Raw genomic sequence first — 252,637 nt, 5'->3', positions numbered from 1 at the left:
TGAAATCCCAAAACATTTTATTCTGAAGGCATTACAACAGGACTTTACACTGTGGTAGTGTAAATTGTTTGCTGACTGATGTGGAAACTATCTTGCGGGCCTCACCGCAATGGAAATACTCTATCAGAAAACCTCAAACACTCTCCAAACCCTCTTAATTCCCACCATTTCAAGTCTAAGTTTGGATCTCAGTTCTTCTTCATTTACACTGGACTTACTAGAGATGTCAAGAGGGTTACTCCTGATTTTGTACTGAGATCACAATCTCTCTAGAGGGATTTAGGAAGCCCATAAAATGAAGAATGACAGGAAATTAATCAGCAAGCGATTAAGCCCTGAATAAGCATGTCTCCTGAGGAAGGGTCAAGGCAAGGATAACTTTTAGCAATATTTGCAGAAATAATGACAAGCAGATTTCAAGATGAGGAAGCAGGGGGATGAAAAAGCCCGAGATTTCTCAACCTCCCTCACAAAATAAATGTCTGCATTAAAAAGACTGATAGAGCAGTTCAGAAGTATTGGACAGAGAAGAACTTACTCAGAAGAAGCTTATCGGATTTTGAAGCATTCAGTAGCAAAAAGGGTTGAAGCTGGTAGCATCTGACAGAGTCAAACAGGCAGATACAGAAACTTCAGCATGGGCATTGATGGAAATGTGGGTCTGATTTATTGATATGGTTCTGAGTGAAATATTCCTGGTTTGTTAGTTACAGTGACACCAGTCATAGATCCTTAAACTGGACTTCATACATTTAAACATCTATGGCTTCCTAAAATATGCTACATTCAGTCTGAGGGAAATCAGTTGATTTTTCAGAGGACTTAGAGGTTTATAAGATTTTTTTGAAGGGTTCCAGTATTTGGGATGTTGCATGAGACTTTTTTCTTTCATCCCAGTTTTTTATTTTCAGACATGGCACATCTTCTCTCTGTGTTTTAACATACAGAAATGCCACCAAGCATTTAAACACCCTTAACCAAATACCATGGATTTGGGGTGTTTGTTCTGGGGCCGTTTACGACACCCTGGCAATGGGTATGTTTGCTCCTGTCCTGACTTACTGATAAGTCCTCTCAACCCTCACCTAATTTCTGTCTTTGGGAACAAATAGGCAGCTTAATATTTCTGAGAGGAGGTTGTATATCTAGTGGCAGCAGCCGTGATGGCTCCTGAGAGTGTGGGAGTTAACGGGGAGGCAGCCAGCAGCACCAGGGAGGTCACCTTGGGCAGTAAAAGTATCTGGGAATCAAAATGCAACCTAGACCCACCATGAGCTGGTTTCTGGTTCCCTCTGTTTGCTTTTGAGGTTACCAGACCACGATGGCTAGTCTAAGCTTGTGGTGCTATGAGCAGGACCACGATGAGACTGGGGGACACAGTCTGGAGTCCTCCTTTGCAGCTGATGCCCATGCTCAGGGTTTTGTTTCTAGAGCTCATTCCAACAGAGATAGAGAAACTGGGGAGACACAAGCCATAAGTGCATTTCTGTCCACTAGAAAGGATTTCCAGTTGCAGGGAGAAGGGAAACTTTCTCTCATTCCTCCCTTTGCTCTGTTAATTTGTTATCTAGTCCTTCAAAATTGCATGGAAAAGGTAAATTCATGAGCTGTTTTCTCACCACACTCCCTATTCTGCATTAATTTATCTCATTGTTGTTGTTGCAGGTTTTTGCTTTTTTTTTTTTTTTTTTGGGTTGTTTTATTTCTTTTTTGTAGCTGGGACAAGTCAGAAACAAACCCATCTACTCTGACATCCTGATCCCTGGAGAAGCTGAAGCAACAACGTAGACCAACACCATTCATCAAAGAAGGCAGCTCTCAGAGCATCACAAGAGGCAGCAGCCTGGGCAGGAGGGTGGCTGCAGCATTACCCTGGAAAAGACAAGACTGCCAAGACACTGTGCCCAGCCCATGTCTTTCCTGCATGCAGCTCCTAACTTGGTGCCAGACAATGGGGGAAATGATGAGGAAGGACACTTTTTTTTTGCTTAAATTAATGACTATGGTGAAGCTGAGGCAACAAGTCTTATGTCCTTCAACAGCCATGAACAACATCCCAACTTCTTCCTGTGATCAGTTGTGAAAACTGGGCATCTCTGTCCTCAGGGATAAATTCCCAGTACCTCTGAGAGTGGGCAAAGGTTGAAGCTAAGACTGTCTGGATCTTTAAGCCATCCCGACCTTAACTCCTGTGGTTTTCATGTAGGTTAAACCTTGATGGCTTGTGATGGATCGTAGGGAAATAACTGTGATTATTCTTCTAAAGTTGGCGGGTTCCTTTTTGCCCATGCATTACTGATTTGTACTGTCAACCATAATCATAGCCTGCCATGGAACAAGAGCTTTTAAAGGCCACACTTCAGCACAGAGATGACTTGCAAGCTGATGCAGGTCAGATAAACTGGATCCTCAATGCAGAACCAGCCCTATTCCTTACCCTACAAAGCTGTACCTGTCGCAATTTCACAGCCCTGGTGCTTCTGTTTGGTATCTGCGTGCATTTCATATGTATGGGTGGCCAAAAGCTTGCAAGGACGGACGTCTTGGGGGGTACAAGCTTGATCTGCAGTAGAAGTGCGTCCTCCAACAGGACTTCACACTGCAACAGTACAAGTCATCCGTGGCAGAGAATTTAGGTGCAGGGCTGGTAGCAGCTGAGCTCAGGATGTCAGTCTAGGTCAAACATTGCTAATATTAAAGGCTAAGATCTACAACAGAAAAATGACATAAGTTTCCAAAGGAGCCAGATAACCTAAGAAAGTACTTCATCTTTTATTACATTTATTTATTTTATTACAGGATAACAAAGCACCATACTGACCTCCCACACTACCATGGGGCAGTAATTTATAGCACAGTCTTTTGCAAACTACTGGATATATATTACTGGGCCTTTTTTTTCTATCAATATGGCCTAAAACCCACCATCTGTTGGTGGATTGTTTTCCACTGGTACTTGTATCAGGAATGTGGAGCTGAAAAGTTGTGCAAGATACACAAGGCCTGCAGCTACCAGGGCAGTCCCACTCGTGCACGCTCAGGATAGCAGCTCTGCTGGAAGTATGCGTAAAAACATTCCAGTTAACGTTTCCCACCGACAGACCAAGGCTGTGTTGCATTTTATTTTGCCTGACCTAATTCATCAATATCCATACATACATTCAATATGGCACATCTTCCTGAAAGTTTGTGAAAATAACGTTATAAGTACCCTTCAAGTTGTTATACGGCACTCCTAGTTAGGGGATGCTGCTAGCACTACTGTGCACAACTTACAGACTGCAGTGTTGTCTGGCCACAAAAGCAGCTTTGCCAAGCCTCAAATACAACATTAAGAAACTAGTTTATATTAAAAGCAATGGTAAAAAGCCACCACAAAACACTGGAAGCTCAGTAGCTGTCTGAATGAATGTCACTGTGTTTGATGGAGGATGCACAAGCAGATAGAGAGGAGCTGCTCTAGCAGTGACCAAACCCTACCTGACTGTCATTTGGTTTGCCCCGTTAATTAATTTTCCACAGCAATTTTCTTTCAGTTGGATTCAAGATGCACTAAGGCTTTTCTAACCACCCCTTGTCCTATCAGGAAAAAAATCCACTGCCTCTTGTAAACAAATCAAATCCTCTACAAGACTTAAATCTGAAGACTATTTTGTTTGACAAATGGCTTTTCCATGGATTGGGATGTACCTGACTGTCAGGTTTAGCTGTAGAAACAAAGTTATGTTTTCTTACAATCATATACCTCCACATTTTACCTGCAGTGATCATGGGAATGGCAACAAATCAATTCATAGTAATAAAGCACAGTAATAAATCTCACAGGAGTGTTTGAGCACATTTATTACAGCACACTTTGGATGCTGCAGGGAGCAAGGACATTTGTGCCAAGTTGAAATGCAAGTTTTTCCTGCTCCTTGGTTGCAAGTGAAGGACATGATGGCACACCCACTGTGCACTGTTGCACTTATTAACTTTTTTATATGAATAGCTGTGCTATTGAGATGAGAGAAGTTTATTCAGTTTGTGGGCGTGATGAGAACCATCAGCTACAGATTCAGACGTTGCTATAAATACATTTGAAACATTTCTGATCCTGAAATGGTCCTCAGGGCCTATGATGTAGACAAAACTTCAGATCGACCTACAGGGAGAGACCTCTATTTTCAATCTCTGCTCTATACTGAAAGGAAGCTCACATAAAGCAGGTGCAATGATCTAAGTAACCTGGCAGTTTATTCAGGTCTGAGTAACCTGGGGAAAGCAGGTTAACATAAGCCCAAACAATTGGTAGTCTATAGAAAATAGAATTTGTCAGCTAGGCATTTTGTTTATTTTTATTTTGGGTTTTTTTTAAGGAAATTAGGTTTATGTAGTTGCCTTATCTTGTACTGTCTTTCTTCCCATTTTCTTACCCTCAGCACTTTTTAAGTCATGAGCTCTGTTCAACCAAAATTACATCAGCCATAGCATGGGGCTCTTGAAAAAGAAAAGCCGTCCTTTAATGTTTTGATAACTTGATTAACAGACCCTTGGGTATTGGGCCAAATGCAGAGGAATGAACGTTACTGGTCTGCCGTGGAGGTCACACGATAAGACCAAGAAGGCAGAAAGTTTGAGAAAGTTTATTTTGTGTTTCTGCCTTTTGCTATAGCTGGAGGGGACTGATCACCTTGCAGACACCTGTACACTATAGGGTGTCCATGCTGCTGGGACCCTGTCGAGAAAGAAGTCCCAGAGATTCAGCTTTAGACATTTACCTTACAGGCCTTTACATCTAAGATCCTGTAGTTGTTTCCTTAGGTAGCACCAAGTGGGCCAAGCCCTGAGCAGCACAGTTTTGGTAGGAGGTTGGACTGGAGACGCCCCCCGAGAGCCTCTCCAGCCTGAGCTGCACTGTGAGCCTGTGGCCACATCCCAGGCCAGGAAACAGGACCAGAAAACAGAGAATTAGAAGGAGGCTCACACAGTTAAAGCCAAACAGTTGTAGCCACATGGGACACAGACCTTGCCAGAATAATTTGATTTTTAGACCGGGTTTCTTTTTAGCAGGTGTAGTATATGCAGCCACGCTATCATATGCCTCTCTCCTCTCTTTCATAGCTCCTTTTTCGTCCCAGCAAGTTCTGAATGCAAGCTAACTTCCCTCTAAAGCCAGCAGAGAGAGAAGAGCACGTCCAGCATGGTGTTCATCTAACCTATTTCAGATTGGCTCAGAGAAATACTGCCGCTGAAGTTTTCCAGCTGGTTTCCACCCCCTGGAAGCCCTTCCTAAGGGCATCACTTTACTGAAGACTCATGTTACAGGTGCCCTCACTTTTTCAGTGGAATAACCATGTTCTCCAACCTCACTTTTCTTCCGGCTGCTTGTCCATTTCCTTTACATTGCTGATCATCTCAGCAAGGAAATTCAGACACCTTTCAAAATATCTGCTTTCCTAAATCAACCGAGGGGTGCAAAAAGTTCTGACTCATACATGTAAACTTGCTTCTTTCCAAATATGCTTTCTCCCCCTGCATCCTGAGATGTGCAAGGACTATGCCTACAGCTTGGATACAAGGCTGTTTCTCAGCTCTGGGGTTGAGGAGCACAACAGACCCACACCAAGGAGAGATCTAGCCATGCACATGATCCTCTGTGCTTCTTATTTCTGTGCAAGGAGCTTGAGCAGGTCCTTTAAGTTAGACAGCCAGAAGAGAAAAGCCTGTACTTCAGGACAGAGGCAGCCAAAGACATTGAAAGTTTTTTTGCCCGTGATAGGAGGTAGGAAATAATTAAAATATCCAACCATGGCTTACAGTGGCACTGGAAGGCAGGTAGGGAAATGAGTCAACTAGATGATATCACCATGTTAGAGTGGAATAAAGACAAGAGCAGGCAGCTGGAGGGCAAGCAGACAGCTAAAAACGAAACATGATTCTGCTGACTCTACATCTCCATTTTACCCACCAAGTGGACTACTGGGAAGGGGAAGGAAGCACAGCTGTCATGTTCCTACTACTGCAGGTTGAAAGCAGATTGTGAGATCATTAGTTAAAGCTATGACATTACTGTAGGGCTGGGCAAAGAGGAAAACAATGGTTCTAAAAAGATGATTTTTTTTTTCTGATAACGTATCTGAAAGCATCAAAATATGTGAAGCTTGCTCACTCTTCATTCAGCAGTCCTGAGCTTCCTCATTTTTAGAACAAAAGTAAGCATAAAATGACCCAAATGTTTACAGGCTCGTGGCTGTTAGCAGGAAGTTGAGAAATGCAAGTCCCTTTGTGCTTACAGTCTCAGCTCCCTTTGCTCTCACCGAGTTTAGGAGAGACATTTAGGAAATGTAGGATACAGCCAGACAAGCACATTTATGCAGCAATCTGTGTTCCCTTTCATTCCCTGGCTTGCCGAAGTGTGACTGCCTAGGGAACCACGTCCAGTGATATACTTGTGTCAAAATGCGTATGTACTACAGGAAAATGGTGAACTTGCAGCCTACCTTGCAGCGATAGGACAAGGGGTAATGGGATCAAGCTGGAACACAAGAGGTTCCACTTAAATTTGAGAAAAAACTTCTTCTCAGTAAGGGTGACAGAGCACTGGAACAGGCTGCCCAGGAAGGTTGTGGAGTCTCCTTCTCTGGAGACATTCAAAACCCGTCTGGACATGTTCCTGTGTGACCTCACCTAGGCGTTAATGCTCCAGCAGGGGGATTGGACTAGATGATCTTTTGAGGTCCCTTCCAATCCCAAACATACTGTGATACTGTGATACCTTTGCTCAAGTGTTAGTTGTGGTCACTGTACAGCACCTAGATTTGCCCTGATGCAAGATTGGTGGTCAGGATGTGTGATTCTTCCCCCAGTTCCTCCCATGGGGGCTTTCTACCCATGCTTTCAAAGAAGAGGCAACCAACAGTGGTGCAGATAGACAGAGCTGCTGCCTTAATGGCACATGTTAGTGGAACCACCCCAACAGCAGAAGTCCCCAGCTTATGCAAGGCCCTGGCATGATACAGTGCATCACTGTAACTCATGGCTGAGCAGAAGAATTTGCAAAATTTCCAGTTATTATTTAATCCATCATCTATGGAAAAATGTCAGACTATTGTCTTGCAAAAGTGCAGAGTGATGTCAAGAGCTGTAAAATTTCTCACATGAGCTTTCTCAATTCAGGTTCAGAAAAACACAAACAAAAATGTGACTCACATATTCTGAATGACAAGGCAGCTGAGTCTCAGCTTCCAGTTCCAGCAGCACATGCCTGAGCAGGCATGTCCCTGTGTATTACTGCCCCTCTTGTCTTGATTAGGTAGGTTTCCTTCCAAATCAAAAGCTAACCGTTTTGCTTGCTACATGAGAAATGAGGACAGGAGAAACTTTTTCTTACTTTGTTCCTCTTTAGAACTCATCTCCAACGGCAAACCCACAGGCAACAGGCACAGCTTCTCTTTGAAATGTGCAGACAGACAGAAGTCTAAAAAAAATATGGATTTGTATATTTTCCCACATGACCTAGAAGTCTCTGAGGAGTTTCTTGAATACACACAATACCACCGCAGATTGTGCATGTAGGTGCGTCTGGAGGAATGGAGAGGAATACAGATATCTCCTAAACAGAAAATTCCCAAGTATTTAGTCCTTGTATGGACAGATAGCAAAGGAAAGCTCCTTGTCCTAGGGCAGCCAAAGTTCACATAGCCATCTCCCACTGTTGTCCCTCCCTACACACACAGAGTCTTCGTTTTCCTGAGGGTATTATGCTCCTTAACAGCATTTTGATTGCCTTACCCATCAGATCTCGACATCACCTGGAGTTTCGTCTGAGGCAAACCTGGCATGCATCTGAAGTCATTCCCATCGGAGGATCAGAGCCACATGACAGAGGCTTTTGTGGGAGAGCAACCTTTAGACAGTCATTCATCTCATCCCAAACTGACAACAGGCAAACTGCAGCCTAGAAATTCACATTTCTCTCTACCAAGCTCCTTTAATGCTTACGGAACTGGCTCCCCTGACAAGCTGTCTCCCGGAGAGATTAAGCTCTAATTTGGCCTGATTGCTCTAAGCTGCTTTAGGTTGTTGCAGAGAAGACATTTGTTGACAGCAGGCCAACATTGCATGAGCAGGCATGACTGATAGTACATGTTAGATCACCATCCCACGAGATGATATGGCAGTAGAAAACAGGCTGGAGTCAGGCATGGGTATGCAATTCAGCCTGAACCAGAGCATCTGACAGAGATGTTGTACATGTTTTTCTCTTTATAGCCTGGCTTTATGCCAACCACAGAAGGACAGACAGCCAATACCTGGTCCATCACAGAGCCTTCTGGTGCAAGACAAACCACCCAGCTTTTTTTGCACATTTAAAAGATCTGACTGAAGGTTTTTTTAAGAAACCAACACTGTGTGTCGTCGTGCTTGACCACTGTGAACTGATTGAAGACTCCCAGTGTTAGACTTATTGTGACATTGGAATATGGCTTCATCATGAACCAGTTCTGCCTCAGGTCTTGTCTCAGATGTATCATCTGTTTTCCAGAGTATCAAATTCAGCATTTAAAAGGAGTTTCAGTAAGAAAAGATGACGCCAACAGAGGTCAGTGCATCACTGTAACTCAGTCCCTCTTAATCTTACCTGGTAAAAATAAGTCACCTTGTAGATCATGTTTTTTTCAAACGGGGGATGTGATTTAAAAGATACTAGTGAGGAACATCTTTTAAGAGTAATCATTCTAGTGACTAGGTCATCCTAAGCATATCAGAAGATAAATGAATAATAAAATTCCCTATTTTTAAAGGAAAAGAACTTTAGTGAACCTAGCATTTTTTGACAATTCTTCCTCCTCCACTCCTCAACCACACACAAATTTTTAAAGCAGATGCTGAAAATAAATAAGAAGATTGTAAAATTACCCTATGTGGTTTTAATTATTAGAAAGGTCACTAACCTGACAGGAAACACACCTTATGAACTATGGCTTCCCTTAGGACATGAACAAGGAACGGTACATGGAAATGTGCCATTGAAATGGGTAAAGCAAGTAAACAGGAGGTTTGCTTTTCACCCTATTGAGAAACTCGTAGTGACAGATTGTAGAAAACAGCAACCCTTTCTCAGTGACCTGCCTCTTAAGGAAAATCAAGAGCGCATTCCTAGGACAGCCACCTCAAAACCGCCCCTGCAGCTTTGATGCCTGCATGCTGAAGGGAGATCACCTACACTGAAGAAGTGGTAAGGAGACACTCAGAGCTGACTCGAGTTGCTCCCACTCACTCTTGTGAAAGTGGGAGTAAACAGACCTCATTGGCATGAGCAGCGAGTGGGAGGAGGATGGAGCAACGGCGGCAGCAGCCAGAGGAGGACAGACAGAATCTGCAGGGCTTGCTACCAGCTTTCCTGGACATTAATTTTTTGCATTCCCTTCTCTCAGCATTTCCTCCCACTAGTGGCCATTACCAGCCTCTACTGCAGTCCCCACATCACCAAAACTTCACAGGTGTTAGTGGAGTAGGAGAAGGCAGATGAGGTTCTGCTGGGGCTCTCTGAATCTGCTAAAGATTTCTTAAGCAACCTTCTTTGTGCCTCAGTTACCCAAGAGCAGAGATTATAATGCTGATCTCACCCCAGCTCTTCCAGGCAGATGGTCTTTATGTATCTGTACCAAGTTTTCCCTAGCAGGCTATCAGATGTCCTTGACATCCTTTACACCCTGCTCTTATACAAGCAGTATAATGAACATCGTATGCTGCAAAGAAGGTTATTAATCACAAAAAAATGAAGCGCCTGTCAAATGAGGGGAAACAAATTGAGCAATACCAGGCTCCAGCATCCCTTTACTGAGAGGAATCCTGTGCAAATCTATGTAAACCTCCCTTTAGGAACAGAGCTTACAGGAGACCTCTAAGCACTGAGAAGGTAGAAGCACTGGTGAGGCCCCACCTCGAATATCATGTTCAGTTTTGGGCCCCTCACTACAAGAAAGACATTGAGTTGCTGGAGCGTGTCTAAAGAAGAGCAATGAAACTGGTGAAGAGTTGAGAGGGGAGACCTTATCACTGTCTACAACTATCTGAAAGGAGGTAGTAGCATGCAAGGTGTTGGTCTTTTCTCCCAAATAACAAGGAATAGGACAAGAGGAAATGGCTTCAAGTTGTGCCAGGAGAGGTTCAGATTGAATATTAAGAAAAATTTCTTCACAGAAAGGGTTGTCAGGCATTGGAACAGGCTGCCCAGGGGAGTGGTCAAGTCACCATCCCTAGAGGTACTGAAAAGATGTGTAGACATGGCTCTTGGGATATGGTTTAGTGGTGGGCTTTGTAGTGTTAGGTTAACAGTTGGACTTGATGGTCTTAAAGATCTTTTACAACATAAATGATTCTGTGATTCTATGAACACTGTCAACACTCAGCCTCACTGCTCAAAGGCACAAGCTTACACCATCACTCAGTGATCTCCCAGCTAACTTTAATTTTTTGACCAATGCCACCTACATTTGTGAGAGGAGTCCAGGTCACCAGAACATTAAGATGAGATTCAGCTCATGCAACTCCACAGATGCCTGCAGCGTAGGTGTCTACTGATGTCTGCACTACTCAGCTAAGACTTCTTTTGCAATCAAAAGGAGTAAATAATTAGAAGATGCAATTCACTAGCCTCGAGTAGACATCTAAAATCAGTCCGTTGAGTTACACCCTAGAGCTGCCTGTTTCTCTCCTCCACACAGTGAAGAATTTATTGGTTTCAAAGCAATAACCTTTCCTGATAGAGCACAAAGACATGCCTGGAGAAGGAGAGAGCGCCCTGGTCCAGGTGGTCATCTGGCAGAAGTGGCAAGAGCACACAGCTGTGGCCCGTCATCCCAGGAGCATCACCTGCAGGAGGAGGATCCAGGTGCAGGCACGAAGTCTGACATAAGGCAGAACTGGACAAAGTGCATCTGTCCTTTCCCTGCCATGCAGCATCTGCTAAGGCATACAGGAGCTAGCTCAAAACCCACCCATAGGGGAAGAGCAGGAGGACAAAAGCCACTGATCAGGCCTTCTAGCAGGAACTGGCAGTATTTGCAACATGGAAAGCTTTTGGGTCCATACACACCCCCATTTTCCCAGAGCAATGTTAAATACTCTCAGACCAGAGGATGCTTCCCAAGATGCCCAGTATCCCAAAACACAAACCAGTCCAGCACCTCATAATACTGGCAAGGTGGCCCCTTATCTGCTCCAGACCAACCTCACACTGCTTGGCTTTCTTCTAGCCTGGCTGTAACTGCACCAAACTCTTATTGTGACCATGATGTCATCCAATGGCATTGACATGGGAATAACTCCATCATCCTCCATAGTCCTATACCCTGCCCTAGCACTCCTCACCACATTACATACAAATGGGTCCCTTGTGGACCAGCCTAGATGTTTGGGTCTGAGAGGATTTAAAAAAGAGGGAAGGTGTTTGCAAAAAGTATGGGAGAGGTAAGTTCAGCTTTTCCCCTACCACTGTCTCCGTTTGGATACAAGAAACTATCAGCAGGCAAGGAAGGCCCTGCAGAGGATGGAGCAAGCATCTTCAGTCTCCTCCAAGTCCTAAGTGTCCCTCCAGGTACAATTTTTCCAAGTCAAGCTTTACTTCCAAATAATGGAGCCTACCCTCCTGTCACTTGCCTTTTCCCACACCTGCCAGCAATGTGTCCTTCCCCTCCCTGTGCTTTCACATGTCTCGTCATCATCGCCTCAGCTTCCATGTTAAGTCTCACCTCTGGTAGCTCTTTCTCTTTCCCTTCATCTTAAAATCTTTACAGTGTATCAGTGCTGTGATATCAGTTCTTTCTAGAAGATATCACACTCTTGACAGGGTATTCACCCTTATCTTCCCTGACATGACTTGGGTACTGCTGAATGAAGAGTTGAACACTTTCTTCTTTAAGATGACAGCAGCTGAGGATTAGGGTCTTATACCTCCTCAGATGTTACCACTGTCTGCATTTACAGCTCGTGTGAGTCTTATTTTGGTGTCGGAGGAGAACCTGACATCAACACCAAGTGTTCATTTGACTTTTGGTTTGTCAATACTGCAACACACAGCATAAACAAACTCGATAAACCAGTACTTTAAGTAGCTCAAGCAATCTACAATCTTAGACAAAATAAATGAATCCACAGCTACTTCCATCCTTCAGCTGTTCTTTTGCAGACACCCATATGGCTCCCAAGGAGATGCCTCCCACCACTGCAGCAGTTTTCCAAGCTAGGCCCATCTGCTGACCAAACTGACTCCACAGGTCATCCAGTAGTCCTGTTAAAAGTTCATAGGGCAAGTGGCTTCTCATTTTCCAAGAGTATTTTCATCTGAATAGGGGTTCAAAGTTCAATGTTTTTCGTTTGTAGGCTGTGCATTATTACCCTCTGAAATCTCTGTACACATTGACACAGAGAGATAACGACAAGAAGGCAGCAAAGATCTGGATTCAGAGTTATGTTTGTAAGTTTGACATTGTTGTGAGTACGGAGCATAATAGGGTCAAGGTAAAATCAACAAACTATGCAAAGCCAGGTCATTTCAGCAGGGCGGCTACCTCTTTGTTCTGCCTATTTACCCACAGTAGGCAGCACTTAGAGAAGTTTTTATTTAAAGCCTTTGTGTCTGTCCCCTCTCTCATTAACAAAAAGACCATCTTTAGGGTTTCTCTTTAAGACAAGAAAGATAATCTGAACAATAAATAAATAAAGATTGCTAGAAAAATTATTATGTCTCCTTATCCAGAAATGTTTTTACATTTTCTTTCCTGCCCAGAGTCCTAGGCACAACAGTAAAAGCCAGTGGAGCAAATCCTAAACCCTACATTTGCCAGTTCCAGACCTGTGGCAGCACATGGGTGCAGCAGCAATGCCATGGTGTTCAACCAACTTCATTCACATCCTAGCTGCAGTTAGGAATACTTGGAAACCCTCCATTTAGATTTATTAGGTTGTCTCAAAGACATGCCTTTTCAGGAAGGCAAGAAGAGGCAGTCAGGTTGTCCCACAAGGGCTGGGAAACACAAGGACCAAAATCTCTTCCCAGCTGGCAGCCCATTCCTAGCACACACAAAAGCATGCAAGGGAAGTAAGAATTATCCAGCCTAGTAGAGGTGAAATATAGTAGCGTACGTTAAACATAGTAAATACTTAGAAAAGCTTGTAAGAGTCAGGATGTACAGAGCAACCCCTCACAAGAGAAGCCAGCTCCCATCAGTCACTGCAGTCTTGTTGACAAACTTGTTTATGTTCTGCCTGTGATCCATGTTGGACATCAGCAGGTTCAGACAGCAGCTTCCTTAGCTCTGCTTCTCACCATGTGGGGCTGACCCACAGCAACCAATGTACTCAGTCACCTAGTGACCATCTCCGAGTGTGTCCTCACCAAGAACTACAGATACCATATCATTTCCTACATGGACAAAGGGAATTAACCCAGTCCCATACCCACTTCCTTCACACCTTTGTCCTGCTCAAGGCAAAGGGCCTTTGCCTTACTTTGGTTCACATGGCTGGAAAACAGTCCTACTGAAGTTTTCAGACAAAACTTTTTTTAGGAAGTAGAAGGAAAGAGTGGCTGGAGAATTACAAATCGATGAGCCTCGCTCATCGATGCTTGGGGAAGCTCTAGAAAAAAAAAATGTATGAGGGTATTAAGGATTTCTCAAGAGCAAATTGTTTCAAAACTATATACTTTCCTTTTCTGATAGAGCAAATAACCTAGTGGATAGGCCATTAAAAAAAAAAAAAAGGCTATTTTTTATTAAATAAAGTATCTGCACACACTTCCTAGTTCTTTTTTTTAATTAAAGGTTGGGACACTTGACTTGCCTCCAGACATCCTGCCTTCACATTCCTCTCCAGAATGGGTAAACAGGACATCTTGCATAATTGTCAGTGTTCCTTATACCAGTTTGCCATTCACATGGTGCCAGAGGGCATTTAACACCTTCGCTATTAAAACCCTCAGCAGCTTAATTACTAGTGGAATTATGACTAGGGAAAAAAAAACAACAGCATGGTTGTTGAGCAAACATTAGAATGAGCTGAACATTTTATTTCACAATCAAGGTGTCTTTGCGCAGCTCTATGTACTCACCTCCCTTCCAGGGCAAGGAGGAGTGAAACAGAGTGATGGGCCAACAGCCTTTATCCTGTTTTACCAATTATCTCATCAAGCAGCACAGAAGCAAAGTACTCGCTTATGACCTAAATTAATGATCTAGTATAAGTGTCTGAAAAGTACCTAAAGTGTGTTTTACAGTAGACATCAGGTAAACGCATTGAAATACTGCACTTGGGAAAATGTTGTTTAATGGCCAAATATATTCAGTAGTGCTTAGTGAATGAAGCTCCCTTCTTGGCCCTCTGGATCTCAAATTTCTTTCTGGACTGTGGCTTAATTCAACTGGAGGTGCCAAATATGCCACCTACCTCCCGCATGACACATCACCCTTCAAAATGGGTAGGGCATTGCCATGGGACATGTGGATTGTCCTGCCCTCTGCCTGATCAGAGTGCAGAACCAGATCTCCTGCTTGCTGGCAGGCCAGAAGTCTACCACATGAGAGAATTGGGCATTATGGATATTTTTAAAGGAAAAAAAAATCAACCCAGCTTGGTTGTTTCAGAAGTGCTAGGAGGGACCCCTCGCCAGGAGAGGGATGCTGGCTCTGAAAAAAAAAAAAAACCAGCCCCATGGAAACTGTATTTAACGTTTCTGAATGACTAGCCACAGTTTCTCTGCTCCTCTCTGCATAGATTATTGTGGGAGATTATCCTCATGAGGCATCAAGTACTTACTCCCTTCTCATAGTGTCTGAGGGCTAACTCAAGGCTTACTCAAGGCTTTGAATAGCAGCTGTGGAAAGGCCAAATACCTTAGAGAAAGACTCTGGAGCATCTGGTCTGGTAAATGATGAGTATTAGCCTCCTTGTAAGATCAAAAAGTGTCACCGTTAAGGATCTAAAGATGTATTATGTGTTGTGTATCTTTCCAGGCAGTAAAAAGACAGCAAATTCGATAAAAATGCTAGATTTCACTGGATATCTGTAGGTCTTAAGCATTCTCAAATAATTAAAGTAAACCTTCCCAGAGAAAATAGAGAAAATAGAGAAATACAAACAAAAGACAGATTTAAAGGAGTTGATTTGAAGAAGATTTGTTGCATATGCAGTAGGCTTTCCCTAAAAACACATCACTGCAGGTGTGCTGAGGCCTTTGGGGAGACCCAAATTCAAGAATCAGCTTTGGTGCAGTCATTGGTGTGGGAGAGAACCCTGAAAAATTTGGGCAAAGGGAGAGCTGTTGATAGGCCAGATTTGCCCTCCCAGAGAAGAAAGAGGAGGTGAGGGTAATACAGCAAGAAACCCAAGCAGATATATACAGCACTGAAGACAGGGACAAGGACTTCGAACTCAATACTGAGCAATATGGACCACAAAGAGAGAAGAGAAAGCCGACAGCAAGTGAGATTCAGAGAGTAAACTCAGGGGAAAGAGGAGGAGGGGAAGGGAGAGGAAAGGAAATCTGAAGGAAAAGGGAAAAAGGAGAAAAAGACTTGAAACATGAAAGGAAGAGAAGTCATGTATGCAATTAGAAGGTGAAGCCATGCATGCAATAAGAAGATATGGAAAGCAGAGGGAAGTCCATATACCTGTGTGCAAATATGACCCCTGAAAGGACGACTCTATGGAGCATTGATTTTCAGTATTCTAGTAGTTTGCAGCCTGTTTGTGCCCTGACCATGTGTGGTCACTGAGCATTTTCAAAATATCTGAATGCAGGAAAAAAAAAATCCATAAGCATATTTTAAATATGGTTGCATAGTTTATTTTCAACAGCATAAATTGTGTCCTAAAGTCAATACAGAAGAATTCATGATAAGGCAAATGGAAACAAGCTAGTAAGGATGTAAAAATGGAGTCTGGATACTATGAATAAGTCTGATCACCAAGAAAATATCTCGAGAGGAGTCCCACAGCAGAGGAGCAGTCCGGTTCGAATCATGACTCTTAATATGTCTATTCAAACCTGTCATACCATTGCTGGTACATCACTGTAACATGAAAAGACAAACCAGGAGTCAGATCCTGCTTCGAGAAACACAGATTTGAAAATCCAGAGCTGGTCATCAGAAGTTCATCAAAACTAAGCTCAAGCTTGAAGAGGTTTATGGAAAGTCATGAAAGATATCAAGGCATAACATGGATTAACGTTACCTCTCTAACCTACTGCATCATGCCACGGGCCCACAAAAGAAGGAATATCTTCATTTCCAAAAAAGCACGCTCTTAAAGGTGGATTTAGAAATCCTCACATAGATGAATTCTGCAATTCATTGGATTTCTCCTTGTCAGAATTACTGCAACATGTAAGCATTTATTCTTTGTCATTTAGCATCAATGTTCAAGCAGCAAAGAAATTCTGTGGGATCCCTTTCACACCCAGGCCTGTTATCTGTTTTAAAAAAAAAACAAACATAAAGGAAAAAGGATAAATCTTCAACTCAGTACAACATTCAAATGTTGTACAACAAATATCACAGCAACGTAGCCCTGCTTCAAGAGGAGCCCAAAAGGAGTAATTCCATGGAATTCTTTAGAACTCTTTAAGTCTTAAATGTTATCAAGCACCACTCAACAATTTTGGTAATTTACACATTATCTGTGGACTTTACATCTGGTCCTTTTCTCTATATTAACCAAAGAGTTCATAACTTTTAATGTGCTTGCTCATGCAAGACAAATGTGAGCTTGGAAAATACCAATTTGCTTCTAGAACTGGAGAACTGAGGAAAAGACATAAGGCAAGGCTCCAAATTATCTTCTGGTATTTAACTCTTGTGTAGGCTCCTGAACTCTGCTGTTTGAGAAATCTAACAGTTCTTGGCCGTGGGAAATCTGTTCCAAGCACTGCTTTCAACTAGAAGGTTCCAGATCCCAGATTAGATCCCCATCACTCCTGGAACATGTCTTCAACCTATTACCAAACTGATAATGCAGTTTGGTTTGTTCAATTTCCATCATTTACAACCCTTCCCTTTCATGCTGTGGTCAGCTTTCAGAGAATGATGGAGATTGCTGTTTCAAAACTGCATTTTATTTTCCTAATGTCGTTTTTATTGATGGACTGAAAAATTAAGAGAGAGAAAAGTTTTGGATTCAAGAGCCCTGAACAAAAATGTGGATTATTAGTTACTCAACACATAGCACCCACTTTTAACAGACTAAAAAAAAACACAAAAGTTTTGGGACTGGGATGCAAAGCTTTGCCCTGGTAAATTTAAGCCTTTAATTTTTAAAGGAGCAATCTGTGTTGTAAATATGTAGATTCCCTAGTACAATTAAAAAACTAGGATTAAGACAGTGAAATTTCCAAAACTGATGGAAGTATAGTAAGGTATAGAAGCAAGACCAAATTCCTTATAATGCATTACAGAATATGCTATACAGGGCAGACCCAGATGCACCAGCTGCCTTTGGATCCCAGCTCGATACCGACTTTGGGTAACCAACATATCAACACTATTACTAGAAATTTCTCCACATCTTCCTCCCAAATGCATGAGCAGCTGTGCAAAACCGGCTGTGCCTGGCCAGGGAATGAGCAACATTTCTGGACCAGCACATCAGGCGAGCAAGATGAACGAGGGCAGCTGGGGGGAAACCCTACTCTCCAAGCAGGAAGCTTGGCAAGTGTGATGTACAGAAAGAAATAAAATCTGCTCACCTTGAAAATCTCTCCCGCATGAGGTTCCTTGGCTAAGGTGGCCTCATCCAGTCCATCGTATGCAGAAGTCACATACATTTCTGAGTAGTCTTTTCCACCAAAGCAGCAAGAGGTGATCCTTGGAGTAGGCAGCTTCACAGTTTGGATCCTTTTTCCTGGGAAAAAAAAATATGTGATTGTTTCCTAATGTCCATTTTCTAGGAAGCGTGTAAATCTGAATGTACTATTAGTGCAAGTGGTGCAGCTATAACATTTACTCAGAAGGCATCTCCCCTTCAGACAGGCCATATCCTAAAGGACAATTTGTGGGGAAATGGAACTCTTTCATCTGCCTCATCTCTATTTTTCAGCCTCTCCCCTACACCTGTGAGACTTTGTTTCCTTTTCTCAAGATGAAACAATAAAGTATTTGAAGCCAAGACGGGCAGAGACACCTGCACCTGTGATTGCTGTCATTCCCTAACAGCACTTCCCAATTAAACCTTTCAACGCTGAGAACTTTTTCTTTTTTAATTGAAGGTTTATAATGTTTCTTGCAATAGATATGCAGGGTGTGCTACATCAGCAGACCACGGGACCAGGGGTAGTTGATGTTGGGAGGCAGCACAGGGAGCAGCACTCTCCACATGATTGGGGCACGGACCAGTGATGCTCATGGCAAGCTGTGTGGCAGAGATGGGCAACAAATAATAGTTTCTTATTTCGCCTTCAAACCATTCCTCCTGGCTGCCTTTCCTCTTGTGTTTGTGGCACATAGGTAACACTCAATATACACATGCTGGGGAAGGCCTTACCTGTCTCTGGGTCTATACGAATGACTCTCCCGCCATCAATACACGCCACCCAGAGCTTTCCTTCCACATCAATGCACATCCCATCTGGCATTTGCTCCTCCTTTTCTAGATGGTACAAAAGTCTGGGACAGGCTGCAGGGAGAGTTATGAAGCTGGTGTTATATGGGCTGGTACCAGTTCTATATCAGATCCCAGTCTAACATTTTGCATGCTCTTGCAAACAGATAAGTTCATTTTCAGTGACAAAGATGTGCTGCAAGATTTATATCACATATGCATTTAGCAGATGTCTTAAAAGCCTCAGCCTGGCAAAAACAGGCCACCAGTGGAGCCACCGCAATTTGGAATTGTACTGAATTTGGCCTCATATTATTTTACCAAGAAATCACAGAATCATAGAACCATTTCAGTTGGAAAAGACTTGTAAGATCATCAAGTCCAACCATTAACCTAACACTGGCACAAAACCATGTCCCTAAGAACCTCATCTACGTATCTTTTAAACCCCTCCAAGGATGGTGACTCCACCACTTCCCTGGGCAGCCTGTTCCATTGCCTGACAGACCTTTCTGTGAAGAAATTTTTCCTAATATCCAATCTAAACCTCCTCTGGTGCAACTCAAGGCCATTTCCTCTCATCCTGTCACTTGTTACTTGGGAGAAGAGACCAACCCCTTCCATGCTACAACCTCCTTTCAGGTAGTTGCAGACAGTGATAAGGTCTCCCCTCAGCCTCCTTTTCTCCAGGCTGAACAGCCCCAGTTCCCTCAGCTGCTCCTCATCAGACTTGTGCTCCAGACCCCTCACCAGCTTTGTTGCCCTTCTCTGCACTCGCTCCAGGAAGAAAACAAGATAACTCTGTCCTTCTTGTTACCCCACTAGCAGGCTGTGATGCCATGACTGCTGTGAGCGCAGTAACTTTTCCCAGATTTTCATTGCTCATGACAGCCTGGGTGTCTTTTTATGAGCAACACATCACATAAGTAATGACTTGAATTCAAATGTTGGTAATTAACAATTTTTCATGGGTAAAGATCAGGAACTTTACTTATTTGAAGGGCAAATCAAGCTACCAGTTTTGATGCAGGCTGGACACCAACTGCTAGAGGTCTGGGCTGCAGTGAGGATGGGTCGGTGAGCACATGCACAGACTATGGAGCAGTGCCCGTGGGCAGCAGGCTGCCTGCTCTGACCCAGCACATTATGGCCATTACACCACCCAAAAATAGAGAGTCACCCATGCAAAGCTAAGGCCAGGAAACTCAAACTCATTATGTTTTTGTATCTGGGGGAGAAAAAGTAGCATTAAATCTTCTTTAGAAGTCTTATCTCCAAAAATCTGTAGAAAAATATTTTCTCAGCAAAATGAAACCTGAGTAACTGTAATTATTTCTACAATTTTCACCCATGATTACACAAAGTCCACATTGATTAGAGTACAAAGGCAATTCAGCCATTTAAATTCCCATGGAGTATGACAGGTTGATACAATACAAAAATATTTCACTTTCAAAATGAGGTTACATCCTTTTTTTTTGCACCTACGTTTCCTTTCTGCAGACATTGCAATAAAAAATATTTGTCTAGAAAATTAATTTAATTGAAATTTCCCCAATATCTGAATGTAATTTTAATTTCAGAATTTGAAAACTTCAGTCACAATGATAACTTGATTCTTTAAATACATTTCTGTGATATACATGCATCCACATTCTGTATTTGTATTTATGGAGCCAGTACTATCGAAGCATTCCAGTAGATGGCACTCAAAAATAAACAGCATCCTATAAAGTAATTCTCACTTTGCAGTATAAACGGCTTCTTCCCTGCAACTAACTCTTTGAACAAGTCTAAATATAAGCCATTTCTTCAGATGAAAGTTAGTTGAAGAACTGTCACAAATTTGTTCACCAAATACACCTGGTTCATAACTGAACTTGAGAAAAATGACAGCCTGCTGACAATCTGTAAGCAGAAGGTATGAGATCTGTCAAATAAATCACTGCATATTACACACCCAGGTCTTGCTGCAGAAAGATTAATAGCGCTACTTGCCACCGAAGTTAGAAAAGCAGGTGTACCGATCTTTCCTGTGTGTACATCATAGCTGAAGGCATGCACAGCGTATGCCAGGCTGTCGATGTGAAAGAAGGTCCTGTGGTCCAGGGACCAATCCAGACCATTGGAGATGTCCACCTGGTCTAACTGTTTTATTACCGAACAGTCGGGGAAAAGGGTATAGAGAGCGCCTTGCCGCCTTGCTCGGACCCCCGGTGCCGTCTCTTCAGCCATTGTACCTGAAATGGAAATGGAAACACTGGTGAGAAAGCAGAAGCTTGTTCCTCATGCTTGATCAAAAACCTTCTCTATGCTTTACTAAGAGGTCCTAGAGAGAAAGGGACCAACCCAGTCCCATCAGATTGATGAGAAGGAAGAAAAGGAGCAAGTCAGGAGCAACTGCCTCCCACAGAGGGGATCCTGGCCAAGGGACCTCTGCATTGCCAAAGACCCAAAGGAGCACCACAAAAGCCATGGGCTGAAGGTTTGCTCACAGCAAAAGCTGAGATGCAGGCAGACATCATGTGCTCTTTTTGTCATTGCTCTTTGTAGGATACTTTCATAATTTAAATGGGCTGTGACCTTAAAATACAGATGCTGTAAATCACAGTTATCTCAGAAGCAAGTGGAGAATACCACAGAAATGAGATTTTTTTCTTAATGAATTTATGCCTCAGTGTTATGCTTGTTATTTAGTTTCTGACTCGCTCTTGTCCGGAAAGAAGAGAGCTCTGCAGTGACAGGATGCGAAGCACCTGAGGGGGCATTTCCACTTTCTTTTAACTGTGATAGTCTATCTCTGTCAGCCTTCCCCTTTAGAAGACCTCATAAGCTTGTTTTACAATGCTTGACCAAAACTCCTGTTTAAAAGCATTGATCCACCATGCACAGCTAGAACAGGTGTGCAAGCAGGTTTTTCTCTCCTAGTCTTGCCCTTAACACTAGCGATAACGTCAGCGCTCAAGCATAACCATGAGTCAAACAAATTTCCTGATTTTCGGCAAATTTGAAATAAAATGAAAATGCTGGCTGGCAAAACATATACAGAGCCATTTTCACTCCCATCAGTCACTCCACTTCCAGCATGTATTGTTGTGCTTGGCTCACCATTTATATGGGAGGAGAAAAAGCACAGGGGGATCCTGGCTGCATTGCAACTGGTGGCAAAGTCCCTCTTGCCTTCAGGAGGCCAAGGATCTCTCCCCACATCCCTGTTTCCCACAGGCTGAATGGGCGAGGCTGTGCATGAAGGGTGCAAGCTGCAGCTCATCTGCTCTAGAAGCTGCATTCTTGTCTACACCTCTAGAAACCTTCCCACCTGCGTGAACCCTTCACAGGCTTTTCACCTCACAAGCAAGCAGGTGTTTGAAAAACAGCATCCACCACAGAGAAGAGGAGCCTTCCTGATGGACAGCCCTTGTCAACAACTTCTGTCCTCATTTAGGTCAGAGGATGTGGTGTCCCTTCTCCTCCTCCATCAGGCAGTAACTTAGCAGAGCGTTCACAAGACAGCTCATGCTTGAGACGGTTGTTTTTGTGTGGAACTCAACAGAGGAATCGATAACACAGAATAAAATGCACCATGTGAAATACACTGTAATCATTTTCTCTTTGTTCCAGGGGAAATTTCTGTCAGGAACTTACCAGCAAAAAACCTTCCCTTTGGATCCACTTTCCCATCATTGAACCTGTTGTTGGGTTTATCCTGCTCAAGCTCATGGATGGTGGTGACCTTCTGAGTGTCCCAGTCCAGAAAGGCAAACCTGTTCCCCAGGGCGATGACGTAGTCCCCAAACTGCCGCAATGCCACTGAGCCAACACGAGCATCTGCAGGAGAGAGGGAGTCGGGGATGGCAGGTAGATCCTGGGCCATCAGTCAGCCCTACCCCTCCCCACCTCACCTTGGGCATCTAGGCTTGATTGGGACATTCTTGACCTGGAAAAGGCTGAGCTGATTCAAAGATCCTTCTCCCCATGGGATCATTAGCACATCTCACCAGCTTTGTGTTTTCCAGATCTTTCTACCTTCTGGGCAGACACAGCCATTAGGACTGTACCTTTTCCTCTGCAGGCCCCAAATGAAACATGCCTTCCCGGGTGCTTAGCAAGGGCAACATGTGCGCGACCCTCCACATCTGAGCATGGTCCCCTCTGCTCAGCTGGCTCAGGCCACACCATGCTCAGCAACACATCATGGAGGGACAGGGTGAGTGGCTCCATGGAAAGTATGAGAGACCACCATGCTGGGTGAGTCCTACCAGAAGGGATGGACAGAGAAATCTCCTACAACGAAGCAGTGAACATGGACTCTTACCCACAGACACACTCTGCACCTCATTGGTGAGCGGGCTCCAGCGGCAAACTTTCTGTGCGTTAATGTCCACATAGACAAGTGCATTCTCCCTTTCTTCCCAGACAGGGCATTCTCCCATCCTGTTCTTCTCCTTCACAACAGATTCAATTTTGATGGAGGAGGACATGGTCTGAGGGGAAGAAGGTCAGTAATGGACTTAATGAAAAGCTCTTGTTGTGTGAATTTTTCACTCCTATAAAGCTTAAAAGCAAAGTTTGTAAATGGCAAAGCCCTCCAAATCCCACATGACAGAGTAATTTAGGAGGTTCCTATGACATTTCCATGATGTGGAAAATACAGAGCTGCTCTCACCCCATGGGAAGATGGGGTTTGGCAGCATCCCGGCATCCACATGGCTCCCATAGAGGCAGAAAGTCACCAGATCTCTGGCAGCCAGTGTGTATTTGTCTCCTTGGCTGTTTGATCGACCAAACTGAGATAAACCCAAGGATAAACCCAAGCTTACAAAAGCCTTCTCTTCCCACCAGCTCTCCTTTCATTTACTGTCCCTTCTCCAGCTTCTACAGCAACAAAACAGGGGCCTGGCACATAAGCCACAGTGAAACACTGATTCACAGACCCATCCCACGTGAGGAGGATGCAATCACACCATTGCCAGCTGTTTCACAAGGCACAGGCAGGGGAGAAACCAACCTGCCCACACCGGCTGCCTGCTTACCCCTCTCGTGTCGCCCCTCGAAGCTGCAGAGACCTGCCTTGTCCCACAGAGCCTCAGCACATGTCCACCTTCCCGGCTGCATGTCCAGCCTCTGCATCTCTCCCCTCCACCAGAGGAATACCTTCCATGTGCCCCTCCAGCTGTCAGTTTTGTTTTGTTTTGTTTTCAAACAGCTGAATATTTTGGTTCAAATTCCCCCCTTGTTTTTAAAAAGAGGATAACTAGAAAGAAAGATTTGTGCCTTGCTGGCTGAGGCTTCACTAATTTTTACAAGCAGCTGAAAATTGAGGCATTTAACAGGCATCCAACCTTAAGAGGCAGTGCTGCCCTCCAAAAGAACCCCCATAAGGTGGCAGGGATGCGGCCCCTGGTCCCCCTCCCACATCCAATGGTCTACATCCCACCACATCCGCTCTGCCAGCACCTCATGGAGCTACACAGCAGCAGCGTTTCACAGAATACATCATCTCAGAAGGAAAAATGAGGAATTTCCCAAAAAAAGCCTTGTTCAAAACATCCCGGCTTCATCACTCCCCAGGCATCCTGCTGCCTGGCACCTTTTTCTGCAGCACATCACAGCCTGCTTGCCACAGCACCGACCCATCCGAGACGAAAGTACAGGGAAAGAAAAGAGCAATTCCAAGCACAAAGCACCAAATCCTGCTATATTCTCCCCAAATAAAATTCCTGTGGATAAAAACATCACTTTTACTCTGTATCCTCTCTGCAACATTTTATTGGTGGTTTAGCCTCCTGGACTCATGCCTAAACCTCTCGTGGAGAGTAAGGCACTGATGGTTGTCACTGAAACTTTTTCAAGTTAAACTGTTTAAAGTTATGAGAATTTGGAGACCATAAGAAAAATTTCCTGGCAAGAATGAAAAACTAATGTAAAAACATCCAGTCTGCTCTAAAAGCTATAACCTCTTTCTGGTAGCTATTTGAAAACAGCCTTTCTTATCCTCAGTCCCCATCTCTTTTCAAGTGATCTTGACAAAAAAAAATGGTCATTTCATTGGCTGTAAGATACAGGTAAAATACAAACAAATGTCTGGCCTTAAAAGATTTATTCGCAGTTTCTCTCCCTCTCTCCCCTGTGCAAGCACACATCATTTAATTTTTAATTTCAAGCTGAAGCTTTGAATAAGCAGGCAGACAGTTAAAGCTTTTAATGCGCATATAACAAAATAACTGTCTGTGTAAACCAAAGAATTTTAAGAACCCTTCTTCCTCAGTCAAACAGCTGAATGTTTATACCAAGCTGGAGGACACCTGTGCTAAACTGTGGTTCATCACAACAACGCACCTGCAGAAGGAAAATATTGCAAGACCTGGGCTGGTGTCTCTTTTCCAGCGCTGGTCCGATGAAACTAGCTGCTGTTTTGGGTGACAATTAAATACATGCAATAGCAGATGTTATCTGCACCGAGCCGGTAACCTTTTGCAGTTTGTATTCCGTCAGCAGTCACATGAATGACGAGGCACAGACCAAAGCCCTTCTGAATGCTCTGGTTCATGGTGCCAGCAGCAAAACATGTGATAGGGAAAAATCCTTGCTCAGTATTTTTCTCATGTCACGAAAGGGAGAGAGGAAAACTGAGATGTTGCACCATTTGGTTGCCTTGAGGGCTAGCTCAGTCTTCCCAAATTTAGGGTCAAATGAACATCTCAGGTGATAAAAGGGGAGGTTAAAAAGGGATGCAGAGGAGGGTTTTGTAGTACAAGTCACTTTGAATGATAATGAAAAAATATTCTTGTGGTTAAGGCATATTGGCATCGTTAAGACTTGACTCCTATTCCCAGCTGTGCCACAACTTTCCTGTGTGCAAAGTCACCTGCTCTCCTTGCCCAGCTCCTCACCGTAAATATGCAAAGCCCCGTTCCCTCCTCAGCAGAGAGTTCTGAGCTGATGCCCACAGCATGCAAAGGGAAGGGTTTTGGTCAGGGAGCCTTGGTGATTGCCATGGATGCTGCAGGATGGCGATATTTTGCTTGGCTTTCAAGACACTTTGGCATCAAGACACTTCTTTGGCATCTGCCATTTTTTTGTCTGTGGAAGGCAAAGGCAAAAGATGGCGAGTCAGTTCTCCCACCCAGCGCCACTCAGCAGAGGTAGGTGATACCACCAGCATTTTGGTGACAGGGCACCTCTCCGGGTCCTGCCTGATGCAGCAAGGGAGGTGGCAGGAAGCAGGTTGGTGCTAGAGGTCAGTGACCCCACCACACTCAGCAGAGGCAGATGCCACCTGGAAGGAATCAGCCCCAAAACAGCATGCAAGATCAATGCATTTTTTAACCCATGCAAGACTTAATGAACATTTTAATTTGCTGATCAAATGGTGCACATGATGAACATTTTTTCCCAGATAAGCAAATAGCCAAGAGAGATCTAATACTATTCTACTGCAGTCACCATCAATCCAAATTCGGAGATTAAAACATTACAGCCCTAAGCCAGAGACAAATGAAAACATTTCTAGCAAAAAAGCCAGCAATTTTTCCAAGTCAAACTCCTGCCAAGGTCACTGCATTACAAGCAAAGTGGTAGTGGGCACCTTGAGGAACCTTCTCAGCCTTCCTTGCCCACCCAGCCTGAGCCATCGGCTCCATCTCATTTCAGCAAAAATCCTGTCTCTGCTTGCTCTCACAACATTTTTCACATTACTCTCCGCTTTCCTTCTTGTAACCTAAATGATAACTTTGAAGAGAGGTTTGTGTAGAACAACGTGCATTTTTTTTCTAAGCATTTTCAGCTGCAAAGGAAAATTCTGATTTACAATTATTTTAACTGCTTTCATTTAAAAAGAAAAGCAACTGGTTCTCAGCTGAAAAAAAAAAAAAAAAAAGTTTTTTTTTTCCTGCAAAATATTTCCCAAAGCGTTTTTTCTAAAGGGTTTTTGAGGGAGAAAACCACACTTCCCATTCAACTCTTTTCTTGTGGTGACTTGACTGACTTCCCCACCACAGGCTGTAGCAAAATAAAATCAAGTCATGCAGAAGGACGAAGCATTCGCCTTGCCACAACTTAAAAAAAAGGCATCTGCTGCTTTCCTGGCAAGCAGCTCAGATGCTGGAACATCAACAACACTAGGCAGGATGGCAACCATGAAAACACTGCCAGGGCATCAATCTCATTTACTCAGGTGGCTGCAAATGCTCCGGGACACCGCCACCATGTTTTGCACCATCTCTTATTCCTGCCCCACTGACTTCTAGAGTACCAGCACAGGTATCATATTTCCCACTCTCGGCACACCATTTCTACATCCCCCACGTCCAGTTTTCCAGAGGTCGATCACTTTAGCGGGAAACATACCTCAAAGGCTTTGTGGATGCTGTCGAAGAGTGGTGGAACCCTGCAGTAGCAAGTGCACTAATCTGTTCCTGGACAGCCAGATATTCTTTCAACTATTTCCACAATGTAAAGAGTTTGTTTCTAAAATTACTGTGTTGCAAAACACAAGTTTACAGTAAAGTTGGCCAAAGGCAGCCACATGCCTCTGTACCCCAACCCACCCCACCCCAGCATCTCCTTCTGGGGTGGCTACTTCTCTCCTGCTTCCCTGCTTTGGTCTCCTCTGATGCAAGTCCTACTGCTTCTTTTTATAGTCCCTCACTTTTATTGACATAGTGTAGTTGGGAGAGCGTTATCAAGGCATTAGCGCACCACATATATTAATGTGGTATTTAAATAATTGTATTTGTCTTATGTTACCTACAGGCATGTGCTCAGACAATAGCTCTGAGTTTGTTACTGTAGCTTTGCAAATATTTAATAAATCCATCGCTCCTCTCCTTTTTTTCACAACTCTCCAAATTACATTTGTGTCACTCATTCCCCTGCAGGGTCCACCCCAGCTTTCATTGCTCTAGAAACTCAACTTTGCATATAATTTGATTGTTCCTATCTCTCATTCTTCACCTACACAGACTCATCTTCTGCGCCTGTCTCCCTCTTGGGGACAACAACAGACATGGTTGGAGTTAATGAAGACACAGTTATTAAAAACCCCAGACAGGCACAGGTGTAGGTACTCACCCCAGCGATATCCCACTTAACAGTGTTGTCCAAAAGTGAAACCAAGGCTTATCTTCTCTCTGCTTCACCCTTTTGTAGGAAGGGTCTGATCCCCCTCGGTGCTTGAGATGAGAAGAACGGGAGCTCCCCAAGCAGTTGGTGCCAACTGCTTTTATTTCAGCAGAGTTATTTTCCCAGCAAAGGATTACTTGAGTTTACTCCAGCTTGGCTGGGAATAAATACGCTTCACCTACGACTATAGATTTGGTCACGAGGGTGAAGGAACCCTCCAGGGCACAGCAGCTGCTCCTCCTGATACAGCCTTTCCTGTCACTGGGTTCTTGCTCAACGCTCATTGAAATCAGGGCAAGTCTTGGATCAAAGAGGTGAGCACCATTAATAAGCCAGGGATTAAACAAAAGTGAGGAAGCCTTCCTAACCAAGGGAACTGGTAACCGCTCAGCTCCAGTTTGCCAGATGCAGCACTCCATCGTGAGACTCAAGTCAAAACACACCAGCAGTGCCTGTTTGTGCTCCTCGGGGCTGGGATGCGGGAAGCAGCTACAGCCTCTGCGCTGGAGGCTGCGGCGAGGTGTACTCCCAGGGCATTTGGGCAACCTTAAATACACAACTCTCCTGGCAGAGTTGGCTCTTCCTGCTCCATGGGATGCTCGTGAAACCAGCATGACCAAGGCTGGTGAGCGATGTTACACAAGGGGGAGGTGGCATTTCTTTGTGAAGTCTCTGCAGAAGTTTATTTTACCTGCTCCTGCTCCCACGCACACAGACATGCATGGCCCAGATGTCTGCCCATGGCCACCCACATATGGCATGGAGGATGAGAGGATCCTCCCTGCGTCTCCCAGGTGCCTTTTGGCCAGCAATGACAAATTAATCTCTGATCAGATCTTTCGTGCCCATATGAGCCATTGCTGTTACCTTTCTAGCACAGCAACAACAACACAAAGGACCGGCAGGTGCCATTATCGTGCTGGCAGTCATCCTATTGCCATCGCAGTGGGGTGAGGGTGACCACAGGTACAACACCTCACAATGCAGAAACCTCTGCAGCTTGATAGCAATGGTAGAGGGAGCCTATTTGTGTTTATGCCTGTTCATTTTCTGCTGCATCTCTGAATATCCATTAACCACCAACCACAGCAGCCCTACCACAAGGTTCATGACTTCACTAAGACCAGAGACCTAATTTTGCCACATTAACCATCTCCCTCAACACATAAACTTTCCCTCTAGCATGCACTGAGATTATTAAGCAGCACAAAAAGCAAATGAAGGATGGTGGATGTTCAAAAGAGTAAAGCCCCAGCTTTCTTCATCACCTCACACATCTTCTGCCCTGAAGCGGGGCTGCTTAAACCTCCCATTTTGCGAGCGGCCGATACATCTCCACATACCTCTGTCCTGGTTTTGTTAACAGACAAGTTTCTCTTTTAGTGAATTTGCCTGTCAGCTAAAGCCTTCATATTAGCTGCATTTTCCTGGAGAACCAGATACATGTTTCGGTAAACATAGCAATAGAATGCAAAGTTATTGATAAGCACAGATGGACATCTTGTGAGGGGGCAATGAGAAACAGGTGACCAAGAAACTGACCAACTGAGTATAACATCCCATTCACATGAATACTTCATATAAAAGTGGGAGATCACGAGGATCTCGTCCCTTTCCCTTTCTGTCCCTTTTGCTTATGGCCAACATTAGGAGAGGACCTTGCTAGTCGTCCCTGCGAACTGAGGCCTAGTGAGAGACTGAATCCAGCTCCGGTTGGCTGCAGAGTCCAGTCCAGGACTTCGGGTGCCAGCTCTGCAGTTGCTGAGACTTTCAAGATTGGTTTTGTATATTTTGTATTATTTTCTCTATTCTTATTAGTAGCATTAGTAAAACATTTTTAATTTTTCCATCTCTCTTCTCTCTGTCCTTCTTTTCCTCCTGATCGCCTGTCCTGAGTGGGAAGTGGGGAGAATGGGAGGCCAACGGGGGAAATGGGGGCGCAGAGGAGGTTAACAATACATCTGCCACGGTTTTATTGTCACCCCGCAATCAAAACCCGCGACAACCTCAAAGAAGCAAAACAGTGACTTGCACACCCCTCGGTTCAAAGCAGCACCAAGGCCTCGGTGTGAGCCAGACAGCTACTGACTCACCCACTGCCCACTTGGAGGGCAGAGCAGCCACAAGCAGATCCACCAGAGAGAAACTTACTCCAACCACTATGTACCGATTCTGGGAACTGCCTGCAGAGAAAATGCACAGCCTGGGGCTCTCTTCGCCATCAGTGGGTCACCCTCACAGTAGGATGGGGACAGGTAGCTGTCCCACCCAGCATGGGAGGTGCACAAGCGTGGGAATGTGTAACATGCCGAGAACAAAATCTGCAGTTTAAAAAAACAGCTGAGTTACATCACAGCTGTTTCAGCACATACATGCCTGAAGTTACCAGCAAAAAAGCAATCCAGTGAATAACTTGCCAGTGACAACAGGTACCGTGAAGAAATTACAATAAAACTTCCCTTTCCTGCACTTTAATAGCAGCAGAGGCCATTTGGGACCCTCTTGCCTCTCTGGGGGAGTTTGGTTCAGCAGGAGGTACGTGCGGATGGTGTTTTCTTTTAAACACCAATGGCCAAGAATGCCTGATGTATTCCTGTCATCATGGATCTCCCCAGAACAGGCTGAGATCTTCAGAGGATGGACAAAGGTGTGGTTCTTGCCCCCAAAATTTGGGGTTATATTTAACAAAATTAGCAACATAATGACATGTGGTGGGTAGAGATGAAGGTCAGCTCCAGGTGATCAGAGTTAATTTAAGCACAACCACAGCTGAGGCCTTAAAAATGTCAAGTAAAAATGAAACTGCAGATACACAGTGGTAGGTATTAATGTTTCGGTTGTTGAGAACATCGTGGGACAAATGAAGTTCCAGTTAAAGCAGCAGTAAGACCATAAATGGATATTATATGAGGAACTTTGAAAATACCTGAAAGAGACACTACAAGTAGTTTAATCAATAAATCAATACAGCAAATGAGATGGCAGGATAAACAATAAAAAGAAAATATATTAAAACATTATTAAATCATAAAGGAAAGTCACAATATTCAGTAGTTTATTAGGGTGAGAATCTTTTTTAGTACAACAGAAAAAGCACCATCAGATATTTAAAGTACTAGAGTTTAAAGGGAAGAAAAGATCAGCTTTAAAATATTCCATGTATTTTGGCAGTTTTTCCTCAGCAGTTTTTCATCCTTTCCTGATGAGATATTATAATTGTGTCATGGTTTCAAAGCAAAAGATGCTGAACACCAGAGGAAGACCTTCTGACTTGTCTTGCTTGTATCAGTCCTCTCTAAATCCATTCTGAAGAGTGTACATTTAACCTGCAAATGGATACGGCGGTATTCCTTTCACCCCTAGCCCTGTTATCTATTGAAACAGAGAGGAAAAAAAAAAAAAAGAAAGATTAGTGCAATAATTCACCACTATCAGACACTTGCTTTTCTTTCACAACTAGACATGCTTTAATTTAGTAAAGGACGTGACATCCTGCTCTGTTCTGCACACAGCAGCTCATCACAGCCAGGAGCTTCAACCTGTGCTCTTTCTCCAGAGCCTGGTCATCACCGGCCAGAGTCCATTCCCCAGAAGCCTCTTCTCAGATACTACTAAGCCTTAATTCTGCAGTTCACCTTCGGTATGCACACACAGGGAAGAGCAGGGCTTTAAAAAAATCCCAAGGTGATGAATTTTTAAAGAGATAATTTAGTTATAACTAACCAGCAAGTAAATAAAAGTAGATGTTTTTATCTGCCATTAAGACACAGAAGTATTTACACCTTCTTTCCATAATAAACAGAAAACTTGAACTGAGTTGGGAGGGGGAGCAGTAGAAAGAGCTGATGGCATAGAAAACTTGCAGTATCAGCATTGTTACAAATTTTAAGCCTAAAAGTATCTTCAAATCTTTAAATACATTTAACTTTCTCATCCTGCAACAGGTACCAGAAATACAAACAATAGCTTGATTCTTGCTTCCTACCATTCCAGCTGTTTTGCTGTCTAAATGAAGGAGGGAAAAAATGCCCCTCTAAAATGAAAGAAAGAAGAATCATTCACCTTGAATATCCCACCAGCCTGCGGCTGCCGTGCAAGCCACTCTTTATCCATCCCATCCCTGGCAGAAGTCACATACATTTCTGAATAATCCTGTCCTCCGAAACAGCAGGAGGTTGTTTTGTCAACGGGAAGTTTCACAGTCTGGAGTCTTTTTCCTGGAGAAAAAACATGCATACCATTTCCTGTTCGTCTGCTTACAACAAGAAATTTAAACAAATTATTGCAAATAACTGGTGTGGAGCCAGGTGTTCCACAAAAGCAGGTGTCAGGGCAGTGGCAGGTCCCATGCTGAGTTTCAGTAAACTGATGAGCACTGCAACAGGGAGAAAGCAGATGCCTGTAAACCGCATTGTTGACGATGTTTCATTTGATGAGTCTCAATCTCAATTATCACGAACAAATCCCACCCACTCCTAATCTGTGCCGGTCTTCTAATTAACTGCCAACATCCACAGCACTGACATGCGCGCCCCGGCTCATCACCAAGGCTGCCCATGCACTCAGTGGAAATGGGATGCAACTCCTCCCTAAAAGAGGTCACATGAACCACATCCTAGACCTGATGACTCTTTTATTTTTAACTACAAAGGATGCCAGGAGCGAGCAGACGTCGTGCAGCTCTACCGAGACGCACCTCGTGCTGCACCTCTATTGCCTGCAGTTAAGGAAGATTCTTTCCTAGAAGTTTTTCCTGAAACATCAACAGCCTTTCAAATCAAGCTGGCATAAAATAGGGATCATGGGACACGTCTGAAGTTTTTACAATAAACTAGCGCTACCATAAACAATATTTTGCATTTATTATAACAACAAATAGATATTGTCCTAATGACAGTAGTAAACAGGTTGCCTCCAGCCTTAACCAGGAGGCTGTCAAGAAACGTTACAGCAGATTTTTCTAAAATTCCTCCTAATTCTGGGCAATAACTGCTTACATCCACCATGCCTATTTTATTCACCTACAACTTAATTTCTCTTTCTAGAAATACGCTAACGTCAATTAACCTCCTTACAAAATATGTAATTTTCCTGGCTCTTCATTTGCGTGTGTAAAGGGCTTGGTCCCCTTACTGTAACTAACTGTTTAGCGATGTGTTGAAATAGCAGGAGAGTAACTTGGATGCTGGGAACCCTACAAGGAAAAAGAAAAAGTGGAAAGTTTGGCCCAGTTCACATATATGAGAAGTTTTTGGTCAATTTCCGAGTGGGACACCATTTCCCAGAGGATGCGTATCAAAGCAAGCACCTGCCTTCTTTTTTATGTGCTCTAAAAACTTTTCCTTCACCCACCAAGCTGTGCCTTGGTCACTTGCAGCACTGCAATGAACTGACATGAAGAAGAAATTTTTTACAGTGAGGGTGGTGAAACACTGTCCCAGGTTGCCCATAGAGGTGGTAGATGCCCCATCCCTGGAGACATTCCAGGCCAGGCTGGACGGGGCTCTGAGCAACCTGATCTAGTTGAAGATGTCCCTGCTCAGTGCAGGGGGCTGGACTGGATGACCTTTGAAGGTCCCTTGCAACCCAAACTATTCTCTGATTCTATGACAAAGGCACAGACCAAATGGCTCCACCTGTACCACAACACTAAGCAGGTCAGAAGCACAGGCAAAAGCAGAGCCACGTAGTAAAGCCATTGGTGCAGTTCTAGTACTATTTTTGCCCACCCACTTGGGTATGCTGCTCCCCAGAGACAGTTTGGGCTCTGTTTTGATGTGGGAAGACAGTCTGGCTGTGCAAAATAAACTATGATATGCTATAGGGTGCAGGGCTAAATTACAGTTGCTGATTCATTTTACTTGCTATTATGGATGTAACCAGTACATCCAGAATACAGGACTGAGAGGGAATTGCCTTTGTTTCACCAAAAACCCTGACACGAAGGCTGGATACTTTTAAACTGTCTTTTAATCCCAAAATAAATAAAATAAAACATTAAGTGAGCAGTGGTGAAAGAGCCTCTTGTGTGCAGTAGCTAGGGAAGTTTCAGCACTCCAGATTCCTGATGCTGTACAATAAGCTTATTTGGCACAGACTTCGATACACAGTGGCCAAAGTAAACACCAAAATCTAAGTAAAAAAAAAATCAGTGCAACGGCATGTAGATTGTCAGAGATTATATTATACATTAAAGAGAGGTTTTCATGGAGCTTCCCTCAAACCTATCTGGGTTATCTCCCTAAATAGTTACAATTCACCTAGAATTCAGCAATTCTCAGATTTTAGATATCACTTTAAAATGACAGCGCAAGGAGGTCAAATAAGCATGAGATATTCACAAAGAAGGTAGCTCTTTTTGACATGGACATTTAACCTGTGAAACTTCCTGCTGCTGCTCGCTGTGGGTGCTGTGAGTTTTACCCAAGCAAGGGGAGACAGAACAAATTCACAGAAAATGTGAAAATCCCATGGCAGTTACCGATCCATCAAACTCACATCCAGCTCTGAAAGACCCCGAGCTGAGCGTGGTTGAAAGCTGGGAATTCACCGCCCACATATACGTGCTCTGCCTTCCCTGTTCTTACAGTCTCCCTGTGCATCTAGGGATCCCTATGCATCTATTCCCATTAGCTTTCCCTTAAGAAAATACCTCCAAAAGGGAGGAGAAAAGGGAAAACAAGTGAAAAAAAGGAAGAAGGTGAAGGACACGGGGGGAAAAGGTAGAAACTGAACCAGAGAGGAAAAATGTTAGAGTCCATTGGTCCAGGATGGTATTCAGAGGGCTGGCAGAGACCACCAAGGAGTGTTCTGCCCACCAAAGTGGGGAGGATGTGGGACCAGAAACAGGTTCCAGAGCTGCCGGGATCTCTCCCAGCTGGATCTTCCTCCTCCTGGGGTTGGGGTGCAGACTCTGAAGGACAGGAGGAAGTCCCACAGGTTTGCAAGACCTTGGATGGGTAGAAATCAAAAGGTGAGGGGGAAACCACAGCCTGAGCCTCAAGTCAGAGGTTCCAGCAGAGTCAGAAGAAAGGCTGCAGCCTGACCTGCCTGGTGCACATGTGTACCAGGGTCTCCTGTGCACTGCAGAGGAGGCACACCTCAAGAGATGCTGCCATCCCCCAATCTGCAGCCCCACAAAACCCCAGGACTTCTGCTAAGGCTGGATCTGGGTTCAAGAGAGCCCAGATGCAGCTTGGTGCAGTTGCTCATAAACAGTATTATGCAAACCTGCGACGTCTGAGACCTGTCAAAATCATGCTCCCATTCTCACCCATTAGCCCCTTGCAGACAGTCTCCCTGAGGTGCTTTACATGTGTTTTTTACCCAGGCTATATCACGCCTGGCAGACCACCAAAGTCCAAATTAGAGTAGCAATGAACCGGCCCAGACAATGGGCACACCCAAGACATTGCTGTGGGAATGATACAATGCTGTGGAATTAATGACATATTTTTAATTAATTCAATTGCAAAAACTGATCATGTAAATGATTTTCAACAATTAAAAAAATGTTGCAGTGTCATGTGGGGTTTATATTAACCTCAGTAGGCTGCCCAACATAATACACTATGCTGAAGAAAGACAAAAAATGTCTTAAGTCATCTTTGCTATTTCATGGCTTATTTTCTTCCACATCATTTATCAATGAGGTGAACACGGATCTTAAGTTTGGAGGATGCAAGAGGATGCTAACTCAAACAATTCACAAGTATAAAGGTAATCTCCTCAGCAACTTTACCTTTTCTAACACAACAGAGGCTGGGAACAAAGGACACTTATTTACAAACCTAACTTCTGAGAGCAGGGACATATAATTGTTTAAAAAAAACCCAAACAAACAACTATGTTTTAAAAAGAGCAGATGAACCATCTCTGTGAAGGGAAAAAAAACCCAAAACACAACACCTCTCATTTTCGCTTTTGTTTCTTTAAAAACAAAACAAGAAGAAGTCCTTTGCAAGAACTTACCTGTCTCAGGGTCAAGACGAATCACTCTCCCACCATCATAACACGCTACCCAGAGTTTGCCTTCTGTATCAATGCACATTCCATCAGGAATGCTTTCCTCTTTTTCCAGTTTGTATATACTCCTACGGTTGCCTGCAGGGTAGAAAAACCACAACAAAACCAAGTGAGACAGTTGTTAAAATTTTTATCGGTCACAGCCCAGCAGAGTTATTTGTACTATTGTTTTCAAAAGCTGTACTGAAGTCCTGATTTTTTTCTTGTGAAAGAAACAGATTGTGTCTGCTACCCTGTTTCTTGAGACAGTTGTTTCTCAGTGGGAAAGCCTGCGGGCCTGCTTCTATCCATTGAAAGTATAATCCTTTTTCCTAGTGTCCTTTTCTAGTGCACCACTCATGCTCCCTACTTACGGTAATAAATGAATAACTGCATAAATTAATGTTATACATATATACAGAAAAATAATTACTTGTTCTAAAAGCAGTTTGGATCATTTGAAGTACGGGTTGCTTCCAGTCAGAGAACTGGAGACTTTTCAAACGGATGGTTGGAACGTGCCAATAATCACTGTATCAACAGAAAACTGACCTTCAAATATATAAACTGAGAGTTTATCTAAACACAGAGTTGGGAAAAGCACCAACCTCAAAGGCATACTGTCAACCTAAAAACAAACAACTCTAGCTGAACTTTTATCTGCTGTTATTAAAGAAAACTAAAGCCAACTGTCTAATATTGTTTAATTTATACTCTGACAACTTCAATGTTTCTCATATGTAGCAATATTTTTAATGAGTTTCCTTTGTGTTAGCGGGGATTGTCAGATTGCCCACAGAAAGAAAAGGAGCGAGCGTGGGTGAGAGAGGAGAACCACCCTGTTTCCTAAAGAAAAAATCAATTGTAAGCCACAGCAGAGAGACATCAGAACAAGATGCTTAACCTAAAATGACTTTAAATTCACAATTTTAAAACTAAATATTAAATTGACTGCGCTCTTTTAAAGCAAAATACTGCAGTCCATGTACTCAAAAGCAAATTATTAGTCCAAGTCACTTGAATTTTTCTTTTGCCCAAGCTTGTAGAAGCCCTTAAGGGGTTGTTTTGTTTTAAATAAATGAAGGAAGAAGTTTTGTGTTACTGCTTTCCAGTTGTTGCTTAGCTCTGTCTGCAGAATCTTCATCTAAGATCTTATATTTTAAAAAACAAAACAGGGTGGAAAAAAAAAATCTGGAGGAGCTAGCAGAGGTTTTGCACAAGACTGCAAGCTTTTCTGTTACTTTGCCTCTGCTGCCAGGAATAAGAAACACACAGCCACAGAAATATAGCCATGCAAGAAGTACTTGCCCTTTTTACACAGAAAGATCAGATATGCGTTGTGTTCAGAAACAGTAGTCTAGATTACTACTCAAACTCCACCATGTAATTTAAATATTTTATAATAGTACCAAAAGCCTCTGACTAGTTGTGAGCCAGGAGCCTATGCAGGTACAGATGAACGTTAATGGGTCTTCTGTTGTTCTGTTCTACAGAGGTTTCTGAGGAAGCGCTCCCAAAGCTCTGGTTACCTCCGCATGATAAACCAGAATGGAAACAGACATCACAGTCTTTAGGCAAAAACCATTGTTTTAGGATGCAACAAATCCATACCAATTTTTCCAGTTTGGAGGTCATAATCAAAGGCATCCACTGAGTAGGACAAGCTGTCAATGTAAAAGAAGGTTTTGTGATCCAGCGACCAGTCCAGCCCATTGGAAATGTCCACCTGATCAAAGTGCTTCACCACTGAATGGTCAGCGAAAAGCGTGTACAGAGAGCCCTGGTGTCTCTCCAGCACGGCAGGTCGGATCTCCTCAGCCATTGTACCTGTGCAGAGACAAAGAGGAGAAAGCAGGTTCATGACTAAACAGGCTCTACCCTGGGTTTGGTGGCAGCCCCATGCTGTGCTGATCACAGAATCAGAGAATGTCAGGGATTGGAAGGCATCTCAAAAGATCATCTAGTCCAATCCCCCTGCCAGAACAGGAACACCTAGAGAGGTTACACAGGAAGGTGTCCAGGCGGGTTTTGAATGTCTCCAGAGAAGGAGACTCCACAACCCCCCTGGGCAGCCGTTCCAGTGCTCTGTCACCCTCACTGTGAGAAGTTTCTTCTCTGATGACCGCACTGCCAACGTAGAAGGGAGCAGAAATTTGGGGAAGAAAACGAGTTAGAAGCAAAAGGGAAAGGTAGGTTTCAAAAGTGCTTGCTTTCAGCAGAAGACGATAAAACACAGCCTTTGTTTTTTTGTTGAAGTGTGGCAGAAATGGTGTGCAGCACCATTTCTGCAAAGTGTTTCATTCAGCCATTCAAATATTAAGAAAGGTGTGGTTAGCATTTAGCTTCCCACTAATCTTAACTTCTTGTATAACAGACTGGAAAAAAATTTCCTCCTCCCTCAGAATGAGTCTTACTGAAGCCTCTTCAAAAACAGATCTCATCATTGTGGCTCAAAGTTGGCAGCTGAGGCTGGCTCCTGGCAGGCTGAGTAAAAGCAAGTTAAGGTAAGCTTAGGGACCCAACTAACAGGGCAGATTCACAGAAATGTGCTTTAAAAACCAGGAGGAGAGTATCCCAGGATGGCTGAGGCTGAAGGACACCTCTGGAGACCATCCAGGCACACCTCCTGCTCACAGCAGGCCTAGCCACCACAGGTTGCTGTGCTGTGTCTGGAGTATCTCCACAGATGAAGACACCACAGCCTCTCTGGACAACTTGTTCCGCTGTTTGGTCACGCTCAGTAAAAGAGTTTTATTACATTTAAAAAGAATTGCCTCTGGTCCTGTCACTGGGCACCGCTGAGCAGAGCCTGGTTCCCTCTTCTTTGCTTTCTCCCCCCCACATCAGGTACTTAGACACACGGGTAACATCTCCCTGAGCCTTCCCTTCTCCATGTTGAACAGTCACATAGTTTTTAGAAACAGCATCTACAAATTCTGATTTATGAGGAACAAATCTTCTGATATCATAAATTTCTCACTGGCAAAAAGTATTTTCTATTGGCACTCTACCAGTATTCAAAACAACAGGGAGGAAGTAAGGCCAGTGTCTTAAGCTAGGCAGGCTCTGAATAGTTGGCCTCTTTCAACAAAAATTGTCCTGATTAGATGGTGTTCAGGTGACAGAAATTGATTTGTAAATGGGATTAAACTGCTTGAAGACAACAACATAAAAAACCCCCACCATTTAACTATGAACAAACACTCACTGCATCTACAACTGCATGCTGCCACCAAAACCTAAGGGAGTAGCAGAAGGAAGGAACCACTTGCAGCACATACCTGCAAAGTATCTCCCTGCAGGATCCACTTTCCCATCATTGAATCGGTTGTTTGGTTTATCCTTGTCGATCTGAGTAATCGTGGTTACCTGCTGCTCTTTCCATTTCAAAGCAGCAAACCTGGTTCCCAGGGTGATGACGTAATCTCCAGATTTCCGGAGAGCCACAGAGCTCACAGGAGCATCTAGAAACAGGATGAAATGGAAAAGATGTGTGTGCTGTGGAGAGACGTTTACTTTCTGCCCACTTTATACGTGCAAGCAGTCACACCAAACTCAGTGAGACCACAGGCAAGAGAAACAACCTACTTTTCTACCAACAAAACTGGTATTTAAATACACAGAAACAGATCCTTTCACATGAAGAATGCGTACTTAATGCATACAGAAAGCGGCTACACAGAGAATCACCACTTTGGAATATATAAACTCAGGGAACTTGAGTATTACCACCACTCCCAGGACTGATAATCATTCCCAGCACCTGGTTCTGCTAGGGGCTTTAAAAAGCATGAAAAGGGGGACAGATCCAGGCACGTATACTTTTTACAACAGGTTACCACATTGGTTCTCCCAGTGGAAAAACTGCCACAAGAGCTTTGGAGCAATCTTGTTTGTTCAGCCCAGCTCTTGGCTAAATCAGCCCTGCATGGCGCATCAGCCATAACTCACGGAGCCGGGGAGTGACTCTGTGCTGGGAGAGGTGACACTGGGCAGGAGAGACACCCGTCTGCAACACCCACTGCCATGCTGGTCACACATGTCTCCAGCAGTATCAAAAACACACCAAGGAGTGGTAGAGCTTTCCAAGGGTTAAAGCAAAACTGAAAATTTGCAAATGCTCCATGGTTACTTTAGCACTCATTTGTGCTATTATACTGTAAAACCTTCAATTGTAGGTTATTTTAAAAGAATTAGCAGAAAAAAAAATTTAAAAAGACCATGAAAATAATGCTTCTGTAAAAGCCAGGCAAAATATAAGGAAAAGGAGCTTTGAACAAGGCAATAGGATCTGGGATAGTATTTAGAATCTGGGATATAGAATCTGGGATTTAGAATCTGGGATAGTATTTAGCAGACAAGAGCTTTGGAAAAGGAAAAGGAAAAGGAGCTTTGAACAAGGCAATAGGATCTGGGATAGTATTTAGAATCTGGGATTTAGAATCTGGGATTTAGAATCTGGGATAGTATTTAGCAGACAAGACTTAGGAATACATGTCAGACAAATTGCCAACTTCCTAATTTAAAAATTAAAAAATTCTTGTATTTATAGCTTTGCAGAGGTATAATTAGGTAATAATGTCACAAACACTTATAATCGCCACCAGCCACTACTGCTGCCAAAAGGAGCTGCTCCTTCCTAGCTGCTTGCATCTGGCTCCTACTCCCGCTTCCATTGCAGCCCCAGCAGTGGTACCACCACGCTAGAAATCCAAACGCAATTTGCCCCCAACTCCGGAGTTGCACACCTGATTTCCAGCTCAACCCCAGCAACTCCTTCACCTAGAGACGTCTGACCGCGCTGCTGAGGCTGCTGGTGGCCTGGGCTCATCTACGCTGGGCAAACAGGTGCCACATCTCCTGCCAGCACAGAGGGGTCGGCAAAGTCCCCTCAGGCATATGTGGCACCCACCAAAATAAGCCATTTTGCCGCTGATTGCCAGTAACCACGTCAATAAAAGTGCTTTCCTGCCTGCACCAGCAGCAGTGGCTTTGCTGGCAGAATGTGGGAACCCAACTCTCCATTTGCTCTCCCAGCAAAACACCTGGGGCCATGGCCCACGGGAGCCCTCCCACCCTGGGGGGAGCAGCCCCCAAGCACAGCAGCCTGCGTACCCCTGCCTCCTTGTCTCAGGAACTATCATCCCCCCAAGTGTCCCTACAGCCACAAGAACAGCCCCACACCCTCCTGACAAAGCACCCCACGGGAAGGGGTGTATCAGGCTGGGGGGACAGACGCAGCCACCCCACTGTTCACTGTACAAATACAGCGCAAGTGAGAGCACCGGCCCCTGCACATGGCTCAGTCCGCAGCTGCCCTGGAGGGCTTTGTTAAGCAGCATCCACAGGAATTGATTTATTTTGCAACACCATTTTACGCTGAGCAGAAAACTGACCATAAGGTCTCCCCCTGGGCACAGCTGTGTGTGTAGTGCTGTTTTCCCTGTGGAGCTGAAAAGGGCAACTGAAGCTGTTGCAAAGTGTGGGGTTGCTGTAATTCTCTATAAGCTTCAGCAATGAGTAATTTCTCTCGGTTTCCACTTTGGACATCAACCCGCTATTTTAACCACATGGCAGTCTTTGGGTGTTCGGGGTTATTTTTTTTGGTCTCTTAATCATGGTATTCCCAAAGGCACAGCTGTTAATTACATTACTAAACAGAGGAAACAATAAGAAGAGGAGGGGAAGAATAGCTGCTTCAGCTACTATTCCTTCTGCATCTCCAGAGAGGCCACATGTAAAAGATTACACCTTTGAGACCAGGTCTGAGTTGGTGTGGCGGAGTGGCAGGGAGACGCACACTCCCTCAGCTAAGATATGAGGAGGTAAGTTTGGGAAGCAATGTTTCCAAAATTTGTATCAGGCCTTCTCTCATCTTAAAAGTGGTAACTACAGTAATTTGAAAGGCAGACAAGCCCAGAACAATTTATTGTGAATAACATTAAAAGCTTATGGGTGGGCAAAAGCAAGCAATTTTCACCGTTACTGAACATGAGAAAGTAATAAATCTAATTAACTAAACCATTTGAGGAGCTGTCTTCAGACAGACAAATATTTATGTTATCACATCCAGAAGTAAATCTGCAACTCTTTCTTTATGAGAGTACTGGAATTCTGGAATATTTAAACTATTGAGGCTCTAGCTGGTGACACTGTTACCTCGAATATGATGGGCACTGCTCATTCAAATCAGGAACAAAATCCCCACAGATATCAATGGCAGAACTCTACTTCTGGGACAAAAAGGGGGCAAAAGAGAGTAGGTTGTAAACAACTTACAGGAAACAGAAGTAGCTCAAACTTAAGCCAATAGCAAAAATCTTAAGGCAAGTCCTCAGGGCTAAGTCTGGCTAGTATCTAGTGTCTGTGCACAAGTCCTAGTGTCCTCCTTGGCCTAGAGAAGTCAGATTTTAGGGAAGGGTCTCCAGAAGATGAGCACGGTGCAGCTGTTGAGGGATGCAGCTGCATCACCTACAGGAGTCCTGCTTGTGTTTGGCAGTGAGACAGCACCAAGTCGGAACACATAACTCTTGCCTTGAGTAGAGCGTTTCTCAAGCCATTCCTTACCCACGGAGATGGCCTGCACTTGCTGGGTGAGCGAGCTCCAGCGGCACACCTTTTTCCCTGTGATGTCCACGCACAGGAGCGCGTGCTCCTTCTCATCCCAGACCGGCGACTCCCCAATCCTGTAGCCCTCACTGGCAACACACTCGATCTTAATGGATGACATGCCTGTGGGGAAAATCATTCTGTTTTACAAATGTTTGTCAAGAGCAAGTGCCTATAAAATCAGCCCCCCAGGTGTGAGTGCTGAAAAATCAGTGTTTGTATCTGCAGCCAATTCAAAGCCAATTTTCAATTATAGAACAGTTTGTGTTGGAAGGGACCTTCAAAGATCATCTAGTCCAACCCCCTGCAATGAGCAGGGACATCTTCAACTAGATCAGGTTGCTCAGAGCCCCATCCAGCCTGGCCTGGAATGTCTCCAGGGATGCGGCAATTCCCACTTCTCTGGGAAACCTGGGCCAGTGTTCCACCACCCTCAGTGTAAAAAATTTCCTTCTCATGTCTGGCCTGAATCTCCTCTCTTTTTGTTTAAAACCATCACCCCTTGTCCTATCGCAACAGGCCCTGCTAAAACGTCTGTCCCCCTCTTTCTTACAAGCCCCTTTTTAGTACTGAAACACCACAATAAGGTCTCTCTGGAGCCTTCTTTTCTCCAGGCTGAACAACCCCAACCCCAACTCTCTCAGCCTCAGTCTAGAAGGGTTTTACCTGTACAGAGCACTGAGCAGCAGGGCTTATTTCAGCTGCTTGCAGCGATCGCCCGCTTCGTGCTACTTAAGGACTCTCTCCCGTCCAACAACCGGGGTGTGCCCTTTCCCCGCCGAAGCCTGCGGGGAGCGCGGACTGGCCCCGCGGGTGGGTGCGCAGCCCGGCGTGCCGTCAGGCCGCACGGCAAATTCGAAAAAAGGAAAAAAAATAAAAGGAAAACAAAAAAAGGTGGGGGAAAGTGGGTGATGACTGGGAAGTAATAAAAGAAAATAAAATAATAAAACGGCGGGCGCCGGGCCGGGGCCCGCTTGGGAAAGGCCGGTCCGCCGGCGGGCCCGCCCCCGCACGCCCGGCTGCTCCGCCGCACCTCCCGCGGCGGCGTCGCTGCCGTGCGGCGGGCGGCATAACTTAAACACATATATATCTATATATCTATATATCTATAGATATATGAGAAAGGAGCAATAATGACAAAAGACACGCAAACACCACGCCGGCCCTACCTGTTCCCAGCAGCCCAGCCGGAGGTGCCGGCCTCCCGCCGCCGCCGCTCTTATAGCGGGGAGGTGACAGAGGAGGCGGCCGCGCTCAGGCCCGCGGCGACCGGGCCTCCGGTGCCCCTGCCAGGGGCGGGTCCGCCGCCCGGGCCCCTCCTGCCCCGCGGGGGGGTGACAAGCGGTCATCTCGCCCGCCGGCCAAGGCCGGGCCGCCGGCGACCCGCTCCACAGGCTGGCTGGAAGGGCAGCGCAGGTAAAGGGACAGCGGCGGTCACTTGAGCTGGAGCGGCTCGCCTCCCCCCACCAAGAGCTGCAGGAACGAAGATGAGGGAGAAGAGACTTCTGTCGCCGGCGGACAAGTTTCTCCACTCCCCGGAAAGGCTGGTTTCCAAAACGCTCCTCCACGGCTCCTGCAACACTTCCCTAGGTATCCAGAAACATAGGGCCTTCCATATGCTGTACCACCCTTTACTCCCTTTCTTTCAAAAACCTCCAAAGGGACAACGCAAATAGCTTAATATAAAAATTTCCATGTGCAGTTTGTTAAGTTGTAAAGCAAAAGGCACTTCGAAAATGCCAGCACTGCTCTCCAGCATCCTATGACAAAGAGCCTTTGACTTGGATTCAGTCATCCCTGTAGGGATCAGGGGTATAAAAGTCTCAGTGCCTCACACGTCTTCTCCTGCCAACTCAGGGTGGGCCATGTAGGTAGAGGTGGGCTTGCTGCTATGTCCTCCCAAACCAGGATTATCTTGGCTGCTCCAAAACCTGCCTTATCCCCAGCCAGACTCTTGTTTCCAGCTGGAGCTTTTCGCAGCCCCTTTATCCCAAAGGCACAGCCCAGCACTGCACGCCAGTCATCTCACAGTACCCACTGGGCAGCCCCCTCACAGCTCCTGTTACAGATTTTATCCGTTCCTTATCATACACCTTCCTGTTGGCAATTATCTTCTACCAAGCATTTTTACTAGGTTACCTTTATTTATACAGCAAGTGACTTCATTTGGTCACATTTTTTTATTTTAGCGGTATGTTTGGTAAGTTCATGAGCTACAAATCCTTACCAACATGTTTCATAGACTACTAATGTGATATTTATTACCATATCGTCACCTGAGCAGCGAGGCTTTTATTTTACAGGCTTGAATTGCATTACGTAAGTGCCTAGCATTGATTTTTTTCCTTTTCTGTCCCCACTGCCATGTCACACAACAAACAGCAGGATTTCACCTCAGACCCGAGACAAGCAAATTATCAGTGACTGCCAACACAGAAAACAAACACCCAGGAAAAAAACTGCCACAGTAACTCTGTTTCTTTCATACATTTTACAACAAGAAGATCCAGAGGTTTAAAATTTGAAAGTATGCAAAGAGTTCATTGAGAATTTGTAAGTACGGTGAAACATAATTGTCACATTTTACCAAGCTCAGCCACATTTACTGCTCTCCCACTGTCCTCACACACTACGAGGCTGCGTGGGATATGTGGCCAACACAACCACTTATTGAATGCAGCAGCAGGAGCCACTCACACACTCAACCCACCTGGCCAGTCTCTCTGCTCCTTGCTGGCGTAAGCATTTGCCACTACGGTTTGAGGGCATCAAAACAAGCTGTGTGTTGGCACACGCTTTGGGAGAAAATTAACAGCTTTTGCGAGTGCCAACTTACAACACAAACTCTGGTCTTCTTCTGAAGTGCCAACTATTTTGAACTTCGATCTCTAGTTACATGGGACAGTGCTTCTGTTTTATCTTTTCTGTAATGGCTAATCTAGGCTTGCCGAAAGTAGAGCAGGAAGGAATTTGAGGGGGATGCCTTCGCAGAGAACATCAGCTGAGGTCTTCTGCAAGTACAAGTTCACCATGGGAGAGAAGAGCACAGAAGAGATGGCTGCCAAAGGTGGTCCTGCCATGTGGCTTCCCCACCCATCCTGTTGCTTCACAGCCACAATATCTACTGTGCAGCCTCCAGACCCCCCCCCAGCAATAGGGAACACTTGCAGCACCGCTGTGGCTTCCAAAGGAGATGGCTGGTAGCCCAGCATTTGTTTCACATGTTAGGTCACATTGCACACTCACTCCTCCAGCTTTGCAGGGAGCAGGGGAAGCAATCTTATTATCACAGCCATGAAAAGCATAAGGAGTACATCTGCAACACGGGAGGTCTTGTGAGGTGAAGTCTCAGCCCTCACCCAGCCTGCAGGTTCCCTAAACCCGCCACAGGCTCTGACCCTTCTTGCCAGTCGGGAAGTGTTCAGCAGAGCTGGAGAATGGCCTGGTGTGCTGCAGAGCTGGAAAAAAACCCCTAGCCCATCAGGACTGGAGGAAAGAAGGGGTGCTGGACAATTTCAGGGGTTATAAAAAGAAACTGGTTTTTGCTTATGCTGGTTCCTGGAAGATCACAGTTGTTCTTCTGTGTTTTCATGAGCCTCATCCTGTAATTTCTCCTTCTTTAGAGCCAGCTTCATCGTTTTTTCTTTCACCTTTAGTCCTGCTTTGAAGGTGGGAGGGCTCTAGGCCTCATCCATGACTGGTACAAAGGGTGAAGGCCATAGATCAGCTGTCCATATCTTACAGCTGCCTCCAAGCACCACGTGAAGGAAAAAATAACAAACTAACAAACCCAAAACAGAACCCAAACCAAACAAACAAAACAACAGCACCAAGCAAGAGCAGAGGTAGAAATGTAAGGTTAGTCACTGCAATCAGCTGTCTGGAAAGCAAGAGTTGGCACTGCCATGCACTGTTTTCAGCCACATAGAGTTATTGGAATTGGCTTGTGTGTCCAGATCAAGCTTTTACTTGTTAGTAAACAACAAGTAGGTCCAGGTGAGATCAAACTACTGAGAAGTCTCAACTGTTTACTAATCCGGATGATCACAGTCATGTATTTAAATACTCGTACAGTTTGAACATTTGCCAAAGTACATAATTTTCCTGCTTTGCAAACGTCTCCTTGAAGGTAGCACAAAGGTGTTAGGCAGACTTGTGCCCATTGGTTAATTTATATGTTACATCAAGTCTAACACCTATTGCTGTCACATAAATTAATGCAGAATGGATTAAGAATCTCAAACGGGGAAACTTTTCTAAAAAGGATTGCACCAAATTACTGTGAAGTCATATTGAAGCATTTAGCCTTAAAGGTCCAGTTTCTCTCACAGAACCAGCAATGGTACTCTCTACTTCTTACAGCTGATTAGGCAAACTTCTTTCAGCATCATTCCTTATGTACTGGCCACAGTCTCATGAAAAGGCATCTCAAACCTAAGAACGTAGAGCTATAAGCAGACATTACGTGACCCTTCCCAGTGCAGCCAGCTTCTCAGGTGTTTCACAAACACCCCTCACAGGTGCACCTCCAACTTCTTTGTCACAGGAGCACCTGCAAGCGCTAGTTCCTGCGGCCTTCAGCTGCCTCACAAAGTCCAGCCTGTGCCTTTCTGCGCTCTGCACTGCACTCTGAGCAGCTGGGGAACAGGGCGCTTCAGAAAGGGTAAATGTTCTTCAGTGGAGCACAGCCAAGACATTTTTTGTTAATGCCATACTCTTCTGCTCTTTGGACTCCACGTGATCCGGATTTGCATTTTGCTTGTCTCAGGATTAAAAAAAAAAAAAAAAAAAGGAGAGCATTGATATGTGCTATGGCAGCTGCAAAATTACAGCTACAATGGAGGCTGTGCAAGGGGAGCCAGGACAAGGCAGCATCTTTCATTCAAGGAGCTGGTTTAGCAACAGTGCTCTCAGTGTTTGCAGCTTTCAGGCACACAGGCCCTTCTTCAGGCCCAAATCAGAAGCAAACTTCAAATTAACTGCAGGTCTTGGGGCAACTGCTCTCAGTGTAATTTAGCATGTTCAACCAGACAATTTGAGAGAAGTCAATTTTCTACATTAGCGGTGTGTAATGAGTGTAAACTACTGCAAAAGGATTTGCAAGTGTATTGAAAAGGGGAGAATTGAAGCTGCCAAATTAATGTATCCTGTGATTAAGTTATAAAAGACGTAGCCATCATTAGCTAATTGACATGAGAGAAGTGCTTTCTGACCACCTGCAAAACAAGGGGATATTTTCAAGTCTCAGATCCTTCTGTGTGACAAGAGGGAGACAGAAGATTAATACAATGTTTAGAAGCAGCATGCTTAGCTTATATTTAACTAATAATTAATAGATTTATTGTAAGTAAGAAACTAAACAATTACAACTAACATAATAAATTATTTCTTAGTATAGGTGTATTGTATGTCAAAATTTTCAAAAAATGTAATGCATATGTAATATTTATGTGAATATAAGCAATGCAAGAGCATCCAGTCTTTGGAGCACTTATGGAGGATGATTCCCAGAGCTCCCCAGCACTGTCAATAAAGAATGTCGCTTAACAGTATAATTGATTCTGCTGTTAAGCTTATTTCTCCATTTCACTACAACTTGCTGATGGATATTCTGCACCTGGCTCATCCAGCTTTTGTCCTCTGTGCTTCCTTAAGCCAGAGGACTAAGGTGGCTTGTAGAAGGAATAATCAGCAGGGAGAGGGTAAGGCAATGCCCCCCACTCCATTTCAGAGGAGCCACCAGAACAATGGCCATCAGTTTTGAAGGAGGGAAACTACTTTAGTCTGGCTCCATTCAAAGAGATGCAAGTGGAGCCTAAAAAGTCAGTGACGCCATGGCAGGGGTTCCCTAACTACTCAGCACTACCCTTCTGAGATAAGAGAGATCAACTGCAGAGGAATGCAACCAGACACCATGGCTTCAGGTGAAGTGGGTGGGCTAGTTTGATGATTTTTTTTTTTTTTTCCCCTCAGATATCTCATTCCCTCACTAGGGCCTGCACTTTAAAAGGTATAACCATAGCTATTTTCCCAAACGGCATGTAACACATTTTCTTTTTATAGGTACTACCCCAGCTAAGTCCACAGAAAATAAAAAGAGTGGCATATCATGACGTCAGTTACAGCTCTAGGGCTTTCATATGACCAGGAGGTTTCCTGAAGGCATCTTCCTTTATATATTGCTGTTGTGCTAGGTTTGAAATTCTTTCTCAGGACACCAGCCCACTGATTTGGCCAGGAGAACACCTCTGGAACTCTTATGGCACTCTGTCAAAATACACCTTGTGTCCCTGTCTTACCCAGTACTCTTCCTCCAGTGAGGGCGGGTGGGGCAGCACCTGCAGAAAAAAACCAAGAGAGACCATAAAAATGTCTTGAGGAGGGTTAGGTAAAAGAAAGCATAAAGGTGTCATCACTGAGCCTACTTGGAGATTTAAAACAATGTCTCAGATAAGGCAGCCTAGGTGAGGCTGATACCCAGCTTCAGGGCTGCTGAGAAAGCCATGGGAAAGCAGGGAGGGTCTGCCCAGCCTTAAACAAAAGAGTCCCAGAGAAAGGGCAGGGCAAGGTGGATCCCAGGAGGTTGTCCCAGCCAACAGAAGGCTACTGGAGAAAGATTTATCTGGAAGCTGTACTCACAGAGGCAGGGAAACTAATGGGAAAACATCCAAGGCTGCTTCTCCTTACACAACGATGCAGTCATGCAAACTTACCTAAGCTATCTGCAGAGGGGTTAACTTGAGGTACAGAAATAGGCACGAATATCTGCTATTTTCAAACCACTTACCCAGTTGCTATGTAATGTTTGGTTCCAGAAAATTGTGCTTGCAGTCACTTTAATCCGCTTCTGTCACATCGCTCCAGATCAGTCCAACAGGTCGTCAGATGCGCTGAGTGGAGAGCCTGGGAGCAGTTACCCCAGGATGGTCTCTGCAGGAGGGGTATGTTGTAGAATTGCACCCCAGGAGAGGCAAAAGCCTGTTCAGCCATGAAGCTGGTATAAAGGAAGATTCAGAAGCAGCAGTAGCAGGGCATCTCTCATTACACTAGAACCCAGAAGTCTGCAAGTCTTCCCTTGTTCCCAAAGAAGCCACAATGAGCCACTCCGTTGTTTTCCATCTCTGCCCTTCCCCAGTATTTTTCCCTTGCATGCCGAAGTCCCAGGTTGCACAAGCCACTTCCTTTTGTTCATTAATTCACATCCAAAGCCTGTTTTCCCAATAGATGTGTCAATTCCCTGCAGTGCTAAACCTTCACTAGTACTGGGATTGTCACAACTCACAATGATCAAAACGACTGGTTTCGGGGGATTATCTTTGCAGCTTTGAATACTTGGTAACGCTCAGTCCCTCCCAGATACCAGCTACACACCATGTGCCTGCAGCACAGCCTGTGTGCCCAGGCGTAGTCACCAGTGCAGTACCACATCAAAATCCAGCGAACGCTTCAGGCTTATATTTCATAGAATCGTTTCAGTTGGAAGAGACCCTCAGGATCATCGAGCCCAACCATAACCTAACTAGCACTAAACCATGTTCTTAAGAACGTCGTCTAGACACCTTTTAAACACCTCCAGGGATGGTGACTCCACTTTTATGATTTCATAGTTAAACATTTGTAATTTCTCCTTCTATGGTTTGGGATTCACGGCGTGGAGAAAACATTCTGCAAATGACATATGCAAGTTATAGCCAAGAAACATTTCTCTTTGGACAGTGACATAAATGCAGAAACAATGGTGTTGGGAATCACTGTGCAGCCCTTATTGGTGCTTGTGCAAGCTTGGCCCAAGTTAATGTCAACAAGTAACCACACTTATTTATTTGTAAAGACTACAAACCAATAGCAGCTGTTTCCAAAATAACGGGGATACCAATTTCCTTCCTTGGCCCTGTCTTTCCCACATCCCAGCCACAAGCAGACTGTACTTGCAAAGGGAATGGGAGGCTGCCAGCCAGAAAGTCAGAAAGCCACGAAAAGGAAGTCTGTTACTGGAATCTGCTGGAAGACCACCTTTAGGGAAGGAGAAATCCTGGTCCTGAAAACCAGCTGACAATCCAACACTCACTGCTTCTTTCTAGAGTGGGTTTTTCCTCTTCTGCATGCACCTTTACTGCCTTTTTTTCATTTTTTTCCCCTCCTGTTTTCTTTTCAGTCAGAGGACTTGTTGCTCCATTCCACCCAACCCACCTCCAGCTCACTCCCAGCCTGAGCCTGCCTGTGGCCACCTCCTGAGCCGCTCCTGCCCCAACCCCAGCCTGCAAACGTGTGGGCTGCTCAGCTCACGGCTCTGCCCGACCCGCTGCAGGCAGGAGGGTCACTGCTGCCACTGACACGCGGATTTGCAAATCCTCCAACCCCCTTCAACGCTGCCAGCTACCGAGCCGGTCAGAGCAGGAGGGATGCCATCAGATCAGAGCAGGAAGGATGCTATTGGGTAGGTTTTGCAGCAACAACTGCTCTTTTCTCTCCATTTTCCTCTTCTTTTGCCTTCTTCCCTGCTCTGGCACAGGGAGCAGCTCCTCTCTGCCAGCAGGGTGTCTCACAGCACCAGCCTGTGGGAACAGGGGGAACTACAGCAAAAGGTCACGCAAAACCGACACACATCATCAACCGGGGACTTGCTCGCACCGATTTGTCCTTTGCACGCACACAGCAATAGCTGCCTGTTATGTATTTATTTGTGCGTGTGTGAAGGTGTACAAGGGACAAGACACAAGGTGTGGCTACGGCCCTTCCTCTATAACATGGTTTGTCCAACCAGGGCAAAGCAGTCATCCTAAGGCAGAAGCAAATATATTTAAAAAGTGAGGCCAGGGCAGCAAATGATCTGTAACATTTGCTCAGCTAGGCAGAAACAAAAGCCAGGCTTGGACTATTTGCTATACACAGCAAATTAGTGTTCAGCAACTCCTTTTTTGGAGGCTGAAGGGGGAAAGGTTTTCCTTGATACTTGACTTGTTAAAATATTGCCAACTCTGCAGAAAGAACTTACTCCCGATGGACACGGTACTGCTGTTAGACTGATGAGTTTAACAGCCTGCCAGACACAGAGGGTAAAGGCCCTGAATAAATCACAACAAATGGAAATACTGTTAGCAGTTTCATAATTTAATGAAAAAGTACTTGTAAAAAGGGGACATCTGAAAAAGACCGAGTCCTTCTTGGAAAATTGAATATATATATATTTATATATATAAAACAAAATGCAAAAACACACACAAAAAAACCTGACAAATAAGGTTAAGAGGTAATACTTCAAACAGTTAGCCACCGAACACACAATAAAAACTAGCAAATGCACTTTGGGGACAATACTTGAGAACTACATAACCAAGGGCTCCTTCATATATCTATTAAAATCATGTAAAAATTAGCAAAACCATTGCTCAGACTGGAAACAACTGAATTAATAAGCCCAGAAGAGCAGAAATGCTGAGTTTTGCTGAAGCACCAATTTCCCTCCCTTCTGCCATAGGCTTCCGGCCACAAAATAACACGAACACTTTCCTGATCTCCCAGATAAGTGTTCCAAATAAAGTTTTGTAAAATTTCATGACCAGCTAGAGAGGATTACTAATAAATATTGAAGGAGAACTAAGAGAATCAGAACCGGAATACAAATTAACAGACATTTTGTTTGCTTATTCTGAATGACCCATGGCTTAGAACACAAAGCATTTCCCATTAAAATAAAATATGTGGAAACCTAAAATGCTACTGCATATTTACACCAAAAGAAATAATTTTTAAGATACAGCTCTAGAAAGATCAATTACACAAATATACATAAAATCAAGAAGTGAAAAAAAAAATTAAGATGCATGAAGAAAATAGAGCAGAATTGCCAAGTATACTCTTTTTAAAATTTCACTACTGAAAAGTCCTCCAGCCCCTGACTTGCTAGTTCTATTGCAACGAGGGAGATTTCAAAATTTAAACCTAAAAATGATGTTGCCATTTCCCAAGCTAAAAGCAATAAATAATGATAATGAAGAAAAACAGGTCGTCATTTGGATTCTGCATAGTCATCTTCACGCTGGGTGGGGAACACCTTTTGTTTCTACACAAAATGAACGCCCCAACAGAAGGAAGCGGTATGATGTACCCTATATAACATACGGCCCATTTCAGCCAGCAACGGAGGGACAGGGGAATGTTGCCTATTTATGCAATGTACAGCATTTCAGAGAAAAACAGTGCAGTTACTTTTTTGATCAACACAACACCATCTGGAAAAGGAGAAGTTTGTTTGCATTCAAACGAAAATCCCCTGTCATTGAAATGAGCAGAAAAAGGATTCCCCTCCCCTCTCACTTCCTCAGTGCTGGCTGAAATTTAATCACAACTGCTAATTTTAAAGGACATACAAAAAAGAGTTAGTTTGGGAAACAGCAACTGATCCAGAGGTTGAAAAGCAGCTTAAGAAAATAATAAATTTCCAGCAATTAAAAAAAAAATACTCCAAATGATGACTGGCTAAAATTTTACAGACCTAGATGCCAGAAATAAGGCTCCAGTGCCTGTATTTGGGCAACTAGGGTTGAAAATTCATGCCTGCATAAAAAGTTCAGACAAAATTATTTCTAATTCAGTTTATTTTTAAAAATACCAGGTACACACACCTCTGGACATGAAATCTCAGTTTCAAGAGGAACCTGGCATCACCGGTGATTGCCTATATTTAAGTGTCAAATAGCATTTTTCTTTGAAGTAGTACATCTACTTTTGTAAACACTATCCACAAAATTAGCCATCTGTACTTGTTAGCTGGGTAAAATATTTACAAGTGCATCCCACAACAAGCAACTATGTACAGAGATTAAAAAAAACTGAAGTACTAGAAGTTGTATATTTACAAAATAAGCAAGTTATTGTGAAGAGAAACACAACCTTCAGCAAGAGCAGGAACGGGCAGGGGGGTGGGGGGAGAGGGGACATGTCTAGAGGTCAGCAAGTTTGGCAGCGCCAGTGACGGCTGCTTCCACCCTCCGCAAGGAGCCCGCAAACGCAGCCGCAGTTCAAAGCCTCCTGCAGGAGAGGGTCGTCACTTAGTAGTCACTTTGGGCCTGATCCAGCAGAGCACACCGGCATGTGCTCGGAGATCTGAGCACAAACGTTCCCACGGTGTGTGTGAGGGGAAAACCAGCAGGACTTTTTTCACGTGCTTCACTTCCTAACACATCCACGAGTGCCTTGCTGGATCACAGCCATACTGCAGGTGCTGCAGGACTGCAGTTTCAGTGTCTCCGTTTGCAGTCTCTTTTCAACGCATCAGAGCGATGCGAGGGCTTCTAGAATGCCTGTCTACCACCACAAGACTGACATACCGTAAACACGCTGCTTCCCACGTAAGGTGGCAAGGGGGAAGCAGTTTCCTGAATTTACACAAAGATTAACTGCTTTGTGCTCTCCCAGATATTACCCTCTAATCAAACATATCAATTTCCACAAGACTTTGCAATAACTCAGTTAACCTCGTGAAGACTGCAAGCCAATTCACAGTTGAACAAAACTACTCTGATTTCTCTCCCCTCCCCCCATCCCCTACTGCAACTCTTCCTAATGTAGGTCCTGGACTATTTTCTGGAACCGTTTGATGCTGAGCTTTGCACTGGTACACTGGAATACATAAAGGCTGAGTTACCCCGTGGGGGCTTCTAATCACCTTTGTACAGTACCGTGAGAAATCATATTCTTTTTGTTCCTATTGTGACAATCTCTTCCAAAGTCCTTATTTGGGCTTTCTCTCTCCGAGCTACTTCGTCTTAACCTCACTTGCTCTTTGTTTTCATCGCTTTCTGCTTCAGAGTCACTCAGCTCTAAGTCAGGACAGTACCCATCGTTGTCCTGGTACGGAGCACCTTCAAGCGTCTGCTTGCTCCACAAGCGATCTTTTGTTGCGAGTCTTCTCGTTGGCTTTTCACAGCACCGGAGATCTTCCGTGGTCCTCACCAGACTGTTGGTAGCCTCTTTAAAGGACCGGCTAAAATGTTCTATGGTAGATTTTCTGAAACCGCTTTGGCTGGCCAAGTGAGCTGTGAGCACGGACTCTTGTTCGTAGGGCGTCTGGCTGGAACTGTCTCTCTGGTTCACATCTCCAGCCCTGCCCATCAAACCATTGGACTTGGCCACCAGCCTCAAGTTCTCCTGCTGCACCCGCCCGTTCCCAATGGAAGACTGTCCATGCAAAGCAGCCTGGAGCGCCAAGGGCTTCCCGGACGGCTGACCCCGGTGAAACTCCGGCATCTGCGTGGGGCCAGGATCCTTGGCCTCGCTCCGAGGCTTGCCGATCCCTGCCAGCAACCCGTTACTTCTGCTGTCGTGCTGATACCTGGAGTAAGACTTCGCTTTAATTTCAAACGCTTCCTTTGACATGGGCACGCTCCGTTTGCTGTAAACACTGCTGTTGTTGTCAGGAGAGAGCGGTCTGTTGCCAGGCTTCAGCGAGTTATTTTTGCAATCTCCTAGTGCTGATTTGGGCATTTTTAACTTCAGGGTGATCCTGGGAGGTGGGTAGAACAGTGTGTTCTCTAGTGCACTTGTCAGGGTATGGCCTACAGGAGAAAGAGATGAGGGGGCAGAAGAAAAAAAGGCTTTTTTAAAAGAAGGCAATTGTTTTGTTATCTGTAGCAAGTTTTATAGTCCATTAGAAGATCACTCAACAGTAAGATGCATTTGCAAACAATTAGCGTGAAATTATTTTAAGACATTAAAGAAGTTGGAATAATGAAAACTGCTCCAAATTATCCACCATTTCAGAATTTAGGTAAGCATTTTAGCATTTCCATTAAAAACAACAATGTGCCCTTTTTACAGGGCTTTAAGCCAGTGAATTGAACCAGCTTTGAGATATGACTGAAGTAGTTCCAAAGCAGCTATAAAAAAGATTCATATTCAGTTTTGGATGGAGAAAAAACAATGCTTCAAACTGAGTTTCAGTTTGGACTTAGTTCAACCCTCTCTGCTTTGTACTATAAAATTCTCTATGCTTTAGAAGTCTTTTCACCCCAAGATATTACTCTTTATAATACCATATGCATATAGTATCATTGTGAAGTAGCTATGAAGCTATTCTAATAAGCATTAAAAAAGCACTTTGTGTTTGTAAAGAGGTAAAACAAATTCAACAGACATTTCTAATAAAATGCATTTACACAAACCGAAGCGGTTTAGAGTACTGCTGTATCCACAAAGTACTAGTCTGATTTAAAACAGTTTAGAAAAACCATCTTGTTGGTACTAATGAAACCTATCCATGTTTCAGGGGTAGATAAAAAAAAGCACAAAGACTTCACTCTGAATTGGTCATGAAAGACATAATATATATCTTGAAAGAACAAAGAGATCTTAATTTCACATTGAAGAAATTGCTGCCTTCCCTCAGAAAAAAAAAAAAAGTAATTGCACTGTAATATACACTCTTCCTCTTTCTAATGTTGTCTTCCTTATTTTAAGACAGTCGCCATAAAAATGAAGGGCAGAAGTGGGTTTTGATACATCAGCATTCCTAACCAGTTACTGCTCACTATTAAAAACCAGAGTACTTAAACTCTGATTGAAGGAAGGAGAGTAACCACAGATGGCAGGCTAAGAAACGCCTCTTCGTGCTGCTCATCAATCATGCAAGGCAACAACAGAGGATCCCTATCAGTCTCTCTTCTCTTTTGCCTGAAGGAATGACTACTGACAGCAAACAAAAACCCTTCTCAGCTGGAGAGACAAGCAGCAGCACAGAGCTTGCTGTGGGGAAATGGTACCAGCAGCCATGGAAGTGAAAAACTAGAGATGACCAGTGACTCGTTTCTGCTATCTGGATGCAATAGGGATTGATAAGTAAGAGACATTTACCAGAAACAGCCATAAAACAAAGAAATACCCAAGTAAATATTTTAAGAGATTAAAGCATTTTGTGTGTTGCCACTTCCGCTGCGTACTTGAAAAGTTTAACGCAGATCTACAATGTTAAAAACGCTAAGGAGGAACATAAAGAGAACACACTTTTTACTTTAAATATAGATAGAATTTGTAAATATTTTACATTTATATGATTACCTGCAGCAATTTCCTGATTAATGAGCTGGACTTGCAAATTGAAGACCTGTTCATGTACTTTACTGTGAGACAACTTCAGTTTCTCTCTCCTGCTTACCATGTAGCAGAGATTTCTTACCTAAGGAGGAATAACAGGAGACTTAAAAGGCAATAAGAAAATAAACCCTGACATAGTTAAAGAAGGTGCATTAACAACAGAATTAAATCAACATTATGTGCAAAATCCCTTGGTAATGTTTTGTGAATATTACTGAACATACATAACTATGAATTAAAAAAAACTGGAATTTTTTTAATTGTCAATTTAATGAATGCCTTGAGTATATTCTGCAAGACAGCAGAATATATTTTCATCTGTAGGAACAGAGAACGAACACAAAATTCCAAGCAAAAGAAAAGTAAGTAATTTCTAAGACTTGCTTGTCTGTGAGCCTGCTTCCAATACGTATGATGCAGGGGATGTTACTGCAGGCAGTACTGAATTCTCCCAGAATTTCCCAGCAAAGTGTTTCATTGAATGTTTTAGCAGCTAAACTATGGTTGTTTCCCCTAAAATTATGGCAACATTATAAAGTAATACTTCTTACAAAGGTAACCAAGAGAGCTAGCAGGTTTGGACCAAGACCAACGTGCAGAGCACCTCTAAAAGAGCACTCTGGCTTCTTGCACAAAGTATGCATGTTGGCTGACTCATTTAGCAGTTTACTTTCTGACTACATTGCATTGACCCAGGAGGTTCAACAAGGCCAAGTGCCAGGTCCTGCACCTGGGTCAGGGCAGCCCCCGGTATCAATACAGGCTGGGGGATGAAGGGATTGAGAGCAGCTCTGCCGAGAAGGACTTGAGGGTAGAAGGGGATGAAAGACTGGACACAAGCCGGCAATGGGGCTGGTATACATGACCTTTAAAGGTCTCTTCCAACCCAAACTGTTCTGTGAGTCTATGGTTCTATGATTCAGTTCCACAAAATTCTGCTTTCACTATTTGTTTGAAATCACAACAATATTTCCACCTTATGTAATGAGAACAGAAGACGCACTGAAAGTTCTTGATAAACACTTAAAAGAACTTTCAGAACACAGACACAGCATAGGGGCTGGTTGAAAGACATTTGCCAAGCATAATTCCGACAGCACTCAAGTCCATCTGTTCAGAACTGGAACCTCTCTCCCCAGAAAGGAAATTCCAAGATTTCCAAAAATCTTGTGGCACAGGAAATTCAGATATTTTGAGACAGCTGTTTCAAAGTATACAGTAAAGAATCACAGAATCATTTAGCTTGGAAAAGACCTATAAGATCATCGAGTCCTACTATAAACCTAAGATTGCCAAGTCCATCACTAAACCATGTCCCTAAGAACGTCATCTACACATCTCTTAAACACCTCCAGGGATGGTGACTCCACCACTTCCCAGGACAGCCTGTTCCAATGCCTGACAACCCTTACCATGAAGAAGTTCTTCCTAATATCCAAGCTAAACCTCTCCTGGTACAATCTGAGGCCATTTTCTCTCATCCTATCACTTGTTACCTGGGAGAAGAGACCAACCCCCTCCATGCTACAACCTCCTTTCAGGTGCTTGCAGAGAGTGATAAGGTCTCCCCTCGGCCTCCTTTTCTCCAGGCTAAACAGCCCCAGTTCCCTCAACTGCTTCTCATCAGACATGTGCTCTAGAATCCTCACCAGCTACATCGCCCTTCTTTGAACTCTCTCCAGCAAATCAATGTCTTTCTTGCAGTGAGGGGCCCAAAACTGAACACAGGATTCAAGGTGCAGCCTCACCAGTGCTGATTACAGTGGCACAATCACTTCTCTGGTCCTGCTGACCACACTAATCCTGATACAAGCCAGGATCCTGTTCGCCTCTTTGGCCGCCTGGGCACACTGCTGGCTCATGTTCAGCTGGCTGTCAATCGACACCCCCAGGTCCTTTTCTGCCAGGCAGCCTTATAGCCACTCTTCCCTGAGTCTGTAGTGCTGCATGGGGTTGTTATGTACCTCCACTCCAAATAAATACATGAATTTTAATAAAATTTGATACAAATCAAGCACTCATCAATCAAAACCGAAAAGCTTGAAATGGCTTATTGAAAGAAAAATTCAACCCAAATACCAGACCTCGATTTGAGCCATGTTATGGTCTTTTTTTTTTTTTTTTAATAATGGTCCCTATCCAAACGTCCTGGAAAAGGAGATCTGGGCTTGATTATGACTATATTCAAGGCAACAGTTAGACTGATAAGTGCAAATCTCAGCTCTAACACTCATCTCCCTTATTTTCATTCTGTTCTCTCCCCAATATTGTTTTCCCTTTTCTTACATTATTTTCTCTCCCATTTTTCCTTCCCCTCTTCTCCAGTGTCTCATTTCCATATCACATTTAGCACACCTACTTTTTTTTTGTTTGTTACATTTTTTTACATAGCTGCTGGAAAAAGGCACGATGTGTGCCTTCCTAAGAAATTCCTGCTCTGTATTTTGCTGAAGGACTCCATCTTTTTGCACTATCAGCTAGTTGGCAATCTGATAAGAACCCCTGACAGGAAGATAATTTCCTTTTTCTCCTCAGTAAAGCCACAAGCAGTGGCAGACCCAGTGGGTTATTTTCAGACCACTAATAACCCGTAGCACCTAGAGCAGCTGCGTGCAGTGAAAGCATCTGGGTCAACAGGGCAACGAGCGATTCAGTCTGCCTGCTACCTGGCACACCAACGTGCTGGTGAGAAAGAGAGGTGAGTAAGACTCCTGAATCAGATATGGCATGAGCACAGGCCAGCATTCTTCTTCTGCATGCGTGGAGCCAAAAAGTCACCATGGAAGTTAACCAGCTAGGGCTTCACGTACTTGCCTTCAAACAATGAGGGTGAGAAGCTCTGCTTCAATATCTTTTTAGGATTCTCTAAAAGCTTAACGCACACTCACCAAAGAATACTTACTGCTTTACCTACGTAACTTGATTTTTCCCAACCCAGAACTAGCTAGTATTTAACATTCTATCATAACTGTTACAAAACACTTTTTAAAGTACAAATCAGGAGTCCCTGTATCCCAAGAAAGGAGGTAGAAGATTAAGAATTTGTTAAGCCTGCCCCATTCCTTCACTGCTTACACTTACACTCGTTTAACAAAAGTAACAATTTTTGTTGTTGAATCCGTATCACTAGCAACTACTATGGTTGGGTCAAACAAATTTACTCAACTTTTTTAAACATGTACTCAGTTGAAGTTAAAATCGGACAGTCAATTAGTAAATGCATCAAGTGTGCATAGAAACATCCATCTTAAAACACATAAAGGAATAACCTCTAAGCAAGTCAGGAAGCACTCCTTTCACATTGAATCCCCCACTGGACTCAGAAGGGACAGTTCCTCAAAGTCTCTGTAGTGGGCAATGCAGCATACCAAAAGGCTAGAGTTGAAGGCCTTACTTTTAAAAATTATTATTTTTTAAAAAATCACCTGCCTGTGCTTCCCCCATTCCCACTTTCATCATGATCAAAGACCTTTCTCACCTGCAAATAGTTTTGAAAACTTCACCAATTAAACTCTTACCCTTTCTAGGTCCTGCCTCAAATGCATGAACATCCTCATGCGAGTATGAATACTATCTTCTTTTGGCTGCACCAAGCCATTTTCTTCATCCTCCTTGGGAGGAAACAATGGTTTGTTAAAGTTACTTTTTCGCTTTAATTTCCAGTAATTGTAGATGAAGTCTACGGCAAGTTTAGGAAGGCCCAGTTCTGCTGCAACATCCTCCACTTTAACTAGTGAGTAGAACTCTTCTTCCAGCTCTCGGAGTTTCTGGGCTCGCAAACTGGTTTTCTCACTCTCCGTTTGCTTCTGGTCTGGCACGCTCTTGGGGTGCTCATCAACATCAGGCAGTGAATTCTGTTTGTTCTTGCTGTGCTTTAGACAATATGACTTGAACTTGACCTCATCCCCATCATCCAGGATAGTCTTCATCTCTAAGCTATGCTCAAAGGCACAGGTGACATGAAAGGCAGTGATACAGCTTTTCACAGAGCACTACAGACAAAACAGAACAAAATACCTCAGTGACAAACCGCAGCAACAACCCCCCCAAAAAGGACAGAATTATCCTAGTTACATGAAAGTCCGTCCCTACAAAAACGTATTTCCTAAGCACCCTTAAAAATATCTGCTGATCTCTTTGAAGCTGATATCACTCGATTTAGTGTTTTCTCATTTGTGAACAGTGTTCAACAGAAGAATCTTTCTATCTATCTCTGACCCACGTAGCAGCAGTCCTTACACATCTCAGCCTTACTCAAAAGAAGGCAACTGACCCCTAAATTCCTGTGGAAGTGAACTAATTTGATAGCAACCAGCTATGAAGAAGTAGGCATCTATCCAATGGTCATCTGCATTGTAAAGCATCTCTGAACACAGGAAGAACAAAAAGCAAAACCAAAATTGCCCAGCTCACACAGACTCAAGATTTACCACAGGACAAGCACATACCTGAATGCAAGCACCAGTTTTCAGTTTGCATAAACTACACACTAGGGCCCATCGACTTGGGGGAATGTGAGACACCTTTGTGATTGGCTCCATCCTTTCCGGGCAAGCAATGCTAACCTATAAAAAAAAAAACAGCACGGAAAGCAGTTATCAAGGCAATGAAAACAAGCTCTCCATTAGTACCAGAAGAAATGCGACCACACATTTATCTCAGCGAGATCTCCATGTGCTCTTACTTCTTAGCAAGGGACTTTAAAAGAACCCACATGAAAACAATATTGTGGGATACTACTAGTCTAACCTAGTGGCTAGAAGTTGCAGTTCTTCAGAACACTTGAGGCATCTACAGCATGCCTTGTCATGACCCGGCTGTAGTAAATGATGCTTAAGTTTATTTTCTTTCCATTCTGGTGTTTATTTTTTGTGTGTATGTTGCTTTGGTTTTGTGTCTGTGTGTTTTTTGGGTTGGTTGGGGTTTTCTGGTTGGTTGGTTTGGTTTTGTTTTTCTGTGCTGCTTTAACAGGTCTAACTTAAAAACTACCATAATACAAGTCCCTCAGAACAAAATAAGAACACTTACTCATACTTACCTGAAAAGTTCCTTCTTTAAGATCCACAGATCTCCTACAATAGCTACGTCTGCCAGCTCACAATTTGGGCGGAACCAGATCTGTAAGTCAGCAGCCAGGGAAACCGTCGCTTCCCAGCTCTGCCTCTCCACTGAGCATTCCCAATGCAAGAGGTGATTCTAATACACTTTCCTAACTACAGATTGTAACAAGTGTAATTTGAGAAAGAATACAACAAACTTCTCCTACTGCAAAGCACAGTATATTCTCTTGTGCCAGTTTTCACATACTTAAGTCTGGATGATACATTTGCTGCTGGTAGACCAGATTATGGATATTAATACTAAAAGAAAAAAATTCAGATAAGCACAGGATACCTTTTCCTATTATTTGTTATGCTAAAGTCCACACGTCCATTGTGCCAGAGATTTCTCAGCTGCCTGCTGTCCATACCAAGAAAAAAGGACTATCCTCCATAATGTGGACACCAGGACAAATGATCTCTGTAGACACCCCTGAGCCACTCTTGACAGACAGGATTTATTCAAGGGCAGCAATAAAAAGTTGGTCAGCTCTGAAAGACCAATATGCAGAACTGGGCTACTATGAGAACTGCACACAGCAGATGATTTCAGTGAGATAACCGTTCTGTCTCAAGAACACCAGTCTCCAAAAGCTTGGATTTTGATGCTTACACAGCACTTCCTGAATTTAGCAGCTCTGGAGAGCTACCTGCCTGAAACCAAAATACGATGCTGATTCTAGCCAGGAAGATCTCCATGCTTTCTATGAACAATTCACCTGAACAGAGCAGAGCTGTATTTCCAGAGGTGGGATACATGCCTCTTCTCAAAGGGGTCAGATGTAAGAGTTCAAAGAAAGAAGGTTCGCCTTGGTCATGCTCTGTGAGGCCAGAAGAAAAGCTGATTCCGTAAGAAATCAGTTAAGGCTGATATTTGAACAAGCTTTTTTTTTTTTTTCCCTAGAAGAGTTTAAGAGCATTATGCTACAGTAGTTTCCATAGATTGCCTTCATAATAAGACTCTCCTAGGGAAATCCAGTTTTAAAGAATTAGTTTAACACGTGATAATTAAACCGTTGACTTTACAAGAGCCAGCAGCCTAAGCTGAATTTCCTAGTTTCCTTTTTTGGGGTACATCAACAATCACTTGATGCACATCTTCATTTTTAAACCTGCTTAGTCCCTGAGTAGGAAAGGCTTTGCTTCAGCAGACCTCCTCTGCGAGGTAGACTTATCCAAAGATGATAGTGCTATCAAGACTGAGGGTCGTAATTGCTACACTCAAGCTGAGTATTTTTGCTACTCTCTTCTTATCACTGCATAGCTCTAGGGATCATTTAAGTAAGTGGAAAATACAGCTTTGCAAGACATTACTTGGTTCATCATTTCCACATTTTAAAAAGTTCGTCAGCAGTTCATGAATTAATGACATAAATGGACTCTACTAAGATTTATATTTGTCATAGTATTTCACCCTCTGGTCCCTTAACTGCAAGCCACATCTTCTGGAATATACTGAAGTCAACGTGCTGCATGGCATTTCAAGAAGTCTTCATCAAGAAGATGCTTCAGAGATGGTCCACGTTTTACCAGACAAGAAGGAGAACAGGCAGGTAATAAGTGATGTCCTCATCATCCTCATCAGGTAGGGATAAGGTAGAATTTAATCTGATGTGGCCTGCCTATAAATTGGTGGGAAGGTGACAAAGGTGTCCTTGAAACATTTGAATGTTTCCACAAAATAACGTCCAGTGTTCTTAAATATAATCAAATGTCGCTTTCTTGCTTCCAAAACGAAACAGCCTTTCATCAGCCTAACGTGACCTTGCTCAAAACAGAGCCGGTTACAAGTTGCACAGGTATTTCTGAAACAATACCATACAAAGATTGACCGCAATTCTCATCCCAGTTACTGCTACGCTGAAAGCCAAGACTTCTTTTGGGAATTAATGGATTATATCAACCTGTCACATTGTCTATATTCCTTTCAAAAATAAACCAGAATCTTCAGTGATTACCTTATGGACACTGTGCAGTACCAGCTTTCTAACACACTTCCCAGCAGGAGCTGGGAATTGACACAGACCTTCTCTCCCTGTCCCTCTCTGCCCCTTTCAATGCTCTCCCTGCTCCTTCCCAGAGGGGACTCACAAGGTCAGGAAACATTTATGTTGGAAATACTGTCCATTCAGCTTGTAACACTGTCTGTTTATACTACCCCACTTTGTAAAAGCACAAAGCAGCACTCACAGAGTCAGGTGCTGTTTATTTATACTGGCCTCATGCTGCCTGTATGTTTCTCATATTCAAAGAATCAAGGCAAAGTCTGTTTGAACTTTGCTGCTCACAAGGGATCCAGAGAGCAAAGAGGGCAACCTTTTAATTCCCCAAAACCTCCCGTCCCAAGGCAGAAATGATCCATCTGCTGTCACATGTAGCTATTTAGTCTGTTAGTTCTTCACCCTGTATCAGGTTACATTTTGACTGCTGTGCACTGAAGAAATTTAAGGGTGGGAGAGGGTGAAAACAAGAGCCTGTTGAAGCCTCTTCTCTGTGACTCTTGTGCACATGAGCTGCCATTTTGATTGTCACCCTGCTGCTCCCTCTGTTAACTTGCCACCAGCAGCTGCACAAGGATGGGAAGGGAAGCCACAGAGAATCAATTTGATACCATTCCAGTTGTAGCATGGAGAAATAACCTTCTGCTTCAGCTAATACCACACTGATTGAGGGAGGACACAACAGTAATGGGTTAGCTAAGGCAGAGAAAGACCATGAATTTCAGAACAGTTGATATAAGTTTTCTGGCCTCAGTGTCTCCTTTTCTTAAAAAAAAAAAAAAGTCTTTTAAGAAAATGTGAAAGAGACTACACTTTAACACTAAAAGACGATAAAGGCAGAAGAATAAAAGGATATATACCAATGAAGAATATGTTTCGTAAAGTAAAAATCTTCAAATGACCCAATCACAAGAAAGCCTTTTGACAGCATTAGCTCACAAGGAAGGAAGAACAAACATTTTAAGACAGTGGTGAGAGAGTTAATGAAGGAAAACACCTGATGCAATTGCCTGCAACAACGCTAGCCTATACTTGGTGATTCACGAAGTCCCTCTTTGAAACTTTTACCACAAAGCACAGACATGTTTATGGCCCATGCCTCTCTGTATTCTGCCTTGCTCCATTTTGTTAGGGCCACAAGAGGAAATGGCAGTGAGTTTACTATTCATCTGTTTCTTTTGGGGGAGTTTCAGTGTGCTACTAGCTCAGGGAGAAGAAAATTAGGTATGTGAGAATACACATTCTCCTCTAAAGTATCCATCCCCAGGTCTTCAAACTCTGGGCCTTTCTTGTCACCTGCAGCATGCAAGGCCATGGTGACTCTCCAGACAGGAACTGACACACCATTTTAGCAGAGATTCCCAAAGGTTTCTCTGGTGACTGAATTGTTTCACAAGTGACAACGCAGGAGACCAAGAGAGAATGGATTCAAGAGGCACTTCCTGCCCCTACTGGAGGTGTCACCTCCTCTCTGTGCCTGACACACTTGGCATTGGTGTGGAGGGGAGGAGGTGCCCAAGGCCTGGAGCCACAGAAGGGCTGGGGGAGCAGCCAGATTCCAGGTCTCCCACCTAGGTGCTCCCCCAGTGGCTTCTCTCCCCCCACCGGAGGGATGTGGGCAGGTGGAAAGGCAGCACGTGCTCCCTGTCCTGCCATCACCTGCTTCCTCTTCTGCTGGCAAGAACATCAAGGCAACTACATGAAGAAAGGACCTCTTAGGAAAGCCAGAGCTCAGAGCCAGGAGAGCTTCCAGCCAAAACACCTCACAAGTGCAGGTGGTTATTTTTTTCCCCTCAACTTCTCTCTCCTTAAAGATTAACGAGATGCCAAGAACTATAGAATCTTAGAATCATTTCAGTTGGAAGATCAAGATCATCAAGTCCAACCACAACCTAACTCTAGCACTAAATCATTTCCCTAAGAACCTTGTCTAAACGCCTTTTAAACCCCTCCAGGGATGGTGACTCCACCACTTCCCTGGGCAGCCTGTTCCAATGCCTGACAGTCCTTTTTGTGAAAAAACTTTTCCTAATATCCAGTCTAAAGCCCACCCAGCACAACAGGCATGGAAAGGAAACCACAAAGATAACCTCATTGAAGAGCAGATATATGCCTGAGACAGAGCTAGGAATTACACACTGCATCTGGTTGCTATGTCAAAAAAAAAAAAACAACAAAAAAACCACCAAAAAAACCCGGAGAATCTTAACATATTCCTCAAAGTTTTGCAAATGTGAGGTGTGGCTGCACTTGGGAGCAGAAGGTTCAGAGAACAAGGCACCCATCCGCCTTATGTCATGGAGCCAAAACAGATCTGGCTACTACCTCACGTTAAACCATCCACCATAACGGATTTGTGGATCTTACCAGAAAGGAAACAGAAATATTCCAAGGACAAAATTGAACACAAACCCCACCTACACAAGACTGAACATTCAGATTTACTCAGTTCTACTGTGATGCTAAACTTGATTCAAAATGGAGGAAGAAGTGTGAAGCTTCTTCATGAAACTCTCCATATATGTATGCTCAGATATATCAAAAAAGCCTTTAATTAAAAATATAATGTAGAAGATAAAAAGCCTCCATCTCCTCACCATTCAGAAAAAATTTAGTTAAAAAAAAATCCACTTTAACTACAAATCTTAGAATCCATCATACACAAATAATGCAAGGAGGGGGAACTTTTGGGGAAAAAAAAAAAAAAAAAAAAAAAGTGTGAATTCATGCATATTATACACCTAAAAGAGCACACAAATTGACCAGAAAATAAGAGAGACTATAAAGCTGCTGCCGTACAGTGACCATTTGCTTTCACCAGTAACCCTTTCTAGCAGGTCACTCAGACACCATAATGACACCAAGAAGTGATTGCTAAGTAAATGGAGAGGACGACGTGATTAATTAACGGAACATAAGCTAGACACTCTCCCACTCTCCTCACAGACTGTGCAGACTCATCAGAATAAAGCCCAGTATTAAGCCAGACAGGTACCTTAAATCATGAGAACACAGAAAGGCAGACGATGGACAAAGGAGGATAGAGAGGAGTCTACGATACAAAAGAAAGAGGCAGAAATCAGGTTTTTACCTCTGGAATCCAGAGGGCACAGCTCACGTGTGCCCACTTGGTCCCTGTCCTGGTAGCCTTCATGGCACCTCCTCTTTTGGGACACAGGAGGCACTGAGGATGTATCCCCAGGACACAGGTGCGACACAGCCAGCTCCCCTCAGGTACTTTTAAGATTCCATAGCATGCCTTGAAGGAAAACAGGTATTGAGATCATTGCACCAATACGGTTTCACACACAAGCATTAATATTCATACAGAGCAAAACTTTCTAATAGTAAAGGCACAGTTTGAATTTCACTTAATCTTTCTCTCATTTCTTTACCTTATATCGAGTGAAGTGATCAAAGAGATAGAAAAACCTCTAGAGTCGAGTCTTTTTGTGATGGTTTATTTTTAAAATATGGGTTGGTATTACTTGTTTACAGTGTAAAACATATTCATCACGACTGCACAACACCATTGGTGTTAAGAACCTTCATTTTTGCTTTTAGTGACTTCAAAATTTCTGAAGCAAAAAACGTATACGTTTCTTTAAATCAGCTTCTACATCTAATTCTTTTTAAAACCACAATTTCCTACCACTAATAACTTTATACTCTAACATAATTCTATTTACATGTGAAGGGATATGAGCTGTTTGACTGAAGACCGTTTCCTACAACATTAAATTACCTTGTGGTTACAGTTCTGTGAATTGTTTGTTACTTTAAATATTTATATAATATTGCAACAAAAATTAGGGCATTTACTGAAATTATGAGGTGCTGGGTTTTATGCCTGTTTCCCAAGTACTGCACCTGACCCCTTGAAAATGAACAATTTCTTAAGTTTTGCTACATTTCATAATTTAAAAAAAAAAAAAGGAAAAAAAAAATAGTCTGCTTTCTGATTCAAAATTCTCAGCAGTTCTTAATGGCTAACTGCATGTGCATCTAGATATTATCCTGCTGTACATACATACACACATATTAAAGCTGAGTGTATCTGAAACCATTGGCTGCCATCAAGGTCTAATTCCACTCAACTGCTCCAAAGAGAAGTTCTATCAAAAGGGTGGCTTTCAGGGGCAATCCCACCATTCCTAACACTGTCTCTGCAATCAATAACATCGAAAGCCTCAATAGGCCAGGATCATTAGCTGTAACAAGTCTTTCAGATTCAATTCTAGTCTAAAATTCCCACACTTGCCTTCCTAGCCTCCTGATTATAAGATCTCACTATTTAATATGAAGTGATATCATAAACCACCACACATTTACGTCGGGCCTGTAGAGAGAGGGACTTTACTGGATTAAATCCTGCATTATGGAAATGCCAAGACTGACTAACCTAAATGCTATTTTCATGTCAGAACTGTTGTAAGAACTCAACAGGGGGAGCTGTAATCTAAATTTTACAAGTGATTATTTTTCTCTTATGTGGCACATTCCCACAAGCCTTCTTTCTATTACTAAATCAGAAGTGACATTACACCTAAAATCACATTTAGGGGGTTGGAAATGGGCTGAAACTGTTTTCTAATTTAATCTAACTAGCGAGTGGAAGAGGCCTAGACTACTAAACCAGTAATTTCACAATGTGTTTGAGCCAGCTCAGGAAGGCAACTCAAAGGAGGAAATTTCTCATACTCCTCCTCCCACCCACCTCCAAACCGTGTGATGACAAACAGACCTGAGGCTACTTGGTGAACCAGGGCCAATCCAGATTAAAAACCAAATTTTTTTAATTGTTGTTGTTAGGATTAGTTCTAGCCCAGACAAGCTCCACAGTTTGTTTTGGGCAGATCTGGTGGTAGAAGCAAGGCGGCAGCAGGCCATCAGCTGAAGCTTGGCCGTCAGCAGGCGACCATGACCCTCTGACTGCAAATTCATCATGACTTTTGATGAGGCACAAGCCAGGGCTGAAGCGGGCAGCCCAGATGCCAGCCATATTCCTGTCACTGGCCGCCTTACCGGCACTCGAGCTCACGCAGTCGCTTCACGCGGTGAATCAGATCAGGCAAGCAGCCGGGCTGGAAGCCAGCCCACTGCGAGCAGGGAGATGACAGGTCCTTTTTCAGCCAGATAGGTTTTCCAAGCACCACTTGCAGTCAGTACAAAAATATGTTTTTCAAAAAAACGTTCTTAAGTCTCTTCTCAATTTACAGCAAAAGCCCCTTCCAGAACAGCACATGCAGATAGCACAGGATTCACATCCCTTTTTTGATTATAAGGATGCCTCTGCTTGACTATGCTGAGCTCAGCCAGTGTAAAGCCTTGGCTATATCTGAAACACTATGAACGTGAGCAACATTCAGACTGAGAGCACAGTTATTGCAGGTGCTTGTGCCTTCCAAAAGAGATCAGTCTGTTACAAGTGCCTACATGTGCTTTCAGATGGCTAAATTTGGACAGCCCATGTCTGGCCAATTGACTAGTTAGTCAAGGAGGAAAAACCCCATCTCTGAAAGAAATCTTTAGATTCTTTATATATACACAAGCTGGCATTTCCTGCCCTGTCTATCTTCAAAAGCAGGTTTAATAATAGGGGGAACAATTGTTTATGGTCACAGAGGAAGCACTTGCAAGTCCCAGGAACACACTTTGTGTTCCTATTAGGCTGTAGATGTCCTCGTATTTACCATACTAGGCCACTGAATCTACTGTAGTTGTGAGGGTACAAAAATTCAATTACTACCAGACCACTCTTCATACCTAGAAAAAACACAAAGCCCTCCAATTAACATTTAATACTAGTTCAAATTTCACACTTGCCAAGGTAAATTAAGACTACAGGACACTGCCAACGTTTCTGCAGGCACTAACCTGATGGACACAGATATTACACTTGTCACAGAATACCATGTCATTCCCATCTTCACTGTCAGGGGACCGGCACACATCACAGATGACATCTTCGTCATATTCAATCCCCAGCCCTTCTTCAGTCTCAATAGCATGATTCATGTTCTCATGACAGTGCCGTTCCAGCACTTCAATTGTTTTTTCCATTGTGTTTTCATCCAAGGGCCCACATCCTGCAACACAGAATAGGGAATGGGAATTAGAGGGCAGTCAGGTGCCTCTGACTGAGTCCCAGATGCAGGAAGAGAGACGGACAACTACTAGCAACTAAAGCAGTAGACACCGTGTCTTCTCTCCCATCATGCACACTAAAAATAAAATAAAAATAGAAGACCTTTTTCACTCACTGACTAATTGTCGCGCTATTTTATAAATACAACTACTACAGGAGTAAAAGCTTAAGTTGTACATAAAACACAAGACTACACCTTGAAGAAAACACTAAGGCATACAAGACACACAGCAGGTGCTGTAACTGCCAGTTGCTCCCATACAACCCTTCCTCCAGCTCCATCACTTTATGAAACACTAATGAAATCCAAAATAACACAATATTCTTCCGAAGACTAACACCCTAGGAAATAAAACTTACCAAGAACACTTTAGATCTTATAAAGATACAGAAGTTGCCACTACCATCCAGTACCGCCCAACACTACTTGAGTGATCAGCATGATGGTTTTGAAAAGTGCCTTGTTGTTTTTGTTTTGTTTTAAATAAAATAATAGAAAAATATACTGTTGGCAATCGATACTATCTGTTCACTTGAACACTACAAATGCTATATACACTTACCACTAATCAAACTTAGCATAAGCAGAACCACTTATAAAGGATTTGCTATGAGACTGGTCCTCAGCTTGCAGCTTCAGGACGCAGACTGTGTAAGAAATGCTATGATGTTCACACCTACAAGAAATCTCCAAACTGCATCCTCTCAAAATCCTCAGTTGGAAATGATGCTGCTGCCCATAGTTCACTGTTTACTCGGACTTCCAAAGCCTGGGATATTCAAGTAATGTTAATACCAGAGGCTAACATTTTAACTGCTGGACTATAAATAAGAATATGGCTACTAATTTTGATTCCTCACTGCAACCCATAAACAGGGAGACGGAAAAGATAAATGACTGTTGATACAAAGTGCCTTCTGCTATTAAACTGCTCTCTCCGATGCCCTGAACTAAAAGAATTATAGAATCATTCAGGTGGGAGGGGACCGTCAGAGAGCCCCAGCCCAGTCCCTGGCTCCAAGCAGAGTCAACAGGGAATCCAGACAATCCCTTGTTGCTTAGGAGATATGACTAGTCAGATCTTGAAATTCTCCATGGATGGAGATCTGCCCCTCAGAAAAGCCGCCATCGGTTTTCACATCCAGCAGATGCCAAATATCTCCTTCTTTTGCCCACCTGTCCTTCCTAAAGGACCTGAAATGATCCATGGAAGAATTCCAGCCACACAGGCTATTCCATCGCAACTCAGTTATTCCAGTGATAATTCCAAGATAATTTTCCGTAGCTCACTCCCTCTCATAGCCCTCTATACCCACAACTTGCATGGAAAAAAGAAAGTTTACTTAGCTGATTTTCAATGGGCTAACATGTGTGGAATTTAATTACTCTGTTAAGAACCCAGCATGCAAGCTCCTCAGAACTCTGAATTTGTAGCAATAATATGTTCAAGTTTAAGAAATGGAAACATCTGCTTTTCTTACCAAAAAATTTAACTTTTGAAGTCCTAAAATTAATTCCACCTGGTGTGGGCTTTTTCCCTCCTGCCTCAGTCTGCAGAAGTTGAACATGGTTTTCGATGTGAGGAAGTTTTTAGGCACAACAGGTAAAACATAAAACATTAACAGACTGAGCAATTAATTATTTAAAGTGTTTTTACCTCCTGTTTTTCTTAGCATTTCTATTCAATTCTTGTTCAGCGATCTTTAAGAGATCTCACACAGCAGCCTACCACTCAGACAGCAGAAATTAACTGCTGCATTTGAAAGTAGAACATGTTGTGAAATTACCCATTTCTGTAAGCTCTTCATTTAGCTCCTGAAGCCAAAAGATGTCCATGTCATCCAAGTCATAGCGACACATAGATTCTGCCAATTCCAAGATGTTGATGTAACCTGGTTCTGTGGGCTCCTGGCTGGAACAGTGGATGTATTTCCTGGGTCGTGTATACAGTACTTCTTTCACCTTTTCTGCTACAACCCTAGAGTGAAAGTAAAAAAAAAAATAAAAGGAGAATTACAGCTTTTTAAGACCCATCCTTAAAAGACGTTAAGTATTTACTACCAACTGCAAAGAAATCTAGTGTTGCATAGATTTTAAACTAGCCAGTAAGTATAGCCAGGATGGGGAGACAGGATTCTGTAAATGACATTTCTTCACACAAAATGTGCTAAAGTTTGAAATGTATACAGAATTCTTTTTAAAATGTAAGCTTGTGCATACGATTTTAAAGTTAACAAATGCTACTAGTAAGATGATGTGTTTTTGAAACCCACATAAAGCATCATGCACAAAATCCCCTACAATATTTGTTCTATATTGTTCTTAAACGATAGAAGGAAATCTTGCCAACTGATTTCTCAAAAACACCATCTTCAGAAAAGCTTGATTTATTCTACAACAGGGGTAGGAGGAAGAGAAATGCTTTCTTCATTTGAGATAAACAGTCTACCCTTATTTCGTAAATGACACTTCATCCACGTTACCAGTGTATTATTTTTGTTATGTAAGAACAATTCTGATGCCAAGCAAAAGGGGAAAAACAGCACTAAATATCATCTGGGAAACAACAGAGAAAAATATTGGTGTTTTAAATCTTTCAATTATTTTAAGAGATAAAACTCAGTGTTTGATTAGTAAACTATCCTATGGGCATGGAAAGACTGACCTTAGTTAGATAAAGTCAATATTTCTCTGAATTCAATGCAAGAGGCCCTGCATGTGAAAGGAAGACCGGGAGATACTGAGTGGAACAGTGCCATGTGTGAGCAGCTTTGCATGCTTTCTGGAGCTAAACCTCCACAGCACAAGGAGCAAAGAAAAGCTGTGAGAAATAACGGAAGAGGAATAAAGAAGGAGCAGGCAGCAGTCAAGTGACATCCCACATAATTCTTACTGGACAACGTGAGTTGTCAATGCTAGATCAAATAACGTTCTTCTGCCATTCTTCCCCTTCGCCTTGCTCATTTTTCCCCTCTCATTTTCTTATGAGCTTTTCTTTTATCTGGTCCAGCCAAATCTATAGCAATTTTTTCCTCTACTGTAATACTGCTGCTATGAGATGCAATATATTTATTTTTAATAACTTGGTACTGACAATAGCCCCAGTGGAAATTAAATTATGCTGGCATCAGCGCCTTTCACTGGACAATTCATTTATCTTGTCTCAAAGACCACATTGGCAATAACATTTCTATGTTGAAACACTCTGTTTCCACCAGGAAGAGTTGCAGGCCTACACTGTAATGTTTTCCTATCCTAAGCACAGTGTGAGAGAACAAAAGGTTATTTATCTATCTCCTGAAACTGAGAACACTGAACTTTTATAACATTAAGCAGGTATTTATGGCAAGATAAGGCAGAAAGGGTTAAAGCTCTGGCAACAATAAACAAAATCAACTTATGTGAACAAGTGAGTAACTTTATCAGGTACGAGTAAGTACTACGTGCCTACTGCTCTATATCATCATACTTTGTAGGGAAGCCTTTCAAGTAACATATAAGATTTGTGTTTATTTTTAATTTATTAAACTCATCATACTCAAATGAGAAAACAGTTTTTAATCCATAGCATGACTCAGGAAAAAATATCTCCTTTTAAAACTCACAATGTAGATACTATAACAGTGCACAGACAGAACCAGATCTGGACTGAAGTGTCAGAGAAATATTTTCCATATTGGTACTTGTTCAGCTTAAGAACATGCCTGAAGGCTGCTGTATTGGAGATTTAATAACACAGAAAAGCTGACTACATTTAGACAACCTATTTTTGAGAGAGCATCTTCTCTAAGTTGATGTTTTGTGCATGTGACCTTCATCTGATCGCCATTACCTGAGAGAAGGCTGCGGAATAGTTTCTGGACTGGCTGGAACTTGAACCCCTTTCTCCCATTCTTGTTTCCATGTGTCGGCAAAGATATAATATTCATCAGGGTTGACATGGTGAGAGTCTGGTAGTTTCATGGCACTAATGAGATCCTTGCGGAACACCTGCAAGAAACACCACGTAAAAGACTGGAGAGACTAGAGAAAGAGCACTGTGCTGAAGGAAGCAATAGGTATTTTTCTTAATCTACACTGAAACTATGCATACACGTTGATATTTTTTGTTTAAACACACAAGTCAATTTGGAATTACCTAGATTATTAACTCTCAGTGTATCAGTATGGCAAGAAGCATACACTAACTCAATACCAAGCTGCTGCCTGAAGGTTAACCAGAAGGAAGAAGGCTGTTACAGGCGACCGGGGAGGGGCAAAAGGAAGCCTGCACCTGATTTAAGACTCCTCACCATATCACTTCCAAACAGCTCATTTTACTTTACTTGCCAGTCTGTAGGCTTTATCTCAACTTAGATACAAGGTAGCTTGTCCTTTTCTTTCCTTCAGTTTAGCTACTTTAAACTGCCATATTCATCATGGGCTACGAACAGTTGCCATGGCGAAACCGATGTATAGGCACTTGTTCATTTATTAAAACCACTTGAAGTTTTACTGGTCATGATCTCCAGGATCAAAGATAAACAGCTGCCTTTGCTGAAACATGAGAGCAACATTGCTCTGTGTCTGAAGCCCAGTGACGCAGGCACAGCGGCGCAATTCAGCCTCAGCATCCTTTAGCAAGCCTGGACCATGAAACGCCACCGTGGAACAAAGCAAACCCATCACTGATAAACCCCCAGCCATAATATTCAACTCTCGGCTCAAGAGGATTAAGTTTTTACAAGCATGTAACCATGATTATCAGTCATCTTAAAGCTTACTTAATGTCAGTCTGTCAAACACAGGTGCATATAATTTAAATAAAGGTCATACGCAGCCTTTGCCTTCTCCACTGCTATACTGCACCAGTTTAACATTCGTAAAAGCAAAACAGTGACTGTGGCTTGGTGTTAGGGAGACATCACAACTAATTAACTGTATTATCATAACAACAAATCAGATCCTCAAAGGGCAATAAAATGAAGTGGAAAATATCCCCGCAATAAGCTGTGGCAGGTTGAACTCTCTTCTTACTAATGCAGTTTTATAGCCAGAAGAGTAATAAAATATTTCAGAATATCTCAGAGCCAAATATCTTCGTGTACCCTTTTCAGTTTGACAGCACCAGACCGGTCATGCTTATTGCAAAAATTCTCAGCTGTTCTTGGAAGTCATCAAGTAAATGATAGTAAAAGAGGCTCCATGTTAAAAAATGGGTATTGAAATAGGCTGCTGGTGACCTGGACCATCAGTATTACTTCATTATGATCTACAACTGCATCTCACATTGGGATGCCTAGAGAGCAAGCTGACCAAGGGAACTCAGCATCACAGATCCAAAGCTTTCTGATTTGCTACTCGTGCATTATCTGCTTTGGTACAGACCAAACTGTTGTTTTCTGTGTAAAACTCCTCAGGTACCTAACAAGCCTGTATTAAAATCTGAATGACAAAAGTGAAAGTATTAAGACTGCAAGCATCCATTTTTTCCAAGCAGCATGTATATATACAAAAAATAAAATTTAAAATTATTTATGCCACTTAAAAGGCATTTTCATCTTCTGTGTTATGGGTAGAGAACCAGGATTATGAGAAACACTAACACAGCACAATTCCAAAGAACTCCGGAAGGAAAAAATAATCCAATAAATGAGAAGTGCAATGACTGGTTTAATTATCGGAAAAGATATTTCTCACAACTTATGTGAGGTAAGTGCTTTACAAACTACCTTTTAAAGCCACTAACAGAATATAGAAGTAAGGTGTTCCATATCAAGCCCACTATATTTTAAACACTAGATGGAAAATGCTGTTAAAGGCATCAGTATCCTAACTACATTGCTTAGCAGCAAATTCATCTTCTGATCATCCATTATGCATGTGAACTGTATCATCTCTATTTCTAAAGCACAAATCTCCTGGAGCATGGACATTTTTGTTGTGGTTTTTTTTTTTTTTTTATGTTGTGCAGTACTGGCCACACCATCACCATGCCACAATATTAAGTTCTCTGCTTTGGATCTCTAAAATTTACAATAGAGATACTATTGAAGGTTAAATATTTAACCAACATAAACATAACTGTTGAAACCTTAAGGAACTCCAAAACTCAACTAAGACTTTGTAAGAACTGTCTATTCCTACTTGTGATAACAGTGCAACCGTCTGCAGTATTTCCTGCAGACGCTTGGAATCATTACAATCTCAAGCTCTCATCATTCTTCATGTCGTCATGTGTGGCCAAGCAGGGTCTTCCAACAGTGAAATACTCTCAGAGGAAAATGTGTGAGAATGCACGCCTTCATCATTCATTCTATATTTACTCTGTTGTGGAAGTAAACCAAAACACCTAGGGGACCCAACCAGAGTTTTCTGACAAATCAAGTCAATTTTACTTCCAGCAGTCATCCTCAAGGCTACAAACTAAACCAACTCAACAAAGAGCAAACGCATGCTTTCAGGATTTAGTTAGTCAGCTTTTTCTCATGGTTGCTTCTTTTTCGGAGTCTTATTTGAAAAATAATGCAGCTCCTTTACTAACTGTATCTGTAAAGCAACAGCTAGTCCATCCTAAAGCACATACTCTCCTCTTGGCGAGGAACAGCTTCACTTCCACAGTTAGTCCATGAAGTGCAGTGGTCATCTTTCAGTCACCCAGAAGCAGTTCTATTTCTTATGATACATGAACCACAATCCTTCAACTTTAATATCACCTGTAATAAATAATGAGAAGACCTGAAAAATAAGCATGCCATGTCTAGGCTAATGAGGCCCTCCCACTTGGACACACTGCTCGAATAGCCTCAGCCAGCACTGCGTGTCTTTACCATGACACAAAAGGGCCTTGCAGAGCTGAGCTACAACCAGCCACAGCAGCAGAGCCAGGGCCAGACACACCGAAATGGGAACCTCCCCACCCCTGTGACCACTCACAGAAGCTACTGTGTGATTGTGGGATTTTTAAAAACACATTTTTAGCAATTGAGAGCATGACAGAAGAGATAGGTTTTAGCCCTGCTCACCATGAAAGACTGCTTGGTCTGAACTTGCCATTTCATTTTGCTGCCAGGAATTCCTAGTTTCAGCTGAAAACTGTGAGGCACTTCGAGTGAGTGACATCAATGAAAAATGCGTTTGCTATGTTGTCGTCATCACCATCATCTTAAGCATTTTGTTGAGAAACTAATAATTATTTCATGCTTTAGAGCTGGGGCTTAAACGTGGAAGAGGAGACATTGTACTTTCATCAAGATTAGCTTTTTGATCTGCAGTAAAAGTTTGTCCAAATTTCCTGAGGCAATGAAAACTTCGCAGTCACCTCTGCAGAAACACAGTGCCATCTCTGAAGCCTTTAAAAGCTAAATTCGACAAAATTTCTCCAGAAATCAGGATGCTTTGCTCCCCTACAGCACCAACATACCAAGTAATAACAATATCATGGAGCTGTGGAAGGAAAGATACAGTTCGTATGTTTTGTTTGTTTTTCAGACTTCTGAGTCCTATTTGGAAATTATGTTAGAAGACTATGTCCAAGGAAAATTAACTTCTCAGAATCTGTTTATAAATGCTTCACTAAAAGCTGCCTAGGACATTACCCAGTCTCCTGGAAGCACTCTATGAAAACTCAAGACATAATGTTCCTCACAGGACCCTCCCATGCTTACTCTGTGAATAAACTGAGCCTGTGAAACAAAGAACACTATTTTGTGTTAAGTATCGTTATTCACTGAAGACATGAGGGAGGATACAACTAATGCTATAGAGAATTACAGTAAAATATTAGTATCAAAAACAGAGTGAGTCTTGAGAATACAAGCTTTCTACAAACTCCATATTCACTGAACAATTTGAACATCAGACCTGTGCAGACTGTCAGGCACCTTTTTTGTTCAAGACCATTGCAAATATAAAATCACATAAAAAAAAATAATAATAAAAAGAGAAAATAAAAGAAGAATGAAATACCTTTTCCAATACCCCTCTGCAAGCTACCACTGAAGCTGACTGATGCTGTTGGTCGTTCACCTTGTCTTGCCCAAATGCATGCGTGAGGGAAAACAAATGGATTGTCATCTCTTAAAAATGGAAAGAAAACCTCTGTTCTTGTGACACTCTCTGAGCTTTCAGGTGCTCTGACCACTTGCTTATAAATCCCCAACTATGTTAAACCGCTTGCCGCAGGTGCCTAGACCATGACTGGGAACCCACACCTCCAAGGTTTAGGTAAATTATGGGTTAACTGCTCTGTTGTTAAAATCAAAGCGGGATTTCTGCTGGATTGCATCTAATTGCTTAGCCCTAAGGCCTCCTCCACACCCCAAGCAAGTCAGCAACACCCCTTTGTGTTCCTCCTGCCCGACACTTATGGAGTCAGCAGACCCACTGCCCCAGAAACAGAGACACGATGTTTAAAATGCAAGAGGGAACCATTGCATCCCATCCTGTCCTCCCCTCCAAGAGCATACTCTCAGAAATGAGGGCAAATATCTTCTCTCACCAGAGAAAGCTGAAACAGCTACTGTTTTCCTGAATATTTGGTCTCCTTCACAACTCATCTTGAAGGTCAACTTCCAAATTCCAGGTGCCAAATACTCACTCTACAGTGGGAACTTTCTGTAAAGCGTAAATTACTCAAAAGTTTTTCATCATGTTCAGGGTGAAATAATATTTTTTTTTATTCACCTTTGAAAGGATTTGGTAACTTTCTTATTTCCACAAGCACCCATAATCTTACTCTACTATTGTAGCTCCCAAATGGAACAGCCTCAGCAAAATTTAAATACACTTAGAGAGCAGCAGTTTGCACCTAAAATTACATTGTTAATAATAAAACAAAAGTCAAATTGTAATATGACCTCCTCCAAGTGTAATATAGCCACGTAGTATCTGAGCATAGATACTTTAATCTTTGTATAGATGTCTCACAGTGTGTGCAGAAGACTGCCCATTAACAGAGGATGAAGCTCTAAGGACAAAATTTGGTGGGGTCATCCTGGGAGAGGTTGACTTTTTCTTGTGAATACGTTGCAATCATGGTATTAAGTTTCTGAATTAAGGCATCTTATCATAAAGGAGTCTACAGACTCAAGATAAGGTCATTTTTTTTTTGTCTGGTTGTGGATTCTTTGGTAGCAAAGTAAATAAAATGCAAATTAATCTTTAAATGGAAATGAAGCTACAGTTTCAGACTTGTATCCTGACTGGACTGAAAAACTTACAACATTAAAAAAAGCTGTGACAGACAACAGTAAGTGTAGCGTTAAATTTATAGTTCTCAGACATCCAAACAATTTAGAAATACATTGCAGTAAATCCTAATGTTCAAGCCCCAACTCCCTAAAACTATTTTTATGGATTATTCAGGACTTCTCTTTCAAGTAGCCATGTATCTTCCTAGCCTCCTTTACAAGCATGTATAGGAAATCAGATACTAAATCAACCCCACCTCATATCACATCTCTGACAGTATCTCACGAGCCAGAAGAATGTGCAAGAACACGTCAAGCTCTGGTTGCTAATCAGACAGAAGCTTTGGATTTTGTGATTAATCCTAACAAACGATTTTTAATATGGTATTAATTTATACAGATATTTAGAAAAATCTGTGCTTGTTATTATCTGTCCAATTCCATTTTTAACCTTGTTTAATTCTCAGTCTCAACAACTTCCTGTAGCAGATGAGCTTCACAGTCTAATTACACGATGCATGGAAAAGGATATCCTTTTAATTGCTACAGATTTCCTAACTTGTGGCCTCATTCATCTGCCCCCACCCCCCACCCTGTCTTTCCTCCCCAATTCCTCCATCACTAGGACAGGCAGGATTGAAGCTCTACCTCTGCTGTTTCCAGACCATTCATACTTTACTGTTATACCCGCTCATTCACTTCCAAAGGTAGAATAGCTCAGCCTTTCCACAAGCAAGCTTTTTCATGCGGTTATGCGTTCAGGTCACCTCTTGCTGAAGAGTTCAAATAGCCTGAGAGGGTATCTCAAATCAAAGAAAGATCATAAAATTAACCAATGAGGTTGCACTTCTGATTAACATAAAAGTATTGTTTTTTTTAAATCAACTAAGCCAATCAGGCTAAAAAGCAGCTCATTGAAAAGTACAAGGCACATTTGCCAGAGGTCTTGCGAAGCCTGTACAGATGTTCAAGCTGGTACCAGTCACCTATTCCATTATACATAGACCATGTAAAGCAATATGATTTACCCACATTGCCCATTCATTCACAGAACAAAACTGACCACTTTCAGAAAAACTGCAAAAAGAATCCATTTTCTGCTGGGGTGCTCTTCAGAATTGAGACCTACGATTTATGTGGCAGTTAAATGCCACTAAAAAAAAAAGTTTAACCCACCCAAGTAATAAAAGCCGATCATTTACTTGTGGAAGACAAGCTACATTCCACATGATAACATAGCTGTTGCTATCAGCAGTGAGGGATTAAGAATTACTATTGCTGTGATTCAAAACCCCATTTGCAAAGAGAGGTAAAATACTGTCATTTTACATGGGAAGAGTTAAAAAAAAAAAAGCCAAACAAACCAAAATCCTAACTTAACTCCTTTCCAGTTTCAATAGGGAGACAGGACTGAAAAAAAATTATATATTTATTTAAGATCTCTTAGGCTCTTTTGTGACCCCACTAGCCTAAGGGAAAGAAACAGCCAGTGATTCAGGATGGCCCAGCTAATAGGTTTTCCCTGCAAAAATGATTTTTCTACTACTCCACCACCATTTTCTGCTGCAGCTTCCACGGAGACAGGAAACTGCAAAGTCCAGGCTTCATGCTGAGCCAGACATCCAAATGCCTCCCACCCTGCTACTCCCACCACAGTCCATTGCTTAGGCCTGAGAGACCCTCCTGTGTAGATTTAAGTCCGTGAAGGGCAACACCACAAATGGCATGTGGCCAACAGCATCAGAAAGGTCTGAAAAACTGTTCTGACTTACACTACTGATGTGCCAGTAAACTTAACACAATTCATTTATTAAAAGTAAATGCCAAAGCTAATCAGATAGCAGAATTTTTAAGTCACCATTTTGTGACAGACTGTAATCCAGAAGGGGAGCAGCAAGAAAGAGCCACAGTCTTGCTTTTGAAATTATGTAAAGAAATGCAATAGTCTGAAGAAGCATCGTCACAGGCTTGCCTCATTCTCACCTTCTTCTCCAGGGAGGAGAACAGGGTAAGCAGACCCCAGGTCTGATCCAGTAACACCCCTTCTGCAGTGAGGTAAACCCCTGGGGTAAGCCAGGCTCTGGGAACAGGATTTGGCATTTGCACTCCAACGCTGCACCCTCTTTCCCCATAGTAACACCAGATGACCTCACTCCACAGAGGCCACCCCTGCACTCACCTCAATTGGTAGGGACCTGGGAAGCAATTCAAGGCAGAGCAGCCCTCAGCTGCAGGCACCCGTCATTTTTTATAGGTGACCACAGAGGACCATGGCACATACAGAAAAGTACTGTGAAGAGTCTGACAGATACAGTAACTTGCTTGTTGGCCACAGTACCAATAAAGAGTCCTTATTTGGAGAGAGAACCCAGGTAATTGGGTTGGGCTGGAGATGGCTGAGAAGTGGAAAAAAGCCTATGTATCCACATGAAATTTAACTGAGAAAGCCAGGCTTACTGGCATGAAAGAAAAATTAATGTATGAAGACCATGAGCAAAAATATTCCCAAACAGCTATTTATAGCTTTGACCTTTTAGATTTTCTGCATCACTAACTCAAGAAACAGCCTGCTGCCTGGCATGCTGAGGTGAATGGAAGGAGAGCAATGCCAACTTGTTAAAGAGAGCCCTTGCTTAAGAGATGCTGTCAGCCTGGAATTTTAAATTTCTGTCTAATAGATATTAAACAACTATTGCTACAAAAAAACTTGTGGAATTATAACATGGTTTTTGAAAGGGTGTGTGGTGGGGTCTCTTTTCAGTCTTTGCTTTACAGCTTAGTCACCTCTTGGTGCATAAATAATCAATTTCAATGCTCTGCTGACAAGAGCATTTCATGTAATACACTCTCCAGCATAAGCTTTTCAAGGGGCTGAAAGAAGTGCTTGCTTCTAGCAGAAGGAAAGGAAAAACTGGAAGGTATAGTCAAGAGTCTCACATACAAACGGTAGACATTATTACTGTCAGCTTCCACTCCCTTTCCCGGAATTTGTTTTCTTCCCCCCTCAAGGTTCTTTTAAATATTGCACTTGGGACACTCATCCAGAATAGGACATATTGTAAGGTCTGAGTGGTTTAGTTTTTTGCTTTTTTTTCTTTTCCAGGAGGGGGATCTTAAATGAAAGGTGACAAAAAGGTGCCAGTATTACTGGAAGGATAATGTTATGAAATACATTTTTTTAATTCCAAGTGTATATTCCAGATTTTGTTCTTCAAAGTTGCATATTCTCAAGCATTAAGGGGCTCAAGGTTTTGTCTTGGAAAGGTAGAAAGCAACAAAGAAGATCTTAAGAGCAGAAACTGAAAACAACACTCATTTTAATTCCTAGAAGTAAACAGACTACCTGTATGCTACATACACAGATCACATCTTCATAATTATTGCTTATACTGTACACATGCACAAAAAGACAGTATGGCACAGAGGCAAAGAAAACAGTAATAGGACAATCCCTAAGAGGAAGAGATCCAAGAGGAAAGTTGGATGGCTGCGCAGAAAGAAGGGTTGGGAAGAGACTGGCACTGATGTGTATCTGAAACAGCAACAAGTCTGGCAGCGTATGTGTGTCAGTTCCCATTTACCCAGCTTGGCTAGTAAAAAAGCAACTGCCTAGACAGCCATGAGCAACAATTGCAAGACCTCAGTAGCCACAAGCTGGTTTACGATTAAAATTCTTACAGAACCATAATCCCCAGACCAACATTTTAAAGGCAAAAAGCACAGCAGGCTTAACCATCTAGGTGGCTGTAAATAAAACACTATGTAGCTAGTTCCAGCCAATTTTGCTTTTATTGAAACATTCATGCAAGATTCTCTCTTAAAAACAAATCAGTGAGTTTTCTTCAATTAACTTGTGATAAAAATAAAGCTTTGAAAGAAAGGACATGTTCTGTAACATTTGCCTTGTTCTTACCAAATCAAACAGCATTTAGAAAAGAAACATCCAGTACGTTTGCTGAATAGCTTTTGCTGCATGATAACAACCTCTTTATTTTATGCAACCTCTCACAGTAGTATCTAAGCAGGCAAAAAGCTGCTGGTATAGTACACAAAATCACTTCTGGGACACAACTCTCAACTTTAAATTCTAGAGAAGTGAGCTTTGTCAGTTTTTTTTTCAGTAACCTCAGGCATCAACAGTCATCCTAGCATGTTGAAGGACTCATCCAGAGGCAACGTGATAGCAAGTAAGTGGACTTAGCTAAAAAAAAGAGTTTTCCCATTTGAAGTTATTATCTGACTTCAGCCCTTAAGAAAGCAAGCATCAAATCTGAAGGCAAACGAATCCTCCCCAAAAAGGGCTACCAGTGGAATGGCTGCCAAGATGGATTTGAGCACTGGATTGTGCATAAATGGCAATTTGTTAAATTGGTGAATACAGATCAAGTGACAGTGCTGATGGGTGTAGACAACCTAACAGGTAGGGATAGCAGAGTAAAAAAAGCTTTATTTAAGGTAAAAGGCCAACAGTAAGAAAGTGGCAGAAGAGGAGCAAGCACGTATCCTGCCCACTGAAGTGTCCCACTGTATTATATCAAAGCAGAAAAAGTCTCCTTCCCATACACACACACACGAACCACTTCTGTCTGTGGCATGCTCTCAAATCATAAGACCATCCCAGCTTTTTCTATTTCAAAAGGACACTAAATTTCAGGGGAAGAAGGAACTACATGTTACTGTCTGTAAATGCCATAAGTCAGTTTGGGACATAAAACACCAGAGCTCCTATAATACTCACAAAGTGGGGAAAATGCAGTTGCACGACAATTTGACAGGTAACAAAAGGAGTCACTGACACTGGTTCAAAGCTCACGATTTCAAGGCTTAGAAACATGAAAACTGCATGACAAGAATCTACCAGCGACCAATCTTTAACCCTGGTTCTTACCTCAGCAGGTTTCTTTTGTTCATTTGCTGGTGTTTTTGACTTGCTCCTGTATTTAGAACAAGAAGAAAAGGAAGTAGAAGGACCTGTTAAAAAAAAATAGAATTATTATAGTTTGTTTCAATTCATTTATTTTTTCAGTAAAACACAAGGCACTCCAGTCTCTTGAATTATCATAATCTTTTGACAAGACGTGGGAAAAAAAAAACCTCTTAGGCAGTCCGTAGGCTTGATTACAGTTCCTCCTGTTCCACTCATTCTTAGTAAAAAACACAGCACATTGAGCTTCTGGGTACATCCTGCTCTGCCCAACACAAGCATGAGCAAACAGAAAAAAGCAGGCAGTCCACTTTCTATCATTTCCTTTCTAACAAAGTGGAAGGAAGAGTAAAACTGAGGAAAGAGGTTGCAAGTGCTAGAAAAAACAAAAAAGCAAGATGCTAAACATGATGATGAGAGATGCAAAAAAATCATAGCGTGATGTCTAGACATTTCTGGGCAAAATGTTTAGTACAGGATACATTAATGATTCGCAACAAATGTGACAATGAATCATCATTATGGTTAGAGTTGTTAGATAAGCACAGGTTTATAAGACAAAAACAAGACCCCGCCATACAGTTGGTTTTTTTTTTTCTGCAGATAAAATGGGAAGATGCGATCTCAGGCAGATGTGTGCCAAGGAATATTTAGAACATAACTTTAATGAAATGTATAACAGACCAAAGTGGAAAAGATCAAGAACCAGAATAAGACAACATAACAATCAATATACTGGTTGTAACTCAGTCTTACATCTGACTCTAACATATCCGTGCTCTAATAGCTTGCGACCCCCAGTAATTTTGAAGTTGAGGCTATACATAAGTGCTAAGAGAACTCATTTTAACAAAGGAGTTACAAAATAGGACCCTGGACAGTAAGTTTTCTCTTGAATTACAGATTTCTTTTTCCCAACTCTGAGAGGGAAAGACATACAAGTTTCTCTTCAAATTCAAAGTAGACTTAAAACTTCCCCCAGATTACAGGATCTTTCACCTCATTTTTCTCCCGTAACAGGATTCAGAACACCAAAGACCGCAGAATGCAAAAATAAATCAGGCAAGAAACATTTTTTTAATTATAAGAGGTGAAACGGTTTGCCCTAAAACCACAGAAGGAAACCACAAGGGGGTGACAGACCAAAGAAAAACTAGTAGGTATTACTTACTCTCATTGTCTGAACTGTCACTGGTGCTTAGATGCCTGTGGCGTTTCATCCTGACGCATCCTAGACAGAAAAAAAAAGTTGATGGCAACCATTCTACCAGAAAATCACCGGCTGCTGGCTGACGCCAAGCTCTTCGCACCAAAGGCAAAGCTCCTCTCTGAAGAGCTTTCAGGCACATAAATAATCCCAGCTCAGCCACTACGTTTTATTTCTGCAAGCAACTATTAGACCACGATGTTACTTGTGAAACAGAGCACCCTCAAGACCAGCATGCCTCTGCTGGGCAGAGCTGGCTTGAAATTTTGCAGAACGGAGCGCAACCCGCCAGCTGAATCCTGGCAGGGCGTGAGCACGGCTCTGCTCTCAGAGGAGACTTGGTGTCCCATCTGTTCAGCCAGAGGAAGAGTTGCCATGGTGGCGGTCGCTAGCTGAGAGGCGGGTGGAGGCCAGGAAATAAGGTGGATGCGCGGCAAGGCACGAATTTAGATGTATAACCTTAAAAAAGGAATACAAAAAACCCCAAAGGCATCCATGCAAAACAATAGGCAGATTTAGAAATAGGGACAATCATAGAAAACGGTGCCTTGTGACATTTAATTTAAATAATCTGATCACCTCTTAGTTCACAATAAATGTAGGGTTTAGAAGTTTGAGAAGTGATCGAGGGTATTGGTAAAAAATAATTCTGTGGTCCTGCACCAGTTCCATTAAAAAAAAAAAAAAAAGGTACTGAGCTTTTTGAAATTGATTTTTGAACATGTAACACGTGAAGAGAATGGTGAAGACGAAAATTCTGCACCACTACTTAATAAAAGAAAGATCAAAACAGTAATCAGCTATATACTCTGAACAAGTGCCAAAAGAAATCCATACACATTCTTACAGGCCCTGCCATCCTATAATATCCAATGTCACATTTGTTAAGAACCAATAACAGTTTATAATTAGTATCAGTGAATTAAAATCATACGTATATTTTTAACGGATTGAATAAGCAAATCATTAGAGAAATTAAGTACAAAACAATTCTGCAAGAATAGACAACTTCTTTTATTTTAAGCAGAAGACAGGCACAGCAGGTTACAGACTGAAGTACCCTATCCTAGACAGATGAACCTGAAATGCCTGCAGTATTAGAAGTGCCAGCCTGGCTGCACCTCAAACTTACACAGCTTCATTTCTTAAACGAAACAAACCCACTTGCTGTCAAAAAAGCAACACAGCTAAATATCACATTTGATAAACCCTCCACATTAGCTACCGTACAACGGGTCTTATGATTATCCAAGGACCATGAGATAAACAAGATTTCCACCTAAGAGAAACCTGTCCAAAGGCTTTGAAGAGATTGCAATGGAATTGTTTGCAGCACAATTGTCTAATTTAGTGGAAATTTTCAGCAGCCTTTATATCTAAGAGAGTGAGTTTACTGAATCTAAATGCAATGATCACTCAAAATTTAAAACAATCCTTTTGACCTATTATGCAAAGACATTGCCCACACTCCTAGAAGCTGACAAAGGAAGCGACGCGTGCAGTTTTCAAGCAGGTAGATACAGAACTTGAGTCAGGTATTTCACCTGGAGAAGAAGGACAGACGGACACAGTGGTCAACACGGTGGGACATCAGAAGCTATCATTTGTATCACTTTCAGCAACCTATAAACTCCCGTTACATAACAATTAATTTCACATTGATTGACCTTCTCCCAGCTCAAGCAGCCTGGGGGAGGCAAGGCAGCCACGCTGTGTACAAAGACGAGCATCCAACAGAAGAGCGACATCAAAAACAAACTAAACTAAATAACCAAAACACTACAGGACTTCACTTCCAGATAGCAATGTAACACGGGTTGTGCAGACACTGGTCAGATGGAGAAACTTCCACAAATCTCTTAGGCAAAAGCTGTTTGACAGGTATAGAAAGGCACTTGGGGCAGAAGAGCTTGTTTTTGTGTGTGCTTTGGGGGCACCAGACTTGAAGTTAGCTGCCAAGGAGTGAGGGGAGGACTGGTAGATTACTTTCATTTTGCCAGCTGGACTTTTGATTAAAAGCAAATAAAATGTCATTGCAAAGCCATGCTGTACTCCAGCAGCCAAATCCAGCCCTCTGGAGCACACAATCCTCCTTTGAAAGGAGAAGGTTCTGCCCAGGGCAACCAGCAGCCTTCAGCTCAGAACAGCCCTGGCTTATAGACCACCAGGCATGTTACAAGACCTTGGGAGATGCTGAAAAGATGCATCTAGGTATGCTGACCAGTATTGCTCATTTCTGTTTCTCAGAAAGAAATGCAAGTGCTTGCTCCTTGCTTTGTTTTTATTTTCAAAAGAATTTCTGAGCAGTTGTTAAAAGGTGCTGAAAGCAATTCTCATCTCTTATAGTCTATATAAACATGCAGCAGTAAAATCTTTTCACTCCATACTAAAGATGGCTATCTGCAGAGCACAACATGAGTGTTCAATTAAAGCAGGGTCAAACATGGGGCTGAGAGAGACAACTGCAGGAGGGAACACCCAGGAAGCCTGGACTTCTGCCTGGGCAATGGGGAAAGCAGAGAGGAGGTGGCTACTCCAAAGACAGCTTCCACAGAAATGGCATGTGTAATGAGAACTTCAGAAGAGAAAGCACACCTCTGCCAACAACTCCATAGGAGGAAAAACAAACTAACCAAAACTAAAAAAGTAAATAAATAAAAATAAAAAATAAATAAATAAAAGGGGAAAAGTTGTATTTGAGAAGTGAATTTATAGCAGCTCAGGCAAGAGATTTACACCTCCATCAGAGCAAATAGAAACAGAAAAAGCACTCAACCAGGGTAAAAGCCCCAAATAGTAATAACACTGGATTCCTGCCTGATTTTTTTGCAGCAATATTAGCTACAACAACAGCAAATAAGAGCCCACAGAGCTACAACAAATCACAGGTGTGCTGTGTTCAGTACGACAGGTTATTAAAGTCACCAACATGCTACAGTCTGGCTGTGTGGCCACACGTGATGCAGGAGTAGCAGCCTCAGCATCACCCCCCAGGACCACCTCTGCAGGAGGCTTTGCTTTGGTTTTTAATCAGAGATTCCTTTGCTCTACCCTTGTATACACTGGACTGCCACACAACTTCCAGCTCACAGCCACCCCAAAGTGTGAGGGCTCATCAGAAAGGCTCACGAACGAAGTCTCCGCTCTCCAGCCATTGCAGATGGATCACAAAGTAACATTCATTTGGTGGTAAAGCTCCTGTCTTGCTCCTTCACCTGCCTTTGCAGAATACAGAAGAATCAGCAGCTGCTCAGTCCACAAAGGCAGGAGACGCAAAGCCAGACCACACAACATGGAAACTGATGTCAACCTTTCCCAATTTCAGTCCAATTTCCCCCAAAGCAGCCCAGCAACCTCAAGTTTGTCCCTCAGCTTCAGACAACGATACTATTAACTGAGTGATATGGTCCAGAGCGACATTGCAAACAACTCTGTGCCTTAATTCCTGCTCCTTGCACCACGTTTATGTTTTATCACTTGCAAAGCCCTGTGAAGTTAAAGTAAAATTAAATTTAAAAAAATTGTACACCCACCCACGTATATCTCTAAAAGGACTAAATGTATCAAGAAAGGATGATCCATGCATATCAGAAATCCAAACTAAACAAGCAGAACCAAAAATCTCACAGAAATGGGCACACATATATCCTACCTTTGCCCCTTTTCTAAGTTCATCTCTAAAAACTATGGTGACACTAAAGCCTAAAATAAAGTAGCACAATGGTGTTTTTTTTTTTTCAACATGTGCATCAAGACTTAATGAACAGGTGAAAAATAAATTCATGGGACTGTCAGTGCCCTTCTCCTACCTCAGAGTATCAGTTATAATGAATGGCAAGTGGCAACACTGAAAGAGAATCAAGTAAATAGTTTTGTTTTGGTTTTTTATACACAACATGAAAAATATAGCAATTTTATAAAAGATAAGAAATACTTTTTTCCCACAGAAGAGTTCAAAAGAAATTTAGAAAACAGCCTCAAACAGATGCTATTTATAAAGAAAAAGAGATATGAAAAGATGAGCTGTCATTAGGAGCATGATGGAAACGCTGTACAGCGAGCAGCTAAAACCTCCTTCCCCTTCCTTTATCTTCATCCATGCATTTTGCAAACATGCACATTGAAATTGTTTGAATTTTGAGAACCTAGTTTTTGCAGTTTACAAAGTTTAAGCTTTTTAGAAGTTCCAATGTACAAGCTAGGAAAAACAAGGAGGGTAGAGCAACTGAATGCTGAAATGTTTTTGCAGAGCAAAAGAGGTAAGTGGCTCCAACCCCCACAAAAAAGTCCCAAGAAAACCCCAGTTTCCCAGTCACCGAGTTAATGATTCTCACTACCTTAAAAGGAAAGCAGGACTGCTTTGGATGTGGATTTGAAATGTGCTCAAGCACAGATTACCTTAAAAATGGCAATTAAAAATAAGAACATAACATGCCTTGATCTAAAGCTTTTTTGCCCTTTTAGAAAAAAAAAAAAAAAAAGAAAAAAGAAAAATCCACAGAAGGACTAACAGCTGATTGATCACTGGTATGACAACACATATCAATTCCAAAGATGCTCACCTTCAGGGATCTTTTAAATGAAAATTAAAATGCGCAAGTGACATTAAGAAATGACCATGTCGCAAGCAAAAAGATACTCAACTCTCCAGGAAATTATTGCAACAGAACATTTTCTGGCATCATTTTTAATATCAATTATCAGAGCGGTTCCTAAACTTGAAGGATATTCTACACCTGTTGCATTTCTGACTTGCCAAGCCATGGCTGTGTGCATATCCCTGCTCTGCTCACAACAGCTTAAGACAAGAAACACAACTTAAAAATGAGAAAATCAGCCTCATTCCCAGCTGTCATCTAAACACCCAAACTCAGGTCAAGATGCCCTGAAACCATTCAGGTGTTCAACCAAAAATAATCCCATGAAATGCGCTCTCCTCAGCCACAGGCTGCAACATCAGGCTGCCAGCATTTCCCCAGCTTCCCAAATACTGGGAATTTTGCCCTGGAGTCAAAAATGATGCTGGATCCAGCATATCACTGCACTTCCAAGGAAGGCCAGGAAAAAGCCACCTTGCACTCATGGGGTTGAAATTAAACAGAGATCCCAAGCTGAAAGTAATCAACATATCAGCCAGCACATGCAAGAATCTGACTGAAAGTATACCACCACTATTTCCAGAAATCTAGGGGAGATGTTTTGTAATTAACAATTTCTAAATTCTGTTTGTTCCTTTTTGCTGATTCACAAATATCTGCACTGCTGAAGTGAATGAGAAACAGCCGCTTGCCTCTACCACCATGCTCTTCTCTCCCCAAGGAAAATCAATGTTGCCCTGACTTGAGGCACTTCCCATTTTTGAATAGCTACTCATCTACCATGCGCTACTCAAAGAAGGCAAAAAAGCATGTGTAAACAGAAGACAGTTAACAACATTTCAGAGTCTTATTTCAAATCAAAACCCATTTCAAATACCTGCAGAAACAACAAGAAACATTTTTCCCTTTTCAGTTTGCAGAGTAAACAGCTAAATTTACCAAATGAACTATTAAGTTCATCCTCTTGCTCTGACACATCGCTCAGCAAAGTTCATCGGTAACAGAGTTAGCAGAAAGAAGGATGAGGAATCTCAGAGTCTGAATTTGCACAGCATATTAGACAAGACATCAGTGACAAGCGTACAAAATGAATCCTTAAATCCAGCCAAGATTTCTGAACAAAACAGTATCTCCAAGGAGTAGCAGCCCTTCCTTCCTGGCTTCAGTTTGTTGCAGAGAAATGTTAAATATATCCATACGCTACACAGTACCTGTTAAGACCTACACAGAATGAAAAGACAACCAAGAAATTCAAGGAACTGTAACACAACTATATCCTAGACCCGTAAGATATAATTTCTTCACATTTTAAAATAGACTGACAAAAATGGAATTGGCCACAGCACTAAGGAAACTTTAAAGTGGGACAAAAAAATAACCTACTTTCTTTATCTTATTAAAAAGAAAAACAGCATCTATGTATGAAAACTGACTGACAAGCTACATGCAAATTGAAGATTAAAATTCTGTACTTACATTTTTACAACATGGCTTGTCTACACCAAAAAAAAAAAAAAAAAGGCAGATGCAGTAGGTAGAAATTTCCAAGTCTCTAAAATGTGGTTTATGTAACTGTTAAATTTAGATTAGGAAGCAAATTATCTTGAAAGGTCTCCAGGAAATGTAGTACAGTAAAACCATTTAAACAGGTCAAATTTCATAGTCAACTGTCAGGGAAATTACAAAATATGAGCAGAGTTAATACAACCTTTCAAATAACTAGAGGAAGAGAGATCACTCGTGTTTGGGTTTTTTATTATTATTTTTTAATATCCTATCCAACCCCACAAAAAGGCTACATAAACTGGAAAAACACCCACTCAGAACTTGAGTTAGCAATATTTGCTGCATTGAAAAGGTTTAAAAGGTTAAACCATTCATAGAAAAGTTAGTTCAGCAAAAAAGGTAACATTGTTTCTTTATTTCACTCTAACCAGAAATTTTTTTAAAAGTTAGTAATATACCCTTACTCTACTTAAAAGCCTCATAACACAGTGAACAACCATCACATCCTCCCATCCATCTCATAATAAAATATTCTTGAATTATTCTCTGAAGTCTGTACTGGGCCTACAACAAAATAAAATTTTTCCTCACTATTATTTCAAACTAAGTCTTGGTTAACACAAGAATCTGTAAATTAACAAAGGAATACACTATTTTTTTGAAGCAGTGCTACCAATGACAGACGACTCCTTTGTCATTAGGTAAATAATGATGTTAGTTTGCAAAGCACTGCATGTTACCAAAATCTGGCTAACAGCATGAGTTTGTATGAAGTACAGGAGCAACTAGACACAGTCTCACGCTGTTTTCCTTATACATTACCTTTTTGTGTAAGACAATTTAGCAGCTGCAACAAGGAGACCGTGGGGTTAAAAAGCAGAAAAAAGGCACACATTCAAACTATGGCCTTCCAGCGTGACTTATCCCTTGAAATAGTTAAATTCTGGACTGAAGTCAGCTGGTAGATCATAAAACTAGGATGAAGAAACCCTAAATATAATCCCCCATACATTCATTTGCAGATTATGGGCCAAAAGGGAACCCTGGCACCATTTCACATGCCCTTCTGCGACAATGATTCATCATTCGGTTTAGTGCAAAGCACTTAATGCCCATCATTTTGCTTTGTGGGTATAAAAAGATGGTAAGTGATGCTACTTCATATTTATAACATGGCTTGACAATACAATAAAACACAGCACACCTCAAGTACAACTGTCTTCCCTACCTAGAAAACAGAAGGGCAGCTTTCCATTTCTGGCGCTGCATCTATGCATCAACCCACTGCAAGGGTGGGAGAATGGATGGATTTCCACCAGAGGCCTTCAGCTAAATCAGAAATCCTTCTCAGAAGAGCAAGTCACCAGCAACATGTGCAGTGCCACCGTTACCTCAACAGAAACTCTCCAAGAGACCAGAAAGAAATTAAATCATGTTCTCCACCCTGTGCTTCCTTCACAGCCAGCAGGGACTGAGCAGCCTTATTTTCATCTTCGAAGAAAGAGGCACGTGTTGGCCTGTACACAGAGCAGCCAGGTGGGCCAGGCTGATGAGGAAGCATGTCTGCCCATTAAATGCTGCAACTTTACCATTGGCATAGAACCCACAAGCATCATCGAGTCCAACTCCTGTCCCTGCACAGGACAACCCCACAGTTCACACCATGTGTCTGAGGGTGTTGTCCAGTCTCTTCTGGAACACTGTCAGGCTTAGGGCCGTGACACCTCCCAGGGGAGCCTGTTCCAGTGCTCCACCACCCTCTGCAGGAAGAACCTTTTCCTCATGTCCAACCTGAACCTCCCCTGGCACATCTTCCTGCTATTCCCTCGGGTTCTGTCACTGGTCACCAGAGAGAAGAGCTCAGTGCCTGCCCCTCCTCCTCCCCTTGTGAGGAAGCTGTAGCCCCATGAGCTCTCCCCAAGTCTCCTCCTCTCCAGGCCGAACAAACCCAGTGATTTTAGCCACTCCACACACTGCTTCCTCTCCAAACCCTTCACCAACTTCATAGCCCTCTTCTGGACACTCCACAGCAGCTTAATGTCTTTTTTATACTGTGGTGCCCAGAACTGCATCCTGAAGACTATACTGATCTGGACAGAATCAATTTCAAAAAACAAATACTAAGTACATGAATGCGTACGTGGCTGTGCTCCTCTGTGCTTCAGTCTTCATAATAACTTTCCGCTCCTGAATACAACACTGTTTTTACATCAACTGTTCATTAAGAGAACTATTGTTTTCCTAAAACAGCAGTAGAGATTTGGACAGAAACAAAATAAATAATTTCCTCCAAAGTACCATATTGAGTTTGAGCAAAAGCCTGCTTTTAAAATGAAATTTTTCAAAAAAGGAAGAAAGAGAAGCACTTCACCCCCTGAAACAGCAGCCAGCCCAGTACTGCCACACTCGCACAGCTGAGGTGTGTCTGCCCAGCAAAAGCTCCTCACCCACCGCCCAGCTCCTTGCCTACCTCCCCAGTGTTGCTCCTGGTCAGGGGAAACACTAAAACGAGGGCATGTCCCTCAGAGAAGGGAACCGTCGCCCTCAGCAGGGTGCTGTGCTCAGTATTGCTGCCTGCACATGGCTGACAGGGGCAACACCCTGCCCATGCTCCTGTTCTGCCCGCACCACCCAGGCCCCCCTCAAGGCCAGGGGAACGACAAAGCCCCCAGCGCACTGAAAGGAGGAAAAAGTTCCCAGCAGGACAGTCACAGTGGTGTTAAACACACTGGCACCACCACCTCAGCTGCCATGCAGCAAGTCAGTGCCAGAGGCCGAGGTGGCTGGCAGGGCAGGCGGGCCCATGGGGCAGGGAGGTGCGCCACGTGGCGGAGAGAAGCCACCACAGCTCTAACTTCCTCAGGCCGGCTCACACAAACAAACCACCTCTTGTCAGGCTGCTGGAAACCACACAGTGACTAACCCACCCCTGAAGGAAAAGCCCCAGGGGGAAGGTGCTGGCTTGTGTACAGCCCTCTAACTATGCACAGGCACCAAACGTCACAGAAACGCACCTAACTCGGCTACGCAGGCTCAGGGAGTTCATCTGCTCTGAAGAGCGCTCAGCCAGGGAGATGCGGTTGCTGATTGTGTGCTGCCTGTTTTACAGGGCTCCCTCAGAAGAAAATTCATACCTGACATTAACACTAAGCCATCTAATAACCAAGGGGCAAAAGAAAAAAAGAAATGCCCACAAGCCCAGATTTACTTAACAAAGACGAAGCTAAGGACAATGTCAGCTTTGATGAAAGACTGGTCTGGATGCACTGCTACTAAAAATGGACCAGCACCAAGGCATCGCACCCAGTGCTAAGCTGGCTTAAACAAGGAGTTGGTTTCCCAGGAGCTCCCCCAGGGGTTCGGCACCCAAAAATGGCCACATGTGCTCTCTCCGCAAGGAGACTGCAGTCATGAGCACACCGAGCACCAGCGAGAAACAGGAGCAGCACACACACGCTTCAGCAATATGACTGAGCAGAAAAACCTCAGAAAGCATTCAGCAAGTCTTTCTATTTTTAAGAGCTGGCATGATTCACGTTACCTTGGCTCCAAGTGCTTTGCAGCCTTTACCTTTTCCACCCTCACGATAAGCTCGTGTGAAGCAGGCGCCGAGAGCCCTGACATTTCAGAGCTGCGGCGCGGAGCAGCCGTACATCACGCCAGGAGCCTCCGGCAAAGCACGCAGCTGCAGCCAGGTCTCCCGAGCGCATCCCACGGCCCCGCCACGCGCTGCCCTTCCTGCTGATGTGCATGTGGGGTCAAACAGAAGGAAAATCCCCGTGAAGCGCTAAGTCACCAAGTGTTGCCCCGCTGTCGTACAGTGATGAAATCACACCACAGCAGGAGGGGGAGAAACAGACAAACAAAAAACCCAAACAAACAAAACTACACAGAAGTATCACTACGTAGCTGAAAAGTAGGCAATAAACAGTGTGACAATAGTTCCCAGTGAGGCTGCCACTTTGCCCTATCTGCTTCATCCTGCTGGCAGTTGCCCACCTGTGTCTGTTTTCTCTGCTCTCCAGCTGCACTAAGGCATGCTTTCACAACAAAGCACAGGTAAAGAGCTAGTGTCACAGCTAGAAACACAAGCAGGAAATATTATCAAAGAAGGAAAAAATCTATTAATACATGTACTATTTAGGATTAAGCAAAACAGGTTTTCTATTAATAGCATAGGCAAAAGTTCTCATATCCTGCAAGATACTCACTTAAAATAATCAGGTAATATTTTGGTACTTGTTAATAAATAAAAGTAGGTTTCACTGTTCTTGTTTTGCTTTTCCTAAATCTCAAATAATAAAAGACTCAAGAACAGCAGCCTGCATTAAATATTTTATATGTTTTGATTCATTTATTTCTTGCTCATAATGCTTTGAAAAGGCTAACTGCTCTACTGCAAAGTTTTGTTTGTATCACTAACAAAACCTGAAGGATTGCAAAAGGCAGGAAACATCAAGTTGTGTCTTTATATTCTACTCAAAGGATAAGAGAAAGCAAGAACACAAATATTTTCCTATAGGAAACATTAAGTTGATAATTTCTTTCCTTATATGACAAGAAATGGTTTTCATTTACAAGTTGAAAATAAACAATCTGGATGCTAAAGTCTTCCTCAAGTAAAAAAAAGGGCACCAAGGGGATCATTAGACAGGAAAAATTAAGAGGAATGTAATGTCACAGCCAGAACTCAATATTTGGAATATTCCAAATCACTGGTTGAATACTGACATTCTACTATATTTTCAGGCATTTCACACATGAGAAATTTATATGCAGTTGCACTATTATTTTAGTTCTCCATGTCAAAACATCAAAATGTGAGCAAACACTTACTAGAAAATTTGTTAAAGCACTTTGGTTTAAAAAAAACTTTCTAAGGAGACAACAAAATTTGTCTTAATAGCTAATGAATTTAAATTAATTTTAATGGCTAGTCAATTAATTCAATGTGCTACAATCTGTAATTTACTATACAACAAAGATGTCTTTTGGTCAGACAGACTGAAAATAGATTTATAAAAACATAAGAAAGATTCCAGATTTCTCTAAATCACCAAACTGAGGTGGGAAAAGACATCTTGAAAGAGATACCATGACCAGCTCATGTTTGTCCATTTTTAAGTACAGGGCAGAGGCAAAAAGAAACAATACTCTTTTTTTTTTTTGGTCATAACACAAGGCACAGCAAACACAAAATAAATAGCCAACTTGCCCACTGGGGCTGTGTCACCCTGGAAAGGGGAACCAAAAGATGCTTGTACTTCCCCAGGGTCTCTAAAATGGCACATCTTGTCTGAGAAAGCAGTCAAGAGATGAATCCTAAAGACCACACAAGGTTCAATTTCTTAAACAGTCAAGTTGAAGCCAATGTACTTTTGTATTTTTTGAAAGAGGGGGCACACTGATCAGGACTGGCCATTAACACCTCCTCTAAATTCCTCCTTCCTCTTCATCTCAGTTGACTGAATAAACAGGGTTAAAATGAGTAAGATCAGACCACCACCCTTCTACTGCTCCTCAGGGTAAGCATGTCCTGCTCGAGCTGTGCTAAAGTCGAGTGAGTAAATGGAGGTGGCTTTTTTTGGCACGGGAATAAAGCTGCCACCCCACAGGGTAGATCACAAACAGCACTGGTACTTGAATAGGTGGAGTCAGAACGTACAGGGAAGTACTATCCTTCCCATCTCATGAGGAAAAGGAACTATGACAGCTGGCCATCCAAAGCTGTGGGGGTGTGAGATAATGAATCTGACTCCAAAGCCACTCCCTTTGTCCGCTATCCACCCCTGTACTAGAATAAGTGGAAACATCTACAAGCCATGGAAGCAGGGAGGTGCTTCACCACATTTTTACTTATAAATAGGAGTCTACAACATGCTGCAGTTGCTGCAACTGAATCCCGTGCTGTCAAGAGCAGTCGCAGGATCTCTGCTGAGAAAGAGGGAGAGAAAAGGAGAGGTTACAACTAAAAATGTAACCGTACAATTGAACTAACTAAACAAATTGGTGTGGGGAGGAAACAATAATAACCTGGAATTCCTGAACACATTTACAGCAGAGTCATTCTTAAGATTCCATGAAGGGCTACGAAGTTGGTGAAGGGTTTGGAGAGGAAGCTGGATGAGGGGCAGCTAAAGTCACTGGGTTTGTTCAGCCTGGAGAAGAAGAGACTGAGGGGAGACCTCATGGGGCTACAGCTTCCTCACAAGGGGAGGAGGAGGAGCAGGTGCTGATCTCTTCTCTCTGGTGACCAGTGACAGAACCCGAGGGAATAGCAGGAAGATGTGCCAGGGGAGGTTCAGGTTGGACATGAGGAAAAGGTTCTTCCCCCAGAGGGTGGTGGAGCACTGGAACAGGCTCCCCAGGGAGGTGTCATGGCCCTAAGCCTGAGAGTGTTCAAGAAGAGACTGGACAATGTCCTCAGACACACGGTGTGAACTGTGGGGTTGTCATCTGCAGGGACAGGAGTTGGACTCAATGATCCCCGTGGGTCTCTTCCAACTCAGGCCATTCTATGATTCCACAGCACAATGCAAGTCTTGCATAGTCGATGTTTTTGTATATGCATCTCCAGTTGGTCGAGGAGGTTTCTATAAACCTGTACAGAAGCCTCCTTCTCTGCAGGCTCTTACCCTGCCCAGCTACAGGGCACAGTGCAGGCTGCAGCTCTATCGGTTCTCAGGGGCTCTGCAATTGAGAGAAGGTATAAATGAACCTGTGCTCAGGCCGTGGCAGAATAAAGCCACCTGAGACTCCTCATCCACAACCCACCTTCCCCGTTCTGCAACAGCAAAAGCAATCAGTTGTTCATACAGAAGCTGCGGCCCAGGAGTAGCTTGGGCACAGTCCCTCAGCAACCTCAGGCATCCTTGCCAGGAAGGCTGAGCACTGCTGCCCACCCCAACACCAACAACGTTAACAGAATCACAGAACCATTTTGGTTGGAAGAGATCCTTCAAGATCATCGAGTCCAAGTGTTAACCTAACACTGTCATTAAACCATGCCCCCATGAATCTAATCTACACATCTTTTAAACACCTCCAGGGATGGTGACTCCACCACTTCCCTGGGCAGCCTGTTCCATTGCCTGACAGACCTTTCTGTGAAGAAATTTTTCCTAATATCCAATCTAAACTTCCCCTTGTGCAACTTGAGGCCATTTCCTCTCATCCTACCACTTGTTACTTGGGAGAAGAGACCAACACGCTCCATGCTACAACCTCCTTTCAGGTAGTTGCAGAGAGCGATAAGGTCTCCCCTCAGCCTCCTTTCTCCAGGCTCAACAGCCCCAGTTCCCTCAGCTGCTCCTCATCAGACTTGTGCTCCAGACCCCTCACCAGCTTCATTGCCCTTCTCTGCACTCACTCCAGCACCTCAGTGTCTTTCTTGTAGTGAGGGATACAAGATACAGACACAGCCACACCACAGCACCTGCAGAATGCTTCTCACAGACCTTAAGTAGATGAAAAAACACGTTAATTCAATGCCTTTAAAAATGAGGTCATTTGGCCTTCCCAAATTAGCTATAGCAGAAAGTATTTTAGGAGAACACGTGAGATCTGCATGTTGATACAAGAGAGGCATCCTTCTGGCAAGGTCTAAGGGCAGTGGCCACAAGCACTGATATGAGCCCATCTGGTTTTGCTTGCTCCAGCCTCCGAGCCACATGCACAAAGCTTTATGGATGAGCAACACTAGTAGATCACTCATTTGAGCTAAGACCAAGAGAGTATCCTCTCCCTCTGGCACCACTAGAGAAAAGGTATTTTTACAGAACGTGAATCTCCAACTACAGCTGTAATGGGAACGTGCCGCAGCTTCAGGGTAAGAGATTCAACAGTTGAGACTGCCTAGCTGAGAAAGGAGGATGCAGAATAGGAGAGATCTGCCACAAAACATAAAGGGAAGTGAACCGGATGAAGAGACTACTCACTGCTTCTCATGGCCCAGAAGACAAGGAACACACAGAGTTATTGAACAAACTTCAGAGCAGAATCATTGAGGGAAATATTTAAAAAGTAATTTTGTACAAAATAAGAGAAACTCAATGCTATAGGATGTTGCAGGGATTGAAAAGCAAACAGACTGAAGAGAATTAGGCAAATGGAGGACAAGGGCCATTTAACACAATACATCATGTCAATCTGCCAGAAATCCCAAAATCAAAATTCTAAAAAAACAGAGTCTATACGAGCTCTATAATGTTTTCTTTGCCTTGGTGTCCACTGTCAACCATTATCAGAGACAGTAATAGGCCTAATTCAGTAAGAGACCTCATCTGAAACCAGACTTCCTCTGTGCGATGAATTCTATTTTTTTTTTTTATAATAGATCAGTTCTCAATCTGATTTCTGTGAACTAAAGATCAGATAGGAGGTCCATGGTAAATACTGAAATGAGTGTGTTGATCAGGTAGATTGATGATGATTAACACAATCACCAGAGATTCTGACAGTTGACATACTGTTGCCTTTAAGAGTTTGTTAATCACTGTTCACTGCAGAGAGCTATTTTGGCCAAAATGATTAAGTGAAAGATTAGATCATTCTCCAATATGTTAGAGTTGTTGCCTTTTATTTATTTTTTTAGACAAAATAAACAAACATGCTGTGCAAATATAGCCTACAGCACCTTAGGGAATGATCCATTAAGGATTTTCTTTTGGAGACCCGAAAAGAATGAAAGGACAAAAGAAAAAAAAAGCAACCTGGAACAATCTGAAATGTGGGCATACATGTTCACAAACAGTACATGCTCCACCTCACAAATCTGTGCAAAGCACAGTCTCTGCATTACCCTACTGCCTCTGGAGGTACAGGTATGCCTTCTACATGTTAAACACTTCAGTCCTAAAATCACCACCAAGCATTGTTAAATTCACTGCTGAAACCTGCTTGAATTTCACATAACTCTTAAGGAACTGTTTTACAAAAACAACTGCTCTAAAATCTGTCACTTTTTTTCTTGTCATTTTCAGTATCTGCTGCAAAGTAGGAGAGACACACTTATTCATATCTATCCACAACTCCTATAAATCATGTCTAAATCTAACAAGAATATCTACTGACATACACAGTTGCAAAAAAATGCTTTATTCCATTTTCTAGATATTGCAGTCAAGCTTGCACAAAGCTAAGAGGACACTAAAGAGAATGTGCTGCAAGGACTTAAAAGTGGCTAGATCAAGTTTGAGCTAAGGAAATAAAACAATACACACACACAAAAAAAAAAAAATCAGACCCAAAGCGCCCCCCCCAAACCCCATCACAAAATCAAACAAGCTGTGAGAATTTCTCAAGACCCCAAACCTTTTAAAGTATCCAAAATCAGAACATATAATAGCTTGATGGTTATCCCTTTTACAGAGCGGGAATAACTTGAATTATAGCTTTCCTGAAGCTGACCAGTAAGACATTCTTGTAAGTGATACATTAGTAAGCAGGTAGGTATTTAATACAGAAAAACACACAGAATTTTATGCCTATTTAATTATTCCTCTTCTTTTCCTTCAAGGCTTCTACTCTGCAGAGATTCAATCCCCTAGACTTTCAATTTCACATTTCAAGTTTAAGAACACACTACACTTCTTATTTCCTCCAATTTTTTCAAGTCTGAATAACTAGCATCGTGTTCTCATGTGAATTCTTACAGGTCTATTATCTCAAACCTTTCCAAAATACACATCCGAAGTTACTCTCTCTCTCCTCACAGGGAAACAACCCAAAACATGCAGTCAGCACTGCGTTGCTGCATGCTTAAATTCTGTAAGCCAAACTCTTAATAACCTACTTAGGAAAAAAAGTAACCATGCTTAACTTTTGTCTGTAAAGCTCAAACATGACAGTGATCCATCTCATCTGAGAAATTAATTTTATTAGCTAAATCTGAGGTCGTTACCTTCCGACTGCAACAGCAAAACACATTGCGTTGTAAGCCCTGCTAACAGCACAAAATCAGGTGGGAGGAGAGATCAATGCTGGTTTTGTGTAGAAAAGAATTGCTAAGCCCTGACCCCTCGAAGACAAAGGGACGGTGCAAGCGTAGTCAAGGCCAAAGCTCTACTTGCAGAAAATCAATGGGTTATGCACAACAGCAACTGCACTCAGATGTTCAGAGCGCAGACGGAGTCTGTAGATCCGGTCTTTAAATTCAGAGTATCTGACGCTGAACTAGAAAAAACACTCCCTCTCCCCCACTTTTTTCATTTTTACTTAAACAGTTGAAGCAGAAGCAAGCTTTGAACTAGAAGTCTTGAAATGGAGAAGACTGCATCCCTTCTTTTTGCCACTCCTTATGATCTTCGGTAGCCAGCCAAACAGCTCAGCTTAGCTTCACTTTCCACATCAGTCCAAAACTTGAATAAGTAATAAAACCTGCATCAGGAGAGGGCTTTATAATCACATTAGAGACAGGCAACAGAGACCAGCTACCTCAGTTCACTGGACAGCTTCAACAAGGTTTCATAATGAGGTACAGGCATTGGCATTAATTAGGAATACCCAGCTCACTGCTGACAGCAGCCCCTCAAAGCCATGACTGCACTTCAGTTCTTTAAACCACATAAAAGAAAAGCAGAGAGTGGGTAGACAAAAAATAAATAAATCCATAAATTATTTGAAAACACCTCTGCAGAGGATTGAAATATTTTTGCTTACTTAAGGGGAAAAAAAATAGAAGTGTCACAAAACTGCAGGAAATTTACTGTGAAGTATCCGAGTATGTGAAAAAAGCTAAACCTTGTACACAACCAGAGTTTTTTAATTTTAGGAAGAGTATCACTGTGTAGCAGTATGTATTCATCACAGCTATCAAAACTCATATGCAGAAAAGCAGCACAGGATAAAAAGGAGTAGAAGCAGCACATGTAAATATTGTGGTAAGATAAAATTATTTTGTCTATGCCTACCAGCCTTCCAAGTATTATGGGGTGCATCAAAATAGATTTTAACTGAAACTATTACAAGGAGTTCTGCAGGCTGGAACCTCATTGTTAACAGCTTCTTTTATTACTTCCTCTCCTTTAAAAAACTTTATATTCCTTTAAAATCCACAAAGCTTTCATTTAAAAGGTGGTATCTGAAAGCTGAAGGTATATAGGTTCAATTTACACATTGTAAACACCAACACACTTTTTTTTTGTTAAATATCAGTTCCTCCTTCACTTACATGCCAGGTCATGAGGTAGATGTTTTCGCTTCAGCTGATGACATCACAAGCTCCTAAAAAAATGAAAGGAGTGCTATTTAGGTAGCAGGAGTGGCATTGAGCATTTCAGGTTTGAGCTACAATTTAGTTTATGGCAAGTAAGTGAAGGGTATATGATATTTTTATGGCAATTTTCCCAAGCAAACAATACAGCCACAAAATAAAGCCTTAAACCCCTCATTCTCACTTAACAAGCGGAAAAACAAAATGCGTCAGTTGTATGTACACATACTACAATATAAATACACAAAGCACTACGATTAAAAGTAAAAAGAATAATGTCGAAGTCAACTTTGCCATCTCTTACCACAAATGGGAACCGACTTTATCAATACCGACAAAACCAAGCTTTAATTCAGTTCAATCTCTATCCTGTTGTAGGAATACAACAAAAAATGTTCAGGTAGCTGCACACTTATTCAGATGACACAAGAGGCTGATTTCTCAAAATACACTGATGTTTCCTTCCTTCTGGAGGGTCTTCTATGAAGCCAGCATGCTTATGAATTCAGAGGGCAGCAAATAAAAAATAAGTATAGAGGGAACTGGGGCTGTTTAGCCTGGAGAAAAAGAGGCTGAGGAGAGACCTTATCACTCTCTGCAACTACCTGAAAGGAGGTTGTAGCATGGAGGGGGTTGGTCTCTTTCCCCAAGTAGCAAGTGATAGGATGAGAGGAAATGGCCTCAAGTTGCACAAGGGGAAGTTTAGATTGGATATTAGGAAAAGTTTCTTCATAGAAAGGTCTGTCTGGCATCAGAACAGGCTGCCCAGGGATGTGGTGGAGTCACCATCCCTGGAGATGTTTAAAATGTGTTTAGACAAGGTTCTTAGGGACATGGTTTAGTGCCAGAGTTAGGTTATGGTTGGACTCAATGATCCTGAGGGTCTCTTCCAACTGAAGTGATTCTATGAAAGCGCTGTGTGGCTCCTGCCTTAATTCCTCAAGACATTCCTTTTAACCTCTCCTTGACAATCCTGGATAGCTCAGCTTCCCTGGCAGGGATTCTGCTTACTCGCCTTTTTTTAATCCAGTCCCAAGCCTTGAGCAATTATTAAGTCCGGGAACAGAAAGAATTTCTCCCTCCACGAACTGCCCGCATTCCCCTCCTGCAACAATCATGCACATATGTATATTTTGTGTCCTATTGTAATGGACACAGCAAAAGCATTAAAGCTGTGGCACCCAACAGATGAGTTGCAGCGCTCCTTGGAGATGTCAGCACTTAGACCAGTGTCTGTCCTGGCACGCAGTCCACCCCATGCCTCAGAGTAAAAAGCTAACAAAACCAGGACCGCTACGAGCTGGGGAACAAAGTATTAGAGAGCAGAAATTCAAGTAAAAACCAAGGAAGCAATAACAGCACACCCTGCCAGAAGAAAAAGAATTTTAAAAGGGGAAGGGGGGGATGGCAATGTGTTTCTTCACTGAAATAAGGCTGTTTCTGGCCAAAGTGTCAGCACCACGCTGTAACGTTTCTGCTTCTCCACCCATCTGCAGCACAAGAAAAGGATCCCACCACCCAGCCACTGAGGAGTGGCACAGATCCTGTTACTTAAGAATTATTGTTGCTCAACTGTGTAGCAAAAGAAAAACGTTCCCTTACAATCAGGGGGGCGGAGAACAGGGCAGGACACAATATATTATAGCTTCTGTATGTTGACCTCACAAAATTTTGAAGTTTTGGCTTTGATCTACGGTTTTGTGTTTGTTTTTGTTGTTGAGGTTTTCTTGCAGATTTGTTGGTTTTGATTGGGGTTTGGTTTTATGTTTTTGTGTGTGTGCATGTGCATTTTGTTTGTTTTCATGGTTTTTGTTTGTTTGTTTTGTTTTCAACATCATTCCAGTTTCCTTTTCTCATCCCCTTGACAGTCTGCAATTAATTAACCACATTAAGCAATTAATTTTGAGCAACACGAGAAGATCTGTAGATCAAAGCAGCACCAGAGCCAAAGTTGCCGAAACACGAATCACTCTACGTGGGCTGGGTTTTTAACTCGAGATAAGCAGATAAACTCTGCCGCTGACACTGCCACACACGTGGCTTGAAACAACCCACAGAGGGACCTGGCTCACGTGCAAGAGAAGCACCGTGTCCACGGCTGACACACAGCGAGTGGGGTGACCAGAGGGACCCACTTTAAAAGCCCACTGCTGCTCTGCCACCAAACCCAGGTATTAAACCCCAGTATTAACGCTGCCTCTACCCTCCGGCTAAGAAATGCTGAGAGCCTCACCCGCAAAACACACTGGGAGAGGGAGGGCAAGGGAAGAGACAAAGTAAAAAAATTAATAAATGCCTCAATCAATTTTTCAAATGTGACTTTGAACAAGTTTCTTCTTATGAGACATCCCTTTATGGGGTAATTCTTAAGCATTCTGATTGAACCCCTTTAACGTCAACTTTCCATAGAAACACTAGCAAAGTGAGCTGCCCTGGTAGTGGCAGCTTGAACAGCATGATTAAAATGCAATGCAGCCTACAACTTTTAAGTGTGAACAAAACCACAGCTTTTGCCTCCCAGCTGAACCACGAAACTAATGTATTTTTGAACTCTTCATTAAAAACACATTTGTTTGCTCAGTTAAATGCCAGGATGAACTCTGAAATACCAAAAGGTTCAACTAAAAATCTCTTCTTTCTCTAACCCTTAACACTACACAGTCATAATCTTCAGTCCCAACTTTACTTATTTCACAACCATACAGAAATATACAAAATAGCATGAAAGATAAAGCTGACCCCACAAAATACCACTGCCCCTCCCCCCGTTTTTTTTTTTTGGAAAGCCAGTCTGAAACCTACCGATTCAGAAATATTAAACTAATTCACCTCAAATTAATGAGCAAATTACCTACCAGCTCCTTGCTGGTAGGTAAAAAACCAAGAGTGCCTCTCAGCCTGGAATGGTGGCAAACCCCCACAACCTGCCCATCAGCAGCAAGCTCAGGAGGGTAAGAAACACACAGGAGATGCTTGCCCTCCTTTACAGGCACCTGTGCCAGCAGACTCTGCATTTCTGCTCTCTGGGTACATTTGAAAAAGCACCTGGGCAGCAACAGAAACTGTGGTGTAGAGAAAAAGAAAAAAAAAATTGTATGAACTAAAGCAAAATATAACTTAGAAATGCACAGTAACATTTCATAAATACTGCCTGTGAAACTAAGCGTCACCAGGGGGAAAAGCATCAGGAAAATTTCTTAAAATACAACTTTTAACAACAGAAAGCCATTTGGAACAAAGACCTATTTTTGTAGTTATCACTACTGTTACACTGTCATTCCCTCTGTAATCTACCATGGTACTTACCAACCAGCCAAGCCTCCAAAACAAGAATTGCTCTGGTTGAAAGCAGTGCTTCATGCTTCTCTTCTTGAGCGTCCCACATGCTGCGCTGCCATTTTCAAACAAACATACACAACAAAAAAACCAAACCAAACAACAACAAAAGAAAAAAAAAAACAACAAAAAAAAAGAGAGTCGCAGGAAAAAAAACCTGCCAGGGTCCTGGAAAAGGGCACCAAGATAGGACCAAGCTCTGACTGTGCCTAACAGAGGCTCTGCAGCCTCTCCAGGTGAGCCCCTTCCAGCCAGATAGCTTGTCCCACTGCTCAGAGCACAAGTCTCCTGCGGAGCAGCTCCAGCCCTTTACCAGGTCTCCCATCGCTTTCTTCTTCATTCAGTTAACTTCATCTATGAACACAATGCTTAACTCTTTTGTTGGTACATCCTAGTCTTTCCTCCAGACTAAATAAAACACAGTTCTTTCAGCCTCTCCTCACAGGCCATGTTTTCTACATTTCTGATCCTTCCAGTCGCTGCTCTCCACCATCCTTTGAAAGGCTGGCACACAAAACCACTAGGTGATGCCCAAATCTGGGTTAAGTCTTCCAACTGAACCCTTCTCCACAGGAAAAATACTCTTTCCTTATTACAGAAAAACCTTCTTTACTGTCATGTGAGTCACAGATAATAACATGCACAAACTCCATTTGCTTTTGCAACAGCACAGAGCTGTGCCTCAGCCCCATCCAACCCCTCCTTCTAGACTCCTCCTCCTATCTGTCAAGATAACTAGAAGTTCAAAACATCTTCTCAAACAGACACACAGCTCCACCCAGTTTCATCCAGGTATTTCAGGACCAGAGTCCTCATTCCTTCACCCACATCATTAAAGGCAAACATGAATTAATACTGGACCTAGGAGAGACCACTTAAATCCCACCAAATTTACTTGTCTTGTTTGAAACTAATTAGTAACTCCTCTCTTTTTTCTAAGCAGCTGTGAGCATTTCACCTGATTCACATCTCCTCTAATACACATTTCCTTAGCTTGCTCCTGATAACATGCACAATCTGATAACTTCATCATCTACTGTGCAATTCCCACCTAACAAATGACTTTCAAGACCGAATTAGAAAGCTGGTCTTGTGACGCTTCACATCTCTTTCACAATAAATAATCCCACAGATATAACAACTCCTTTTGTGGGAAAGGTATTAGCAAATCATTTTATTATTTCCAATTTGTTACAGACTGTTTCAGATATCCAACACATGTAGCCAGCTCCCTGTGGGCTGCCAGTAACATTACACAGACCTCTTAACAAAAGGCAGATCAAGATTTTAATAATACCAGGACAGCATAGGAAATAAAGCCAGTAATTTTCAAGATTATAAATAAATTATAGTATGAAGCAGGAACGTAGTGGTACTCTTCCCCTTACAGTTACAGAAAAATCGTAGTAAGAACAAGTATCAAAATACCAAAACACTAATCATAGTATTTAACTGAAGAGATACTTCCAGGCAATACTTATCCTACAGGGACTTGACACAGAAAAGAAGAAGTCACAAAGCTTTAAGAAAAGTCTTTGAAAATCCGTACTAAGTATTCATAACAGGGTTGGATTTTTGCTTGCAATAAACTGTGATCTGATGCTTCTTCATGAGCTTCTGACAGTGCTAACTACAAAGAGTATTCAGCAGCTTCTCAATTTTTACCTCATTTCCACACTGGCTTGGCCAAAGAAGTAATTCAGTAGAAATTCACAATCTCATTGTAAAAATCTAAAGATAGTTCATCTCACCTTATGGTAGGTCAGAGACATGGAAACCATCTAGGAAAGCCTGCAACTCTCTAGCACCTTCACTTCCTTCCACCGTCACAAAAATATTTCATTACACCTTTACACAGCGACAAGCTTACTAATAAATAACCAGTGACTTAGTAATTCCCAGCAACCAATTAAAATTTGCTGGGAAAACCATTTCCCACAGCGGCTTACCCCATTTTCAGACAAACAATAGAGCAGGATGTCTAGAAGGATAGGTTTCATAAGGCGACTAACAAGTAACATCAAGCCCTTTTATGAAACGCTCTGAAGTCCTGGGCCCCGAGGCACTCAGATGGTGACCCAACGCAGCAGTTATTTAGCACGTGTGCAGCGCCAGCCATTCTGCAAACACTCAAAACTTCTTATTCGGTGCTTGAAATTACTTGTTACACAATATAATTAATATACTCATGCAAAAAAAAAAAAAAAAAAAAGGAAAAAGCAGGTTGGCATCTGAAACAACTGCCCTTACAGGGAAAAGCTACTGAGACCAACCTATACACAGGATTTAACTTAAATACTCAACCTAAGGCACACACGAAGTTTTCTGTATTCTTCATATACCAGCACAAGTCTGTAAAAGATCAGGTGTAATGGGATAAATTCAAGAAAAAAAAAAAAAGTTTAGGCTTAGCATTAAGGAAACATCCTGACAGTCAGAACTGCTGGTCCATGTCCCCAGGGGAAGGATCGGAGGCTGCAGCACTTAACGTTTAAACAAAGACTGGACAGGAGTCCTGGTAGTTGCGCTGCCAAGATGACATGCTCCAGCTCAGCGGTTCTCAAACTGGCCCGAGGGCAGGGCAACAACAAATGGGACCCAAGTATAAAGAGAAGGACTACACAAAGCAGTTTGGTCAGCCTGTCTGCACTGAGGACTGCACAAAGCCACACAGACACATTGCTTTCGAACCACAAGTCCTGTGCATCAGCTACCCCACAGCACACGTGCGTATCACTACGTGCTGGTGAGAGCAACGTAATTCCAAGCAGCTTTTCCCACCTTACCCCTCCTCCCTCCATCACAGAGATACATACTTTGCGTATACCAAGGGAGGCTACAGCATGCAGCTACATACAAGGACAGTTGTCGTACATCAGGACAAAATGTTATGGAGATGCATTACTTCAGCCTGGTGCTGAAGAGGATGCTCCTCTCTCAGAAGAGTAGGTATTCCCCGCGGCAGGTCGCATTGCAGCAGAAAGAGACCACAAGTGCATGTGGCAGGAGCCTGCAGCAGAAGAGCTAAACTGAGACAAAAGCATCAGATGCTTCTTGAATCAGGAGGGTGCTTCCTGAATCCACAAAACCTGGAATAGGGTACAAGCAGAAGTAACAAATGTGTTTTGGTGCTACCTACTACCAGGAGCTGGAGACTGTGAGTCACAGACCAGCACAAACAGGATATTTATGGGAACTGGAGCCAAAAAAAAAAAGTAAATCCCGTTCTTGAGGAAGGGGAACACTACATGTCTTGCTGGTAGCCACAGCCACATGCTGGTCAGCCTGATTTTAAACGTCAACCCACCTCATTCGACTTGTACGTCCTGTCCTAAGCAGATGTACTTGTGTGAATTTCCTAAAGCCGAGTGATGGCAGTACTGTTTTATGTTATGTTCTTAAGGGAGGCTCAAGTGAATGTTTGAGAAGCAATAATCTAGATGACCTAGAAGCATCTTTTCCCACAGTTAATTTCCATTATTTTATGCAGCTATATTTGTGCACAGTTACAGATATCTTTAGTGGAGATCTTAAAATAAAAAATAAAGCGGTTCACCAAGTGTGAGAACTTCTAAAAGTATGGTAACAGACGTTACGTTTGACATGGCTGTGCCATCAGATTCTCATACACTCTGCAGCAAGTCCCATGACCCCATCACATAAGAGAGAGAGTCACAAATACCAAAAGCAGCATCACTGCTTCTTGCCAAATCCTTCACACACCGACAACATAGAAGATGATGAAGGGCCAGATTCAGACTTCAGACTGAAATAACATCAAACTGTGCCCTCAGGTTAGGTATCTGGCTCTGGAACAAGAAGAAAAAAAGCCCGTAAGGCTTTAACTCCCTGTGCAGCAAGTGAAAATGTCTTTGCAATGGGACTCAGAGCTCAGCGTGTTCAGGACAACCAGCTCACACACCAAAGAGGGAACAATGCCAGAAATCTCTCCTCACAGATTCAACTGCTGATTTGCAGCCCTGTAAACAGATACCTCCAGGAATCGGATCTACGCCTGGACCCTTCTTCCTCTCCTCACCTCACATGCACTCTTCAGGCATCCAGTTCAGCATCACATAAAACCTCAGCAGTTGCCACACCTGCAAAGGTTTCTGTCCCTCATTCTGTACCTCACCTTCTCAGTACTCCTCCCTGTCCACTGAGACTCAGCCCCAAATGCCTCCTCCCTCCCAACCCCAGCTACTGAACCCCAGCCCTTTTCCCTCAAGCCTTTTCCCTCGCAGGACACAAGCACCCGTGGCCACCCTCGCTACTCTGTTGGACAACCAGTCTGTGCAAGCTTTTCCTAATCTAGGCTGTGCCGCGTAGCTTCAACCGCTTCCTCGTGGGACAGCCACCAATTGCTGGGAAGCGTCAGGAGGAGCTCGTGCCTCAAACCACCGCTGACTTTTACAAAGCAAACGAGCCTGCTGAGCCTCTGTTCCGATGGTGGTCAATACAAGCAGAAAAAAAAAATCACAATGGAATGACATCAGTTAATTTTAAAACAATGGTAAGAATAATTTACGTCTGGATTACAGGAGCAAAGCTATCTCACAGCTGGATGCCAGTAGCCAAGAAAAAATCATGTTTCCTTTTCTGGATACATCAAGTGGTAGTGCACACCAATGTACAACACAGGTTCATACAAGGTACAGAACAGGTGCTTTTGAATTTCTGCAACTGCTCTGGGTATGAGAAGTCTTAGTATTTAAAGTAATGTGGATACACTGAATACGCACATTACCTTTTGTCTTATTTAACCCACAACAATTAAGTTTATGCCAAGAGAAAAGCACAGGAAAGCTGTCAGAATCTGACAGTTACCAATTGCTGCATGTTATTTTTATAGTTACTCCACTGACTTACTCATCCTGAACAAGAAGTAATCTAATATATTAGATTCCTCAATAAAAATATTCTTTCTCTTGGCCTTGAAGGTGGTCTCAGTGGTCACAGAAAAACATAGTCTGTTGAACACCTCACCTCGTATCAAAATGCTTAGTCAGTTATTTAAATGAATGGTAGTCAGTTGCCAGGGAAAAAACAAGAGGAAGAGAAAAGTAACAGAGTGTTAACTTCACTTTCTCACCACAGTGATTTACAGTACTTTTGACATCCTTCATCAAACTCAGGATACTATTATTGAGATTTCATAAGGAAAGGCCTTCTGTTCTTGCTCAGACATCTGATCATCATACCAGCACTCAAACCGTCACCTCCCCCTGCAAGGAAACCCCATAAATAAATAAAGCACCCAAGCTTCGAACTTAGATTGCAAAACACAAGGCCTGGAGCACAATCAAATGACAATTAATGAAGCAGCAGATACAAAAACACAGTAAATGAGACTTCATCAACTTCATCCTTTGTGGCTGCAAATTCCATAGCAGTAACCAAAAATGAATTCTTCCTTGAAGATTATCTCAAATGGCTGGAAAAGGGTTGTTTGTGGGTTTGTTGTTGGTTGGTTGGTTGGTTGGTTGGTTTGGGGTTTTTTTTGTTAATGTTGTTTTGTTTTACCGTTATGAAAGAGAAACCTGTGTCTACTAACTAATCCTTTTCCAAAGCCATTCCCACTCCCTCAGACAAAACACATGATAAGCTCCAAGAAACAAGCAGGGAAATTTTGGCCTCAGTGGAGTCAATAGGAATTAAAGTAAGTGTGAAAATGAGGCCAGAAAGTAGCAAGGCATTTATCTGATGAATTTGTGAGCAGAACTCTGACATAAATGAGTTTATTTCTTCTCAAAAGTTCCTGATGCAGATATGTTGGGGAAGTAGGGGGGTGGCAAGATGAACTTGTAATACAAGGGAACTATTCCTTCAAAGCACCCACTGCCAGAGGAGCTTACTGTCAAAAGGAAAAATGTGACCTTTAATAAAATTGTCTATAAATATACAGACCTTTATGATTTCTTGTGTTTATTGAAGTAAGACTTCTGATATATATAGCTGTCACCTTTAAGGAGGCAAAGCTTTTGACATTGTTTAGCAAGGGGTTAAACTAGAGAGTACAGGGACTACAACTCACATGGTATGGGTGAGCATGCACCAGTTCTGAGGAGGACAGCAGGTTATGCTGCCCCTTGAGACACACTGGTATTTCTGCACTTTGGGCACACAAATGGCACCAAGGTCCCCTATGCTACACCTGCCAAACCCCATCAATGACTCAAAGGGAAAGAAAAAAAAAAAAAGATAACTGGCTTTTAATAGGTTTGCTCCCTGAGAGTTTGACATCACTTCTGCTTACCTGAAGCACAAAAACTTCCATAATCCTGTCAGTCCTTGGAAGCCCAATAGAGAAAGTAAACACAGGAGCCGAGCTGCTTCTCCTTGGAGAATCAACATCACACAGTTACAACTCTCAGTTCTGCCTGACTAAAATTCTACCTGCCTGTGAGAAACCAGCAACAGGCAGAGGTGCTACAGAGTATCCCAGTGTGGCACTAAAACCTCTAAAAGATGGATCTAAAGATGCTTTATTATGGCCAAAGAAGTCTGGTAGGGAAGCAAAGCAGGCTCAACTTCCATAATCCTTGTGCAAGGGCTAACAGAAATGCCATTTCCCCTCAAGTAAATGTATATGACCAGTCTGTTCCAGTGTTCTCTTACCGTCACTGTGAAGAAGTTTCTTCTCAAATTTAAGTGGAACCTCCTGTGTTCCAGTTTGAACCCATTACCCCTTGTCGTACCATTGGTTGCCACCGAGAAGAGCCTGGCTCCATCCTCGTGACACTCACCCTTTATATATTTGTAAACATTAATAAGGTCACCCCTCAGTCTAAGAAGAGGGAAAAAAAGTCTAAGAAGAGGGGGGAAAAAACAAAAACACCCAACATTTTGGCCAAAAAAAATATTCTAGAAAACTGTAAGAAAGAGATTTGAGAACAAGAGCAACCTGGTTAGCTTTAAGTGTTTTGAAAGGTACTCCACTAAACCAACGTTTTGCCAGTGTCTTTTTTTTTTCCCCGTGGTTCCTCTCAATCCATAACAGCAAGTTTACTTTCGAAACACACTTATTATCTGTACAAAACACACATCAGCAATTGTATTTGCTTTAAGTGACACACACAGACTCAACTTGCTTAACCAAGCACAACTTACATATGTATAGGCATAAGAGCACAGAAGTTTGCATTAAAAACACAAGTAAAATACACATCACACCCATATAAGCATTCACTGAAAAAAAAGTATCATGAATGTTTTATTTTTCTATAAATATTTAACAATACAACTTGATTTTTCAGTGCATGATGCTTTTTTATATATATCCATATGTAAACCCACACAAATGTACTAGCCACAAAAAACCCAACACCTCACATAAAAACAAATGTACTAGTCACAAAAAACCAACACCTCACGTAAAAACACTGATGAGGGAAAAGCCCTTTTCTATCATAACTAGGCAATCTACGCAAATCTTATTAAAAAAAAAAAAAAAATCTCCAAAGCTGTGCCAAAATGTTTTCAGGTCGACTGCAAATAATTTGCAAGTCCATACTGTCTGGAGTTTGGTAGACAAATTTAATTCGACCTAGCTGATTTATAAGGTCCCAAGGAGACTGTGAGACAGTCACTAGAAATGTCATTTTCTCCCATAACAAGGAAAAAGTTGGGAAGTCAAGGCAAAAAGAAGCGGGGACAGCCAATGCAAGACTGCAAAGGCATCAAAGATACGGCTGGGAGAGATAACTAGGAACTATAAATCATATTGTTGTGTGTAGTTGAGGCTTTTTTATTTTCTTTTTAAATTTACTTTAGACAGTTTTTCCAACTCTTAACCCATTCATGCCTCAAAAGTGGGCTGTTTGAAACATGGAAGTCAAGCACGCAGAAAACAAATTTATTTCAGCAACCTTGGAATGAAATGGCGTCTGGAAAACCTATTAGACTTCCAGCAACCTAAATTCATGCATATCCCCACTTGCTGTTACATATAGAGGCTTCTGAAAATCTAGAACAAGTACACAGAAGATGCCAAACACAGGATCTAAAACAGCATTTAAGCCAGATTAATCCACATAACGGGAGTCACGAGGCTCTGATACTGAGCTGATTGTCAGGAGTGCAAACATTCCAATAACTTATGTCCCACCTTCTGAAGTTTTATGACATTTATACAGGAAGGAAAATGAAACTACATCAGATCTAGCAAAGAACCATATATGTCCAGTTTTAAGCATCAAAAGACGGAATACACCAAGTACTGGTATATAAAGTAATTTTTAACCTCCTCCTCCTTCATTGATCTCAGGCCAGAGCTTTTATATTTGACAACAGTTGTTCCACAGTTATTCCACAATGGTACAGGCATATAGATCTGAATAAAGCAAGTCAGATCTCCATCAAAATCACAGAAGTGTAGATGAATGTAACCTGCTAGTCACTGGCAAAAATCTCATTCAGTTGTCACTGTGAGTAAACTCTTAGTGTGCTAGCAGTATTAAAAAAAAAAAAAAAAAAAGGCATTTTGATCAAAAAAAGTCATGCTTACCACCTGCTTCAATGCACCTAAACACCTGAAAAACGCCTGAATAAAGAAAAACTTTAAAAAAATGTCAGAAAATGTCTTTGGGAAACTATACGATGAGATCCTAAAAAAAGAAGAAAACCCCCACACCTAAATTGATGGATACCAGTTGCAAAGAGCATACAAAACTATCTTGCATTATTTTCATTTATATAAAAAATGTGGAATTGTTTAATCACATCAGTTTTTTAACTTTTTTTTTTCCCAAAAAAAAAATTTAAGAAGCAGTAACCAAAGAAAGCACAGAAAATTAGTTTCTGTAATGTGGACAAAATATTTTGCAAAAATTACTTCCATAGAAGGATCAATACCATTAAATACAAGTTAATACTACTTCCTATGTACACCAATAGCTATTACAATATTGTTGCTCATGAACAAGTACCTTGTATTAAGATCAACCTTTAAGATCCTCCCTCACTCTCAGCACATTCTGTTGCAGAGCTGCAAGTCCAAATTTGTCAGGCAAAATGCTTCACTTACTCCTTAAGATTGCTCATTTCATGCTACGCTGGAAACAATTATGTTGTTAATGTAAGGAAGACTGCAACTTCATTATCAGGTTTAAGTAGCTGCCTTTCAGTTGCTTAAATGACAGTCAATTTGATTTTTGTGAAGGAACACAACTGCTCTCAAATTAGGCTGAAGTCAAGGAGTTGCTGGAACTCCATCAAACAAGGTTAAGTCAATCAAAGCGCAGCAATGCCGACGGCAGGTAACCTTTCCCTGGTCAGACAGGCCGTCGGGGGTCTGCATTATTGAAAACAAACACAGAAAACTATTTTCTGTGCCTGAAATGAGCACTCCCTCTCCTTCCTATCAAACAACACTTAACAAGGTTTACTTTGCACTGCCAAGTAATCACCTGTTATCACTATTTCAGTCAGTTACCTGCTGGGAAAAGAGCCTATTTGTGTGAAAGCAGGAAAAGGAGCTCTTTCTTTTTTCTTACTCCTCTTCCCTTTCAAGAACTAATATGAGTGAGAGAGGTATTACTCCTAACTCACCTTCTGCTAAGGCTCCTCCTCACCAGGTAATTGCTCAACCTACGATTTTCTTGTGCGTCTCTGTAACTCTCTCACATGTTGTGTATTTTACCTTCACGAGGATTTTGTGGGTTTGGTTGGGTGCTTTGTTTCATTTGTTTGTTTTTTTGTTTATGTGTTTTGTGTGTGTGTGTTTGTTTCGTTTCTGGTGGGTTTTTTGGTTGGGTTTTTTTTTTGGTTGGTTGTTTTGTTTCTTTTCATTAAAGCAAAAACCTGAGCGGAACGTGGCACTATTTCAAACGATGAGTCCTCTACAGCCACTTTGATATCAAAAGCCTGCAAATCAACATTGGAAGAATATTAAAGAAATACAACCACTTAAAAGCAGAACAATGAAGAGAATTAAAAACCTCAAGTAATCCCACTCGGGACATTTTTCTCCTCCCTTGTCAGGATACACATTTCTCCTACACATTTGTATCCAGCAGTTCAAGATGTAATACCCTCTATGCGGCAGAACAAAGAAAATACTGTAATTTTATTCTGCTATACTTGATACATAGGGAGCATTTTAATATTTGTGCATTAAAAATAATAATTTTCTCAGTATCTTCATGGTCTTTAAAGCAAGCGATATTTAAAAATTGTCTGGTTTGTTAAACCAATATTCACATTTTTGAATTGGTACGAATGAAAGCTCAGATTCTCAAGTGCTCACGAACACGCATGTCACCGTATGAACCCAGCAGTGTACCGACCTAACCACCAAACTGCATCCATCCAAGACGCAAAATATATTCGGCAAAAGGTTTTGGTCTCACATCTGTAGCAGATACATCACTGGGAGGATCCCAGGGTCTACTCATCCACGGTGCGGCACTAACCCTTGGAAGGTGCTGGACTTGCTGAGAGTGCAACCACTAGCACAAGTGCGGAACTGCTTTCCAGGGCACAAGCAAGAGCCTGAGCCTTCCACCAGAAAAGGGCTCCTGCACAGTCAGGAGCTTTTAGCAGATGTGACAGACCCTCAGAAAAAAAATTCCAGCAAGATTTTTATTTTTTTGTACAGTGGAGAGGGAAAAAGAAAGGAAAGGAGAGGGAAAAAAAAAACGGCACTGGACAGTAGAATAGCCAAATAATACACAATTCCCTCAAGACTGTCCAACAAGCATTATTCATTTTAGCAACCGGTCAGGCATGTGTATAAACCTGTTTTTTAACATCTCCCTACAGCTCTAATTAAAACACAAGGAGGCATTAACGACACGATATGCTATGTTCAGCATTCAATTCAATAAGCAAGAAACACAGCTCTGTAATCTAATGCTGCAACAGGTGTACTTTAAAGAACGAAAGCACTCCAAAGTTTTCAAAGTTTAACAAGCTAAGGCAAGCATCCCAGTTATAACAAATAGCATCAGCAGTCATGAGCTTATCCTCCCACCTTCTCCTGCTCCTCTGAACTTAACAGGTGCCAGCGGAGCCTCCACAGCCGTGCTCGCAGCTCAGGGCCTCTTCCACTCCTTTAAACCCAAGTAAAGCTCGTGTTATAGCTCTACAAACACAGGAGCTTTCGTTAGGCCCGAGATCACACATCCCAATCTGCTCTAATCCCCAAATTCCCAGTCTCCTACATGCTGAAATAGTATCTTAAATGCAGGAATAGTTCAGATACCATCTAGAGAAGGGTGACTTGGAAGTAAATAAATACAAAAGAGCAAACAGCCCAGGGAAGCAGGGAGGTGGTTGGTAATTACACAGACGTGGAAAGGCAGAGCCGGCAATGGGTCTGACGTCTCTCCACAGAAGTCAACGCCCGGGCTGTCACATTAGTTATACTTTTAAAACTTCTTTGCCAGATACCATCCTATAGCTGAACTATCAATAAAACCAGCATCTATAAACACGCTTTTTAGGGGTTGTGAACACCAGAAATACAGTTGTAGCTACAAGATAGTATGAAGAAAAGTGATTTTAAGGTGACAGTGTAACTGATCATTTAACGTGGATAAATATAAATCACCTCTCCCCCTCTTCTTATTTTAAATAGCAGCATTAAGTTAAAAGCAGCTGTGTACTAAAAAGCAAAATTTCATACAGTTATCTCACTTCTCAGAGATGCCATCTAGCCCTACAGATCTCCAGCATCTCCTACTCCCACCTGACCCAGCCTACATGAGCACAAAATCTGCCAGGGCCCTGACATAACATTTTATACACCAGCTTTTCAAGATGCAAATAGCATCTGCTGGCTTCCATTACATAAATATCCCTGATAAGAACTATTATTAACTTGTTAGTTTCCATTTTAAGTAAAGTATGTCAAAATTGCATTTACGTCTCCAATTACATGAAGCCTCAAGTGTTATAAGCACTTCAAATCTTCAGAAAAGAGAAGTACCACATGATTTCAGAGGAAGGGTTCCCCCTCACAAAATCTGAAAGCCCCTGAGTTTCCTTAGCTGTAGGTCCTGGGAAAAAAAAAATAGGAAGTGGGAAGTGACTAAGTTGGTACCACCAAACAACAAGTTTTGGCGAAGTCCATTTCTGTCTATAATGCAGGAAATCACCAACGAAAAAGCAACACCATCACTGATCCAGACAAAACAGTGAGTTTTTGGTTAAAATATGCATTGAGAGAAGGATACCTGTGCTTAAAAAAATAGTAACTTTTAAATTTTAGTTGAATACAACATTCTTTGTTATTAAAGTGCTTAGTTTTTTCTGAAGAGTGGGCATAATGCTACTTAGGAAAGAACCCCCAAAACCACATACCAGCTTCTAAAGGAGACTCCTAGGGACTGAAGCAGAAACACACACCACAGAAACAGACCTTTTATGTAACATTTTCATCCATGGATCAGAGAAGACATGCTACAAAAATGGGTACATGTTTGTACTCCGGATACAGCCCAGGTCTCGCCAAGCTAACCAAAAATGTACAGACACCATGCTCCTCACCCTCTGGAGCTTGACAGTCAGAAATTAATTTCAAAGACTGAACGAAGCTACCTAAACAGACCACGGGGAACACCGCAAGGGTACCAATTTTGAGCTCCAACTCAAGGCAGCTTGTACAGCGTTTAACTTCACCTCTCACCAGCAGGTCTTACAAATCCAGCCGTTTCCACCAGGGCCGTGGACACCTGTCGTCACACCAGCCAAGAGTTCAGGTCACCAGTCAAGACATGCCAGGGGCCGGCCACAGCAAGCTTTTGGGATAAACACCCTGCAGCACTCCACACGTGGCAGCTACTTCAGCGACTATACGCTTCCTATATGTACGTATACAAAGCTGTACAGACAGCTGTACAGTAGCCAAGCAGCTTTTGTAAATTCTCCTCCATAAGTGAACCACTCAGCTCTACGAAAATTACGTTTATTAAAAAAAAAAAAAAAAGCACATAACAATCTCAGGTATCGCAATAAATCCCAGATGCAAACTTCCTGATTTTTCTGCCACACAGAGGAAGTCCACAGAACCACAGAGAAGGAAAAAAGCTGGGTTTATTTATTCTAACGCTACTCTGAGATCCTCTAGCCTCAGACTTTTACGTTCACGGCGGATTTTCAGGATTTTAACGAGATCCCAAGCGAACATGCATCCGTGCCAATAAATGCCACCGCATATGTTCCTGCATCAGCTCTCTAGCAAATCTTTGCAGATACCCGCTACACGTACATAACACAGTTAGAACAACCAAACAAAAACCCCACAGTTGCACTGAGTGACCCAACCCGGGGGAATTTTTGCTGCTGGGGGAGGGAGGGAGGCCTGTTCTGTAAAAGGAACCTAGAAAGAGGAAACATCAAATGAAAGACAGGTAATAGAAACAGCTCTCATTATTTTGATTACTTTTACTGCATTCAAAGCCGCACTTTTGCAGAAGAAAACCTTCTTCTGCTCCTCTTCGGCATTAAAAACAGGGCATGTCAAGTCTAGCCTGGAAAGAGGTCAGAAGTTCAGTTAAAAAAAAAAAACACACCAAACTTTGGATCCTAAAAGCGCTAACTTGTTTTTAATTTGAAAAGGCACTTTCTTAACTCAAGCAACTTTAAATTGCATTTTCTCCCCTCAGCAAGTGCAAGCAAAGGCTTTTCTGACATCCTGCTAAGGAACTCCGTGCTGGGCTTGATAGTTAGACTAACTTAATCCAGGTCACCCTTTCCCCTCTAAACCCATCAGGCTCTCGCATTTTCAGGTTAGGTCTAACCATCTGTAAGATATGGTCTCGCTTTGTAGAGATTAGCAGGTGGTGCGCTCGAGATGCTCTACAGAACAGCCCACAACAAGCACCAACATGACGTAAAAAGTTGGCTGCAGATAAAACATTCTGCATGCACCAAGACAAAATACGATTCTCTTTATCTTTCAGTTTTACTGCAAAGGCTCTTTTACGTTAACAGAGGCACAATAGCTTTCAAGTTTCTACTGTATTTTAATCATGCGATTTCTAATCACAACTGGATTCCGTCTCCAGCATCCCCTTCTCCTGAACACGAAAAAAAAAAAATACGGCTTTAAAGTACAGCACTAATTTAGTGATATTTTAATTACATAGCCACTCATTAAAACAATTTGTGAACAATAGCTACAGTCTTCAAATAACTATAAATGCTCTTCATAAAAGAACTGCAGTTAAGAACCAGAAAAAAGCAGTATTGATTCTTCCCATTAAGACGTATTTTAAGACACTCCGATCCCAATTCTCCCATTAATCATCACAGAATTATTTGCAAGCGCTACTTTTGCTACATCCCCAGCCGCTAACCCTCCCTACCGGTCGCTGCCGGTCCGTAGCACGAAGCCATGCCTTTGCGGGAAGATGAGCAACATCAGAGCAATCGCCGTGCGAGGGAGGCAGGTTTGATGCGGAGAAGCGGAGCCGGGACCTCCCGGTCGCCATCCCCACAAGCCCCGGGGGGCTCTGGGGCACAACCCGCGCCCGCTGCCCAGGACCAAACTTACCTCGGCGGTGCGGCGGGCGGGCTGGGGAGGCGGGAGGTTCTGCGCTAGCGCTTCATTGTCAAACTCAGTTCTAGCAAGTTCCTCCACATGCCGGCGGAGCGGTGCTCGGCAGCGGACAAGCGCCGGGCTGCCTGTCTGTGTGTCTGTCTGCCCGGCTGTCTGTCAGCCCGGCCGCCCCGCCGCCACGCCCAGCCGCGCTCCGCAGGGCCCCGCCGGCTCGGGCACCGGCGGGTCGCCGCCTCTCCGGGCTGCGGCGAACAAAAGGGCGCTTCGCCGGGGGCCGCCACCGCCGCCCCCCGCGGGCACGGCCCGGCGAGCGCGGGGGCGGAGCGGCGGCGCGACTCCGGCAGGGCGAGGGAACCGCCGCAACTTTTCCCTCCGGACGCGGCCGGGGCCGCGTTGCCCACGCCCGACGGGCGGCCCGCCTCAGCGCCCGAGGACGCTGCTCGCACGGCGCGGCCGCCCGCCCGGTCCCGGCGCTCCACGTACCCGCAGGACCCGCCGCCTCCCCCTGCTCGCCGCTGCTTCCTCCTCCTTCTCCTCTTGCCCGGCCTTGGCGCCAAACGCCGCCACCGCCTCCCGCAGGCCCGGCGCCTCCCCCGTGCACAGGCCCGGCGCGGCGGCCCCGGCGGCCCGGCGCCCGCCCCCCGCCCCGCCTCCATGCGGGCAGCCCGGGCCACGCTCACCTCCCGCCGCCGGCGCGGCACGGCCCGGCGCGCCACCGCCTCCTCCCCCGCTCGCCGGGGTGGGCGGCCGCGGCCGTCAGGGCTGGCGCTGCTGCTCCCGCCGCGGCGGCGGCTGCTCCTCCTGCTGCGGCTGCTGGTGCCGTCCCGCGCCGGCGCGCATCGCCTCCGCCCGCCCGCCCGGGCCCGTGGCCGGCAGCGGCTCCCGCCCTGCGTGCCGGCTGCTCGGCGCGCCCGCAGCCAGGCCCCAGCCCGCCCGCCCCGCTCCTCCTCCGGCAGCGGCCGCACAAGAACCCTATTGTATTATTGACACTGCTGGGCTCCAGGCCCCGCCTCTTCCCCTTCCCTCGCCGCGCCGGCCGGGGCCTTCCTGCCAGCTGCGCCGGCACCGCCGGCCCGCCCCGGGCAGCGGGCGGGAAGAGGCTGCCGGGGAAGGGGCCCGAGGGGAAGGAGGACGTCGGCCGTGGGCCCTCAGGCGGGCGGCAGCGCCGAGGGGCGCGCACCGTGCCCGGCCCCGGGTGAGAGGCAGGAGGTGGCTGCTGCCTCCGAGGTGCCCCGAGCAGATGCAAAGCAAGTGCACGAAGCCACCGGCTGCCGCGACCCAACGTGGGGCTGGGCGGCTGGGGCAGGGGCGGCCAGGTGCCTCACCACATCCCACCTGCCTTCCAGCAGCTTCTGAGGACGCCGGGTGCCCATCCCTGCCTCGTCTAGTGCTAAATTGAGAACATTTTATGCAAGGCACCACTTGTAAAATGACGCGCGTAAAGCTTACTTTAGGGCAGCTTTTCGCCAGCTACTGCTGTTAATCAGCCCATGACGGAGTTCCCCAGCGGAACAACATTTGATAGAAAGCACAGCAGGCAGCATCAGTTAGAATAAAGGAAGCGATGGCAAAAATTTGGCAAACCTTCTTTGTTACTAGGCCCCACACCCACACACATTTCTCGTACTGCGATGACCAACTATCACTTGCATCAAATGCACTGCAAACCCCTTTTGCCTTCTGTACCAGAGGGAGTGCTGCAGAGATTGATCTGGAGAACACCCCGTGGCTGCTGCAACCCCATTTCCCAAGCACACAGTAACTGAGGCATGGAAAGGCTACATTAGCTCAGGAGAGAAGGAAATCAAACCTGTGGTCTCAAATCTTGGGTACAGCCCATCACTCTAGGCCAGGCACAGAGAAGAAACAGCAAGAATAACGAGGAGTTCAAAGGAAAAGGAATGAAGACACAAACAGCAAGCATGGCAGGGAAGGGCATGCCTGAGCTGCCCTTCTGCAGTGTTTCCAGACAGCAGCCAAAAGATGAGGTGAAACAACACGTAAGAAAGGCACTCTTTCAAGCCAAGTGTCCCATCTAGCTCAACAACTTCCCACATAATCACAGAATGTTAGGGACTGGAAGGGACCTCGAAAGATCATCTAGTCCAATCCCCCCTCTGGAGCAGGAACACCTAGATGAGGTTACACAGGAATCTTCCCACCTGCTCTTCCAAGTCACTGTCCCCCTGCATTGACTTCCTTCTGGCCCAGGTGGAATCTGCAGTCAGATACTTCCCCTAAATTACTCTGCAAGGCTCTGACTATAATACTTCTTACTCAGATTTCCCAAGCAGGATGTGGCACATCTGTTCAGTAACTCAATAGATCACCAAGAACTTGTCCAAGTCAGCTTTCACTGAATCCATGTAGGCTTCTGACTTACAGTAAACCACTGCTGGCAAGGGCTTCCGTGGATCTACTATGCGCTGCAAAAAAAAAACACAACCTTTTTTCTTTTAATAGCTGATTAATATTCGTGTGTGTGATATGAAGTGTAGCTTTCTAAAAACGCAGTTAAACCACAACCAAACAGTGATGCTGACATTTACAACTTTCTGCATGCACCAGCAATCACCTCATTTGCGTTCCGTTCATTAATATATACTTGCCAGGAAAACCACAACATCAAGTAAAATACCAAGAATGCTTCCCCCCCAACATCATGACTTGTGGAATCCTCTATATCAAACCAGGTGGTCCAGGAAACAGGGCAAGCAATACTGATTTTTAGACTAGAGAGTTGAAGTCCAAAATGAAGATTATTCAGAGGGATAAAACCAAGTCTATGCACTATAGAAAAAGACAAGTTTTCTAGTCATAAAAGGAATTTAAAGTCTGATTGAGTTATACTAAACAGAAACCACTTTCAAGTAGCAGTATCTTCATTTGGATTTTAAAACAATTTATATTTTTTGTGTGCTCAGGAAAACTTGGTAGAATGTGTGTATATATGTATATATACATATATACAATGTTTAAAGTATCCCTTATTCAGAAGTACAACAAAGAACATATATTCCCATCAGTGAAGGAAACATTCCTATGAGAAGTTTCCTGCCAGATTACTTCATATATGAATGACTTCATCAGGAGCAGATGCAGCCCAACCCAGGAGAGGTGTTGCACAGCTATCTTCATTTCCCATACCTGCGATCACACCCCCCACTTGAACTGGGTATCACATGTCAGAAGATGACATCCAAACCCTAGTTCTACAGTAAATCCACAGCTGTACATGATGGGCTTGGGGCCAACAGATACGTGACACGGAAAAACCCATGGCAGACAGTCCATGGGGCTACTCATGTCAAGAAATGCTTTTACATGCAAATACATTTTTATTATCTCATCCTGTGTAACTTCTAGCAGACTATTTACCCTTTGATAAAAATTCACACAGAATCACATTTACATTTGCTATGCATTTCTATAGGAACACCAAGCAAGATGAATATATAGGAAGCAGATTGTATACTGTTGTTCTTTTTAAAGGCATATACAACAGCTTCCACATTTTCTCGAGAAAGGATGAACTACAGATGCTCTTATGCACCTAGAGAATATGAGGAATTTACAGAGCCAGATGTTAACATGTTAATAAAATATAACACAAACATGAAGTCCTCTCAAGGGAGGAATGCTCTGGAAATTAGAAGTGTATGGTCAGGATGACCATGTGCACCATACACAGGTTGGACCGAGTCATTATTCAGCTGTACAAAGGCTGCCCATAGTATATTAGGGTATTAGGGAAGTTACGCTGAAATAATGTTTAACATCTGAGAAGCAGGGTCACTCAGAGTTTAACATGGACTGGAGCCACAAAAGAAACATCTCTAATTGAAATACCTAGACATATTTCAGTGAATTTCAACAGAAACGTATTTTTTCTACAAAATCAGCTATCTCTGATCAGATGCCAGCGAAGAAGAAGACAACAAACACGCCATAGGATAATGGAGGAGTAGTGGATGGAAATAGGAAGTGGAAAGGTCTGGGAGGTTATTTCATACCCCTTACCTCCAAGTCTTTGCAGCATTCACAGCTTGCATGTAGAAGCCTCCATGGGCAGCAATTCCAGTTGCCTCTGATAAGAAAAGAAATACACAGAAATACCAAAGCCTGGTATACCACCTTTCTTTGAAACCCGTAGATGCTGCATAAAACTCGCTTCATTGGTAGATCAGATACCATTGATGAAACAACATCCTGGAAAGCAGAGCAAGCACTGGCAGCTACTGGAGAGAGACAGAAAAGCTTAATTCCCTTATTTTCACAATGAGAAAAATTATTGAAGTGTTACCATAAAGATCAAACACCCACCTGCAAACGAGTGAGCTAATTATTGCTGGGGAGTAACTTTCATTCTTCTGCAGAAAAAAAATGCAAAGCAGAATCTCATCTAAGGACAGCTAGCTGTCTTTAAACCCTCTCGTGACTAAAAATGTTTCAGACACTCGCTGTTAGAAATAGAAGCAAAAAGCACTCGGAGCTTCAAAAGACTGTCTTTACCTCTAGCACTGAATCCCATCTTTTAGCACCTGTTGGGACAGCTATCAAAAGATGCCCTCAGGTCATAGCACAGCCTTTCCATTTAATCTCCAGAACTTAAAAAAACAAACAAACAAAAATACCCCACCACCCTGAAGTGGATTTTATGGACTTCAGAAATGGAGGGAAGGTCTCCCCTCATAAAAAGATCAGCACATTCAGACCAAAAAAAAAAAAAAAACTTCCACAATCATGAGGCATTTACTCACTTTAGAGCAAAATGGGCCAGCTTCACTTCCCAGGCTCCAGAAAGTTCAAAGTTTTGTGCTTAGGGATGTCTTCGATTTATCTCTCTCCTTCTAAGACAGTAACACAGAATGAAGAGGACTGCCAGCAGCTTTCAAAACCTATTGCTATTATGGCTCTGTACCTTAAATGCATGCAAGTAAGTATCTAATGAAAAAGAAAAAAAAAAATCAAAGAATGCATCTTATGCTTGTATTAGTGAGGCAACAAATGGTGTATTGTGCCTAAGTGAACTGGAAAGTTAGCTGGCCATACATGCATTTTGGGGGAGTCCTCCCTACAGCACTCAGCATCCCTGGCAGTAGAGGGAAGTCAGGCTGCTAGTCCCTTCAGCACTCAGAAATCACAAGTCAACAGTCACTCCACCTTTCCCCACCCCCTGCAAAGTTTGATTCCTTTTTTTTTTTTTTGAGACACACAAGTTTAAATGGCTCAAACAGCAAAAAAAAAAAAAAAAAAATTCCAAGTTTTCTTCACTGCGATAAGGATAAAAGTACCTAAAAATGAAAGCAGAGATTCTCACATGACTCTCTGCACTGGGACTTCACCTACTTGTGATAAAATGAAGTTGGGCAGGCAGAGAGATATTAATACATACCACTGTCATCCAAGCACCAAGTCCTTTGAGCTCCTAGTACTGCAGAGGTGCCTAGCCTTAAATTTAGCCGTGTCATTTGGGTGGAATTTGTAATACCACATTGCTTTTAGCCTTTTCAGTTTGGAATGTCAAACACTCATTTAAACACTTTGCAAGAGCTCTTCACCTCACCGTAATTTCCTATCTATCAACTTTACCTGATGCTTTAAAGGACAAACTTTCTATAGCAGTTCTAACAGAAGGATGTGAGGGAAATCCACATATGAAGGACCTCATTAGACCCTTGACAACACTGGCAATTTTAAAGCCTTGTGCAATTGGAAAGAGGCTGACTCGTACTTGACAGATGCTGGTCACATTGCTTAATACATGCTGGGAAGGTCCTCAGATACTCTAGCCATGAAACTGTACATAGCTGGGGATTGTCACTAGATGCATTAAACGAAAAAAAAAAAAAGGAATGAACAGTTGCACATTTTACTGTATGTAGTCAGAAAACTTCAGACCTTTTTTAAAAGTTTCTCTCACTTCCCCCTCTTTTTCTTCTCTCTTACTCAGCACCCATGATGACTACATATGAATCAGGAAGATTGCATGACCACAAACATTACCAGCAAGAGTCTTACAGCAACCAGGCATTCTGAAGAGATGATAGCAGTAAAAAGCATTCTTCTATTAAACTGGACACCAAGATATTAATGTCTAGCCCACTAACACACTGTGACTCCCAACCATTCAGTGAAGCCTCCTGTATATCCTGTTTTTACCAGGTTTGATGCTTGTAAAGTTTTCCCATACGTAGAGATGGTTGAGAGACAGAGCTGAGATTAGACAGCCTAAAGAAAAACTTCCAGGCTGATAATATAGCAAGTTATTATTTTTCAGACATTTTTATCCTCAGCAAATTGTTATAGCTCTCATTGCAAGCTCTGCAATGCCCAGGGAATGGGGTGGACCACCACAGAGCTGCCTTCCAACATACGCTGCAGCAAGAATGCAGAACTACAGCACACAGCTTAATGAAGTGCTACAGCCCGCTTGCACTATCCCACCCAAATCCATGCCTGTTAGAGACAATGCTTACAATCAGCACTTATTCATAGCTTTTAATACTGTTGGACCAGAATTTAGATGTTTTAGATCAGGTTTAAACATGCCTTGGATGAGCTGTTCCTGCAGACCTCCAATGACCTGTGCCACCCTTGTGGCTTCAGAAGGCTTACTCATTAATTCAAAATAAAAGAAATGGCACAAAGGTCCAAAGGACTGAACAAGGAACTTGACAGTAGTTCCTAAACTCTAGGATTTTTGCTAAGGCAAGCAGCTGGGCTGCTATTAGGTCTTAAAAGATTAATTTCACAGCAGCTTTTGTTAAATCTTTAGAAAAAAAGCCTGGGGAACCAACACCTTGTAGAAGATATTATCAGCAACACTAATGTAAATACACACAGAAAGGTGAATGCTGTATGAATAAAGCCTAAACACATAAACCCCAGCATTTAAGAGAAGAAGATTTTCAGCTGTGGAGTATTTGCTCATGCTTAAGTCAGTAAAACTCATTTTTGCCCCTATTAGTCAGAATGACTGAAGTACATATTTTGTAATAAGGAGTTTGCTGCTGCTTTTTGGAACTGAAAAAAAAAAAATCTGTTCCAGTTATGTAAGTGCAGCCTGGTATGTGGATTACTTTTAAATCCATGCATTTTATGCATGACTATTAGGTACAACAAAAGAAAGTGAGCGTCTTCCTAGCAATTGTGGCACAGATACAAAGCTTCCACATGTTAGTATCTGAGGTTGTGACTGGAAAAATATTGTGAAAATACTTAAGGACAGCTTTGCTATGACTTAGATACTATGTAAAAAAGATTACTAGGTAACTCAGGTCCAATTGGGGTACAAGGGAGGGTTTTTTTAAACTGTAAAATTGTGCAATAATAGCTAAGTGTAAACCAAAAGCTTTGATTCTTTAAAGCTTCACAATTTAACTCAATATATAAAAAAATATTGATACACTACTTCCAGTTCTTAGCAAACATTTACACTTCATGAAAGTTACCCTAGACCATCTTAGTTGTAAGATTCTCATTTCTGACCAGTTTAAAGCTGATTTTGGAAATTTATTAAATGTTTACCTCTTTTCAGGAGGTTTTACCCCATTTTCAGATGTTAAATGGGATATTCAAAGGAATTGCTTTCTGAATGAACAATTCAACTAGTATAATCACCACAATGTTTTTGCTGTGAGTACATCGCTAGCATGCATCTAGTACCCAAAGAGGTAAGCACAGTTAAAAACCACAAAACTTTTATAAGTTAAAAACAAAAAGCAGTAACCACATGCACACACAGATAAGGGAGAAGTTCTTTAACAGTCTCCATCCAGGAGTCTCTGTACTTGTATCTCTACAGCTTGATATAAGAATACCTTCTTCCACATTATACAAGGAAAACTGCAGTGTAAAGTTAATAACATCCTCTGTGACTCTGGGGAAAGATTCCTGCTGTCAGAAACTCACCTCTTTTGGAGGACAGATAAATGCATAGTTAATGCTTATTTTCAATTAGTTGTGAGTTTCTATTTGAAGTCCTTGTTTAAACATGGAATTCAGGTTTTATACTTAAGATAATGTAATTATGTTTTGTAATACTTTATCATTTTAAAAAGTCTTCCAGAGTTTGGATTTTCAATGTTTATTACGAATTACATTCACAGTGCAATACAAATTACATAAAAAGCTATACAACAAACATACAAAGACTACATGAAGCACGTACCATTCTGTAACACACACACAATACCAGATGCTTAGGCTAGAAGTGTTCTTAACACCTGTTAGCAAGAAATTGAAGTCAAGAGATAAATAATTGGATTGAAAAACTCCTTCATTATTTAGATTTTTTAATTAAATCTCTTTATGTTGGTAAGCAGTCTATCAATGTAAACAAACAAACAAACAAAACAAAAAAACCACCGCTCTTTCCTAGTGAGTAGAAAAGTTTTTCCATTGTTTCAAGCCTAGATTAAATTTCAACTACTTATCTTGTCCTCCAGAAAAAGTAATCACAAAAATCAATTTAGCACTTTGTTTCCAAAGCAGGTTGATGATATAAAAATAAACTATAAACACATGTATAATCATGTGTCAGCATGTAAGTTTGGAAATATTATATGTAAAAGTTTAGAAACCAAGATGCTCAACATATGCACTGCTCAGATAGATTACACAATGACAATCCTGAAGTATATTACACAATTTTAATGTACTGTCCATACCAGAAAAAAATACATTTGCTGTACGTGTCTAGAATAATTCCTGCGAATGTTCATTGCTGACTTGCACTAGTACTTTGGAGGCCAATCTAAGATTTTTAGCTGTTTTTACAGCCTCTTCTCTCACACACGCGCACATACACACACACACACACACATATATATATATATAAAATCCTGGCTGACTAAGTGCAGATAAGTTGTAATTTCCACTACCAGTCAGATTCTGGTGGAAGTTTGATTTTTATTTCATTTTGTCAAATAAAACATTTCCAAGAAGTGATGTTTTTCTTAGCTTCAGTACGCTAATGGTTTAGTGACTTCAGGAGATATTCTTCCCTATTTAATCTGTGTGTAACTTTAAGGAGAGGTCCTAAGAACATATTCTTGTTACATAGTTTAAACTAAGGGCAAGCATTTGCCTAGTAGCAACAAAATGACAGCTCAGAACATCTCTCTGGCATGACAATTATGAATTTCAGGAGAACAGGTTCTTTCATGTGCTAATTCTAAAAAATTAGATGATTTTTTTAGTCACCACTTATAGAGTTCCAGAGCTGTGAAATTGATGAGTCAAGACTCATTTTCACTTAAGATGCACAAGATCTTCCCTTTTGACAGATGACCATAATGAGGAAATGACTGCTTTAGCACCTCAACGCAGCCCCAGTCCATTCAATGGATTGCAAAGGCTGCATAAACTGGTAAGCCACAATTTTAATTCAGAAATTTGGTTTTGTGCATCTGCACACACAGTCTGTTCAAGTACTACAGAGGGCTTGTAAACCTGGAAATAAGCTTTAAGGTCACATAGAAGAATAAGTAAGGATGTAACATGCAGAAATAAATCAATAATGTATTTAATATCCATACATATCTGCATTCTAATATGCACTATATAACAAGTAAGCATCCTTACTGATCACTATTCAAATGCACCTCCCAAAATGCTAGTAGCACTTCTTTGATCCATTTTTAGAATTAATCCAAAATAAACCCTACAACAGTGCCAAATTTTCAGTATTACTACTAAGTGTAAAACCCTTCTCCTGGGGAAGAGCTTTTTTAATGCCACCAGAGCCCTTCTCTGCATGCCGGATGTCCCTTCTAGCAAACAACGCTGCTTGAGACTTATTGCTCCAAGTCCAAGGGAAGCTCACATATATCCCATACATGACTTGGGAATAAAGGAGTCAGCTGTATTGCCAGTGACTCTGAGTGGACCTTAGAGCATCTTTAGCAGAGCATTGATGCTCAGAATTCACCTCAAAGCAGAAGAGCCTGGCAAGTGCTCACTTACCAGAATGCTGTTGTGACAACTCTCAGCTTAAATGCTGCTGCAAACAACTTTATTCAAAAAAGATGCTGAAGCAGAATAAGCCAGATGTGCATTTTACAAGCCACGCACGGCTTCTGAAAGCACGCTCTAAGGAGAATTCATTTCAGACAAGGTTTTCAGAAAAAGCCAACAACTACAGTTAAGTCCCTGACCCCCAGTGAAGACAGATTTGCACGTGGGAAAGTTTTGAACTGCAAATTTCACATAAATGCACCTTCTAAACAATGTGTCTGAGTTTAAGACAACAATTACTACTGCATCAAATTTGGATCAGCATTGCACTTTTCAAATATGCATTACAATTAGATGTTGACAAGAACTATTCAAGTGTCAACAGAAGTTAAGAAATCACTGTAAAAAGTTAGTAGAAAACCTCCATCGTTTCTGGAGTTGAATTACAAGTTTCAAACACAACGCACATGGAGAACTATGCCATTTACTCCAGTTCAGGTAATATGGTATTAAAATCACCAACAGCTTTATAAAAAGGGATATATGATAAATACAAAACCAAATGACAAAACCTCTCACACTACTGCAAAATTCACACCAACTGACATCCAAGTGCCGAGACAAACCGCATGCAAACACCTTCTTCTTAAACTTCACATTCCCATCTGCATGTCAGCAAAGTTGTAGAAATTTTCTACATCTTGAGACGCTGATGCCTTGCTCTCCGATACAAAAACCTGTTTTATTAAACAAGAAAATAGTTATGCATCATTAATAAAGAAGTCCAAGTAGTCTTTGTTCATTTGGAACCAGTAATGGTTATTTTTATTTTCGCATTTCATGAGAGACACAACACTGTTGGTTTCCACTGTCTGACAGAACAGTCCTAGAATCCTGAGCCCCGATGCACCCTTTGTTACCGTCACCTGTTCCTGGCAGATATGCTCGCTGCAGTAACCCTGGCCTTCCACTGATGAGAATAAAAAGTTTTTGACTTGATTATTCAGGGGTCACAGGCTCAACTAGCATCCATTTAGATGTATTTTGCTTAGTAACATCAAACTCTGTCCAGAAGAGGCAGGGGAAACAAACACAAAAACCCCTTATACTACCATTAAGCTTTCCTTTAACAGAAAAGCAGAACTTGGAAGAAAGCCTCCCTTGTACTACATTTCCCTCAAAAAACTTAATGATCTGATGAAGAAGAAACTACCTTTTTAAAATAACTTTGATTAAATTTGCATTTTGCAAAACTGATCAACAGATGTGAAAGTCCAAGCTCTAGGACAGTCATCTTCTAAAGCTTCCAGCAAATCAACTACAAATGCCTTAGGCAATGCCCAAATAGTTCAGTGTAACAGACAGTGTTGTGGCTATTCATCAACCTCAACAGCCAAGTGATGGCCTCAATCAAAAACTTGAGCTCTATCTTATATTTTCTATACCTCAAGAAGAAACCATTACTGTCTCAGCACATCAGTGTCAGCACAGCCAACTAAGCTGTCCTGAAGTGCACTGGGGTTGTAGGAATGGGTTATTCCAGATAACTCTGCTCCTACAGTCACCACTGCTATGCTTCAGCTCAGAACACCACATGAATGTAAACCATGACAGTTCCTTGAATTGGTTTACTTAAACTACATTTTAAGATTAATATCCTGATAAAGATATATCATCACGAAGCAAGTAGTTTCCTACACTGTTGCTTGGACACAGGGTAGACTTCTGCTTGAAGGGACTTGAGAACATCTACTAATTATTTGACAGTTTGGTGTGACAGGGATCGGTACCACAGTCACAATAGTTGGATACCTTCTTTCAGCATCCTTCCCTACCAGGATATTACAATTTACATTTTGCAGAATATTTTATGAGACAGAGTATTTCTGAGACAGAGTAGCAATACTAGAAAGCACGCCAAAAAAAGCATAGAAGGTCACACCAGAAAGAACATCAGAGGTAAAGAGCACAGACATACCTAGTCCACACAAATAGGAAGTCTGCTTAAGTGCACAGCACAGAGCTCTCCTTGTAACACATTGTTTCTTCTAAAGATCTGAAAAAACTCTGGTAGTGCTATTGCTGAAGAACTTTTCTATCCTTACTAGAATATCTAGAGTTGTTTATCTCATTTATTTCAGAAAAAATAAAAAAAAAAAAAGGTGAAATTAAGGCTGTTAACAGATGAATATAACAATTTTTAACTGTAGTTTTCAAGTGCAAATGTAGCCACCTGCTTAAAAGCAGATTAATCTCCTGCAAAGTCTGGCAGAATACGTGTCCTTCTAAGAGCTTTTGTCATTGTTTCTTGACTAAGGATACCTATAATTCTTTCTGAGCACTATAACAAATCTCAAACACAGTAAGAGCAGCCACCAATGAGGTAAAACCATTTTACAGAACATTCCTGAACCTTCTGGTAGTAATAAGTCTGATGTTTGTTACTGCCTAAATTATGTCCAAAGAAATACATTTTCTAAAAAAAAAAAAATTTACTCATGATATTCAGTTATCCATGCACAAACCCAATATTTATCAGAAATTTTGGAGTTATATTTTATCTAAATAAAGACATATACTTCTCAGGAAGCCCAAAGTTCTACTTCTTAATTGAGTGCAGGAACTATTTAATAAGTGAGATAGATTTTACTATGGAACCAGGCTGTAAACAGAAGTTTTAAACGCAGATGCAGTAAGTAATTTAACATTTGGAACCAAAACCAAACACTACAGATCACCTTCAAGATCAACCCTTACATGAAGTGCAGCAGGAAGTGCAGCCTAAGTTTTCTGGATGCATCTCAGGTGAGTGCATTCATAGTGTTACAATAATAGACACTAGATATTTTAGTGAGGAAAAATAGAAATTTTGTTCAAATAATTTATATCACTTCAGTCTTTGAATAGAGAAAAAGGTCTAGAAGAACCAGTGAATTACCTAGCCAGTATGAGCTTTGTTCTGTACAAAAAAAAAATATGCTAACCACACTAAAAAAAAAAAACACTCTAAGCTCTTCCTTAGAGAGGCCACTTTATGGTAAAATTTGCAGTGATGACTTTTGGCTCACCAGAAAGTGTCAGTAATATCAGAACACTGCCCAGACTGTAGTTCTAGTATTCTCCAGACTCAGAGCATCAGATTTCTGCTGGTGCAATAGCAAACACAAAGAAACCAAACTTCAGCTGCATTTGAGATGACTTATTACAAGACGACTGTTTTCCAGAAACTGGGCAGCCTTGTTCTGAGTACCTCTGTCAAACAGAATCGAAAGACAGCAAGGAGCTGCACGGACACTATGTCCCAAAGACATTCCAGTCTTCTTTGAATAGCTGCTTGAAAGCAAAGGGTTTATCACTTGCCCCTTATCGGGAACACTCTCATTGTTTCTGGACACTTTCTCAAAACCACTCAGAGAAATGGGGACAGCAAGCAAAGAGAAGGTGTGGTGAAAAGAAGCTACAGCAAAACAAGCTGACAGAAGAAATAGAAAAATGCCTATGAAGGCAGGCATTCTGCAATATCGTACACAGCAAAAAAAGTTGAAATATTCCCTTTGTCAGGGTTTAATAGACTAGGACATCACAAAGCAGACTTCAGCATAAGACCTGGAGCAGAGCTTTCCCTACTACATTTATAGAACCTGTTTTTACTACTATGGGGAATAACAGTTTCAAGGGCAGATCTTCTATTCTTCAATAGACATGGGAATTTCGTATTCTCTTTCCTAGGACAATTTTTTCCTCTCCAACAAACAACTTGAGTTTCAAGTATAACAAAACAAAACAAAACAGGATATTCGGATTTTACTATTCAGAAACCTAAAAAAATCATTCAGTACATCAACAATACAGCTTGACCATGAAGTATCCTAGATATTCTGTAACATTTGCTGCCAGTAAAGCAACACACCAGCTTACCTTGGTCCCACTGAAAACATCATTTATAGTGCTTTGACATCCTTCCACAGCACCATCTCCATTGAACTCCAAAGCAACCACTGGACCTAGAAGACAGGTTCATGTAGAATCGTCATTACTATTAAGTTTGCATTGAAACGGTAGATTTCTCAACCCATAGGGAATTGTGAAGCTTGCAAGAAGCATTTTATGGTTTTTGCTTGAGCAGCCATAATGCAGGATAAAGAACTAAAAACACTTAAGCACAGCTTCGAAGTACAGTGTTATCTGAGAAGAAAATATCTGCAATTCCATGCTCATTTTTTTCAGAGACTGGCACAATTCCAGTTTTACTTCTTGAAAGGCAGCAATTGCACAAAAATGCTGGGGAGCGGAGGGCACCGTGGAAGTGAGTCAGACTATACTGCTCAAATAGTGAGCCATTGCACAGACATCTGGAGTAGGACTGAGTCATTCAGGCTTTTTTGCTTCAGTCTCAAGATAGCAAACTGCCTGATTTTTAGACTTGTTCTCACCCACTATTTGCAGATCCCCTTTCTCTGGTTTCATTCTGAACACGTTATTTCTTCCCACACGGGTGCAAAATAGCCCTTAAACTAGACTGTCATCTGATAAGTACAATGACTTTTGTCCTTTTCTTGCAATGAGCATCACAGACCTCTTGTGTTACTATGAAAAAAGCTGCCTGTTGCTACTAAGTTTGGGAGCGTGTATTGAGCTTTAGCGTGTAACAGATGGCAAGATGTCAGTACTTCTGCAGGAACAGACAAAACCCAATTACAGTCAGATCAATAAAAAGGCTTTTGAAATACCAGTTATAAACAGGAATTTAACACTTGCCTGCTTTATACACATCTATACTGATTTGCTTCCATATGTATACAGAAACATTGAACATCCAGGTGGTTGAACAACAATGGTGACAAGTTAGTCTAAAAGCATGAGCTTGTTTTGACCACCCCAAAGAGATCTGCTTGTGCCACTGCTCCTGAGCTATGCAGTTGGACCACTAGAGGGGAGGCAGAACCACAAAATACATGTGGAACAGCTCATCTCTGATGCCTTCGGGAGTCTGGGCTGGTTTAAGGCCTGATGAGGCTTCCAAAACTCATCTCAACTGGCTTTACACTACACCATTGAAATACAAGTTTGTCCTTCGTTCCTCTTTCTTCTCCAGAAATCTCTAGTGACAGCTAGATTTCTGTATCAAAAAGAGAAAGAAAACACAAACAGACCTTCTTCAAGCAGTGGAATGAATTCCAGTGCATGCTGCTGGAAAACTCTGTGAGCCTCCTCTGCCTTCATTGAGACTTCTTTAGTCTGTACCAGCTGAAAGCCTTTACCAGTCATCTGTTAACAGAGAAAGAATTCATGTTAAAAATACTTTTAAGGCAGAAAGTTCAGCTCAAATATCCAGATTACCCTGGAGTAGACCCATTTTCCCCATACACATTAAGCCACAGAGGAAAGGGACCCTTTTTGCTCTTTTCAAAGACCATTTGCTTTTTCTACATTTCTGTTTATTTTCATTCCATTCATCCAGATTTTCTCCTCTGCCCTAGTACACCTAGAGGAGTAAATGTGAACATTTTTGTTTTATGTTATGACTCAGGGTTGTGGTTTTTTCCCCACTACCCCTCACAAGCTGAAACTAATGGGAGTTAAAAGCATTTCAGCATCTGGAGTCAAGCAGTTAGTTCTCATTAGCCTGCAAGGGTTCAGTCAAGCGTTAGCTCAAACTCTCATCTATCCACTGCTGAAGTTTTCCATTTTGGAAGAAAAAATTCCAAACTTTCAAACACACACAGCTTTCTACTTCAGTTCTAATATAAAACTAAAAGCATGTAGAGAAGGAGCAACTGTACTTGTACTTTCAAAGCACCCATTAATCTACAGAGCAGTAAGATTTCCACAGAATCTCACTAACTAGTCTTTTGGCATCTTCTTAAGTCTAATTTCCAAACAACTACTAACACAAGAGAACACACCTATTATCCTCTTTACTGTAGCTATTCCTTCAGCAGGAAAAAAAAAATCCTTAGGTATCTTTATCTCCCTTCACTCAAGCAGATGTTAGTAACTCAATTCCATATAAATTCCACTGGGCGAGGGGGGGGACGACACGGGCAGGGCATGGGAACACTCTACAGCTTTCTTTCCTTGCAGTTAAAAACCCAAGGGAAGGAGCTCCATGGGTTGTTTTGTTCGTCATACAACACTGGGCTCAGCAACTTTTGCAGATACCTCCCAGAAGCCGTAGCTCATGGCTACTGGCACTTCTCTGTCATCCCTGGCACTCCAGGGTGCTAAAAGCAGCCAGCCACTCCCAGATTGTAGCCCCAGTTTGGAGTTTCTCCAAACTCTGCCAAGCTTGGGAGCTGCTGCCTCACAGGGATGAAAGAAAAGCAAAAGAAAAAAAAAAAGCATCAGCTACTTCAGCTATTTAAGTAATCGAAGACAGCTGACCAGCCCTGACAAACACTCACTGCCCCTTCCAGAAAAAAAAAATTCCAACACTGGGTGGCAGGGGGATACAATTTAACATGTTATTTTTTTAAAGTCTCTGTTAGTACTGGAAAAACTTTCAGGAGAGGCTGTTTTGTTAGCTGTAACTTTCAGGGCAATATGCAAATGAGTTAATCGGCTATATCCCTTTCGCAAGCATTGTCAATCACTTACTCTACATTTGGCCAAGTTCATCAAATCAACTACGCATTGTCTTCAGAACACAGCTTTTGTGTGTCATGATGGAAAAATATGCTGGAACTATCAGAAGGTAGATCTGCCAGTCAAACTGTGTCAGCTGTAAAACAACTGTCTGATCAGATGAGCTCCAGCCTCTTTCTTACCTTGCTTTAAGGTTTCAAACAGTGCAGTTGATAGGTATGGCTCACAGACATATAAAGCCTCTGCCTTCTCCCTTCAAGGAGCACTGAGGCTGCCCAGAGGAAAAGTTCAATTAGAAATTCAAAAAGCTGAATGCAGACAGAGGTCACTTACCTCATCAATTAACTTCCTGGCATTTGCAGTTGTGTAGTCACCAGCAAAAAACACAACCAAACACGATTCATCACTGCTTTTCTGTCTCCGCCCTCGAGTTATTGGTATTATGCTCCTCGTAGCATCGGTAGAAATTCTGACAGCTTTCAGCTCCTCAGAGCTGGGCAGAGGAACATAGTCTTGTACTACAGCATCCTCAGGCAAAAGGCCCCAATTATTTTCTCCTGACACAGGGGTAAAGTCATGGATGTCGCTCCATGTGTTATTGAAGATACTTAGTCCAGCATCTTTAAATTGTAAAGCAAGCTCAGGATAATAGTACTGGAAACATCCAAATTTCATACCTGTGGAGGATTCAATAATGGGCTGGGTGGCACAGCACAAGAATACCTCCAGCTTTCTACAGTCCCGGGTGCGAAACTGTTGGCAGGCCACTATACATTTACAGTCTTTGCAGTCACGGAAAAACACACTGCCTTTTATCGGTCCTAAAAAGATCTGACAGTTTACGCAGTCATCAATAGTGATTGTAGCAGAATGGTCGAATATGTAGATACTACAATTCTCACAGTCCTGAATGATGAATTGTTGCCCTGCTACTTTTCCAGGCAGTCGACCCACAGTTTCGTCTTTAAGTCCGGAAAAAGTGTAATCTTTGGGGTCAACCTGAAGGAAGACAAAGAAGAAAAAAAGAACATGAAAGTCTTCACGTACAGAGAACATTATAATGCTAAATGTCAATTGACTAATATTAATTGAGGTAGCAATGAATTGTACAGGATAACCTGCCAAAAAACTCTTCAAAGAGTGATGAAAGATCAGAAGAAGGTCTTTTAGCTAAAGTACTGGAAAGCACAGTATTAAGGTACAACAATAAATTGAAACTACACTTCTGAGATGCTCCAGGAAAAAAAACCTGACTCAGTTTGCCCTCTAATAAAGAAAAAGGGCAGAGGCAAGTAGTTTTCTGTGTGGACTCTAAACTGTTTCAACAAGGATAATGGTCCCGAGTACTATTGTAATAACTGTAATAGATCAATTGGCCAACATACTTAAAGATTCATAAAACCAGAGATACAAAGTATTTCCTTTTCAACTAGCTGCCTTGGTCTTATTTTACCACACCTCAATACATTGCAAGGAAGCCTTGCTGCTTTCAAGCACTATCTCCTTTATATTGTTTGCAAACCACAAAGTAGTCGCTTATCTGTGCCACAGCATTATCTCCTGCCAACAACTACCATATTTTTCTCAGCTATGTGACTGCTTTAGCTACGACCAACAAGCAAACATGGGCAGTGCTGGTGCACGGAGCACATTTACAGGTCTCTCCACCATCCCCCCACTGGGGCGGGATGCTGGAGAGCGGCTGTGGCTTTCCCTGGGACTCTCCATTGGGAAGAAGCAACTGAAGAGCCAAACAGCACCCAGAATGGTACGTGATACAAGTGGACAGCACGAATAATACAGCCCGTGCTGTCATAACTGAAGGAATCTGAGCTGGCTCATTTCTAGATATATACAAGTCTCAAGACAATGACAATTCCCAGAGTAAATTCTACTCTGCCCTCTTGTGAAAGCTTATTAAAATAGCACCTAGTAGTATAGTATAGTATATAGTATAGTACCTGAATTAGTCTAACACATGACCACTTCACAGACTTGCTATTTAATTATCAGACCAAGGGCCCCAAAGTTTGCTGCACCATAATCAGTGTTAATGCATTACAACAGTTCCTGTATAGCTCAATTTGTAAGAAACTCCCTCTCCTCTTCCTCAGCATTTCAAACATTTGCAGGCGATTGGGAGACCAGAAAAGGCATAAACTAGGATGGGCGAGTGCCAGACACTCACTAAACCAGCTCCCTAGAGAGCTTTTTGTCCAGAACAGCTAATGGAAGCTGAGTCACTATCAAGTGATAAAATGTACTCCTTTATACACACCATGTTTGACCTCTGGACAGGGAAGGAGGTTTGCAGCTGATGAATCTTCCAAATAAAATGCAAGTTGAGACAATGAAGATAGTTTCCTAGAAATCTCCCATCAATCATACTTAATACCACTAATGCACATCCAGGAATGTTAGATGGAAGAGTTATGAATAAAATTGGGAGGCTCAATTGATAAGGGACATGGCACAGAGACTCATCCACACCGTATGATTAGGATTCAAACCCTCTAAGGTCTTAAGTCTCTTGTAATTTTACATATGCAACCCATATACAAGATATTTATACTTATATTCTCTCATACTTGAGAATATAGCTGTCAAGATTGCTTTTGGACACCTTCTTCCCAGGCATCTACTACAACATTTATGTATGTGTGTGTGTGTGTATATATATATATCTATATGGGAGACAGCCTTGCTTCCTTCAAAACTGGGTATACAGGAAAAAGTTACTTCTGTTAAGAAGGAGAAGTTCCTAAGTTTCCTAAGTTCCTAAGTTCAAAGTTTCTGGAACTTACAGCTTTTTGAAAATTGGCACTGTGTCCTTCTAAATTCCTCTGCTCTAAAAAGCCTTTGATGCAGCACTAGTTCTTCCAACGAGGCACCCTTTACAGAGATGTGTGAAACCTCACCTTATTTAGGTCTGTGTGAAAAACATTGGTCAGTCAGCTAGCCCACAGTTTACAGACTGTTTCAAATGAGAGTGCTTGAGGAAGAGTAGCAGCTGAATTTCATGATAAAAAGTCAGCTTATTACCAGTTTCAGGCCCTCAATTTTATTTTCCTGTTCTGAATTGAGAGTTCTGCCCTGACACAACTCTTACTTCTCAGTTTGTTCACCTCACTAGGGAGTTTGCCAATTTCCTTCAATTTTGCTTTGCCTTTTTCCTTTTAAAGGCTGAGAATATTTGTTGACTAACATCACTATACAGACTGGAGGAACTGAATGAAATAGTTTTAACACTCTTCCCCCCTACAGATTTATTGCCCCTGGAAGGAGGGGGTAACCCAAGACACTGTAGCAGATATGAATGTCTCACTTCCCCTGGGTAAAAGAAACATGCCAAAGGAGCGTGAAGGCAGAACTATGATTTGAGGATGCATCCAACAGCTGTTAATATGCTCATCACGGAGCTACATGCTCACCATCTCTGAAGTCTGCAGCTATCATCAACGGGTTAATATATAAAGCAGCCACCTTCCTGCCCCTGACAGTCAGCACTAACTGCTGCTTAAGCATTGTCTTGGGAATGTAACAAAAAAGCAGGCTAGGAGAACCAAAAACACACATCTGCAGCATCACACAACCATAACCTATCTATGGTTATGGAAATCTATGTAGAGTTCTCTGCCCATTCATCTAGTGCAACTTTTGCTGTGAAGTCTTAAGTATCTGGCAAGTCAGTAAAAAAATCAACTGTTTGGTAACTCATCTATTTATCCTTCACATTTTGATAAAGCTTCAGAGGACTTTGTCCAGATCCACCCGTCGCACCCAGACAGATGCTCTACTCTCCATCCCTTAATACACTTTTAAATGTATCCAGGCTGGTATAAACCCAAATGATGATAGTATTTATAATGGCAACTTGTAATGCTTTAATCTGAATTTAAAGAGTTTTTGGAGCAGATAAGAGTTTGATATGGGCACAGCTCAAAAGTTGAAACCTTCTAACAGAAGTGCTATGTGCAAATTCAGGAATTACTCCATAGAGTGACCTAAACCAGATATGATGATGAAAAAGTAATCCCTGCTTACACAATATTCTCCCCCTCAGAGGTACAGAAGTTTCATCTTTGGTTATCAGCAATGACATTGGCGATAGGTCTGTTACAAAGGACTAGAGAACAAATTGCAAGGAGCAGGACAAAGGAGAGAAGTGAAGGCAAACAAAAGTTTGCCACAGTTGCTTTGAACTCCAGGAAGTTCTGCTGCAACAAGTGCAAAATGTATTAAGCAGCTTTCCTTCCCACAAACACTTATCTTGCAAGAAGGTCAGATACCAGACATGAAGGCTGCAGATGACGTACGTCTCTTCAGCCACAATTATCCAGTTTACTGGCACCAAAACTAAGGACCTCCCATTTGGAAGAAGACTTAGAAGTACTAACAATTACAGTTTTTAGCAGTAACTGTGACTAGAATCACCTAGAATCCCAACAGCTTGTTGAACTCTTTCTGGTATAAGTTCATGTCTTAACAAGACTTTTTCACTGATTCCATCAGGAATGGAATTTTACTCAGCAATGATACACCACCACAAATATGAGAAGGTATTGCTGTTCTTAATGGATTACAGTTCTCCCCTAGTTACCTCGGTGTAGTCTGCTGAGCAAATAATAATTTGTAAAGTCTTTCTAAAACACACTAACATCTCCTTTAAATATTCTCAAAAAATCATTCCCCACCTCTTCAAATCACAACAGATTGTGGTTCAGCTATGGACTTAGAGTTGATGACACACGAGCTGGCTGCTGACCCAGTGACATTAAAAGCTGCAGCTATAGGGTAGGCACACAAACTTAAGAGGCTTTACATGCTATTTTTGTCAGTAGGGGAATTAACAGAAGGAAATATGCAAGAAAAGTGCATTCCCAAGCCTACACACTTCTGCATATTCATACTTGCACGGGTTTGGTGCCCTTAATTACTGAGTTGCAACGTCCTCTAGAGACTGTTGAAGTTACCTCTGGCAGATTCCTAGATTCTTAGGCAAGAAGAAAAGGTGCAAAGAGGGCCAGTACATGCAAGTTTCAGTCACTAGCATGCAGTTTTTCATCCTGGAGCATTTCCTGCTCACCTTGTATTTAAATATGGTAAATAGAACAGTCTGAAAGCATATTTCATTCTATTCTCTGTAATCTTCCTCCTCTTCCAGAGTAGCCATAATAGCATAAAATGGTCAGTCTCATACTTTTCTGACCAACAAACCATTGCCAAATACTGCAGATAGGAAAAAAAAGAAGAAGAAAGGAAGCTACTACATGCATACATCTGACTTAACCGGAAATATTGTTTAATATTAACCTCCTGACTGTTTCTCAATTGATAGACTAGTTTTCAGAAATACAGCGATAGTTCTTCTTGTGCACTGGGAAGCATAAGGGAGGTGCACTGAATCTAAATACAAAATATTTCATTGTTTAGTTAGAGAGAAAAAAGTGATTTTATTTATATTCCAAAATAAAATACGAAGTTGCTGTCTAAATGAGACCTAAATAGTTCAGAATGCCCACATCAGCTCAGACCATTCTAGCAGAATCCTCAAATGTAACGTAACTAACAAAAGACTATCTATGATGTAGTTTTTTTAAACTGTTTGAATATGGCTATCACAGCCCAATATAGCAACAATAGATCTGTGTTTCCTACCAAACGAAGCAGTTAAGTTGCAAGGCAACTGACATAAAACAAAACCTTACTTGTTCCTTCTAAAGGAAAAATCATCTGGGAAGGAAAGTCCCTCTAAGCTTTAAATGTCACTGTGATAGTAACTAATCTAATTCTACTTCTTTGAAGATGAGACAACAGCAAGACAGACAATGCAGCTTTTTGTGTTTCTTCTGCAGAGAAGGGGACAGCATGTGGGTATATTTGCCATCACAAGACACCAAAGCCCAGCTCCTGTCTATACCTGCCCATCTTCAGTTACTGCTGTGGCTATCACTCTGGTCACGCATGTAAGCCATGTTAGTCACAAAGAAAATAGTAAGGTAGGAAAGGAAAAGGGAGATCAGGAGCAGAAATAACATCTTACAATCCAGGTGGAAGCCTCACTGAATGTGGCTGAGGAGGGCTGAGCACCACCAAGTTCCTCTCCCACTCTTGGTCGGAAGGGGACTATCGTGACAGCCCAACAGCATCAACACATAACAAGTCTCCAGGATGCAGTGCAATAAGAACAGACTGTGTAAAAAAATGTGCTCTACTTATTCACAGAATCAGAGAATGTTAGGGATTGGAAGGGACCTCAGAAGATCATCTAGTCCAATCCTCCCGCTGGAACAGGAACACCTAGATGAGGTTACACAGGAAGGTGTCCAGGCAGGTTTGAATGTCTCCAGAGAAGGAGACTCCACAACCCCCCTACGCAGCCTGTTCCAGTGCTCTGGCACCCTCACTGTGAAGAAGCTTCTTCTCGTATTTAAGTGGAAACTCCTGTGTTCCAGTTTGTACCCATTACCCCTTGTCTTATCATTGGTTGTCACTGAGAAGAGCCTGGCTCCATCCTCATGACACTCACCCTTTACATATTTATAAACATTAATGAGGTCACCCCTCAGTCTCCTCCAAACTAAAGAGACCCAGCTCCCTCAGCCTTTCCTCATAAGGGAGATGCTCCACTGCCTTCATCTTCGTGGCTCTGTGCTGGACTCTCTCAAGCTGGGCTAAGAGCCCCAGAGCAGCAAGAAAATGAATACTCTGCCTTTTTCCTTCTGTTTTCAAGATAAGCTGATCTTTTGATTCTCCTGCTGCAGCACAAGTCATGTTCATACAGTTCTCTGAACCCAGGGGTCAGAAAGCATTCCAGAGATCCCAGACAACTTACAATGCAATCTGAATTTGATTAATTTTTTGTGTACTTTAAAACCACAGACTTCTGTCCTCACTTAAATTAGGTTACATAGAAATCTAAGAAGGCCCATCAAATTAATATACTTTCCTTAATATCAATTCAACTATCCGCATCTTAGAATATTTTATATTTAGAGTTTTGTACCACATGGGCCATTTTGGAACTACTAGAATATCATCATGTTACCCTTCGGCTAGGTCTCCACTAGCAGACAGTACCAAGTACTCATCTTTTGCCACAGAAACATAACTAAAATAGACTACACTAGCAATGCTGTCCTTCAGAAGCAGAAGAAATAGTTTCGCTGGAGGAACTCCTCGGGTTCAGAGCTTCTTCCAGCACAGCTGTCAGCTAGCAGTCACCTCTCCTCACATCCCCAGTCAGACAAGCATGCACACGAGTGTGCCTGCATTTCTCTGCCTACAGTGAGAGTGTCAGCATGGCACTAGTTTACAGGAAGAGAGCTGGAGTGTCTGAGCAGCAAGGCTTACCCACCTGTAAGAACATACAGAGAACAGCTTACAAGAACTGCAGATGGTTGCCAAACCTGCTTGCAGGACTCCATGATATAACCAGAACTGCATCACTGAGTAGGAGAGCCTACAATGAGAAACACACACACTCCAACCCAAATGGTGCGTTGACACATTATTAAAAGTAACAGGAAGTAAGTATCAATAGACCACTAGCACATCTGTTTATAGAGTTGAAGTATTCTGAGTTCAGAATACAATTCAATGCACTTGATGAACACAAAGGAGCCTTGACGCTGCAAGGCTTCTGACAGACTTCAATCTAACTTTGTGTACAAACACAAACTGTGAAATGAACAAGTATATGTGATGCATCAGAAATGACAAAGCAACAGACAACAGAATAAAGTATCACAGACCATACTTAAAGCATACTACATTAACACTGACTTAGTATCATTTAATACAAACTGGTATCAACAAGTTTAGTGCTCTAAGTGCTCAGTGTTCCTTTACCTAAGACCAGGTGTCTCAGTACTGCTTTCCTGGTTTAATGTACTAAGCACATGCCCAAAAGCCCAATGAAAAAGCAAGAGAAATGGGATCAAACATCAAAAAGCCATTCTTGAACTGCACAGTACAGAATCAAGCAGCTAATTTGATGGCTTCTGCAGTTCAGCAGCACAGCCCAAATCCAAAGATTCTTCTGGTTTCTAAGAGTCTTTTATAGAAAAGGAGGAAGTTGCTGTACATGCAATACATTACATGCTGCTTTTTTCTCTCCAGAGAGATGGATTATTGGTGCTGTGATAGCCTCACCCATTAGCTTGAACCTACTTCCAGCATGTTAACAGTCATCTCCGTAGCAACAGGGCTGGCTGTTCTCTGAATCAGATGTTTCCATGTCCTGACTTTCCTCCTTTTAGTTTTAGAAGTTAGTGTTGTATCAGCAGATTAGGTAAAAAGTCTCATACCAGCTGAGCTTTAGCTGATGAATTTGCTGTAAAATTAAATATGATTTCAAATGCTCATTTAGTAATTTACTTTTGCACAGAGGTAAAATTTGTTCTGCTGCTCTAAAATATGTTTTGCTACAGCCTCCTCCCTGCGAGAATAGTCTCCATACAAGTAACAGGCTGCCCTTCTCTCTCCAAGCCTACACCACAAATATCCACTAGCAAGTCAAGGAACAAGCCCAACACAGATCAACCATCTTTATCCTCAAGGAACTGATTCCTCCAGGCCATGCGCATACTCTCCAGTTCATCTCCATCTGAGCTTCTGTTAATCTACTCAGAAGAATTAAGGGACACCCTAGAGCAGCGGTGTCACACTCATTTTCACCAGGAGCTGCATCAGCCTCACAGTTGCCTTCAAAAGGCCAAATGTAATTTTAGGACTACTTACACAGGGCAACTGTCAGGCTGGTGTGGCCCCCGGTGAAAATGAGTTTGACACCTTGGAGCACCTAGCCAAGTTTAAAAAACAAGCAAGCTAAATATTCAAATAAGTTCACGCATTTTCTTTTCTATACTTGTAAAATATGGCCTAAGGGTTTAGGGATTTTGTCTGTTAAAACCACATCAATTAAGTTCACAGCCTGTCCCATTTTCTCCTTCCCCCACCCAAAGGCAGCTGGAGAGGAGACCTAGCAGGGCTATGACGTCATGATGTATTTAGGAAGTGAAACTCGAAACGAGGGTGGGAATATATTTAATCCAACACTTAAGTGCCTTCCTGCTTGGGACTTCGCGATTGCCTTCAACGTGTGAGGAAACAGCACTGGGAAGGATTTGTCTTCATCTGTCATTCGGGGACTGATCAGATGGGTTCTAGTTCCTCTAGTTTGTTTGTTTTAAATAAACACACACCCAAAAAAAACAGAACCTAAACAAACAAAAAAATACAACAACCCAAACAGCCAAAAGCAGGAAGAACAACCGACAGTTAATACGAATTACAGACAGCCGGGACACAAAGCACGAGTTTTGTGCCGCCCCTGAGCACCCAGGCGCGGGTACTCGGGCTCCCCCAGCACACGCAGCTCCCCGGCCGCCCGCTAGCTGCCGTGACAGGGGTTCTCTCCGCTGAAACACGCACCCACGGGACTCCGAGTTACTCCCCAAATCTCGAGGGGGAGGCAGACACGAACCCGCCACCCGCGGGGGCTGTCCCGGCCCCGCCACCCCACCGACACCACCTGGGCCGCCCTCTCCCCATGCACAATTCGAGACTGCCTGGTAAAATCCTGAGGCTTAACGCTTTTTTTTTTTTTTGCTTTGCTTTTTTTTTTTTTTTCCCTCAAAATGAACGCACTGAAGAGCTCGGACCGAGCCCTAACAGCGCTACTGGCGGAAGCGCGCTCCCGGCCGGGGCTTCCTCCGCCCGGCCCCGGTGCCCCAGCCAACGCCCGGCACAGAGGCCCCGCCGCGGCCACAGCCCCGCAAAGCCCCGGCGGCAGGAGAGGGCGAGGGGCTGCCCCCTAAGTCACCCGGTACCCCCACACACACCCCCCAGCCAGTCCCGGCGGCGGCTGCCCGCGGCCGGCGCGGAAAAGCGGCCGGGGCGTTACCTTGGCTCGCTGGTCCCAGCTGTACTGCGGTGCCTTCTCCTCAACGGCCGCCGCGGCTTGGCCGGCTCCCGCCTGCTGCTGCTGGCCGCCCTGGGCCGGCTTCCTGCGGCGGGAGAAGAAGCAGCCCATAGCTCCGCAGCCGCCCGGCCGGCCCGCGGGGAGAGGCTGGGAGCCCGGGAGCGGGAGCCAGCGCAGCGCCTCACCGCCCCGCCCGCTTCCGCTTTCCCCCCGTCTCCCCTAGCGACCAGCGACACTTCCCCGTCCCGCTCCCAGCGTCCCCGGGGCGGGGCCCGGCCTGACAGAGGCCCAGCAGGAGGCGGGGCGGAGCCCCAGGGCTGAGGGGAGCGGGAATACGCGGTTTTTCGGCGACTGCCAGCTCCCCCACAGCCCCGCAGGAGCGGGCCCCGGGCTGCCCCGCTGGGGCCATGGTGACAGCTCGTGAACCAGCAGCCCTCACTGGGGGGAAGGGCTGCGGGGAGCCCTCTCCCACCCGCGGCCGCAGGCGGGTTCAGCTGCCGAGCTCGGGGGCAAAATGTCAGGTGCGGAGTGTCAATGTGCAGCGGCTGGTCCTGCAGCGGGTAGGAGGAGAGGGAACGGCCTCGAGTTGCGCCAGGGGAGGTTCAGATTGGATATCAGGAAAAATACCTTTCACGGAAAGGGTTGTAAATCACTGGAACAGGCTGTCCAGGGAAGTGGTGGAGTCACCATCCCTGGAGGGTTTTAAAAGATGCACTGATGAAGTTCTTAGGAACACGGTTTAGTGCTAGAGTTAGGTTATGGTTGGACTCCATGATCTCGAGGCTCCCTTCCAAGCGAAATGATTCTGTAATTCTATGATTCTTCTATAGGTGCCACCTGTCTTGTAGGCAAGGACGTCACCCTCTGGATGTGTGACACGGCAGGTACTGCTGCCCTGCGCACTCTTCTGAGAGGACTGCGCCAGAAGACCCAGCTGGCTTCCTTGCCTTCTTGCAAGTGTTTCAGAGCACCAGCAGCAAGTGGCAGCGTGAGAACCTGCAGTGCCCTGCTGCTCCGTGCCTTCCTCGCCAACTAGTCGGGCTTTTTGTGTGGACTGGGGTTTGTTGATTGTGGTTTTCTTTTTCGCCAGAGGAAAAAAAAAATCACAATTTTTATCGGACTATACAGCCATTCAAAGACATTGTCCCCAAGATTTTACAGATTTTATTCCTGGGGGCAGAGGGGGAAAACTTCAGAATTGTCTCTGACGCTTCGTTATCCAGTGGTGCTCTCTCACTGCCCCTGGACAGGGGGTGAAAAGTAGGAAAAGCTTGTGAGTTGAGGTAAAGACAAGAACATCACTTACCGTTTACTGTCACAGGCAAAACAGTTGCAATGTGGGGAAAATTAATTTAATTTTTTTTTGCCAATTAAAAATAGAGTTGGATGGTGAGAAAAAGAGACAAAATGAAAATAATGTGTTCCTCCCACCCCACCCCACCACTTTCCCTGGACAACTTCACCCCTCCATTCCCAACTCTTCTACCTCCCCACCACCCCCCAAGCAGTGCAGAGGAGTTGCAGTTAGTGCATGGGGGTTGCAGTCAGTCCGCAACAGTTCCTCCTCACCGCTGCTTTCTCCTCTTACCTTTCTCCAGTCTGACTCCTTCCATGAGCAGCAGTCCTTCAAGAACTGCTCCCCCATGGGCTCTCCATGGCCCACAGTCCTTTCAGGGCATGCCCACCTTCTCCAGCGTGGGCTGCAGTAAGCATATCTGCTCCACCATGGCCCGCTCCATGTGCTGCAGGGCAGTCCTTGCTCCAGCACCTGTAGCACCTCCATCCCCTCCTTCTCTGACCTTGGTGTTCACACCGCTGTCTCTCACTTTTTCCCTCACTCCTCTCACACTGCTCCGCAGTGGGTTTGCCCTTTGTTAAATATGTTTTCCCAGAGGTGCCATCAGCATCACTAAGGGGCTCAGCCGTGCCATGCAGTGGGTCCCTTGGAGCCATCTGGAAGTGGCTGTGTCCAGCACAGGGCAGCTCCTATCCTCTCCTCGCAGAGGCCACACCTGCAGCCCCTCACTACCAAAACCTGGCCATCTACACCCAATACAGACCCACTTACAAAACCTTAGGGCCATTTTATGTAAACTAAAGGATGGCATTCCTGAAGTTGGAGCAGAAGAGGAAGAGGAGAAGAGAAGCCCTGCAAAAGTACCAAGAACTGCTCTGCCAGCTGAACAGGCTGAAGGGCTTGCCTGGCTCAGGGCCCCAGGGGCAGCAGAAAGGAGGAAGCAAGACCAGTTGGCCAGAAATGGTTGCTAAGGAAGGGGGGTGACTGACACCATTTTTAGCATCAGCTGCACCATGCCTGGGCAGGTGTGGAGCCTGCTCTGGGCTTTTGATGCTACAGCCCAAGTCAGCAGCTCAGCCAGCGCTAGCAATGACAACACAAAGTACAGTTTTACATCTCGGCTACAACACTCTATGAGCCACTCATCTGGGTTTCTTGGGCACTGGCTGGCTGGATCCTGGTCTTTCACCAAGTCCTCTGTACACCAGCTCTTTCCACGGTGTGTCCATGTAGGCCAGCTGGAGACAATTTGCAGCTGCAGGGAGTCTGGTACTCCTAATCTCTTCTAGCTCATTCTCTTGGAGTCTAACAGTCCTCCCAGACCACTGTAATTTAGCAAAGTTCCACAGTCTTTTGGCAATCAGGCTCCTCTTGCTGTATATCCATTAACAATATTATTAGGAGGAATAAAAATAACATTTGATACATTTTTGTTAAAAGCTGAATTACCAATTAATTAATCTATGCAAAATCTAAAACTGCATTTCCAGAAAATTGTTACCTCATAATAATGGATTATCTCTTGTAACGGAGGACTTAATCATACACATGTGTAAAGAGACTACCTCTTCCCCTACTGAGATGCAGCCAGATTTACAATGGAAATATTTAATCACCGATGTCAGTAATGCTTCACAAAGGTGTTTAAATGCAGAAGAAGAAAGTAACTTTCTCGTTTCTAATGAGCAGATGCAAGGTAAATGTAAGTTTCTGAGTTGAGATTTTTCCATGCTGCCACGACCAATTTACTTGCAAAATCATTGCTCCCATAAAAATACAGGATTTTTATATGGCTACAGCTGATCAGGACAGGCTGTAGGTTTTATCTGTCACAACACAACCTCTCAAGCTCCAGGGTGTATCCTGACACCAAAGCTCTAGAATATTTATTTCAGACTAAATTAGTATGACTTGTGACTTGTAAGCACGTGACTTCTTAAGAAATTGCAAATGCCTGCATCAGTTCTTCATTCTCTATTCATATGCCAGCTAGACCCATCCTCTTGGCTTCTGAGATTTGATACAATCATAGCCTGAAGTGTAGTAATACAAGATTGCAATAATATCATAGTCACAAGGAAACATTATTATACTTACTTTAATTTCAACAAACTGCTGTAATTAGTGACTTCCCTCGAGGCGATGTTGTGAAATATACCTAATTACCATCTAATACAGAGCTTTGTGATCCCCAAACAGTAGTTTCTAGGTAACTGAAAAATAAAACTTTTTAATTGTCAAGTTTAAATTCTAAGGGATTTGGTGAAACAGATTTGCCATATCCATACCTTCTGGGCACTTATAGCTCACAAGGAACTTTTCAGACCTCCAGTGCCCTTCTCAGGAGGCCAGTGATGCTTTTTCAACAGGAGAGAAGTCGCTTTCAGACAGATGAGCAAAGCGTGTGCATGGGCTGTATGGGTTGGCTTTTATCCTCATGTAGCTTTGCAGTGCCTGCTTACCCACAGATAAGAGGATCCTAACTCCCTTTCCTTCTCTCCTTTGACACCCTTGAGCATCCCCACAAAGGCACAGGGCGGCAGCTGTTCTCAGGAAACATCGGGACCTGGAAACCTGCCCAGATCTAGCGCAGGGAGTGTAAGGAAGGGAGAACTCCCTGTGTGCACATCTGTGCTTCTCCCAATGCTGGGCAGAATCAGGTTTGCTCACTGCTGTTGGAAGCTTGCCAAAATGCACAAAACCAGACTTTCACAATCTTCTCAATGAGATTCACTGTATTCTGTGTGTGTGTGTCTCTTAAAGCTCTTGAAATCCTATCTTTGTGACAAAATCTGAAGGGTATCTTGCTTAAAGCAGGTTATTAATCCTGTTGGTTAAAGAGAAGACCTTGAAAATATCACCTCTAAGACATGAAAATCAAGAAAACAAACCAAAAGAACTTAAATACTACTACTTTCTGAAAGCTCGTTTCATGTTTTCTATCAGGAAAGGTTATAAATCCCATACTTGAGATCCTGACAACTTATCGAAGATTGGTATAAAGCTTTGAAAAGGACTCCTAGTTAGGATTAGATTCACCTATACTCATATGGAATTGTGAATTACAGCTGAGAAAATTACGCCTGACAGTGGCAATTCCTTACATAGTATTCAACAGGAATGAAGGGAAGGATACTTTACTGCTGGGTTCACTCTCTGAGGCTGTGTTCTGATACACATTTAAGACAGAACTGTTACAGAAAACATCCCTTGCCTCCAGCTGCTTATTTAAATCCCCAACCACCTATGCAGTGGGACAGCACAAATGTTTGTACAGACATGTGGTAAACTGTGTTGGACAGATGATGAATGTGAAAAACAATCGTTTCAATTAGACATCTGTGCATTGGACTCTCATACAGACACTTGTTTGTGTTTTTTTTTGAAAGCAGATGACATATACTGAATAGTATTTTCACACAGCAGTCATCACATACTCTGAGATCACATTGGCCTTTCCTTGGTCTCTCTAGCACATTGGTGTCAAACTCATTTTCACCGGGGGCCACATCAGCCTGGCGGTTGCCTTCAAAGGGCCGCATGTGACTTTAGGACTGTATAGATGTATCTATAGCCAGGCTGATGTGGCCCCTGGTGAAAATGAGTTTGACACCCCTGCTCTAACAGATTCTCTGCTGCCAGAGACTCTTGACAAACTGAACACCAACAGAAGCTAGTCTGGAACTTGAGACCAGGCAAACCAAGTAACATGGCTAATTTTTTGATAAAATCTGCTAAAATCTATTTGCCTTGCATATAGAACTTAGCCTTGGTCATCAGTAACTTTGCTGAACCACAACACTGCTGGTCAATAAGGGAATATGGGGGTTTTTTGTTGTCTTTTTGTTGTTTGTTTTTTTTTTTTTTTTTCTGGTGTCCCCAGGATAGAGTCTGTTAACTGTGATATACAGCTGTAATGCTGGAGTTAAGTGGGAACAACAGACAGGTGTGTCTGTGTCCCAGGTGAACTTACATGCTATAACAAGGAAAAGCACAAACAGCAAAACCGAATAGTTCACGTTTGCTAACTTGGTTGTTCAGAAATGACCTTCCACATATTCCCAATGGAAATTAACTTCCCTCTAAGAAATTATATCATGTCCACACATCTTTTTCTGTTGCTGGTGTTTGGGACAAAGATGAGCAGAGTTCTATGCAGTACATGAGATGCAGACACAGAGCATACTATTTAAAATCATTCTCAAAAGGCACTACATGGAACTCCAAGTAATTTCAGAAGTTTTTTACTGAAGATTAAATAGTCAATAATTTTTTAAAGGCATAAATTAAATATTGTCACCCAAATGAATAAAAGGATCATTTGAAAGTAGACCATAATGTATTTTATGTGATATAGTTGAAGTATATATCCTAATATTAGCATAATGGACAGCATAATGTATGATACAATACCCACATTAATTCTGAACTTTGCTGCAAGCCATCTCTGTGGCAGAAATTCTGTAGCTGAGAGGGTCATAATCTGCTTAAGGGCTGCTAATGTACTGAGTGCACTTACTCAAACCGAGCAACAGAGCACAATTAATTTTTCAACTACAAAGCATATTCCTGTTTAGCAATTACAGGTTCATAGATCTTACAGAAGAGTCTAGATCCTGGTGATATAAAGAAATATAAAGAGAGCTGCCACAACCAGGGTGTTGCCCAACCTTCACTTGGCCAGAAAATCTTGTGTTCCACCCTGAGCCTCGAGCTGAGGCAGACTCTTTAGTTTAATGTTAAATGAAATTGCAATACAATGACAGTAAAGTTTATGGAGTGAATCTTTTGTGGTTTGTGTCTAATAGGGCAGCAATTCAGATAACAAGCTACAGTGCTGATTCAGCAAGGCATGTATGTACATGCCAAAATCTACAGATTTCTGTGGGATTTAAGCAGGAAGACTTAACATAGTTAAAATTAAGATGAGCTTTAACGGTTTGCTGTGTCATAGCCCAGCAGCCCTGAATTTCTTCCCTAAGCTTCCAGTACTTTTTTTGTTCTAAAGAGGCACTCCAGTTCCCTTTGTATCCTAGTTAATACTGACAAGATCATCTGTCAGCATCTGCCTACAGTTATGTCTCTTTATCCTTTTTCCAGGTCTCTAGCACTTAATGTTGTGGTGCTCAGTGGAGCACTGTTCCAAAGGTAGGCTCTTAGAAAGTTTTGCTCTGTCACAGTCCTATTGTGGAGAAGAAAAGCCAAGAACGCATTCAATAAAGGTTGCTTGCTCTTATAACTTAATACCTTGTCATTTTTATAGCCTTGGTAACTTTTTGACTGTAGAAAGACAGGTTTCGTCTGGGTTTTTTTCTTGCTTAGCTCTGACATGGTATCAATCCTCTTTCACTGTTGGGTTGAGCTGCTGCTGTGGCACAGGAGAGGGATTGCTAAGGCCAGAGATAGACACTGTCTTCCTAATTCTGGTGCAGCAGGCCACCAAAGTCAGATAGTTGGAGGTAGCAACATGTAAATTTGCTGTTGAACAATTCATCAGAATTTGTCTTTCTGCAGTCTTATTTCACATTGTTGCACAGTCTGTTTGTGCTTTTCCAATGTCAAGCTCTTCACACACATTTTGTGGAGTGGCTTTGTCTATGGTGCCAACCTGCCATGCACATTGTCCTCGTGGGTGAGAATGGTGGCTGCCTAATGCTTCCAGTGACACTGGCAAAAAGTGAGAACAGTGGCATCTCCAACAAAAATGTAGGAGGCAGCACCTATCTGGACCTTGGTGGAATCCTGGCAAAATATACTTAAGGGCTACAGCAGTGCTGGCCTCTGCCTACATTAATTTTAGGGAATTACACAGAAATCTGCAACCCTGAACAGTTCCCCCAAGATTTTTCTTGGTCAAGATTTTTATCAAACTTCATCAGCATCATGATAAGCCAGTGAATCAGATCTGAACTACACTTTTAAATATTCAGTGTTAACTGTAAACAGTCCTGCTGTTAAAGCAAACAAACACAAGATTCCATTTGTTTTGCCTTTTCCTCCCTTGCTGTCTTTCAGCAGAATGTGCAATAAACATTCTAGACGCTGTTTTTGGAAATACTGCTGTGTCACTGTAAGACTCTGAGGAATAAATTAGTTAAACTGTTGATAACACAAAATAGCAAGGGATTCTGCAGAGACAGCAGATGGAAAGAAAATACTGAAGTAATTATTATTTGGAAGAGTTTAAGCTCTAAAGCTTGCTTGCATGTTAGGAAGACTCATTACACCAAGACTGGGTTTCAAATAATGTAATTTGCACTGGAGTAGCAAAAATGTTTAGTACAGAAATCAATAAATGTAAAGGGTCAGATGGAGAGGAACTGGTGTGAAACAGAATATTAGTTCTCTTGCAAAATAGACCCATTCACTGGAGGGAGGTACCAATTGGAGAAAGCTGTCATGTGGAAAGACCTTCCTCTCAGTCCAGACAGATAGAAATACAGATTTTAACACTGTAAAATGAAATCCTAAAGGAATCCTGTGATCCTATACAGGAGTAAGTACACTCCCTGTAACATATGTATAGTTCAGGTGAATTGATCTTGACTTTGAAGTCAAAAGAAGGGAAGCACAGCCACACCATGAGAATCTGGTGCAGGGCTGGCTGATGAGCAATGGGAGAATGGGAAATGTCTTTGAGTTAAGGCAAATGAAGTCTCCTCTCATTCAGTCCTGTGCTGTTTTGATTGATTTCAGGCCCTCTCTTTCCATGAGCTTAGGAGTTATTACAACTGCTGTAACCTCTCTAAAAATTTTTCAGCGTGAGAGACATCAGGACAAGGCCAAATACATATATAAAAAAAGAAGAACCAAAGTCCAATAAGGATGGCATGCTTTGGGACTCATAATTTACTCTGTTTCAGACCTATTCAGCAAGATCTGTGCCCCCAACAAAACAGTCTATTAATTGTCTCTGATTTGATCATATGAGGAAAAAATCTGTCTCTGCTCTCCTTCTGCAAGTGACTGCACATCTTCAGCACAGGCAAACTATCAAAAAGCACCTTTCTTTGGAGATTGCAGCACTCACTGGGATCCACTGCTGCCAAACAAACTACGTTTGTGGGTAGGTTTCCTTAGCCCTAGCGTAGGAGATCTGCTAGTTTAGATAAGTAACTCTGAATTTGTCACCCAAAGCGATCTCTTTGTAAGACATTGATCTCAGATAAGCACTTTCAGAGGGTAGCTAACCCAACCTATCTCAACTGGGTTTCTTTGTGAATCAAAAAGTCAACCAAGGGTGATGGACACAGGCTTACACACTGAAGCTTTAGCTGTCTAAAGCTGACCTTCCACAATCATTTCAGGTAAATCACACTTTTTACGTAGAACAGTTTTTCACTGATTATTTCTAGCAGTTCTCTGTTTGTTATAGGTGCTATATGTAAGTGAAACCACAGTCCGTGCCAGAAAGGCCTTATGTCTGGAAAGCAGCTACGCCAAATCAGCTCACATACACATTAAAGAGGCACTTACTATAACAACTCAACTTCAAACAACTGTCTGAATTATACTCACTTGTTAATTATGAAGGTGATGTTTCTATTTAGATAAACACTCTGACTAAATAACCTTGAAACAAATCCATTAAATGTCTAATTGAGGCATATGAATAGAGGTTCCACTCTAAATAGTATCGTAAGACAAAGCAAACACAATGTTGATTTTCTGGTTTGCAGTCAATTTAGTACATTGTTTATTTAAAATTATTTCCTTTTAAAATAATTTTCTTTGAAGTTCCTCTCTCTGTTTTGCAGCTATTTACACACCAAAGGACTAAACAGCAAATAACAGAAAACAACCAGCCAATAATTAGAAAATATCAAAAATACAGCCAGCTGCCATGAATGTAAACAAAGTGCACTAGAGAAAGGCCCCAAACCCCAGAGGGTGAGTGAAGACAAACTTAGGTGCAAATAAAACAAAATATGTCTCCCATAAGGAGTAAGTGCACTTCGTCAAGATGTCCATACATCTCTCTCAGCTGTGTCAGAGCACCAAAATACTTTCCACTGATGGGCTGCTGGGGACTGACTCATTGCATACCCAGTGTGTCTCAGAGGCCACAGAATATGATGGTTGGGAATGGAAACCATGGAAATAGGCCCCATAACTCCCAAAAATGTAACTTATCTGTCTGGGGGTGTCTGGCAACCTGCTGGCTGTCCTGCCAAGAGGCTGTGCCAGCAGCTCCCTGTGACAATGCTGGTCTCCTCCTACCAGTCCTGTGGGAAAGCCTACTTTCCTAATCATGCCATCATGTTCAGTGTTTTCTGTTGCCACGTTTGTTGCCATTTGCACTTCATCTTTGCCCTACTAGCTTTTTTCTGTCAGCCCTGGTCGTACCTCTCCCTGCTGCCAAAGTCTGTATCCCAGGCAGCAGGTTGCTCTTAGCGTCCTTCTCTTGCTGTGGGGTCTCTGGACCCTCTAAGGGGATGTCAGCAATGATGGCTTCATGTCTTTGAGGGGATAGGTCCCTGACAGAACCCACAAAATAAGTGAAACAGAAGGTCATTCTTCTGCTGATGTTAAAAGAAAAGGATACTCTTTACGTTTCACTGCAGGGAAGACACTCCTGATTTTACCTCACAATCCTCATTGCTGTTCCTTCTTGCATGGGTGTCACCACATTCCTTATTCCTCCACAAGACAGTATCAGGGAAGATTAATGACCATGTGTGATTAGTAGACAATGAAAGCATTGCTGCAAGATATTTGCTGTGCTGAGTGTTTGGAATTTCTGGTGAATTTAAAACTTCTCTCTGTCTTATTCTGGCAGTGGGACAAAATCTGGTCTGGCAAAAATCTGGCAGAAAGGTGGGGTACAGCAGGCTAGAACTAGCACCTCTGTAACCTTGGCTTTTCCCCGACCACATCAGACTACTATGGGAGACTTGGACAGCGCCTTGGGCTTAATACCACTAGAGGTCATGCAATGTACTTATTATCTAAGCTGCTTTTGAAAAATGCTCTAATACTCCACATCTAGTAGGGGTATTTGTACTGACTGTGTTTGCAGACACTGCTTTGGCCTCTAGATGTCCCTGCTTTGTATGCATGTAATAACCACACCACAATAAATCACCCCATCTATTTTGTCACCCAAACTTGGAATTTATCTCGAATAACACAGGACATGAGAATCTGAAATTAATATTAGCACGAAAAGCCTTCTTTGTAGAATGAAATATCCTATCCACTAAAATAAGAAATAAACAGGGAAAGACACTGCGGTGTAACACCAGATCCTTCATTACGATAGCACAGGAAGGTGGCTTGTGTCGGACCTGACTACTGTGTCGCTGATTCCACTAATGTATCTGCCTTGCACTTTTCCTATCTTGGGGGTACAGCTTGAGATAATATTGCTTGCATCTTGAAGCAACTGATAATTTCTCTCTGTCTTCTGATTTCAAGCCTTTTGGTGTCTTTCTCCTCTTTGCCTTTGGCCAGAAGCCTAGCAGTCAACCAAGTAACAAAAACCCCTATCTGCATCACCCACATCCAGCTCCATGTAGTATAGACATGATTTTAGGGAGCTGTCAGACTTCACCTCCTGTCACAACTTGGCCCAGACCCACTATCATAGTTTTTCTGGTAGATGCAGAGCTGTTGTGAGAGCAGTCAGCTGTTGGAGATGGCATGTTTTCCCCTAGAGCTTGCCATTGATGTTAGACAGGGTCCATCAGGAGCTAAAACTTGCCCAGTGGCACTGCCCTCACCAACATGACTTTGCTTATTCTTGGAAAAGAACAACCATCTCCCAGTACTGGCATCGCCTGATCTGACTCTGCACTTACATCTAACCCTTCCCTTTTGGCTAGGCAGCCTCCCTGACTCAGGGTTCTCCCAAGTTGTAGGGAACTGGCTGCCTGCATAGCCTTTTGAAATACATGTCTCCAAACTTCCTCCACTATTTGGCAGGCCCTGTAAAATGAGATCAGTAACAGTCAGTCAGTTGTTAAGTTGCCACAGTAATAAAAATTTACAATTAAAGTGTTCTTATCCTTTTGAGGTGCCATTCTCTTACACATTTGTAGTCTGGGAAACTCTGGCGATAAGTATTGTTACTAAAGTAGAGATAACATTTATAATCTCATAATTGGTAATCTCATCTAATTTCATCATGCCTTGATAATCTCATCAATGTATATAAATACCTGAAGGGACGGTCTAAAGAGGATGGAGCCAGGCTTTTTTCAGTGGTGCCCAGTAGCAGGATCAGAGGTAATGGGCACAAATGGGAACACAGGAGGTTCCCTCTGAACATCAGGAAACACTTTTTCACTGTGAGGGTGACTGAGTACTGGCACAGGTGGTGTTGGAGTCTCCATCCTCAGAGATGTTTAAAAGCTGCATGGATATGGTCCTGGGCAGCTCTGAGTAGCCCTGCTTGAGCAAGGGGGTTGGACCAGATGAGGTCCAGAAGTACCTTCCAGCTTCAACCATCCTGTGACTACTGGCCAGCTGACCTTCACTCACTCTCTTAGTGGGCTATTTATTATCTATATTGGAGATTGGTCAGATTATACAAATTGACTGTATTAGTATATTGCTAAGAATTCATCCCCTTCAGCCTATGGAAATATGACAGACAAGTTACATCTCCTTACCAGACTACTAGGCTTCTTCCAAAACTGCTGAATGCAGTGTCCAGCATGATGGGAGCCATTTATTACTCAAGACCACTTCTCTGTGGGTGTTTTAGGATCTAATATTTTTAGGAGAGCTTGTTTTCATGTAGAAGAAACTTAAAGCTTCCTGATTTGTTCCAGAACAAAAGGAAAAATAAGTTCATTCAGACATAACTTCTTAAGATAGATCTAACCATTTTCTTTCATGTGTCTAGCCATGGCTTTGGATGGCCTAATTCAGATGAAGCCAAGATACTTGGCATAATTTTACTTACAAAGATTTGCTTTCTAGCCTATGCAATGCCTACAGGCATAGCATATTGAGTGTAGTCAAGATTTAGGCAAATATAATTTTGACTTTCTGTTTCTCTATCAAGAACAGAGCAGTGGGCTTTTCCAGGAAAGCTTTGTCAAAAGATTTGGTATAATTATACAAATATAGAATATAAATAGTTTATAATAAATTTGAATGCCACAACACTGTATCGACATTTTTCCCATTCTTTCCTCCTTTGTGCTTTAGAACTGTGTTCAAGGAAACCTTCCATATGCACTGTTTCTGGTAGTGGCCAACTGACAGCTGATGGTGACAGAGCATCTATGTACATGCTTGCAGTTTCAAATGATGCTTCCACAACTCCTCATAGTACTAGACAAGATTAGTTTTGTGCAGGAGGTCAAATTGTAATTTGCATGCCTCAAAAGAGGCTCACTTGCTCTTTTCTAGAACTTTTTCAGGTGCTTCTGGCACAAGTTGAGCCATGTAACCAGAATATTCACTTGTTTAAATACTTATGGGGAATGCAGTGGGGAGTGATGAGTGATGAGAACCACTTAGCTGCTTCTTTGAGCAATTGTAACATTGAAAGTCATAACCATGATTTGTACCTGCAAAGGTGTATGGGAATATAGTGAAAGAATGGCGAGGAGGTTGGTTAAATGTAAATACACTCAAGTGACTTGCAGTTGTCTGTAGAAAAAGCACATACATCACACTAATTGTTTTACTGACCTTGTGTGCTTGACAAGTAGAACCTGTGTTAGATAACATAGGCTTGTGAGAAACTCTAGAACACCTTATCACTATGAGGTTCCTGCTGTGTTGTGAGAAAGAGCGGGAGGCTGCGCCTGCTTGAAGCCTTGAAATACAGGTGAGGTCAGCAGGCCCAGTGACAAGAGCTGAACTGCTACAGCACCTGTGACCCTGCTTGTGTCACCTCTGCATGGGAGCTTACGTGCTACTTCAGATATCCCCCAGTAGAGACGTAACTAAAACAGAACTTGCTCTTTGCAAATGTATTCGTGGCCTCTGGCTCTTCTTGCGATGTTCCTGCGCTTGTGCACACAAAAGGGTAATGAACTGCCTTCTTCTGAGGAATAAGAGAAAATGTGCTTTGTTGCTAGAAGAATGACACTTCCTGATATCACATACAGCTAGAAGGGGAAAACAATCTGTTTGGATATGAGGGAGATGGCAGAGCACTCTTTTGTAGATAAAATTTCTAGTCATATCTCTCTCAGATACTTTGAAAGTTCACCGTGACATAAAAGCTGCAGAGTGAATGACTTTTGCATCTTGCAAATAGCACAGAACAGCTTTTACTCCAGCTAGACTTTTGTCTGCTGGAAAGACTAATGTTGATTTCTGTATTTGCACTGATGAAAAATGGCAGTCCTGACATTTTCTCAGATATATGACACCTCTGCAAAACTGGTGCTAACACAGAAATGTCACAATTGTTAGTGCTTCCAACAAAGCAGAGATTTGGGTTTTGGTAAAAACATGACATATTCTTCACAATTTGATTGCAGAACACTTAAATGTCTTTAAACTCACATCTGCAGCAGGGCATGTTTTATGGCATCCCGAGGTGTGGGGATATCTTACACAGACATAGAAGGGTAGCCCACAGGACAATCCCACTCCAGAAACCGGCTACAGGTTCAAAATGAGTTGCCATATTAAAGCACAGTGGCAAGGAGGTTTTGGCTTAAAGGGGATGAAAGGAGAAAGAAAGAAGGAAAGAAAGGGAGGCAGCAAGGAGAGTGGCTGGCATGCCAGTTGCTCTGCAAGGTTGAGCTGCCTGCTACTGCATTCTGGATTAATGTGCTAGAAAATTTGAGTGTGCAAGGGCAGTTGCATAAACACGCCACATATTAAGATACGGATTTGTTTGATTTTCCAGTTTGTTATAAGCACAATAAACTGTGAGGCCTTTATCAGAACCAGTCCCACAACGTCACGTTAGGTCAGTGAAAATTCTCAAAACTACTGCTTTCATCAGCACAAAGGGCTGGCCTCAACAGACTTGTGTAGTACAGAAAAAGAGAGAGTGTGAGCTCTTCAGTGTTACTGACAAGGAGTGGACAACGTTAGCACCAATAGGTCAGAGACAGAGCGGGGCCTGAAAATAGGACCTCACATTTGCCTCACATGACATTATTCAGCTCTGGGAATAAGAATAAACCTGAAGTGTGTGTTAGTTCATGTGATAACAATGACTTTCATAACAAAAGAAATTGTAAAAATGACGAGTGAACTACTTAATGGTGCTTCTGGCAGAATGAACTTTTTAGTAAGAGAAGACTGGCAGGCAAAAGGAATGGGCTGGGCTGATTGATATCTCTATAGTGTTTTGGTCAGACTCGTGAATCAATCCTGTAAGTCAATCATTAACTACATGCAAATGCACATATTTATGGGCATTTAAAACCAAAATCCTCCTGCATCCCTCCAGGTGTGGCTCAACTCTGCTGAATGGCTAGATTTTGTTCTCTGCTGTATTTCAGTGCCATCTCATAGCTTTAGTTTTAAACCTTCCATATCTGTGCTGTGATACCACTTGGCCATTGTTCTCCATCTCTCTAAGCACACATTATTGTTTCTGCCTCAAGTGTAGCCTCTCAAACAAGCAGATCTAAAACTAGGGTTGGACTAGATGACCTTCAAAGGTCCCTTCCAATGCAAACTATTCTATGATTCTGTGGTTCTATGATTCTATGTTTCTATTGTAAGACCTCTGCCTGGGACCAGATTAAAAATAATAAATGCAAAGAAATCAAGAATAGAACAAAGCGATAGTTTTGCTAAACAAGGCAGGCTGACTTCTGTGACATATGTGGCGGACTCCAGACAGAGGTAGCATCCAGGTACCACCTACAGAAGACATGAGGGAGGTTTAGTGCAGAACAGCTTGGGAAGGCAGGCGGAGACCTGCCAGAAAAAAAGTTGGAGCACAAACTGTAACCGCAGGGTTATTAACCTGACGAAGCTACAGCTTGAGGCGAAATTACTGGTGTTCCTAATGACCGAAAACACCACAGAAATATGCCAGCTATACCCCTGTAATGAACTGAGCTGCGCAAACACAGCTCTATTAAAAGGATGCAGCCTGGTTTACAGCTGACAAGCTCAACTTGATACCTTTTTTTCTTATTTGATATCATACCTTCCAGACAATCCTGTGTAAATCAGTTAAATTATTCATGCACCATGATATCAATCCATGACTGTAAAGAGACAGCAAACTTTGTCCTGTATGAACCAGACATACCGTGCGTATCAAATTCCCAGGCAACAACATAGTAGACAGAACATTGAGTTGAGGAGAACTTAATTACATCACTATTAAACTTAGATGCCTTAAACAGACAGAACCAGTCATACTCCCATCACCCATTTGTGTATGGGTTTAGTTACATGCACATAGTCCAGAGTAAGGATAAGTTGTACCCAATTTTGTGTGAAACAGTGGTGAACGTATTTTTTTTAATTCAATAAAAATATTATGGGACAGTGCCTACTGGCATGCTGATTTCAGTGGAGGAGTTCTTAGAATAAGGTGATACCTGTGCAGAGGCTACAAAAGCAATGTAGCAGTAAAAACACTCGTAAATGCAAATATGAAAGTTTAAAGTTTGTGCTGACGGTAGCACTGACACAGCAAACTATGGATGAATATTTTGCTCCACAAACAACATAGCCAAAAAAAACCCCAAAAAACTCCCAAAACAAAACAAAAACAAAAACCAACCAAACAAAAATAGCTAAATCTGGGATATTATGCTCAACTTAAAAAAAAATGCCTGGAAAATGCCTGGATATTTCTCACTGTTGCCTGGAGAGCATGAGGTGCAGTGCACAGTGACCTGCACAAATGTTGAAGGATAAAACACAAGTTACTGGTGGAAGATTTTACAGATAGTATAATAACTTAAAACCCTGACTGCAGCTCAGCTGAGAGGTAGATGAAATTACAGTATACATGTAAATTGTCTTCTTAAAAAGAGCCAGCACATACTTAGCAACAGACTTCACCCAGCACTATGCAGCACATGATAGTAAAACCCCAGAGCCAATTGTTGCAGGTCACCTTTTTATTTTACAACTTCATCAGCATTACACATACTTAGCTCTGCATTGCATACCTGTAGTCTGCTGTGAGGCCTGTAGGTTGTTCTATCCTAAAGATACACATTGTATTGTATGTAGGTTGTATACCCTAAAGATATACAATAAAGATTTAGTGGTATAATGCTTTCATTTTACCAGAAATGTTAATTTTGAATGTGAGATTTAACATAAGGCAGGCTGGAGGCAGTAATTTTTAATGGTTCGTTTAGGTTCAAGAGCAAGGGCTTCAGGGCAAATTAATGCTTTTCATCTCTAAAAGGTTTACAAATGACAGCACTATAAGTGTAAACTTTCAGCCCTGCACAACCAAATATTTAAACGTAATTGTACATAATTATACTGTGTTTTGAAGGTTGTTGAGGAGTTTGCATAAATACCATCATTAAAAGGACTACATGTAAATAAAAATGTAGATTTTCATAGCTGTCATATTAAAATATTTCCAAAAAGGAAGCTCCTAAACAAAAGTATATATAAGAGACAATTCCAGATTCACTAGCAGGAGGAAAGTTTGGAAGAGAGACTCCTAACTGGAACACCCCAAGAAATGCCCACAGAAGCGCCCAGGCAGCAATGCTAAGGACAGCACTATCTGCCACATAACTAAACAAACATGTGGCCAAAGGTATTCTGCTTTCTTTTTATGCAGAATAATGGCTAGAATACATCTGTTAGAAGTTGTGATCGAAAATAACCATGCTGGGGGAAATGTTAAAGGAGCAGAAATGTCAGCGCTGCCTACACTGTCACTGGAAACTGGGAGGGAACTCCTCCGGTTGCCAAAGGCAAAGCACAATCCTGCTGAAGCTGATAAAACCAAACAAACAACCCCCACAAACTCGAGCTTTACAGTGTTTCATATTTCTTTAAAACCAAACATTTTCATTACTCAGAATCCTCCCCCCATTTTTTTTTTTTTTAGGTTTGTGATTCATTGAAGAAAAAAGCTCACGGAGAAAGTTCTGATTTTGGCTCGTTTGCAAAAAGAGACTTTTCTTTCCCTCCCCCAACTCGAGATTATTTTAAAACTAATAAATTCCAAATGAAAAATACTAACTCTATTAATTTCCTATAATTGTCTTTCTTTCTAGAAGCAAGTCTCCTAAGTAGGATGTATTTGGTTGGAAACCCCCAAGGTGACAATTTAGGTCTGGTAAGTTTTCCTGTATCTGGAAAGAAAGGAAAAAAAAAAAAAAAAAGAGGGGGAGAACCCCAAGTAGGAAAACGCTCGAGTGACTATATTCGCACTCTTTCGGGAGAACTTGTGCACATCCGTAGAGACCCAAACTGACCAGCGCCTGCGCCTATTCCCTTGCAGGTCTCACGGAGACCACCGGGACTCCCGCCCCGCTCGGTCCCGAGCGAGGGCAGAGCGGGCTCCAGGGTGATTTTCAACACCGCACCCGTGTGACAGCTGCTCGCCGCCTTGCTGTGCGACACGGGGACAGCGGGACCGGGACCGACCCCACAGCGCTGCCCGCGCCGCCAAGGTGGCACCTGGGACTCCCGAAGCAAAACCGGCCCCGCAGCGGGGTCGTTCTGACCCGTAGAATCACAGAATGGTTTGGGTTAGGAGGGACCTTCAAAGGCCATCTAGTCCAACCGTCTGCAACGAGCAGGGACATCTTCAACTAGATCAGGTTGCTCAGAGCCCGTCCAGCCTGACCTGGAATGTCTCCAGGGATGGGGCATCTACCACCACCCTGGACAACCTGAGCCAGTGTTTCACCACCCTCATTGTAAAAAATTTCTTCCTCATATGTAGCCTGAATCTCCCTTCTTTTAGTTTAAAACCATTACCCCTTGTCCTGTACCCCACACCCGGTGCCTCCCGCCGCTTCGCCTCCGCCGGGCACGGAGGACACCGCGTCCTCACGGCGGGCGAGCCTGCGCTCCCCGGCCGAGACTGCCGCTGCCAGGGCTGCGCCTTTAAGGGGCCGGGGGAGGCGGTGGCGGGCGGGCTTTTGTGCGCCGGGGCCGCTCCCTCCCGCTGTCTGTCTGTCCCTCCCTCTCCCCCCGCCGCTCGGGCGGTGGGCAGTGCCCGCGGGCTGCTGCCGCGGGTGTGGGACGGGGAGCCGTGGCAGCCCGCCCGCCCGCAGCCATGGCTCTGCCTGTGCTGCTGCTTCTCCTGCTAGTAGCCGGCGGGCTGCGGGCGGTGGAGCGGAGCGGCGGCAGCAGTAGCAGCAGCGCCATGGAGGAGCTCGCCACCGAGAAGGAGGCGGAGGAGAGCCACCGGCAGGACAGCGTGAGCCTCCTCACCTTCATCCTGCTCCTCACCCTCACCATCCTCACAATCTGGCTCTTCAAGCACCGCCGCGTCCGCTTCCTCCACGAGACCGGCCTGGCCATGATCTACGGTGAGTCCCGCCGCGGCACTGCGCCTCAGCCCCGCCTCCCCCACGCCGCTCCTCCGGGGGACGGCGGCTCTCTGAGCGCCGGTGTCACCCCTGGCAGGTGCTGGGTGGGGGGGGTGGCCCGGAGGTGGCGGCGGGTCCTGGTGCTCGGCCGCGCCCCCGCCGCCCGAGGCGAGATGCGGTGCTGCGGCCCCGCGCCCCCCTCCTTCCCTCCCGGCGGGCGGGCGGGCGTGCAGGGGTAGGCCGCACCCTGGCCGGGGGAGAGGGAGCCCCGGCGCGGCACAGCCTGTCCGTGGGGGTGCTCCTGGATCCCCGCCCCTCGCCGGCGCTGTTCCTCGGGTACCCGGAGAGCGGGGCGGGAGGTACGGCCCGCTGCGGTGTCCTGCCCAGAGGTGCTCTCTGCCACCGGCCCCTGGCGTTGGGGTGGCCGTGCTGGCTCGGGGACTCTCCCCCAGCTTGCCGGGGGTACCGCTGGCCATCTGAAGCGCTGAGCAGTGCAGTGCATCGCCGTGCTGATTCCCGAATACCTCCCCCTCAACCCCGTGCTGTGGCCCGCACTGTGCGAAAAGGAGCGTGTTTAAACTTTGATGCCCTGGGGTTTGCTCACCGACTGGTGACATGCTGCTGTCACGGGTGGCCCGAGTTTGCTGGTTACCCACTGACTGCAGTGACCCCAGGCACCCCAGATGGCACCTGCTGCTCCTCCTGAGCCCACCTGGTGGGAGAAAATCTGTAGTGGGTTGAGTTGGTCCTCTCCAGCCCCCTTCTCCCCCGGTGGGTGTGAGTAAAGGGAAAGTAAACCACTCAACAGAACCTGTCTTCTCCCTTGCATTTATGGGGTAGATATGATTAGGAGGAGCTGGGCTATTTCCTGGTACTAATAATGGCTGGCACAGAGGTCCACAGGTGAGCCTGAACCCATACTGTGTGGAGTACTCGCTGCTCTGCAAACTCGGGCAATTGTATTTCCTGCGCATTTTGCTACGCAGAGCTTAAACTGTTCTGATGAGGAGCAGCCATCCGTTTAAAAAAATGATTTGTCTGATGGTGATTGGCTACTGATGTAGCACCAGGGGCACTTCTTCTCCTTGGTGAGCTGAATCGGTTCCTGCTGAACAGTGAGAAACACCTGCCTGATGTTGGTTGAGGTGAGCATGTTGAGGGTAACCACAGATGAGAGATTCAGCACTCAAGGGGAGGGGGAAAGTGAACTGTTTCCTCCCCTATGAGTACTACTGCTCTTGAGAGCTACGTGATTGCTTGCAAAGCAGTGGAATTTTCCTCTGCTGATGCTTCTCTTAAACCATCCCAATTTGCTCTTAGTCACTGATCTCTCTGCTGCACTGCTGTCTGTTTCACGTATGCTTGTTGCTGAAAACTGATAAATTAACAATTGGGCATATAAGTTAGCTGTGCACTAGCATAATAATGATTAGTAGCTGAATAGTGCTCAGGATATAGTTGATTAACTCTATATGTGCTAATTGGAAGAGACAGAGTAAGGTTGTACTGGAGATGTTGTTTAGATATTACCCTGCTGTTGTCACCTTCAGCAAGTTCCTTTATGTTTTAAGATCATTTCAGTGATTTAGGTTATTTTATGGTGGAAATCTGGAGTATGTGAGAGCGCTAATGTATGCAATACAAGTACCAGGGCAGCAAGGCCATTTGGGTATGCATTTTGATGAGCTGTGTGGGAAATAAGAAATTGTTCAACTGGAGAACTTCTGCCTCTCATTAAACTCAAGTTAATTTACTGTAACATCTAGCTCCTGATCCGTGAAATGGATGCTAGATTCCCAATTTGATGTTCGAGTGCTGGTATTCTGTGTTGGGAAAGGCACTATGCTGTAGCCCTTTCTGCGCCACAGGCAGCACTGCCAACTGAACAGTTGGCTCAAACCATTGCATGTTCTTGTTGTGTTCTTGTTTAAATACTTTCATTTTCATAGATCCTTCCTCAATATGTGCGCCTTCTAGATAAACTCCTTTAGTATACCAAAACACATGCTCTTCTTCCTCCCAAGCAAACTGACTATTGCCGTGTTGTGCCAGTCATCCACGAAAACATGCTTAGTGACTTCAGTTCCTTTTTGACACTGTAGCCTTCATGCCAGCAAAACTTTGAGGCCCGTCTTCACTTAAACATTTTTCAGACTTCCTTTAAAACAAAGAAAAAAACACAGCAAGCATCCTAGTTACTGTCTGTTATACTTCTGATAACCAGTCTTTATTCTTCAAATAGGAGTTTATCCTCTTCCTTCTTTATCACTTAAAAGATAGTGGTTAAACTGAGAGATAGGTCTCTATTTTGCTGAAAACTTGGTATCTCAGAGATGCACATTGCTTCCTGCCCCCTCCTCCCCCCCCCCCAGCTGTATATGTATTTAAAATGCATATATTTGATCTGTCTGTCTTAAACACAAAATTATACGGCAAGATTTCAACCAAAGAGTTTGTAGTCCTAAAACCAGAGTATCTGGCATGAAACAGTTCTGGGTGTCTAGTTGTTCTCATAAGGATGTATTTCATAATATGACATTGGTGTAGGCTTCAAACTCTGCACACTAAGTAACTTTTACATGGTTTTATGGTCAACTCCACAGCACTTGTCCCATTTGTGTTGAATTTTTCTAACAGAAAAGTCAGAGTGTTTCTATCACAGCGGTTTTCAATGCTACCTGAATAAGTGGCTTTCACTTACAGGAGAAGTAAGCTAGCACTTCAGTGCTGATTAATTTTTATCATGGAAACAATGGCCTGGCAAAAAAAACCTGGCTAGTTGCATCTAAAAACTCTCCAAAATGGTTGTTTTCAAATTGTTGACCCTTTGGATGATTGTATTGGATCAAATACACATTTGACCTGAGCTAGTTAGAACTGCAGGCCTTGATGGATGCTTGCTGCTTTTGTTCTTTAAGAAGAGGTAATGGAGCTGGATTTATTTTTTTCTTATCTAGGATGTTAATTGACAGTCATGTGCAATGAGACCTCTTTCACTGCCTGCAGGAGGAATCGGATGGCACTATTGGCTTGAAATGGTGAGCAGAGCAGCTGCCTCCAGCCAGAGCTTTAACCAGCACTTCTCACTTTTCTGAGAATCCATATATGAGCACATCCTCTTCTATTTTCATGATATTTCTTCTGCTGATTCAATCACCTTTCTGTTAAAGACAGAGTGTGTTTTACCTAGCTAAAAACATCCGTGGCCCAAGTACTGCTGGTGCTGCCCAATTCTGCAATTCTTCCAGGCTTGGAGTAGTATTTTTTTCTGCTGCCCGTTGAGTGGGAGGCATCTGTCATGCCTGACAGTTTCAGTGTGGCGGTCTAATTACCCTGTTCTCAACAGAACAAAGGCTACTGCTCTGTTCAGATTCGCTGTGTTTTGTGTAACTTCATCATGCTAGCTGCTTTGAATGAAGATGAAAAAGTCATTAAGATCATTATGTAGTCTTTCCATATTTCTTATTTCCTGCATAGCTACCGTCTCTTCAACAGACAGTCACTGCTTGTGTGTCTGTATTATTCTGATGTGTTAAATATCTTTCTCTGGAAACATCTGTTAAGATGTGAAATAACATGAAGTTTACATGAGTGTTTAATGACTTTCAGTGCCACTTCTTTTTTTGTGATGTGTATCTTAGAATCTTCTTTTTGACTAAGTGATGTGAAAATTACAGACCTCAGCTGTACATGCTAGATCTGACAATAGTGTATGTGAAAGAGGAAGGGACTTAACTTTTGAATGTCTTAAAATACTTTGCACCTGAACATGCAGCTTTAGGAACAATGTTGATTTGAATTGATTACACACTGCGTCATCACACTGTGATTATGCACAGGTCATTCCACAAGGTGTTTGGCTTGCTAAGTGCTAAATACAATTGAATTCTGGTCTTGAAACTGTAACAAGAATGTTGCTCTATGAAAGCTAAATACTTGCATGGGTCAAGTGTTCTGCAGCTGCTCCAGCAACAGTATTACTAATGCAAGTCATTATGGAGCAATTAAAAAAAACAAAACAAAACAAAAACAAACCAACCCACAACAGAGCAATTAAGGGATTGAGACTTTGCTGACACACACATTCCAATTTGTGACCATGATGCTCACTTTACTTAAGGGTGGTCTGAGTCCCAAGGGTAAAGCGTTCTGAGCTGTGTTTTTTCTGAAGAGGTTGAACTGTAGGGCAGCTCTGTGTTGGGCAGGTTTCTTCACTCTTTGCTGAGGAGCATCCCCGTGTGGTAGGGAACCACAGGACATGGACCGTGTGCCTTGAGAGCTTGGGGAAGAGCTTAAGGTTGGGAAGTGACAGTGTCTCCCCAGCACTCTGTTCTTTAGTAAGCAGAAATCTGGATATGTAGGTGTGTCTTGGCAGATCTGGTGGTTTCGCTCCCATTAGGAAATTTGTCCCTTTTCATAAGTGATAAGTTAGGTAACTGGCAACCTGCACATCAGCACAGGTGCCAGTCCTACCAGGTACCTTCTGGACTGCAGGGTTGTTCTGGAACTGCCTGGGAGTCGCATGTGGCAGCGCTGCAGACAAAAGCAAAACTGGACTTGGGCATGGAGAAATAATACATGAAGGGGCATATTAAAGTTCCTTTTGTGAATAAGAAAGGAGAGATAAGAAGTAAATGTTCAGGATAAAATGATCAAATTTGTTCTGAGATACTCTGTATCAGACTAGGTTTCTGTATCCACAGACTAGATACAGAAGAGGCCTATTTTTAGCTCACCTGGCTGCAGTGCTCTCTGTTACAACTCAAGCCTCTACACATGCTAGAGATGACCTAATGCATCTCCACTGCCATCAAACTAATGGTAGTGTTGGTATTTAATAAGCTGTTTTCATATAAGCCTCTAATACTAGATTTAGGACCATAACTGAGCACCCAGTTTTGAGAACATTATCTTTTCTCTGGCAACCTGCTTGTCATCTTGGATATTATTTTAAATCTCTTGATTAGAGATTTTCAAAGTGGGTCTTGGTTAATTTGTTGACTGCTCAGGACATTTTAATTGTGTTGCAAATCTTGTCTGTAAGCTTGTTTTGTGGCCTGCGATGGATGGAAGTTATTTTATCTTGTGATAGATTTTTTTTTCTGAACAAATGCGATATGTCTGTTATTATTAACCTATTTGTATTTCAGATTTGCTCCTCAGGTGGGATAATTGGATAGCTTATATATTGCTAATGTTTCTGAAGTATCTTTGGAGTACAATGCAGCTGTAGTCCTCATAGCAGTGATTTGGCGGGGAGGAGGATGGTTTTTTTTGGTTTGTTTGTTTTGGGTTTTTTTTTGAGGGGGAAATTGTAGTGTGTGGTTGGGTTTTTTGTGGGGTTTTTTGTTTTTTTTTTTTTTTTCGGTGGTGTGAGGAAGGCAGTGGTTTTAATAGCATTTAAGACAAATTAGTTCATTTTTTGTTTGTTAATTTTGCTTTCGTGATATGTTCTATCAAATCAGCACCAGAATACCCTTCTGATAACTGGCATGAGCCAAAGAAGAGAGAAATGGCAACCCTGGATTTCCTCTATGTCAGGAAGCCTTTGGTGACATAAGTGGCTGTTAAAGCTGGTGCTGCCCAACAGCCCCACACAGTTGTAGCGACCAGCTGGGGGCTCAAGGGGAAGGTGTTCCTTTGCATGTGCTGTAGTTCTTACCCTTGCTTCTGGTAGGGGGATATTTCCACCCCCACCCCTTGCTATCTGAATAACTGTTCACTCCATTAGGTAGAGGTGTTAGTATCCACCCTCATACTGATCTAGAAACCAGAAATCTGAGGCAGGAACCACAGATCAGCTATTGTAAAGGAAAAAAAAGCCTCAGAACTTATCAGTGTTATAGGACACCTCCTGCAGCTCAGAACTATGCATCTTGGCCTGCTAGGGGCCTGAGTAAAAAATACTTTGCAGTTTCTATCAAGCACTTTAACAGGTGCTGTGTACCACGGATGCTCTTGCCTTGTTCATGTGCTGAGGCTGGCACTGAGCTGCTGAACTGCTGCTGTGTTCAGGAGATAGCCTCAGTATTTAACTCAAGGCTGCCGTTTCCACTCTGACAGTCAGAAATACCAGCTTGTAGACTTTTTTTTTTAATAGAATCCTTATTTTTGACTCAGGATTAATGCTTTATCCTCATTTAATACTGAACATAGACTTTCTCCCCATGCTTTAGACTAAGTGGTGTCTATATTGAAAGGATGTGATACAAGCAATTATTTTTTAGAAGGGTATTTATCTTGAAGGGATTTTATTAGTGTTGTAAAAAACACACAGTTGTTCTTAGCAGATCAGATCTCTTCTGTATCTAAGAGAGATGGGTAATTTAGCTCAAATGCACTGCTTTTTTTTTTTTTTCCCCTTCCCTATTAAAAAGCATTTCAGCCTGCAATTAACTGAGTGTGAAGGGAGAAAAGAGAAATGGTATAAAACTGCTTTTTCTTTTTTTTTTTTTTTTAATGCCCTGAAATCAGACAATTCACTTATCTTTAGAAGTACCTAAAGGCCCTTGAAAGCTATGGTGGAAGAAGCTGGTGTGGTTGTTTGGTATTTTGTTTGTTTAGGTTTTTTTTGTGTGGTTGGTTGGGTTGGCTGGTTGGTGTTGTTTTTTTTTTTTTTTTTTAATTTAAATCAGGGAGAGATAGTCGAACGCTCCCCCTCAATTACAGGAGATGAACTGTGCTCTTAGTCAGGGGAGGCATGTAGTTTCTCTGCTTTCTTCCTGGCTTTGGTATTTTGTGTTTATTTCAAAGGCTGGGTTTAAGCTTTTGCTTTTCTCTTGATACAGGGGCAAGTGATGCATGGAGAAAGAAGGCATGCCTGCTAGGTCTGTCCTGGCACAACTGCTGTAGGTGCAGTGCTGCTGCTGGGAGGTGTCTGTGCATTTGGCTGTGCAGCTACACAGCTGGCCCAGCAATGGGGTAGCTTTGCCCATAAAGCTGTGCTGGAGTGAGGGCTCATAGATCTCCTGTAGTCTGGGCTGCTTTTCCATCGCTGTAATTTTCTCTGCTTGTAGTGTTTTGTTGGGTTTTTTTGTTTGTTTGTTTTTCAAAATGCCCCTGCCCTGTTGAAATAGCTCTGTAGCGAATGGTTTTAAAGGCAGCTGGAGGCTGCTGAAATACCTGGTGCAAACTTTAAGTGCACATAATAAGTGTACTGCTAGTTCCTCCTCTGTAACCTCATCAGCCTCTTGGAGGGGGCAGTTTGAACAGCAGAGCTGTGGGTCTGACGGACACCTTGGTGTGCTGACTTTGTGGAGAAGTTTAAATAAAGTGACATGCTTATTCTGAATGCCATCCTTCTCCATCGTTGTCTTCACTTCTTACTTATGCTTAAAAAAATAGTTAATTAATACTGAGGAGACTTTTTTTTAAGTGGGTGCTATTTGACTTGTTCTTCTGTTCTTTCATTACAAAGCTGGGGGACTATTCTTAACAAAAAAAAAAAAAAGGTGGAAACAGGAGTATGGTATAAATGTATTCTAAAATGCAATTAACTTGTCTGTGCATAAAATGACAGTCTTCAATGTGCTGGGTGTGTGTGGATGCATCTGTGACTCTTACCATCAGCAGCTGATCAAAGAGAAAGCTGCTGGTGTGGCTTCATGTCCCCTGTGTGTGAGGTTCTTCCCTGTGTCAGCTCTGCAGCAGGTCATGCTGTGGCCATGCTCAGTGCCAACCCACTGAGAATGTAGTCATTGCTTCTGAGGCTTGAATACTATCCCATTATTTCAATAATTGGATTAAATATGAAAACTGCAGTTAATCTTTGCCATGGCTTTGAGTATGAGATACTAATAGGAAGATGTTATAACTGATGATAGTTTAAAAATAATTGTGGGACACTTGATATATGACTAGCTTTTGATTTATACTCTTTGAATCCATTAGAATGGATACTATCTGTTTCTACACTAATTCTGAGAATTTTTTTCCCCCTACTTAGCACTTAATATCAAGCTATTCAGCGGTGAAAAGGACCTGCATTTAAAGTGCTCTATACATCTGTGCTGGTGTTTTACTGCTGCACAACCCTTCCTATTTGCTCTTTCCTTCATGTCAGTCTTCATTGTGCTTACCGATTGTGTAGTGGCACTTCTCCTGGGAATAGTTTACTTAACCATGAGAAAGCTTGACTGTTTTTCCTTAGACTGTTTTCTTTCTGAGGAAGCTGCTAATGTTTAACCCCAGAATCCACTCTTTCCTACAGCTAGAGGACTTGCTTTACAGCCTTTGCTGAACATACAAGTTACCTACTATGGAGCTGGATACTTCCCCCATCCAAAACTCTGTTGAGGCTGGAGATCATGTATTTACGTTCCCTGTATACCCAGCACTGTTACTTGCAGTCTTGGGATCTGGATGTTTTTGTGGATGAATTACAAACTCTACTTTTACAGACTATGAAGTATTAAAAAAAAAAAAAAAAATTGGAGCAGGAGAGGCATCATCTGGGCATTTTTGAAAGGGACCTGGATTTGCTTTTTCATATAATGGCAATTATCAAAGACCTTGCTTGGTTCCACCTAATGGATGCTGTATTTGCTTGTCCATGTATGAGCATGAAGTTGATGACCTAAAGTGGTTGAGAACGAGAAAATACAATCCATGCTTCGTGTTTGCTTCTAGATACCACATTTAAACTTGTTATTCTTGGCCTGATCCATCAACTTATTCCAACTGGCTTTTAGCTTTGCTATGTAAGTGACTGTAACTTCAGTAAAATTTAGAAGTTGGACTCAATAGAGGAGTTTGAACTGACGCACATAGGGATCCCCTTCGCTAGTTGGGAGGGATATGCCACCTGAGGTGGAAGAGTCATTCACCGGAGATGTGAAGCAGGGCCTGGAGTTGGCATCATGGGCTATGCTGCAGTTCTGCAACACCTGGAAGATATAGGCATAAACACTGAGGAAGAAAACTTGTGTAAAGGCCCATTCCTACTGTGGAAGTGCCACCTGATCGTTCCTCCTGTGTTATCTTTGATATTATAGTTAAATATTATGTAATCTTGTATATTAAGAACACAGGAGGGTGACTGTGTGTGACTTTCCACAGACATGTCTGGCAAGGTTGGCTGTAGTGCCCTTTCCTGGCTCACAGGATTGAGTTGAGCACTTCTACTTGTTTAGTTGTCTTGAAGCTTTATATGTTGACAGTTGTGACTGCTGCACAGCATAAAAGGTATGGTTTTGTCATACCTATCTACAATACTAGAGTCTTACAGGGAACATATTCCCACCAGACACTGTTTACAGTGAGTTCTTCCTGGAAGAAGGTGAACATTTTGAAGACGTGGTGTGAGTAAAGTAGTCTGTCATGGTTTAACCTCAGCTGGCAACAAAGCCCCATGCAGCCACTCACTCTCCCTGCCCTACAGTGGGATGGGAGAGAGAATCAGAAGGGTAAAAAGTGAGAAAACTCCTGGGTTGAGATGAAAACAATATAATGAGTAAAGCAAAAACCGTGCACACAAGCAAAGCCAGAGAAGGGATTCGTTCACCAATTCCCATGGGCAGGCAGGTGCTCCAGGAAAGCTGTGCTCCATCAGGCATAATGGCTACTTGGGAAGAAAAAAGCCATCACTCTAAACATCCTCCCCGCTTCCTCCTTCTTCCCCCAGCCTTATATACTGAGCATGATGTCATATGGTTTGAAATATCCCTTTTGCTCAGTTGGGGTCAGCTGTCCCAGCTGTGTCCCCTCCCAACCTTTTGTGCACTCCCTGCATTCTCGTTGGCAGCCCAGTATGAGAAGCTGAAAAGTCCTTGACCATTCAGCAACAACTAGAACATCGGTGTGTTATCAGCTGCTGCTAGGAATAAAATTAACTCTATGCCAGCTAAAACCGGGATATAGTCTTAAGTCTGGAAAAGATTTTCATTTGGGCAACTGAGTGCCAATGCAACATTACAGCCTTACCATTATTGTTTTTCATCTCCTCAAAATAGTGTATCTAACTTGGCAAATATTTTGCTTATGAAGTTGTGTTTTGTCTCTAGAAACCTTTAACACTTCTTCAACCATGTTCGCATGTGTTAGAGCAATGTGTTTATCTGCTGAGCCTCAGACATGTTTTTCAGACTTTTGGAGCTTGAATGGAAAGGTAGTGTTTCTGTACCAGGTTTAATTTTTCTCTGAATTTCTGACTTACCAAGTTCTTAGGGACTTTGCTCCCAAATCTCTCTCTGAGAGAGAGGGTGCCTCCTTAGAACACACACAGACTTCTTAGGCTTCCAAAAAATCTGGTGGGTAACCATCTTCCTAATGATCTTTTACAGAGATTCATGGACATAAAATTAATCTTTTCCTCAGCACTGCATGACTAAAGAGCAAGTGAGTGATTTTCTAATGGTGACCTGCTTGTTAAGCTGCAGTAACTAAATATAGTTGCAACATACTCAGTTTTTACATGTGCCTGCATGAAACAGAGACGTCAACATAGATATCCTGGTGATGCCTAGCACTTCATGTCCCTCTTCCCCATAAATTAGCCTTGGGGAACCATAAAAAGAGTTTATTGCTTTTACTGGCAAATGCTTGAGTGTATTTATTTCAAAATTTTCAGGTTTTTACCCTAATGGGTTTGGGATCTCTTCCAAAATGTAAAACATAGGACAGTTATTTCTTGTTCTCTGTACTTTGGCCACAAATACCTAATCTTCCCATTGCATCAGGCACTTATGATATCAGGTATGTATGTGTTTTGTCAAGCCTAATTCAGGATATGGTAAACTGCATTATATGTTGTGTTACATATGGCTTAGCCCCTTTCCTAAACACTGGAAGGTCAGGGCAGGAACTGTAAGCACAATTTAGTTCATGTTTATGAACACTTTCTTCTTAGCTTGCTGATGCTAAGGCCCCGCCATCGGGTCCTCAGTCTTTTAGGTACTGCTTAAACTTAGTTTTGTTTTTAAAAACAGAAACAGACCAACAAAACCAAAACCCACTCTGAAGGATTTGGCTTGCTGTGTTCACTGGCCAAAGTCACAGGTTGTCTGTTACCAGACCACAAGCTGTTTTTCTGTATTAGCTGCTACCTTTACCATAGCTCCAAGGTACACTAGGGACTCCAAAATAACTTGGAGAATGATGTCTGTATGGATTTTGGTAGCCTCCTTTTTCTTTTTTCATACGTGAGGTGCTGAGATAGATACAGATAAATCTTGCCCTCTAATGGTTCCTGTGGATTTGACTATTCTTTTCTGATCTTGTCTTTTAGCTGTCCTGAAAGAAATATTGTACTTATTCTGCTTGCCAACTTTTTTTGTGGGAATGGCCTAAAACTTTTGTTGACACTTCTCTGCTTCTCCCCAGGTTGCATCCAATAGCTTATCCTAATGCTGAGAACCTGGATTCCTCTCCATAAATCAGAAGAAAAAGCAAAAGTAGATCTAAAATTCCTTGCTCACTTCCCTGCCTCTTGGGGACACATGGGAACTAGCTCAAGCTCAGAATGGCTGAAGTAACTTGTCACTTTTCTGCCTCCTGCTACCACAGTCTTCTCCACTGCTCAGGCTGGGTTCCCCAAGCACCACTGACATTATCCGTATCTTGTCTTCTACCTGTGAGCTGTTTAAGCTCTGCAGGTTCTTTCTAGGTAACATATATGCAATATATTAGTTCCTACCTCTGCATAGTTACAGTCCAGGCTTTCATTGCAACATTGACTCCTTTGATATTTTGCTTCTCAAGGCACAGAATAATTGTGTTCAGATTAAACTCTTTCTGTTTGTAAGTAACTTTTTTCCTTGACCCTCTCTTGCGTTGTTGCTGTGTTCTCAGTTGTCCTCATGGTTCTGTGGGTATTGATTTAGATATTTTTTTTAATTAATGCTATATGAATCAGTGTTTTTGTGAAGTGAAAGATAAAGATGCTAGTCTCTCTAGGAATATTTAATTGTAACAAGAATTAAGCTAACATTATTTAACTTGCTAATAGCCTGTGTTAAAAGCAAGGCCTACTTTTCAGTCCTTGGGCTTTCAAATAAGGCTTGAAGTTTGACTCATGGGCAAAGTACTTGGACCACTGACAACTATTTACTGTCAGGGTTATGTTATAGAATTTTCTTGGAATGGCAAGTAAGGAAATTAACTCAATTTGTAACACTAGATTATAACAAATTTGTAAAAAATAGTCTTTAAGTGAATATAATCTTCTGAGATCTTCAGATCCCTTAATTGCAGAAAAGGGCAATGCTTAAGAACAAAAGTTGGCAGCTTTTGCAATGACGGCAAAGTGCCAGAATCTAAGTGATGCAATATCTTCATGGTGTTTGCTGGACACTGAGATCCTTGAACTGGTCACATTTCTGCCCTACGTGTGTGCACCCACACACAACGTGCTGCCTCGGAATTGAAGCACTCACTTTCCGGAATAGCCTGTTCTTGTGTAATACCCACCATGGGAACATGGAGACAGTTTTCTGATGCTTCACTTGATTGGAAACGGTATTTATGTGTACTTTATTTGGTATAGAAAATATACCATTTTACATGTGGGAATGGTATTTTTTGTTTTCCAGTGACACCAGAAAAACTTGTCAACTGAAGAAACTTAGGTGCCCTCTTTCTGCTGTCCTAAACCATAAATTGAATGGATATTGCATGGAGAACATAAAAGATCTATGAATCATATATTGAAATAAATGTGATCAATGGCAGTCGGAGGCACCTTAAGTAATCAAATCCTAAATTTGACAATTCTTAGTATAGATGATTTACCTGTTCTACTGTATTTGCATGACTGGTTGAGAAACTTGGAACAGCATCCCGTTGACAAATACAGGTTTACGGGAAGTTCCTGAGCAGGTGGCAGTTTGCGTAGTTCAGAGGTGGTGCAACCAGGAAGGTGTTCTGGGGCTCTTAACAAGAATCAGTAAGGTCTTCCCAGTACTTTTTAACAGCTGTTTGCCAGAGGTCTGTTCCCTAATGCTAGGCTTCAATGTTAAGCGAGATGAAACTCAATGAAATCCTATTTTTAAAATGTCTGGGAAAGATGTGCACTTTCATACTGTAACTTGTACTAACCAGGTTTCATGGACTTGGGTTACTACTGGGATGTCACATTTCCAGGACATGTTCTACTAGACAAGTGGCTGTATTGATGAGGAAAATAGAGACTTCCGAGTTTGACTCCAGTGTGATGTGCTTGAGGATCAAGCAGTTTTGTTATCAGCCTCAGTGAGCAGGAAGTCAGCCAGTACTGAACAAGTCACCTACTCTGTCTGGAAGAAGTTGCAGAACATATTGCTGGGGCAACAGGCACCCCAAGGAGAAATGCTTGGCTGAACTTTATCTGCAGAGCGAAATTTAGCCAAGGAGAAGGCATCAGATTAAGTTAGGTTTACTGAAATCGGCTGAGAGACTGGCTATGAGAAGACAGAAGTATTCTAAAGATATATATTTATATATATATTATATATATTTATTTTTTAGGGAGAACAAATAATTGGCTGGAAAAAGTAGAAGCCTTTCTTCAAGTAAGAAAAATATTCTGATTACTGGTCTAGGCTTTTCATTGCTGTATTTCTGGAGTATTTGGCAGACCTTTCTACATAATATGTGGGTCACAATCCAGTGACCTCAAGTCTTTGAGGTGGTAAATAGGAAATCCTGAAAAAAAAGAATACTTTCCCTCAGGAACATGACTAGGGAGGGGACTTATGGCTATGGCTGGGGTTAGGCTGTTGAGCTATGTGGTAAACCTTCTCAGAAGTCAATGTCAGTTGCACAATCTCTGAACCACCACAACAATATTACTCAGCCTGTAAAAATGTTTTTAGTCACCTGTTTACACTGCTGCTTTTTTCCTTCATACTCCTACTTGCTTGGCACACCTGAAGGGATGGTATGAGAGCAGGGAGTAGGGGAATGGTTGGGCCACTGCTGCTCATCAGCTAAAGTTAGGATCCAGTTCTCCTCACTACACTTTATACCTGTTTATATGGGGTGAAGAAAGAAAAAAAAAAAGTGTGTCTATCTATTGACAGCTCCATGAAATACCATATTAGTGTCCAAGGATTGTAAATCCTTAAAAATTTTGCCTCTTAGAGATGGAAAATAGTACTGGATCTAAAGTAAGCAACAGGAAATGTTTGCTCAAGGCTGCTCAGGAAACTGGCTGCTGAATTTGGATCCCAAGTTGTGCTGCTGTCCTTATGCAGCGATTTCCACCAGCATTATCACTTCTGTTCAGGGAAAAGTAGAACCCTCCACTCTGATGCAGTTGGTACGTGTGTACTCTTTGGTCCTGTAGTGATCATGCAGGGCCTCAATTAAACACAATCTGACTTTGCATGCCTCATCTGTGCCTGTAACATGACCGTGATTTTTGCTTTATAGCAGCTGAGCAAAGCAGGCAGTCTGCCCCCTCCTGTATGGGAGAGGTGTGAGTACTGGAGAGCCTCTGGCTGCCGGAATGTCCCTTCCCCATTGCAAGTCTGGCACAGGGTGCGTGAGTGACTTCCTCAGTCTTTTTTTGTAGCCAATAGTTATAAGGAGAACTGATTTTTATGCATATATATATATATATATATATATATATGTTTTTAAATGAATGTCTGAGTATTGGTAAAATAGTTAACAGGAAGGTTTCCTGGCCTTTTGTGTATATTTTGGTATTCGCCATGAGTGTCTTAATATTGGGAACTGTGTGTGCTACTCATCTCTTAAGATATGCTTAGTCCTTTATTTCTGCTTGATTCAGTGCAAGATTTTTAGTTACTGTTGTGACAGGAGAATTGTGACCCACCTTGTTAACTTTCAGTTGAATTTAATGATAAATCTTCCACTTCGGCTGCTGGAGAAGATATTTTGCTCAGATAGTAGCCAAAGTTGAATCCTGTGCTTGAAGCAAGTCTTAGTAGTGCCCAGTCGTTACACTGGTTTCTGAATGGGTAGACTTCATATGTTTAATGATGACATCGGCCAATTTTCTTTTATTGTTATGTTTGTGGTCTGAGGCTTGACTGAGTGCAGCCTGATGGGTGTTTTCCCAATGATCTGGCAGTTCAGCCTGTCAGCTTTTAGCATGAATAACTGGGTACACCTTTTGTCTATGTTTTGCTGTTCTAGCAATCCAGAAGGTGATGCCTTCTTCTGCACCCACCTGGATCTCATAACCTGAAACATTATGGTAATAAGGATGATGCTGTCCTAGTCTTCAAAGTTCTACTGTTCCTTCCAAAATATTGTTTATGCCAGAAAACAATGATAGGCTAAACAGTCTACTTGCTTCCTTATGATAATTAGCTCTGATTCCCCAAACTGATCCTGTATACCTGTGGGTCTAATAGCTCGGTAACCCTTTACTGTAAGGAGCAGTTATCCAATTTGATCTTCCATTTATTGTTGCTCAGCCTTCTCATATTGTGCAACAAGTCCTCTTGCTTAAATTAATACAGCTTATTAAAGCTTGGCACAAAAAAAAGAAGCAATGGATGTGTATTTACTGGGTTGCATTATCTATTGTGTAATCTATTTTTAGCATTCAGGAGGCAATCTTTTATTCACATGGGGTTATAGCAAAATCACTGTGCAGCTGGTTTGCCTGCTACTGAGGGAAGGCGTGCTGAAGCGGTAATTCTCTCAAGGTCCTTGGCATGAATAGGCATCGTAGCAGTAATTTTTCTTTTCTCAAGCACTACTTTAATTACTACAGCTTCAGAACACCCTATTGTCAGGAGCAGACGTGAACATACTTCTTGTATGGAAGCAGCAGAATGCTCTGTAGTGCTGACAACAGCGTTTCAGCATATCTGTAACCTTGCTTTATTTTTGTCATTCCTTCTTTCTGAGAGTTATTTATCCCTAGGCACAAAGGAGTGGGGAAAGGTAGTCTTTATGTGTATTTGGGAGGGATGGTGCTACGAAACCACTTTATTTATACAGAAGCGCTTTGCAGCTTTTGAAATACAGCATCTGAATGATATAGTGCTTCATAAACCCTTTTTGACTTAATTCCCACAATTTTTCTGTTGCGTTTTGAAGAATTTGTACGTTTTCTAGCTGACTGCTGTACAGATAAGCAAATCTTCAGTGCATGCTCTGAAAGACTGGGTTTTCTTTGGATGTATTTTTATTATAGCCCTATTGCCATTCTTTACAATCTGAAGAAAGCTTGCATTCATAAGGATTACTGCATCTGTGAAGGATGAAGAATAAGTAGGAATGATGAACTCCAGTGGTCATGAATGGATGGATTGTCCCAGGCATTCGTGCAGTTGTCAGTATATTGTGAAGTATTTGGGCTGGCAAAAAATGTTAGTTTTGGGTAACATACTTGTTTTATTAAAAGCACAGTAGCGTACTTGGAGAAAATGTATTCCAAGACAGAATGTGATGTACCAGTGTATTTCTCTTCTTAAGTGTGATTGATCTATTTATTTCTCACTTAAAGCTTGTAACTTTAGACCTTAATTCTACTTTCCATTGCTAGCTGTGCTTGTCTTGTCAGACAAGTCTTGTCAAAAAGGTACTTGCAATTCTGAGGGAGATGCTGTGTTGTATTATGCCAGGAGCACTGAAGAAGGAAGACCTTGCTCCACTGGCTGGACATCAGCATTGATTCAAGTCTGAAATGTTCCCTGTGTTTGCAAGTATAAATAGTACTGTGACCAAGAGCTGCGTGCCTTCAGATTCCACTTTGCCCCTGTCGTGACAGGTAGTAGTAAATGCAAGCATTTTCGATTGTGTTCTGATAAAGCATTTCAGCGGTTCTATCCTAAGTGATACTCATATCTTCCAAATACAGTGATAATCAGGAGTAATTGATCACTGGCCAGTTGCTGTGCCCTTACATAGCATGCAGCACTTTGCAATGCTCCACTACCAGAGCAAGTAAATAACACCTCATATTACCCATTTGCTCTTGATAGAACAGTCTGGTTGAACTACGACTAACTCTTTAAATACATAAAACATTAGAAAGCTTACACATTGTAATTTAAAATAAAGAATTGGAATTAAATTGTTTGAAGTGTTTTGCAGGGTATGGGTACATATGGTGCCTGGAACTGACTGCAGATCAGAATGGACATGTCTCTTGTGACTGACTTGTGCTCCTGAATCCATTGGTACTAGCTGGCTTAGCAACTGCACAACCTAAATGTGGCACCTGTTCATATTATATTAAAAAATATAACTCTTATGTGAGTGTTATTTATTACACACAGTATTAGTATTCTGGTCTGAAGAAGGTTTTCTTGCCTTTGAGGTTTCACTATGGAATCTGTTTTGGTTAAGTCAACAAGCAAACCTGGGGACTTCGATACACCTACTGAAGTGGCGAATATTAGTGGTGCTTATTGAAGGTATCTGTAGATAAAGAGAGAACCTTTCCTGAACAGCATTTTGCTAGTGACACTTCATTACTAATAACAAGACTTGCATAAAGAGCCTTTGAATAGCAAAGAGCTTGAATGCTGTAGCTATTTGAGATAAATATGTGTTTTCAGAGAGTGAAGCAAGGGGGATTTTTGCCTTGATGAAGACATAGTGCTATAGAAGCCATCTAGGTCCATATTTTGAATATTGTTTTATTCAGATTTTCAGTGAAATTATTTTGCATGCAGTTGCCATCTTTAGCATCTTTGCTAGAGGTAGACTTGAGCACACAGCGTTGTGCTTGTTTTTGTGGATCTCTGCTAATGTATGTGTGTTCCCTGGTTTGATGGGAATTGGTGTGACTGCATTTCCTGACATCAGGACACCTGTGATTATTGCTGATAGAAGCTGTTAATTGAATATTTGCACTTCTGTAGGCATCAGTTTTCCAGCTGTTACCTGTCAGGCTGGATTTGCATTGCTACAGGAATGTCACAATTTTTTTTGTTCCTATTTGATAATTTTGATAGGTCACACTGAAGTAACTGGCCTGTATAGTACATTTGTATGAACCAGCTTCCATGCTACTTCTGACACAGAAAATCAGATAACAATGTCCAATATTACTATAGTCCATGGTCATGTTGACTCTTAGGATATTTCACTACGTATTTTGGAAACAGCGAAAGCAATGACTGTCATACTCCAAGAGTGTACTAGACCAACCTGTCCTCTGCTTGTGTCCACTCTAAAAAAAAAAAAAAAGCATCCTCATCTTTCTCATCTTTGTGCCAGTGTACCTAACCCATGCTTCAGCTTTAGCTACACTAGCCCAACTTCTGCTTTACCTTGAGATCAAGGATACTGTGTTTCTAGCAGCGATGAAGGTCAGTTCCTAGATATTGTTGGAGACAGAGGGTGTCCAAAACAGCAAATGTCCTTGTACAGCTGACTTGAAAGGTCTGCTTTACTCAATGTTGTCTCTTAGCTTCTAGAAGAGAGCTTGTATGTGGTACATGCAGCTGTTATCATGTAACATCTCTGTAAAGTTTTCTGCCTTCCTTCTCCTATTCTTTGTGAATTTGATTGCTGTTCTCTGGCAGTTCACATGACCATTAAATCCTGTGATGTGTTTGCAGGAGACTGCTATTATTCCATCATGCAGGTAAGGAGTTATGGCAAGGAACAAGATCAAAAGCATTCCCTGAATCTCTTTCAATTGTTCCTTTTTCATGCCTGCAATTGGGATTTTCTTATCTTTATGCTCCCAGATATGCTCTTATGTATCAGTGAAGTCTGGAAAGCCCACTACTCTTGCGAACCAGACCTCTAAATGCTTACTTGTTCAAGAATGCCAAGTCATGCCCCCTTGTGAAAAGTGGCTTGTGGTTGTTCGCATCACGCAGAAGCTCTTACAGAGTCAAACCTGGAATCCAGCTCTGCAGACCGCATGGCTTTGCTTTCAGGCTTTATCACTCTTGGAAGAGACCCACTTTGCTATTACCCTTTCCAAATTTTAACAAATAGGACATGGTCCTAGTGCACAGCAGCCTCCTTGAGTTGTAACAAGTCCAATCTTAGAGTAAATCCAAGACGTGTGGTGGAATGCAACTGGATTTTGTTTGAGCTGCCTAACCCAGGGCAATGTTCTCATGTGCTGCCTATTGATTTCTGTGAGCAGAGAGCAATTTTCTAAAGCAAACTTAAGTGAAGCTTGTTGTGTTCCATGTGCAGAGTAGGACACTTCAGTTTGCTTTAGAAAATTGTGTTCTGGAAAAAAAAACCAAACACACTATTTGAGTTGAGATAAAGTAATAGTAGCAATAATAGCGGGAAGAAACAAGTCAGGGGATGCAGCTCCATGTGGTTTTGGTTACAACTTCTTTGCACTTTGCTTCTTGGTGTTTTTGTCTTTGCTTCTGCAACCTGTTGCCACCCAGCCCTCTTTCTCCCTCTCTGAGCCATGTCATGGTGCCCTCCTGCTCTAGCGTCTGTGGGTTTTACGGTGACCCAGGAGTTTGTGCTGTAGTTTTGATCAAGGGAAATGTGTAAGCTCTATCTAGAGCTGTTTGGTGGTGGTGGTTGTTGTTGTTGTATTAGGTGGGTTTGTTTGTTTGTTTTTTCATGATCAAAGGCAGAACTGTGATGGAAGCCTCTTTGGAAATATTAATAAGCTAATATGGATTTTTCTTACTAATATAGTAAGTGATTGGCTTAACAGCTACATTACAGAGTCTCTTTTCCACTATTGTTCCTCTTTGATTTCAGAATTCTTGGTTTTCATCTTTGAGTTACCTTTTAAAAAATTTATGGAGGTCTTCAGTTAATCTTTTACAGCAAATTTATTTTAAACCGCAAGCATTAAAAATGATAGGACTTAAGCCCAGCAAAATAACTCATACAGATTTTATTTGACCGAACTTGCCTTGCTTTTATGAGACATTTCCTCAGAAACTGGAACTGTGAAATGTCATTGTTCTGACAGAAATATTTTCTGCTCCTTCTCTGCAAAAAATCAAGTTACTTTCATGAAAGCATGCCTTTTGCAAAGTCTGCAGCTATGTTAGGTGAGGATACCACAGAGACTACTCAATCTGTCAACGTTGGGTTGCAAAGTCTTGAGTCTTGTTGACATCTCTGCAATTTGTCTGGCCTTAATATTTAATAAGCCTGATACTCTGCAATCTCCGGAGTGAGAGCAGTTGTTTTAAAAACTGCCTTGTGCCTTTGCTAGAGTTCTCAACAGGCTCTTTAAATGCAGAGGTGTGCTTGCAACACTCTATCTGGAGGGTAAAGCAATAATCATCAATTGTATGGCTTCATACCCTTGTTGTATTGAACTTTTAAGGAGTTTGCAGAAATAATACTTTATATAGCACAGCAGGACTTGTTTTTGCCCCTGATTAGTGGGAACTACTGCAAGTCTCAGGTTGCCTTTTCAGGATTATGAGTATTGTAGAATCATAGAATTGTTTAGGTTGGAAAAGACCTTTAAGATCATCGAGCCCATCTGTTAACCTAGCATGACAAGTCCACCTCTAAGCCATATCCCTGAGAAGCTTATCTACATGTTTTTTAAACATCTCCAGGGAAGGTGACTCTACTACTTCCCTGGGCAGCCTGTTCCACAGAGACCAACCCCCTCCATGCTACAACCTCCTTTCAGGTAGTTGCAGACAGTGATAAGGTCTCCCCTCAGCCTCCTTTTCTCCAGGCTCAACAGCCCCAGTTCCCTCAGCCGCTCCTCATCAGACTTGTGCTCCAGACCCCTCACCAGCTTTGTTGCCCTTCTCTGCACTCTCTCCAGCACCTCAATGTCTTTCCTGTAGTGAGGGACCCAGTGCTGGGTCCACAGGCATAATAGCTTCCCTCATCCTGATGGAGGTGAGGACTTGGCAGAAGCTGCTTGTCCAGGCAGTCCTATAGGCTGTGTATCCTGGTTGTCTGCTTGATGCTGAGGGGCTCACTGGGACCAAGACTTTTCCAGAGGGAGCTGGTTGTTGAATGTGCAGGAGATGCATGAGAGGTGCAACCTGCACCTGTCAGTGAAATGGCAACAGTTGAAGCTGCAGATAAAGGTCTAATGTGCTAGAAAGGAGCAGCTGGGGCTGTTCCATGAGGACGAACTTTTGTCTCTTGCCAAAAACCATGGGGAATCCCAGGGAAATACAGTCTGAGTAAACTGGTTTAAGCAGCATCTGTTTACATAAGAGTTCTTTAATCTCCAAACTTGTGATTTGAGTCTGGTTATGTCTTTGGATACCCAGGAGTCAGTTTTCTGGATTACTATCTGTCTACCTATTCCCACTAGCTGGACATATTTGTGGTGATGTGTTCATCCTTTGTACCTTGTATCCTAAATTTGCTAGCATGACTTAGGGGCTTCTCTTGAAACAGCTGCCTCTTCTGCTTTTCAGGCAGCTGAAGCAAAGAATCTGACTTCCTTCTTTCTGCAAACCCTTAGCCAGTAGAAAGTTATCAACAAATTATTTAAAGTATTTGTCGTTACACTGGCATATTTCACCGAAGAAATCCATGGTGAAAGTGATAAAAATTTGAATTATTTTTGTATAAGAAGCTGTGTAGCTGAAATTGAAAAGCACTGCTCTAAGTTATGTGGTTTGGGACTTTTCTAGAACTCTTCCATAAAACTTTTCAGTTTTTAAACCCACAGAAGTGGCTTTTTTTAGGTCTCAAAAGTAGTTTTAGCAAGTAACTTTCAGCTGACATCGAAAGGAAAAAAAAAAAAGTTCTTTTTTTTTTTCCTCCCATGCAGACTTGAGTCAAACCTCTTTTTCTCTTTAGTTATGTATGCAAGTTGCAAATGTTTTGTAATAACTTATTTTTGTCCTAATAAGTATTTAGGTTTTTGAACTTGAGCTTCAACTTAAGTATTAGACTTTTTTGTCAGGCTTAAGTCGATGCTTGTACTTCAACACTGTAACTTGTTTCCTTTGCAGTTCATTACTATTCTTTTTTCCCCACCCATCTTGAAGAACAACCTGAAAGATAAGTGTGGGAGTTCTTGCAAACTGCTAATGGCTTTTAAAAGGCAAACTCTCTTCAAGTGCATCAGGGACTTTGTGTCCACAAAAAAATGAACTTCATTTATAGCACTCCTGTGGATTTTTGAACATGTATTGCACAAAGGAGGTCCAGTGTTTGCCTGTAGGTGTAAATGAACTCAACTCTAACGCTTTGAGACATAAAAACGTAGCTTCTGGGATTTATCATGTTGGGCTGAAAATGCGCTGTTGGACTGGAAGCCTCGAGCAGTGGGATGAAAGGAAAAGTTATTTATCTTCTGACTTGGAGCTTGGAACAGTACTGGGAAGAAAAGGCTAGCCCAGGCTCTGACTGGTTTATCTTCTTAGCTTGTAAGCTTGGCTGCTTGGAAGGGGATGAGGTGATACCTGTGTTTCCTTCTGGCTCTGGGCAAGAGCCATTCATTTATCCTAGTGGCTTCCCTAAATGTCAAGGTATGCAGCGTGGTGGTACCAAAACTAAGCTAGGTGGAGGCAAATAGAAGCTTGTGGTGGGTCACCTTAGAGACTTTACCTCCACCAAAGGAAATCTGTAGTCTTCATGTATTAGCTACCAATCCAGCTTGTGTACTGTTAAGGTTAATCACAGAATCATGGAATAGTTTGGGCTGGAAGGGACCTTCAGAGTCCAACCCCCTGCACTGAGCAGGGACATCTTCAACTAGATCAGGTTGCTCAGAGCCCTGTCCAGCCTGGCCTGGAATGTCTCCAGGGATGAGGCATCCACCACCTCTCTGGGAAACCTGGGCCAGTGTTTCACCACCTCAGTGTAAAAAATTTCTTCCTTATATCTAGTCTGAATCTCCCCTCCTTTAGTTTAAAACCATTTCTTCTTGTCCTCTTGCAACAGGCTCTGCTAAAAAGTCTGTCCCCATCTTTCTTATAGTTGCCTTCTAAGTACTGAATGGCTGCAATAAGGTCTCCCTGGAGCACATATGCTGCTGTTTAAGTTGCAAATTCATGTGGTAACAAATACTGTAGTACCTCTTAAAGTTTCAAGAGGTCTAGATAATAATTCATCTCTTAACCACATTGTCCAAAAGCAATAATACTAGCATGTAACTTTTAAGAATAAAAAGCTTGTTGTAAAGGCTTGCATGTTCTTTGAGTGTAGCGCCCTCTTGATGAGCAGTGTTGACATATAGAGATTGTCTCAGCACTGAACTGTAGGGTGGTATAACCTGTTATCTACACAAACCAACTCTTTTTTTTGGAAGTTTAAACTATTTATCTGATACCACAGCCCTAACAGCCACACTGCTGTTAAATGAGGTCGTCTTCTTGGAATGGCAACTGTATGCTAGACAAAATACATTATATCATATTGCATGTTGTTGTAATCACTGATACTTGGATTATTCTGTCAAGCATTTGCTTAGTCTAAGAAAATAGTGTCTTTGGAGAAATGAAAATGAAGTGAAGCCAGAATTAGCTGATGCTGTATTTCACTTGAAAAAACTAAATGGAAAAGTAAAAAGGTCATAACGGTTACATCTGAGCAGTAGTGTGGATGATCACTTAAGCCTTTGTGTACAAAAATAATAAACAACGTGCACGATGAGTGGCAGTGCTTTGTTTTGTAGCTTGCTTACTCTGTACTACATTGCATGTGTGGGTGTGAGTCTGTCCCCCCTCCTCTAGTTTGATGGGAAGTTTGAGTTCATGTTTCTAATGGCAAATGTGTAAGTTCCCAGGTTTTTATACATACAGTGTGCAGTTAATTCTTTAAAAAGCTTGTTCTCTTAAGCAATTTCTGAACTGAACTAGCTAGACATAGTTAGCCCCTTGTGTTAATAAAAATCATGTTATTAGAAACAATTTAAGGAAGTTTGGAGGATATTTTGGGGATGCTTATCTGAAGCAGCCATTAAAGTGCAGTGGTGTGAAGTGAGTTAAATAGAAATATCCTTCTTTTCAATTGGTATCTTCCCAAAAGGGTATCCATCCACCTTGAGATAAACAAATTTTTTCGTAGTGATCGTTTTGTGTATGTCCAAACCTGAAATGTTAGCATGGGGGTGGGAGTTGTGTTGAAACAGTTTGTGTGGGGAAAACCTGCTGGTTCAATCTGAGAATCTCTTATGTTTGTTCTCTGTGTTTGAGAGAATATGCAGAAGATAGGAATGAATGTCCAAAAGAGAGTGTAAATAAATAGCTTTATGCTCTTAATGGCTAAGGTAAGAGTAAGCTCATGGGGTGTCCAGTGGCTTAGCTCATGTGAGTGTGATCAGTCTTTGGAAGTTTTACTCCTTACCTTTTTCTGTTCTGGGAAGGGGTTTTGCACCAAGCCCCTTTGGTGTCAGTAGCTGCCATGGATGTCAGTGCATCAGATTATTCCAATTAACAGGAATTGGCTGCTCTTCATCTCTAATAAATCTGATCTTACTAGTGTAGGAGACTATCATCTTGCCAATACAATAGGCCCAGGAAGGATCTCTCAGCAAAGCATATTTTATTAATGATTTTGCAAAACCAGATGTTCTGCCTAAAGGTAGGCACACAGAATAGGGCAAAAAGCCCTTGCTTATATCCCCACCAAATCCCAGCTGCAAATTCCCTCCCCTGGTCCCTATTGGTTGGGTACTTCAGGGTTTGCAGACTACCAATGCCTGTCTCAGTTTACCTGTCTCATTCATCTAATTCTAACAACCCCCTTCCCCTTATTGATTTATTTAAAATATGGATTCCTGTCTCTTTGGTTACTCTTCCCCCTAGATTAACTTTTTGAATACTGTAATCAATTTGCATTCCGGGATTAGTTTGAAGATAATTTTATGTTAAGGATTCATAGTCTGTCTCTCAGTCCTTCCCCCTCAACTGGGATTGGGTGCCAGGTCCTCAGTTTTGTAAAAACAACGTTCTTTTGTTAAATGTTCCTTACACTAGTGCCCAGCTGGCACCCTTGGACTAAGAGTGGACATGAAATTGTAGCTTTCCAACCACATCTGTGCTGCCAGTGAGACGTGCTGGGGTTAGAGTTGAGGTGGGATGCAGAGGAGAGCTGAAGTGGGTATGACTGATTGCTCAGGCGCTGTGTTGGCACCACTGATGCTAAAATGGCTGGAAGGGATGGCAAAAATGCCAGACCAGAGCAGAATCTGTCAGGAGCAGGTGAGAAGGTGTCAGTCTGTAGTGGGGGTAGAGCAACAAGGTTGTGACTGGGAACTGTAGGGTGAGTTTGGCTGGACTAAGGTAAAGCTCATACCAGTTTAGAAGAGAAGAAGGAGGGTGGTAAGAGGCTGTGTAGGAGGCTGGGAATTGCAGCTGTGGGACCTCCAGACAATGTGCTGCTTGTGAGCAGGCTGAGCTTTTGGCTGTCTTGTTGCAGCTTGAAGTGCAGTCTTTCTTCTTCCTCTCTAGCTCATGGGAATCAGTTAGGAAGACAGAAGTGTCACAAAACTGCTCGTGTACCACAGGCTGCAGCAGCAGTTGTTTGCCTGCCTTCTGCAATTTAGTTGGAAAACAACTGCTTAAATTTTATGCTATATATGAAAGCAGAAAAACACAGGATCAAATAAATCAACTATTACTTGCCATAGACTGCTTTCTTTGATCAACTGTCCATAAGGTCGTAGAAGAGTATTCCCTGGCTGGCTTTTTTGTTCCCAGCATGTAAAGTGGGATGGATATTAGAGTAACTAGGTCAGAGGGTTAAAGAGCTGTAGGGTGGGATTGAGAATTGTGGTGTGTTTGTGGGAAGGCTACAGCCACCGATGTGCCCATGCTCAGAGGGGTCCCCCAGAAAGGAGAAACGGAAGAAACATGTAGCTTCTCAGCTCTGCTTTGGGAGATATCTGTAAATGGCAGGTTGCCCCTATGAGATGGGATAGGTCTTCTGTTGAGACTGCATGTGTTTTGGATGTTGCGATAACAAGATTTCTATGGTCAGACATAATGATCACAGAAAGTCAGAGTTGTCTTTTTGCTGCTATTTCTATCTTTTTAGTCACTGCATTTCCCTGTAAACCACAAACCATCTTGTTTACAAGTGCTGGTTGGTCTTCTGCCCACATCTACATGTAGAATGTGGGGCTTGCCTCAGCAAAAAAAGATTTGCCTGAAAATTTGGTCAACTCAAGACCTTTGTCTCTGTTCTACAGGTCTTGTTAGTAAATGGAGGGGGTTTGGGGCAGCAAGACCTTTCAGAGAGGAAACTACTGGGAAGTTCTCCTTGAGACAGCTGAAAAGCTTTCTGATCCAGCTTTTAATTAATTCACCTTCCTCAAACTTCCTCCTGTCCTTTTCTTTCTAAGACTTTATTTGGGTCCCTGTCCTAATCAGAAGTTCACAGAAATGGCTGATAGGATGAAGGCCTCCACATACATGCACCACTTTCAATATTGTTCAAATGAGCCAAGGCCTGAGGCTGGGATGCAGAACTCCTCATAGCAAGAAAACAGGCTTATCTATACTTAACAGCTCTCCTTGTAGCTATTGTGGGGTCTTTAAAACCAAAACCATACCAAGATGGATGTGTTTCCTGCCCCCTTCCCCTTTCATCCTCTCCTTATGTCAAACCTTCAAAATTAAATGACAGTGTCAGCAAAGAGATTGCTGCTGCTTAATGAGTTTCAATTGGGTTGCAGATTGAAGGCTGACTCCTTGCAGTGACAGATTAATAGCTCCTTCTGCTGAAGCTTTACAGCACATTTTAGGGGGGAATAATTATTGTCTGGGCTTTTTTCCTTTAAACTGGGATGCTTCATTTCTTGCTAGTGCCTGGGCCAGGTGATATTACTGTAAAGATTTTTGTAACAAGTGGGTTGATGTTTTTCAGAATCCAAGGAGCTTGTGACCTCCTGTTTGAGATATGCCGAGTGTTTCTAGCATGCGTATGCAAAATGGGGAGAAAAGCAGTAACAAAACACAACGGCCACATAGGATGTTTTCTGTTATATAACACAGAACTGCTGCTCCTGCTGGTTGTTCTTCTGAACTGCCTACCAGTATGGTAACCAATGGGCCTGGGGGAAAGAATCTCAGTGTTTGGGGTTTTTCCTCATCTGGCTTAGAAGCCTGTTAAAGAAATGCTCCAGCACTGCCCCTGCCTCAGGGGACTGGGACTGGTTGCAGCTGGCACCCTGTGAGGGAGTCACTGCTGTATGGAGCAGGAGAGGGAGCCAGAGTGGGGCAGAGGTTTGTGGTTTTGTGGTTGCCCATTGCTGTTCATGCCTCTAGGAAACAGAGTGGTGTTAGCATGGGTATGGCTTTCAGTGCTTTGGGCTCTATACCTAAGGAGGAATACTTATATTTTTGAAAGTATAAAGAATCTTCTAAAATGTTATTTATAAAATATTTAACAGCAAATACTTTCTTAAATCTGTGTTGCATGAAACGATGACTATGCAGTAAATTGTAGAATCATAGAATGTCTTGAGTTGGAAGGGACCCACAAAGATCATCGAGTCTAACTCCTGTCCTTGCATATGCCAACCCCACAGTTCACACCATGTGTCTGAGGATGTTGTCCAGTCTCTTCTTGAACACTGTCAGGCTTGGGGCTGTGACACCTCCCTGGGGAGCCTGTTCCAGTGCTCCACCACCCTCTGGGTGAAGAACCTTTTCCTCATGTCCAACCTGAACCTCCCCTGGCACATCTTCCTGCCATTCCCTCAGGTTCTGTCACTGATCACCAGAGAGAAGAGCTCAGTGCCTGCCCCTCCTCCTCCCCTTGTGAGGAAGCTGTAGCCCCATGAGGTCTCCCCTCAGTCTCCTCTTCTCCAGACTGAACAAACCAAGTGACTTTAGCTGTTCCTCATATGCCTTCCCCTCCAAACCCTTCACCAACTTTGTAGCCCTCGTCTGGACTCTCTCCAGTAGCTTAATATTCTGTTTATATGAATGAACTTGAAAACATGGGAGTTGAGATTATTTGCAGACTCTGACCTTCGTTCTAATCTCTGAGAAATACCTTTGTGTTTTAGAACTGTGATTCCTTATTTCCAAGTGGGAACTGTGTCTTTAAATTCTCTTTTGTGGTTTGTCTGAGCTCTTCTACTGAGTCACTGCTGAAGCTGGGATTTGGGTCAGGAGCCTTGACTCACAGTCCTGTGCTTGGACCAGAGGCCACATGTTCTTACCACAGTAAGCAGCAGTTTATTCCAGCCTTCAGTTTATGCTCTTCAAGATATGGTGTGGGGCTGTGGTTTGCTCTGTTGCTGTGGTGGTGCTTTTTTTGGTTTGTTTTTGTGTTATTTTTTTTCCCCCCTCTCTTTTGGACTTAAGATTCTAGGGGAGAATACAGGGAGTAATTTTTCTTACTGGTTATCATTTTGCCACATCTTTATGATCATTTTTCTGTGGTTGCTATCTTGCCAATAGTGTCTATTTTTCCCTCCAAATTATTTGGAACAAACTAGTTTTTCTGGAGGTATAGCTCTCCTGTGAAAATGTGAAGCCATATGTAAAGTTTAGTAATCCTTCAGAAATTAATGATTGAAATTACAGAGTAGTCTTCTGTTTAAATCTCTCACAAGCTGTATTTTTACGTTATTTTTTCTACCTTAAACCTATTATTTAACCCTATCACTAGTAGGAACATGTATTACAGAATAAAGCATATCTGTCTGCTTCTGTAGTTCATAAACTTCTTGATCATTTCACCATACTTGTGAGTATGTAGATCACACTAACTTGACACAACTTGAAAAATAATTAGTTCCCCTAGGAAAAAACAGAGCACAGTTAGTCAGAAGGCATTTTTGACCATCATGGACACACTTGTGGTTTTTTTTTTGGAACCCAAGGCTTGTGAGAAGGTGAGGGTACGCATGGTGTACATGTGTCTGGCAACAGAGAGACAGCAAGTTAATTTGGCTCTGCACAGTGTCCTGGTAAACGAATTACTCAAAGAAAAAAAGTTATTGAAATTCAAAACTATGCTTAGGTTAGCTTATTTTAAAAGTGAATGAAATGCTTATTACAAAGATGCCCTTGATAGCGCACTGCTACGTTTGCCTACAAGGAAGCATTACCAGCTTGTTTACTGTCTCTTAACTTCTTTATCTAAAATAACCCTGAGGCAATGACAAAACATGACCTTGTATCTGTTATTCAGCACTTCAGGTTTTGGATATCCCCAAAATTTCCTTCAGACTTCAAGAATTGGCATCACCTGCCTCCATTCCCTGTTGAAAAACACTTTTTTTTTTAACTGAAATGCGATGAGGTCTTGTCTTCTGTTTACACTGCTGAACATAAACTGCCAAAGACAAGGATTAATTTCAAAACAGGCTTCCCATTTTTCACGTTTCACATCTTCTGCACTGATGTGACAGGCTGATGAATGCCACGCTGGCAGTGTTGCACCATGAAGAAAGAAGCTGATAGATTAGCGATGCCGAGTGCGAGATGCCCAGGGAAGTCTGGAGCTTTGCAGTCGCTTGCTTACTTAACCCCTTCTTTCTTTTTTTCTTCTCTGTCAGTGTGCAGCATTACCAGCACAGTTCTTGATCAGAAGCAGTGCTTGAATTACTTTGCAAGAAGTGTCGAAACTTCTTCATAAATCACTGTAAAATTTGAAGGTGTGAACTGTAAAATTCAAATGTTGGCTCTGTGTTAGGAAAAATACTTTTCTCTGGTGTTTCAGGCTATTTAAATTAAAACTTTCCAACTGGTATCTTGATGCACACACACATCCTATAGTAAAACAAGCTGCGTGATAAATACTGTGTCTTATTATTAGTCTTTTGCCTTGAAAATACTTACAGGGCTTGCTTTCAACCTTCTTGCCAAGTTGGTTTTTTTTTTTCACCTTTGTTTCTTTGTCTTCAAGCTGATAAAAAGTTTAGCTTGGGAATATGGACGAAGAAAATCTAGACTTTCATATCTAAGAGAACCTTTCTATGTATTCTTTGTGGGTTTTTTGACAGCAAAGAGTATTTAACTCACCATCACCTTGCACTGTGAGGAAGCTGGTGGCCAAGGACCTGGAGGACGCTGCTCTGCCTCTGTGCAGGCCACACTAAGGGGAGGCTGGGCAAACCAGTTTATGGTTTGCTGGAGTGTTACGTTCAAAATTTATTACTTTTACATTAAAAAAAAAAAGAGAGAGAGAGAGGGAAAGACTGATAGCAAGTGCTTTCTCTATCACATCATGATACCTGCTTTTCTGTATTGATGTGGCATTAACAGTAGTTGAACATCTCCTGGTCACCCTGTCTGCCTGCTTTCTGTAGGGGGAGTTGTGGCCCAGGGCAGGGAGAAGGTCAGTGTCGATGGGAGAGGTCAAAGCATCTCCTTTCTGGTCTGCTGGATCACTTGTGCTTTTAGGAGCAGACTCTTATGTTGCTGTTTCCATTTCTCTTCCTCTGACTTAAGAGTCAGCAGTGCAGTCTGTCATTTAAACAACAACAAAAAACCAAGGCCAAAGCAACAGAAATCCCCAAGACTGACCCAGGAAGCAACAAAGTTGTTTTTGAAGAAAATGTTGCAGCATAAAATACCTGTCTGAGGGGTCCAAATCTTTGCGGCTACAAATAGTTTTGGCTGAAGAGGACCTCAGGAGGTGGTCTTGTCCAGCCCTCTTCTGACAGCAGGTTCCCACAGCTTGGGTTGCTCAGGGCCATACTCACATGAGTTTTGTCTGTATGCAAGGACAGAGATTATACAGCCTTTGTGGATGGCCTCTTCTGGTGCTTAGCCACTTCATTGTTTAAAAAAACAAAAGAAAGCCTTAAGTATTTTTTCCCCTGAGTTGCAAGAAGTTTGTTGCCTTTACTCTTAATCACCATGCACTTTTAAGAAGAGTTTGCCCCTCTCTCCACTGTCTTGCCTGTTGATAGCTGCAAACAGCAAAGACATCTCGACTGATTTTTCTTTCAGGCTGAAATGTGGTTAATACGAACTGCACTGCACAGGGAAGGACCCTCAGTATTTGGTGCCTGGGTCTTCACCATGAGCCAGTGAAAGAAACTGTATCTAAACAGGTTTGAGTTCACCAGTTGATCCAGTCCACTGGTTCAGTTTGAATTCCCTGGTTGAACTGTGTGTCGTGGAGCATGAATGCTTTGGGTTCCTGCAGACAGCTACCCACTGAAGCTCCATGAAACCTCAGGGCTGCTTCTTCAGTGGAGAATTGGGCTGCAAACCCTGCAGAGCTCTGCTCCGACCAGGGATGGGGTGGTGCTCAGGTTGCACACACCGATCTGAATTCATACTCTCGCTTCAGTGCCTTCTGTGCTGAAACAAAACCACAAGTAAATAGGCCATTTTAAATGGTGTATTGTTAGATTGGTGTTGACTATGTCTGAAGTCTGTTTTTTATTACTTGTTTTAAAAGGGGAAAAAAAAAATTCCCAGCTTTTTAATGCTTCAGTTACGCTAAGATGTGTACCAGCTGTGTGATCAGCATTTTACAGGCAAGATACTGGCATAAATGCTTTCTGTGTTAAAAGCGAGAATGCAAGTCATGCATACAGGGCTTTAAGTATTAATTTTTGAGGTTGTCCTTCCTGAAAGTCTTTGAGCAGTGATGTAAACTTGCCCTTGCAGCAGTTGCCACAAACCAAATCTTTGAAATTAAGACTCTTCTCAAATTTTGAAGTATTTGTAGCCCATTTCTAGCTCTTTTTCTTTTGTGACAGTCTTGCAGCAAAAGACAGTGCTGGATTAGTGGCCTTAGAGGTTTCTTTTTTTGAGGAGTAAAGTGTTCTTAAGCAGCCAGATGAATATTTGCTCTCTTAATCCAGGTTCTTCATAAACTTTTTACCAGTGAGACCTCGTGGTGCAGAAGTAAACATGGAGTTTGTGTACTGATTCTTCTGTGCCTGTTCTTAGCCTCCAGAACCCAACCCTTCCTTTGCTTCCAAATAAGCAACAGAGCTATACTGAATTTATGCCTGTGTTAACAACCTAGAAGTCTAAAATATCCCCTGAGCTTTGTCCATTGAGAAATTCCAAGGCTCTCTTTTCTGGTTTTGTTCTGCATCTGCAACTCTGACCTTCTGGAAGTGGTGGGAATCAAGTATCTAGAGAGAATTTATAGAGGATGCTCTGGCTTTTCGTATAACACCTAATGGCAGGCAGCTTAGAAATGCATCCTTTCTGAAGCTGTGTATCAGGCTGTTCTGTCTGCCTAAAAAGCACTTGAGTTTTTAGTTTAAAGACATTGGGGGCTGAGTAAGTGCATAAGCTTTGTTAATGTTGCTTTGTCAGGTGACATGGTATGTAGAAATCATCTGGTAAGTCCAGTAACTTTTTAGTGTGTAAAGGACTTGATGTTCATTGGAAAACTGAAAATTTTTCTGCACAGTTTTAATGTCTTTTGGAAAAGCATTCAGGATTTCTGCAGCTCACATCTCTGTCAAACATGTCCAGCTGACACATTTCACTTCATTGTTCAAAAACCTGTTATTTTGGGGCTGTATGATAAATATAGCAGTATGCCTATACCTTTATAAGACTGGGGAACTTTCCCCTCTCTTAACTCATCTTTTGAACTACCAGGTGCCTAGTATTTTTTTTGCTAATGAAGTTGGCCATGGCATTTGTGTGGCTTCCTTTGCCCTTTCTATTTTCACATCTATTTCCTTTCATGGCTGAGCCCCATGTAGCTTTAACCTGTCGTCTGTGCCTTTCCTTGACCAGCTGCTCCTGCTTGCCCTCCTGCCTTGACACCAGTCACCCTGGTCCCAGCTGCATCATGCTGCGAGACAGCAGCCTGGCAGCAGGGATGGGGTGTTCCTAAACCGTGTGGTGTTCTGTGCAAAGACCATCTAGTTTGGTATTTAATTAGTAAACAGTGTATGGAAACAGGTTATTTCCTTGTAGCTGTGTTAGCTGGGCCATGGGACAATGAGAATTAAAGGATGCTTCACTTAAAACATTGGGTATCAATAACCGATATCGATGACATATCTTCAAAACTTGGTTTAAAATAACGGTTATATTTATTATGGGAGGAAAATGTATGAGTGGATTATAAACAGTTGTATAACATCCTGCTCTCCAGCGTGTCTTGCTAATGCAGCAGCAGTGGGGGTTTCCCATCTGCTTTTGCAGCGAATTTGCTGAAGGACAGTCCCTGAGCCTAAGAAGCTATTACATCTATTGGTGTCCCCCTCTCTATTCTCAGCTTAGTAGCAGTACAGATCTGGCCTTGTGCCACTGCTGTGCATAAGCTCATCTGTACAGTTTTCATTCTGGCTTCTGATTTACTACAGGATTTCTGGATGATACTGGTTAGATCAGGTTTGAACACAGACCGGCTTCCTGATGTGTTCTGTGAGCCTGGCTCTTCCCAGGCATGAGCTGGGTGCAACCAGCAGAAAGCTTTGGCTGCTTCTCTGGCTGAGCTCATGAAGATGTCTCCAGCCAAAACTGGCAGTGCAAGTGGCTTAGAGGGGCCTGACCCTAACCTGTCACTTCGTGCAGAGCTGCATTTTTGCTGCATCCATCATGTGTAGCTGTAAAATGCTGCAGGGTTGTTAGGTGCATGCTTGTATAAGCCTCTGTATTTAAACTGTCAGCACTTGATATTTCAGTAAGTAGATTTATCTTGCTGAGGGGGTTTCTTCCCCTGTGCTCTCTTTGAGTATGTGTAATACTTCTCTATTTTAAATAAAATACATCTTAACCTTCCAGTTATATTTTGGTGGTCTTGTAGTTGCCATGTTCTCTTGATTGTAGAGAAAGAAGGGCAGAGGTGAGCCACCACTAGTGTTACAGCTGCTATGTGTTGCACCTGCTGCATTCAAACTATTTTCCCCTCTGAACTTGAAGAGAATATGTGTTCTTTTGGCTTTTCTGGGGTACAGTTTGGTTACACTTTCAATTATGCCATAAAGATAAGTCTGTCTGGTTTTGTGGGGTTTTTTGTGTTTTGTTTGTTTGTTTTGTTTGTGTGGTAGGATTTTTTGCTTTACCTCATGTATTCTGTGGTTATTACTTGTTAACTTCATCTACCATCTGGGGAAACAGATCTACTGATGCAGAATGGGGGTCACAGGGGGCAAAACAAGCATTGACTGCTGACTTGTCAACAAAAGGATCGAACATCTGTTTTCATCTTACAGTTGTTTGGAACAAGGATCATTCGAAGGCAACAGGGGAGCCTTTACTAAGTGTGTATCCATTTGTTTACTTACCAGATGAAAACCACTTTGACTGTTTGTATATGTTGTCTTCACAGAACTGGAGTCTCATTCTTTCCTTACTATATTGTAAAAGGAACAGTGCTCAGTTAAAACCTTGTGCTTCTCCAGCCTCCTGGCATGGCCCTTCCATTCATTTTTTTTTTTGGCCATTGTTTTTGATGCATCCCTTCATTGATAGTGTTTTCTGGCTGGATTTAATCTAGGCTGCCTGAGTAATTCTTGTATTCCTGAATCCCAGGCCTTTATGATTGCTCTATTTTACCTTTATTTTTGTTGGGTTTTTTTTTTTTTTGAAATGTGGAAAATGCTTGCAAAAGACATGTAGCTGGCTTCTTTGTGCACGCCATCTGAATTTTAGTTGCAGAGTTTGTAGAGTGTGCAGGACATTGTGCAACAAGTGTTGTTTGCTTGCTTAGAATTGACAGGCAAAAAAGCTGTATCCTTGCTCAGCCAAGTCAACTATTTCAGCTTGGTTATGGTCACATGTTTTCAGCAGCCTTTATTTGCTGGTAATGGTGTATCTACTCAGTTCTGTCCATAGGCAGGTGAAATGTGTTTGTGTCCTAGTGTTTAACCTCCTGTGCAACTCAGGGTTTACACTTCAGAGGCATGAATGAGGGTGAGGAAGACAAAACATGGAACAGAGTATTCTGGTATCTGTCTGAAGTGAAAAATTTTATAAATTAATTGGTAGCTTTATGCTGAAGGCCTCTCTTCCTCTGCAAACAACTGATAATAACAATTCAGTGCAAAATATTGATGATGCACATAGGCTTGTAAGGGTCATGCATTGTACCCTGGATGTTACTTGAAACTCAAAGGTTGGGTACAGGAGTAGCAAATCATCCTCATGCATTTTTAATTCTCTTCCAGGACTCATAGTTGGGGTGATCTTGAGATACGGGACTCCCTCCACCAGCGGCCACGACAAGCCCTTCGGCTGCTCGCAGGACAGGCCATTCACAACCCTGCTGGTCAACGTCAGTGGCAAGTTCTTTGAGTACACGCTCAAAGGAGAAATAAGCCCTGGGAAGATCCACAACGTGGAGCAAAATGACATGTTGCGCAAGGTGACCATTTCTTGTGCTCAGCTGAATGTTTCTCCTTTATCTGTGCTTCGCTTACTCTTCTCCACACCTTTCTGTTTGAATGTCGGGGAGTATCAAATGTCTGTATTCCTGATAGTAACAGCTCTTCAATGCTTAATTCAAAAGCACGTTCTGCATTGTGTCACTGATGGTGAAACTTTGCTCTGTTGCATGTACGTAGTGCTCTCCCAAAGCCCTTTGTTGCTGTCTGAAGGCTTAATGTACATTTTTCAGGTCTGTAGAATTCACAAAGACAAACAAAAAAACTGAACAAAAAAACCTTGATGCTGCCTTGTTTAATACAACATGAGGAAAATTATTTTTTCTTAGTGAAAAGTTATTGTTTCCTAGTATTTTTTTTCCCAGGGTTTTTTAATCTGTTTATTGTCAGGAACAATATGCTTGTGTCCCTACAATCCACCAAATGAGACAGTCTGGTATTGGAAGTGAAATTCATCTACTAACTGGTGCTCAGATCTGCTGTTTGGCTTCTTACTCTATTCAGTGTCAGGAATTAACCACCTTTTGTGTGTATCAAAGCTAGACTTCAAAGTATGGGATCCAGACTTTAGGCTCATAACCTAAAAATACTACTTTCTGATGAATATGAAGAACTTAGGTGGCTGTTTGTATCTACCTGTCTGCTATAGATATATAAAGTTAGCCAAAATGAATCCTCTTCTGGGAGTGCACACTTATGTTTATCTTCTAACTTGTGCTTAGGTGGGGGTGAAGAGAGCCTAGTTAATCTCACACATGTGCAGTGCTTCTGTTTGGATTTTAAATGATTGGCTGACAACAGCTGTGCAAGCAACATAAATAGCATTGCTTCTGCGAATATGAGTATCACTTACCACAATAAGAGAGATTTTCTCCAGCATCGTTTCTATTACAACGTTTTAATTTAAAGAGACTGTATTTGGGATTGCTGCAAGACTGTCATTGGTGGTGGATGTAATGTCTGTTTTTCTAGATACTGTTTACCACAAAAAGCTGCTGCTTTTTGCTGCTGCATGTGTATAGAGCTGGCCATTATTTTGGAGGGTCAACTGAGCCAGTTGTTTTCTATTGCAACAACCAGAAATAGTAGTTGTCAGCAAATGGAAGAGGAAGACGATCTAACAATTTGTGTATGTCTGTTTCTAATTGAAGATTCGTATTTTATTTTTTAGGTAACATTTGACCCAGAAGTTTTTTTCAACATTCTGTTGCCTCCTATTATTTTTCATGCTGGATATAGCCTGAAGAAAGTAAGTGTAAGAATTTTCTGAGACTAGCCTTTTTTTTTAATGTGATACTGCTGATTTTTTCAGGAGTACAGTCCCCATTTCAAGCATATTCTTTTATATCAGTAAGCAAAATCTCATGTCCTCCATAGGTGGTCAGGTCATGTTGTTTTAAGAGAAAATACACGTGCTTTTTACTACAAACACATTAAACTCGATTTAATCTTAATGTTTTTTCTTCAAACATTGCCAGAGGTTGATGTCAGTTTAATTTAAAGTAAAAGATGTCCTGCTATGAATTGCTTTGGTGCTTCTCAAAAATCCCAAATACATTAAATTATGGCGAGAAGTGGATCCAAACCTGAATCCTGGTGGGGTTGTGCCAGACACTGAATGGCCGAAGGGCCCAGATTCTGCTCTTGCTTGAAGATACCATGAATTGGTGCTGGATTTTAGTTCTGCAGCTCTGATACCCCTTATGAAAACATCTGTGTGGAAAGCTTCTTGTCAACAAGCTCCATGTAGGGTTTAAAACATGGTTCAGATTTTGTTTATTCAGTTTACTGAATCTGGACAGAATTTACTTTGCAGTAATTGAACCATTTATCTGGAATGGATGGGTGTTTCTGTGTATTAATGCAAGTGTAGTAGTGTGCTGTGTGTTTTCAAACAGGTGATACAAGTTGCTTTAAATAAGTGTATAAACGTCTTTTTCCTGTGTAGAGACACTTTTTCAGGAATTTGGGGTCCATTTTGGCTTATGCCTTTTTAGGAACAGCAGTCTCTTGTTTTATCATTGGGTAAGTGAACTCTCTGGTATGTTCCTTTCTGTACTAAAGTTTAAGTTGATAAAGTGTATGCTGAGCCTTCCAGACTGCCTCAATTTTGTAATTTGCTTGTTTGAGGATTTTACTTATATATCCTCCAGACAAAATGCAAATGTAACTTTTGCTGAGATTCATCCCACTTCTTAACAGTACTGTCCCTTGAAATGATGTTTTCAAGTTTAAATCACTTGACAAGTCCACAGTACTAAAGAGTGGCATTGAGTTTTTGATGTCGTGGTCCAGTCCAGAACAAAACTGTGTTAGACTCTTATTGGAATTGACTTGAATTGTGGACACTACTTGTAATAAAATTTTAGAATCAAACTTTTAGAGATATCCCTTTCAGTGACCACACATTTGCTCTCTTTCTCCCTCTACATATGTGTGTATATATATAATTTCATGTGTATGTACATTCGCATTTAGTTTAACGTAGCTGGTCTCGTTGGTTTAGTTGCATACAATCTCTTATGTTGCTAATATTACTATGTCTGGTGTATGGATATTCTGAAATATAGAAATCCTGAATTGTATAGGTAGCCTTGGTTTATCTCTCAAATAATTTCCCTAGAGAAATACTTGGAAGGCTATTCTTGGTTCAGAGCTTTTGGCCTATGTGCTGTGTTGGGAGGAGCAATACTGAGGGGAATTTTGAGCAGGAAAATGTTCCCTTTGGTGGAAAAAGGAAACATCCTGTAGATTCTGCGTACTAGTTGTATGAACAGATTTCATGCTTTGCTTACTACTTTTCAACAATATCTTCTGGATCCTATATCACATGACCCAGCTCATAGGGAAAATAGGAAAATTAATTTTGAGAGCTTAGTGTTAAACTGCCATGGCAGTGTTCCACAGAGCTGTAGCATAGCCAAGTCTGCCTGAAATATTGTTGCTTGTGCTTTTTCTTTGCCTGTTTGAGATGCACCAACTTGTTTGACTTGGACTGTTTTATCCTCTTTCTCTTCAGGAATCTCATGTATGGGGTTGTAAAACTAATGAAGCTGGTGGGTCAGCTCTCTGATAAATTCTATTATACAGACTGCCTTCTCTTTGGAGCGATAATATCTGCCACTGATCCAGGTAGCTTGCTGAACATTTTTTAATAATCTTCCAAAATAATCCTGTTGCTAGGATTGTTGGCTGCATAGCACAAAGATATTAACAGTACTTCATTTGCAGTTTTGTTATGCTAGTATCTCTGATTCTTTTCTCTGAAATGCATGCAAATTCTGGGTGTTGTGAAAGCTGTTCTCTGATGGTTTGGTGCTGGACTGATATGACATGATGGTCTGTTTGGGGAAAAATGAAACTTTCCTGTTCAGATACTTCAGACATTTTTTTTCCCCCCCCCGGTATATAAAGTTTAAGACTGCAAACAGATTAAATTAGTATATTGCATTAGTAGCAGGACATCTTCTTTAGCTATATTGCTTGTGACACTGGATAATTTAAGAGCAGTACTTGAGGCTTTTAGGCTCTTTAGGTGTGGGGATCTCTTTTGTTTCCTCCTTCAAAATAACTTACTGTTTTATAAGTTTAAGCAAAAGGATGCTAAGTAATTTGAGCTTTTGCAAAAAAAATCTAGTCAAACTTCAAAGTCCAGCAGGTTCACATACGTGTATCTGCTTGACAGGTCAGACTGGAGAGCTGGTGTGTGTCAGGGGCTGGGCAGGGAGTGGTGAAGTATGAAACTTGACATTTAAAACAGCTAATTTGAGGTGCTCAGTGGTGATTTGTGCAAAAATAGGAAGTAGCTCCTGTGATTGAGCTGAGGTCTGAACAGCTGGTGGTTGCACACAATTTATGCAAAAAAAAATCTGGTTTTTTTGAAGCTTATATATGAGAACATCTTCAAGATTGTGGTCTTTCATCTCAGACTGAAGTTTCTTGAAAGGATGGTTATAAATATTCAGCAGTCTTGCCCTTTTCAAATTCTGTGCAAATGCATACTCCTGTGGCATAGTGGATGCTTTGGGGAACATGTTGGATTGTTAGCACTATTTTACAATGACTGAAATAATAAAGCTATGTCAACAATCGATACAGGCTTTAAAGGCAGCAAGAGCTGCACAATGTTTAGTTGATTATCTCATGGAACGTGTTTTACAAAAAATACCTGGGCTTTAGTGGAAGTGCTTTGTCTCCCCTGTGCCCCTTGTTTGCAAGGGCTTTCCTATAAACCATGTGCAGATGGGAGTGCAACAGAACCACCTCCTAATGGAGCTGCCTTAAAACTGAGGGTGGAATTGCTTGCCTATAGATAAATATTCTTAGACTGTTTCCCAGTTTAATTTTGATCTTCTACTTAAATTCCTGGGTTTTGTTGCTTTAGGCAAACTGGAAAGTCTGCTTTAGCAGCTCACGTGGTCATTCCTGAAGTCAGCCAGTGTGGTTTTTCTCTTTTCTTTCTCTAGTTACCGTGCTAGCAATATTTAATGAGCTGCATGCTGATGTTGATCTCTATGCCCTTCTGTTTGGAGAGAGCGTGTTGAATGATGCTGTTGCCATTGTATTATCTTCGTAAGTAACTACCTGAATTTCTACTCTGAAATTACTTAATTGCTTTTGGTATTTGTCTAAAATAAATGCTTTCTCTGAGAAATGTTATTTTGATTTTAAATAGATTGTCTTGAACTGAATTTCAAATAAACATTGCAAACATTTGCCAAGATCCCTCCCTTATGTGTGCATACACCCAAAAGGCAAATTTGCTCTCAATATGGGCTTGTCTCTTTTGTTGCTCAAGTGTTATTGTTATGGAATAAAACTTTTCTCATACCACTTCTTACTTCTTGTTGTTAATCTCTTTCTAGATCTATAGTTGCCTACCAGCCAACAGGTGAAAATACCCATGCTTTTGATGCAGCAGCATTTTTCAAGTCTGTTGGTGTTTTCCTGGGAATATTCAGTGGTTCTTTCATGATGGGCGCAGTGACGGGGGTTGTGACAGCTCTGATATCCTTTTTCATGTTTAGTTCTTCCAGACTAGATGCTACATTCAAGTGCTAACAGGGCTCACCTGTTTCTAACTATAGCAATGGTGACACTAGCTTGTTTTAGAATGAGTGTGAAGATGTGATAGAGTATTCCTGTAACCTTTGTCTATAGAAAGGCATATTGATACCCACTGAAATAATCTTTTGGCAGTATAACTGTGGCCATGCTAGAAATTTCAGTTGTGTTGCTGCATACTGCAAGCCAAGGGGAGACCCTAAATGGGCATGTTCTAATGATCAGTTTCTTTTTAGGAAATTAAAAAAATATATATTTTTTCTATTATTAGGCTTGAAAGACATCTCATATAACTGGTGTCTGATTCTGTTGTCAGCAAAATCATTAACAGCTATTTCTGACCCCACAGAGTTCTTTCTGAGAGTTCTGCCTTTAACCTTTCTGCTGGAAATCTGATGTCATCAGCCTTGGATAAGACTAGATTTCTACCAGAGTTATCCTAACAACGTAATGTGCTTTGCATGACCTGTCCTGCTTTCGTGAAGCTTACTGATGCTATTTGATTAGAGCTCTTATGTGCTCAGCAAGCAGTCTGTGCGGGTTTTGTTTTAAGGTCAGGTAGTAGAGCTTATTAAGCCTGGCCTACTCCAGAAATTGTGATCAAATTCTTTACTTTTAGACCAGCTAGTATATTTGTATGCATGCCAGACTGCTTTGATCTGCCTAGGTTTCTGAAAACTGATTTATAAGGGGTAGAATGGGATATTTGATACAATAATAATGAACATATGATTCTTCATCTTAAGTGATAATGTCTCAACTGTCTTGTTATATACACACTGTACAGATTTGTCTGATACCTGTCTGCATAATGGTAACCCTTCAGGTATAAGGGGAAGACGTGTTGTGATGCTTTAATGTTCAGTCTTCCAGTTCTACCATTCTGCAATCAATGTGATCCAGAACCATGATTCCTCATTTGGCTTTTAGGCTACTGCCCATCCATAGTTCTAGCTGATCACATGCTGCTGCTGTGGTTTTTGCCTTGCTGGTGGGCTACTAATTACAGCTGAAATGCATTCAGATCCATTTTGTGAAATTAGGCTTCTGAAGCAGCAATTGGTTCTTGCTGCTGCTAGTTCTTGTGCTCAGGAGGGTGCACGAGGCTGGGAATGGTATTATTTTCTTTAAAAAAACAACAGGACAAACAAAATCCTTAAATTGTTGCACAGTAATACAATTTAAACTCTTTTCTTTTAGAAAAAATACTTCATGTCATGCAATACTATAGGAGCAAACTGTAAATTTGTGTTTTATTCTTCACAGATGGTTAGAACTCAACTATGTCAACATGCTTTTACTCTTGTAGCTCTGAAGTACCTATTACTACCTCTTTACAAGTGAGGGGGTCCATGCAGTTGTGCATCGTCCTTTGAAAACAGACAGAATACTTAGTTTCCAAATATGATACAGATAATGTGCATGGACTTGTTCTGACTTTCAGCAAGCTGTCTTAGCCCCACTGTCTGTGGTTATTTTTATAGCAGTTGAGGTATTGTGCCACTTAGTATGTTCTTTCTAAATTGCAGAATCTGCCTGGTTGAAATGAAGCAGAAGGTTATGTTTAAGTAGCAAAGAAAGAAAGTTAAGAAAACAGAAGCAATAATTTAATTTGAATTAACATTTCGATTTGGTCAATTATATGAAATAATGAAAGGTTTTTTCCCTTGCTTTGCTCTCACCCTCACTTTCCTCCACAATGTTGAGCACAGGTTTTCATTTCGGATTTACTGACATGTTTTGGTATGGTCACTTATAACAACAGCATGAGGAATCAAAAATTTGATTCACAAAACTGCCAGAAAAGACTGGAAATGAGGCCCTGACAAGGGCCCTTGCCTGACTTCAGGGGAACAAGGTTTGGCTTCTTCCTCTCCTGTGGAGTGACTGTGGGTGCCCATTTCCTCAGTACCCATCAATACCTCTTGAGCCAGGCACTGGGATTAATTTGTGGTAGGATTATTTGAGCGCTCTGTGGAAAGACAGGTTCTAATTGTTGCTACAGTGGGTGTTGCTGCTTCAGAGGCATGATCTGAGGAAACAAGTCTGTTTGGGGTGGAATTCGGCTGAGTGTAACAGTACATCCTCACAAGTTTTAGAGAGTTTGTGTGGAGAAGTGACTGTGTAGTGTATTAACAGCTGTTTTTAAAAAAAATGCTGAGTTTTATATTTGGTGTAATGCCAACTGTCATGGAGAATAGGGGTTTTTTTTGTTGGATTTTTTTTTTTTCATGGTTAGGGATTTTGTTTTGAGGGTAACCTTCTGACAAAGCAGGGTCGCAGCCGAAGGTGCTGCTGGAGTATGTGTTTTGGTGCCTTTGTCCTCCAAGTCAAGGGAGAACATCAACCAGCAGTAGGTGTGGGTGGGAAGTGGGTCACTCCCTCAGGATTGCTTCATTCTAACCAGGCTCCCACTTTGCCTCTGGTGTTAATCACTTGTGGCTTGTTGTAAACACCATATTCTGTGATAAAGCCCATGGGAGTCTGTTCCCACTGAGTCTTCTGGGCTACCTGGCTGCTGCTTGCAGGAGGCGGTCAAGAATACGGTGAGCCTCAGGCCACCTGGGAGCTGGGAATTGCCTGTGAAAGTTGGTGCTGCTCATCACTTTTAACATCCCTGCCCTGTCCCAAGCCTCAAGTCCCCAGGCAGTGGTGCTACCATTGGTTTTAGACCCTGCAGTGCTGCAGAGAGCCTGGGATGCAGCTGTGTTACGCATGGAGAGCAATGGTGAATGATGGTGCCGCTTTGACGTGTCTGTGGAGGTACCGACTGCCTTCCTATGAGTGGTGGAGAATGCTGCCACCTTTCTGTTTCAGGTGTCCTTGCTGTACTCTTGCTGCCCACCCACTTGGATTTCAGAGAATATTGTGCTGGCTGTCAGCTTTTGGAAAGACCAGGGATCTCTCTACTATCTCTGTTAGCACATGGTTTCTTTCTGTATCTTCTAGGGGGGTCGTACACAGCTGCCTGTGCCTCAGGTACAGTTCAGTGTTTGCCTGCTGCCAGAGCAGTGATGAGGGGGGAAAAATACAACAACAATAAACACAACCAAACAATTCTATAACTGTATGAACACTCTAACTATTTAACACTACTGGAGTCTGTTCCGCTTCTTCAGTCGCTGTATGAACTGTTAATTCACTAAGTGTTTGACGCTCTTCAAGTTTTACTTTCCCCTGGAAGATAAACTTGTTTTTCCTTCCTTTTGAAAGACTGAGCTGCTCTGATTGAGTTGGCTTTACTCTAAAACACATCAACACAAGGATAGGAAATATATTTTGTTGTAGGCAGGATTTCTGCCTCAAAAGTACAGAAGTAACTAAGCTTGCTGAAAAACACTTCTCTGCAAGTCTGAGCAGAAAATGTTGATAAATCTACTTTTTCTTAGGGTTGATGAAGTAAGGAACAGACCTAATTAAGTGTTTCTGAATGTATTTTATGCTTTATTTAAAGATAGGGGGAGACTTGAGTGTGGAGTGGTGGAGTGGGGAACCAAACCCAAAACATACATACAAACAAAAAACTGGAAAAACTAAGGCACACAATCTAAAAGGAATACCAGGTATATATCCCTTCCCTGCTGGCACTTTGCAGGGTAATGTAGCATAGAGTAAGATATTACCTCAGGGAAGCAGAGCCACAGTTGTACTGTGGAAATGCAGCAGGAGTATCCAAAACTGCTGCAAGGAGAGACCTGCATTCTTAAATTTGTCTTGATGTCATGTAATTGATGTTTTCTGGCACTAAAAGTGTTTTGTTTTCCAACCAGCATTGGTTGTTACTGCATAAAAGCGTTTTTCATAAATACTGAGTACAGAGAAGCCAAAGGATGTTTATTTTTTTTTTGATCCCTTAACAAATGACTTAACGTGACGAAGTTTACCAAGTTGCACTGCTTCCCCCTGCTGGAAACGGCTCTCTTCTTCTTGATGTCCTGGAGCACTTTCTTGCTTGCAGAAGCTTGTGGATTTACTGGTGAGTTGTTGGGATTCAAGCACATGGAGACATAAGTCCTGCCCACCTTAGCAGCTGTTTTTCCACTTTTTTCATTGTAACTTTCCCATGAGAAACATTATGTTGGTACTTAAGGTTTTTTTACATTCTGTACAATGTCATGGAAGGTGCAGCTCACTGTGTAACAAAGGCTTTTAAGAGCAGTGGTTTGGTTCAAATGCTGCCTCCCCAGTCTGGATTCTAACTCCCTGGAAGATAATATCCATAAAATATCAAAGTTAAGGATGATGTCTAAATGTAATAGAACTTGTGAAGGGACAATCACGATACATGATAAACAGGCTGTTTTTCACATGTGATTTTGTTTACAGGTGTGGTGGCTGTCCTCTTCTGTGGAATTACCCAGGCACATTATACATACAATAATCTGTCAGTTGAATCAAGAAGTCGCACTAAGCAGGCAAGGACTGTCTTTCATCTTTTGTAGAGTGTGTTGCTGTAGTAGTCCATGTTTTTGAAAAGCATCTTCGTTGCTTGACCTGTAACATGTCACTCTTTTCTCCATAGCTCTTTGAGGTATTGCATTTCCTGGCTGAGAATTTCATATTTTCTTATATGGGTTTGGCACTGTTTACCTTCCAGAAACACATATTCAGCCCGATTTTCATCATTGGAGCTTTTGTATCCTTTTTTGCCTTGTGTGAGGTATCTTTATTATCTTGTGTGCCTGAAAATGTGTGGTGTCTGTTTGCTTTACTAAATAGAGGATGGTGGCTGACCTGAATTTCCCTGAAGTCTTGCAGGCACAAGAATTTTGAGAACTATCTTTGGTTACCCCTTATATCAAAGCTGTAAGGCTGTAAGGTCTGTACCTGAGCAAGTGCTAGATGTCATATAATTTCAGCAGATAAATGAATGTGCTTTACTGTGTGACTCAGCTACGGACAGCCAGCGGTATTTGTGCATCTGAGATTTGGGGACTTAGAAAACCATTACTTTTTCTCTTCACTTCCAATGGTCCCTTGAAGAAAGCAAACAAACTTCGAGTAAATAAAGATTATTGTGGATGAATTGTGAATATCTTTGAGCAATGCCCAAAAAGTAGAGGTCAGGATCTCAGGGGATGGGAAGAAGCGGGAGCTGATCTGTGGTGCTGACTGGGGTACACACTGCTGGGAAGGTACTGGTGTTGGAGGTGGGTATCCAGTTCCCAAACCACTGGTACCTGCATCTCTATTTCCCAAGAACTGAACACTTCTGTAGGAGTCACACTCAAGTAAGCTGGAAGTTGCTAGATTCCTCTCTGTACCTCGCCCCTGTTGAAATAGCTCACGTACCTATTTCTTCACTATGGCTGCTTGAAAATTCAGGGCAATTAAGTGTGCATGAAGCAATGGGAACTAGTCTTCCAGTCTTGATTTCTCTCTGCCTGCTGCAGGAGTAGGGTTATTGGCAATGGAGATAAAACCCAGTGAAAGTACAGATGAAGATGGTCTAATCCAGAACATGCTACTTTTATCTCTCCTTATTTCTACTGCTGTCTCTAATCTCTGCACTCTTTCTAGGGATTTATCACATTTGTCTTTATTTTCCTTCGGCCATTTATTGTTTTCTGAAGCAGTAATAAATTTTCTCTTTTCTCCTTATGTCCGTTCTTCTGACCTAAAAAGTGCTCTGGAGCCCTGCAGCCATCAGATAGATATGAACAGAGTAGTCGCATGTGGTATACTAAACATGGTGATTTTTCATCTCTTGCTGTGGCCTTCTGTTCTCTCTCAGGTTACTCTGTCTTGGGTTTATTTTCCATATTTATTTTGTTCCTTTCTCTTCCCACCCACCTGCCTTTATTAAATTTTTTACATCTTTTTTCTACCACCGCACTTAGCCTCTGTTGCCTCTTAGGTGTTTTTCTACTGTTGTGAAGAAGGCAGCTAGTACTAGCACCCACATTTTGCCTCAGGAGCCACTGTCCCTGTCAAGTTAACACCTTGTGGGGGTCAAATATTAGAGGCATCATTAGCTGTTGAAAGAGAAAGGTTGGACTGCAAAGGCAGAGCTAAAGCCTCAGTGTCTGTGGGGAGAATCCTAACCATTATTCTTATATACATTGGTCATGATGGCTTCTGATGTCTGATTTCTGCAGTCCTCAAAAAGGACTGCTGTAAAAGGTGTTCAGAATAATTACATGAAGCTTTTTGTACAAAGTAATAATAAAAATTTTATTTTCCTAGAGATATAATTTCCTGCAGATCATATTGCATTAACTTAGCCATGGCAACAACCCAGTGGTGTCTAGATGTCTTAAATGGTTTTATTTCTTTTCCATAGGAGAGCTGTTTCATTCTTCTAATGTTGTTATCCCAGCAGCAAATAAGTGTTTGGAGGGCTTCTGGTTGTGTGGCTGTTTTATAGGATTTCAGCACATCCCTCTAGTTTGTCCCAAAGTGTTCCTTAGATGGTGGAGGGTGTATTCAGCTTTCTGCTTCTTCACTGGAACCACTGGATGTTTTACACCACCGTAAAAGAGAGAAGGAGCTTGCCACCTACTGTCATGAATTTCTGCAGTACTCTTTCAGTACTCTTTTTCGAACTTAATTCTAGTGCTGACAAGTGGGGTTTGGATTTATGATCTCAGTAATTCTGCACTCTTAAATGCTTGCCAGCTGGTAGATTTTTTCCCTCTGCAGGAGGCATAATGGAGTGGCCACTTGCTGTTCTTATGTTGATTTTCCTTCTGTACATAGGACTGCATTTCTGTAGGTCCAAAACACATAATCAAATGGTGGTGGTGATAGTTGTTTGAAGTGTGAATTTTTAAAGTCTTTATATGTACAATGGGTAACTTTAAATACTAGTTATAATTTCACTGTACATTAAAATTTTTTTGTTATATTAGTTAAGATTTGTGTTCTGTGGAATGAGTTCTGTATGCACATGTTGGTGAAAGTCTGTTTTATGTAGACAGACAACGAAAACACTTGATATAATGATGTAAACCTCTCACTGAAAACAGAAGCTTCACATTAGAGCCAGGTGCTCATTAGTGCATACCTCAGAAGAGTGAAAACCTTAACCCTCAGCTGTGAACAGATTGCAATCTTTTTGGGCAGAGCTGCACATATCTACCCTCTCTCCTTCTTGTTGAATCTGGGCAGAAGGCATAAGATCAGCTGGAACTTTCAGCACATGATGATGTTTTCAGGTAGAAGCAAAAATGTTTGGTGAAGCAAAGAATCTCATTTTTAACTCATAAGCAATTTATAGTACTACCTTCTGCTTTTATAAGCCACATGCATGCGTCCTGAACAGAAGACTTCATGATTGTTGCAGTGTGCCATCATACATCTTTCAACCTTTACAAAAAGCGTGTTATGTCCAACAAGAGTGACATCTTGAACCACCAGCTGCTGGCAGCAAGCAGTCACCTCATGTTGGAAATAGAAGTGCATGTGAAGGGGATGGGGGAATTGGGATGTATCTCTTCCAGGAGGTTATTTCTAGCTGAGATGATGTGCATGTTGTGCAGAAACAAATACCTGCTGAGAAAATCGAGGCTTATTTACGGGTGTCCTGTCCCAGTTAATTGGTGAAAGCAAGGTGTTTAAGTTAAACTCCTTTACTATTTCTGTCACATAGATGACAAACTTAAACAGTTATCTCAAGCAAATCATGGAGTGTGTTTCTGTATATATAACATGTGCATCCTCAAGAAGTGCCAGGGATGACTCTTCACACGTGGGTGTGAAGAAGAATGAATCAGGCTTTGCTCAGTGGTAGGACCAGAGGCAATGGGCCCAACATGCAGCACAGGAGCTTCCCTCTGACTATCAGGAAACACTTTTTTTATTGTGTCCAAGCACTGACACAGGCTGCCCAGAAAGGCTGTTCTGTCTGAATCCTTGGACATATTAAAAAGCTGTCTGCATGTCCTGGGCAACTGACTTCAGGTGACCCTGCTTGAGCCGAGGAGTTGGACCAGGTGACCTCCAAAGTTCCTTTCCAACCTTAACCACACTGTGATTCTGTGATTTCCCTACTAAAAAAGTCTGCAGATGGACAAATGCTATGTCTTGCTACTAGAGTTATGTTACTGGAGGCAGGGAATGGGCGGGTGGGGGAGGGGTGTATTCTGCTTGTGAGCATGTTATTAACTAGAATATTTTTCCAGCTAATAACAAGTTCATATCAAGAACTCACACTTCAGTTATGGAATCAACTGGAAAAGAGCATTTTGATTTGGATTCAGGGAGCTGCCTGTTTTTCATAATATATTTTACTGTTGTCCACAACTTCTTTGTTTCTGTATTTCTTCTGAAGCTCTGCCATTTCATTCTTTCACATAGGTCTCAGGGGAGCCATGGCGTTTGCTCTGGCTATACGAGATACTGCTACCTACTCGCATCAAATGATGTTCTCAACAACACTCCTCATAGTGTTTTTCACCGTGTGGATTGTTGGTGGAGGCACAACTCCCATGCTCTCATGGCTGAACATCAGGTCAGTAAGCAACTGCATGCTGGGGAAATGTCACTTTTCAAATTACAACTGTACTGATTGCGAATAGCCCTGCAGAATTTACCTGATGCTTGCTAGAGGTGTTCTGGGTATTTAGAACTTGGTTTTGTAGAGGAAGGTGCTAGTGGAGGCTGGTGAATAAAATGTGTGGATGCTGCTGGGATTCAGCCTGAGCCTCTCTTGCGAGTATAATAGGTCACTAGCTCCTTGTCAGCCCAGTAGCATATGGAATAGTGTTGCCTGATACAGCAACCTCTATACTGAAAAGAAATAGTCAGCTTATCTAGGCTTTTATAAACTTTTCTTCCTGTTGTACTACGACATTTCTCTCATCTTGCTCTTGGTAATGGCTCTGCTCTGTTTTCCAAGTGAAATGAGAGTCTTTAGTGGGTAGTGCTAAACTGAATGTACTTCAAACATCTATCTAAGCAAACCTGACTATTTAAAGAACTGGCATAAATGGGATCCTGCTAGTTTTATGGGTGTGCTTTCTTCCAGTTTCGAGATGACCTATGAAAATGGGTAAGCAGCTCTTTGTTTGGAAATCTTGGCCAGTACTTGGTACTTTAGGGCTGCAAGTACGTTCATATTTGAGGATACGTGACAACAGACATGCTAGAAAATAGTGAATCAATCATTGTTGAAGATCACATGTTATCATTCTGTGAAAGTGCTGGCAGTTGAGAGGGAGAAAAAGGTAAAAACAGTGGAATTAAAACAATGCACACTGTACAAACTCTTCAGTGCATTTTTCATGTTTATTATTTGTGCTCTTTGGTACTTGAAAGCTTATTTTGTCTTGCTTTCTAATTGTTCTAATAATGATTTATATCCCATTGTCATGTTATAGGATAGGAAAAAACAATCTTGGGTAAGACCAGTTTCACTCTTTGGAAGAACTGATCATTCGTAGGCACTAGTGCTGCTTTTGGAAAACTTAAGTGAACTGCCTGTGGCAATAGGTAGTAGGTACTTTCTAGGTTGGCAAAAAAATGGATAGGCCTCCCAGAAATGTTTGTGACCCACTGTCAGTGAAGGCAGCACATTTCTAGTCAGGGACAGGCATTTCAGCAGTGATTTACAGTATCTCAGCTCTGACTAACAGCAAACATTGGGAAGTCAGTTTCCTTTTTCTGGTGCCAAATGAATCCATTTCTGCCCTTTAAAACTGTCTTTAAATGCAAGTTCCAGATGTTTGGCTAGCATACCAGAAAGAAGCATCACTTCTATGTAGTCACGCTTTCTGAAAGCTGTGTCACTAACAACAGGTAATGCAACACCTGGTGTGAAGTCAACAACAAAAAACAATTCAGTGCAGTTGTCATTAATGGTCATGAGATATCATAAAGACATTTCTAAGCCCAGCCTGGCTGGTTCCTGTTCCTATGTGAGAGTTGTACAATGCATTTAACAAGATACCTGGAATAGGTGTTATGTGCAGCTTTTCATAAGGCACCTCTGGCAATAGAAGCAGATTTCTGTCTGATGCTGGTATATAATGAACAATTTACCAATATACTTGGGTAAGCAGAGCAGGCCCAGTATCTGCATAACCAGCAGTGTGCACAGATTGTCCCTGGCCATGGGCACCAGGGATCAGGAGACAAGTCCTGGCCAGCAGCATGCAGGTAAGAATGCTTCTTGCAGTCTGCTTGCAGTGGCTGAGCTAAGTCTGCCAAGATGTGCCTGCAGCCTCTGCAATGGCCAGTGTCAGGATACCCCTTGTCTGCCTTCCACTTGAGTAGATTCCAAAGCATCTTCTGAAATGTGGCTGCAACCAGGTCAACAAACCCACTCTAACAGCTCTCATCGTAGGTGCTGGCATCCTGAGCCTTCTGCCCTGTTGTCCACACTTCTTTTGTTGAGGGAGCATAGCTGGGTATTTTCTTCAAACCTTGTCATCCAGCAAGGGACAGGATGCACTGCTGAACAACTAAATGAGGAGGAATTGTATTCAGGCTGCCTGCATCAGCCAGCAGCTTCTGAGTGCAGTCAGCCATTGCCTCTGCCACAGGGCTCCTTCAGTCATCAGCTGTAGGGCAGGACTGAATTCTAGCACATGGCCCAGCTCCTGGCCAACTGGGAATTAGTTAGTTCTGAGGTAGCAGTGTGCTTTTTTTTTTTTTTTTCCCTTTCCCACTGAGCCTAGGAAGCAGCTTGTGGAAGCATCCAAGCATATGCACTTATTCTTTTAGCAGGACTAATCTGATTCAGTAATCAGACTCCATGAGCCTGGCTGATGAGTTGCTCCTGAAGGAAGAAAGGGCTAATGCCATATCCATTCCAGGCTTGCCCTTTGGGTAGGCTATACTTGCAAAAAATCATTAATGTGGCCCACGAGTCAGAACAGCTGGAAAGGCTATGATACCATTCCTAGAGAAGGAGCTGCCAAAAGGCAGTTGGCTGAACCATAGTGTTGAGTGTTTAGCTGTAGGGTTTTTGGGGAGATTTACACACTCTTGCTTTGCAAGCTGTAATTTTAACTGGCATTTGTTTGCTGTGCTTGACAGAAAATAACTGGTTAACATCCCTATTAAAGGAAAGGTATCACATAAACAGGGGAACTCTGCACATGAGCTGTTTTAGAGAACTGCGTGGATCTGTGTACAGCTGCCTCGATAGGCACAGATCTGTTGATGATGGAGACTGCACTTTTTAAAACCACGTGAAATCAGATTTGTGCCAGGAGGTGGCAGTCGTGTGCAGCCGATCGAGCATTAGAAACTCGGTGCTGGTAAAGTACCCTCTGCGACAGAGCTCTTTCTGCTGGAAAGCAAGAAGTCACGTCTGACCTGACGGATTTGAGAAAGGGAGAAATTAGTTTCCAGCTGAATTTTAAATATATGCTACTTTTCTCATTTTCATTCCTTTCTACCCAGTGGAAGAGGAGGAGATGAAGATGAGATGCTGTCCCAGTGCCTCGCTCAGCAGTATAATGCTGATGCAGTCCTGGGGCTGTGCAGTGGGTAACTTGTCCCTGGGGTGGCCCAGGATGCTTTCCCAGCCTTGGTGCCTGCCTGTTAGATTGGTTTGTAAGAGGCTTGGAAAAAAGTAGTGCTCCCATACATGATTATTTAACAGAAACAGTTAAAAGGTGGTTAAAAGCAGGTAAAAGGTGGTTTTCTGCCTTGATTAAGTGAAACTAGGAAACTAATGCCATCTGTCTGGACTTAAAAATCAGGATTTGTGTGGACTCCTGAAAGTCCGTCTTTGCTGTGAAGTTCACACTAGTTGTATTCCTGTTGACTTTGGCATTTGTGGAAGGAAAGATGGAAAGCCAGTCAACCATTACAAAGTCCTCATGAAGTAGCTGGCCTTGCTGCAGTGTGGAGGTGAGGAGAAAAGGGTCTGCTTCAATGAAGAGTCGACCAAACTGACTGATCCTTTAGGCTGGTTTAGCTTGCCTGATCATTGTGTGGCAGAGCTGTGTTACTGTAATCCTGTGGGTGCTGGTCTGCCCACCAGTGGGGTTGCTGGGGGCCTCCTTCAATAGTTCCCATGGGCTGAGCTTCCCTGGGAACTGCTGGCCTGTGTCTGTTGTACTGGTCAAGTCAGAGGAGCTCAGACAGATATCCACACCAAGGGGTCTTATTTAAGGTTATGCCTGGGTGATTTCAGTAGAACAGTGCCAGGGAGCTGATTCCAGCCAAGACTTTCAGCCTGTCTTGATAGCACTCATAGAATCATAGAATGTCCTGAGCTGGAAGGGACCCACAAGGATCATCAAGTCCAGCTCAGTCCCTGCATATGACAACCCCACAGTTCACACCATGTGTCTGAGGGCATTGTCCAGTCTCTTCTTGAACACTGTCAGGCTTGGGGCTGTGACAGCTCCCTGGGGAGCCTGCTCCAATGCTACATTTGTGGGGAGGCAGCTGTGTGGGTGCACAGGGCAATGCCAATGCGAGGATCCAGAGTTGCTTTGTTGTGGCACAGGGACACATGCCTCTGGCCACACTGTTAATTGCACAGCAATTGGGATGTGTGCTTTGTTCTTTGCTTCTGGCAGTTCCTTTTCTCCCATGATGTGAAATGTACTAAAAATAGGTGAGGGATGGAGAGGCTGACATGAAAATTGTTTTGGTAAAATAAAAAGCAGTATAAGGAGGAAAACAGGAAAAAAATGTTTCCCCTTGCTCTGTTCTGAATGTCTCAAGTAATCAAAAGAGTGGATATCTTTCCAGATGGGGTATGTTACCAGAATACCAGGCTCCACTGACCAGGATCAAATGTACAGCTAAGCAGAGAACCTGTGGTTTGTAGCAGACATTTAACTTTGGTTTACTGCTTAACTGGTAGGGAAGGTGAGCTCACGACAGCGAAAATGAAAGCCAAAAACAATGGGATCTTTAGGTGCTTTTGGTTTCTGCCACTTGATGCTGAGTAAGTTAAAAATTAACACCAGAAACTGGAGTTAAATCCATGATGTAATGTGTTCGGATTTTTTGGCTATCAGTGAGATGTATCTACACATATGAGTGGTAAACAGTTATACTCTTCTAGTAATTTTTTTTTCTTAGAAATTAAAGCATTACTTGCCTATTAAAATAGTCTCATCCTCTGAGACTAAAACAAAGAAACAATTTCCTCTCTGAAGGTTTAATGATTTAAGCAAAGTCAAGAGCCCTGTAAATCAAAATCACTAGCAAAGTTCCTCTTTCCTGAAAAAGCATCTAACTTATTTCATTTATCTGTCACAGGGGAAAAAGGGAACTTCTAGCATTTGTATTGCAAAATAATGTTTGTTCCATTTTTTCATTAGAGGTTATTGACCTGTTTCTTTTCATGTTGAATAAAACAGCATGTAGATGAATGCCTTCTTCTCCTTCATAATCTGTTTCAAATAAGGAAGTTCATGTTTATTTTAATGGAGTAATTTCAGTTATACTTGGCAACCTTTTTCTAAGTCTTCAAGCATTGCATCTTTCAATTTAAAATATTTCAGGTATCTTTCCACCATAAAAGTTAAAGATTGCACAGATAATGTCAACTTGGATATTTATTGCCTTATGTCTGACTTTGCAAATACAATCTTTTAAAGAGCTTTCTATTAGGTGATTTTTTTTTTTCTCTTTAGGACCAAACTGAAAAATCCAGAAATAGTAACTCTCACATAGCTGCTATGTGAACAAACTAACTATCTGGCATGGTGGTAAAACTGACAGCTTGGTGTCAGTCTCAGATTATACTCCATTATCTTACCCAGGGTGGTTCAACAAAAAAATGTGCATTTCTTAAACACCATGTCTCAGTGTGTTGTGATGGCAGGAGGCGAGTGGTGATGCTGGGATGCAGCCTTGTATTATGTTCCAGACTGGAGTGGGGGAAGTCTGATAAGAGGTTACATTCTTCTGTTTTGCAGCCTGTTTGCATTATTCTTTAACTTGGATCCTTCACTTCCCTGCCTCCTAGCTCTTCTCTGCTGCCCTAGAAGGGCAGATGCCCAGACACAGGTGCTGCCCCTTGCCCTCTGTGGGCTTTTTGCTTTCACCATATCTTTCTCTGCACTGTTTTCTCCTCTTGTCTTTCCCTATCTAATTTCCCCTGTCTTCCTCCTCCTCCTCCTCTCCTAGTCTCTAGTTTCTCACTCTCTCAACAGAGGTGGAGTGCAGCCTATGAACCTCCAGCCTCACCCCTCTGGGTCTTTCCCTTGAGAGCAAAGAAATTGTCTCCTCTTTTGGATGTCAGGAAGTAAGCATGGGAGATGCCTCCTTATCTCTGTTCCTGTGCTCTGAAACGCAGCAATTCACACCAGAGAGAAAGAAGTGTGGGAAAGGCCTAGACCCTGTAGGAATTATATTGAGATATATCTAAAACATATGGATGATATGGGTTAAACTGCCAAGACTTAGCAAGCAGTTACAGGAGTCATTGTCTTGGTTAGGTCAAGTAAAGAAATACCCAAAGACACCCTAAAACTACTTTTCATAATCATAATTCCAGGATTTTTTTAGTGATTGGGTTTAGTTTCTTTGTTTTTCTTATAAGGTGGTGGAAATTCTCTTCTTCCTCAGCCATCTTCTGAGAAACAGTTGAACTCTTCCAAAATAGCTAAAATTTTCCAAAAATGCTGCACTCATTATAGACATCTGGGAAAACTTCAATATACTAACTTGGCAAAGATACAACAATGAGAAAAAAGTCATAGAAGGGAAGTTATTGGCCAGTTATTAATTTTAGATTTTGCTGTATGTGCGGAGCTGTCTTGTGTTGGCCTTCCAGAGCAGAGCGCTCTGACCCAGAGTGTATGTTCGTATGGGAGAAGAGCTATTGAATCAGGAATCCAAAACAAATCTATCCAAAGTTGGGTATTTGCCTCAGCCTTCAAGGATTAGTAGAGTGCATGCTCCTCATAGAACAAGCTGGGGCCTTAAATATTTGGTTCGTCGAGATGTCAGCCCTCAATCAGGGTGTGCACACCTGCTTTGTAAAGTGAGGCCTCTCTGGATTTTTGATCATCTGGGCTTTTCTTTTGCATGAAAAATATGTAGTTCATGTAGCATGCCTTCGTGGAAAAACAGAGGGGGAAAAAACCCACAAGCTGCTAAGGAATTCACATGGAAAACATTAGAAACCAAGCATGCTTTCACTTGTGTCTTTCTTTTTTTAAGTACAGTTGAAAAAGTAAAAGCAAGAAGTGAAAACATGCTGTGTTATGACTGGAGATTATGTGAAAGTTTGTTAGTCAATTGTTAGTTAAACCAACTGTGTGATTTATTATGTATTACTAGTCATTTTGGACTGCTCTGAAAGCAGGCAGTACTGATGGCCTCTCTCACACATGCGTAGCTTCCTGGTGTTACTTTCTCTAATGACTTTTTCTCTTTTATACCATGTGCAGGTCTGAAGTGGTAGGAATTGTCTCTTGTAGCAGTTCAAAGCCATTGAATCTCATTTTCTGGGGGATGTAGCCTGTCATGAATGCGGGTGTTTTGCCAGCTTGAATCTGAACTAATTAAGAATGTTACTGGATATCTCAGTCATAAAGTGCTGCTCTTTTTACTATTTGTTATTTTTGTCACTTTGTCATTGTTCTGCCATTCTTATTCTTGTATGTTTTGCCTTCTTTAATTGGGTAGGGGTTTTTTTGTTGGTTTGCTTTGTCTTGCTAGGAGGCTCTGTAAAGCTACCATCTCATGAGCATTTTGTTACTCACATTGCATTCTTGTACTGTACCAGAGTTGGTGACCATGTTCCATCGGTGGAAGAGATGAATGAAAGCCGCTGGCTGTATTTCAGGTGACACTGTGCTTTCCTTGATACCAAATTAACCTGGTGCTTGGCTTTCTTCATCTTTATAACACTGTGTGCTGTTTTTCTGTACTATGGCATGCTGCTGCTGCTTCTCCTGTTCTGCAGAGTGCCATAGATGTTCCTCAGTTTTGAGTCTGAGTCTGTTCTCTTCTGAGCTGTGGGAGAGTGTGGATAACACATCATGTGTTTATCTTAAAACAAACAAAAAAGCCCAACCAAAACACACACATAAAACCACACCACATACTCTGTCCTTTAGTGCTGTGCATGGGTAATTAATGAAGCAAAACTAGCATCTCTGGCCTGGGAGATCTTGAAAGCTCGGAAATCATAGATACGATCCTCAGGTCCTCAATCACACAAGTGTTCTTAAGGGTTCCCTGGAGTTATTTTGTACAAATGTTTGGGTTGGAACGACTTCATAGATTATTTAACTCAGCCACTTTGGGGATGTATTTTAAAAAACTGAGGGTTATCACAATTGCTCTATAGAAAGATGCTAATGAAAGTGACGATAAAACAGAATCCTAGTCTTCCCCAGTTGATGATTTCTAGAACAGATACACAGAGAGAAAAGAAAAAAGAAAACAAATCTCTGACATCTATAGAGGAATGTGTACTTGTATGTACTTGTCTTTGTGTATATATAAAAATATATACAGAATATTTATGTAATAAAACTCTTTGGGATGGGGCAATGGTAAGTTTTTCATTTATCCTGTCACACTTGAAGGTTCCCAGTAAACTACTAAATTTGCCAGAGATTCAGTATGTTAGCTCGTACAAAGAATCTGAGAACTATTATCTGTTACAGTCATTCTTGGCTGTTGCCACAGAAATTACATATGCTAGAATGTAATAAACCCTGGTATTTTGGTAACTTGTCATCTGTGTGTTGCCAGGCCTCTGAAAGGTCTTTGCAGTATCAGAAGAAATGGTTCCACCCATTTTAAAATTACATAGTGGAGAACTTGAAGTAGTTCTGGCTGCTTTTTTTTAACCATTCCTTTCCATACATTTAGTTTCTACTTTGCATTTTACATTTTGCATGCCAACCACTTTCTACCATGCTGTTTAAATTACTGAATTATACACAGGCTTAGTGTTTGAGGGCTTGAATCAGAGTAACTGCTCTCCTACATGTGATGCTGGAGTGGTAGCTGTAGAATAAGGATGAAGGTCAGGAGTCAGTTAGGAGTAGAAACTTCGGTATTGGCCATTAGGAGCTCAATGGTAGTCCCTTTGCTACTACAGAGCTTTTAAGGTGCAAAAAGCTTTTCAGGCCTTAAAAACAAACAAAAAAAATATTAGGGAGGAGTGAAGAAATATACTTAAATTGGATTAATTTTTACTGTAGCGTAGTCTTGTCTACAGATCCCAGTGAACTTCCCAAGGCAGAAATAAATGTGGCTGAACTCTATGTACTGCCTGTACCTAAGTATTAAGGTATCTATCAAATACCAAATTGGTAGTGATGGAGGAAATACATGGATTTTTCACCTGTTCGGGGATATATATGCATTGTTACAGCTGAAAGACTGCTCATATTCTTCATCAGACAGGTGCTTTTTAAGAGTTACTTATTTGAATTGCTGCTGTACACCCTCAGGGAATCCACACACAGCTGCTGCAGCTGGCTTTTGGAAAGGGTGGAGGGCAAAATGAAGATGCTTGCTGGCATCTGCACTACCCTGGCCTTGGCTGTCCCACAGCCAATGTGCCCCTCAGTCCCCATCACATGGATTGTGCCTCTTCAACAAAACACTTTGCAACCAGAGCTTCCTCACCTGCCTTTCTGGCCCAACACCACAGTCATTGGCACAGTGTCCTCCCTGTGCCCCCAGTCTCTGAGAGGGGATCTGCATAAATCAATCCAGTAATAATTTTTCTGAATTTAAAAACCGGTTAAATAAATCAGAACTGATATTGGCCTTTACAGTACATTGACGTTACAGGAATCTTTCTAAATATACTTAAGGATGTGAGGTGGGTTTTTCTTTCAACCACTAGCAAAAAATTATGTTGAAGACATACATGCATCACCTTTACTTCTACTTTTAATTATGGAAGTACTTAAGTAAGGATGAAGTAATTAAATGTTTTCTGTGCATCTCTTCACTGTAAAGGAGGTTGGGAGAGACTTTTTGGTATTGTTTTGTTTCAGGTGATAAAGGTGAGACTTTCTTAGAAATTTGGGGGCAGGGCCTGCAAAATGTGATGCTTGTCATGAGACCAGAGTGGACATACCTTGAAACTTAAAACAGGTAGACCTCCTAAAAAAAACAATAATAGAAAAAAAGCTTCCTATACAATTTGCGCTAGAGTAGAGGATAAGAGACACTGTATGTTGATTGAAAGATACAAAAAGTAGTGTGGGAATTTGAAATGATGTTTTTGTGTTAATCTGTGAACTGAGGAACACACTTTGAAACAGTGATTTATAGAAAAGAATTAGAATTAGAAGAATTCTAGAAAATAATTAGAAATACTCAAAATATAAATTCACCTGAAGAATAACTTCGAAAAAAAATTTTGAAATGGACAAGTCTCTGTCAATGTACTATTTCAATATTGGAAGAAAAGTATGTAGTAAGAATTTTTTTCTAAAAGTTGAACCATTTTAATATGGAAGAGCTCCCTTTTGCTCTTCAGCACAACAATGAACCCAAACACCTGACCTCTGATGTACTATGAGTTTTCACTGAACAATGTGGTCATCCTGCTTTGTTCCACCACTAAGTCCCCTTTCCGTGCCTCAGGACAGTTAAAATTCCCAAAACAAATGCACAGCCTTGTAAGTCAAGTAAAAGCCAAGACATTCTGAATTGTTTGGTTTCTCTTATGTACTGTGAAGTGAATAGGTAGCCCAGTGAGTTAAAACTATTTGGGGAATGCGAGCTATGTTCGTCTTCTGGAATGAACTTCTTGAACTCACTGTTCCCATTGCCAGCTGCACAGCCAACATGAGTGTGGTCGCTGTGCATTGTGTAGTGAACCTCCCCAATGTGCAGCTGGAGTTTGGAAAGCCACAAATCTTTTTCTTTTGTGTATTTGCAAAGGAGTGTGCAATCTTACATATATTGCCATGTGGAGTGGGTTTCCTGACAGTGCTTCTCAGCTTTCTGCATGAGGCTTCATTAGGCAACTAGTTTGTCTACAGAAAACCCTTTTTATCATGTCTTTGCTGCTCAGTGATAGCCTGAGCAGTAACATCGAAGCCCCTGTAACCTTTCAGAGCTCTTGTGTGTGATGTTTTTATTGTAGCATGTGTTACAATCCAGTACCCAAACTGCCTGTCCAGTGTTCCCTTAAACTAGTAGAGCTTTTTAGTCTTGACGCTGGTCAGTACAAAAGAATTCCCAGGACCAATGTGCCTAAGGTTTATGATGACTCTGTATGTGGAAAAAGGAAGTGATGAGGGAACAAAAGAGATTTGGGGAAAAATCCAGGCAGAGGACTGGGTGAGCACTAGCTCTGTATGAGACTGCTGCAGCTTGTCTTAAAGTGGCCTTCTGTTTTTTCCCTGAAGGACACTAAGTCATGTGAGGCCTTGGATTAGCTGTGAGTCCACAAGGATGCCTTAAAACTTTAGTTCGATGCCTACGTTTCTTCTTCTATTGCTCTGTTAGGAAGTGCTAGCCTGGAAGTTATTTGAAGGTGTTTCCCTTTAGTTTAACCCATGCCATCTTCTGTGTCTGAAGGTAAATCATGTCTGGATCACTGCCTACCTTATGCAAGCATGTGTGCCTGGGACACAATAATGATGTGGTCTTACCAGCAAGGTTCTGTTGGCTTCTGGTGATCTTCAGGAGTGTTGCATAAACACCATGGCTAAAATAGCCGCCACAAAGTCTAGGTAACAAAGAAATTGGCACTAAACCTTCTCAGTCCCTTCCAAGAGAGGGGAGATGAAAAAGTTAGCCATTTCAGACAGTGTGTTTTTGTTATTGCATGCATTTTCCTACACTTATTATGCAACATGGTAGGACAGAAACACAACATATTTGAGACTGACAATCTTCTCTAACATTTGAGGAGGTCTAGGTTCTATAAGACAGCATAGAGATTAAGGCATGCATAGGATTTAAAACTAGACAAGTCTGGTCTTAACAAATAACTTCTGCCAAAGCATACCAGAAAAACCTGAACATAATTACAAGGATTAAATACTCATCTTGGATAGAAGCACTATGTGAAAGGATGGTTCATTAGTAAAATGCTCACTAACTATGCAAAATCAAGTAGACAGTTTCTTATTAACATATTATTCTGTAATCATCCACCATTTCACTATGCAGAGCCTCCCTTGCTCAGGTGGGAGGCTGGACTAGACAGGCCTCTTATTAACCCACTGTGGCTGTGTTCTATTAGGTGAATGAAACTTGCAGCAAATTAATATTATCACTCTTTTTATAAAGTATTTTTGTTGCTTCACGTGGTGCATTAAGACTTGGTGTGTGTGTGTCTTTTTAAAATAGTATATTTGAGCCATTCTGAGGCCTATCTGGCAGCTAAGCTATTTGCTGTGTCAAATATTCAGGCTGAGTTTATCCCATAGTCTCTGGTTTCTTGCTGCTGGACGTAAGGGTTATTCTCCACTGAAGAGGATGTCACCTGCAGTTCACCTTTTAGCCAAAAATAGTATTTGCCAGTGTCCTAAAAGAATTGGCAACAAAGGTAAGCGGTTAAAGTTGATGCCAAGATGGAGTTAAAGCTGTTATCTACAAGTAGTTGCTGCTTGAGTGAAAGAGTATCTTGTTTATAGCTGTGTAACTGCAGGGGAATAATGGACAGCTCTTCCTTTAACTGTTCTTATAATGTCTCTGAATGCAGCTTTGCTGGGTGCTTAAGGCGCTTTTAAAATGCGTTCTGCCAAACTTACAGCATTTGCAGCCCTCAGTAACACAACTTGCTTTGTTTTCCTAATGTTTCTGTAGGGTTGGGGTTGACCCAGATCAGGATCCTCCACCTACTAATGACAGCTTTCAAGTCTTACAAGGAGTAAGTAATTATATAACTTCTCTGTTAGGCTGATCTTATTTTATAACTAAGACGATAAAGAACTGCAGAAGCTACGTGCATGGATAAAACCTTTCTTTCCTAGCTGTTAAGTCAGTAATGCGTTTTACTTTATAATATTCAAGTAATGCCCACTGAAAAATGTTCTGTGGTGTTGGGTGTAATGCTGCAGCATTTAAATTTTTGCATATATGTGTATATATGAGGCATAAAACAACCTTCCCAAATCTATTAATACACTCTGTTTAACAACATGCTTTTCTCTTCCCCTACCTCCCAACATGCTTGCTTTTAACATGCCATGGCACAAACAGTCCTCCCCAAGACTGACCCAGAGATAATCCTCTAGGAATCTGTTCAGTAATTGATACTAAAATTTTGGCCCTTAGATTTGCTTGGAATCAAAGATTAAGTTCTCTAATCTGATCTCAGCTCCTGTATGCTGTCTCACAAGCCAGGTGGGTCTTGCCTGTGCTACCTACCACCTGTATTAGGCAAAAGGAGTGCTGGAAAAATGTCATTTACATTCAGTAAACTGTTGCTGTGAATCTTCAGTGCAGCTTTCTATGCATCACTAACAACCCAAGAGTTGACTTTTTTTCCCCTGCAATTTGCTATTGTTAAGCAAGACTATTGAAAGAATGTTGTTCATAGCAGAAATATCAGTTTTCCTCATCTATAAACTGAAAGAATTCACAGGAGGAGTGAAAGGTCTGGGGGGGCGGCAGGGAGAGAAATAAAGACATTTTAAAAAGCAACATTTCTGGAGACTTAACTTGGGAGCTTCCTCTGTCCAAACCTTAGTTTACACTCTCCCAGAGTACTGCTTGACACTAATTGTTCGGTAGCACAACCAGTTGCTTATGTAGGAACCTGCTAGAGGAAGCTGAGTGACAGGAAAGACAGATGACTTTGGACCCAGAGGATGCTTACGGTGCAAGTATATGAACTCTGCTTTGTAAACCTCAGGTTGTATGATGCTGGTCATACATGCATGCATGACATACTTACTGTATTTGGGATCAGCTTCCTTTATTAGTGTTTTTTTCCTGCCTTGCTTTTTTTTTTTTCTTCTTTGTCACAGATTGTAGAGAGAAGATTTACATGCTCAGGAGGCATCTCTTTCATTGCAGAAACTGCATTGGGCATCTCTCTGTTATTTGTAGAAATGTGTGTCCAGCATACAAAATAGATTCTGAAATGGTGGGGTTGGATACCAAAAAGCGTGAACTTTGGTTTTGTAGCTGTTTGGAAGCAATTGGAAGGCCAGGGCCTCAAAACACATTTTACAATGAAGGCCACAGTTGTTGCATAGAACCAAATTAGGAAGTGGAATCATGGTACAATGGCTTTGGCCAGTTCAGACTCAGCTTGTCACTATTTGAGGAATTGCTTTAACAGGAAACAGAGCATGGGGATTCTGTTCTCATTTGGTGTCTGGGTGGAAATATCTTGGGTTTTGTGTTGTTTTTTTCCCATGTAAACATAAAGCACTTACCCATTTGTTTCCCCCTTTAGCTGTGCATTGCGTTCCTAATGGAGGCCATTAGTCAGTTCCCTTTGGATTCCTTTCTCTCATCAAGCCAAGATTAGCAGTATGTCACAGTTAAACAAAATATATCATTTGGGTTGGAGAGGAAATGAAAATGTACTAAATTTTAACTCTTGGTGGTTCATGGATTTATTTTTTATTTTACATATCAGAAGCACACAGGGCAATCCTGTCTTGTTCTTTGCCAGTAGTTTGGAAAATTATTCATACAAGGCATTCTCACTTCATCTGTTTTCCTGTGTTTAACTTTGGCCTCTGGCCAAAAGCAAAAACAAAAACAAACCCAAAGCAATAACACGACTAAAAACAACTGCAGCTGCAGACCAGCTGGTGCAGTGGCTTGCAGCACAGCTAGTAAAGGGATTATATTGAAGGTTGTTAGCACTTCTGAGGTTGATGTAGGACTTATGAAACTTGCATTGCCTTCTTCAGTTGTGATTTTATATGGATTCCCTCCCTGTTAGCATATTTCTTTTAAGTGTGATATATTTTATTGGGTTTGTGAGCATTTATCAGGTATAGTAAATCCCCTTGTTCTTTTAAGGAAGTCATAGGCTAAAAGAAAGAACATCAAATAGACCCAGAGTTAAGGAAGCCAACCAAGCAATGAATAGGGATCAGTCTGGATTATTCCAGTTAATTTGTCTGGGGAGGGGGGATGAGGATGAGACATCATTGAGTCTTGTGTGAGTTTTGGACTTACTTCTATATCCATTACTGCATTAACTGTGCAATAAGCTTTTAGACTCAAGGTAACTTGGTGGTAGGGGGCTCATTAAGGCAACTTGAGGGTGATGAAGAGGGCCTACTTCTCTGGAGAATTTCTGGTCTTTCTAGGGAGAGTAACCTTCTCTGTATAAGCATGTCTCTAAATAGCTTTCTTCTACAGTCCAAGTACGGTATTGAAGTAATTTGACATTTTTGGACAGGACATTTTAACATGAATGATTTAAATGCATGATTTGTTGGTGTTTTTTTGTTTTCTGTCTGAAATAATTTAATATGTTTTTATCTTATTTTCAGGATGGCCCAGATTCTGAAAGTAGGAACAGGACAAAGCAGGAAAGTGCTTGGCTCTTCAGGCTGTGGTATAGCTTCGACCATAAGTATCCTTTTTGAAAACACAGCTTAGCTTCAAGACATGAAATGTTCATGTTATTTTCTTTCCATGTACCCATATGTAGCCTGAAGCACTTGAGGGAGTCAAACAGGAGAAATATCAAGTATATGACAGGTTCAAGGCACAGAACTGAAGCTTGACCTTGCTGTAGCAGAAGATGAACCTTTCTTTTCTCTAATGCATGGTATGTCACACTTGCTGGAGGACAGAAACCAGTCAGTTCTAGGAGCTGAAGTTCCTTCCTAAACAATAAGACAATCAATTACCTATTTCAGATCCTCTGAATTGTTCCATTAATCTGTTCTGCATCATCACTGATGCTCATAGCACAAACTGGTTTTCCAATTCATTGTACATGTCTAAGCCCCAAGTCATTGCTCTGAAGAGCTATCTGCTTTTATGATGAAGTCCTGTTTGGAGACCCATTGCTGATATGGGAAGTTCTGGAACTAAAAATCTACATGTGATCCAGCTTATTCCCTTCACTATATCCAGAACCTCCTATAGGTGTTAAAGCTGATAACCAATTTTTGTGTAGCTGTCCTGTCTTTTGTGCTTGAGTTTTTTAAATCTACTTAGCATATTCGTAATCAGTGAACCATACAAGTGCCCCTCCTTAACAGCGTACACTTACTTAGTGGAAAATAGCAAACATAATCTTGTGTCTGTGGCAAGTCACTTTTACCCAGAAATTCAAAGAAGTTTCAGTTCTTGATTCCTAGTAATTTCTGAGTCAGTTAAATATATGTAAATATCTGTGACAGGGTATTAATCTTGTTGCAGCTTGCAGATGAGAAGTGAGTCTTTTCACTGGGGTCTTGCCCATTGGTTGACGAGAGATTGCTGTCCTGGTTGGAGCACAGTAGTTTCCTTCTGTGCTTTGTGCATCAAGACTTTCCACCCAGGGAAACCCAGGTGTAGTGTTGAAAGGATTCAGATCCTAATCATAGAATCACAGAATAGTTTGGGTTGGCAGGGACCTTCAAAGGCCATCTAATCCAAGCCCCTGCAATGAGCAGGGACATCTTCAACTAGATCAGGTTGCTCAGAGCCCCGTCCAGCCTGGCCTGGAATGTCTCCAGGGATGGGGCATCTACCACCTCTCTGGGCAACCTGGGCCAGTGTTTCACCACCCTCAGTGTAAACAATTTCTTCCTCATGTCCAGCCTAAATCTCCCCTCCTTTAGTTGAAATAGCACTTGCCTTTTCAAGATAAAAATCTGCTTGTGACTGATGCAGTAGTATTGGGCCAAAGCCCAGAAGTAGAGCGTATATGCTAGTTTAAATATTCATAAATGTTAGTAATTTCAAGTTAACACTTTGAGCTGTAGTGGGTGGTGCTAATGTGTATTGAGGTCAATTTTTGGTTTTTAGAAAAAAAAAAATTTAAAAACCCAAAGACTTCTGTGGCAAGAGCATGGAAGGATCTGCCTGTGGCTGACTGCTTTTTTTTTGTCTTTTTAAGAAGGAAGCGGAGCTCTGTCCTCTTCCCCTGCCTTACAAAAGGGATGTGCCCGATGAAAAAAGGAGGAGTTGGCAATGCTGACTTCCCTTGGCTGCCTCTGGCACAAGGGCCATCCTGAGCAGCTGCAGCACAGGCCAGGGGAGTGCTAGGTGAAAATTACAGCTTAATTAGCCATTTCACAGAAACTTGAAGGATGCTGATAGTGCATTTGCTTTTTCAGCTGTGACTAGCAATATTTAGGGAAGGTTTCTGTGAAGTTTGTGCCAAGGAAACTCATCCAGAGGCAGAACTGTCTTAGTGTATCTTGGAGGTAAAATTCTGTTCCTGCTGTTGCACAGAGACGTTCAGATAAACATCAGCTGGGTGGACTTAAATTGCGTGGAAGGGAATACTTTGGAATTGCCAACTCTGTACTCATGGCTAAATGTCAAAATATTTTTTGCTGATGTATTCACTTGGTTTGTAGGTAGAAAGGCATGTGGTCTCAAAATTCATGCTTTGCTTAGCTTGAAAAAGATGTAAGATGTGCTTGGCCATGTGCTGCAGTGCTGGCCATTGCATGCAGAGCTCTGTGTGGATGGATAACTGGGAACTTCACTCCTGTGGAACGCAGAGTTCACTTAATGTCATGGGCTGTTCCCTGGGTTCACCCACAGTTGTTAAACACAGAGTGAACTGCAACTTCAATGAAGTACCAGATGTCTTTTACTGGGTTTGTTTTATTACGACCGAGTCGCTGTGTGCCTGTCTGCTGCAAGGCAATGTAGAGGCTGGTAGGTTGATGTGAGGGAAAGAGTTTATTTTCTTCCAGGGCTGGGTGTAGCCACACTATTACTGGGGGAGAGAGGAGGAAATGTAACCCTGCAGTGGCATAATCACACCGCTATGTGCTCAAATGTGCTATGCCAGGCTCTGCTAGAGGGGGGGGATGCAACTGCTAAAACAGCCCCTTTTTTAACACCCTTTTTCTCCCCAAGCACCTGATCTGCTGAGAGCATCAGGGAAACTGAATTATATTTCACAAATGGACTTGATTTTCTCTGTGCTTAAAGGCCTAAGAAAGTAGCTAAGCTATCTGCAATATATTATTTACATTTAAAATAATCAAACTGACTTTAAAAAAAATCTTCAAAGTCTTAGCTCTGAGCTCTGTTCTTGAGCCAGTCAAGATCAGCATGCTGCTCCGTAGCATGACACCTTTTTTGACTCCTGAGCATTTCCTCAGGTATATCATCAGTCTGGACCACTAGTGTGAACAAATATGGGTTTACCTGGGGGCAGACCTCTGAGGAGAGGTGTTGAAGACACTTTTGTACTCCCATGCCCCCTCAATGAGGTCTACGTGGCATTGCCTGGGCAGATGCTTTCCTTCCATGCCGTGTTATGCGGTTCTTGCCATATAGTTTTCCCCTCCCCTTTCTGAGGCTCTGTGAGGTGTATGTGCACTGCAGGGATGTCTTTGAGTCTACCAGAGTAAAGATCTCTGGTTGCATCTCTGTGGCTCAGTGACCAGCCAGCAGCAGATCAGCTCAGGTGGCTGCATTGCTTGAAGGACATTGGATGGACAATATTCCTTTATTTCTCTGTGTTGAGCCACACAGGTGTGTCACCATGTTACCTCTGGCTTGCCATCTCAACACTGTGCCCCCATCTGCAGAGCAGAAAGATGCTTGGACCTATTGACGTTGAAGCACTTGTACCTCTGCTTGATCCTTTTGGCTCCAGTGAGCCCAAAAGCTGGAAATATTGTAAGTGCTTGAAGCTTTAAGAAGAGGTAGCTAGTTCCCCTTGCAGTAAATGTGTAGTTAAAGAAACTGCCCTTAAAAAAAAAAAAAAAATCAAAGGAACAATGTTGGGGGGAGGTGTTTTTCACTTATTTGTTTACAAATGCAGATTTTTTTCAATGAATGTTTTATATACAATCATTGAGCAGCATGTAGATCAAAGGCAGAGCCACATTTATATACAATTGTCTTTATTTTAATAGAGGTTTCTGAGCACTGATGTGTTTTCCTTAACTACTGAAGTTATTTGAAGCCAATTCTCACTCACAGTGGCCCTCCGTTAACCACAACTCTACCCAGCTGGTGTGGCCTGATAGCTCGCTGCCTGACAAGTCCTCAGGTTTATGATGTAAGTAGAACATCTCAATGCTTCTGTGTTTTGGTTTTTATTTATTTAACTTCAGCAAAGCATTTTTTTTTTCTTTTTAGGCAAAAGGTTGGTATGACATCTATCTATCTATCTAATGCAAAAATGTGCTGGTTTGTCCTAGGAATAAAGGTTTAAGATACTCTCCCCTGAGGCAGCAGCTTCTGTTAGTAGAAATCGGAGGTTAACTTATTGTTCAAATACTACCTTAAAAAAATAACACTTAAGGATATCAGAAAATTGCAGGCCTAGTCAACAAACCACTTCAGTGAATCACTTCAAAATATTCAGTCCCTTCTCAACACATTTGAACAAGATTATTTTCCTGTTACTGCTAAGGTTGTGTTGAGGTCTCATTTACAGAAGACGCTGACACGTTTATCGGTGCCGGAAAGAAATCTGGTAGAGCTTCCCTTCATTGTTTCCACTGTGAAATGTGAGATAACATTTCAGAAACTGTTAATCAGTTACTTATCTAAGTCTAGCAGGTCACTATTCTGTCTTTACAGCCATGTCTTGCAATAATTAATGCTTCATTCTCCTATTACTGTTGCAGGATCCTGATAAATGTCATTCCTATCTTTAAAGTGCTTCTGAAATCTACAACTTTTTATGAACCACTTGTAAATAAAACCATAGTACTATGTGGGATCACTCAAATTTGCATGTTCTCTGAAATGGTAACATCTCTATGTTCAAGCAGTCTTGGATGAGATTTCTATTAATCTTTTCCTAGATAGTTATGAATTCCACTTGCAACTTTGAAATACTTCTCTGCATTTCCTTCTGGTATCATTAGCATCTTACTTTTACCTGATAGTAACATTTCAAAGAAATTTGAAATGTCTGCTGCCTGTTTGGAGCTATTACTAATGCAAGAAATTGGCCTTGTTCCCATCTTAGCAACGCCACTGGAGATCTCAAAACAGATCTAGGCTGGAAGGCATCCATCGGACCAATTACCGTACTTGTGTGTTGCCCATGTGTCTATCTACATGTGATCTTATAAGATTAGTTATCCAGTAACCATGGATCTAACCAGAATGAACACGGAAACTTTAGTTTTTGTTTTCTCTAGGAATTGGCTCTTTTTTCTCTTTACTCCTCATTCTTAGCTACTACTGCATGTGGAAACTCATTCTTTAATTGGATTGGTTCTGTCACACGCACACACTTGGGATGTTAACTTCATCATTAAAAACACCTGTAAGGCTGCATACTTTGTTAAGGTGTATAATGTGGAACTTTGTATATGGTCCCCTGGCTCCTATTTTGGTACATTGCTGCATTAGTCTTAGGAAATAATATAATTTTGAGATTTTTTTTTTTCTAATGTATTTGCAAGATTTCTGAACTCTCGAGTTACTTTATTGCTTTTTGTTTCTTTGCATGGCTGGCTTTGCTACAGCATTTGACTATACCATTTTATTACTGGCTAAAAAGGTGTGGAATCCTCTTGCCTTCCTATTAGTGCAGGTGAAGCAACTGAGAGAGCCCTGTCTTTGGGAAACAGAAACTGCTTGGAGTAGTTCTGCTTTTCTGAGGTATTTGCAGAAAAGTTGGATGGTACATCTGAGAGAATGAAAGACTGAAGACTTTGAATTAAACAAACTTAAAATACTCACCAGAATGTAACAGAACTGGAAAACGTCTTTCAAAAAGTAGTAGTAAATCCTAGATCTCATTCAGGTGCACGTCTGAGCAGTTACGACATCTGCATAGAGAAGAAAGTGTAAAAGCATGTGGCTGTACTGACTGTGTATTTATGCATTGTTTTCAGCTTTTTTGTTGTTTGTTTGTTTGTTTTAGGTTTTGTGTGGTCCTCCTCCTCCTGCTTTATTACAACCTTATTTAGAATTAATTTTCATTTCCATGAGTGGGAGTACCTCTTTTTAATTAGATGCCAAAGAGGGGTTTTCGAGTCTGAAAGCCAGATAACCTTATTACATAGTCCGCCTGCAACCTATTCCTAAGTAACAGATCATGTCGAAGCTTGAATTTGCATGGTGTACGTGTAGGGTTCTGAGCCAGCCTGCAGGGGTGACATACAGTGGATTTTTTCCAGAGCTCTCATTACTGCTCCTTGCTGATGTTCTCCCACCGCTTTAAGACTGTGCCACTGAGCTCACCATTAAGTGCTTCCCACCCAAACAGAATCCAAATTGGTACTTAAAACCATGAAAGATTGCTGTAGTTAATGTTTAAAATTATCATTTTCAAAAACTCCTAGTTTTCTCTCCTATTGTTATCTTCAGTGCATGACTGTTTGGCAGGGCTTTCCAATTTATCCCAAACTAATGTAGGTCAATTTTTTGTTCCTTTTGACATGTCCTTTGAAACTTTTAGCATAATAATTCTGTTTCTTCAACTATTTATCTCATTTGGGAGAAGCATCTGTGTTATCACCTCCTCTTCCTGATGAAGGGCTACTGGGGTTTTGTTTGTTTGTCTTTTCTTGATTGTTCAAGGGTATGTTTTCCATCCTATGCACACTCCCACCCTTTTTTTTTAAAAAAAAAAGTTTAGTTCTTGCACCATACAGTGTGACAACTTGGTATGAAAGCAGAAGTAATTGAATTTTTCTAAATATGCCAACCCAGTAAAGAAGCTTAATTTGCAGTCTGTAATGGGGTAACTCTCAGAATTTGTAAGAAAACTTTTCTTCCTCCCTCCCCTTTCTTGGCGCTACAAGCTTCATAGCAAAAGTTGTTTAGTTTCTTTGAATTTCAATTCAGTTGAGAAATAGAGAAACTCTAACCAGAGCATCAGATTTAGGTTGTAACCAATTTTCCATGTATGCTACTTGTTGCTTTTGTTTTGGAGCCACAGGACAAGGAACTTCTGGTGCAAGTTTTGTTATCTGTGATGCCTGCGTTGTGTTCAGCAGCGTATGTGGTGACCACCAGCGCTTTTATGTGTGGCTTACTTTGCATGTGCTGCTTTTTGCACTGCCTTAGGAGGAAATACAGACTGGCTTTGTAAGCAGGAACCCTAAATAAGCTTTAGCCCTTTTAATGTCTCCAGTGAGTGTTCTTAGGAGCATGAGCTGATTTTGCCACAAATGGGACAGAATGCTGTGAGGCCCCCGCAGGGTTATGGTCAGCACATGGAAGCAAAACCCGGGCATTTGTAGGGTTTTGGATTTAGGTAATTAACCACTCTAGTTTGTCCGTTTAAGTAGTGAAGTTTAAACCTATGTTTTTGGAGTGAATTGAAGCTATTCCTACAGAACTGTGGGGGATTGCAGAGGCCAGTCTAGGGTTATTCTTGGAAGAATTTCAAGTCTCTAGGGATCTACTTGGATACATTTCCTGTCTTTCTTGAAAGAATTGTTCATGCTACATGAAGCACAGTAAGTTTATTCATGCATCATCTTTGCTTGCAAACAGCAAATCCATATACTACATGGGATTGTTCATGGATGTTCTCTGGGAAAACAGGTGAAATAAATTGCCTGCTGCTTGCAGTGCTGTTCAGAACTGAAATAAATAAGAGGAGCTTGGCTCGTACAAGGCAATGTTTGTTCACTGTGGTGAGAGAAATTTCAGTGTTTTATCTGGAACTGATCATGTTTATGTGCATGTACATATAGCCTGGGACAAACCAGGGAAGACTGAGTTAGGACTTGCCATGTAGATAAAGCCTGCGGCTGTCTCCTCAGTATCATGCTTCCAAGAGCTCTTCAGCCTTTTGGGAAGCTCAAGCATAGTGTGTGTTCTTACCATAGGTCCTTGCAGCAAGGACCTGCTGTGAAATGGCATCATGGAGCCAGGAGAAGCTCCTGGAGCTTGTTGCGGTCACTCCACATGTGGTTCTGGTCTTGTGGTCCCTCCTGGTGTGCTGTCAGCCCTGCCTTCCCCTCCTGGGGGCTTCTCAAAGGCCAATACCCTAATAGGCAACTTGATAGAGCTTCTCAGCTTCTTCAACTTCTCAAAACACAAGCAGTCTACAGTCACAAACCGCCAGCTGCTGACTCATGCCTGTTTTTTTGCCTTTCATCTTTATTTGAATTTATCTTCTTCAAAAATAGGATATTTAGGAATATCATTTTTTTTTAAACAGACTATAATTTCATGTACTTTTTAAAAATCATCTTGGTCTTATCCCTCTGACTTTTACTACTTTGCAATGGAAAGCTTGTAAAGGCTGTTTCTGCCAGCTATAGCTGAACCCTTTAACTTCTGCCTTTTTTCTTTTTGAGATAGTGACAGTAGTTCAGTGTTTTCTTTGCAATCAAAGAAAACAAACAAGCATCCTAAACTGTATTTGCTCTTTGAGAACAGTGGTCTCTATCACAGTAACCCTGTCTCTATTAAGCAATGATAAATTTGGGTGCCACAAAGGTTCTGAGAAATTAGTATTCATTCTAAGTAGGGCTTGTCTTGCACCCAGCACTGAGCTGTACCATTTCTTTTATTGGTTTTGGTAAACTCCTGACACCTCTTCTAGTCCTCTTTAGTTAAATATTCTGCATCATCCAGATGCTTCTGTTGCTTTATTTTGGCTGATTATCATTCTGAAATAATGACAGGATGCTTTCCCAGGAAGTTTTATTTAGCTGGGCACTGTGTTTTTCATAGTGGACAGGTTCATCAGCATTTTCAGCCTGAGCTGTTCTGCAATACAGGTAGGGCTTTCTGGTCAGGCTGATCACAGCCATCCTATCTCATGTAGCCTGTGCCCTTCTTCCTTTGCTGAAGTGGAAGAAAATTATGTATTTTGAGAATGTAGCTTGATTGGTGTCCAGACTACCAAGGAGATCAGCAATACACACACTTAATTTCAGCTCTTGCTAAGTGTTATGGAGCTATTCACATGGGGAAATTCTTGCTTTCAGTTGCAAGAAAGGAATCTTAGAGTACCGAGAGAATTTTCTTCATATATGAGAAACCCCCATTTTCTGAACAATTCATCTATTTTGCCATTTACCAAGACCACATTAAGCAGGAGTGAAACATGGTGAAAATTGCTTGCTGTTGTATTATGCTGTGTAGAAAAATTAAGTGCACTTCCACAATTTCTAGTCTCTGACCATATATTTCATCCCATCTCTGCCAAAATAAATTTACAGGGTTTTGTGAGCCACTTTCTTAAATTTTTATTTTTTTTTTTTTTAAGAAAATGTATGAGAACTAGTTACAAAACTTGGAAGCAAGCACTTTCTTCTATCAGTCTTTCATACTTTATTTGCTCAGGAGTGTTGCCTAAGAGCTAGGTCTCTATTTACTACCAGGTAGGAATAAGCAGATAGTTTAAAAGAGTGTGGTTAGTTTTCAATCTATAACAAAAAATTGTTGAGGAAACCTTGATTCTAAGTAATTTGGGCCTGTGACTTCTTACTGGTTTGCATGAGTCTTTTACTAAAGAGCTTCACTAATTAGCAACAGATACAACTCTGTATCTGGAGTGACTTAATTGTGCTTGGTCTGCAGTCTTTTTCCTGTACTGCCTTCTAAATGGTCAGGCAAAAACCAGTGTAGGCTGTTCATCTCTCCTGTACTTCTGGTACACTTCCAGTGCTATTAAATCGCTAGTTATCTGTTTCATAACCTAGTTCTTGGATTCAGCTTCCCCTCATCTCTCCACAACAGCAGTAAGGGAGCAGTAAGCTGATTTGCAAACGCTGGGTTCAAGGTTATTTTTAACATTTCTTAAGGTGGAACTTTATCGCTTACTGCTTCTGTATTGATACACAGGTAAATTCTTCTACTCAGTTACCTTCTTGGCAAAGACCAGATGTGCACTGTACAACGGTTTTTATCGTCTTTTTTTTTTTTCTTTCCAGAATCAAGAACAACTTAGAGAAGAGGATTCTGATTTTATTCTGAATGATGGTGACCTTACTGTGACATATGGTGACACAACAATAACTGCAAATGGTTCTTCTGGCCCCCATACAGCTACCACTAGCCTTGACGGCAGGAGAACAAAAAGTAGTTCAGAGGAAGCACTGGAACGTGATTTGGGAGGAGCAGATCATGAAGTTACAAGCAGGGGTACCCGGCTAGTATTTCCTTTGGAAGACAATGCATGATTACTGACTCAGTAAAAATGACTGTTGCTCTGCGGATGGATCAAGGAAGGCTGCAGGCCACTGAGTCACTTGAGGTGGGGAAGTTTATATAAACAAGTTAACATGTGTCAGTGGTTTTACTAGGGTCTGAAGATATCACCTCTTTTTTTACTCAAGATGCTGACAGTGGGGTTTTCTAAATGTCTGAGAATAGACAAATAAGAAAACTGGTCATTCTCCTCTTTTCAACCACGTATCGAATCACAGTATAACTCGCATGCTGCAATTGTCTCGTTCAGCTGCAGCAGCTCTCTCTGAAGAGAGGTACACGAGAACATTGTCACGGAACTGAGCTTGTCTTGGCATAGCTTGGGAATGTGGACAAGAAATATAAGTGTGATAATTATTATGAGGTAAAAAAGGATGTGTGTGTATCTGAACGTGGAGAGGTCCATTGTTAATGCCTCTCATGAGGCTGAGGAAAGTATACAGTAAGAAGGGACAGTATACCTTAAGACTACAGGTGCATGAATGCAAGACTGTGGGGAATCTGTTATTGAGAGCTATATTTAATGTATTTCAGGGAAAAAAGGGAAAAGAAGATTTCTTCACTGGCCATGTGTTTAAATAGGAAGGCAAGGAGAGCTACTTGTCCTTTTAGCTTTGGGCAGCCTGACTATTAGTATTAGCCTAACTTCTAGTGCCTCAAAAGAAAAACATCCAGCTTCCTGTGGTCTGAGATGTACCTGACCTGACACAAGCCTGGAGCCAGGCTCTCTGGGGTACAAATCATAAGGTAAAACTTTCTCTCCTTCAGGGTTCTTAAGATCAGATGAAGATAGTTGGAAACGTACCTTGGGCTGGGAAGAAGAGCAGATAAGAGGAGAGGTGGGGGAAGAGAGAGAGAGAGAGCGGGAGAGGCAGTATTGAACTTCTGTGGAACCAAGAGGTTTCATATTGCTCAGAAGAATCCATGTACTCTGCTTACAGTTCTTGTGTGTGATAAACAGCGAACATCTAATTAAATGGACAAACAAACACTGCTGGCTTTACCATTTGTGACTATCCTGAAAGAAAGGTGTTTACTCTTGTTCTCTTTCGCAGAGTAGATGTGAAACTTCAGTGGGGCATTGCACAATAATGTATAAGCTACGGAAGTGGCAAACTGTAGTATCATCTTAAATGTGAAAAGGGAAAAATCTTTGCCTAGTATTTAGCCCACTTACGCGTAGGCTAGCTTTAACTTATTGCTAAATGCTTTTTAATTTCCATATGAGGAGATATCATTGTCTTTGCCAGTAGCTGAAAACTTACGCTTTGAAGAGTGGTTCAGCTATCTAAAGCATGCTAAAATGTGATTTCATTCTCATGTCTAAAAAGGTTTATTTTTTTAAAGAGTTCTGTGGCCCACTAATGTGATGTAATATCGCTTTGTCTAAACAGTGTGTTCTTCTTGCTGCCATTTCAGTTGTTCCTCTCATAAAATTGTGTGTGAGTAAATACCCACTCTGTTTTTCCTTACCTATTAAACTTACCGGGCAAACTTTGGTACAAGAACTTACTGCTCCAGAGAAAATTTGTAGGTGTATTGTCTGGTCTGCTTTCTTTCAAATGTGTTCTCTAATGAATGATCTACCTCTTTGTCTGTCCCTCCAAGAGAAATTTGTAAAGGGCATTGGTCTGTAATGACTGTCTGGTGTTATTAAGAGACGAGATATGAGGAAACCAGAAGCATTTATTTTGTGGAAAAACTGGAAGAGCTCTGAAAAAGAGTCTGAGCTCTGCTCTCAAACAGTGAAGAGCAACAAACCCTCATGAAGATCTCTGAGCAGAACAACTCCGTTTCAGTTCTCCTCTGCTTTCAAGGAACACAAAGCAGATAGCAATGATCCATGTTATTTATACTGTTTACATGGCTTGGTTTTTTTTGTTTGTTTTTTGAAGTGCTGGCAGTAGTAAAATGTAGTTTCCTCCTAAATTGGAAAAGCAATTGCATTCATTTTGGACAAGTCTTTAGGACCCATGCTGCCAATGCTGAGTGAGGACTTGAGACTTCTACTACAATTAATTTGAGTTATTAGCTGAGTCATATGAACCAAATTTTGGGTTGATACAGTGAAACACCCAAAATAAACAGACTTGATACAGTGAGGTAGATCTTTACAGGCAGCTTGAAGCTGAAGCTTATGAAATCACTTTGGCTGAAAACCAGAGCCTTATGCAGAGAGAGATCTGTTCTTTGGAAGAAGGATCAGGTACAGATTCTGCAAGTAGAAATTCTGTTTCAGTAACTTCTGCAGGAAGACTGAATCTCTCAAACATGAATAAACCATCCCAGTGCAGATGTTTCTCTGTGTTTTTAATGGCCATAGCAAAAATATACAATTGAATGAAGTTCACCAGAAAGCCCAAAATGTGGTTGTGAAACAGCAGCCAAAATAGATCATTGGTGACAAAGAGTATAACAGTCTAACTACACATTCAAAAAATACTTAAAGCACTCATCCAGCATGGTGAGTAGAGGCCCATATACACAAGTTTAATTTTTATACATCTATTACAACAATTAATTTTATTCCTTTATATAATTTTTTCATTTTTTTAAGTCTTCTTCCAAAGTTGGACTTCACTGCCAACAAAAGGTAAGCTAAAACATCTACTCTCTTCTTACTATTGACACTGATCCTTGTACCAAATTCCCAAGGGACTCCTTTACTGCAAAATGGGCAAAACAAAAACACCTTCCTTGTCCTGAAACACTGCATATTTCATCAGATCTCTAACAGATCCATTTTCTTGTGTATATCCTTTTGAAACAATAGTTTAATACTTTCAGTTCCTTTCCAGTAAGGTCCTGAGCTGGCAAGAACTTGACCAAACCATACCCACAGATGAGTACCTTCTTATAAACTCGGTGTGAGGTTTTAAACAGAAAACACAGCTTATGGTTGTAATGAACAGCAGTTGATACATATTGATGTACTCTTGAAATTGGAAAAGATATGCTGGAAGATGAAGGTCTTCACTGAAAAAAGTATTGCTATACTAGCATAGGATGTTGTGGCTTATGTGGCTGCCCTTGTACATGGGACTGAGTGATGTATGTTTTTCCTTCTAGATTTTTGCTTGCTGCATCTTCAGCTTGTTGCTGAAAATCTTCATCTGAAGTTGCCAAGGAGTCTTCTGACTTCAGTCCCTGGAGAAGGGCAAAATTGAAGTCCCTAATCTTATTTGGGTGCTTTGTAGAAGCTAATATTGACAGTAAATCAAGACTGGCAGTTGCTTGAATTCCCATGCAAACAAATCTTTCTGATTTACTTGTGTTAAAGGCCCCAGCAACCCACAAGCAGTACACTAACATTGTGTTTAAACAGACTACAAATTATCAAAACCCTTCTGTCTGTTCATCTGTAATGTCTTGGGCGGAGGGGGAATTAGATTTTCGTTTACGGAGTTTGGAAGAACACAAAAGCTATCTAGAAAACCAGCATTTTTGATCTTTGCTTGCTGTGAAATTCCGTGTGTGTGAGCAATTATGTTTTCTGACATCTGTGCAACACCGCACACGTTTTGTGCAAAAAAGCAGAGTCTCTTCAACTGATAACTTCCATGGGACCACAGGCAGTTTAAGTTGAGTAGCTCTGAGCAGGTCCTGTGTCTGCACCACAGCAGCCTTGCTACCACCACGGGCATAACACTGCGTTTTTCAGGGTGCTTTTTGTGAGAGGTGTTCCAAGCGCTGCTTACACTGGCTCCAGCAGAGCTCCGATACTCTGGTCTCAAGTTATCGGAAAGGAGGAACGCTCTGACAAGTGGGTTTGTGCTGTACATTACATCTCTGCTATGCAGAGGAAGGGTGCGGTGTAAACTACCTTTTCTGATAAAGACTGAGCAAGGGTAAAGTATCACATACTTGATACTTGACCAAGTCTGGCCCTGTTTCAAGGATGCAAGCCCTTTGGCCTACAGAAGGACCAAAAAAACTTCATTTCTTTTTTTTCCCCTTGAAGAAATTGCCTTTGGGGAAAGGACTGCAGAAATTTTAACCAGAGGAGAAAAAAAATCTAAGCTTTTTTTAGCTAGACTTCTGAAGAGCTCATCTGAAGCAAGTACATAGCAAAGGTTAAAATGATGTAGTCTTCTACTAATATGATAGCTGCTATGTTTTACTCCTGGGAGGAGGGAAAGACTTCTAAGCAGGGAGTCTAGCAACCTTAATAGCTAGCATGAGCAGCTTATAGTAACTAGGAGGCCAGATCCTGTGACTTTAATCTTATAAGCAGTGAGACAATTTGTAGGCTAGCATGGAAAGCATCGTACTTCTTGTGTCAGTTCAGTTTAACTTGGGAATCTCTCTTCAGACAGTGTTGGTCAGAGGAGCTTCTTTGAGGCGAATTTGGAACAATAAAAGCCTGAGAACTCATATGCTTTGCGTGCTTTTCAAGGAAAGGTTCAGTGTTTCTTTTAATTCTGTTTGAAGTAACTCACAGGAATAACATGCTTGACCTCAGCCTTGGCAGAGATGGTCTCTGCCTCTGCACAAGTGTGGGAATGGAATTTGAGTAACCAGCAACCTCAACTTCATGTGCTTTTCTTTAAGATGCGGGGTTGCCGGGGGGGGAGGGTTTCAGGGAGAAACCAGAGAGCTTATAGATGCATCAGCAGGGAGTATTCCCCTCCAAAATACTGAACTCGTGACCTGCTGAAGATGAGAAGCCAAGGGGAGGGTAAACCATGACCAGGAGGCAGAGACCAGCCAGCAAGACAGCAGGCTGCACACACTCAGTTTGGAGGTTATAATGTCTCGGTCATAATCGGGGTCAGAGAAAGTAGGACAGAGCTGCTTAGTAGCATGAATACATTCCTAAGAGAAAAACATGTATTAATAGAATAACAATTTCAAATGTGCCTATATTGAAAAACCCTCTTTGTAAGAAGCAGCCTGTGCAAACCTTATTTGCAGGGCAGGAGGAGGGTCTTGCTTCCAAGGCTGGAAGAGGAGAGTTCAGTACCGCAGAGTGAGAAACCACAGATGCTGCTTGGCCTGGGATTTTTGGGAGTGCCCTTCAGAGAAATAACTGCCAGTAGAAATAAGCCTGCAAAGGGAAAGAGAAGGAAAGTGTGGAGGAAATAGTGAATTACAAAGCCAGGAAATGGCTTAAACAGGCAGCTTTACTGTGAGAACAGCACTGTAAACAATTGTTAATCTTGCAGCACTAAATGCTGAGAAGTTTTGTGGACTTCTGCATATCTTATACTAAAAGAAGGGCCGTGGGATAGTGTAAATGTAATTACAGTATCCCCATCCTAATGCAGAAAAAACTTGAAGGCTTTCACAGGAAAGCACCAATTCGCTTCTACTCCAGATCAACAAATGTAACTTTGAATAATTAAAAAAAAAAAAAAAATAGTCTCACATCATTACCATGTTTTCTTGAATCTAAAATGCCTTTAGTAACTTGAAAAGTAGTTCTAGGGTAACATTAGTCTGATAAACGTGGAGGTGCCTTACAACACATGCATATATACAAACAAGCTATAAATGCTTGACCAGTCACTTGAGTCAGTGTTGCAGACTTGAATGTCATATCTTAATTTGATACCTGCAATTTATACAAACTTTTGCTTTGGAAATCAAACAGTTGTGATAAAATACCAGAATCAGTTCAGATTTTCAGGTAATAAGATGATCTGTCTAGTTTAGATGCATTACCCAATACACCTTTATCCTGTGCAACTTTTTCAGTCAAAATCTATTTTGCACCAGCCTGTGGGGACTTGCAGACTTCCAAAATACCCTTGGGTTTGAAGGTTTATCTAGGGACTGAAAGTTAATTGGAAAGACAGCTTGTAATAATTTAAACCAGGGTAAAGGGCATTTTAGGTTACCTGCACTGTCTATATCACAGAACTTGGTGGTATAGAAGGGTGTCTGCAGGGAGGGAGAGCCCTGACTTTTTGAATACCTGGTTATGCAGCTATGCATACAGCCAGTGCCCCTCCCCCCCCAAGTCATGTACTGTAGTAAAGAAGTAGAAAGCATTTATATTGGTGCGTGCAAATAAGCAGCAATCTTAATTCTGGGGAAATGAAAATGTTTGGGTTAGTTCCAGCTTTCATTAACATAACACTTTTTCATTTAATTTTCTGATGCCCCTAGTTTCCTGCATATATATATATATATATTTATATTTATATATATATATACATTTTTTACCTTTCAGGCCTTGAAAGCATCCCGTATAAACATACTTGATATGTATTGAGAAAAAGGGAGGGCAGAATAGTCAGACTTCACTTTTGTGCCTGGGCACAACATCAAAGCTATGTTACATTGCTAGCTTATGCAAATTTGGTTAATTAGATAGTAACAATTAGAAATCCTACAACTAAAGATCACTTTCCCACTTTTATTTGGAAAAAAAACAAATTTGCATTCCCTCAGAGAAAGTCAATGCTCAACTGAAAAGGGTTTTGCTGCAATGTTAAAATGCTTAACTTTAGGCTAAAAGAAATAGATTTGACTTATTTTTTTAGCTAGTGAAATCCCTGAAGTTGTTATTACAGAGTCAGGGAGAAGTAGGTTGTGCAGTTCCATGTTATAACATATTCATGAACATTATTTCCAGATTTTAATTTAATCGAGGAGGTTATCATCCACTGTCTGATTCTGAATTTCAATCCTAAATTGCCTGGCTGGATGCCTTAATGTTGACACAGATTAATACCAGAGAGCAGAAATACTGGAAGAGTTTCTTCTGGATCAGAACAGCTGATTACTAGCAGTTGTTGGAAAATAACAGCTTCCAGCACAAGGGGTCACTTGAGGTAAGTTTGTCTGATTTTAGTTTGGGATATTGGAAGTAAAGAAACGGACATGACCCATAGCTGGTTTCAGTGGAGAAGGGAGAACATGAGCCATGTAAGAATGGCCTAAATTTGCTTCCTTCCTTGATGGGAGATGGGCTGCTGTGCCTTTCCTTTGCAATTACAGCAAATGTAACATTTATACAATCTTAAAATTACATTTGGTCCTTTGAAGGCAACTGCGAGGCTGATGTGGCCCTGGAGAAAATGAGTTTGACACCCCTGAGTGCATTACTCGTTTTCTGTCTGTTAGCTCTGGTCTGTTCATAAAGCAGAAAATCAGAAGCAGCATTTTACCTGGTTGTGGTGGGTTTTTTGTCAGTCTACCATTCTTGGAACTCTTAACCTACATCAGTAACGTTGCAGGAGGTGTCTTAAGGTTAATTCAAACATGAAAAGACACCAGGTATCAAAGCATATCATGCTGTCCTAAGACTGCTCTGGTAGGTGTTCTGTCTAAAACTTCTGTCCCCTTGTTACCAAAGCACCTGAAGCCTGTGTGGTGTGACAGGTTCAAGCTGGGGGTGGGCCAAGTGCTGTGTCAGGGAAGGACATAACATATGGGCTGTTTCAAGAAGATGGACCCAATATGGTACAATTACACAAAATTTACAAATGGTTTAATGAGTTATCAAGTTTTAGTAACCTTTTTATAAATATAGGATGTTCCTTCCACCTGCTATATGGACATTTTCAAGATGATAGTTGATAGTTCATGGTTGCAGAGGTATAGTGATTTCATATTGGGTCCATCTTTTTGGAACACCCTGTATATTAAGTCTTATCCTTCCTAGACACAGCATTTGTGTCTTGTGTGCAAGAAATCAGGGGCAACTGTACCAAATGTCTTCAACAGTGCTGAAGTAACTATTGCAAGCAGAGGTTCAGTAGAACAGGAGCATAATACTGTAGCCCTGATACGCTCTCTTCATAGTGTTGATAGCTACAGCAACAACCATCTTTCCAATATTTGCAGTTTAAACTGTGAGGATTTAAGAAGGACAACAACTCTCTGCTGTTTCAGGGCTTGTTTTTTTGGTCTTGAGTGCGAGGATGGCGTGCAGGTGCTCCAAGCCCTAGTTTGGGATCTGAGGATCCTAATGAGATTAAATAGCAAGGGATTATGGTTTAACTACCACAGTGGGTGGGGAAGAGGGAAAAAGCAAAATATTGTGAAAGCTCACCATGCTGTGGGGATAGCAGTAGTGGAGGAGGGGTAATAAACACCTGCTGGGCTTTCTGCCACTGGCTGATTTGTGTACAGACTTAGCTAAACATTCAAGGGCTTGGAGAAGATACCACAGTAATTTCAGCTTTGTTTGAGTGGCTAATGAGGGTTACATCCACACATTCCTTTCTCAAGAGAAGAAATGCTAGAGCTGCTTGGAGCTCCTGCTCTGTCAACAAGTTTCAGATTACGTATGAGGATGGTGTCACCGTTCTAGGTCAGCAAAGTACTTCATCTTTCCATTTCTTTTTGGTACTCCCTTACTTCACATAGACCTTGGAGTCACTGAGAAGTAGCAGGTACAAGGTGGTGTTAGCTTTTGTGGAGTTTTTGTGTTGAGTTATACCATTAGTTGCACTAGGACAAATAATCGTATTTGTCATCTGTAGTCAAGTCAGAAATGTGTCATCTCTTCTTATTTGATTAATAGTAGTGCAAAACTTACTGTGGCTGGACATACACATATCAACTCCACAGAAGTGAAAAGGGTTGATACTGGCAGGTCTTTCCTCAAGACAAAGCTAGCAACCGAACCCTCTTTTCACACCACAGAATTAATTTGGGGTTCCCTTCCTTAAAATGTAATTAATGATTTTCACCTGAGAGCATCCAACAGTTGCTCTGGTATCCTTTTTATTCTGGGAAGGGCTGCAAGCTACAACTAAATTAAACATTATTATATGCAGTAATAAAACATAGATTTATGACAACATGGCTGTGATAAAGAGGAGTTATAACTTGTACCTCTGTTCTTAGAAAGAACGAATTATCATGCAGAGAAAGGATGGTATACTTCATTTATAAGAAGTGGAAAATAATAAGAAATTATAAGAAAATAAGAAAATTATAAGAAGTTTGGAAAATCTGTTAACAAAAAGTCTTAGCTCATGCTTAGTCACTGTAGGAAGAGGAATCTATCAGGATTAGTATGTGACCATTTACTCTTAGTTCTGTTTCTTATCTTTTCACCAGTTTTCACAATGGAAAGACGTTGCTAGCAAGGTCATTGAGAGGTTTGTGCTGCTGGATCTGGAGAAGGGAGTGAGTAGGAGAGTAAAAAAACCTGTGGGATACTCAGTTACCCAGGATTATGGAACCCATGGCTGATGGTAAAGTGTGGAGTAGTGTTTAGTGAAAAGCACCTTCAACCATACAAGTGCAATTCTTCATAAGAAAGAGCTTGGAATCATTCTGTTTACTGTTCAGAAGACACTAGGAATGATTTAAAAGGCAAACAATGTTGGGAACTGAAGTCAAAATCACAAACGTTTTGTTGCTCTACAAATCTCCTACGTGTCGCTGGTATCAGCATCACATGTAGCTTTGGTCATCTTTGAAAGGACATTTGAAAAAAAAAAAAGACACAGAGCAGGGCAAAATGGTAACTAGAAGAACAGTTCAATTATGTGATTAGTAAACACCTGGGTTGTTGGTTGAAGAGACAGCAAAGGAAGATTTGATGGAGTTTTGTAACATTTACAACATTCTGGCAAAGGAGGGCAGGAAATGGTGATTCCCCTGTTATGAAAACAAATGAGAAGTTACCAGCTGACATAAAGCAGTAAATCAAAACCAAAGGCAGTGTTGTTACCCCAAACAAATAGTGAAAGTTGATGTTCAAAAGCATATCGACAGGTGCAAAAGTCAGCGTTTCCAACAAGACCAGTTGCACCGATGGCCCTTCAGCATGTTCTATACCCAGCCTCTGCCTGAGGCGCACTCCCCGAGCAGCTGAGGAGCTGGGGCAGGACTAAAGGACGTGTTCCATGGTGTTGCTTTCGTCAAGCATGGCCTGCTGGCCTGGGTCAAGTCCCACTGCCCTGACGTTTTTCCCCTTGTAATCTGAGTTTTGTGATGAAAGAGATGAATTCTGGGAAGAGACGTCTTGTGTTAACCCCTCTGCTGAACCTGCACAGACCCTGGGCTGGGAAGTCGGGGCTCCAGCGCAGAACCTGCTTGTTAGTCCCCTCCAAAGCGGGGATGCAGGGGTGGCTTTGCCTGTCTTCAGAGAGGACATGAGCCTAGACAGAATGGTAATTCCAGGGTAAGGTACCAGTGAGCAATCTTATTTATCTTGCATTATCTTATCATTCATTTTACACCAAAACCACACTAGTTGCATACAAATTGAGGAATTTGTAACTGTAGTGACCAGTTTGCACTGGGATTATTTTTCAGCTTAATGAAAACAGAAACTTACACCTCAGGGTAAATATTTCCCTTGCACCTTGCACTTTTTCCAGGAGAACACTGAAGAAATGGGTGATTCTTGGTAGCTTATTAAATCTCTGGCTCGCAGCGTGACCTCCTTTGAGCAGGGATGGGTTTCCCTCCTCCCAGTGATGCAGTCTGAGGGCTTTGCTGCACTTTGCATGCAGTAAATCACTTCATCACTTTTTGATGGCAGTATGAACTACAGAGTCAGCAAATCTGAGCATGAAATATTACAGTTCCAGTGGAATGAGGGGAAACCCATCTTACGCTATTCTTATCTCGTTACCTCCTGGAAGCAGTGTCTCCAGTCATTAAGAATTGCTGCATTTTTACTGTACTTGTCCATTCTAGTCAACAATGAAGTTTTGGGTTTTTTTTAAAGAGACTGGGACTTGTTTTAGGCAGAAGCAGTTCTTGATCCATTCCAGATAAAAAGTTTGGCTGAAATACATGGGTGCTCCACGTTTAGGCGTGTGACTTTCCCAGCTCACTGTCATCCTGTATGTGCAAAGCAGGCGCTTGCTGACAAGGCGGGGCAGGTACCTCTGGCTGCTTTTGGTGAGAGCAAACTGTCCCCCGCACTGAAGCTCATCCTGTGGTCAAGAAGGGAAGCTCTGTGGTGAACCTGAAAGTGAGGAGCAAGTCAGGTTTTACAATAATAAAATAGGTTTTAGGTTCTCCTTCTCCTCTACTCCGCCCTGGTGAGACCACACCTGGAATATTGTGTCCAGTTCTGGGCCCCTCAGTTCAAGAAGAACAGGGAACTGCTGGAGAGAGTCCAGCGCAGGGCAACAAAGATGATTAAAGGATTGGAGCATTTCCCTTATGAGGAAAGGCTGAGGGAGCTGGGTCTCTTTAACTTGGAAGAGACTGAGGGGTGAACTTATTAATGCTTACAGATATATAAACGGTGAGTGTCAGAAGGATGGAGCCAGGCTCTTCTTGGTGACAACCAATGATAGGACAAGGGGCCATGGGTACAAACTGGAACACAGAAGGTTCCACTTAAATTTGAGAAGAAACTTCTCAGTGAGGGTGACAGAGCACTGGAACAAACTGCCCAGGGAGGTTGTGGAGTCTCCTTCTCTGGAGACATTCAAGACCTGCATGGATGCCTTCCTGTGTAACCTCATCTAGGTGTTCCTGCTCCGGCAGGGGGATTGGACTAGATGATCTTTCGAGATCCCTTCCAATCCCCTAACATTCTGTGATTCTGTGATCTGTGGGAATACATGAAAGCTTGTAATCAGGCAAGTTATGAAGTTCAGAAAGCTTGTAATCAGGCAAGTTATGAAGTTCAGAACTGTTACTTAATGAGAAAGGGACTCTTCTTCAACATTACCAAGTGTTATCTTGGAAAACTGATATCTAAGAAAATTACAACCATTTCCTGCTTACACCACAGAGCCCCTTTGTTCAGGAGGCCCAAGAACTGATGCTTTTAACACTACTTGTTTTCAACTTTGTTTTTGTTCAATCCAAGTAAACGGTTCTTCCTTTGCTTTTGCAAAATGTTTTCCTTGAATATGTGGGCACTTCCTTCTAAAAATAAGCTTTTTAAGGGTACCTAATAAATTTTCAGTGTGCTAACATCAGCTGAATATTTCAATTGACTCAAATAAGGGAGGAGTGGAAATAAAGATAGGAGATGGTGACCAGAATTAAACTGTTCTTGAAGAGCTACAAACATTCTGCACAGTGTTTCCCCCAGCCATTCTGCTTATTCTTAAATATAATCAATAAAGGATGTGTAAGTGTTTATCAGATATAGCTTCTAGCATAGCTTCTCTTCCAAGATGAACACACCTACGATATGACTGAATTCAGTATTCTCAAACAAACTTAATTTTCTTAATTCACCTCCTATTTTCCCTAACCAAGAGTAGGTTCACAAGGTATAAACTATTTCTGCAAAACTAATCCACACTGCAAGACAAAGTGATTTCTGCAAAGCAGAAGTAACATAAGCCATGTGTGGTTTTGAAGTTAGGAGTGATTCTCTTGTTCTTCTATATATATATATATATATTTTTTTTTTTTTAAGAAGAAAAAAAGTGACCACTTACATCCAGGTTTGTGTCATGTAATGCTTGAAAATGTGACTTTTTCTAAATACACTATGTGTTCTGAGCCATCTCATCAATGAAATAAAATCATCAAGTGCATCTCTATTAAAAATGTTTAACAAAACCAAGTCTGCTTTCTTGTTATGGGACAAAAAATAGTATTAAATGATTACATACAATCTGAAAAAGGGAATCATAACCTGAGGTAAGACTACAGCTATCTCAAAAGCATACTTTATCCTAGAAAGGCTGAGTAGTTAAACACGTGCCATGGCGTGAAATTGTCTTTACCAACCACAGTACTGAAATGTATCTGTCTTTCTCTAGAAACTCACACCTCATCCTAGAATCACAGAATGGTTTGGATTGGAAGGGACCTTCAAAGGTCATCCAGTCCAACCCCCTGCACTGAGCAGGGACATCTTCAACTAGATCAGGTTGCTCAGAGCCCCGTCCAGCCTGGCCTGGAATGTCTCCAGGGACGGGGGATCTACCAACTCTCTGGGAAACCTGGGCCAGTGTTTCACCACCCTCACTGTAAAAAATTTCCTCTTCACATCTAGCCTGAATCTCCCTTTTTTTAGTTTAAAACCCTTACCCCTTGTCCTATCGCAGCAGGCCCTGCTTAAAAGTCTGTCCCCATTCTTCTTTCTAGCACCGCTTTTAGTCTTTGTACTGAGGAGAGACCTCTTCTCTGTGCATAGCTGCATGGCACCTCTCATGACACACTAGTCACCCTCTACAGAACATTGTTCCTGTCCTATTACACTGGTGAGTTTTTGAGGATTTTTTGTGTGGTGATGGTGGGTTTTAAAATGGCAAACAGGAGTTGTGCTCGCTGGGAGGCAGAGCTTTCCCAGTGCGCTCTGCTGTGCCGGAGTAGGATTTCAACCATACATATTTGTGGGTCAGGCTTTTCAGCCAAAAGTAGGAATTTGGGTTTAGACCCCAGAGAAGCAGCAGCATTGAGTGGTTTAAGGCAGTCAAAGGGAGATGAGCCCAGGGGTGCATAGGCGTAGTTCTGTTCACTGGACCATGGAAGAGACTCTCCCCAGCTGTGAGTAATACCCACATTGGTAAAACCCCACTGCAAAAATGAACAGGACAAAACATGATTTACCCTGGCTATTGGTATTTAGAAAAGGAGGAGAAGGGTAGACCATTAAATGTAAACAGAACCACCCCCAGGTTACCAAAAGCTGTGGATAGCTGCGTGCTTCAACAAAGACACCACACCTGTGTGGGGTAGAGGCAGCAGTAAGAAAAAAAATACTTCTAAAAAGGAAGATGATCCATCCTGGGCCTTTATCCCAGAAAATTTGCAGAGATAGGTGCATTTTTTTTTCTTGTAGAAGTTCATACTTCATTTGGACGGTAATACTATGCACATATGAAAGCACCTGGTTACAATAATCAACCTGGTTTTACCTTTTGGCAGTTATTCCAAAACCTGACTCTCCAAAGGATGTAAACTTTACTCTGTATTAGTTGCACTTACGCTATTACAGGTATTCAAATTACTGCTCGCAGTTAGATGCTTCTAGTAGTACATCTGGTTTAGTTTAAGGACTATCACCTTCCCTAGATAACTTTTACCTTTACTGGTTTAAAACCACTCAACACGGAATCAACATTTCATGCATAGAGCAGTGATAAGACCTGCAGACATTCAGAAATAAGTCTCAGGATTTATTCTGTAGGGCCCTATACTGCTTCTGCATTCCCCAGATCAAAGCATCGTTAGAAGATGAAAAAGTTGTATTAATTAAATGTCAACTTCAAAATCATTCTAGCTGTTCCGTAACAGATCACA

At 42.1% G+C, this 252,637-nt stretch overlaps 5 protein-coding genes across 15 annotated transcripts; 1 reads left to right on the top strand and 4 right to left on the bottom strand.

The window, feature by feature from the left end:
* Positions 1-15,932: 15,932 nt before the first annotated feature.
* On the bottom strand, positions 15,933-25,053 carry LOC309436402 (regucalcin-like). The gene is made up of 7 exons (XM_082045556.1): positions 24,922-25,053; positions 22,898-23,066; positions 22,228-22,410; positions 20,607-20,822; positions 18,526-18,657; positions 17,732-17,886; positions 15,933-16,459 (listed from the first exon to the last, which is right to left on the bottom strand). The coding sequence occupies exons 2-7, from the start codon at positions 23,061-23,063 to the stop codon at positions 16,409-16,411; spliced, it is 903 nt and encodes a 300-aa protein (XP_081901682.1). The 5' UTR covers positions 23,064-23,066; positions 24,922-25,053; the 3' UTR covers positions 15,933-16,408.
* Positions 25,054-30,639: 5,586 nt separating this feature from the next.
* RGN (regucalcin) lies at positions 30,640-50,125 on the bottom strand. 3 transcript variants are annotated; one of them, XM_082053040.1, is made up of 8 exons: positions 49,106-50,125; positions 48,618-48,656; positions 42,277-42,441; positions 38,991-39,173; positions 37,321-37,536; positions 35,677-35,808; positions 31,768-31,922; positions 30,640-31,077 (listed from the first exon to the last, which is right to left on the bottom strand). In XM_082053040.1, the coding sequence occupies exons 3-8, from the start codon at positions 42,437-42,439 to the stop codon at positions 31,027-31,029; spliced, it is 900 nt and encodes a 299-aa protein (XP_081909166.1). In that variant the 5' UTR covers positions 42,440-42,441; positions 48,618-48,656; positions 49,106-50,125; the 3' UTR covers positions 30,640-31,026. The 3 variants fall into 3 exon arrangements, with proteins under 3 accessions (XP_081909166.1, XP_081909165.1, XP_081909167.1); XM_082053039.1 differs by lacking the exons at positions 48,618-48,656; positions 49,106-50,125 and adding an exon at positions 43,488-44,007; XM_082053041.1 differs by lacking the exons at positions 48,618-48,656; positions 49,106-50,125 and adding an exon at positions 42,985-43,300.
* A 1,283-nt stretch (positions 50,126-51,408) lies between these two features.
* On the bottom strand, positions 51,409-125,030 carry JADE3 (jade family PHD finger 3). 7 transcript variants are annotated; one of them, XM_082069668.1, is made up of 13 exons: positions 124,874-125,030; positions 124,134-124,200; positions 102,233-102,285; positions 84,923-84,982; positions 83,716-83,798; positions 73,490-73,647; positions 71,445-71,635; positions 69,386-69,597; positions 66,600-66,767; positions 60,858-60,974; positions 59,928-60,401; positions 56,374-56,491; positions 51,409-54,875 (listed from the first exon to the last, which is right to left on the bottom strand). In XM_082069668.1, the coding sequence occupies exons 4-13, from the start codon at positions 84,969-84,971 to the stop codon at positions 53,983-53,985; spliced, it is 2,463 nt and encodes an 820-aa protein (XP_081925794.1). In that variant the 5' UTR covers positions 84,972-84,982; positions 102,233-102,285; positions 124,134-124,200; positions 124,874-125,030; the 3' UTR covers positions 51,409-53,982. The 7 variants fall into 7 exon arrangements, with proteins under 7 accessions (XP_081925794.1, XP_081925797.1, XP_081925795.1 ...); XM_082069671.1 differs by lacking the exons at positions 124,134-124,200; positions 124,874-125,030 and adding an exon at positions 121,924-122,133; XM_082069669.1 differs by lacking the exons at positions 124,134-124,200; positions 124,874-125,030 and adding an exon at positions 120,794-121,007.
* Positions 125,031-128,393: 3,363 nt separating this feature from the next.
* RP2 (RP2 activator of ARL3 GTPase) lies at positions 128,394-146,787 on the bottom strand. Of its 2 annotated transcripts, none has more exons than XM_082065290.1 (5): positions 146,566-146,787; positions 136,992-137,657; positions 135,227-135,341; positions 133,992-134,077; positions 128,394-130,810 (listed from the first exon to the last, which is right to left on the bottom strand). In XM_082065290.1, exons 1-5 carry the CDS (start codon positions 146,692-146,694, stop codon positions 130,727-130,729), a joined length of 1,080 nt encoding a protein of 359 aa, XP_081921416.1. In that variant the 5' UTR covers positions 146,695-146,787; the 3' UTR covers positions 128,394-130,726. The 2 variants fall into 2 exon arrangements, with proteins under 2 accessions (XP_081921416.1, XP_081921417.1); XM_082065291.1 differs by lacking the exon at positions 146,566-146,787 and adding an exon at positions 144,016-144,120.
* Positions 146,788-164,947: 18,160 nt separating this feature from the next.
* Positions 164,948-240,006, top strand: SLC9A7 (solute carrier family 9 member A7). Of its 2 annotated transcripts, XM_082047486.1 has the most exons (17): positions 164,948-165,285; positions 200,126-200,322; positions 201,513-201,590; positions 202,290-202,366; positions 203,361-203,473; positions 204,808-204,913; positions 205,207-205,348; positions 209,276-209,381; positions 209,732-209,820; positions 209,928-210,041; positions 212,451-212,562; positions 213,704-213,857; positions 221,055-221,114; positions 226,067-226,130; positions 228,724-228,806; positions 232,313-232,418; positions 238,222-240,006. In XM_082047486.1, the coding sequence occupies exons 1-17, from the start codon at positions 165,030-165,032 to the stop codon at positions 238,468-238,470; spliced, it is 2,106 nt and encodes a 701-aa protein (XP_081903612.1). In that variant the 5' UTR covers positions 164,948-165,029; the 3' UTR covers positions 238,471-240,006. The 2 variants fall into 2 exon arrangements, with proteins under 2 accessions (XP_081903612.1, XP_081903613.1); XM_082047487.1 differs by lacking the exon at positions 221,055-221,114.
* The last annotated feature ends 12,631 nt before the right edge of the window (positions 240,007-252,637 follow it).

This window comes from Streptopelia decaocto (genome assembly GCF_964273445.1).
Source record: "Streptopelia decaocto genome assembly, chromosome: 1".
Lineage (NCBI taxonomy): Eukaryota > Metazoa > Chordata > Aves > Columbiformes > Columbidae > Streptopelia > Streptopelia decaocto.
This window is presented reverse-complemented; position numbering and strand designations above follow the sequence as displayed.

Coding starts and splice junctions, on each gene's coding strand:
- LOC309436402 (XM_082045556.1), bottom strand. CDS start 23,063: ATGTCCTCCTCCATCAAAATTGAATCTGTTGTGAAGGAGAAGAACAGG. Junction 20,823..22,227: donor AAAGGGAAGGTTTTTTGCTG/GTAAGTTCCTGA, acceptor TTTCCATTTCAG/GTACAATGGCTGAAGAGACG. Junction 17,887..18,525: donor TCGTATAGACCCAGAGACAG/GTAAGGCCTTCC, acceptor TTTTTTTCCCAG/GAAAAAGGATCCAAACTGTG.
- RGN (XM_082053040.1), bottom strand. CDS start 42,439: ATGTCATCCATTAAGATCGAGTGTGTTGCCAGTGAGGGCTACAGGATT. Junction 35,809..37,320: donor CCTCCAAACTGGAAAAATTG/GTATGGATTTGT, acceptor TCTACCCTGCAG/GCAACCGTAGGAGTATATAC. Junction 31,078..31,767: donor AGGCTGGTGGGATATTCAAG/GTGAATGATTCT, acceptor CTGTTTCAATAG/ATAACAGGGCTAGGGGTGAA.
- JADE3 (XM_082069668.1), bottom strand. CDS start 84,971: ATGAAACGCCACAGGCATCTAAGCACCAGTGACAGTTCAGACAATGAG. Junction 73,648..83,715: donor AACAAAAGAAACCTGCTGAG/GTAAGAACCAGG, acceptor TGTTTCTTGCAG/GTGTTCCGCAAGGATCTCAT. Junction 54,876..56,373: donor TAATCAGGAAATTGCTGCAG/GTAATCATATAA, acceptor TTTCTCCTGTAG/GCCATACCCTGACAAGTGCA.
- RP2 (XM_082065290.1), bottom strand. CDS start 146,694: ATGGGCTGCTTCTTCTCCCGCCGCAGGAAGCCGGCCCAGGGCGGCCAG. Junction 135,342..136,991: donor CCAGGAAGTTAATTGATGAG/GTAAGTGACCTC, acceptor CTCTGTTAACAG/ATGACTGGTAAAGGCTTTCA. Junction 134,078..135,226: donor CATTCCACTGCTTGAAGAAG/GTCTGTTTGTGT, acceptor CCTGTCTTCTAG/GTCCAGTGGTTGCTTTGGAG.
- SLC9A7 (XM_082047486.1), top strand. CDS start 165,030: ATGGCTCTGCCTGTGCTGCTGCTTCTCCTGCTAGTAGCCGGCGGGCTG. Junction 202,367..203,360: donor GTCTCTTGTTTTATCATTGG/GTAAGTGAACTC, acceptor CTTTCTCTTCAG/GAATCTCATGTATGGGGTTG. Junction 232,419..238,221: donor CAAGTCCTCAGGTTTATGAT/GTAAGTAGAACA, acceptor TTTTCTTTCCAG/AATCAAGAACAACTTAGAGA.